The following is a 210,039-nucleotide window of genomic DNA, read 5'->3' as shown; positions in this document are numbered from 1 at the left end:
GAGCCTGTGCCTGTTATGTATTTTATTAACAAAGTAATTTCCTCTGGGGGGACTGAGAGGACTGTATGAATCCTGCTTCATCTGAATGGCAACAAGGTTTCTCTTGCCAAGGCAGGCCTGAGCAGCACAGTCTCTCTCCTATTTGCAAAGCCAGGACTTGGTGCCAGTGAGATGCCCAAGGGAGCTGAGGGCCTATCGTGCTACTGCCCATAAAGCACATCCCACAGCCACCTCAAGAGAAAGGGCCATCTGGGAACTAGTCACAGGCAGGGTGGGTCATCCTGAAGTGCCACTGGGACTTCAGGGCTGCAGGAGGGACACTGTGGGAGTTATTTTCACTGCAGTAATTTAAGAATTTCCTTATGGGAATAAAGACTTGGAAAGACCTATAAGTCCCCAGGATCCCTCTAAGTCTCTTTTATGATTTTACTATCCAAACTTTTCTGTTCTTACATGAGCCAGATTTTATTAATTCATCTTGATGAAACTCGATTAAATGCCAACAGCCAGCACAGGGAATCACATAAGACAGCAATGCAGCATCAGGAATAAGCAGTATCCCCCTTGAGCTCCCTTCCCAGATCATCTCCCCTTTTTGATGACTGTGGTCACCCTCCAAGCACAGCACTGCTCATCAGCACTCCAGTGACAAAAATCCTTAGTGGAAATGCTCCCCCACATCCCTTCCCACATGCCTTTGCCAGTTCAGGTAACACCAGTGGGGCCAGCATCGGGATCAAATAGGTTAAATACTTCAGACATGTCAAGTTTCCCACCTTCATTGCATAACATGGATCATCTGTGACCTGCCATACTCCATCACATGTCCCACACTGGGTTCTGTCAGTGCCAACTGGCAAAGTGTAGCAGGAGAAATGTCCTTGCACTGCCCCAAATCTGCAAATTTCCTTCCACCAGAGATCTCAGGGTGAGTGAGGGTTTCCTTGAGTTCCTGCAGTTTCACCTCTGCAGACAGTGCTCCTAGAGTACTGGTCTTAAAGACTTAAACTTTTTATTGTTGGCTTTTCCTATTATTATTATTATTATTTTATTTTTATTATTATTATTTTAACTCTGGTTATTATTTTAGTTTAATAAGGAGCCGTGGTTTCTGCCTCCTGCTTCCTTTAGGTGGAGTGAGCTGCCCAGTTCACGGCTTGTTTGCCTTTCCAAATCTTAAATGACCAAGTATGTGAAATATGTTTGGGATTTGTTACTGGTACTTAGTTACCCAGCCAATTTTAGCCTCCCTGAGCGAGAGTACATATGTGATCTGTGCATATGGCTTCCCAAATGCTTTCATAAATCAAATTGTGGGGACGTATCAAAACTAGAAAAACCCTTCTTGCATTGTTTCATGTTAAGAAAATGCAATTGCAAGTAGAAAAGTCTACCTATTTATGAGAATAGTAGAGTATTTTTGGGTTTAAGTGGGCAATGTTTATAGGTAATGTAAAAGGAAAAATATCCCAACTATCTTGGACCTTCCAAACCCCATATTTTATCTTCTTAAAACCTATTTTCATATGTCAAAAGGCTCAAAAGTGTGATAGACTCCAAGTAATGCTCTCTGAAAAAGAAATGTTGATTGCTAAAGGTTCAAAACTGTAAAATCAGAAAAAGAAAGAGAAACAAGAAAAAATTGACCCTAAACTGTCCCTTCTGCTCCCCATGGCCTTGCTTACCCTGGGACTTCTCCAGCCTCACGACCCTGGATCCACTAGTGAAGTACAGAAAGATGCCTTTAGGAATGGCAAACAGCAATGGAGAAGCTGAAATTAAGTACATCATCTGCTTTGTAGATAATTTGTACATTGAAGGGGACTGATAATTGAAGATAATACAGAAGAAATGCCAAGGCAGAGCGATGTGTTTGTTTACAAGGCCACCGGCCAGTTACTGTTAACTCCCTGGAGTGAAAGCTAAGCTGGCGTGAAGCTTCAATGGAAATAGGATTTACCCTGGAGAAGTACCTAAAAATAAACTGAGTTCTGCATCAGAAGACACTGTGAATCTGGTTACACAAAATGCTTTACCAGTGTTTGGAAAAGGACTTCTGTAGCAGAAAACAGTGTTTCCTAATAAAGCCAGAGCACTTTCATTTTTAACTACTTGTTAACGGGAAAGATATCCTTTGCAGCCATCCACTGCAGGTGGCTTGGGGCCCTGCTTGTTGCCATGTGCCAGCTCTGCCTCTCCTCTAGTCATGCTCCCATGGGAAGAGTGTGTGGGAGCCAGCTCTGTGCTGGGCTGGTGCTGGACCACAATCCTACCATGCTCAGCCACAGCAATGTGCTTTTGTCCCTTGCAGCAGAGCCTTCAGGGTGAAAAATGGCCTCATTAAAATCAAAAAGGGAAAGGTGCCTTGCACACAACAGCTCTTGAAGCCCCTGTCACCAGGAAAGAAGCATGGCATGGGCCACCCCTCTGTGCCTCTGCTGACTGGGACGCCGCTCATTGTCCTCCCTGGGAGATGTAAGAGCTGTGTGGGTCAGCTGAGCTCTGGGGAGGGAGTAGAACAAGGCATCCAAACCTCAGGGCATGGGCAGGGATGTCCTCTGATGCCTGCCCTGCAGCTCAGCCCTACCAGCAACACTGGGTCCTTCCCACAGGAAAAGCACAGCCAGAAACTCTGTCATGCATGGCTTATATGCTGGAGAGAGAATTTCTTTGGCTGACACATCACTTGACTGAGTGACAGAGCCTTTCCCTGTCTTTTCACAAGTCTGTAAAGACCACAAGTGCTGGAAAGCCTTTTACTTTTCCCCCAAAGAAAGGCAAGATGTGCAAGTCAGTCATGCAATTGCTTGTTCTGTTTTCCCACTGACTCTGGAGCCAGCAGCTTTTTAACCCTGGGCTCCCCAGTGCCAGTGGCTGCTGTGGCAGTGAGCCAAGCTGCTCCATGCTGGCCAGGCTGTTGGGAGTCAGTGCTGGATGCTGAGCCAGAGCCCAGGACTGCTCAGCCCTTCCCACCAGCAGCATTCCTGCTGCCTCTCCGTGCTCTATTTGGATGGGTGCAATGCTGCACTTGCAAGAAAGGCCCCAAAACCTTGGAGTTGCTTTCCCTCCAGTCAGTGGGGTTGCATTGGGTTTTTAAGTCTGGGAAGGGGGACAGGAGGCAGTTCACACAGCTGCTCCCTGCTCAGTGACTGGATCTGTCCTGAGGTTCCACACCAATGCTGAGAAAGCTCTGAGCCACCTCAGGCTTGTTCCCTCTGAAAGCTACAGACAATAACAAGTATCAATTGCCACAGGAGGGGCCTCAGCAGGGATAGGGCAGCTGGGAGATCAAACATAAAACCAAGAGGCCTCCCGAGCTCCTCTGTAGCCTGACACAGCCCATCCTGCTGTTCTTCTGCCCCTGGTATGACACCCATGCCCAGAGCCTTTCTTTTTAGCCCAAGGCTCCTGGAGCTACAGTCTCTGTATTGAATCAGCTCAAGAGACAGAACCTATTTGCAGACTTGTTCAGAATTTTCTGATTCTTCACCTAATCCTGATCTTGCTCAGGACCTCCCTGGGCAAAGGGAGTGTTTCCATCTCTCCCAGCTACTGCCATCACCATTTGGTGCAGCAAAGGGATGTCTGGAGTCCCCTGTCCCACAACAACCCTTGTTTAAAAAAAAAAAAAAGACCAAGCTTTGATTTAAAAATTCATTCCCTGGGGTCTGAGATTGTGTGGGATGTGTAGCTTAGCTGTAGAGTTAGAGAACCCATCAGGACATTCCTGAGCCCCTTCTGCATGGGCCCATTCTGTAATCCCTAATAACATGACGTCACTGGGGCTGATTGGATAAAAAAGTGCAGAACTGGATTGTAAGGAGTAACTGTGGCATTTGGGGTAGGGGGGGGGACTTTTTTTTGCTGTGACTTTCTTTTATCTTCCACATTTTTTTCTTAGCACCATTTTAATCCACAGTTCAGTTGCTTGATCCTGTGTTCAGAGCAGGAACGCTTCTGTGCAAAGGCACTCAGAAAGTGTGGGGGAAGTTCTCAGAAGGCTTTTTGTGGAGCAAACACTGCCCCAAAGGTAATTTTGGTCAAATTTCCTACTATTTATGGAACTGAAGTTCATCATATGATTGCATCCCTCCAATCTCAAAGATCATGTGAGACTCCATTGGTGGCACGAAGTGGGGCTCGTTGCCTCACTCATCCCCCACGGGGCACTCTGGGATTGGGTGCCTCCTCCAGCCTCATTTCCCCTGTGAACTGAGCAGGACTGATTGTGCTGAACTTCAGAAGCCACCACGACATGCCTGTGTAATTCCTAATGGAAACCATACAGGCACATTGAGGAAGCCATGCAACTCCTGCTGCTCTTTAAGGACCATAATGAAAATGCTCTCCCTTTGATGTTCTATCCCTTTGCCACAGAGTCAATCCATATCCAAAATCAAAGTCAAATGTGGACTCGGGGTTTTGTTTTAAGGGTATGACTTGAAGTGCAGGTCTTCACTGAGCAAGTGTTCCCAACATGTCCTCTAATTATTATTTTTCCTGTGGCTCAGCATTTCCAAATCAAAACTGGTTATGCCACGTCCCGGACTGACAGGTTGCATCCTGACTTTGTCTCTGGCTTTATTGTGCTGGAGAAATAAGTGGTGCTGGTAGTTGTAAGTAAAGTGCAATGGCAGTGCACATGCTTGCATGCAGGTACAGCAAAATGCAGTGGTATCATTTGGGCAGCGAGGCTACTGCCCTGTTAGGTGATCCACTGGAAATAGGAGCCTTTCAATGAAAGTTTTCATTTAAGAAAATCTGGGTTTTGTTAGAAGATTTTCACAATTGAGTGATCTCTAATAGTCATTTTATTACAGCTTTAAACAGCAGTTAAAAGGCTCTCATTCTGTTAAAAAGCTGTGCTACAAGATGAAAAACTAATTCCATCCTTTGAAGGAAAATAATTATACCTGAGACCACACTTCATTTGCTTTTTTCTTTCTCTTTGCTAACCAAAGAGCTGTAAGAGGAGGGAAGGGAAGAACTTAAACACTCTCCATTCAGTTTTTGCTGGCCCTACACCCTGGACTGGCAGGGTGGGCTGTGGGTTTCCATGAGGGATGCCCAGTGCCTGCCTCTGCAGCACACAGACATTTTCAGGCTGTGCATCCCCATCCCTGCCTCGTGCAGTAGCCAACCCAGGCTGAGCTGCTGTGGCTGCAGCAGAGCCACACAGGGATGCGCAGGGCAGTGACTGGGCAAATGCACTCGGGTGTGTATCCTCACCCCAGACCACAGCTACATGCCGTGGGGAGAGAGGAGGGCACACAAAACAAATCCTTCTGTGGATTTCAGGAAAGTACCCAAATGTTTGGGAGAGGCATCCTAGAAATGCTCATGAGCACGTGTCTGCAAGGGAAAGTTTAATTCCTTTGTACCTCCTCAGCCACTAATATCCTTTGGACAGTTGTTGGTTCAAATTCTTATCTTCCTCTGCTCTGAGAATACTGCCTGTGCCACCCTCCCCTCCTGACCTGGCTTCATGGAAACATTTTTTTTTTTTTTCCTGCAGCTGCTTTTTTTACCCTCGTCTTCTCCCAGGACTTCCCTGCTTCAGTCCTGCCTTTTCCCTGATACAGACCTGGTTGTTTTTTTAGTTTTCTGAACCATTCGGATTGGGATAAACTCTGTTGTTGTCGTGCCCATCTGTCCTCCTACCTCCATACATTTCCTCTCTTGGGTCTTATCCTAAAGCCCTTGGCTGAATTCATCAAGGGTAGTTCATCCAAGCCTCCAGACTAATTCCAGGGCTAAGAGTAGCAAGGTTGTGTGTCTCAGCATCTGGAGCTTCCAGATTTGAAATGCATTCACCTAAGTGAGAAAATTAAAATGTAGGCCCCTAAAATCAGGTGCCGATGCCACAGGGTTCGATAGTCTCAACTGCTAGTCCCTTATCTCCACATGCAAAGTCTTCTCTTTCCTGGTATTCTTGCCCTTCTATACCAACTGCTTTTCCTAAACCTGCCCTTTGTTTATGCCTTTCTCCACTGGTGTCTTCAACCTGGTGGCTCAGTACAGCTCTTCTCTAGGTGACTCTCCCGGCATCTCTGAACCTTTTGCACATGCTGCCAGTCACACTTGGAAGCCATTCCCTGTTGTAGAGCTTCCACCACCTTCGTTCCCCTCCATGTGACAGAGCATCAATCTACCACAGCATGAAATTAAAACAAGATCTGTTTTGTACCTCTAGAATCCGCCCATTAACTGGCCATCACTGTAGAATATTTTGTAATAATTTTTAAAAATTATTATTTAGATGTGTTGTGGGATCCCTGAAGAAAAGACTTTGTTTTTGTTTTTTTCCTCCTATGGATCATAAGAGAATACAATAGTGTCTTGGCTTTGTGGAAATCTTGTTTATGCAGATCAGAAAGAAGAGCACTCCTGGTACTGACTTGGACTGGCATGATGCAGCATGACCTGCTTAGTGAACCTGAGGTTGATCTGAAATGGCGAGTCAGGATATGTGCCAGAGCTTGCAGAGATGGGCAGTTGCTGGTCTGCTGCATAAGGAAGTGGAGCTGCTGTTTCAAAGATGCTGACCTCAGTGAGGTGCAGCACAAATGAGGCAACACTTGAGAGGGTTTTTGGACCAGTTTTTTGGACCAGTTTTAAGGTGATGCCCCTCAAAAGAGAACAGAAAAAATATGAAAAGGAGAATCCAAAATCAAATCCAAAATGAGTGAGAGCTTTTGGAAAAGCGGGCTGCCAAATTAAGCAATCCAGATATCAAAAAATAACTCAGGCTGAACTTTCATATTTTATCCCCAACCAAAATGATTAATTTTTACTTTCAGAATGCAGAATATAGTTACTTTTTTTCTCTTCAAATCTCAGTTTTAAAGGAAAAAGTTTCTCTAATAAAACAAAGAAGTAAAAAATTCAAAATCAGGACTGGTTCTTACCCTGTGGACAGTGGGGTCCCCGCCTTTGGGATGATTTTTGCAGGCTTTACCTGTCCCCACATTGCCCACCCAGTTGTGGTCCATGGCAGTGCCCAGCCCAGACCTCCAAGCCACCTGCATGACCACACAGGAGCCACAGCTGGGATTTGCATCTCCAAGGCTACAGAGAGTGTTCTGTGGCTGAGTGGGCTGACTGAGAGATGTGTTGGAGGAAGTTCAAAGCTCCCCCAAACTCAGCTCTCCTCTGTCTTTGCTCATAAGGTAACTGGTGAGAATTTGTTGTTGATCCCTGTGCATGACCTTCCCTCCCTGCCTTGACAATAATGGTGAATAAAGCAAATTTTTGTGTTGAAAAACAGAAAAGGAAAGCTGTATGGTCTTTTATCAAGTGTTTTTTTTTTTTTCCAGTTCTTACCTTATAATGAATAAATTATACTGTTCTTATTCTGCATGATTCTTCTAACCCTTCAATTTTTATTTTTTTTTGAGATTCCCCACCAGCTTTTCAGTGTTACAGCTACCTTTTGCCAAAACTATTTTTAAAATGTGGACTTGAAATATTTTGACCTTTTAGAAACCCTAATCCCATTGACATAAAACATCAAAAACTTTTTTTTTTATGAAATGATTAGTAAAATTGAATCAGGAACTACTTGCTGTTCTGCCATCCTCTTCATTCTTCCATCCCTAACTTGCTCTCTTCTTCCCACAATTTTTGGGTTGCACTCTCTTCTCAGGCAAATTGTGGGTCCACAAACCTGTACCTGCCTCTTGTGATGAGCAACCTGAAATCTGAGCCATCAGAAATGGGATTTTATACCCTGAAATTCTCAGACAGGCCTCCAAACACAGGAGGACTCAGAATTGCACCCTTTGAAATAACATTTGAAAAATCAGAGCTGGGGCCAAACCTCTTCTCTGGGGATGCTGCTACTCAGTGGCTGGGAGCCACCTCTGAAACCAAGGTATTTTTGGAAAAGGTCAATGGAAACAGGCAGATCACATTTCCAAGAGGTATCATCTGGTGGCCCAAGGCTTCTGAATCGGTAGGGAGGTTCTAGCCCCACATGTGTGTGACCAAGCAGTAACCCATATATTTCCACTGGCAGAAAGCTCCAGCAGAGCTGTAACACCTGGATCAGCAACTTACTTAGGCACTTATCAGCAGCACATTAGTAGAAAGACCTTGCAACAAAAGTGATAAGTGACAAATTTGAGGAGTTTTACAGTACTAATGCTTGTTATTGCTTCTCACAAAATGTTACCAAGCTTACAATAATCTTTACACTTTCAGCAAAAATGTGAACAGTATATTTGAATATATTAAAAAGAATTAAAAAAACATTTCACAAAAAACATTTGTTGCCATATGAAAGTCTTTCAGCAATAAATGCCCACACCGGTATTTAAACATTGTTAAAAGTATAATGATTTGTACTAATAAATTATGCAACAAGAGAGGTAAACAAAATAAAATTACAGTATAGCTCTCCATGTTCCTCCACCGAGCATCCGCAGCTCTCGGAAGCTCCATTTTAGATGACTAATTAAGAAACTGATATTTTCAGAGCAACAAAAATAAAAGCTTTTATTTGTTCATTTGAATATAAAACAGGCGTTATCACAGATGTACAAAGCGTACTGGTGGTTTAACATACAAGAAGGTTGCTGTCCTTTGCACATAAAAATTTTTGTTTGAATCTGTGATTGGCTGAGTTACATGAATTTCTCTAACCAGTCACCACACTCTATGAAATAACGCTGCTAACATTCAACTGATAAAAGGGACAGTCTTCCCTTGGGTAAAGTGTCAAGCAGGATTAAATATATATAATAAACAAGCACCATGAGGAATCTGCTCCTGTTTGATTAGTTTTGTGTTTAAATGTTCATTGTGTACCCTCTCTTTTTGTGCATGTGCATCGAGTTGATTACATGGTTTTGTCTGACTCCAAAAGCACAAGGTCACAAGACAAACATTTTATACATTCTCATGAATGGTTTATCTACAGTACAGTTTCTAATACAGAACAATCCTTCTTTATTGCTCAGTCTGATGGTGCTTAAATGTTTCCTTCCTTTTGCTTGCACAACAAAACCAGAAACTCAGTTTATCATTTCTCTTAACTCAGGATTTAACAACCACAGATGACAGGTTGCAGAAGAGAGCTGTTATTAACTGCGTTTCACAACTGCATTGCAGTTCTTTTATTCTCTACAAATGCAAAGTTGACTTCGTGAAGGTTAAAGTGATGCTTTGAACGACAGCAAGATTTGTTTTGCAGTACTGAGATCAGTGATAGCAGGACTTCACAAGTTAGTTCACACACTGCAATTATGTTTGTAATCAATCAACATCTCGTCTGAAACCTTACAACAACTCGCCATTAGGAACAGATTTTATTCTTTTTAGGGAGCAGAAAATGAATTTGACAAAGTATGGGATTGGTCTGCAGAGCATGAATAGGGCTATTCACAGGACAGTGAGGGCGGAAAAGATGGTCTGAAAGAAAACGCGTCTGACGTGGTGAGATGCTCTGTACTGTACATGCAGACTAAAACGTCCCTACCTCTTAAAAAGATTTTTAACAACCAGCATTGAGACTCCCTTAAACGTGATATAAACATGATTACATTTGCCCTGCAACAATCTTAGTCATGCATATCCGGTAATGAGAGCCAGCACATGAACGTCATTTGGGACAATAAGAAAAGCATTCTTGGACTGCAGCTGGTAAATCCCACTCTTGATCACAAACAGGTCAATTCAGTTACAACCACATGAAGGAAGGGGAGGTTTTAAAAAACGGGGCACGGGGCGCAGGGAAGACAACAGAACTGGGGAATCAAACCTCTCTTTTATCCAAAGGTAGTAAAATGAAGGCAGCTGTGATGCATGTTTTCCTACTCTTCTCCCGTGACGGCCTCAGGCTGGAGACCACGGGACTCCTCCGTTCTTTAAACAGGCAGATCGGTTCCTCTGATGTTTTAATGTGTTTAGGGACTAGTTAGCAGATGCACGATTCGTGCCAGGTCGGCTGTAGTGACTGTATGCTCCTCTCTGTTAAGGAATAAATTAAAGACCATCGAAACAATCGTTTCCTGTAAATGTAAACTGGATGCGTTGGCCACCGAGCTATGTGTCCTAGCTGAGAGGCAAATTGATAACTCTGTGCAAATAACCCCGAAATTTTTCCTTATAGCAATAAAAACACCAACTAAAACAATGAAAAAAATTGTGCAACAAAGTTCTGCAGCTAGACAACAGTGCTATTCCTCAACCTGCCTTTTCTAAGTCTAACAAGTGTATGCACATGCCAGCACAAATATTTATTGTTGCCTCCATGGCAAAGAAAAGAAAATTATTGTAGTGCATTTTTAGTCTTAAATTCATTCACTGCCTTAAAGGCAGCAATAATTCCACTTGCTGGTATCTAGAGGATTCTTTTTGACAGGGATACTTAGCAATCCAGGATTGCTTTTTTTTTTCCAAAAAATTTGTGAGTAACATTTGATTATCTACAGTGGGAGACACCATGCAAGTGACAAGTACTGCATTTTAAACTTTAAAATCTTTTGTCATTAGTGAATTTATATTTCATATATATATATTTGATGTGATACTATCCACTCAAGATAATACAACACTTTGTTTTTATATTAGCAAACATTTCAAGAGTTTAATATTCTTGAATGTTTTTTCTCTTTTATACTTCTAAAGAGATCAAAATAAATTAAACGTTTTGTACATAATTACAGAAGAAGTAGTTAACTTATTTTATCTTTTTAGTTTAGTACAAAGATATTTGCAAGCTCATTGCCGAAATACACCTTATTTATAAATTTCTTCCATTCTAATGCTAACAGCAAAGGCTCTTTGGCCTTTGGGCTTTCAGCATCTCTGACAGAAAGCTGCAAGATTTCTAATTGAAAGGTGCTACTTTGGGTATTCTCCTCGTACCACTACATAGTTTCCTAAGATGTGGGATCTAAAATGGCTTCAGTTAGTAACAGATCTGTATTCATCAGTTTTTTATGACATAGTAAAACAAATGAAGGAAACAATTATTTGTATTAGTATGCAAATTGTTTTAAAAGAATCCATTTGGAGGGCAGAATAAAAAAAAATCTACTTCAGCTTACTTAATGTAAAATACAAAGCCACATTTACTCAAAAAGCAGTATTGTCCAATAAGCAAAAAAAAAAAAAAGTTTAAAATGGGCTTTTCCAACACACTGAAGGGCCTTACCCCATAGTCCTTCTTTTCTAAAATTTAGTGGTAAAAGAAAACATTTCACATTTTATTTCCTGCCAATCGTGACTGCTTTGAAAAGTCGTTATAGAAACAGTTCCATTCTGATGAGTGTCAGCATCTTATCTGCAGACTTTTTTAGTGGACACAAAAAAATTTTATACATCTATAGTAAAGTCCATGGAAGCTTTAAGGTACAAGACTACATGTTGTAGGCCACATAGATGGGATCTAGCTGGTCTGCCAAAAATCCATCTCGTAGGTGCATACGTTGTTTCTCTCCACGGGAGTTGATAGGAATTACACCAATGTCCACAACCACCACCACCCCTACAATCAGATAGTGTTCCTCCAGCACCACGTTGGTGACCAAAGGAACCAGGTCCAAAGCTTCTTGCTCTGATCCATCCAGCTCAACTACAACGACTAATAAATTTGTCCAGGTAAACACCGCACTGGAATGAAAGAAAAAAATAATATTAGTGGTGGAGTTTTTTTTATCCATTTCATTTTTATCCTTTTCCTTGCACCTTGGTTACCTTTTGTTTGGATTCCTTGGGCTCCTTCTGTGGGTTCAGTACAAAGTGTAAGCAGCAAGAGAGAACAGCCCCATGAGCTCTCGCTTTCATATTGCTGCAATATTAATTTTTGGGCTAAACTTTACAGAAACTTGCTGGCTATGTAAGGAGGTAGAAAGACAATGTGCAGTTCCCTCTGAAGCCAGAGAACTGCCCCAGCTCTGCTTTGTTCACAGAGTGATGTGTGTGTGTGGAGGTGTCTTCTCTGGGGTTTTTTGAACAGCAGCCCAGAAAAGCCAAGGAGGTTAAAAGAGAAGGGACCAAAAAGAACAGCAGGAGAACAGTCTGAGCTGAAAGTTTTGTGGGATAAAACCTGCCTGCTGAAGGGGTGTGGAGCCCTGGGAAGGTACATGGCCTAGTGCAGGCAGCACATGGGTCCCCGGTGGCCAGGGCAGGAGCATCCTCCTTGCACTGTCCTCAGCAAACACGGCTACGTGCCTTCTGGACTGGGCTGGCTGCTGTCCAGGCAGGTCAGAGCTCAGCACAAAAAAGCTGCAATTCTTCTGGACCAATTGGTTTCCACAGAAATAAGCTGTGTCTCCATCTGTTTTATTTTGGCTGGTTTATTTCTGTTGCGTTTAAGGGGACAGGAGTTTTTACATTCCTGATTAACAGTTGAGATGGTCAAGGGAACACCACTATCACCAGTATCTCCTCTTTGCTAAAAGAACTTTGTAAGACTCCAAAATTTTGGTTAAGCCCTTGAGTCAAAGCAGGTAAATTTTTTAAGGATCTGCTACCTGCCACCTTTTCTGGCTAAGGATAATGAATTTATCCTTCCAAACATGGAGGCTGGGAGGGTATCAAAGTCTGGTATATGCTTCCCTCCATCTTCCTCCCCATATCTCCAAGGTCTCCAAAGCCTCTGACATCCCACAGGAGGTCAGCACAGCTCAGCCACAAAGAGTAATCTTATTCTTCCTTGCAGGTGTTTAAGACACAGACAATGGTTATTTCTTTCTCTAACTTATTTTGCAGAAAAAATAACAATATTCTACACATGTAAGTCATACACCAAGCCCTGTACTTTACTCTCCTTTACCTTATAAAATCAGGGGATAAGTTCCCAGAACTGCCTTGAGCATAAGGAACTGAAATTTAGAATATATTATGTATATAAGCCACCTTCAAAAAGAGCTACTTGCCCTAAGGTCAATGCTTGATTGAGACAGAAATGCATCGTTTTAGTCTACTAAGACAATTATGAATATCCCTGTACTGTGGAAACATATCTTACTTTGCCCAAAAGTTAGCTATGAAAATGTGCTCTATGTTGGTGCTTGACAGAATGGATTTTAGGAGAAAAGTACTTACTCTTAAAAAAAAAAAAATTAATTTTCAGATCCTGCCAAAGTAGTATTTGATTGAATTCTTATGTGGTTATTGATCTGGAAAACTAATGAGCAGCCAAAGCAAGTCTGAACAGGGTTCTTTTGACTTATTACTGCTGTGAAATAAATTTTCATTTGTAATTATGTTTTCACAGGCATTCTAGTAAGTTTTGATTGATGCTGCATGTTAACAAAGCAAAGTATCAGTCTGCACAGGTTACCATCTCCAGAGAGGTCCTGGAGTTTTTATGGATTGCTGTACAAACATCTAAATTAGTACTGTATATATTTTAATAAAAAAGCCTGGGGAGGATTTATTAAAATATAAGATAGTGTTTGGAACCATGTACTCCTACCTTGTTACTTCAGAAAGCAATTAATAGCAAGATTAAGGAGCAGGTCCCTAAAACATGGCTTGGAAGAAGTTAGTTTGTCTGAATTCAGGAGACTGATTTCCAAAACCTTCATGAAGTTTCTATTAAGTCCCAGTGCCACTGACACTTTCAAGAGGGTTTCAATTTAATTTAAAACTCATTTCATATGCCATGTTTCTAAGTCACTGGTGACCACTGTAAGTAAAAGGAAATATTGCTTTTTATGTTCTCACCAGTTAAGATGAGGACACATAGGCCAGCATGCATCACTTATGACTACATTAACTTTCTAGCCCTGATGAATACAGAAAAATCAAACCAAAAAACTAGGGACCCAAGAAGGCTGCCCTTCCTTAAGAAATTATGGAGTCACACCCAAAAGATGCAAAACAATGAACTGAGCTGGGAATGGCCCCTCCTGCTGCTTCCATGTCAAAAAATGCTTCAGAAAAAACAAAGAAGTTGTTGAAACATCTCCAGAGAAAGAAGCTCCTAATTGGTTCCTTCTCCAAATACCTTGTGTAGCTTTACCTATTTGTCATTACGCAGAGGGATAAAACCACTTCTTAGCAAATTCCAGGAAGCTCTGTTTTATTTATCTTTTGAGGCCTTGATGTTTAATTGAGTCAACAATGTGACTTAATTAAAACACACCCATTATTTTTCAAGATATTTTGTGAAATTAAAAACACTTTCAAAAATGCCTGATGTAGGTGTAAATCACAATAAAAATGGACTGTGCCACTCTTCTGCTTGTCACATATTGAGACACAGGAGGCCCAGAGACCGTTGATTTTGTGCTAAAATTTTTTAAGGAAAAGAATAATTTTAAATGACCTTTCAGATCTGATCCTCAATGACAGAAGTTGCCCAGCAGGATGACATGTCAGTCAACAAGTCACCACTTTCCTCAACAGTGTCAAATGTTACAAAATGAGCATGTGTTTCTTGGAGGCTGTTTTTACAATCTATCAACTGGACATACCCAGTACCCTTTGTTTGCTACAGGAATTGATGCAGTTAAATCCTTAATGGGTCATTGTAACTGAAACAACAATGGCCTCTAACAAGAAGAGAGACTCAGTGTCCCTGTCCACAAAAAGGTATATACAAATTATATATAAAAAGAAAGATTTAGCTGGCTATTATTTTGTCAAGGGATGTTTCACAAAGACAAGAGAAGTGTCTCTAAGAGAAGGTGAAAGAGAAGTTATATGAGAAAAGTCAAGGACAGTCAGGACAAGGACTATGAACGAAAATTCCATGATGTTGGCTTGAGAGAGCTGTTAGGCAGAGCATTGGTTAGGAAGAGGCTGGGAACTGTGAGAAGACCAGATGTTGTCACTCTGAACTATTGTGTGTCCCTTTTTGGCAGGGATCTCATCAGAAACACATCTAACTCATCAGCAATCTCTCTTTATGAGGAAAAAAAACAACTCTGAAAAAATTTAAATATTGATCTTTGGGCAAAGGGGAGCAATAGTACAGAGCGCTTTCTGAATTCTTGCTCATGTGCCTTGTACGTTACCACTCAGATACTGGGAAAAGTTAAGGCACTGAGAATTATTTGCATGTACTTCTATATCCTTGCAGAAATTCAGAGGCCTTTTCTCTGGTCATACCAGCTTACCCCCAGCCCTTTTTTAGTTGCCACTATCCCACTCAGGATTTCTGTGATTGTGGAACAAAAACGACCACGAAAGTGCTCTCACCAGTCGTGAAAACAGGAACATAATTTAAGCATTTTTGGGTACTGAAACCCACAATGACATTTCTGCAGTGTGATATGGCTACTTTATTCACTGCCCATGAGCTCATAATTTGAGGGGATGCAAACCTCTGACAAATAATTACTGCTGAACACATCAATTTATGAATCCGTGGCCATCTTATAATAAGGTAGTCCTTAAACAGCTTGATCTGAAAACTTTCCATCCACTGCTGATACTGATCTGATGCATTTTCAAGGGCAATTTAATGACATTCTTAAAGTGTTCACACTGGTCTATATAAGGGCACAGAATCTGGCTCCCTGTGCAATGGGTGGCTGGCACATGACTGAACCACCACTGATGATGCTCTAGGGAGGAAGCAATAAGGCAAAATCTCGGTAACAGTCAGCCAAGCAACTAACTGCATTAATTTTAACAGACTTCTAAGAAAAAAGCAAAGTGTTTTACTGAAGAAACCAGTTCAGTTGCTGTGCTTCATTCATTATTAAGCTTCCTGCTATAGGTCATACCTCTGCAACCAGAATTGAAAAGAAAAGTGAGAGTCATGTCTTATATTCACTAAATTGCTGTGGCTGTTGCAACAGGTTCACTTTGGTTGAAAGGTGAATAACTGAGCTGAGGTTGTGTCAAAACAAAACAACTACCTGACTCAGTCTCCTGATGCAAGAATAATGAAAAGCAATTTGTTCTCATGTTGGCCTCGAAAAATGATTACATTCTGTGTACATCCGAGGATGATACATTGATTAAGACAACATCATTATTAACTCATTGATTTACTGCTTCAATTTCCATTGTGACCTTGATTTGATCACTGCTGCATTTATTAATAACCAATTCAAAAATAACAGTGTGTTCACTAATAAAGTTTATTAGTGTGTTCATTTATTTGAAATGCTCACTTGCTTACTCCTTTTAGTAACAACACTCCTAAGGTTTCAATTCTTATCAGTTTGCTTTTCCTGCTTGGAATGTACATCTCAAACTCCAAGAAACAGCTACTGACCTACCTGAGATCTGTTTGTCTCTCTCCAATTAAAAGTTTATCCCTTCACTTGTGTTTAAAACCACAAAAAAACCCAAAAAAACCCCAAAAAAGAAACATACTGAATGAACTTAGCAGAAAACAGTCCTTTCTGATTAAATCTGTTTGTGAAAAGTTTCCATCCTAAGGATACATTTGCAGCTGGGTTATAAATCCTGTGACCATCCCGACAGGCTATTTCCTGGATCAATTGCAATATCCAAGGAAAAAACCCAGATGTTATAGATATTTCAGCTTTTTGTAAGGGCCCTGGTGTTATATAATCCTTACCATTCTGTGATGCTCTTGTGTGCTCTAATTACAGAGGTTTCAATATCGATCGGATGGTACCTCATCCCTCGTAATTCCATGGCTTCATCTAATGCACCCACAACATAAAGTGCATCATGGCGTTCTGGTTAGAAAGGAAAAAAAAGTCAATGATTCTATTCTCCAGTACATTAAATTACAAAAATGTTCACATTAAGAAATAAGTTAAATAAGTATAAGATAAGTTATCCTTGAATTTCTGAAACGCCAATGTCATTTCAGAACTAATGAGCATTTTCCATTACTGAGGTGCAATGAAGAGCAAAAAACAGAAGAAAGGAAGGAAGGCAGAAATACTATTCCCATTGGAAGAAGACAAAGGTGGAAATTTTTATTCAAAGACAGTGGCATAAATTCCTGTTTTTCTCCCAGGTGGATGTAGAACAGACTCATTCTCTTTTTAAGGTGCTCTAAATAGACAATAGAGTCCTTGTTTCTCTCTGTTTTTTTGAAAGAGAAAGGACAGATTTCATCCTAACAGTATGGCTAGGAACTCTACTTGGCCAACAGCCCCAACTGGCCAGCTCAGCCACCTCTGCTCGTGCTTTGTGCTTCCCAAAAATTATGGGAAAGTAATATTTTCCCAAGCGCAGACTTGGTGTGCCTGGCATTGCTGGTTCACTTACACGAGTACACAAGACAAGGAATCTCATTAAAACAAGTAAGAAAATACTGTACCTTCCTGACAGAAACCCACACACCCCACAGCTTCTCCTGCAGGCTACTGCTTGTGTTACATTTCAGTAACCAGCTCCGCAGGTTTAAAGACAGGAGAATCTGAGAAATGGACACCTTCTGTGAATAGGTTTATGACAGAGGAATTATTAGAGGAGGTGGTGGTCACAGGAGGGACAGGGCTCAGACTCCCACCAGGCTTTTTCTACCTGCACAAATGCATTCCTGCGGACACAACTGCCAGAGCAAATGATGGCAGTTTCAGTTGCCTTTCATATTTTTCAAGTTGAAGCACTGGACATATTAACAGTGCCAAAATGTCATTGGTGGAGGGGATTTATAGCACCTGAGGGGGAGCAAAGGAAAAGTAACTGTTTCAGCAGGGAAATCTCACCCTCTCTTTTATTTTCTGATTATTTTAACTAAGGCTTTTTTGCAGTCTACAGGTTTCACAGATTGAACATATCAGGTACCGCAGGTGCAGAGATCTGGTGTCAGCCTCAAAATAATCCAGATTATTTGCACAGACCTGGATGATGGGAAAGCTCTTACCTCCATTTGCATCTGTGAGTTCTGTTCTTCTCAGGAACCCCAGATAGCCAGTTCTAGCCCAAATAGTCTGTGTGTCTCCAAAGCTGAGTCTCGAATTAAAATGATCTGATTGCAAAGATTCATCTCCATAGATGGTAAAATACCCACTGGCGTTGTGAGTGCTGTGAACCCATATCTAAGTTAAAAGTAATTATACTGGTATTAATTAAAGTAGCTTTCGAGAATGAAGCATTATTGAAAATTCTTGATGCAAATACTTTTAATTATAGCTAGAAAATACTATAAATGCCTATAGACCACAGTGCTCTTTCCATAGTTCCCCCCTCCTGGTTCAGTGTATTTACTCCGGCAGAGCATCCTCCATGAACACCAGATAGACAAATTATTTTAAAAGGTGAAACCCAGGGACCTAGAGGGAAAGGTTCATTTCATCGAACTCAAGGGATCATGGAAATTTTTACTATTTCAAATTAATGAAATCTTACAGAAACATTCAAATTAGATTGTAGTTTTAATTATGACTAAACACATTCTTCATTTTGTTAACTAGATTTTTAACTGCTCGAAAACATTTTTTTTCCTCACTGTAGAAAAATAAAATAAATTTGAAAAACATATAGCCTTGCTAAACTCAGTTAATGTGAGTACTTCAGTGCAATGAAGCACAATGATTATAGAGAACAGCACTAGAAAACCATCTAGCTGAAATTAGACTAATCAATAAACTTACTTTTCATGTAAGTTTCCATCAGAATTAGCAAAGCACCAAGTATAAAATACAGTTAGCAAATGCAGATTTTTTTCATTTTTTTAACTTAAGCTATTATTAGCATTTAGCAAGTATGTTACTAGCAATTTTAATAATGATATAAATATTGTGCTCCACACTTTATATACTATAAAGATCAGTAGAATTCACTATTTTCTTAACTGGGCATTTGATAAGATGGATTATAGGAAATCATTAGCATGCATGACAATAGCTTTATCTCTGCAATTTAGTTCAGAGCATACAAAGTTCAAGTTCTCATGACTCACCTCACCAAGATGAGAATCTCCTAAGGGTCCCTTTGTTTCTGGATTAGCAATAATGATACGTACTCCTGGCAGGATCTATTGAAAGAAAACATGAGGTAGTAAGAAAGCAGGTACTGGCTTATGCAATCATATTCTGACTCTTTGTCCCCAAAGAACCTTCATTAAAAACTAGAAGAAATCCTTAAAAAGTTAAAGTAGACTTATAACATAAAAAACTAAAATAATCCATAGCTATAATAAATTCTGAGATATCTGGGAAATGCGACAAAACTTCTCTTTGTGAAAGTCCTCCACCAAACGTTCACCTACAATACAAAAATCCTACCAAATGGCCCCAGTTGCTCTGAGAGTACACATTAGGACAGACAAACCCCCCAGTGCTACCCACATCAACCTTTGACCTGAAAAAAGAAGCCAGAGGAATTATGCAAACTCTTCAGGATGATGAGATGATCTCATGTAAGTGATGCTTAACCACTACAGAGATAGATGTTAAAACCTTAAAATAGAAAAGGAAGCATCCTCTGACTACTAATGTTTGCAGAGCTATGGACAGAGAGCTTTAGATGAGCATCCACAGCATCAAGAGCCATCGATGAGCAGGGAGTGCCTCAGGGGCTCAGTGCAGCACCGATGGCATGTTTTCTTCCTCCCAAAGGCAGAGCACACTTAGCTGTAGACCTTGGTCACCAGCACATGGCCAGATACTGCAGCCAGAGGCAGAGCTGAGAGCAGCACCCCATCTCTGTGAGCTGGTCCTGTGTCCTCACCCTGTCCCCACAGCGATGCCACCTCTGCAAGTGATCAGTAGCCCATGAGTTCAGTGTTGGTCATCTCTAACCAGTTCTTAGTGCAGGTAGGTCTACCTTGAGAGAACTGCCTGCACCAGTATCACATTTGCTGGCTGTTTCAAGAGTGAGACGCAGGGGATGAAATACCTTCTTTTTGCATAAAAGAAGGAAATGATTTTTACACGAAAGAGGGAGGTGCAGCTTCTGAGAGGGCAGTAACGCAAAAGTTACCACCGTTGTGCTGTAACCTCAACAGTAAAGGAAGGACATCAATCTGCACAGCTGATAGCGCCTTCCCCAGCACTACTTTTATGCAAAAATGAACAGAAATGGATATTTAGTGAAAACATTTACCATAAAAGGTACATGTAAATCCTCTTTCAGCACTTACTTTTCCAGACTCCATGAGAGGCAAACTATGTGGAGATCCTCTTTCGACTAAACGAACTCTGTAAAATACACGTAAAATAATATGCATAATACATGGTTGCGTTTATTTGCTTTTCATTAACATTTATTTCTAAAAGGAATGGTTAATGTTAATGTTATTTCAGGAAGAGATGAAGCTTATATCCTGTAGAACATAATCAGACTCAATGTTTTATATTAGTCAAGACTTATGCCTGGGAAAATAATGAAAAAAAGATGTGTGTGAACGTTTTCTTAAATAATAAATTCTTCAAATGTAGTTGGTGCCTTTTATTTGGTTTTGATAGACTTTTGTAAATGGAATTCCATGCAAAAATTTATTCACGACGAGAGGGATCTAAAATATTGATTTCCCAAAGGAACATCATAAAAGCCAGGGCACAAACACAAAAGCATGTGAGCTGAGTGAGCAACCACATTCCACAAGTATCTAACAGTTAAAATCAAAATCATATCAAAATAACTCATAATCTGGCCTCAGCTTCAAATCTGCATTTGCAATCTTTTCATTGTTTTTAATGGACAGTGGTTGATAAACATTTTAATATTAAGAAAAATAATTTAATGAAAAATGTTATTACTACTGTTATTTCTCTGAATGTGGCTTTCTGGTCCTCTCTCTTCCTTAGAGAAATTATTTTCCCATTAAAGCAACAGGAATAGCATCTCTCCTTCAGTGGTATGATGGTCTGAAAGGAAATATCTCATTTAACCTTAGAAAAGTACTCAGCAGGTTAGAATGGAAGAGACTTTCAGGTCCTAAAATAGCTGATGATCTCAGCCAATAGATGGCAAAGAAAATTTGGTAACACCTAGGCATTCCTGTATCCTAAGTAAGTAACTTAGAAGTTCTAACAACCATGAAAACCTTAAACTTCCCATTCATGAAAATTATTCATAATCCACTTAAACAAGCTAAATCTGGACTGGTGTCCAAAGAGCTGTTCTTACCTCTCTCCTCCGCTCAGTTCCTGATATTAGAAAGGAAAAAAACAATACAAGATGCCTAAAAACCAACCCTGTAAAAGGTAAAGATGAAACATCAGAAGACAAGAAGACATAGTTGGGAGCAGATGGGTGGAGACCTGTATCCAGTTAAGCTGCTCATAAAACTGCAGTCTGTTAGCAGTCACGATAGATCTTTTTTGGACTGTTTTGAGGTCTTTTTATAGCCAGAGTACCACAGTGCTCAGTTTGGGAAAGGAGAGATGAGACACAGAGAGACCTCAGTTTGAAGTCCCTTTGGAGAAGAAGAAAGCTTTGGCAAGTTCAAACCCTCAACATAAAGGAGACGTAAAAAGATCTTTTTTTTTTCCCTTTTTTTCCCCCACTATTTCTTTGCTCCAAGAGTCTTCTATAAAAGATAGGACTGTTGAGGTCAAGGGAGGAATAGTGAATAGTGTTTTATCTGCAGTTCTAGAAAGCCTCTCAACCTTGATGGATGGGGCAGGGCTAAGCCCTGAGACATTGCACATCAGTGTGAACAGCTCCTCACACTAGCAGAAAGATACAACCCAAATACCCAGCAATTTCAGATGGCTTTTCCAAGTCATTCTGAGATGAAAAGGATGTAAAGTGCCCTACAAGGGGGACTTCCTGGAGCAGGCACAATTAGGCAGCTGCAGCCTGACCTGCAAGGTGTATAACAGGAACAACTTTCCAACATTTGTTCAACAGCCACAAAACTCACAGACAGAGCCTGAAGCACTAATTGCCACTTCTGTGTGTTACCTTTAATGTTACATTGTCCTTGTTTCACACTGTCCTTGTTTTACTCTCTGAAACCTCTGTTGTGCTACAGGTGTGCACAAATGCCTGTGTTTTCTACAACATTTTCTGCTGAGCCTCCCACCAGCTGAAGAGCAGTAGAGTCCCCACTGGATTCACGGCAAAAGCTGTGAAGTTACAACATCCATCTGTTCATCCAGGGACACAGATACAGGGCAGCAGAAACCCAGCTCACAGGAGCTTCACTAGAAGGTGTGTGTGCAAGGTTAAATTAATGGTAATCTACATCAGCCACGCTTGTTTTGCTGTTCGAATGGCAGCCAAATCATAGGGATTTAGGAGTATTCAGCAAAGGTTGTAAAAATAACTCTCTGTATATTGAAATGACATGAAATATTTCAAAAACCAGTTGTTACTAATGCCTACATATTTCTGCCTTTGTATACATTTCTTTGTTCTGTAAAATCCATATTAGTGTAGAAACAGAAAATGTCTTGAACTGAGTTTTTCCAAACAACTGATATCTCTATCTTGCAATAGATATTTGCAGAGAGGTAGCTATTTTTGGAAGAACTAGTCATCATCTTATCCACTTGGTACCTCCTTTAACAGGCAGTTATCTTACCTATTATTTATGAACATTTGTCAAATGAAGATGATCTTAAAAAAAAGATAATTTAATAAACCTCAGCCATAAGCACTGTTAAGAGGGATGGTGTAACCAAGGTCAGGAACTACTTTATATAATTTAAGTTACATTTAAAGACAATTCTATTTGGATAACAGTAGCAAAAAAACCTCTGGGGCAGGAAAACTGTATGTCAGAACTGTCCAGCTGCCCAGAGATACTGCTGGCCTTTGTTCCCTTCCCATCATTAAGACATTTTCTCCGTGAAGTGTTGCTGAACTCCAGGCCTAGCAAAACACATATAATACAGTGATACATTCAATAGTCAATGGCGTTGAGTACTGGAAATGAATCAACAGTCATAAATCTGACAACCTCCTCTTTGCTTTCAGTATCTGTGCTTCTCATCTTGTTCTTATTATCACCATCTTCTAGTTTCTTTCTCCACCTATTTCATTTAGCCTTGTCTGATTTTTTCGCACATGATGATCCAGAAGGTGCAATTTCTCAGTTTCCAGCTCTGTTAAACCTCTCCCACTCTTTGCTCACCACCTCAAATCCCTACAGAGTTCTCATGGCAGTGCACTAAATATAGAAACGGCATTTCCTGGAGGTTTTCTGCAAGGGCCCTGTGAGCACTCAAACCATTGGATTCCTTTCTAAAAAGTTTCTGCTAAACTCACAATCCATTTGGGAACATGCTATTAAACCTCTAAAAAACCCAAACTAATAAAAGATATTTTGCCACAAAGAGATTTCAAAAAAATATAAGTTAGACATGACATTCTGATGCTACCAGCTTTTATCTGCATACTTAATTTTAAATCTGTAATAGTCTTATTAAATCTACTGGGATTAGATACTGTGAATAAATTATGGCTATTAGGCAATAATTTTTAAAATTAGTTTTACTGTGTCTCAGCATAAAATAATTCAATTGTTTCCACTCTTTCCCAAGAGATTTCCACTTTTCCACTAACAAACACAGACAGTAGACACACTTGAGAACTTCTTTGCTTCCCTTCTAAGTGAACAGCACCACTATCAAGGTTGGTCTGACGATTAAGAGTTGGTCTGGTAGGCAAACTAAAAATGAAGAATACCCTGTCAGACCCCTAATAAGAACCCCTCTGAATTACAGCTCCTTACAGTCTCCTTAGGACAATGTTAGCAAATCGTCTCCAAATTCACAAATAATCATAACGTGCTCCCAGGCAGCAGAGGTCCAGAAAGGACAAGTCCTGTTTCTCTGCAGTGCTCCAGTCATTCTTTGTTAGGAGTGAAAACAGCCTCTTATGAAGTGAGTACAAAGCCTTCCCACTGCTTTCTGCTGCCTTCAAGTCTTGCTGGGAAGGGCAGAGGAGAATGTGGCAGTAGAGCCAGACTGGGCAAAGAGCCTGAAAATCAAGTGGATGGGAGAAAACATGCTGCCTTTGGGCGTGAAAGATACTTTTGCACCTTCTGGTGGTTTGCAGCCAAGCTGAGAGGGAAAACATAAATGAGAGACCCAATCTAGGGCAGACACGGGGTTTCTCTCCCACCAAAATGTATGATTGAAGGGGAGAGAGAGAAGATGATTAAGAATTGTTTCACTGTTGCAAAGCTGTAAGCAATGATGATATGCAATGAATCTGTAATATTTACACAGAATAGTATAGGAGAGTATATTTTTCATAATTCTTTTCCACTGGTCCTTAAGAATTTTTTCTTAAAAAGAGATCTGTCCAGTTGAGAAAGCTGCCTATGTTTCAAAGTCTGGCTACCAGGTTTTAATAGGGAATACAGCTACTCCACCAGTATATGCCAAACTTCTTTTCTTGCTACAATTTAATATATTGAACAGATTTCATCTTTAAACCAAACACTTACTATAGAAAAGTAGGAATGAAATCTGACTTCAGAACAAAAACTGGACAGCTGTAACTAACTGGGCACTGTAATCACTGTGCAGCAAAGGGCTCTTGAAATAGAGTAATGATGTCTTTCTGCCCAACTATCTTATACGAAACTGCAAATTTTGCTTATGCTCCTTTTTAGATCTGGTCCATTTTGGTGATGAAAACTCTCCAAAATATACTGCACAGCTTGCTAGTACTTCACACTAATCAGAGAGTTTGTCAGCAGAGCTATTAAATATTGCTTTGGGAATCTGCAGGGGCTGGCGTGTGTGGAGTGGTACCAACCAACACTACAGTGCCAAAACTGGGCAATCCTTCAAAGCTGGCTGTGCTGTGGCTCTGAGAAAGACTTTGGAATCTGTGATTCTAATAGAGATGGAAAGAAGCTATGAGGTCATCCAAGTCTTGCTCTCTGCCAAAAAAAGATTGCTCCCTGCAGTGCACTTTTGAGTGCTTTGTCTGCTCCTGTTACAGTATTTCAACTGATGGGGCTTCTTCCACGTCCCTTCAGAGCTGAATTTATTTCCAATTCAGGAACCTTTTTCACTTTGCAATGCTTGGCATGAACCAATCTTAGCTTCCTCTTGTTATTTCTTACTACCTCTCCACGTCCAATTCAAAAGAGCTCTTCCCAGTGTGCCCTTTCTTTTTCAATATAACTCAGCTGAAGAGATTGGCTTTTACCCTAACACTTGGCCAAACCCCATGTCTTGAACTTTTTTCTTTCCTTTATATTCATTTCCTCAAAGCTGAGCTATGGTAACTGCTCTCCTTCTCCCTGCCCATGTGCCAGCATCTTCTGTCTGCGGGGCTTGGACACTGGAGCACTTCCATCGTCTCCAGCTTGTATTTCTCTGCCTGCCCCACCAACCCTTCCTCCTCTCTGGAGCAGTCTGTTTTCATACCATGTCACTTTGCAGTCATGTCAGCTTGGAAGTCCAACTTTTTGGTTTCTTTACTACCAGCTATTTTGCAATCTGATTTCTTTCAGTGGCTGTTTGGGGATGTTACTACTCTTGAAAACAAAGCCTAGAGGAAACCAGGTAGGATGTGATGAACATATAATCTAATATATAGATTGAAAATACAAAGTATATAAGTCTCCTTCTTGCCCACAGTCTTTCTGTGGCAGAAAGCAACAGCCAGTGGTCTCTGGCCTCATTCCAGGCCTATTTCTTAAGTTCTCCTGCTGATTGTCATCTTACATTAGAAGTTAAGCTTGTGGGGAGAAAGTGGATATTTTCTTATCCTGAAAGAAATTCATGGTTTGAAAATTTTTGTGCATTAAACTGGAACAGAAAAAGTTAAATATACACAGAGTTGAAAATGGAATCTGAAAAAAATGTGGCAGGTTGGAAAAAGGTTATTTATGTTTAATATTTCGAGTTTTTTGTTTTGTTTTGAAATTAAGTTAATTAACTCTTCAAACTGAAAATGCTTTAGCCACCATCAAGAACAAAACCTCAAAAGTTACAATAATGGGTTTTGATCACTCTAAGTATTCTAAATTTTCCTTAAGTTGAAGGAAAATTTCTTTCAGCTTTTCAATTAGCTGAAAAAGATCTGTCAAACTGACTCTTCTGAATTCAACACAATGGTCTTTCTGGTGAAAAAAAGACAACACCTAATTCACTAGAAATTGTAACCAAAATCTAATTGCAAAGCATTTAATGCCAGAGATCCTTTATGTTGCTATATCCACAGTGACTTCCCAGTGCTGGCTCAAATGACTAAGAACTATTGCCATCAACAACACCTTTTGGACATATATTGCTTCCCAGTGCTGAGATGGTGCCTGGGTAAGACTGATGGTGGGAATGGGCTCATGCAGCCTGTTCTCATTTTCTGTAGTTAGAAGGATGGGCACTGTAGGTAACACTGGGATCCTGGACTGGGATCAGGGCTCTTTGACTCTCAAGACTTTCAGTGCATTTTCTCTTTACTCAAAGAACTAAATGTTTCTACATAAACTGTTGCAGAATTAAGTCAATTAGCTCATTGTACCAAAAAATGGAAATATGGATCAAAGGACATAAGCTCTGCCTTCCAAATTGACATACACGGTTCAAATAACCAGACCAGAAAAATAGGAAAATTGCCCAGCTGAATACATAGGGTGAAGGGGAAATCTAGATAATGAAGAAGTTTCCCTGCATCATCCTGATTTCCTCAGAGCAGTTTTTCTCATATGACATGATAAATTCAGATAATGGATAAACACAACTGAGACTGAAAACGGACTTCTGGATTGAGGCAAACTTCAACCAACGAAATGAAAAACCATTAAATCTTATGTATGTCTAGGACATATTTTAATCCTGTTAATTTGATAATCAACAAGAATTAGCACTAAATCACTTCCTTTAATGTTAGGAATACTTCACTATAAACCTAAATTACACTTCATGTGCCAAATTCCCTGAGGTCAAAAGAAAATAGCTTCCAATCCTTCAGATGACTGAACAAAGCTGCAGGAAAGGTTACACAACTATTTAAGACAGTTCAGAAAGCTGCAAAGGGATCAAAACGAGGCAGGAACTCTGGTTCAGGAAGGGAATACTCAAAGCTTCACAGATTAAAAAAGGCAATAGCAATTTTATCATAAAAGACTATAGGAATATGTAAAAAAAGTAAGTCACAGTTATGTCTGTTTTCAGCCTTGAAGTACTTTAAAATGTTCAGCTTTCATTACACATTAAATTTGTTTAAATTAACTTTGCACATTCTGTAAAGCACAATACACAACTATTTCAAAAGAACACAGTGGACTAGGGCTCTGAAGAATTTGGTCTCCTGCCTTGCACCTCCTGAGCCCCATCAGGCACAGCATCGTCTTTCTCTGTGCTTCAGGTTCACATTTGCAAAACCAAGCCTAATTGCTGCTCTAGCTGTTATCTTTTTATTCAGATTACAAACCTCTCAGGAGATGGTGTTTATCAGTAACTGTTTTTGCAGCACTTTTCATAATCACAGTTGTGATCTGACAATTCTGTTTAATGCAATATGCTTTTTCTATTTTGTAACCCTTTGTCTTCCCAGTTCTAATTGAGAGAAAGAGACTCTACATATAGGGAAAACTTTCATTATAACGAACTTGGGATACGAAAAATGCCCTCAACTAATGGAATTAGATTATCTGTTGTTAACAAATTATGGAAATTATTTTAGCTTTGCCAATGAAATATTCATATTCTACATTCACACAATGTAATCAAAGGTGGAACTTCTGAAATCAAATATTTTTTCTTTAACCTGTCCCCTTATCTTGTCCAACCTCCAAAGTTCCTACCACCAGCTGACTCACAATGCATTTTTGGGGAAGAAGTTGCAAAAATTTCTATTTAAAAACAACTAGGGACATTCCCTGTGCTTGGAACACTAAAACATGGAGCTACTTTTCCAGCTGAATCAAAACTGCAGATGAGCACTCTGAAGAAAAGGTCAGCAGTGCCACGAGCAGCAGTGCCTTGTACACCTGCAAGCACTGAAAAGGGACTGTCCTGCCACAGGAAACTTGCTGGGAACACTGGTTGAGCTTCCCGAGATTCTTTGGTTAAGCAAACCATCCTCTGCAAGCAGAGACTTCTAGTATATGCCACACTAAAAAGGTTATGTGAGGCTTGAGGCAACGTATTAAGGACTACTGAAGGGAGCCATTTAAGAGGATATTACATCTCTAACCAAGTTAGTGACATACCCTTACATAAATAAAGGATACTTTTACTGTTCAGAGCTCTCCTTCCCAAGCCTAACCATTCAGTATTCCTTCACTGACAGACTTTTCTGACAGCAGGAGCCAAACGAGTGCCTGAGGCTAGCAAGCTGGAGTGGGTCCCAAAGGTGACAGAGCCCATTTCCCAGGGGTAACTGCCATCATAGCACCCTCTGCTGAATTATTTGTCACAAAAAACTGACAGCATGTGGGATGGCAAAAGCTCTGTCCTCCTGCAAAGGCTGGCAAGAGAAGAGAGGAAAGGAAAGAGGAATGGAGAGCACTTAAGCAGCTCCACCTCTTACAGCACACTACAATCTGTGTCTAGGCCTGTAGAAGCTACAAAGCCTTGTTCCAATTTTACATGTATTCATTAAGTATTTTTCCTTCCAAAGCAGATGCCTTGTGAAATGCACTCTAAGGCAGCAGTATGGGAAAGCAGCACTTTTTCCTCCACTACTCAAAAAGTAAATGTGCCCTATGCTGATCACTTTTGGCATTTTTAAAGAGTTCCTGTATAGTGTTCCATTAGCAGTATATACCAAAGTGAGAGAAAACAGATTATGTTTCAGAATACGTTATCTGTAAAAATCAAATACATAATACATTTTTTTGTAAAGAAAATGGAAGAACGGAAATTCCATGTTATTAAGACACTCCTGTAGCTGTGCAGCTAGACTCATGGCAAACTCTGGGAGAGTGAAAAAAAGAAGTATGGTTTGTAGGGAACAAAAAAGGAAGACTTTTTAATAAATCTTTCTCAGAAATGTGAGCAGCCAGATTGTTTTATCAATTCCCAGATTCCATGAGAAGCATAACTGAAAGAGTAACCTGCAACACCAAAGAAGCCCAGTACACCCAGAAATGGGAAATTCTTTTTTTTTTTTTTAACTGTCAGACACTCTTAAGGAATAAATATGTTGGTGTATTTTCATGAGATAGAAATTTAATAAACAGTAAAATTCCTAATAATTTACTGAAATTTAATTATTTCAGTAAAGTTATTGGGAAGTTAAAAACTGGTTTGGAAGAACAAAGGAAAATGGAAACATTTTCCATTTAGTTCTTTTACTTGTACTTGAAGAATGACATGTAAATGGCACTTGCAGACAACAACACAAATGTTCAACTGCAGTTCACCTACTTTCCTGGAAAGCTGCAGCTTTTTGTTTTCCCTTTGTCTTTGTCTTACTTGGTGCACATAACAGTATTCTCTTTCCCCTAAGCCCTCCAGGGAAATATAACTGGAATTTCTTGATTTCTAGTTAAAGTATGCTAAACCACATCCTCTCTCAAAAACTGTATTTAGAGCCAACTCCTATTGTCCTGTTTCACTAAAGTCATAAAATACTTATCCCTTGAAGACAACTTTATCAAGGAAGAAACAGACCTGCTTCAAGGGAGGAAATACTTCAATAGCTAGTAATCTTGCCTTAGAAAGCAAACCAATTACTTTGTAGGGTTCCCACCCCCCTAGTTATTGGATGTTTCTGCCTTTCTCCTGCCCTGCAATAGAAGCTGTGTTATGCCCAGAGAAATGAAGCATCTTTCAAAGCTCTTTAAATAGATACATTTACAAATTTTGTTATAATTCAATTCTTATGTGGAAACAGTGCAATTTCTTAAAAAATTTTTGCTCCTCTTCAGTTTTCCAGGTCATCAGCTTTATTCCTAATAACTCACTATTCAGCACATCAAGTCTCTTAGTTTGTTCCCCAGTACACTCGGGAACAGTAAGAGAGAACCCTTCCTCCATTCTAGGTAGACCAGGACTTCTCCTACAAGTCAGAATTAGAAGTGTTCATATGATGCTTATCAGCCCAAATTAACTTTTTTTTCTGGGAGACTTGTTTCCCATAGATCCGAAACAGTGCCAAGGGGATTTTTGAGATAGCAGTGTTTGCACGGCAGAAAAAAACCCCAATGCTGCTAAAAGGCAAAGGTTGTATCTTCTGAGCAAAAACATGAAGGAGGGTTTTGCCAACACCATGACAAACAGCCTAAACTCTCAAATGAGGTTCAGCAAATTAATGGCAAAATGTGCAAAAGCCTGGCATTTCTACAGACTCCTCAAGACCAAACTGCATCATTTCTTACCATACTTATATCTTTGAGGGACTCAGGTTTTATTTTAAAGACCTCAGGTCCTCCTCCTCTAACTGAGTTACCTCTATTGACTTCATAAGGGTGGAAGTCTTTTCCCTTTTTTATGAAAAAAACTGTTTCTACAGATAACAGGAAACCCCCAAACAGCTAAAGCAACAGACAATCCTAAAAAAGCATGAGTGATGTGTAAAACTTGGAATTGGAGCCACCCATATGAGAAGATCTTTGAAGCTCAAGATGGCCAGAACGGTGGTGTTGGAGGCAGTACTTGACAATTCCATTTGCAAAACGAGCTTATTGCAAAGCATTCTGAGGCTGATGCCGGGGGGTGTCTATGTTTTGAACAGTTTACCAGGTATACAGCACTTTACATCTCAAAATACTCTATGCCTTTTCCCTACCCAATTTCTCAAAGGTGGCTGGGTGTCAAAAGAGTGTAATGATAGATTTTAACTACCCCTTTGGACCCCACACAGTGAATAATTGAGGACTGGGATTTTCTTTAAGCTGTAACTGGGTTTTGTAGGCTGGAAAGGAGCTGGAAAAGCCCTGCTCTCCAGCATCAAGGGAGCACTCTTCAAAGTTCCTCTTTTGCAACCATTGGCTTTCAAGTATGATTAATCAATTAAAGTTTCACAGAAGGTAACTATTTCACTGTCACTTCCATTAGCATGTCTCCTTCTGGCACACCTCCCCCCCATCTCTTTTCCCTACTATGTGACTATAAAATGGTTCTCCTCCACGCTGTGACTGTGTTACAGAGCACTGCTGTGGCTACAGCTTAGCCAACAATTTAGCTAAGCAGTTTTTTGTCTGGTAACTCTGTAATAAGAGTATTTTTCAAGGTAGATGGAATAGAAGTGTTTGAGAATAAAATAGAAAAGCTCCTGTGGCTTTGTTGCTTGGTATTACCCAAAACAATGTATACACAACATGAAAGTTTCAGTAAAATACAGAGGAGAAGGATAAACAACTGACAGCCAGAATAAAAGGCTATTTTTCTGCTCCTGCATGAAGTCTGAAATGCTGGAATATATTAAAATGAAGCCAAAGCCTTAACTGATTCCTTTTGACAGAGCCTGGATTTGAGTCTGGCCTCAATGTATAAGCAATCTATAAAAATAAATCCTAAGTAACTGTTTTCTCATATCTTTGAAACACTACAAGTGTTCCCTCTTTTCTTGGGGAATGAGATTCAGAATTTCCATCCTCTGAAATCACCTTTCTCAGGAAGACAACGAAGGACGTTCAAAGGTCTCTGAATACCCCCAAAATCCAAAATAAAATATTAGGTTTAGCACAATGTACAAATGACTTCCTAAGAAATCAAGTCTGCTAATGACTTCAATATATACAAGGTCACTTTTTTTTAAAGAGAGAGACTAATTTGCATCACTCCAAGAAAATGTCAGTGACCACATGAGAAGACACCTATTTGTGCAGCTCCAAAGACTGCTTGTTTAATCAATAGAGAGGGTGATCAGGTTAAAATAATTGTTCTAATGATGGAGTGGGAGTATTTAAATGAGAGAATATAGATATCACAAGGCACACATTGAATAACAGCTAGACTCAAAAATTAATAACTTGAACACAAATACACCCTGTACTTTTCCTGTCCTTTTAAAATAAACTCTGATATCAAAGTAGATTTTTTGTTGCTCCAGTTAGGGCAGAATGGTGGGGTTTATATTCTTTTTTTTTCTTTATGGATAAGATTTTGCTATAGAGGAGAATATTAGGATGCAAGCGGATGTTTATCTTTACAGGATTTGCATGGAATTGAAACTTTAGGAGAAGATCAATGATCTCCCTCAGCCATCACCATATGGATCCTTCAGCTCACTATTTAAAATTTCTGAGGAAATCCTCCATACAGCATGAAAGATATAGATACACAGGAAAAGAAATACCGATGTCAAAAATCAGAGAAAAAAATTCAAAACAGTCAAAATATTTCAATGATTTTCATCCTATTTTATTCCTTATTCATACCAGTTTAGTTTCAAGATAATTTCAAAATCTAAATTAGCAGATTAAAACAGTAACATTTTGAAAACATCTTTGAATGATTCTAAAAGAAAATATGGTTTAGGATATTTGCAAATACGTTGAAACACTTGAAAATCCAGTCTGACCTGCTGCAGAACAATTAAAAATGTTTTTGCCCTGTGAAAGAAAAAAATATTTTGGAATCACATGAGGTCTATTCTCAGTTTGATGAATTGGTTTGTTTTGCCATTAAATAATTTTTCTACCAAGAACTAATCCACTGTTAAGGATGAGGAGGCTATGAAATGTTTCTACTAATATCATACATATATTTTTTTGCTGGACACTTTTAATTTTATAAACATATGTACATATTGTTTTAGAACAACCTTGATAAGAGGGATGCTTGGGCTTTAAACATACATCTTTACTGATACACAAGGCTTCAAATGCTAACAAAGCCAACAACTTTTAAGTATAGGGTGTTTTGGTATGATGAGAAAAGGCTTTCTCTCTCTCTCTCTTTTATCTTCCAAGCACTTCTCAGCTTTTAGCATATTTAGGTATCTTGCACCTAACCACTTGAAAAGCTTTCTGAGGAGAACATGACTGGCCTAAAATGATGACGGAATGATCTGAAAACCAGCACTTTAGATAGCAGGACAAGAATATGTATATATTTATTCTATTCATTTTTCTCTTTTGTGGGGAAATGGGAGTAAAATTGTTTTCCCAGAGGCAGAGAAATGCAGCAATGACCTGACAGGATGCTCATGCCTGGAGTTCTGCTGCCTCTGCCCTCCCTGCAGATGCCAGATCATGCACCAGGAAGCATTAATCCACCTACTTTGCTTTTTGGACCTGAGTTAACCTCTCTAAACCGCACTTCACTGCAGTGCAGAGGCATATCACCCACTTGGTGGATAACTCAGGAGTCTTCTCCTGTTTTTTATTAAAAGCCCACGTGGGACTTGCCTGTCTTTGCTCACTCTTTCTTGGCCATCCTGAGGACACTCTGACTTTTAGAAAATCAGTAAGATGCCAAGTACAACAATACTGATGACCTGCCACCAAGAGCAAGCCAGAGCTGTATATTCTTGCTTTTAGGATGCTACTCAATTTCCAAAAAAAAGGTATCCTAATGCCATTTGAGACAGTACAGGGTGCCTGGGACATCTCATTAGGGCTAGCAAATACAATGTGAGCTCCATGGGAGACCCTGCGGGAGCAGCTGTAGCATCTAGAACTGCATTAGATGCTCACAGTCAGGCAGTCAAGCCTTTTTCCAGTATCAGAACCGACACCAGCCACTGACCAAGTGGTTGCACCCCTTGGTAAAAGTTTCCTGAACTTCCAGGTGAGCCCAGTACTACGGTCAGAGTCCCAGCAGCTAAACCAATGGGCTGGTAGCTCAAAACCACACAGAGACACACAAAAAGGTGTTTGAAAAACTCCACCCTCATCTAGGAAGCAAATCATGCAAATCCAGTGAGAGCTGGGAGGAACCATCTCATTTGGTTGACCAACCACCCCTAGATCTCCACACAGATTGTACATAGCACAGGTATTTTGACCAAAACTCCTATAAAAAAATGACATTTTCCTAAGCTGTGAAGTATGTGAATACATCATTACCAGATGAACTTGAAATAGTTGTATTCGAACTGGTTATTATTTTTATAGATGAGACGAGGATTTGAATCATTTCAAAGATTCAGCTGGTTTTTGAAGCAACTAAAAGTGTTATCATGCCAAGAAAAAAAAATTGCGTTCTGTCCTTTTCAAACTTTGGAAAACCTACTCTAAAATGTAAATGATGAAAAACATTTTCCCACATTAAGTGTACAGTGTAAATTTTTCGTATTTTTGGGGGACTGACTGGCCTGCAAAGACTCAGTGGGTTGTTAGTACACGGTCTCACAGTGATGTACAGCACTCTTTCAGTTATTGTTTAGTACTAGGGACATTCAGTTCTACTAAAATGGCTAGAAGCAGCAAGTATGAAGAGACTTTGTCAAATAAAGTTGTTTTCTTCCCTAATTTATGACCCATGAATCTAATTCTAAATTCTACAGGATTGGGTAAATGAGGCACAGCTTTAATCCATCAAATTAAAATCTACATTACCACAATATGAGAACCAACTCTAAAGATCATCTTTTATGTTCTGTAGAACTTGTCACTAACTATAAATTAAGACACTGCAAAGTCTGATTTTGATAATGATGCCTACTTCTCATTGACATACTAAGGCAGGGAAATACTATACCCATGGTTTATGCAACTTTTATAAACAGTAAATCTTAATTCTTCTATATATACACTTATTTTTATTATTTATTATTTTTACTAACTGTGAATGTTGCTTTCTCTTTCTGTAGAAAAGGCCTGCTTTCTTCTAGGTTGAGTATGACCACAAACTGTCTCTCCACAGCACTGCAGTTGCTGCTCCAGGAACACCAAGTTTCTGGGGCTGGGTTATGCAGATAGTTGTAGTTCCAAAGGACAGATCAAACATAAGTGTTTTTATTGGTAACATTGTGTGCAAAAGGAACAAAGAAACAGTGAGTCAAGTATCTTGCAGCTCCTTTCTTCTACCTGCCAAACTCAATGTGCAACAAGAAAATATGTGTATGTGTACCTGACTTAAGCACCCAGGGGGTAATTTGGGCCTGCAGTGCCCTGAGGTTTGCACTCTGCGAGTTGAGTGGGTCACTTTGATATAGCCAAAGTTGGTGTTCACCTAAGGGGAGCAAATTCTCTGTTAAGCTTTTAAGAAGGATGAAAGAAAAATAACAGAAAAAAAGCCCTATTTGGATAATGATTTTTTTTTTTAAGGGAACCAGGACTGTTAACTAAATGTTCTCCTTTTCCAGAGTTCATAGAAAACTTTTTCTTTTGTTACAGTTTTATAAAGACACTCCTGCTATAATTTTGACCAGATTATTGCAAAACTGAAATATATGTGCATGGGTAGTTTTTAAAGTTACACATGAAATCTCAAGTTTCTCTCCAGTCGCTAAGTCCTCACTTGTGTACAGATCTAACACTAAAGATTAAACTGGAAAATGCCCACAAATACAGAATGTGGTTGCTCACAGTGGCTGAAGCAAATAATCCATCCCCTCATAGTCCAACAGCATTAAGAATTGCAGCAACACCCCCCGTGGTCTCCTCCCTGTCCAACAGCTGCCAACCCAGGAGAAACACCTCTGTGAAGCTAAGAGGCCCAACAGAATTTCAATTCCTATGGACTGGATGGGGTCCACTACCTGAATACAAGTGTCATGAAATCCTGATGGCAATAAAGGCAGGGAATCCTATTAGTCATGGCAGTGGTGGTGTCATATGCTTCAGTTTTATCAATGGTAAAATTAACCAACCAACTAATACAGAATCCTAGAATCACAGAATGTCTCTGTCTGCTCGCTGGTGGGAGTTAGAACAAAATGAGAATTACAAAGGTTTCCAGGGTCTTTGAGGTGTGCTATAAGTGGTTTCCTTGTTAGAAAGTCTGTTAATTGTGTGTATTAGAGAAAAAGAAAAAGGTGGTTCCGACCTGTCATGCCTCAGTGCCCTCATATCAACATACACTGTGGTGGGATCTGGTCCAGATGTTCCCTGTAAACAACAACATCAGCTAATCAGAACCTGAAGGCTGGGAGAAGAAAAGAGTTTTACCCCCCCAGATAACCAAACGTTAATTCCAGTGCTAATTATGCTAATCAAATGACAAGTTATATTTAAGCAATTCATCAATCAAAGCTCAGCTTTACAGAATCAGAACAAGCACTGGAAAACATACCTACCGTCAGGTACATGTTACCTTGGGGGTCGGGAAAACACCAAGCAGTCAAACTACTTAACCAACACATGTCAACATAGGTTTTATTTGCTACAAAAGGCCAAGTAATCAGCACATGGGTACATACAAAACATGTTAAACACATTTTGCCATATAAAGGAAGGCAGAAATTGCTGAGGAGACACAGTTTAATGGCAGAAGCACATGGTCAGGAATGTGAAGCATGGTTTACTGAAAGTCTTCCATACATGCAACAGAGAATATACTTGAAGCTAAAGATAGTAAAGGTAGCACGCATGACATGAACCAATCTGGACTGAAGGTCTGTAAGCAATTATTCTGTTCCTTTTCAGTCTTCCACTGCATAATTTAAACCCTTTCTTTATGTCACAATATTTAGTTACTTGAAAAGCGGCAGACTAATTTTAGTTTCCTTCCATGCAGAGATGATACAGTCTTTAGGCCTTTCCACCCACAGATTTTCTGCAGTTTTGTAGCCTGCTATGATATGCCCTTATCCAAAACTTCAAACTCATCACCACTGAACATCATGTGAATTCTCAATGCTCCAGGCTAGGGCTCTTTTCTCTGCTGCAAACCTCATGCTACTGCAAAGCAGAAAGCTAGAAGAAAAACACAACTCCATTTTGGAACACTGGAACTTGGAAATTTTCTTTTCAGCAGAGGAATTAACCTAACCTTGGTGAACTTCAGGTGCACAAACTCCTTTATCAGTTATTTAAATGTTTAGTACTTTAAATAGCAGGCAACATCAACTCCTCGTGATTTCTGTCCCATTTGAGACATATTGTAGAGTATAATTCTTCACAATAGGAATATCTAGGGCTAAATTTTACATTTCTCCAGTGCTGGCTGATACTTTCACGATTTTTGAGCACCAAAAATCGCAACAGACATCCACAAATAGCTAATTTTTGTATCTAAAGGGGAAAAGAGTTACCACTACCAACTGATACTTACTGTACAGGTACTGATTATGACCCACCACCAGAGGAAAACAAGAGTAATAGAGCTGCACATGCATGTTAGCCTCTTTAGCTTGTTATACACAATACAAGATACAATATCCTCTCTAGCTATTAACGACACGATTTTCAGTCTACTAGTAAACTCAGCAGTGTAACAGACTAGTGCTGAGTGGAGAGCTTATTTGAAATATATGCAATGTTAAAAAGAAAAAAACAAAACCAAGGAAAAGTTGGTCATTTTTAAAAATAAAACTAAACCTGAATTGATTCGTAAAATAATGGAAACATTCAAGTTTGAAAATCAAAGACAATCAGTATGGTATTTATTATTTTCAGTGTGAATGAAATAGTTACAACGGACAGATAATATCTGATGAAACCTGCATCCAGATAAAGCTGTACTGGACTTATTTATAATTTCATAGAAGGATCTGAAAATCCCCAAATCTCCAGACTCAATTTCTAGTCTGTCCCACTGTTGGAAGCTGATAGGTGGGTATTGAGGGAACATGAAAATCCCCTACCTGCTCGGCCAGCTTCCCCAGCCTGTGAGGCTATAGCAGCAGGAATAGCAGGGATAAGGGAGAGAAGGAAAGAAGGTAACACAAGACGAAAATAATAATAAAAAAATGGGAATGAAGGGTGGGAGAAAATAAAAAGAGGAGAATGCAAAAAGCAGGGAGTAAAATAAAAAGAAAAACAATGTCAAATACAGGAATTTTACAAATTAACCATTATACCATTAAAGGTTAAAAAAAGTAAAAAATGAGGTGTCAACATTTTAGTAGAGCAACAGAAGAGACAGCTGTAGACTGCTAACCTTGGACAAACAGACTTAAATGGTTTTAGGACACTACAGACAATGTTGTTAGTGGAAAACGTGTCTAACATACTGGGTTTTTTGTTGTTTTTGTTTCTGAACTTATTAAATATTGTGGCCCTGCTATTTTAATGCACATACATTGAGATTGAGTTCCAGGTCTGCCATTTCACTACTAATAGAAGTTTGTAAGCGATGTCCTCTGGAAATCAAAGGTAAGTTTTCTTTTTGGAAAAAAATAAGATTAGTATACAATGGAGAAAGATACTTACACCTTCTTGCATACAGATTAACCTGATCCTAAAGCGAAGTAAAATAAAGCCTTCGTGCACAGTCTAACTACAAGACCATAAATAAATGGAGTCACTTCATAGCCCAATAATTCTTCATTCTTAATCTACTTTCTATGGTAAACAGTGTAATACATATAAAGAACAGTAAAATTAAAAGCTGATAAAAGCCTATCAGTACTCCACCACGAATGATAATGCAGCAAAGAGACAACAAAAAACTCTGTGGTGACTAGTCCTAAGCCACTACTATCATGAAGAGCATCTAATAGCAGATGGCTGCAGTAGGATTTGCCTTACAACTTGTGAAAACAAACAGCTCTGAAAGGATCAGCATCCCACATCCTTCTCATCAAACTTCTGAATGCCAGCAGAGTTAAAAACTGCAGCATCATCTGCCACAGCAGTATCTTAAAATAGATTTATTTTGGATGCAGAAGAAGATGAAGCATTTAAAAAAATAGGACAGATCTGCTTATTACACTGATGCCCCAAAATAGTATTGCTAATAATTCAGGTTGAACACTGCAGTGTAACTGCAAGAATGCAGGAGAACTGCTGAAATCCAGCAGTTACATAATTCATTGCATGTGACTACACTGCAGGTCCCAGAAAGGACTTTGAGAGTACCAGAGTCTTATATGGCTCCTAACTACAGAATGGTTTGAGCAGTTGAAGTATCAGCCATGACCCTCTGCAGCCAGCTGCAGCTGGGATACTCTGAAAGTGTTTCAAAAGAAGAGTCTTAGCCAAGACCAGAGTGACTGACTCGATTTGCCTGTGTACATTTATTTTGCGAGACAGAGAGCATTTGTAATGCTGGTAACAGGAAAGAAACAACACAACTTCGAGTGTATTTGATCCTTACTTAGGATATGCTGGGTAGTGTTCAAGGAAACAGAATGGGACAAACATAATTTTCTGTCTGAAAACAAGTATATCATAAGCCACATCTCTTGGACTAAATAAATCTCCTGCCCATGCATAGGCTGTCACTGGTGAACCATCCCTGGGTCTGTGCAAACCTCTTCAATATGCCAGGCTTTTATTCTTTTTATTCTCTGGGAAAACACTGCAGGTCTAACTGCCTGAATAACTACCCCAACAAGTCAGCTGTAGGGCTGACCACGTGCCAGGACTCAGTCCACAACTAATTTCCACTGAAGTTAAAGGCCAAGCTGCACGCTCTCCCCTACTTCCCTCCCCAGAGTTAAAAATCAGGAATTAGGGCAATCAGAAGTCCTAGGAATTTAAAAAAAACTACTGTTTTGGGTTTTGTTTAGATATCTAAGGATGTGGTCTCAGTGTTTACTCTGAGTCTACTTCTGCTCCAGTGATGCTCAGAAAAGGAATTTTTGGTGTACACTTGGCAATCTCACATACACAAGCACAGCAGCTGGAGCTGTGAAAAGAACTTTGTGGCATGACTCATAGTAAAGGTGGGAAAACAGAATCTGAGGGAACTCACCCAGAGCTATAGTACATTGCTAAATGTGAATATACCTCTGACAAAGTGCATGGTCTCCTGCTGCACTCTTCGCAGACCTACCCCTTATTACTTTTAATATGGAAGATGCTCAAAAGGTGTAATCTATCACTAAGTAAAAAGAAGTATTAACTTTAATCCTTAAACTGACTAACAAAGATTCCTTTGCTAGACAATGAGGAAAGGGTTCACTTCATATAACTTCAGCCATCCAAGAAGAAAGCATGCAGTGTAAGGTAAGAAGTGTCTCCTGATAGTGATGGTACCCCAAGATGGGCACCTGAGACAGGCTGAATCAAACTGCCTATTGAAGTATTTCTGTGATTCTACTGGCTACAGATGGATATGGGATAACTCACTTAACCTTGCAGTCTTTAGTTAGAGGAGACATAAAAGAAGTAAGATAAATCCTTTTCTCCTGCCCTAGTTTGGACAGACTTGTTAGTACATTTTCAGGGTTAACTAAGGAAAATGAACAACTTCTAAAAGTTTTCCTTCAGCTGAAATTGAGTAGAAGGTTGAATAAAATAAAAATATTTATTCCAAGTGTTTAAATGGAAATTAAGTAAAATCCTAGAGAACCATCTGTGCTGTTGTAAGAAACAGGCTACTTTTCATATCTATTTTTCTCTCTCTCTTGAGAATGCTAAGATGCTGGTTAATGAGAATTAAAATATGCTGGATGCAATCTTTTCATCTCAGAAATCCCGAGACCATTATCTGTGGCTATACAGCCATGAAAGGTCAGATATTAATGATATTTAAGTGCCTAAAGATGGAGGGGATTATTTATTTCCAAAAGCACATTTCTAAAAATCTGTTCCAAAATGACTACCTCAAAGGAAACATACTAAATTTGCTCTAAATTTGAAAGGAAATAAATACAAATGACAATGTATTAGTCTGTCAGTGATCTCAATCTGGAAATTAAGATAATTTGTACCAAAGGGATTATTACAATGATTTCCTTTTTAGGGTAACCTTCAATAAAACATTAAATTCTGCTATGAAGTCTTTATACACACACACAGAGACACATACATGTACATACAAACCCTCCTCCTCTTCTTTTTGGAGAGGGGAACAGTAAAAAGCAAAAGTTTTTTTTGAAAAACCAGGATACCTTTCCCTTGAAACACGTGAATCTTGAATTTGTCCACAAAATTGGAAATGAAGAAGGTATCAAATATAATATCCAAGTTGTGTTAGAGGTAGCCCTTAGAGAAGAACCCTGGATAGGTTTTTTGCTGGTAAGGGTCAACAGCTGAACACTGAGATATGTTTAATAATGTGATTAGTAGATACATATTTTAGGAAGACTGCAGAATAGGCTGGATCACAGTTATCCCTGTGGAAGATGGTGCTCCAGGAACCAAATGCTGATCTCATGGATGACACAACTTGGAAATAAAAAAGCAAAGACAGATGCTGTTGACTCAAATATCTTGAGAAGTATTTTTATGCAGTGTGAAGAATCCAGAAATCATAACCCATTTCTGGAACATATTGAAGACAATGCTAATTTCAGGAACAGTGTTGATCAAGAATTAAAATTCATTCTGTTCCTCAGCTGAGAAAACAGAATAGCCCACAAACTATTCTGGAATACCACTAGCCATAACCTTCCAGACAGTTTGGAAAGAGCATCCAGTCTAATTCAGCATCCAGTCTTTGGCAGTGTGTACTGCCAGATACTTCAAAGGATGTAATCCTCTATCTTTATATTCTCCACCAAAATGACATGTTTTGTGGTGATGCTTGTAAGTAAAATCTTTAGTAATTTTTCAAATACCTTTAAAACTTGCCAAACAAGCCTTGTCTCAAATGCTTCAAAAACCATTCCACTTGGGAGGGTAATGCTACTAAATATAGGCTGTCCTGAAATGGCTTTTCTTCATTCCAGCCACACCACTCTTTAGAAAGTGTTTGGTTTTTAGTTTGTCCTATGGACTGAGATGCCACATCTTAGTAGAACTCAACGATGTCTGGCACTAAGCCATATGATCAGCCAGGTTGTTTAACCATCTCACTTAAGGCTCTCATTCTGTGCTGTTCTTAAATTCATAATTAATTCATTAATAATCTTCCTTCAGAGATTTACCCACTTTAACAGTTTAATTCACTAACTCTTTCAAGGAATTCTGTAAAGAACCACCTAAGAAGCAAACTTCAGCTAAGGAGTCAACACAATCACAAGGCAGATATACACATTCAAGCCTAAATCCATCCTAACTCCATTCTGACTAGGACTTTCCGTTTCTCTGAGCGCAGAGTAGTGGGCTGACCCAGCCAGCAGCTCAGTACCCACCCAGCTCCCAGTGGGACAGAGAGAGCACAGGAAGAGCAAAAGTCAGAAAACCCACAGGTAAAGATGAAGAGTTTAACGAGTGAAGGAAAGAGAAAAACCCAAGTGATGCAAAAGCAATCACTCATCACCTCCCACAAGTAGAACAATGCCCAGCCAGTTTCTGAACAATGGCTACTTTAGATGACCAGCAGCCCTTTTTCTTTAATGCTGAGCATAACATCATGTGGCATGGCATATCCCAGGTCAGCCTGGGACAGCTTTCCTGGCCGTGTCCCCTCCCAGCTTCTTTCTCCCTCAGCCTACTTGCTGGAGCCAGTGGGGTGTTGGTGCTGTGGGCAGAGGGAGAAACAGGGAAAGCCCTGATGCTGTGCAGCACTGTTAGCAATAGCTCAGCCATTGGTGTGCTATCAACACTCCTTCAGTCACAAATCCAAAACACAGTTCCATATGGGCTTCTATGAAAAACATTAATTCCATCCCAGGTAGACTGAGCACAATGTTACTTCCAATGAGCCATACTTTGGCATTGAACCTGGCTTACTGCTGCTTATAGTCATTCCTTGACTTTATTATTTGTCCTGAATTAATGACCTGTAAGTGAAACAGCCACTGTGAACAGTCCAGAGACTGGTGCAAGCCTAAAATGGAGACTTCCACTATTGGCAAGCAAACTTCTGCAGCTATTTTGTTCTTGTAATCTACGGCATCTTTCAAGTCTGGTCCCTCCATGGACCAGAAATTAGAGAAGCTGATTTGCTTTTCAGAAGTAGCTCCCCCCAACCTAATCTGTTTGCCGTGAGGGTAGGTCATCACTTCCTTCCTTCCCCTCCTCTCTAAAACTTTATTCCTGGAGAATATTTATGGTAGCAATTACAGAATGACAAACTAAACAACTCTACCTCTGGGCCACAGAATGACTTTTAACCCTGCTCAGCTTTGCCTTGTCATATGCTTGATAATAACAATTTAAGACACCTTGTGCTGTAGGGATACCCTGCTGGAGTCAGAGAGAAAGCAAGCAGTACTGGAGGTGTGGCATACCTCCTGTATTCATATCCTGGTAACATTCTGAACTACACAGTCCCTTTTAGCCAAGGTGTGATGAAAGCCAAGATCCTTTAATGACATTGAAAAGGGCAAGAGGCTAAGGCAGGCACAGACATACTGGTCTGTGATGAAACCATAACCTGTATTTGTCAGATTTTTTTAATAAAATAAAAAAAAAATTACATTTACAATCAGAAAAAACAATAACAGATGTCTTATTTGCAGTGTCACTGAGAAGTTCTGTTCTGATTTCCACACCAAAGCAAGTATCCATGTTACATGCATGAGAAATCCTTAATGTAAACTAGGAGTAACTGCCAGATTTGAAATGTGGGATGTACCACACAGAGTAAAGCCAAGTTCTAGCAGGGAGATGGTGACTTTGAAGAGGTTAAAGACATGGTAGATGACCAAATGGATATGGAACTTCTCAGCCAAAGCAGCTGCCAATGCAGAAGATGATTCTTTTAGTACTTAAAAGGTTATTAAATCAGAAATTATATTACACCAGAGTAGGACACCTATGGCATTATTACAGGAATAATGTTTGGAACTCTGAAACCAAATTTGGAAAGACAGAAAGAGATCAAGAGTCAAAAAAATGAGAGAGATCAGGAATGCATGTCTTGAGATTCTTTATCTATTTATTGAAGACTAAGATATGTATTAGATGCGTGATAGAAATGAGATTCTTATTCTAGATTCAAAAAATGCAATAAAATAAAAAATGGCTGAATTTAATACCAGATAAATTTAAACTAGAAATAAGGCAAAAATAATTAAAAATTGAACATCTTAAAAAAAAAAAAAAAAGGCAAGTTAACTTTCATCATCCAAAGTTCTGGAAGATAAATCGATATACTCTAGATCAGCCTAAAACTATTTGCTTGGTGTAGTTATTACTGGATGAAAAACTAGAGGCTATTAAGAAATTCAGATCAAATAGCTGCAGTGCTCCATCAGTCCTTAAAATCACGACTCAATAAAGATTCCTCAAGAATGCAAGTTAAATCCTTTATTACCCCTGGGAATTTTCTTCTGATTAGTGGATCAAAACAGAATGAAATAGATGTAGCAAAATAATTTCCTTTTTAAGCTATAAACTGTTTGCAGAAAATACCTATTTTGTTAACTAAGTAATGGTTGGAAGTATTGTATAAAGAGAAGGAATCCATTTTACAACATAGTAAAGCAAACACTTGGAAACTGGAGTTTACATGACACAACTACATAATATTTTTGGAGTATAGAGGCATTCTGTCACTGTTAGGTGCTTTTCTGAATTACTGCATTCATGGGCAGAATAAATGCTATGAGTGCAACATGAGAGGGATGAATAGTTGACAAAGTAACAGAAATTTACTACCTGTATATGCAAGAGCATTAAGTACCACATGCATTTTCTTAATATGTCTGCAACCAAGCAGCCAAAGGAAATACAGTGAATGCTTCTTACTGAAAACCATTTTCTTAAAAATAACTTTGATCTTAAGGAGTGAAAAATCTTACCTGTAAACATATTGCCAAGTTAACTCTACAGCCAAGTGATGTGCTGACAGCCCGTGGATGGAGACCAAGGTCTTTAAATAACTTTGAAAACGACTGAGTAAGAGCTATCCGAGGTCGTTCTTCAGCCACTACTACACATGTCCGCACACGTGAAAGGTCCAGTCCCCTTGCCTAAAAAGAAGTCAAAATGTAACAAAGGCCACAAATGGGCAGATTTAATGCAAAACAGTAGTACTTAAGTGTATTATGCATGTATTATGATTCAAGAGGAACAGCAGAACAGAGGCTACGGTACCAGTACAATTTCCATCTTTCCCAGAGGCCGGATGGCCAGATGACAGTCTAATAGCTGTAGAGGAGCACACATACTTGCTTGTCATCTCAACATTAGCACACAGGAAATTATGGGCATGCTAATTCTAAAGGGAGGGAATGCTATTCCCAAAATTAATTCAGATGACAGTGAATAACAGCAAAAAGGAAGCAATGTCTAGACTTGGAAAAACTGATTAGGAAATTATTAAGCAAGGATGGTAAAGGCTGGAGACATCATAAATATCAGTATCTCAAGATCTAATTTAATTCAGTAGCACACTGGAAATTTTAGATGATTTCAGAAATTTAACTGGCTACTTGGCTTTTAATTCTGGGGGGGGAAAGGAAGATATACCCTCCTCCCCATACAATGAGGACAATCTAGTTAAAACAACACAGTACTTTTAAACGTGATTATTTAACTACAGAGGTCAAAATCAAATTAGTACTTCATATAATCAGGGTATTCATAAAACACACTATACAACATAATACTCCTTGGGCCTCTTGGACATTTACACCTCTGTTTTCCAACACTTGCCTATCAACTCAGGCTGCAACACAGATCAGAAAGCTTAGGTAAATAAAAGCCTTTCCTTGATGTTGAGTAGCCCTGTGATCTGAAAGAGACTGATTGATATTCATATATAGCCTTTGGCAAGGAATAACATGGGTTCTGTGGAAGCTGCTTGTGCCCTCTGATGATTTTCTCCCCGCAGCAGACATTTAGCAGAGCAGAGAGGCTCTCAAACACCACCCTGCAGGCGGCAGGTTGTGCAGCACAGCAGAATCACTCACCTTCAGCGACTCTGTTTGCGAACCGAGTCCCTTAGTACAAAGCTCCATGACCGAATAGGAACAAAAAGTGTCTCTCACTTTGTACTGACTCACGGCAAGAAGCCACAGAGCAGGATTGGTCTCCAGTTCTGAGGGAGGAATCAAAATAGACTGGTGTCCTGAATAAACGCTGTAAGACACAAGATTCATTAACACACACTAAACACCTGTGTCCACAGATGGTTACAAGCCATGGGGCACTAGAATATAGTTTATCACAGCACTGGATGAACTGTGTAAAGCCTTACAGTGCTCCACAGCTCCACAAGTTTAACATGAAATTTAACTCTTGTTTTTTGCTATACCTTTAGAATCTATGATGAATCATGAGGAAGGCAGGCAGAATGTGCTCCTAAACTACTAATTAACTCAAGATTCCAGTGGACTTTGCAGTTAGAACTGTACCAAAGAGAGCAAAATAGCTCAGTTATTAATGGTGGTAATAAGCAGCATTATAATACCAACAAAAATTATGTGTTGCTGACAAAAATTTTAGATTGAGACTTTATCATTTTAAGACACCTTGATTAAAAGAGTACTTGATTGCTTAATATGGAAGTAACCTGTCTCCTGCTAACGCAAGCAAGAGGTTTGCAATAATTTTCAAGGGAGTGAATCTGCCCCCAATTTAACAATCCCTGTGGCTTTAGATTTCTTCTGTGAAAGTTTTATTAACTTTTGAAGCTCAAATACACTACATCTCTTGTTTACTGGATATCCAGCAAGCATAAATATTGAGAAAAGACACTTATCAGGGTCCCTGGAGGAAACAATTATGTCAGAGCTAATTTCTCTGGCACCTATGATTCTCCTCAAGGGAAAAAATATTCCCAATTTGATGTCTTTATTTCCCATGGGTCCTATGCTGTTCACTCATCTCACATGGGTAGATTTACCATCAATTTTACAGTCCCCTCACGTCTCAATTTGTGATCTGCAGATATTTCAAACTGGAATGGTGACAGCGTAAAACCCCCAAATCATAGAAGTTCTGAGAAAGGACCATAAAAGCCCCCGAGATTTATGATGCACAAGAAAATTCCATTTGTGACTTGAAAATTTGAAATGCCAGGTTGGTACAGGAAAGCTGATGTTTTCAAATCCAAGCGCCTGAGGTAAGACATGAAATGCAACTTTATTTTCAGGAATATGAGCATCTCTGTAACACTGGACATCAGGAAGAAGACACACATTTTTGCAATTCTTGCAGACAGGATGCTCACACAGGTTCCCTCCTTGCTGAGGGAGTGCCCCCACTCCCCCTAAATCTAGATGAGAGTTCTTTCAAAAGCTGTACCATGTACAACAAGGTTTATGTGACCTGGATGTCTTTACTTGGTACAATAAAGGCATAAAAGGTGTCCAAGTCCAGCCATAATGGCAGTTAATAATCCAAATTGTTTAGGTCTCTGCTGGAGTACGAGCCAGAAGATGTCATGGAATATGTATGAACTACAGTTCAAACAATTTCATTTATCACAGGGCAGAAATTTTATCTTTGACTGTTTGTCCACATTTATGCCACTCCTGCTGATTCATGACCAGTGACTTGCCACGGAGTGATGTGTTCTGGGCTAGGGCTGACACGACGACTACGGCACAGGCCGGTCAAATAAACCATTATGCTTTTATGGAATCAGAATAAAGTATGACTGAACCTTGAACATGTGCTGCATAAACATGTGAAAAGAGATCTTGGCGACATTACCCACGCCTGAAAGGGGTATGCCCTGAGCTCAAGTGACAGATCAAAACAGCCAAGGAGTAGTAACAGTTCTTACTATAAATATTACTCTGTTCTTTCTTTCTTAGCCAATTCTATTAAGTTTTTCAGAGATGTAAGACCAAAAGGTCTCACGTATTCACAAATTTAAGGTTAGAGCCCCACAAACAATCAAGGTGTGCGATCTCTCTGGTAAATACGTAATTCTTACAAACAAGAAGTTGTAACCACACAAGTAAGAACCACACAAGCATCAAACCCTTCCCCCTGTCCTCAAACTCTTCTAGTCGATGCAACCTGGTAAAAAAAAATCTGCACAATAATAAACAAGTTACCAAAATGGTCAAATGTGGGAGAATTATTACTCATAACCATACTAAGATCCCTTAAGTACCATTTATTCAGCTGGGCAGAACATACAAAAATCAAGCCAAAATCAAAAGAACAAACTTGCTTCCTGTACTGAAAAGTGCCCCCACAATCTCCATAGTAATATGGAAGAGGAAAGCTGCATTGCTTCAGTAGGAAAACAGAAAATTGATTCCAAGTGTATTTTACCAGGAAATTGTCAAAAATAGTGGAATTTGGGAATAAAAATTTACACCAAAGACAAATATTTTCCCTCTCAGCATGAGGATTTGGATTTGAAATAACCCATCCTCTCTAGACTGAGGGAAACAAATACTCTTATGATAAGATATTGACTAAAACAATTACTCCAATTACACTGAAAAAAATTAAGATGTTGCTAGTACCTATTCTGAGTTTTCTAATGCCTCAAAAATACTGTGTAGTGCAGGATCAAACTGCAGAGCAGCAGGAAATATCCATCAGGAATGAAAGAAACTTTCTGAGGCGCAGAACCTCAGACGTGCTGCTCTTGCCTGCAGTACACAAACCTACAGACTACTGATATCATGCCTGGAAACCATGCCCAACACAGGCTTTGCCTACAGAGCTGTGGTTTAGTAACCCATACATATCCTCTGATTTTCTAGAGCAGTTGGTGGAGGCAGAAGAAGAACTACAAAGACATATTTCTGGGGTGAATGTGCCAGTTCCACAGCTGAAGTGGTTTATGCAGCACCTGGTCACCATGATGTCAGCCATAACTTGGCTCACCTCCCTGAATCAATCTCGGAAACACTATGGAGAATTTGTGAATCATTCCAAGCAACAAAATGTTCCTGATGGCCACATATCCTTGAAAATTCACAGGTTCATATTCCCACATTAACCCCTGAGAAGCTGTATATCACCAATGTTTTGATGGAGAGAAGCTGAGGAAAAAAATACTTCTTTGTACAGCTGGTTGAAACACTTCTACCATTCCGGTGGTTTCAAATCACTCTGAGATTTTAGAGAGTGTTTGCTTAGTATGAATGCCAAACACTAAGCAGAGGACCATGTCCTTGAACAAACTGCAGTTGTGGAAGTCTGCTTTGAAGATGCTGAATAAAGCTAGATATGGTTCCAAACCTACAGAAGTTCTGTCGATGCTGTCTCCATGTAATTCTAGGTATGGTAGAGAAGTTTGGTAGGTTCATCTGGGCATGGTACTCTAGATTTGCTAGAGCTAATCCTGAAACTGAGGCCCTGAACAAGGTAAGACAGTTCCATCTCACCTTTAAACACAATAGTTAAGATGGTTAAACCGTCAGCTTTGCTATTCTCATATGGGAACCAACAAAATAATGGTGAACACTGTAGCATCAAAGGGATCAGTGGGATATTAGGAAAACTTTGGGTTTTAAATATAAACTGTAGAACCTAAATTCCCCTTTCTGAGATTGCAACAATATTTGATACTTTGGACTAGGTGCAAGACTTCTTATGTAAATACTGGGAAGGAACTGTAGTGAGATTGCTTCTTCCACTGTTGTAGAAATCACCTCCTGATTCAAGTCTTACAACAGAAGCAGACACAGTGCAGAACTGCAGAGATTACCTGACAGACCTGGACACCTGTTTATCAGTCCTCACCATTTTTAGAAAATTCAAAAGGAGTAAGAGAAAAAGAAGACAAAAAAGGAGAGGGACTACAGAGCATCTCTGCATCATCTTGTCACAATGACTTTTGGGATGCAGATGCAGAGTGAAATGCAGGGGTGACTGAGGTGGAAGATCACTTTTAGAAAAGCTGTCTTCTTTTAGGTGCCTGCATAGCAGTCTGGGGTAAAGAAAGTATTCATGTGATTCACATGGTTGACAAAGCCTTGGATTTTGGCAGTGAGTGAAGAGCCTTGTCTGCCTGCACTAATCAAGGGCTGCCCAAGGACAGGAATACTCCAGGTAAATGTACCAGGATGTATTTTGGTACCATCTGATCACAACACTGGCTGCACTGCTTGGCAAGCTGTTTTGGCAGCATATGGAGATGCCTGGAAGGACATCTTGGCACTTAACTGTTCCACTGAATCAGAGACTTACCCCATATTGTGCTGAGGCAGATTAACAGTAAAGTGTGAGGTTTTATAATAGTTCCAGAAATTTCAACAGGTCAATAAATGCTGACAAATGGCAACTGCACAAATTTGCAATTGCTTCCTGGCAGGCTACTGACCCGTCACTGCCCTTTTCAGGTGACATGAGCTGCTTTCCCACTTAACTGGAGGAGCCAGGTAAGCACAGTTGAATCTCATAAGTATATGCATTTAGTTTCTGCATTTCTACAGATGATACTTGGCATTTGGTGATGAGGGACAGGTATGGGAACTGGGCATTTGGTAGAGTCCAAAATAACTGAGTTGCCATGCCCATAATTCAAAGCCTGTGAAGAGTCTGCATTGCTGAGTTAAACCTACATGGGACTGAGCAAAAGTCTTCACAATCACCTGGACCAGATCTTGTAGGAAGGACAGCCATCAGGGACAGTGTTTGGGCATATATCTCACTTAGGCTTCATAGGACTTGGGACAAAATTCAGCCTTCAGTTCTGGAGACCCACTATGTGCACAGAAGAGGGAATTTTGGAGAATGAGTAACGGACCTTACACCACCTGCAGAGTCCAAAGATGCCCAGTTGGCACACAGTGCACTAAGAGCATGACTGCACATGGTAAGCAGATAAATTATCAGTACTGGAGAGACAAGGGAGGCAGAGACAGATCACAAGTGTAACTACTGTACAGCAAAAGGCCACTGCTCAGCCTTGAGCACCACTTGGGTGGTGTCTTATCACCATCTCTCCTGCCTCAGTTACTCCCCCATGAATGGGCACGTCTACAGAGCTGACAGTCTCTCAACCCATCTCAGAACTCATGTATCAAGGTGATTCAGGGCTTTCAGCTGCTCTTGAACCTTCCAGACTTGAGGCAGGTTTAACAGTCCTATTGTAATGTGGAAGAAATGCTAATTGCCTCTCCACAAATTACCATACACTGGCAAAAGAAGCCCCAGGAAACTGGCACACAGCAGTTTGTGGGCAGATGCACCTTCACGTTCCTCCTGTGCTTGGTATGCACTTTGCAAAACACGAGAGATGCTTATGTTCATATCCTTCACTTCCCATGTCAGAATTATCCTGTTCTGATGTGGCATTTAGGCTTCTTTATGCAGTGTTGCCTTTAATTTGCTATAAAAGGGTTCATAAATTGGGCACTCATGCCTGCCAGGTACCTTCAAGTTAGCCTAAAAAATGTAACAATTAATAGTGAGTCCTAGCACACTTAAGTTTCCTAAAATGCAGTTCTCATGTTAGTGTTGCAATTCTTTGCTTATTTCTTGCACAGTTCCACTTGTTTGGCTACTAAGAAACCTTGCAGTCTCTTGCTGCAGAAGCTACCTAGCAGGACCACTGGGGATTTTGGCTTCATGCTATGGAACAGAGACAGCAGGATAGGAGAAAGCCACTTCACTGCACCTTATCTCAAAACCCTTCCCTGGATCATTTAATGGCATTCATGCTATTTATTACATGGCTGTTATGGACCAGAAAATTCAGTTCATCTGGTCCAGTCTGAGTCTGACTGACTTAATAAAATTTATTTTAAATTATTAATGTACTTAATTTTAATTTGAATAAGGACAATTCTATCTTCCAGTATTAAAAGTAGAACTGCAATATGAGTTTGCTTAGCTGGTCTAAAGTAGAGAAAAAATTCTTATTCTATTTCATTACTCAGCAACTATCAATTAAGTGAATTCTCACTAATGAACTGTAGAATGTTCTATTCTGCCCCACAGTGAGGAGCATTAAGATAGGGACATCTTAATTTCAGGAAGCATTTCTGAACAATAGGGTTCAGAATCCACTCTTTATTGTTGGAGAACACTTTTAATTTTGTTTTCCTTTTAAAGAATGTAATACAGTTTAAAATGTAATGCAGTGCAAGTCAGAATAGTAGGATCACCCTCTCAGAATGGATCAACAAGATTATTAAAGAGAAAAACGCAAACATAATGTATTCTTTTATTGAGACGAGTAAGAACCTGCTAAAATTAGGAAGTTAGGAGTCTGTGAACTCACATGGGGCTGATGGCTGCCGCCACACCTAGGACGTGCTGTTCAATGACAAAGGTTCCAAGGAAACCCTGCTGGAGCATGCAGCCAGTTTAGAGGGAACAATTCTTTTTAATGTATTGCTCTGCTTTGCAAGGTTTCTTTATTATTTTATAACCTTTAGGCCATAAAATAATAAATTCTTAAAATATAAAAACTTTGCAAAACTATGCAATATATTCCGAACTTACCAAAGGGCTGGCTCCATGCTCCAGCAGCTTTCCTAAGTAGCTTTGACCTCACAGAATGGGGCATTCTGGGGCACCGCAGTGGAGCAGGCCAGTACAACGTATAAGCACCTACAACGGGGATAAAAGATTAGTTTTTCTTTCATTCCTTAGTCAATGCCTCCTTTGGTCTAGTTAACAAAGGAATTAAAACGTACTTGGCATTTTAACCACACCCAGCACAGGAGGTTGATCTCTCTTCCTGATGGGCTCCTAAAATGAAGAGTCCCTATTTAACTCTCAAAACCCCCTAACTGATCAAAAATTGAAGATCTAACTTCATTTCTGTATGCCAGTAAAAATACTAATTTAGTCAATGGGAGTGGTGACACACAATCATAATTTTATATCAGAGTTCTCTGAGATAGAAATCTGGGCTGAAATGTTAAGCAGGATTTGGTTACGCTGAACCTCAAAGGGTAAAATGCAAAGTTGCAAAATTTCAAGTCATGAAGAGCAGGAGTCTAACAAACTCCAGGATGTATTTTTTGCTATCACATCAAGAAATACTCATTTTTAAAACAGTAATGAAATGGGAATTAAGTTTGTAAGTGGAATTAATGAAGCTGTATCTGATGCCAGCTTTCCCCAAATGACAATCGCAATTCTAGCAGCCCGCAGTTTTTCTGGTTTAATAGGAACGGGAGATCAGTGGCAAAGAAGGGATTGATGTGATGTGATGGTTCATGAGACTAGAGTGTTGCTGGCCTCATCTCAGTTCCTTCAACTCCCTTGTTTCCCTTCTCTTCTTTGAAAATAGTATAAAATTTTCTATTCCTTCTATAAGCTACAAAGGGCACAGATGCTGATTGCTTTCCCCCAGAGGTTTGCTGCTTTAATTCACTTGTCAGTCATAAACAAACTTCTCCTAAAAGGCTGAATACTATCAGTATTGGGAAGGACCTCAGGGTAGTAAATGCTTATTTGTTGAAAAAATAGTTTTGGAAGAAATAAAAATTTTTGTATTCAGGAGAGTCACGGACACCACAAATTACCTGAGTTTTGGAGAGGTCAACATTATCTGTGTTTTATGGCTCTGTCATGATGTTGTATATGCTCTATGTTTCAACATTATCCTATACAAGCATACATTCCTTAGTTGAACTCTCCTACGGTTCAGTCCTTCTCTGGTCTCACTGAATGCACTGAGGCAAATTTGGCTCAGCCCCCAGCAGAGCAAAGGCCTAGCAGTGATGACATCAGGACATGCTGGAACACGCAAGTCTATATAAGAAATACTCAGTGGACTTTAAAAAAATCATAATTTTAAAAATTTACCTTAAAACAGGGTGATTTGATTAAAATCTCAACATTTCTGTTTTTTTTTTTCCTGCAGCCTAGATATTTTTACCTTTCTTTTGGGGAAATAAGAAGCTGAAAAAAAAGTTTTTCAAAACAAAGGCAACTCTAATCCCTATGTAAAATCCAAAACAGTATTAGGGCAAGTATAGCTTAAATCACAAGAAACTGATCAAGAATTAATAAGATAATACTGTTAATCTTTAGCCTATTTAATATCTAATAATAAATATTTTAAAAAGGACAATAAAACAGGCCAACAGCCTATTTTAAAATAAACAATAATTGTTGAAAAGAAATCGTTGCAGTTGGTATCAAATAATGCTTCCTTCAGTTATTCAGTAAATTGGTACAAAGTTTATCCAGTGTATTTTTATTGCCCTGGATTACCTTCATTTTAGTAACTAAAAATAGCAATACTGCTAAAATCAAAGAACTTTCTATGGAGGGAGTAGAGATGTTGGACTACTGTGACTCTAAGATGCCTTCATAAAAACAGGTTCCATTAACACTCCCACAGTTCTTTCGCTTTGCATCAACCCAGCTAACCTTAAAAATAAATAAATTGATGGACCTGCTTTCAGTGCTGAACTGTAACTTCCCTGGAGTACAGAGATTGACAGAATTGTTTCTGTCAGAAATTTCTAAAGTTATTAACAAAAAAAGCTGATTCGCATTTCACTATAAATGTTTGGTTTTTTCCTGATAACTTCGCTACTTCCACACAAGTACCTGCAAGAAAACACATTTCCACATCTCTACAAAAATCACATCCCTAAGTCCTACAAATGAGGAAGTCCCCCGATATCTACTCTTGCTTTCAGATTAGAGAATGAAAAAGAAGACACCAGAAAACCGCTTCCTTAAGGTAATTTTGGTAAAGCGCTGCTTTCATCAAATAAAACAATCCAGGCTCTGCAGAGACAGCAGTAAAACAGCAGGAGGTCAATGAGCAGCCTCCTTGATGCTCTGTACTTCTAAGTCTAAATACCTACGGCCATGCCCCTCTCAAACAAACCATATCTTCCATACAGCACTCTCCACACAGCTTCCAGCAACTCCAGTTGCCTACGGCAGTCCCAGAGGTGTTGCCTGTTCTTCCCGTTCTTTTATCACTCACATCATCCAGTTTGCTGTGTTACAGTACAATGGAGACGGTGTTTCAAAACAGGCAGAGGAGAAGCCTCACCTGCAGAGGCACCAGAGGACAAACCCAAGTCCACAGTAGGGGTCCAAGCAGATCGCAACTTCTCGGGAGGGATAAAGCTCACACTGCAGCTTAATAGAACGACAAAAGGCACTAGTGGCTGCATGAGACATCTGAAAGACAACAGCAAAGTAATTAAAATGATCAACTACGTTGTTCAGAAGACTGCACCAAGTGCTTAAATCAGTTACAGGATAAAAACCCCCAAATAAATATTGACTTCATGCTCAGTGTAAGCACACATGGAATTTATATCTAAGGAAACATAATTTTCCTTCAAAAGGGTATCCAAATAATGGTGAAAGGGGAGAGAAGACAGAATGAATGATAAGTTTGAAGTGATTTAGGAAGAAAGCTGTGAGTGGTTTAAAGATGTGCTCCAAGCTATATGCAAAGCTAATGATAGCACACTAAACTTTCTGGAACAACAAAGGAATTAATGACTGCACAGCCTGAATGAAGCATTTTGTTGATCAACAGTAACATATTTCTAAGTACGTATTTCTTAATAAAATACCAATGCACTTTTTAAATGAACATGGATTTTGCCTGCAAAACAGTACAAAGGACCTAATCATTCAGTGATAAAGATTCCTAATAAACTTAGTAAAGTTTCTGTAATAAGTCTTCATGTTGTTTAATATGTCTTCAGCTCCTAGTTGAGAAACAGGCTCTCAAAATCCTGGTGAGAAAGCTCTTGGAGATAAAAGCAGATAGTAGAAAAACAGAAATAAAAAACCTGATCAAAAGGAAATTATCCTGGTTTTTCTTTTAATGTTAGGATGCTTTCCACATACACCCATCCTGACTTAGAAGTCCTAATGACAATGGAAACAGAAAAATATCTTTGTCCTATCTATTAGCAAACAATAAAGATACCCTCGTTAGAAATACAGTCTGGGTAGGATTTAACTTACCTAACCTTTGATCTCTGCCACATATGGAGCTGGTTGCCTTATATACTGCTGGAGTCAATGGAGGGGAACAGACACTTGGAAGGTAAACTTTATTTGATCTTAAGGTAAACAGGGGAATAAAGATTCAGAAGTGACTTTTTCTCCACTGCCAATGATGTATTCCAAGTGATTCGAAAGGACCAGCTCAGAATAGATGTGTGCACACTGACTGTCTGCAGTTTGCAGAGATTAACCTACTCTACCTGATTTGAGACCATTTTTTCACACAGGATTAACATGAACTGTATTGATACAGAACTGGTGCTATTCTGTGAATTTTTAAGGCATACTGCTCCCAAGCTATTGAAAAAGTTGAGAGCAAACGTGGAATCTACTATATTCAAGGTGATTAAAAAACATTTATCCATTTTCAGAAGTCACAAGAGTTATTTAACCATTTTTTAAATTTAGCACAACTGCATTATAAATATAAGCCTTGTGGCCTCTTTTGATCTTTTCATAATTAATTAATCATTAGTGATGATGTAGTACATGGTAACTGTTTACATAAACCTGCTGAGTCAGTGATCTGGAGGCTTTGTGACCCAAATATTAGAAGCTAATCAAGAATTCCTTGATGGATTTATCTGTATTTCCCTCTAGCCACATTAAGAAAGGTTCATTGACTTGCCCTGCCTTTGACTATCTTTGAAGTTTTCCAAATATTCACTTTGCATAGTTAGTAGCCACTTCTGCAAGTCTGATAAGGTGGAATTCAGACCTAATTTAATATGGATGATTGCATTTGAAACAATCATTTGAAGCTCCCTTTAGAAGAAATGGAAGACTTACATGACATTCAAAAATAGATGTTTCAGGTAAGTCAGATAAATTACACCCTAAAAGCCCCTGCTTCTCTCTGTTGGTTATTGAGAAGCCCAGTAGCTACTCCACATCTGTAGGCATCATAGCTATTCAAAGTTAGATAAAATGCTTTTAAAGTATGCTGACAGCTTCTGAAAATTGATGGATCATACCAAAGAGTATAGGAATTCAATACATGCTACAAGTGTGATACATCAGCAGAGATTGCTGAAGTAATCATACTTTTTAGATATGGTAAGAATAACAGAGTAATTTTACCTCTGCCTATGTCTTGGTGAAACCAATAGTGGGATAATACATAAGTTAGCAGACAGGTAAAACAGATTTGATGAATTGTGGCTAAAGGATTGGAGAAAATGGTAGAATAGATATAAAGAGCTCAAGATGCATTAGTTTATCAAACGAATCTATCAATAGTTTTTTGCTGCTTACTCTAGTATTGTACCAGGTGAATATCAGAGAAATCTTCAGGTCCCTTAATTGCATGAAGAAGAGAACATTGAAGACCAGTGGCCAGTAGCTGAGTTGCAATAAGAAGGGGAAAATGAATGGACACTGGAACAAGCAGACAAAAGATGCCTGAGTCTCATTTCATTCATAAAACGGAAATAACAGATGCATAAGTTGAAAAGTGTTTCAGGCCAACAAGCTAGTGGGCTATCCACAGGGGTACTGGAATGAAATGTTTAGTCTGAGGAGGAGGAGAGGGGCTAAACCCACCACATAGAGTCCCGTAGCAAGTACAGAAGAACTAATCTAATGTTAATGGAATCGAATAATAACTGCAAGGGAGGAAGCATATCAATTTCTAGTACCAAAAATCATGAGGAGTTACAAATCAGGAGCAATGTACCACCTGCCAGTCAGGCATCACAGCAAAGAATGGCAGCTTTATCTAGAAGTCCCTACCTTTACCCCTGCTAGCATGCCAGTTGTGGAGACACTGAAGTCAAGGTAAGCAAGCGTTTCAGGGTTAGAAGGTTTGTAGATCTGTGCAGGCCGCTTCTTTGGCAAATCGTCTAGTGAAAATAGAGAAAGAAAACAGGTGTATCTGGTGTATCTTATTCCCACACATGTATCAGACAGACCTCTGAGCCCCTGACAAACACAATATTGAAGACAGAGAAGTCCCCCAGCCTCAGCACTCACCTGTGTCTAGTACCGGAGGCCATGTTCTGATATCCACTGCTGCTGCCGCCTCTCGTGACCGTAATAATTTACATATTAATTGTGTGGTCATTAAGCAGGCAGAGCGGCTCACCTAGAAATTTGAGAAATAAATAATAATGCAACAGGATACTAATTAATTTTCCCATGAAAATGAGCAAGGCAGTGACTCGTTTTCTGCCTGAACAGGACACGGGTATTTCAGTCTAATGTTTTCCGACCAGGACGTGGAAAGATGCTCAAAAAGTACAGCTCACAAAGCTGACAAAGTCATGTGAGTTGTACAAATTACATGAAAATTGCACTGTAATGAAACTAAAGGCACCTTAACAGTGCAAATGTGACTTTTCCAACACTTTGTATCAGATATCACCCCAAAATGCTGGTAGAGAAAACTGTGTCCAAACATTTCCTATGTGATGATAATATATCTTGGTTTATAAACAATATTTTCACATAAACCAAAACCTAGCCTGACATTTTATATGAATAATTTTGGTATCTTAAATCAATTTTATGTTAGCCACAATTCTTTCCGGTTCTTGTAGTAGTGATAAACCACTGGGAACTCTTCTAGTACTGGTAAAAGTAGCTCTTGATCAGAAGTTGTGCAAGTGGTACTAAGAGATGAAATGGTGAGCTTACTGCAAATACCATCTGCACTGAATTTTAGATGACACATGCTGAAGGTATTCTCCTTTTAGATTTGCTATTTTCAAAAATTCATAAATAGCAACTACAAGAATATTTCTTACTGAATATAAAAATTAATATATTTAAGAAAATATTCAGTCAAACATAAATATGACACTGTTAATCACTCAAGACAGTACAGAGGAAAAACTGAAAAGGTAATATCGTTCTTCTTTTCCCAGAATTTTGGGAATCTGTGCAAATGTTGCTAAGAGTACTTTTTTTCTTTAAGGAATTTGAAACATTTCATTGCATACTAAATTTCAAATGCTTAACCTAAGGAAATCAATAATCATATGTACACTAATTTGCCACTGAGCAGAAGAGATCAGCTTCTGCTGACAGTAATCCCATGGAAGTCAACCTTCCAGGTTGAGGAAACCTTTCATCAGAGGAAATTTGGAGCATGGAAGCACTGAATCAAACTCTACTTACTTCCTCCAACCCCATGAGTTCCCTGTACAGACAGTCTAAATATTTCAAGCTAAAAGTGAACACAAGTGAAGCCACTACAGCACCCCTCAATCCAATCATTGTCACTGTCACAGCAAGGGAAATTCACTCTTACATTGTTAATCTTAATCTATGAAAATCTTGATTTGGGACAGTGAAGGCGTAAAACAAAAGGAATTTCAAGAGCTAGTGGCTCTCTCAGGAATTTTATTATCCAAAAGATCAGGTAGCTCATTAAAATACAGAATATCCAGGCCTGGAGAATAACAAGTCAGAGACAAAGAGATAGGGAGAGTGGGAAGGAGAAAGAAGACAGCTACAGGTTAGCAACTGCTCAAGGTTGGGCTAAGTTCACTTATTTTTTACCAGTTCATCACAAAACCCACAATTGCGTAGGCCAATTTTTGCTCAGAAGCCATTTTTACTGACTTCAAAAGGTGCTGTGTAGACATATAACATGGTAGAGCAGGCACTGATCCCATCACACCAGGAAATTTGCATGATTGTACTAGTAATGAAAGAACAGCCTCAATATTTTAATTTCTATAAGGCCATCAATCTCCAAATTGAAAGAAAATCTTGTGTAGAACAGAGCTGAGAGGTTTATAAGTCAAACTGGCATTATTATGGCTAATAAATTTCATCATTTTATTTAAAGTTAGTCTATTGAAGGGACAATGATTACAAGTCAGCTTAGATCTGTCAGTTTTTCATCATGAAACCAAATAGATTTAGTTTAGCTATTAAACATCAAAGGAAAAGCAAATTAACACACTTCACTTCTGTATGTTAACAACTGATGTTTAAAAATACTGAGTGCCAAAATATTAAATAATGAGAATCCTGAAAACAATAGGACAATTTCTCATACCTCTACTGGTAATTTGTGGCATCCGATGCCACAAGCAGAGCCAGAAATTATAACTATCTCTAGTACTTGTTAATTGAAAACAACAAAATGAATTAAAAATGGTAAAATCACATTTGTTTTAACTTGTTTTTTCAGAGACTTAGAACTCCCTTCAATAGATTAGAAACTGCCAGACTTAAGTGGTTATCTCTTTGTAATAGTTTTATTTCCCTCAGTAACAAGCACCTTGTAGTTATTTACATGCAACAAAGACTAAATATTGTTAGATAAAGTCAAAATACCAAATGAAAGCACCAAAGGAAAAAGTCTGAGTAGCACTTCCCTGGATGAAACAAAATACTTACCAGTGTCTTAACAACAGAACTTTGAAATTGTTTTAAATGCAAAACAATTAGCTGTACAGAGCTGAGCACCAACTGCCATCAGGTGAGGCTAAACTTCCCACTGAGATTTTTCTCAACAGTCAGTGTAGCGCTGCCAGTGAGGAGACCTACCATTCTTGGCACATAGCTAAATACAAAAAGGCACTTCAAATACATTTCTTGAAAGGAGTAGCACAACTGAGGGAAAATGTGACAGCTCAAGTCAGCGGGTTGCATGCTGTCAAGCAGTGTTGGTTTGGCAACATGCTGAAGTCCAGGATCTTTGGAACAAATACTAATATACAACCCACACCAACACTCACTGAAGTTACTGTTCCTAAAGACTATGCAAATCCATCACCCATTTCATCTACTTATGCAATGTGAGGTGTCTGCTCACCTCCACAATCATCTTCACCGTAGGTAACGTGGTTGCTATGTTCTGGGGGTGTGGAGGTCGGACTGTTATTGGCACACAGCCTGCATACAGGCATCCGTAAAACGCCGCAATCAGGTCTATCCCTGCACGAAGAACAAACAAAAACCCTCCCCTGAAAATCAAATCGTTTAATCACAGGCACTTATGTCAGCATAAATATTACTTGGAACCGAACTCAGAAGGTTAAAGAAGTGACTGAGCCTTTTAACAGATTTCTTTTTCAGCCCCTTGTCAGTATCTGTTCGGCTTCATCGATTCCTTTCAATCGCACCGTTTGGAGCACGAAAAACAAAAGGCAAAACACAAAACTGAAGCCAAATGTCAACACTGAGGTGAACTTCACTTTGATGTTCAGGAAGTAAGCTGTTAAAAAGACTGATTTCTATCGATAAATTATCTTCCTAAATTCACATTTATAGACAGATGAGAGCGTACAGGAAGAGGGATGCCCCAGCAAATGGACAAAGTAGGATGACGCTTGTTCCTATGAGTTGCAGAAAGAACATTTGGAGGTTCCATAAAATACTTTCTCTTGTAATTTTTAAACTCACATAGGAAAATTTTACAGCAAAAAAGGAAGTAATGATTTTGAAATTCTGCTTCTAACACAAAATTAGTTGTTGTCCTATATAAATATTGACGGCAGGTGATGGATTGTGGACAGCACCCTTTAGGTTACCTAAGGAGGCTGAACAGACAACAGCATGAAGATCTCTTAAATGCTGCTGTTTGATACCTCCCTGGTGCTGTACACAGGCTGTGATAAGAAGACAGGATGGGCTGCTTTATTCTTTCAGTGGAAAAGGATCTGTAGTACTGGTAGGTTATTGTTCCTTCATCGTGAGAAGTGAAATACAGAAAATAAAAATTTAAGTTTAAAGCACTAGTCTTCCTTTGTGCAAAAGGTTTTCCCATATTAACCATTGAGAAATTACTCTTATAAACTAAAAAGATATAATCAGTGTCTTGCAGTCCTCACAAAGCAAATATCAGAATACGGACCTGAAATCAGACTGTTTATTTTACCAACACATATGAAATATTAAAAAGCAGCACTTGATCAGAAATAATTTCAAGAAAATGCCAAATATGATACCAGTTAACACAAAGTTAAAAGCCCTTATGCCAAAGGATGAAAATCCAAGCCACAGAGATCTATCTGTCTAGATTAAGGATTTAGAGAAAAAATAGCAATTATAAATTTGTATTTCTTAATCATTTGCTACTTATTCATCACATTTCTATTCTGAAAAACCCATTTATTACTTCCTAGTTATTGTTGCTTCACCCTCAGGAAACACAGCATTTCCAAGAGGGAATTCAACAGGTGAATATAAGAACACTCAGCAGATGGAATTGCATGCTCATAAAATAGTCTATATCCAGGAAACTAAAAGAAAGACAGTGATTAAATTTAACTGCTCATAAGAGACAGGTCTTAAAAAGACAGGTTAATCTTAATCTGAACCCAAAGAAATAATACCTATGTGTATACACAAATAGAAATTCTTTTAAATATGTTTGACTAAGTTCAAAGGAATGAGAATAAGGCAAACATTTTGTGTTTTGCCAATTAACATGGTTTACAGTTTGGTAACACCAGTGATGCTGCACTGTTCTAAAGGACCTTGATAAACTTCTGGGATTACCAAGGTACCGCTATGGTAGTTCTTTACCTGGTGGGTAAACCAAAGCCACGTGGTCTCCATCTTGTAAATGTCCCCTTTCCATCAACATGACAGCTATCTTCTCAGCTCGTTTATGCAGCTGGACACATGTTAGTGAGTTGGCTATTGTTCCCTGTACAGGAAGAAAGATAAATGTCACAGAAGATAAAGCAATGTGCTGAAACTCCATTTTCCTCTGCACCTTACAAGTTACAGGGTGAAGTGCAGCCACAATATGTCATGTAATCAACTTAAATACGGAAACGTTCAGCCTTAGGCCAAACTGCAGTTGGAAGGAAAAAAGATGTTTGTAAAGCAGAGGAATGTTCTCTATTCCTTTCTCTGTACCTTCTGCCCTCAACAGTGTTTTTGTTCCAACCAAGGCAGTACAGCAGTGTGATAATGCCCTGCCCATGTAACCTGTATTTCCCTTGCTACATAGGCAGCAATTCCTGCTACAGCCAGGAAAGTGCCTTTATGCCCTCTGCAGCAATCTGGAGCATCTGTGGAGAGCAATTCTGAAAATTGCATTTTCTTGTCTGCACGCTGGAGTGGAGCCAAATGGCACAGCAGAAATACTTTAAAGACGAGAGACAAAAGACACAGGAGAAAACAATACTTTGTGACAGGGAAAAGAATTAGTCTGGAACAAGAGCTACGCACTTATACTGCATATAAATGAAACAGAGAAGAAAGGCATTTGTTAAATTTGAATAACTCTGGTCAGCATGAAAAGGAAATTGAAAATGACAATATGCCAGAGAGTTTGGTTTTTCTGAAGCACTTCAAATAGTGCTAACCCAAAATCATCAAACAGACACAGTGTTTTAAATTGAATGAGTGTTACGGTTCTTACATTTCCTAAATATATATATATGCTGTGTGTATATGCACACACACAAATATACATTTACAGAAATATATACATCTGTATCACAAAATTCACTACCACTGCAGACACCTCAGAAGTCTAAAACTGAATGTACAGGACAGACTGATTGCACTTAGAGTTGGTCAGGTCAGGTCTGGGCTGAGAGAAAGGGACAGAGCTATATGGGAAGGGCTGCATCTTGGCTTGTGTACTTGTTCTATGGAAAAAGAGGATTTCAGTCTCCAGTACTGCTATGATACACCTGGCATCTATCACTGTCACTGCAAGTATGGCATGTTACCAGGCATCACTTGGCATTTACAGACTTCATTACAAGCTGTCAACAAAGAAGAAAACCTAACTAAAAATAAAACAAAGTCAGGGTTTAGCATTCCCCTTCATTATCCTCAGCAACTACACTTACTGAATTGCACTTCAGGGAACTTTAATCAGTCTTCTGATCAACGTGAAGATCATTTCACTAAGAAAGATTCCTCTAAAGACATATGCAACTATATAGATGCTGGACTAGAGATGGTTTCCATCTGTCCAGCCCTAAGCATGCCAAAGTGACCTGAGGTCTGGGTGTCCTGCCATTGCAGACCTGTAAGGAGGAATGTGCTTAAACTCTCCATTCCTTCTTTCAAGAGACTGCCTGTTTGCTTAGCCATGAGAAGAGGGACCCTTTATATCCCCACATACATCAGCAGCACAGGTCCACTGACCCAGAAAGGGAATTGCTGCAGATTATGTAAATTTGTGCAGAACTTGTTTACATTTCAGACTTTTGGCACTTGCTGCCTGTGAACCAGTGGAAAGACAGTGTTTATATGAACTGCAGGGAAGGAGAATCCTGTTGTTGGACAAGAATCATTGGCAAGAATCAGTAACTTGGGTCAATTCCCTTGGGTCTTTTATATGAGCTGTTCTGAAATGTAAAGGTGTTGCAATCCTTCATGACACATACTAAAAACAATGTACTGCGCTAATTTTGAAATACTTCAAATTCTCAAAAAGCATGGGTTACAGGAAAACACTCATCTCAGTGGACTTCTATTAGTCATCCACTGCAGGACGCCTGAATGTTTTAGAACAAAGTGTACAGAAATGCCCAAGGAAGACAAAATAGGAAAAGTTACAAATTAGAACCAAAATTTAAGGTTGGAAATAAACCTTGACTAGGGTAAACCCCACCAGACCAGTCATTCCTTTCCATAAAATATTAAATCTCTCCAAAATCCATTACATCTCTCAAACAAATATCATGCGACAAGATACTCCCCATTGAGAGTAGCAGAGAAACTGAATTTCAAAATTCGACTGTTTTTCACTTCTCTGGAACGAGAACTGATTTTGATAATCCTTGTTTTGCACATTGTGTCCTTCTCTCCCACTGTTTGAACCCTTCTGCCAGCATGGGAAGTTTGGCTTTATTTAAAGCTCAAAAGTAACAGCATGTGTGGAGGAGATGGGACAACACATATCACTATCTCTTTCTCACAGCATCTTTGCTCCTAACTTATAGGACACAACAATGAAATTCTTTAATGGTGTAATATTGGATCTATAAACAGCATTGCCTCTCAAGATTTCTACTTTGCCATACATTACTGTTTCACTCTTTATTTCTCAGGTTTACATGTTCACATAATACTAGCTATTAATCTTATTAATCTAATTTTAAAAAAGTTACTTAATGAGTTAATGGTAGCCTCAAACTGGTACCAGCACTGTAAAATGGTCTGGAGAAGCATATTCTGTAAATACAGTAAGTGCTTATTTCACAGATATTCACAAATTACTAGAGGTTTAAGAACCCATTCAAGCTGCATAAAGACCACATGGGCTGAGACAACATCAGCTACTACTCCAGGTAGTCCAGGGGAATAGCACTATTTCAGGCCTCTCCTCCCCTGGAGTCCCTCATATGCTACATATGTTTCCCAGATTTGACAGATATGTCTAGATGTACTGTGGTGGGATGGTTTGAAATCAGACTTTAATTCTCTCTGTGGTCTTGAGAATAATTGGTTTGCCCTCTATAATCATCCAGGTAGTCTATAATCTCCCACTCTTAGTAAAGCCAAGTTTTGTACCATGTCTCAAGCATTAATTAATTTTTGGTAAGCAATGAAATACTGTGCCAGGCTGGCACCTCATGTAGGCTATGCAGAGAGATTTATTAGTGATCCTCTGCAGACCTGATTGGATTCTGGATACACCTCTTCTTCTTTTCACCTCCTTTCCCCATTCTCATACCTCCCCCAGATCGTCCAGCCTCAAAAACAACAACTACTGCTTCATTTAGGGAAAATACTTTGAAAAGCCTGTGCTTTTCAAATTGGAAATCAGGATGGTGAGCACTATAAACACCACTATTCAGTAAAGGAGCAGATTTGAAACAGATTCAAAACAGATTCAACAGTATTGAAATAGATTTGCAGTGTCAGCTCACACACAACATATATGTGGTGGAAAAAGAAATGAGAAATGCATAAGGCACACTGTCTGATACAAAAGCAATCTATATTTTGACAACTGGCAATGATTATTCTCTTTTCTGCCTCAGTGAACACCAAATATAGCAGCTGAGTATTAATGGGAAAAGAAACAGAAAGGTCGTGTCCAGCCATAGCACAAGCAGGTGCTGCTGAAATCCCAGTGTGCCATTTCCAGCTGCAGCCTGGCCTGAGGAGGAATGGCCTGAGCTCCTTACCCTGCAGTTGAGCAGAGTGTAGAGCACGTGGTCAGGGGTGGTCTGAGCTCTCCACTGCAACACTTCCGACAGGAAAAGGAACTACAATAAAGCAGAGTGACAGTCATGGCATGAAAGAACATTTTGCCTTTAAAATCGAGGTCACAGCTTCTGTGAGTTTAGCTGTCTGTCTTGTTTATATGCTGCATTTTACGTCAATACCCAGAAGCACTAAACAGGAATTAATTCTCTTGTCATCACACATTTACAGTAAGGTGCTTTTGCATGGTAGCAGTGGCCTCTCTGGAAGCGAAGCCATTGCTGGGATTATGATATATTACTGCACATAATTCCAAAGCAATAAAACAGGTCTTACTGATCTCTCTGAATTTAAGCACTGTTTTAATTCATTAGCTTCCTCTCTTTTTCTTACTATAAATATAGAAATATTTACACAGCTTAGAATTTACTAATTTAATTACTCACATAAGCCCCCAAAAGAGCTGAATTTCAACTGTATTTTACAGGATTAAAATAACAACAAATAAGGTCAGGACCATACATGGAAACAAAACTCCCTGGACTTCACCTGAATTAGTAAAAATTATATAATAAAGGGTGATTTCTGGTAAAAGCCTCATTAACGCTTTCCACCATGTTTGTTTTGTTGTCCTATGTAACTTACTTAAAAAAATCCATACAAACAAAATGTAGTGACCTCCCCTTACATCTACTTTATATTTATCTGTAAAGGAGATTCAGAAATATTTTAGTGTTAAAAAAAAAAAAGCCATCAACAAATTCATAACAACAACAACAACAACAACAATAATAATATACTGCTAAGTGTCCTGATGTTAATGAGCTTAATATAAGTCTTATAAGAAAAGTTTATCTTACCTTTCTGGCTTGGTCATTATCTTCTATTTGCCCCAAATCTCTACCACTGGCCTGTGCAATTCTTTTTCCAGAGACCAAGTTCCCCACCATCACAGAGGCAGGGCCAATTTCTAGAACAAAGCAGATATGTGCAAAGTGTAATAAAAATCCTTTACTTGTAGATGAAAATTCTCTTTATTTCTTTTGCATTACATGATGTTTTTCTCACTGCCATCCACAAAACCAAACCTTGAGCACATCTCTGTTGATGCAAACTTTGGCTGTGGGTCAGTAGTGTCTGGAAGACACGTAGGACTGAATTCATGCTCTCAAAACATATCTAACTAAGGAGCCCATTTAGCATGGGTTCTCTACAGCCAGAGACACATCTTGTCTGTCTTGATATGATGAATCTTTGGAAAATTCAGCTCCTAATGTAGACCTGTCCATTCAAGTGCCTCAAACCAGAGGGACAACATTCCTGTTTCTCTCTTCTGTTCCCTGGGCTTATTTGCATCTGTATTAGCAGTTCTATGATGCTACAGACATGAAGTGACAAAGATTAGGAAGGCAGATGGTGCATATGACAAAGTATATGCAAGCCCTCTAGAATAAGATAGAAAGTGAAGATAAATAACTTCAGAAGAAAAGAAGATGTCATGGCTGACACTTTTCCCTGAGATGGATTTCACTGATGTTTTGTTGCTGCCATTAGGGGAAAATACCTGTCTCATAGATACCATTTGAGTTCATGTTAGCATTTGTTTTCTGCTTCTCCAGCATGATACTGATCAACTGCAATTGATAGCAAGCTTTACTTCTAGTCTATGATGTCCAAGCTTTGCCTCAGTAATCGTTTCTGGTCTAAGTGTCAAAATATAAGATATGTAAATAACCAAGTAATGTATAATAAAAAGCATCTACAGACTACTTTGCTTTAAAAATATGAAAGCAATAGCCTCTGGGTTTGTCACAACAACAGAAAATGGGAGAATGTGATACTATCAAGTTTGGTTTCTGCACTCCTGGCATTGCTTTTACCATAGTGATTTATAACGTACCCATAACACATCTATAGGTATCTGCACTGCATTGATCCTAATTCAGTGGTTACTTTGTGATGCAGCAACAAGGAAATGCTGAAGTAAACTCTGTAGTAAAAGGCCTCATTGCTTTCATTAAGTCAGTGGAAATCACTGTTAAACTCTGACATTCCCAGTGTCCCCAAACTAAGATCATGGTTTTGATTTGTGAAACATTTGTCCAAAGGTTTTAAAAACAGAAACAAGCTGATGGTTTAGGCAAACTTGCACTGAATTCATGATGGATAGTCTCCATATTCAAGATGCAGAGAATAAACTCACCTCATATTCCAAGGTGTGGAAGTGGAAAACAACCAACACTTAGTACAATGTAGCTGAATTCTAGTCTTAAGCCTGAAGCTACAGATCCAGAATTCCTTGAAATTAATCTGAATACTAAAATCTGCAATTGGATTCAAAGTAAAAAATTTGATAAAGTTTGCTTGTTCATTGGGCATGAGAAACCAGTGATTGGACTACAGCAGGCTATAAGGGCTTCCTTGGTCTCTTGAGACAGTGCCTTGCTGTTCCATTTCATCCAATACTCTTAATAAAGTGGCATATTTTTGAAGAACCATCTTAAAACCGATTAGGGTTTTCCCTTTAATATACCTGCTGTAAGAATAATACAGAATCTCCCCACTCATGTAGGGCATTAAACCACTAGCTCTTTGTTTTTCTTTATTCATGACCAGTTTTTAAGTATTTGCTCTTTGTCCAACATTGCTATTTAGTGTCAACAGTTCTCTTGCTCTCTATTTTTACTTCAGAAACTCAGCCTTCAAATAAGCCAAGATTTTATCTTTCTCTGTTTTGGTTTCACTCCATACTCTTTAAAAATAACTGACAAGGAATTTACAAAAAACTCCAGGTGTGGACTCAGCAGTGTGTTGTAGAGTGATAAGAATGTCATCTTTATTGAATTAGCATTTTTCCTTGCACTCTTTGTGAAGGTACTTCTAGCTTCTGGCAAAACCAATGATGTCCTTAACACATATGGAATATTTAGGAGGAAAGTTGATCAAGTTGATTCTCACCTGCATTAAAAATCACTTGATTTTGCTCTATACAGTACCATGAACACAGAGCACTATGTCAGGGTCCCTTTGCCTTCACTCTTCTTACCTGGTTGTTTTTGCCTTGGTTTAGGCAGGTTTGTTACGCAGGTGTGGGGACACATCAGCACGTTACAAGGATGCAGAGATCCTTCCAGGAAGAGCTGTTTGGTTTCTGACAGGTGTATTCCTCCCAGCGGCGTCTTGGGAAGCGTGTTTGCTGGTACGAGCGCTAAGCAGTAGACTCCCACTTGATGAATACTGTCAATAGCCTAAAAAGAAATATGCAGAAAGTTGATTTTAATGAAAGGCTAATTTTTCATCATTCTAATAAGCACATATTGTTTTGAATTACTGCATAAAACAACCCTAATAATTAACTGGCGATGGAAAGACACTTCAGCTATGTCAGTGATAAGGAGGTTCTTTTCAGTGGGAACAGGTGGACGGAAATGTTATTACACTAATTCCAGAAGATAAAAAAGCAAACAGAAATGTGGTGATAAATACACACAAATCTATTAGGAAATTCTACGCAGTCATCCCTCTTAAGCAAACATTAGTACCAGGTATCCTGGAGATTTAATACGGGTTGGCAGCCCACGTGAAACTGCTTTTAACCTGTGCAGTTCCCGGAGCTCAAGTTCACAGAATTCCTATCATCTTAATATCCAGTCCATCTTTCTGAGTTAAAAAAAAAAAGTTAAATAATCTCTATACCTAATAATGTAGGTAGCTTATGAATTGTTACTTTTTTATAAAGTAATAACTGTTTCACTCCCTGATTACAGTGTAACAGATTTTGAGGCACGAATGGGAAATGACAATGTAAGGGAAAACTGTGAAACTATCCACTTGAAAAAAAGTCTGTTGAATGAAAATCTGAAAAATAAGCATTTTTGAATCTTATAGCAATGGTGTTCATTGCCTGACAAGTTGATTAAACTGCATCACTTTAAAGAAAACTGTAACATACAGTATCTATGTAATTTAATGAGTTAAACATGAATATCCATGCACTTAGATTTTAATTCCATACACATTTAAACTGATTATTTTCCTTATACGGGTAAGAACAATTGCAGCAAGTGTATTAGAAAAACAACTTCAGACATCCACATAGACTGAGAAACAAATTAGAAACAGCATCTCTAATGAATAGTTAAATGTTGAAAAAATATAATTTACTTAACTTGCATTTTAATTTTTAACTGTTAGAAAAGTGAATTCATATATGTACTGCCTTGAAGACACAATCTATATTCTGAGACTCAAATAATCATTTACAGTTTGCATGTACTTAACTGTAGACCAATAAATTACTGATTACTTCTACAGACTAAATAATGCTTTGCTCTTGGTTTCTGTTTACTTCATTTCTTATTGATTTGATTGCAAAATTTCACACGAAAGAATAACAAAGCAGTGACTCATATCACAGTTTTAGTAGGAGTAGCTCTCACAGCAGTATTGGAAGACCTCGGTGCTGATCTACAAACATCTCACCTGAAAGATCAGCAATAGTGAAATACGTGTGACAGCCAACACACAACAGCTCATGTTTCTGGCAGAAACCATCATAACCTACTAATCATAATGTTATTTGTAGGTTCTGAAAAGCAGCGATAAATCACGGGATCCTCACCTGACATCAGCTTGAAGGAAAACTGCTACAGGACAAGTAACCACTCCTACTCAGACATAAAACTGTGTGGTTTCCACAGCTGGTGAATGGAAAGCAATACCCAGCTGGGGTGGGATGAGTGGTGTATGTAATGATTTCTAGTGACTTTCAAACTGTCTCTGATAACTAGATCTGCTGCACAATGTCATGGGTCATTCAAATTTGTCATCTTTCACACCTTTCAGTTTGGCACATTTCTGAAGCAGGGAATGACTTTGTTTCACAAGGATGAGCACTGGTGAACTGAGCCTTAAAATTTTGAGGGAAAAGAGCACCAGTCAATTTTAATGCTGCTGGCATTTATGCCTCTTGACGAAACGGCTTGGTTTTTGAAATTACTCTTTCCAGTCAGAAATTAGCAGAGTATCAGAAATCCTCTGTTTCATTGTGAAAATGGACAAGATATACCAGAATTTGTGGAAAATTTGTGGAAACACTGCTATGTTGTTTGACCTGAGAAAACATATAATTCTGACACAATTCTCTGGGCAGACACGCTCCAGTTCTGCAGTAGATCTCCTAGATTTACCAAGTCCTGTGAAGTCCTGCCAGCATGCTGGCACTGGTAAAACTAACATCCAGTCTGCCAGTACAGGAACCACAACCCTGCCTGAAGGGTCAGATCAGCCTGCAGCAGTCTGGGGATGAGTATCTAGGACCCATCTGATTGAACTGCTGGTTGATCTGGGATCTTCGCCATGCTCCTCCACCACTCTCAAGAAACTCCAACTCCAGCCTGAGCACTCCCTGCCAACCATGCCTCTGCTAAAGCCCACAGATACAGTCCAGCATAATCACATATGTACAGCAGCTCTAACATCCTTCAGCCCTCTGCTGAGGAGCAGGATGGGTCAGGGAGTCTCAGAATATGTGCAATTCACTGGAAAAAAAGTTCTGCAAATCAAGGCAGCTCAAGTGCACGGAAGAGACAGCAAGGCACAACAGAAGCAGGCAGCGCAGGGCAGGGCTGGCAAAGGGCAGCACACACAGGCTGTCAGAGGAGTCTCACAAAGAGCATTAGAAATGAGTAGCAATTTGGTAGAGTTTGTAATCAGGGACTTGTGAGACTTGTGACACAATTTGTGATATTATGTTGTGCCTCACTAGCAGATAATCCACATGCAACCAGTTACCACTTCCTGACATCTGTCATTAAAACTCTGATTGGGAAGAGGCACAAAGCATCCCACAAGCTCCTGGCTTTTGTCCCCCAGCTGTGGTGGAAACAGAAACTTCTTGTTCGCATAGTGATGCATGCCAGAGTTGCAGGCTTCGCACATGGGTGATGAAAGCAGCCACACGTGTACTTTGATACATGGCCTACTATTCCCAGACACTGCTGTGACTTGATCAGACTCAGAATAACAGGATTGACTCTTGGCAGGAGTAACATGACACAGGACTCCCACAGTGTTCAGTACTGATTTTACTGTTTATGATGGTGTAAGACATTTTTTTCTGTAGAAATCACAAAAATGTTCAGCTGACAAAAAAGGAGAAGTGTAGGTCCAGAATTTCAACCTTTTTATCAGCTTGCTACTTGACAAAAATTATGGAAGCATGGGCAATACAAAGCCTTTCCTTCTACAACAGTTGCCCTAGGTGCTTCAAAGGCTTTCTGTGTGATGGACAAGCTAGAGGTTCTAGTTTTTCTTGGTGTTAATTTAGATCTACTATGAATATGAGATGCCTCTAACTGTAAGAAATGCAGCTGTCTTTCAAATCAAGAGAGCACATAAACCTGTTCTGAGATGGATAAAAGCTTATTTGTTTGGTTTCTTGAAAGGTACAGTAGACAGATTTCCTTTCTTATTCGGTACAATGCAATCATGAATAAAAACATCTCTGAATTATGTGGGATCTTTTTCTTTGGCTCTTGGGTAAAGCAAAAAAAGATGTTTGCAATATATGGCTTAACCACAGAGATGGAGAAGATGGAAGATGACCTTATCTAATTTTTTTGTGTGTGGATACTAGAGTTGAAGAAACTTTGAGTATGGTATTGGGATTGCTGTAACTTCGACTGTTATATGTAAGGAGAAGATCAGAATTCTTTAATAGTCAGTAGCCTTTGTCTTCCTGACAAACTGTCTAACACCATGACCAAAGTGGGATCATCACAGCAATAAGGTGCCTTGTAGAAATCATCAGACCACTGGAATGAGATTCGTTGCAATAGGTGCCCCTCTGAGAAGATAACCTCACTGTAGATACCTAGATCTGAGCTAATCAACCACTTCCCTTCATTTCAGTGGAGGGAAATTGGCATTTTTATGGTGTTTCATTCTGTTTATTTTAACTATCAACATGGTGCATTAGAAACACACAATTCTCCCCCACTGATTAAAAAAAAAAATCTTCTTTTTTTATAGCATTTTGATTAGGAAAAGGATCACTCTCTGGATATGTGCAGCCCAGATAGGAAATGTCACTCTGAAGAATCTCATTTTGTGCTCATTAAGAGCAAGTGTAACTGAAGGTGGATTTACAATTACTCAAAGACAAATGTCAATTACCTTGGGGGTCTGAAAGATCAATAAAAAGAATATAAAGCAAGAAAAAAATAGCTTCCAAACGTACATAAAGAGCATTACCTGGAGAACTCTACTCATCCATTGAAAACTGTCTTCCTCTGTGGAATCTGGCCTTTGCTCAGCAACAATAACTATTCTTTCATCGTGCAGCACACTCACGGAAAACACTGCTATTCTATAGAAGGAGAGAAGTGTATTTAGTGCCAGGACAGATGGAAAAGCCTGTCTTCTAAGTTAATCCTCTATATCTGCGATTTCATTATCTATTATTCAGACTACTGATGCAATTACTATTTTATTTACAGGGAAAAAGCAACAAGAACAGTTTTGGGTAATAGTTCTGGAGGAGAAATAGCAGGCTCTTGTTCTAGAGTCATGTAGTCAGAGCAGGATTGAGAAGTGAACCTTCCTGGGACACTAAATTGGGTCACACCAAGGTTGTTGCTAAGCTGCTATATAACAGCCAGCATAAGCACCTTTTTTGGTCCCATCTTTAGAAGAAGTAATTGCAACATCATTTTGTCTGCCACACGATCGAGTGCGAGTGCATGGTACAGCATTAGGCTCTTCAGATGTTTTAGATGTCTGCTGCTCGGTTTCAGCACATTAGGAAGGTGACACAAGGAACCACAGTCAATTTCAAGAACTTAAACATTAGGCAGATTAGAAATGTTTAAATCAGACAGAAAGGATCCTGTTGAGTCAACAGCTTCAGAATTAACCAGCTGCTCAAACGAAAATTTTAGCAATCACAGTTTCAAGACCTTGGTATTTAAAGTTTCCCTCAACACTACCTTAGGCTTCCCTCAGCTGTCTCCTGGTTCTAGCAATCAGAACAGCACTGAAGGGAAACAGTGCAGATCAGGCACTGCTTTCTGAAAGTATTTTGGATCACTTACACCTCCTCTAAGCAAAATAAATATTTCTACATAATGCAAGAAAAGAAAGGATCAAACCTTCCCCTGTAGACAAATTTCATTGGTTCTACGGCCAGTGCTGTTGCTACAATGTCATCAGCATTATGTCTTCTTCCACTGACAACCATCAAACCATCCATTTTGCCGATAACAAAGACAAGTCCACCTGGTCCTATAAAGCCTAGTAGTCCGGTCCTGATAAAAGGATATTCGGTGATAGGGCCACCAGAACTAGTCATAGGAAACACCTGTAAAACAGAAACACAGGTCTTCATTTCTATACACACAGATCGTGCTGCAAAAATATTTCAGGCATGCTCCCTCAGATGGCTCTGCCCGAACAAACAGGTCGCTGCTGATGCTCTTTACCCTTCACTGACCATAAGGGAGGGTCAGGAAACTCTTGCACTACTCTGTTTATCGCACACATTTTCTGTAACCATGACTCTAAATCATTTATGACCTTAAAAATATATATGAATCAATATCAACAGTATTGAATAAAACCACACGCTGTGCAGACTGCAGCTAACCTGAGGTGCTACGTAGATGTTACTGAGAGCTTAACTCATGAACACCTCAGTAGAGGGTCTTTTCCATACCCCAATCCCATTTCCAGCACAGTGTAAGAAATAAGTAGGCTAGAAGTGACGCTATTTTAAGGTACAGTACATTAATGGCTTGCAGCTGACCACATTTTTTTTAAGGTCAATTAATTTCTCAGAATACCAGTGATAATGTCTTCTGTACCTCAGCTAAAAGTGAAAATACAGTCCTATACAGCACCTCTCTAAATGTCTGAACACCAGATGCATACATGATGTCCCCAGGACAGATTTACACGACTTTTTCTATCCTACTCAGCACAGACTTATCCTTCTGATATGTGAGCTACTCTGAGCTGCATTCTGACACAAACACACTTTCCTGCCATTGCTTCTTTAAACTTAAGTTGTCAAAAGACAAATTAAGACAATGGCAAGTGGAGGACCATGGCTACACAGTGTTCTTCAAGGCTCATTTAAAAATAAAGGTCAAATTCTGCTGCCAGACGCCCATGGGTGACTCTTATTGAACAGATTTAATGCTTAAACATCCTCAGCCATAACTCATTTCAGGAACACAAAACTTTTTGACTCTCTAATACCTGCAACATGAATTACACAGTAAAACAGAATAGAGATCCACTTGGAGAGGACTCTAAAGAACATACTTAACTTTAAAAATGAGTGTTCCTGCTCACTCAATGGCAATTTATTTGTTTAGCATTAGGAATAATCCTGAATTAGCCTAAATATGCTGTTAAACTGCAGTTCTGAATTATGAATGGGTAGGTATTACAATTACAATTACAAGCAAGTACTACAAAATGAACGTAAGTACATTTTGACCCTGAAATACGTAAAACTCCGGATCATGACTCACACTGGGTAATGCCAATTGCACTTGCAGCACAAAAAACAACTATCAACAAATTTCAGATCACAATAGCATGGTAGAACTCCAGGCTTCAATAGCAGGATATAGAATCATATCCACTTTTCTCCATTAATTATACAATGTACAGTGTTTACAAGCTTTTCATTTTGCAGGACATATTAATCACATTTGGTCTATTAAAAATGATAATAACAGAGAATTTGTTAAGGGAAATCAAAACATACTTGTGATAATTTTTGCCTTAAATATTAGAAGAGCTTAAAAATCTCAGCTCAATTTTTTCAGTATTTCTCTAATTTGTTCAGCCTTTCATACTGGCTTCAGCAGAAGTTAATGATAACAAGTGAGCAGGTACTACAGAGCTATCAATACAGCTATCTGCATTGGAGCTGGAATACAGATTCCACAAAGCCAAGAGGATTTCACCTAAGGCAATTCAAACAAAAGCATGTGGGGACTAATTAGAAAAAGGTTTCTTTGCTCTTCAGATACTTCTTGAAGATTACATCTGTCAGGATTCTGTATAAATGCAAGTCTGTAATGATGGAATTGCTGTGGAATTGTTGGAAGCTGCTTTTTAAAGATATCCAGTAGCCTCCTTACTGTTTCCAATAATCAAATTCTGCACATAGCTAGCTCGTAGACGTGTACAATATTACCTCTTGAATTTTGTCTTTCTTCCTTCTTTCCTTCTGATTTTTTTCAGCCCCTGGTATCTTATTTAAAAATTAAAGTAAAAGCTCTTCAGAGCCAAAACTAAACTCACATAAAGATCTACCATTACGCTTAATGAAATGGGCTTCAGTGTAGACTATCTGGCGAGAGTACAGGTCCCAAGCCACAAGCATTGATTATTACTTCTATTCTACTTCTACTTATAGAATTCTCCATAATTCTATTGTTACTATCAATATTTTATGTCAAATACTACCTTGAAACAGAAAAAGTTATAAAAGAGGGATTTTATATCACATTTTTTGGTCAACTTACCTCAAAAGTATTTTTGGTCATGCCCGAGAGTCCATAATATGATGTACCCGTTGCAATAGCACATACACAAAGTTCTCCTATTTCATCTGTTTTACAGAGCTGAGGAATTCCATCTGGCTTCACTGAACACATTATAGCTAGAAGGAGAACAAAACACTTTAAAAAAATTATAAAATGAACTACAGAATAACAAGTGCTGTGGGAAAGACATCACGGTGTAGCTGACATAGACAAATTAATTATACGTAGACTAATGGCTAGCAATAAGTTTCTTGAACATTATGGTGTTCAACATTATCAAATGTTATTTGTATTATAAATAACATTTATACAAAAAATGCAAAGATCTTTATGTAAACTCGATCTTTACACTGATGACAAAACCTATTTGCCTTGCTCTCTAAAATCGCAGTTGATCCACAATATTGCTCTGAAATGTGACTGTGTTCCCAGCTTTGCATACTGAAGACCAGATTTGTCTCAGTCAGTATAAAATGAAATACCCTAATGGAGTCCTTGATAATTACTATACAGCCAGGAGGCAGGCAACCAGGAAATTCACCTCTCAGAAAGTAGCAAGGTAACACCATATGAAAGATCAAGATATTCCAGCAGACTAGTATGGTTGTTTTACTGAGAATTTATCAGAGCTCAGACTCCGTCTCGCTGGTCTTACAGCCCTGCAGAGACAGCAGGAGTTAAATGGGAGGGATTAGAAAGCACTGGTCTGAGAAAGAAGCACTATTTTATGCCAGCCATGTGAGCAAGAATCAGGAATACTGCTGTAGCTATAATCCCTGGAGTTGGAGTACAGCATTTGTAGATTTTGTAGTTGGAAAGAGAATATGATGACCAAGGGAGAGCAAAAATTAATCAGCATGTCTTTTAAATACAAGTGTTCAGAATCTTGAATGACCTTTCTCTCACTCAGAGGGTAAACAGGAAAGTGTACTTTCATTAAAATGATCAGAACACAGTATGAAGTGCAACACAGAACACCTATTATAATATTTTGCATGATAACTATTAAACAACAACCAATCATATCTTCCTTCATCTTAAGTTGTTCAACTGAAATTTTATAAGATGCATCATTATATTTAATTGCTTTAGTGCATAACAAGCATTCTCATGAAAAACTACAGTATTAGCCTTTTCTAATATCTGTAACACCTCATTTAAAATCTAGCTTTCTTATGAAAAATGTTATCTTCCCCTTTAGAAGCACTGGTTTCAGTTTGAATTTATCAACATGAACTGTTCAGTCATACCTCCTTTATCTAATTGGGTGATAGCACAAGATCTTTGGAAAAACATTCTGCAAGCTTTCAGACAGCAATTCTGTTGATCCTGAGCACAGGTTATGAAAAAATTCCCTACTGAGTCTCATCTGGGTCAGAGTTATGGATATTTATAGCCTTATTTTTTCTACCAGCATCTCACAGTTAAGGAATAGATGTTCTGATGTGGTGGCAGGTTGTTTAAAACGTGTAACCTGAGCACAGACAGCCACTGAGGTGAATGCAGAGAAGAAATCCTGGGATTTCCAAACCATGAAGTTTTACAAGGTAATGCTTTTGGACTAAAATGCTTTCAAGGACATGTTATAATCCCAAATCTTGTAGTCTGGCAACAAAGTACGCCCACCCGTGACTTTGTACTGCTAATTACATAAACCGATGAATCATGACAAGTTTCAAAGGAAGTTCCTTACCTCCTGGCATCACTAAGCCAACATCCTGGACAGTGAGAACAGAAAGCTTTTCTTCAGAGTCCACTCGAATTACTCCATAAGTGAGACCATGCATGGACAGAACTCCTCTTCCCGGTGGCTGGTTGCTGTCATCTGTTGGCCTACAAGCATGGGTAAGAACATCAGTGCACCAGCAGGCAAACACAAGCATTTACTTATGCTTAATGGACTCCTATTGCAAATATTCCTGTGTTTCAGAGTTTAAAATTTCACCTTCTTTTTCCCCCTACTAGACTCAACAGAATCCTGTTTTTCAGTTATTTCTGACTAATTACGTCTGCTAACTCTCATTCAGTACCCACCCACACATATGGGGTTGCTGAGATGAAAGTAGCACCTAACAACAGCTTGTATTTAATTTTCAGATAGATTTATAAAGATTGCTTGATTATCCAAGTAAAGGGCTTTTGCCTTATTTTAAAAATACTGAGAGGCGGTGCAGATAATGTGGAGGGAAACTGCACTCTAAAGTTTTGGAACTGATCAGAAAATAGCTTGATAAACTCTCTATATGTTACCTATTTTTAGGCAACCTGGAACTAGGACTAGAAAATCAAACTTACCTGTCAGACTAAAAGCCTAACTCTTTCATACTGTTATCAAAGCCAAATTAGAACACAAGTATGCTTTCTCTAAATCACAGGTATGTCTTTCCAATCCCAATATTCAGGCATCTAAAACTACTAAACAGAAGAAATTATATTGTAGTAGATTTACTGCCAGAATGCAAGGACTTCACTGTCTTCATTTTAGTGCATATAAGTGAATTCTTCCTATTCTAATTTACCACATGGAAATTAAAACAAATTAGTCCTTCATCAGTCACGGTCAAAATGTGGATGCGGCCTCTTTGTAACGCCTCAGTTGGCTCAGATTCGCTGCCAACATGCTGTAGAATTCCACAGCATCAGCACAAGACGCCTGTCAACTTGTTTCAATATAAACCCACCTGCTGCATCTGTGGACACAATTATACCTACGGAGAGTGCGGCTTGAGCAAACGAGTGTTGATGTATGCAAGTTACTAAGTCAGGGGAATATGTCAGGGCTTCTCATGTCTGGAAAGACTCTTACAGTGTCCTACATTTTAAAATGCAAAAATGGAAGCTGTCGTGACGCTGATCTGAGTGTGGATAATGCATCCATACAGAGCAGACTCCAGCTATTTTCAAGACGGATAAAATAGCCAATACTTAGCTCACGATTCTGCATTTTTCCTAAATACTCCGTCATAACACAACTATTTTTTAACAGATAATGTCCTTTTATATGACATTTCCCCTCTACTGTGCTCGAAATATTAGATGGGCCTTAGCCAGTCCTGCTCACGTAAGCCTTGCTCTGATCGGCCCTATAAATTTCAATTAATAGGTTTTATGAGGCATATTTCTCAAGTGACATCATCAACAAAGAAAGATGTGAGCACACTTGAAAATGCATTAGAGCATAACAAATGGTGCTAGTAAACAAGCAGCTGTGATAAATAACGTTCCCATCATGTAAAAGGAACTTTCAGTGACATTATTGATCAACTTTCTCTCCTCCTTGCTCCCCCAAAACACACAGGTTGCTGCTCATGAGAAGAAAGGTCTCCTGCAGGCACACACAGCTGCTCAAAACCTTCCAGGAGTAGAGGCCATCTGGACTTTCATCACATCTATTTTCTTGCATTACTTATCACATACAAAGAGAGTTTGTAAAGCATTTTGAGAGCAGCTCCTACTACCATTTACAAATACAGTCTATTTTACCACTGTTTTTGCCAGGCATTTAAATGAGAAGAAACTTGTTCTTAAACTTTTGCATTCCCTTAAGCAAGTAGGTTCAAACTAATCTGCAATGAACCAAAGGGGAATAACACAGAATTCTTTGCATGACACAACCCTTTGAATATCAGGCTTCATGACAGCTCTAAGGCTAAAGTACCTCTAGTCTATTACTGACTGTCTTTTTCTAAATTATAAGGGTATTGCAACTGAGAACTGGTTTTGTTACTCAGTAAAAGGAAGTTCAGTAAAAATACACCATAGATTTTGAAAGATTCAGAACATTAACAGGGAGCTCTCTGGATCTCTGCTCTGCAGGGAGTCATTTTAATGCATACTTCAGCTGTAACTCTTTGGAACTTGTATGATAATGACTTTACTGTCAGTGGAGATGGCTTGAACAAAATGAAAAATACTACATCTCCCAAGTTCAGCTAGCATTATCCTACCATTTAACAGACTTCAAAAAAAGGAGATATGTGTTCAGTAACATTCACTGTAGTAAAAACCACTCTGTAATTACACAGTGAGGCACTGAAGATAAAAATGACTCTTTGTTTCTTTGCATTATCCACACTTTTATGTGCTAATAATTTTTTTGGGTAAGCTCTCAGTGCTAGTTAATTTGAAAATGAATTTCTAGTTCTTCAGAGGGCTACAGGAACAGAGTTTAAGACTAAAAAGGGCATGCCAGCCATTGCATTATGAAGTTCTCCCAATTCCTAACCTGTGATTTGGGGCAAATTTTCCAGGGCTAGCACAGGAAATGAAAAACCTGCCCAGTGTTTGGCACAAGTGATTCCCATCCACCTCCTCTCTGCTCTTACAAACAAGAGCTCATTCCAAGGGAGCAAAGGCCTGCACAGACTATGGTAGGGAAACCCATCACAAGGGAAAAACACTTTGGTATAAAGTTGAGAACAGGATGGTGGAGCTGAATGAAGGGCTCCCTGAGATCCTGTAGCTCACAGAAAGACAACTAACCTGGACAGGGTAAATCCCTGATGGATTGCTTTCACATGTTTTAAACTAATAATGAGGTGGCTGGAAGTCAACCACACTCTTGGCCTCATGTCTTTCTTCCTGCAATGTTCTGTTGGAAAGCTAATTGAAAATCTAGTTAAATTTCACTTGAACAGCATATTTTAAACTTTGTGGCAGGAAGTATTTTACTTAATGCTATTATAGTGCTTTACACTTTAATGCTGCATGTTCTAACATGTGAAACAATTGTAAACGGCTGCAGAAATATGAACTGAAAAACAAAGCGCCTACTGTTCAAGGTACAACTTTTGGAAAACTCTGCCAAAACAGACAATAGTTATGCCATTTACTGTGTGCTACAGCACTCATGACAGGACACTGCTGCTAGAGTACAAGTCTTATGAGGAGTGATTAAGGGAACTGGGATTGTTCAGTCTGGAGAAAAGGAGGTTCAGCGGGGACCTTGGTGAGGCAGGGGTTGGTCTTTTCTCCCAAGAAACAAGCAACAGGACAAGAGGAAATGGCCTCAAGTTGTGCCAAAGGAAGTTTAAATTGGACATTAGGAAAAATTTCTTCTCCGAAAAGGTTGTCAAGCATTGGAACAGTCTGCCCAGGGAAGATGTTGAGTCACTGTCCCTGGAGGTATTTAAAAGATGTGTGGATGTGGCATTCAGGGACATGGTTTAGTGGTGGACTTGGCAGTGTTGGATTAATGGTCAGACTTGGTGATTTTACAGGTTTTTTCCAACCCAAACAATTCTGTGATTCTATATATGTAAGGCTTAACAGTTTAGTAGAATTTAGCAGTTTTAGTAGAATTTATCAATTTTATTTCTAGGCACAGACCTCTCAGATTCAAAGAGTATTTCCAGATGGTTACTAGAGTCTATGAATGGTTAAAAAGTGCCAGCCAGCCAAAAACAACCTGCAGAATTCATAATTCTCTTTAAACAGACTACTTTAGAGTATGATTTTCCTTGATGGCAATTCCACTTAATTCCCACATTTTAATTATTTTATGCTTAGAGTGGCATTTTTACACTTCTATTTACAGAACTTACTCTTGCATTGCAATCTACTCAATTTAAAATTAGATAAAATTATGGACATGGGAACTATAAAGCACTCTGAAGTTAAATTATTACTCTAGAAATTCTTCTTGCATGTCTTCTTTGGACATGAACAAATTTTAAACTAAAAATGTCATACAGAAGTTAAATATGCAGATTCATACTTGAATTATAATTTTATAATTTCTTTTCAAGTTACCACATACACATATTCAGTGGGTCTGTTTCCACTGGTGTAACACAGTACCTTCGAATAGCCACAGTGAGAGCTTCTGGTGAACTAGCACAGGGACAAATGACCTCCTGTCTTAGACCTTTACTTTGGAAGACATTGAGAAATGCATCACAGGAAGAAATAGACCCTGGGGTAAAGAAAAACAAACAATCAGAGGAGAAAAATAATTTGATTTCTGAAGTGACACCATTCAAACTGCAAACCTACTATTTAATATATATAGGCTTTTCAGGAGAAATAATTTAAAAAGTATCCATGTCCACTGGGAAATAAGTCATAGCTGCTACAACCATATATATGTATATGCAGTTGTGTATGCATACAGAGAATGAAGACACATTTTTGAGCATATACTCATGTAGAAAAGTCATTACTGCTAAATTCCAATATGAACATGATTAAAGTTTTCTTTTTTAGGATGAGTGAAATTAAAAATTTAATTTAGAAATTCAAAGTAAACTACTATGAACAAGCAGAACACCTATAAGCCAGTATCTTAAATTATACAAAGAAACAGTTAATGCTATCAATTGTCATTAATAGATCCAGATGTGTTTCTCTAGAGTAGCATAAGTATTCCCCTAAAATTCTTGGTTACTTCTCCATCTGAGCACCATCATTCAGGAAATGTTCTGATCTTTTCTACAGCTTAAGATCTTTATTGCTTCAGGTCTTTATAGCTTCAGCCTTTATGCAACTGTCATGTTAAACAAAATTGGATTTACTGCAACTTACGTTATGTGGAATATCAAGTTTGCCTCAGGATTAGCTAAAGAAAAATATATTTTGAAAAAATCCAAAATTAATTACCGTTTTCGTAAAAGTCATACAGTTTGCAGTAGACAAACCCTATTTTTGTAAATATTTTAGCTAAGATGGCTGAAGATTGAAACTTTAAATGCAAGACAGAAACCCCTTCCTGTTCTCTACTGCACTGCAGCAGCACAGCTTACATGGGTTTGCACCATCAGCCACTATCAGCATACGCAGCGAGGAAAGGTTGATGTCTCTCTGATCTCGATGCGCCACCAATGCCCAGTGCATGTCCCTGGATTTTACACAGGCTACTTTTGCTGCAATAAGAATGAGAAAGTTACTAATACACCATATAAAAGCTATACAGCCATATTATCAAATTGTACTTTTGATTTTGACTGTAAAGGAAACTTTGGTATATTCTTGTTTCTTACCTTTGTATTGACAGACTTTTTGTATCCATGACAGTGGATTCACTTTCATTAAGGAATATGGAATACTTATAACATGCATCATGTTCATGACACTCTGAAATCAAAAAAGATAAACAGGTTTTATACAACAATCATGGTAACTATTTATATTGCGTTACGGGCAGGGGTATCTATGCAAATCACTCTATGTTTATTTTATTAATAATGCTGGCATTCAACTTTTCCTATCTATCTACCTACACTGAGATGAAACAGACATCCATTTTCCAATGCTTTAATTAAGGATTAAGGACTTAGGATTTAGACTAATCAGATCATAACTTTGAAGAAGTACTGAAAAAAATTAAACACTTTCCTTCTATTTATACTCAAAGATATCTACATGTTTGCTATGTAGGTTAATATTATCCCTAAGCCCACTAAACTTCCATGTATGTGAACACAAAGGACAAGTAGCAGCAACATATCTGTCTAAAGAAATCTACCTCTGGGAAGACCAAAAAGCTATCAGTGGTAGTGGGGCACAAATAATTTAAAAGACAGAGAAATTGGAGTCACAGACTAAGCAGAGATCAATTTATTTTAACAGAAAATAAATGAAGGAGGTTTTAGTCCTGCAGGTGAGCTAATTCCAGTATTTTCAGCAAGGTCAGGAAAAATTCCAGGAAGTTTAGAAAAAGCAGCTGAGTGAAACCAATGACAGATCCAAAACTGTTCTCTCAGTCTGAGCCTGTCAATTGCATCAGTGATTTCTCAGCGCTAAAAAACCAGCCTGTAAATGAGCTGCTGCTTTATTTCTGCTACCATTTAGAAATATCTTCTGAGGGTAACACATCTCCCCTCATAGCAGCTCAGGTTAAATACATTATTTGTTTTGGCAAACCTAGGCTTAAGAAAGGTTAAGTGTCCCAGTGGATTAGTCATCTAAACACTTGTTCTCTTTTCAGTCTGGCAGAAGCATAGGTACAGGAAAAGCACTTACAGGCAAGTAATGTTGAAGTTCAGACCAAGATTAATAGCAAAGGAAGGCACAGAAAAGCTCTATTAGACACTTGCTTTCAACTTCAGCGATAAAGATGGTTTTTTAACATGAGATACTTAAGGGCATTAAGCCTAATAGTTCGTTTCTGCTTCAGAAATGTTACTACTGCCCTTTGATACTAAGAACAGTATAACACTGCATGGGAAAAGTGTATCAGATCACTGGCAATCATAAGGACCTCCAAAATCATGGGCCCCCCCCAAACAGTGACCCTTTGAAACTTGATATCTGTTCTTAAAATGATCAGTGAATAGTAAGCATTTTGTCAGTCACTGGTTGCAATAGCCCTGGTAGAAGCAATCCTTAAAAATATGTCAGTTGCCTCCCACGTCTATTGAGGAAGACATTCAAACAACAAGTGGACAATTAATGTAATATAAGGTATCAGAAATGTTTTAATATTAGCAAAACCATCTATTGGTGGGAGTTTTGACAGCAAAGATAATCAGCGGCAATAGAGCCATGCCATTGGATCATATCTTTAGAGAGGTAAGTACTAAATTAATTTGTTTATGCTGCAAAGTTTGATCGCAAAATGATACATCGATAAGAGTAATGTGGTAAGAATGGGGCCAGAGTACTTGATGCATAAAAATACATTGAGATCTTTACCACGATCATTACGGGTAAATGTGCTCCAGAAGAAGTTTAAGTCACATTTACTTTGCTTTCAAAGCAAAAAAAACTGTATTAAACTGTAGGACATCCCAGTTTGAGATAGCAATAAGCATATTAGGTTAGTTTATTTTCCAGTACTCACAGAGAATAAAAAAACATACTTACTGTAAGAATTCCATGCCATAAACCAACATCCTTCTTGAAATCTAATACATTCACAATTGTTTCAGCTGTCCAACAAAAACAAAGCAGAGTTTATTTTTGAGAACATGGCACTAACCCAAGGCAAACCCACTCAAGGGAAGGAAGCTTCAGTATAACATGACTGGTGACCTCAAAGGTTAACTTTCACAGTAAATTTCCACTGCAGAATTTATATTGGCTAGGGCATTATTTGTACCTCTCCTATAGATATTTTAAACGTGTGCATATTTCCTAAAACAAATGAAAAAAAAAATCAGGTTTTTAAAGCTAGAAGCCTTTGGACCAAATCTATGTAAAACATAAGATAGGAGCCTAATGAGAAATAAGCTACAATTCACACTTGATTTTAAGGATGATGCAAGTGAAGTGTACTCCGTACCTTCTGTGTATCCACATGCCTGGGTCAGAGCTTGGCAGTGTGTCAGCAGCGCAATCCTCGTCACAGTCACCCCCAGCACACTTCCATCTTTACATGTTTTGTACTAAAAAGAAATAACCAGGGAAAGTCAATGTGCAATAATTACCCAATTTCCATTATTTAAAAGCTATGTTTAAAGTGTTTCCTACACAGGTGAATGATGGGCACATCTAATGACTCTATTTCAAGAAGGCAGCAGTATTGAGGAGTTTTGGAGATACTTCTTTGTTAAAAGATACTTTTTTTCAGATAGGCTTTCTCTTTTTGACTGAAGTTTCCCAGGCTTGATATCTGAAATCCACCTCTTGTTTGAAAACAGGAATCATGGAAAAATAATTCTAACAACTCTGACCATGTTAATGACTAGATGACTGGCTAGGTTTAGCAGAGAATAACCTAGTTCAGTCTGTTCAGTGTTTACGTTACATTTTATAGGCCAACCAATAAAACAGAGCTCCCTTGTGCATCTTAAAAGGCACGGGATAAGAGCTGACCTCAGAATCCTTGCTGGGTGCTGTAATAATAATCTATATGTATACAGTCTGAAAGACCCATGCTCTTTGATGAGAATATGAGACTCATGAGAAAAAAGGAGAAAAAGAGGTGGGAAACCATTTGGGATGACTGCAATAATTTTTTGATTTTATGCAAAAGTCTGAAAACTCTCAATGGCAATTAGTAAATTAAACATTTATCTTACTCCATGATGAAGATAATCACAAATTGAGAATCAAGACATCTCTGCTTCTCTAACCCAGTGTTCTGACTGCACAAAGACAGGAAATACCTTCCCTCCATTTCCTTGAACTTAGTCATTTAAATTCCATACTAAGAGCACTGAATTCAAGGCATTTGAGTCTGTGCAGAAGTAGAAGAAAATTATGGGGGAAAAAAGGGAGTAAAATCAAACTTAACAGCATTGCTAACTTGCCCTTCCTGATATGGTTTTTGGGGAAGTATGACTCACAAAGCAGTAAGTGATAGGCAACCATTGGAACAAGAAGTTCTTTCTCTTTCAAAGGGTCTGAAGGTTGTGATATGAGAACTGAAGCTTCACTGTGAAACTAGTCATCTATCAATCCCAAGCAAGCCCACACTATGAAAGGGACTGAGATTGGTCAAGGTAAATTTAATATAGTATTGTAGCAGCCACATAGACAACATAAAAACATTAACGTTAGAAATGCCAAAAATGCAATTTAACATTCCATTAACTTTTCTGAAATCAGTATCGGTCTAATTTATTGTAAAGTATTACTTATTAACAGGCTAAACCAGGATGTTCTTTGCTTCTGTGACTAGTGAATGAATAATGATGTTTACCTAATGCAGAAGTGCCATATGTAATGATTCGAGGAGAAGATGCATCTTCATTAACTCACCTCAATGTAAGCTGTGTCATTGTTTGCATCCTTGATGTGTGGGAACCAGTCACGAGGAGGCTTGGAGAGGTGTTTAGACTCTGTGACAAACCACAGCAGCTTTGGCCAGCCTGAGGTACAAACAAGAGTTCAGCTTTTTTTGAGTTTCTGCTGGATAAGACAAGACAAAAGTCTTCCCCGACAAAGCTTTTTTCCTCAAATGCCTGTGTTACCATTACCTAAACATTGATTCTTTTTGAACCTCAATATAGTATGGGAAAGATTTTCCAGAATTGTTTTCTTAACACAGCTATCATGGTCTAAGACAATCCCTGAGGAAATGGCTGCGCAGTTCAAGCTGTTATTGACCCAAACAGTTTCATTACCACTCTCCTGCCAGAGGTTACTGTCCCTACACTTAGCTATTGGACTGAATTGTAAGAATGCTTCTCATCTACTACAGTCATAAGTCTGTTGGTTTAATTTTGCTTGTGGCCATAGATGATCTCAGCAGCCCAGCTTAGCCAGCAGAGAACCAGGTTGGGAGCACTGGTACTGCTCTCCAGCCACAAGGTGGGCTCAGCCATCACCACCAGCAGTGACACACTGGGACAACGGTGTCCCAGCAGCCACAGCTGCTCCTGTGGCAAGTGTTTCATCACACTTGATCCTCACCCACAGACACTAAACAAGTGCAATGTTTACTACTGTTGTAGTAAATGACCAGTGATAGCCACTAAAAGTAAGAGTTAAATTACCTTTAAACTGTGGTATCTCCCCTGTGGGGCTTTTAGGCAGTCCTTTATGGCATGCATCGCTGGTCAAGGCCACAGTAACTCCACAGCTTCCAAGCAAAAAGCCTATTTGTTGACTTCCTGCATCCTAAGAGATGACAAAATACACAGAATTGATTAGAAGTGATTATAGGTTGAAATAATTTTTGTCCTTGGGCACATTATCTTGAGAGGAAAACAGTCTCTTTCCTTTAAGCTGATTTCCTTTTAGCTGATTATCAAAACTCATCTGTACATTGACAACAGAATTCCACACCCTAGATACCCTCTTGTCTGTATGAGCATAAATCATAAAGAGAATGGAAGCCATCAGATGGCATCTGCTCTTATGTCTCTTCAGAAAGGATGATGAGTGGCTGGGAGGAGTGTCAGAAGATTGTTCCCTCCAGAGGGATCCTTGGAGAAATGGGCAGACACGCCCTTTACAAAGTCCAACAAAGGCAAATTCAAAGTCCTGCACCTGGGGAGAAACAACCCCCTGCACCAGCACCATCTGGAGAGCAGCTTTGTAAGAAAGGACCTGGGGGTCCTGATGGACAACATGTTGAATGTGAACAGCAATGTGCCCTGGCACAAAGAAGGCAAATGGCATCCTGGGCTGTGTGAGGCAAAGTATTGTCAGCATGTTGAGGGAGGTGATCCTTCCCCTCAGCACTAGTGAGGCACATCTCTAGTGCCAGTTCTGGGCTTCCAAGTAAAAGACATGGAGCTACTGGAGTCAGTGAAAGGCCACTGATAATTAAGGGACTAGAGCAACTCTCCTATGAGGAAAGACTGAGAGATGGGATTGCTCAGCCTCCAGAACAGAAGGCTTAGGGGGGATCTCATCAGTATGTACAAACACCTGAAGGGAGGGTGTAGAGAAGATGGAGCCAGGTTCTTTCCAGTGGTGCCCAGTGACAGGACCAGAGGCAATGGGTAGAAATCAAAACTGAGGAAGTTCCCTCTGGGCATCCTCTGTGAGGGTGACTGGCATCGTGTGCCCAGAGAGGTTGTAGAGTTTCCATACTCAGAGATATCCAAAAGCCACCTGGATGTAGTCCTGGGCAACCTGCTCTAGGTGGCCCTGTTTGAGGAGGGGAGCTGGACTAAGTGACCTTCAGATGTCTCTGCCAACCCCAACCATTCAGTGACAATTCTAGGAAATAATACGGATTATAGATGCTTCCACCTGGATAAAGCTCTAAACCCTTAAGATGCTATATGGGTATACAGTGGTGACAGTATCCCTATTATTGCTGATCTAACCTGATTTGTCAATAGCCATTTTATTGAGTAGTAACAGACACATTTCAGGAGCACTACATATAGTCAAGTGCCCATTAGAGTAAGCTCATTACATTTTACTTTCATCAAGGGCATGTAGGCACTGAGACTAAGAAGTCATGTGATGATTTTCAAGTCTAGGCCATAGCTATTCTTTAAGAGATGCTGTGCTTCTACAGCATTATGTCTGCTGTATGTATAGTATCTTGTCATGATTATTTTATAAACTTTACATCTATTCACTAAGCTCTTCAACAGAGCAAAACCCAAGATGTAAATGCACGTAGAAATATTAACTCTTTCTCCACAGAACAATTCTACAGAAAATAGTCTAGAGAGCCATAAAAGATCAAATTAAAATATCTTTCGAATCAACCATAAAGAACACTTAACCATGGAAACAACCAGAAATACAGTAGTTGCTTTAATCTATTGATTCATTCAAAGCAAAATTGTATGATGAAAGCCCCAGAGCCTATCTGACTAATTTTTAATGAAATTTTTATGTAGTCAAATAAAACCATCTAAAACGGAGAAGCAATCAGATCAGAAAAAAAGCAAGGGTTTACTTGTTTTTTATACCACCTCAAAATATGTTTATGGCAGCAATTATCAGAACTTTGATAGCTGAGCAACAATAAATTGATCTGTCAAGTCTATGCTATATAACTCCTTCTATCCAGAATTAGAAAAAGCATTTGGTTTTGCTTACTATAACCAGAATGCATATAAAAACAGGAAAAAATTAAAAGGCACTTTTCCAGGAAGGTTTTTTAAACTTAAGCTTGTGTATAATCTTTTCCAATATAAAACCAGACAATGAGAGTATCTTTTGAACAACAGAGAATAATACTGGTATATCCATGAACAACATTTTGGGGAGCATGTTGTTGACCCCACCACACCTGCACCAGTGGGGCTTCCAGAACTCAAAGAGTTTTGTCAACCATTACTGTGTCACTGATTCTTGTGTTAGCTAGTCCATATTTGTATTGTCAAACCTGTGGGACAAGCACTTAGCCAGATCTGATCTTGGTTCCACGTGAGGATGAGACCTGGGGTCTCCCCTCTTGGGGTCTGCTCAAAGGAAGGAACTGTGGGTGCCTGAACAATGCAGGTGAGATGGCTCTCCTTGGTGGTCCCTCAGAAGGAATGGCAGGAAGAGGAAGGCTGGAGTAATCCATGGGAAACATCACTCCTTGGGCAAGACACAGCTTCTGAGACCTGCTACTCTTTCATCTATAAAGGGGGGTGATGAGTTTCTTAAAATATCAGATTCATACTACCATTACCCAAAATTTCCCATTAAATTTAATCTAAAAAATGTTTACTAATATTTTAAGAATTTTTAACTACCAACTAAAAAAAGGCATATAAATTCTATAATTGAATGCAGCAACTGCATTGATCTCAATTTTAAATTATAGTGTTGTAATTGTATATCCTACAAAACCCTGCTAGCAAACTGTTTCACCACTGTGTCAAGAAAATGCCAATTCTCAGGCAATGAAATTCCATTTAATTCAGCTTTATAAGCAGAAATTAACCTAACAAATTCCATGACAAATCTAATGTAAGTAAACCAGTAGAAAGTGTGGACCTTAGAGCCTCAGCATACCATGGCCCTGAGGGATATTTTTGCTCTTCTGACAGCAAAATAAAAGGAAACTTATAGTAACAGTGGAGGTTTTTAGATAACACAAGAAAGACTGACTACACTTTCACTTAGTGCCATACCAACAGGCTTAAAGAATGTCCATTTGTTACAAATGTGGATAGAGCCTTTCCCAAATCTTCATTCGCGAAGCCTAGCCACGGTGATGAGAGAATGTCCACACAAATATTATTCATTCATTTGTAGTACCTCACACACACATTCAGATTATTTAATACAATCTATGCACGTCACAATTCACAGATTGCTTTACATTAGAACAACTCCACATCTCACATAGCACCAAAATCTTCAGCCCACTCTTTTCTGTACAGTTATTCTTTCAACTGTAAGGAAAACAATGACTAAACAATTATGTGATGTAACACTACCATAGGAGTTTGGAAGAATTTTGCCAGGTGCAACGGTATGTAGTGTGTTTTACAGACTTTCAAATCCTGTGCCATGCCTTGGTGGCCACATTAAACCCTGCCTTGCAAGAAAAAGGCAAATCAAGATGCTGAAGCAGGGGTGCTGTGATAGACACTGTTCCCCAGGGCCACAGGAGTTGAGGATTTTGCAGTGTGAACACAATGAAGCTTTCTGATAACCTCCTACTAGGTGTTCACCAATTCCATCTTCAGTCTCAGTCTCTCACACCTAGTGACAGACTAGGTTATCACCACCTTCTGCCTGCTTCTGGTGGCTTCATTCTGACTTAGAAGCTAAAAGTACTGCAGAGAACAGAGACATGAAGAAGAGGTTGACATCCCTTTCCCCATGGAAGTGCTCCTGTGATATCTGTTGCCCCATAGAAGAAATTGTTGAGATACTGAACTGACAGCCAGTAGGTGGAAGATCTGAAACTTTTCTACATCCCACAGACACACCACAACCTCACCTACACATCCAATCCTGTGAACATGAGAGAATTTGCTGTTCCTTGTACCTCAGCAGGATCAGCCCAGAGCACTGAAGACCTTGGGCAAAACGTGTACATTTGAAAAATGAAGTTTGAGTTAAAAATGCAGTCCTTTGCCTGAAGCAGTCAAAGGTCCCATGTGGGCCATGAAAAAGCTACTGACTTTAAAGGCATTGATTATTTCAGATTTCAGAGACAAGCTATCGGCCTGCCTTTTGAGTAATGTGAAATGAATGGCTGCATGCTGAAAACTACTTTGTAAGTAGAAAAAACCACAACCAAATAATCTTCCCCCCAAAAAACCAATATCCTCCTCCCATCGTAAATAAAATTACTCTCCTGCCTGTAAAGGGAATAGATTTTCACAACACACTGGTTTGTCAGCAGTATTACCTGTTATTTTGGTAATTTATGCTAATCTGCCACTTTGGCAACTCCCCACTTGTCACAAACACTTTATTTTGCTGAATTTTGTAGTGGCAGAAAAACCTCAGAAAGCCAGTGGGGACCAGGTGAAACAACTCAACACAGTCCCAACCACAGACAGGGAGAGACTTGCCAGTGATGCTCATTGTCAAATCCTCCACAATTCACAGCTTGAAATGACACGTAATGCGGGTGGAAGGCAAAATACGCAGCTGAGGTATTGTAGCATGAGGTTCGAGATCACTTGCTGACTTTGGAGCTATCATTTTACATTTCTTGAAGGCACACAACACTTGCTGAGGTACAAAAACTGAGGTGTGCATAGCTTCAGACTATGTCTGCACACACCTAGAGAGATCAATCTTTCATATGAAGCGAGACGGAAATCCTCTCTGCTGTAGGCAACCATTCAAAGTTTTCTAAAGACTTTTATTAAAGGTTCGCTAAAGGTTTTCACCAGTACCTGGAGGCAAATTGTCTTCTTCCTGCTGTAGAGAGTGATAATTCATTGTCAGGATAAAAAAAATCCCACGTGTGGTTGCATTTCAGCATGCTTTTAGTGTCATTTCTATAATGCTTTGTGAGAGTATCTGTGTGAAGGAAAACAATTACGATCCTGTCTCTGTGACTGAGAGTGCATGTCCTTATCTAATAAGAAAGGAAAGAAGAGACAGTCTGTGCAAAGGTTGGCCTGATAAAGGGTACTTCACTTGCAAATCCCAGACTGTTTTTAAAATGACAATTATGTGGGGGAGCATCACGGACTGAACTAATCTTGTTTTCTATTACAATGCTTATTTGAGCTGCAGTGCCCTTACTCTACCAAAAATTTGCTGGTAAAGAACAAATAGGGCAACTATTAGACACAAAAGTCAAAAGTGAAAAGGCATCGAGGAAACACTCTATTTTTAAAACAGAGATCTCAAAGACCTTAACCAAAGTTAAACACAATGCAGATGCAATCTTCATAACCAGCTTTAAGATGAAGAAATTAGTTGGACAATGGCTTTGGTGTCTGCCTGTAATTTGCATGTGATATCTGCAACCATGAGCAGTTTTAATGTCTAGAAGTCTTAATGAAAGCAAGACAATGGTTATTTTTGGCAAAGGACACTGTGTGAAATGTTATATGCCCTCTAGGAAATTATAATTGCCTAAACTTGAAAATATAATAAGAAAACACAGACTTTAAAGGATCTGAAATTGACTGTGGCAAAATGAGTGCTTCACTGCTAAAGTGTATGAAGGGGGATAGACAGGTACCAGGGGCTCACATGGGGTTGAGGGAACTTACATTCTCTGGAGAGATGGAAGATTGTCACTGAAAGAAAAATATATAACATTTTATGGATATTTTAAATCCAGGGGAGAAAGAGATGCATTGTCAAAAGATGTTCAAAAGTATGTTAAGCTCCAGTGTTTCTGGCGCACTGCAGCCCAATGATGACTAAAGCTGAGAGAAAGCAAAGCGCATTTTATCTCAGGCCCTGAAACACTAGGAAAGATGTCAAGGTTTATTTCCATTGGAATAGAATTCTTCCTTCAAAGGAGGACATGACTGGGACAATTTCACTGTTTTGAAAGAGATAGACCTCTCTGGTTACTGTTAAAAGCTTTAATAATCTTTCAGGATTTAATAAAAAGAGCTCCTGAAAAACAGTTTTTACCGTGTATGAAGCATCCTTTAAAAAACCTGAAGTGTCCTGGAGTGGGTATCTCCAGATTTCCTATGACAATACACAGGCACATTCTTCCAACCACACTGTCAAAGCCAGTGACTGGAGGAGCACAGAAATGCCTGCTAAGCACACACAGCATTAAATCTAAGATGATAGGAAAGAGCATTTTGAGTGAGAAATTTAATTTTACATGCTTTCATGTCTCACTCTGCCACAAATTCTGCCTAAGATAAGGAGGTCATAAAGATCTATGTGGGATTGTTTTGTTCATATGTTCACAGCATGGGACTGAGCATAACTATGAATGTGCTTGGAGGACAAAAATGTTATTTTCACATTAAAACTGATTAACTCCCCTGACTGTACCAGAGCAGAATAAAAACAATTTGCATGGTGCCCATCAAATGGAAAAAAACACTGACCTAAAAAATCTAAAGAAGGAGAAATCAAAACTGTATTTTTAAATCTTTTCCTAAGGGACATAGTAAATCACTGTTTGAACTAGAATTCGACACGTTGAGACTCCCATGTCTTCTATTTTGATGGCCCATTCTATGACATAAAATTTGCATGTCACATCATATCATACATACAATGAAACAAATACTCCAGCTTCAGACAAGATTAACAAAAGTGGCAGTTCTGAAGGAAGAGGTGTTGTATAGGACACATTATTTGCTAATGTTTGGGAAACATAAGCAAATTTGGAGAGAGGGACATTACTCTGAAAGAACAGACCCCATAAGCCAAGGGATGAGGATTAGATATAACAATTTTGGGGAGTGTTGATGATAAAGGCATTTCAATGCTATTAATGTAAGGAAAGGAGGAGAAATAAAACATGCTGCTTGTTTGATCACTACAATGACCATGGAACTCCTGATTGATGCTTCTAGAATAAAGAGTTAGTTTCGATGTATTTGAAAAAAGCCTGGTATTTCAGTTTTTAATTTTAGATCCGATGTCGCAAATTTAAAGAGCCAAAACCATGCTGCATGAATGACAATTTCCAGGTCTTTGCTGAACACCAGGAAGCATTCTGGGAATAAAACTGAAGAATGCTACATAGTTGCTGGGTATTCTGGCAATCCATGCCAGGTGCTAGGTCAGACAGGTCTCCTGAAGTCCTGGGGGTATTCTAGGTATTCTGTCAACACAAAGGTGGGATACAGAAGGAAAGAGCAAGGAGACACGGACTTTCACCTAACAATAAACCAGAAAAAAAATCCTGTTAAAGTCTTACAAAAATAACAGTCATGCTATGAAGAAAGGGGAACGCATACAAAATCTATGTGCAGGTAAAGTAAAAGCCTTTACTTCCATATGGATACAGATGTCTGCAGAGTAATCTGTAAGCCAAAAGTCTATCGGGCTACAAACACTATTGTTCAATTTTAAAATGCTAGGACAAAATTTTGCACAGAGCTGTGAAAAACTCTTCTTATGAAAATGCAGAACAGTATTAAAGCTGCTCATACAAATTTTTAATATTAAAAATGTGCTCCTAATATAACTCCCTAAAATAGCTCATCCTGTATTTTGTAAGCTCATAATATAAATGTGTTAGTTCACATTTCTGTCTTCCAAAAAGCAACCCAAAAGATGCCAGAATGTACTGAAGCGTGTCGAAGAGAGGATAAATAATGGGAAAGCATAAAAGAACAGTCTAGGCCATTGTGTGATGACACAAATGACATCTTCCTACGGATGCCAGAAGCAATCCACTGCAATTTGACCAAGCAGAGGTATTCCTTCTGGGACTACTCAGAACATGATTTTCATCTCATTGTTTCCACTCCAGTTGCCCTTACATATAAACAAATGCAAAAATATTTGCAATAGTATATGCTGTGAGATTGCATAGTTTTATTTATGGATTATAGATCATGTTGCTTTTTTAACTGACATCTCTGTTATTGTTTTATTAGTTTGATATTTAAACATTATGGCAAAAGATAAACAGTCCGAGTCTGTATATATTCTTTTGTATAAATATATATACATGCATGTTTAAGTGTATATTTATATATCCACTTATACACACATATTCAAAAAAACCCAAACACCCAAGAGGTTCAGCCAAATTAGGGTAAGTTATTCATTTGACACAGAGTATTTACTTGGACAGCTGGATTTTATAGTTTAATAGATGGATGTGGTATCAGATGTTCCAAAATAAATCAAATTTACACCTATTCATGTACTTTAAAATGTCATTAAACCTCAGAAAACCGTAACAGGGAAAGACATTAGATTTTTCAACCTTCGAAGCCATGTTGCTTCTTTTTTAATTAAAGAATGAAAGCAGATTTACCCATTTGAGCACTCTATAAGATCTTAAAATGTACATAAGATCTTAAAATCTTTTTGACACATATAGAATCTCTAGTTTATATTGAAATAATGCACAGTGTTATGCAACTGCCTCAAACTATCTAAAGGTGAAAGTGTGATAGTAGCCCAATGTAAATGCACTGTATTTCTACTAAATTCAACATCCTTGTTCTGTAGTCATGTCTACCTCTCAGTGCTTGCAAATACAACATTTTACAAATTTTACCCCAAAGCAGGCATGGTGGTTGAGGTTCCATCCTCTCCTCTTACACTGCCTTTCTAGCTCACCTGCATCTTTCCTCCAGTCTTAGCCAGTTTAAGCTGGGGCACCTATTGTCTCCTCTGTCCCTTAGTTCCCAGTGTCCTTCCTTCTGCTCAATCACCCTCGTGTTTGCTCAGCTGGATCATGACCTTTTGTTTGATCCACTCACTCACTCATTCACTCACTCACTCCATCTCTCTCTCTCCTCCTTCACCTGCTCATTAAACCAGCCCTTCCTCCAGCTCCCACCCCTTCTCTCCTTGCCAGCTTCTGTTTTCACTGTGGCAGGAGCCCACCACAGATGTTGGCCAGGGCATGTGTGATTGTAATGGAGAAATCATGAGATCAACTCAGCTTCTCAGATGTGAGGAAGGTTCCAGCATGTTCAGTTAGGAATGAATCCCCAGATATTTTGAGCTGTTAATTTGCTACATGAGATGTGCAAACTGAAAAGCCTATCTGAGGGTTTAAAATCTTGGTTTCATGGCTTTCATTTGAAAGGTAGGGTATCTATCCATGAAACAAAGATTTGAGCTTCTGCTTTGGGGTGCTGTAACACTGGAGCATCTCAAAGAAAAGCCCTTGACAGTTGAAAAACTGAAAATATGAGCAAAGTAATACATTTCCCCAGCCCTTTCCTTGGAAACAATTTATGTCTTCAGTCAACATTTTCCGAAAGAATTTAGTTTAAAAAAGAAAGCTTGTAAAGATTAAAGAACACTCTTTGTGTGGACAAGTCCAGACCAAGTAATTAAAGTAAAGTATTATTAGTGCTAGCTAATAAAAAAATGATTATACAAGGGGATATGTGGGAGCGGCCAGCCATGGCAAATTAAGGGGATATGACAAAAAAATCTTGTAATGAATAAATATATTTTGCTGTATTTACAACCTTCTAGGCATATATCCTCAGAAAAAAATGCAAGTTCAGCAGCATCAGTGTAAGCGTCCCAGCTGTGGTTCACCTACACCACCCACCCCACTCCTCTCAATGCCCCCAGACACTCTTTCTCGCTGGAACTGCTCTCCTAACACTTCCCTAGGATACATGGTTGAATCTCTGAACCATCACTGGATGTGGAAGGCTTTTGATTAGCAGTGGTCAGTTTTCTCTATGAATGCATGTTCTATGGCAAGAATTCCTAAACCTAATTTGTCCAAGGGCCACCCTTGGCAGAGAGGACCATGGTGACAGAAGCTTTGGGACACATATGCACATAGAGACACAGGAGAAGGCATTTCCGTAACCGCTTTGAAGTAGCACACACAGCACTAGTGGCATTATAACATAGCTTGGGTTGCAGGGACAGGTGGAAAATCAGCAGTTGTTGCCAATGGCTCTTTGTCAGTGGCCAACACCAGAATGTTTTGAAAGGCTACAAAGATAATCCATCTAGGACTGGCAGAGCTGCAGTCTTGGAAAATTTTCCTCTCCTTTTCCATGCGGATCTGCATTTGCTGAAACTACAAGCACATCTTCAGATTTTCCATTACAGAAAAGAAGGAACTATATATAATTCACCACACAGCACTATCTTTGTATCCTCAGATTCAGAGTTAGTTAACCACAAAAATGTACTCAAAAGCTATGTTCAGTTGTGATTTATTCTGACGTAAGTTTCAAAATGCAGTATAGAGAAGAAATTCAGTTCCTTACCTTTCTTGTAAGTGGCACTTCAATAGGGACAGGGACAACTTCAGCAAGCAGGCAGCCATAAAATGCCACCATGAAAGCAGCAGGATCATTGTTAGGAAACACGAGCGTTACCTAAAAGAGAGAGATGTAGATTAAAAATATTTTATCCTAGGTGTAAAATAAAGATAATTGAAGCTTCTGTGATTCCTTTTGGATACAGATGATTATTGAAGCACTTCTAAGATAACTATTCAAATGCCTAATGACAGACAAAGGAGGAATCAGAAGGAATTTATTCTGATAAATATTCCTTTTATGAACATTTTCACTTACAATGTAGCTAAATATTTTCATGCTGTCTTGTTTCCCATGTTGACAACACCCTTCATCTGGTTCTCAATTAACTGATTGCTTTATCAGTGTTAAATAACCAAGTAAATGGATTTAATAGAATTTTAGATTCTATTATAATAATTTGTTGAAGTTACTGAAACTGAAGTGGAGGTGTGATCAGATAAGATTACGCAGACTTACTATGTCATTAGGTCAATCATTAACACATTGTTTTGTTTCACTATGCTTTGCCTCAGGCAACAGTTTCATTTTAGGACTGGACTGCTGTCCAAGTGTAGAAGTTTCTGTGTACTGTGTGCACACAAATAGCTGATACCTAGAAGCAAACTATCATATCCATGACGCACCCTAACCTAGGTGTGGATTTGTTGAACTTCACAGCTTCAGGGCTAGGGTTGGGGAATTATTTAGATAAAAGAATGCCAAAACCAATCACAGCAAATCACCACTATGCTCACTAGGTGCCCTCCTTCCCCCAGCATGCTGAACTGTGCAGCTTAGTCCTGCAGGCAGTGCAAACAATGTCTGAGATCCTGCACAGGCAAAGGGGAAGGAGAGGTGAGGATGTACGTTCTTGCTGAGTATTCAGCAGCTTACAGAGACCACAGTTCTTCCTGCAAGGGCATGGAATACTACTGCTCTCACTTGCTGGTGAATGACCTCAGTGGCTGGATCCTGTCTACAGTTTTGTTTTGATTCAGTCCAGTGGATGTTTTCAGCTCTTGTCTTAAACAGCTGTAACACAGCTGGTAACTATCCTGCACGGTCAACTGAAGTGGCATGCAAAAGGCAGGGTGAATGATTTCAAACCTAATTCCTTTGGACCCACACACAGGACCTGAGTGTATTATTACAGCATCTTGAAATTTCCTGAAACTATGTAATAGCTCTTGAGTTTTGACTGCTTTGACATCCATAGGAGTTTTGTTGAAGTAAAATCATGATGTTTTCATATACACTTCAAGGTTCAGTTACTGGAGATTATAAGTGTTTCCAGAATTTAGTTAAGATAGTCACCTTCTATACATTAACTGGATTTCTTCAAACTGGAAGAAGACTAACCAACCTTGTCCAAGTCGGTCTGAAATACCTGGTTTGTAAGCTTAAGATTCTAATTTCATCAAGGTTTAGAGTCAGAGCAAATACATGGCTACTTTGTCTGCACACTTGCACTTTAAACAGTCCAAGTGCTGAACATGGCAGTGCAGAACTCACTGTATGCATTCTACAGGCACAAACCATAAACAGCCTCAAGGGAAATGGAAATACAAGGATTTTGCCAGGTGCAAATCCTGTTTGCTGAGCCCAGTAAACATCTGAAAAACCTAAAAGATACTTTGAGGGTTGTGGGTTTTGCATTGGTCTCTGCTTACTTAAAAGCAGTGAAGGTTTGGATGGGAATCTTTGCAAAGGAGCTGACAGAGGTGAAAAAAATCTCACTGAAGTCCAGTGGGAAAGAGGCATTAACTTCCTCTCCAAAAAACATTAATCACTAACAGACTTGTACCAAATAAATAAATAATGTGTGTAAAAGCAAAAAGTGCTAAGCTTGAAAGAAAACAAATCATACAGTGTATATTAAGAGATGAGAATCTGGTTATCTAGTAGATATTTCAGAGGGCAAGCTTAATTTCCAGGCAGCTGTCTGGGGTGATGTAAGGTTAAATTTCTGAAGTTACTATAGAAGGCAAATGCAGTTTGCCATGTATAATAATAGCAGAAGCAGGGAATGAAATGCGGGCACATTCATTTATTTTTTGGCTCAGACAAAGAACATAAGAGGTGAGGTAATGGTAATCGTGAAAAATAGAGATTGTATTGATAGAAGAGATTTTTAAAGGGAAAAAATAAAATATTTTAATATTAACATAAGGAAAAAATGACATTCTCATTTAGAAAAGACCAGAAATATATGCCGTGTTTAATTTAGTATGTAAAAATTGCCTTTAACTGCTGTCGCAGAAAATACCTTATGCCAGAATAAAAAGTCACCTTCAAAAAGCTCAGAAAGCTTTTATGTTATTACAACAGGGGCATAAGAGCCAGAATAACCACAGTGTAGAGCAGAAGTGCAGTAACACCTCATCTTCAACGTGAAGTTGCTTCATATGATCACGTTCCTGTTACACAGGGATGCTAGGCAAGATGTTTTTACAACACAAAACATATGCTTTCAGCACTCAGCTGTAAACATTTGTTTCACTCTAATCTAGGTGGACTTATTTTAGCAGAGCAGTAATTTGTTCTTTACATCTCCTGCACTAGCTAAATTTCCAGCCTTCAGCCTGAATTATCCACAAATCCTTTCTTAATGTTAGGAGATGCCAGTGACCGCTGCTGTAAATGACTACAAAGACAGGCAGGCAGCACACCACAGATAAGGAGAGATGCACATTGCCCATATGTGAACTTTATTCCTTTCGGAGCTTTCTGGGTGGACTGTTTTGATGTGTACACCAGAACAACTTGCTGCTTCTGCTGTTGCTTAGAGACAGAATTGTAAGTCAAGTAAAAGAGATTCTTCAGATCCTAGTCCTGGCTGAATGCCATTGTAGGAAGCAATTTAGATTAAGGATCTAGAGATCATTTAGTTATTTTCTTTATGATTTATTTCAAAAAGAAACAGAGGAAGGACTGTCATGTTTCTTTTTTTTCTTTTTTTTCTTTTTCTTTCTTCCTTCTGGAAAGTGTTACTGCATTCTTTCATTTTTGAAGCTCTCAGACATGTGTGTTTCTCACGTGTGGCACGAGAGGATCAAGTGAACCAAGAGTTTGAGAACTCCTATCAGACTCTGGGGGAAAGGCTTAATCCCACACTCACAACACTAAGCACTAGGACAGGAGACTAAAATTTGCATTTCTGACAAATTTGTTCTGGAATATCCATTCCACAGCTTAAATCCAAACTGGAATGGGACCTGTGGAATTTTCTAGACACACTCTGGAAGAGAAAAAGGGCAGTAGGCTCAGCCAGTCTTGGCAGACAAAGGGGTAGGTTTGTAAGTACATTGTTAGCAAAACCATAGGATGTTCTTGTCTTCATTTAACATCTTAAAGTGCTTTGCAACTCTTGCTCTTTGTGGGTTGTATCCATTCACTTAGATTCAGCCTCTAGCAGTAGCAGCATCAGGAACTAGGAGTGGAAATATTCCCTGTGTTACCAGTCTGCATCATTCATTTATTTAACTGGCTGCCAAAATGTGCTTACTTTGCTTGACTTTGTCCTCCACAATGTTTCTCTTGTTTTTACCATCTCAAAAAATACAAAGTCATTAGTAAGTAAGTTTTTTATCCACATGACACCTCCAGGCTCCATAAGCAAGATTTTGCTAAACAGACTGTTGTGCTGTGTCTAAAAATCACTTTCCATGGGAATGTTTATTGTTGATGTTGCCACAACTTCAAGTTACTATTCAGGGAGTACCAGCTCAGGTTATTTATTATGCAGTTCAAAACATCTGTCTGAATGATCAGACTTCTTCTGAGTAAACAGCAGATTTCAGTTCCCACCCCTCCCTAATATTTCACTTCACTAATTTCCTCTGAGCACCCCAAATACCTCATTTTCTCTTTGTCAACACTGGGTCTGAACTATTAGCAACTAAAAATCTTTGAGATACTCACCCTGTCTCCAGGTCGTACCATTGGTTCTTGTTTTGTGCCTAATTTGTGTAGTATATTGTAAGCAACCTTCATACTTCTGGTCCAAAGTTTGCCTATTAACATAAAATTTTTGAAATTAATTTAAAAATTCTTATGTTTTACAAGACTATAAAAGAGAAAGAATACCTGAGAAACGGAAAAAACATAGTAGGAACATTTATATTAGTTTTCCAACTAAATACGACACCACTACTCATAAGAAGTTTTCTATCAGCTTCTTTTTTCAAGACAAAGGAAGATTAGTTTTCTTTGTGGCAGACGTTTCTCACTTTGGAGAAAATTGGATCTCGACTCCAAAATCTAACTGTTAGAAGGGTCTGGAAAATCATCAAGTCCAGACATCACCCTGATACCTCACTAGCAATTTGGACAAGTCACGTTTCAGCGCAGACTGACCTCTGAGGGTGATACTCAGGTTTCCCAATGGCATTTCTCATACCCCAAGCCACCAAAGGAAAAAGGAAAGGTATCCCAAGCAGCAGAGACAAAGTAAAGAAAACCCCAACAAACAGAAAACACCCCACATCCAAAGGGGCACACTGAAGCAGCAGGGACCCTCTGAACCTTAGCACATCCATATGGCTGTTTCACTTTTAATTCATTTAACTTGGCTTTTTCTTCTCATCTGCTTCCATACCCTCCCTTCTCTCAGTTTTATTTCACTTGCCCTGGGTACCCTTCCTTACTGTCTCTCTTCTCCCTTGCTTTATCTTTACAGCACCATGCTTAGCTGATCCTTATCAAGTCCTCATCCCAACATACAACAAAAAAAAATTATCTCATCAATACGCCCACATCACACACCTTTCATTAATCCTTCAACAATTGGCACCTTTGCTCTTTCAGATGGTCTTTGTTTAGAGATCTTGTTACTTTCATTTGAACAATACCAAGTTTAACAGCCCTTGTGTTTGGCTGGCCCCAAGGTACTGTCTTCAAGCAGTATTCAGTCTGACAGTAACAAATCTTTAATTCATGGTCACCAATAACTGAAACGATAATAGGTTCTGACAACAGATTACCTATGGAGTTCAGCAGTTCAGGCTCCCAAACCTGCAGCATTGCTATTTATAACTAAGCCAAGCAGTTGCTATAATAAGTTCCTCCACATCCTGGTTATAAAATGCAATACTACTGAATTATTTTTAAGTGCAAATCTGATGTAAATATAAAGTATGATGAGAAGGTCAGATTTTCTTTTTTCCACTTAAGGAAAATTGGAAGGGTCTCTGCTGCTTTTCATTAAGAAAGTACTAAATGCAGTTATTTCTTACAAAACCAGTAATACTGTATCATCAAACTATCCTTTGCAAACTTTTTAATTTATTCAAAATTACTCCAGTATTTGCATGTTGAACTGTATTGATGCTCAGAAAGAAACACGACTCGATTCTGTTCCACTGGAAACTCAGCACAGATACAGGCATATGTCTGCAGGATTAACCCTCACGGTGCTGTGGCAGAACTACCTGCATTTGATGGAAAGATCTTTGAAAGCATCCCTGCTGCTACAGTTAACACTTGAACTTTACAAGTGAGTAGGATAAAAACAAGGATGCTTTAAGAAAGTAAATACTCTTTTTCTTAAAGTTTTCCAACATTAAAGTTTCAGTGGCAACAAACTTAAAAGAGCAATTAGTAATGATACAGGAAATTGGAGAATGGAAATCAAAAGCCTGGCAAAAGTTCTGAATTGCAAAGAAGAACCATCTTTACACAAAACACTTTCAAGCTTGAAATGAACATTGAATTTTTAATTTCTTTTTCAAGACACATAAGGAGCTGCTGTGAAAAGTTCTGTCTGAACTATAGAGATTAAATCTGTTACAAGTCTCACATTTGCATTTGTGACATACACTAATTTTTTGGCTATCAAATGTGCCATCTTACAATACTTTCTTTAAAATCTAAGAACTATTCATATTACAGCATTTAGGCACATTCTTTCAGAAGTACACAGGTACAAGTACAATTATCTCCACCTAAGAAATCTGGCTAAATGCAGAAATTAAGTTTTCTCAAAAACTGAGAAAATTTAAAGGAGCACTTTCTAGTAAAGTGTTAAATAATCAAATCTTTACACACATTTTGTCATGATGCTCTTTTATTGTCAAAATTTTATTTCAGCTTCTGAAACATGGAGAATACAAGGCTGCCTTCCTAATTCCTCACCTTTCTGCTCGTATACACTTCGAAATGTACAGAAAAGGCCCATAATATTTTCTAGTGGTCAGAAAAGACTTGAATTTTTTGTCACCACAGCCCTTTCCTTCTCTGTTTGCTGTTGTGATACCAATCTTTTGTTAAGTAGCTGGGGTAACTGGTCATGCATGTGCCTTTGGATATGAAACTGTGGAAAACTAGAGTGAAGCAGCCAGTTTGCCTTCAGCTGGAAAGGAGCTGGAATATAAGGGTCTTACAAGCTCTATAATGTCACTCTAACCCTTGTGAGCTCTGCCTGTCCCCAGCTGCTGCCAACTCTGCTCCAGGGTGGGCAGGGGCTGCTGGGGGTGGGCAGAGACCCCCAGGCATCCTCACGAGCAGGTAGAGCAAAGTCCAAGTAGATCTTGAACTGAATAGTGTTTAACAGGAAGCCTCTAAGTTTTCCTGCAGGGTATATGACTGTGTTCCAAAAAAGTAAATTAAAAAAGGGCCACAAAAGGAGCAGTAATCCAGAATCTGGAGCCAGGAATGTATGGATGATCAGGGCCAGATCAGTGGCTGCTGGATGGGACACAAGTTTCTGACCAGGGGTGGACTGAACCATGGGTTTATTCTGCCACTTTGGCTGTTTGCTTCCTCCAACATCACTGAGAAACACAAAGGGCTAAACGCCTGCAGGATAAAAGCCCTCAGGAATAGAGGATGTTATAAAGACGGAAATCTTTGAAGTGTTTCCTTCCTTGGTTCTGCCTAGGTTGCACTTCAGAGTAATTCTTCCTTTGCAAACTTGAGAGATTAGACATCGCTGGGAAAAAGCCGATTGCTAAAACTTCTCCCACAAATCCTGACGCTGTGACCTTGCTGTGACCTCCATGCAGTGCCACATCAGTGCTGCAGGAGTGGGAGGCCTGGCAAGGAGGCCAGCTGTGCTTCATCCAAGGCTCTGAGACAGGGCTTAGCACCGCCCGGCCGATCCTCGTGCAGGATAAACCATCTTCATTACATGGGTTGCAGCAGAAAGCTGGCTGTTTGCAGCCACTGGGGATACATCCCATTGTCCTCAGACAGAGTTCAGTGAAGCACCAGCTCTCCTCGGATAAACACACTGCCATTAATCTTCTAATGAGTTGGCCTGAAGGCAGGGGGGCAGATGAGGGAAATTTAAGCAATAGCTTTGGTAGTGAGTGGACCTGCCCGTGTTCCAGCTAGTGCTGAAGCTCCTCTCTTCCAGCCGTGCCTCTGCAGCAGGGAGCTATCCTGGGCCCTTTCTGCAGCTGACACAGCATGTGCTGCTTGAGCAGGAGACTTAAGCAGCACTGCTGCTTCCCTGCCATAAACACCAGACCCACCTCCTCTTCGTGTTCCTGCCCACATCCCCACTGCAGTGGGGTCCTTTCAAACAACACTCCTACCCGCTGCACTGGGACAGGATTTGTGCCTTCCAGGCTCTGGTGTCAGTAGCCCAACATTAACTCTTGCATTTAAAAATGAAGAACTGGTATGTCATCTACAGAGTTGTTCAGTGGTATTTAAGGCACAAGGGTACCCTCCAGAAGGGGCCCAGGCTCTGCAGACTCTGTGCAAGGACTGCCAGTCACATACACATCATGGGTAACACAGGGCACTACACATTTAAGAACCTGAATTACCCCTCAGTTTTTAGGTCACAAAAGTATTTCCCAAACAAAGTAGACTGGTAGGTGTATGTGGAACAAACCCCAACAACAGGCATTTAACACACACCTTGTTGCTACTACAATTTATAGCATTGTTCCTACCTCCCATGGAGCTGCTAATTGTGGTGCTGCTTTCTAAGATCTCGTATAACTCCACAAGATGGTAAGAAATTAAGCTTTTCTCTGCATCTATCATTGCCTAAATTATTATTGCTTAAGCATTTACTGAAATAAATCTTCTAAAGATGATTGCATCTCCCTTAGCCACGTCTGTCACTCGCCCAGTGCTGCTGCCAGACTCTCTTGTTCTAGCAGCATGCTTATGCAGGGAGGGCTTTAAGGTTCTTCACACACTTGCAAACTAAGTGGAGTGTTTCCACTGCCCAGTGAGTAACAGCAAGTACCACTATGCCTCTGAATCTGAGCCATATCTGTCAGACTTCACATATGCAGATATGCTCCGTAGGACAGGATGGAAACCAGCATCTTGCTTTCTGGCAGCTGTGACAAACACTGTTAACACCCATGTGGGGCAAGTCCATTTTCTCTTGCCACTGGAATTTCCCTTTAGTTGAGCAGTAGTAACTCTACACCAGCGATGATATATCTTGTATTTTGCTTGTATTCAATCTTGGTTTTTTTTTAACAGTCTATTCAGAGGGCAGTATCTTTAACCAACTAAAATTTAGCAAGCATAGTTAGTTAATACCCAGTCCCATCTGGTTAAGCAACACGAGGGTAAAGGAAATCGCAAGGTGTTAAAAACCACACAAAAAGAGATCTGTTAACAAAAATTAGATGATTTCCACATGACACTGAAGTAAATCCCCTTCCTCTTCCTTTGCAAATCTTTAAAAGGACTAAATGTCTGTGTTGAATGTAAAGAAGGTTTTAAGAGAAAAGCTGTATAAAGGAGAAAACTCAGAGAGAAAACAAACCACAACGAATTTCTTTATCATCTCCAGGACGGTTTTCAGAACCACACAGCACTAACTCAACAAAACCAAACCAGTGGTCGCTTACCAATCTCCGTGCTCAGCAACTGCGAGACTGCCAAAGTTTAACTGCAAATAATTTTGTCAAATATTCATTTTCTCAGTATCACAGTACAACATTCCTTACATTAAACAGAAACAACAGTATTTATTAAATCTGGTGTGAATGGCAAATTTCCTAACGATATGCAGGTACGGCTCTTTTTCTGCTTTGCAACGGAATAGTCCCAGCTCTACTGCTCTGTTCACCCTTTTTTCATAAACTCTTTAGATTCACCCCGAGGAGCAAATGAAGTTGTTGTATTTTGTGATAAAATAATCCAAATAAAAAGAACAACAATGTTCTGTTGCAGAGAATAAAAGACTCCAAACATACTCAGAATAGAGGTAACCTTGCTATAACAGTGCTGGATGCTGCAGTCTGAATCATATAATGCAGTAATTTTCTACCTTTTTACTAAAGAAATAAAGGTTTAAAGTATTAAACAATCATAAGATTGATATCTATCTAGAGATTTAAACCATGACTATCCATATCTCTGAGCACTGAGTCATTTCAGAGATAAGGACAGTCTGGTTATGTAGCTACTTGATCACAAGAGTCTCAAATCCGTCCCTGTCCTTCTGTTAATTGTGAAATTCCTGGCCTAGGAGATTCTCACAGAAAGGATGGGGAGGGGTGTAGGTGCAGCATTGCTTGGGGCTGCCTATTTTTGACCTGTTGTTAACTTTCAGGCGTGCCAGGATATCTCCAGTATAAGCGACATCACCCCTGCTGAGGCACAATTACTTTGGTCTCAACATCTTTACAGTTGCATTAAGGTTGTTTTTTAAATTGGCAATTCATTTGAGAAAAAAAAAAAAAGTCATTTTCCAAGCATTTCTTTCTCCACAGAATCCAAATGGATAAAGGAAAAATGATCCTCTGTCCAGAGAGTCTTCTCTGCTCTTTTTTGCTAGCCTTGCTGTCTCCAGTGGGCCTCTGATGTGGGAAAGAAACACTATGCTGGAGCTACAGGAAATGCTTTTTAAAAAATCTGATTACGGAAAGTGTTAGATAAAGGAAATGAGATTCTTCAAATCAAAGTTAACTGGTGCTCATTTTGTTGTTTTTAATAATGGTTACAATAAGAAAGCTCCAAACTTGCTCACTCCTAAATTACTTTCAGCTTTTTACTTTTTCCCCAGCCTTTCTGATTCTTTTTAGAATAATCATTTTAAGTAAGAAAAGTGACTGTGATAGCGTAAGAACTATATAGGATCTAATTGTCCTTTATTCACATTTGTCCTCTAAGAAATCACTAAGCACTTCATCATTAATACCAAAACCAGATGCCTGACTACTCTGATTAACTTTGTCTGAGTCAGAAATTGTCTTCCTTCTCTTCAAAGCATGTATTAGGTTTCTAGTCAGAGTTCAGATTCACATAAAACCTGATAAAGACATATTTCCTTCCCATATCTCAGACATTTCAATTTATGCATATTCAGTGATTTGATTTATAAAGGGATTGAGAATAACTTAACTAAGATGTTCTCCACTTAAACAAGTTCCCAGAGGAACAAAATATTTGAGAAATAAGTAATATTCATAGTGTTTCATTCACTAGAAAGAATTTAAGAGTTTTGAGTACATTAAATAAAGATTACAACTGGGGCACTGAGAAGAACTTAAAGAACTGAGGCAAAACGCATCAAACACTTTCTTGAAAATAAAGATCAAGTCTACAAGTGCAGTTATACATTTTTCCTATCTCCACTAACCTCAGACACATGGACAAAACAAGTCCTGACACGCTATGAAGACAAGGAGCTCAAAACACGTTCTAAAAAAGACATAGGAGATACAAGGCATTACAAATTAGATGAATTCTTGCAGAGAAATGGGAAGGCAGAGCTGATTTTAAGCAACAGCTGAAAGAGTAAGTTCTTTAAACTAGTTTCCCTTATGGCCCAGCAGCGCTTCACAATCTAAAGCGCTCACCATTTAAAGTCACACTAACATATATCCACATCAGCTACCATTAGGTAGAAAAATTCAGTCCAGAAAATCACACCAGGTGGTCTTACAACACCAATCTATCACTGTCTGCCATGGCATATCACAGCTTGGCCATTGGTCTGACCACTCACAGATGTCTCTGGATAGGACAGCAAAGGAGTTGTGAGGAAGGCTTTGGAGAAGGAGAATTTTGTGGACTCTCAAAGAGCTCCTTTTCAGAATGCAAGGCCACCAAGGGCAAACAGGAAGGCATCTTGGATAGATGCAATATTTTTCAGGGCCAGAGAGAGTCTGATGTTAAGAACTAAGAGCAAAGTGGCAGATGGGATGAGATTTCACCATGTAGATGTGGCAAAAGGCCTGCATTTGAAAAGACTTGCTCCTAAAATAACCTGTGAGGTTTGGACACAGAATTACTGTAAAATAAATAATGTCAGCATTGTGTATAATACTGTTGTTACAGCCCAAGAGATGGGCGGGAAGGCAATACCATCTGCAACAATCCACTAAAGAAGAGATTAAAATGTTGCTGTTAAGGGAATTAGAACTCCTCCTCAGATGGGCTATGATCTAGCTAACAGCTACAGAGACACTCCTGGAATCCATCTTGAAAAGATGGAGAGAAGTCTGGAATAAGCAGGCAAAGCTGCAATTCATCCATGCAGACAAGAAACTAGAGAAGATGCTGAGTATGAAAAAGTAGGGATCAAAAGCCTTCTCTTAACTGGAAAGGTGGAGGATAAAGGAAGAGGATTTCCATAAAGACAAGAGATGTGAGAAGAGACTGAAGCAGAAACAGTAAACAGAGGTAAAATATTCAAGAGAAGGTGCATAGTGACCATGTTAACAACATGTCAAAGACCAAAACTCTGGGAAATTAGAATTATTCTTAGAACTCTTGCATACTTGTCAAACATATGAAAATTAGTGGTAATGGTGTTTCTTTAGATTGGCAAAAAACCTAAATATAACTGTGACGTACAAAATCAGAGGCTACTAAATGTCCTCAATGTTGATATTTTAAAGTTTTAGTCACCTGATCATAGCATGCACATGAGGAAATTCAGTGTCACATTAAAACCATGTGGTAGGATTATGATTAAGCTCATCTGTCAAAAATTTATTACTACTGGGGCCACTGGAACTATGTAGAGGGATAAAAATTCATGAGTAGGAGTGGCTTTGCTGAGTTCAAGGCTTAATGTCTCGTAATGCTCAACTTTAAAAAATGCCATGCCTGCCATCACTAGAAAATATTGCAAACATAGAAGGAGGACTAGCAACAGCAAAATCATACATAAAGCCACCAATAAAATGGCAAGTGGCTGTAATGTTAAGGACATTTCAAAAGCACCTGTCATTTAAGAAAACTGCTATGGCATAGTGTATGGACATTGCCAGTGAAAAAGGACATCAGCTTGAAGTGCAGCTAGCAGAGAATTCAGTAAATCTATGAAATGTTTTGGTTTGTAATTTCTTTTATCTATAAAAAGAAGGAAAAAAAAAAGAACTAATTTTTTTCTGACTTCAGAAAACTACTGAAAGGCAACAGTAAAACCATATCTCAGAGTGCTGCCAAATGAAAGGTGTGAAAATATGAATTTTAGTGCTGTTTGTCTCAGGATTTAGACAATTTAAAAGAGGAAAGAGCTATCTAAAGACAGAGATGGCTAGAGGTGGCTCTGTGAGCCAAGTAGATGAGTTCCTCAGGTTGATTTGCTCAGCCTACAGCCTCAGGCAAAGCAGGACATATGCTCAGACTCTCTGGACAGAATCCCAAATTCAGAAAAATGGTCTGATTCTCAGTAACATCTTAATTTCCTTTCCTGTCCAATTTATTTAGGGCATTCAGTAGATGACATGAATTTCTCTTCTGCAAACATGTAATCACAAACTTTAAAATTCTTCCCTAGTTCCAAGAAAATGTCCTTAAGGAAGAAAAACATTCATCAGTGGTGAATCATATGTTTGCCCCCTAAATTAAGTAACTTCTTAACTCTAAGGCACCTGAAGGGAAAATGTTTCACGTGTGACCCTCAGTTGCAAAGGTTCTGTTATGCTTTAAAAGCCTTTATTTTCAGTGCCAAACTTGCAGCAGACATCTTTTTGGCCAGGGACCTTCACTGAGTCTGACTCCTGAATCGAAAGGAATGTTCAGCACTGAACAAAACAGACAGACCTCTATATCACAGCATGTAACAACATTCTCTGCTCAGAACTCAAGGTCCCTGAGAAGGTAGAAATAAAAAAAGCAAAATATTTTTTTATATCCATAACAATAGATTATGGAAATGTTCCAACTTGCCTTCAAAGTCTGACAGTTATTCATAATAATTCCTTTGAACGTCTCCCAAATGTCCCCTGAATATCGCAAAATTAGAAGCAATATGGGACTTACTTGTCGGGGACATCCTTATGTTTATTTTTATTTGGCCTTTCTTGGTTGCAATAGATTGTCAGGCAGTAAACACTGAACTACAACATATCAGAGATCACACTGAAATATATCCTGGCAAATTTATATCAAGGGGGTACATTTGTTAGCTGTACAACTACGCATCAGAGGAATAATTCAAATTACGCTTACTACAGTGTCAGTAGAACATGGAAAAAAATCCTATTTTAACTTCTTCAGGAAGCTGATGAATTTTCTACACCAGGTTCTGCTTTTGCAGAACAAAGCCAGGGTGATATCCAAGGGCAATGGATTTAGACATTAATCTTCAGGAAAATCTGCCCCAGGATGAATTTCTGTTTAAAAGGTGGTTTTAATTTATAATCTGTTATTCCATGGGTGTATCTACTCAGTTCTTTTCCTTGCTGTGAAATAAATCATGCTATAACATCTCAGCTACCCATACTCAGACACCAACAGCTTCAGAACTCTCTTACCCTACTCAGAAACTGAACAGATGCATCATTACAGGTCTTTTTTCACTGTATATTTATGCAATTACTGTACACAGGCACTATATAGAACATACAAAAGGCAGGTAGTTTGAAGAGCACTCACCATATGTGAGAATATACAGTGGTTTTCCATTAGTATCCATAGTGGTTAGGCAAGGAGCTTTTGGTGAGATGGTCCCCCATCGCTGCAAAGCTGCTTCCAGAGAAGGAGGCCAATTTGTAACCACACCTAATTGTTCCCCACGCATAGCCAACATCTGAGCTCCTTCTGGCTTTGGCTGGTTTGGATCTGGCTGTTGAACTTATGATTATGAAAAGATACATAGTTACCATGTAAATTCTATACCTTGTGTACACCTGTGTAATCAAGAGAATAAGTTACCTTCGCAAAATATTCTGAAAACAGTGACATATTAGAAGGTACTGAGAAGCAACAGAGAAATATAACAGAATAATTAACTTTTACACAAGTCAAGCAACTAAACAGGAATGCACATGCTTGTCCTTACAATAGCTCTACAAGCAGGGAAAAAAACTGCTGAGGCAGCATTCATATATTTATCTTCAAAATAATCAATCTTTCTTTATTCCTAAAGAGAGATGGAGAATACTTTTTCCTGGGAAAAATGCAGTAATGAGATGAACTGCAAAACTACTGGAAAAGTGTACTTTAACAAGTAACAGATTGATTTAAGTCATGTTCTGTTACATGCTTTCTTATAAACTCTATGGAGACTATTTAAATTTCCACATCCCGGCAAATCTTAATTCTCAAAGCACTGGCCTCTTTAAAAAAAATCCATTTATTGACTTAATCCTTGTTTCTAATCTTACATTTAATTTGGTTTTTGATACTTCACTGTAACACAAAGGATGTTTAAAACATTTAACATTGCTCCCTCACTAACAGTTTTTCTCATACTGGTGTTCAAAGGCAATGGCTGCAACCCACAGCTGAATGTTCTCAAAGCAAAGCTTCCCTCAACTCTCTTCTGTCGTTTCTTTGCAAGTAGAACCAGGACCTGAGCAAATTAGAGAGACTTTCGACTCTACAGCACTAAGTCCAAGCTCACTACAAACAGATTCCACTGAATACCACTGCTTTTGTACTTGCCAGTACAGGGAGGGCTTAATTGGCTTTCTAGAAAGTCAATGCAGGAGACAAACATTTTACAGAGTTTTAATAAGAGATCCCCAAACCTTTTGAAAAACAGTCATTTTACCTTCTAACAATTCCTCAAAGTCATCTACAAAGAACTCTCGTAATGGTGGTCGTTTGGGCCGTTTTAGTGTATTGACCAGCTGTTGAATCTTTGCTGACACTCTGCTGCTCACTGGTACTCCTGCAGGACAGGGATCAATGGAGACATCAGTTGACTGCTATGCTGAACGCCACCAGATGTTAAGTGGGGTAAGAAAGTGTTCTAGGATTGCAAGGCCATCACAACTTAGAGTTTCATGCCACACCGTGACTCAAGTATTTATTTAACATTAAAACATACAAGCAAAAAGGAACAGTGAAGCCTAATTTAAATAAAAGCAGTACAACAATGTCAGAGCGAGGTTGCAAAATTAGAGGGGAAACAGCACACAGACTGAGGGAGAGAAGCACAGTGAAAAAGTCTCTATAGCAAATGTCAGTACCCTGAGAGGACTCTCTCAGCAATGGTCAGTGAGAAGACAGGTATTGGCCTTCCCCATGATCATTGGTCATACACTGTCTGACTTGATTGTAGCTCAGTGAGGAGTGTGGGTCATAGCTCTGCCCCGTCACTTATTCTGGGTTGTTCTTTACACTGTAGTGGACATCTATCCAGTACCCATCTTAAACATGGTTCACATCTTTTAATTACTTCAGCATGACCCTGTATTCTCTGAACATCCCTACAGTCAATCACCAGCCAGCAATCTCCAAAGGGAGAGTGCTTGCCTACACAGCACTTAGAAAAACATAGTTCTGAACAGGAGCATGGGACAAGGGGCATTTTTATAATATAGTCCAATCAATCACCTCCCCCTTCCTTTTCTCGAGCCGAGTGCAATGTTTATGTCATCTATTCCTGAACTAATAGATTTCTGTCACTGCATTGCAGGAATTTCAACTTCCTACACTTCCATAAAGTTGGCTACAAAACTTGTGCCAAGTGGTGTTTAGAGCTGAAGCTACTAAGTTTACAGATGATACACTTGGTCAACAATTCCATGCTGTGCTGAAATGTTGGTTAGTAAGTTTTAGAAAAGAGGAGCAGTAAATAAGAAAGGGTTTACAAATAACTGTTTTTCAAAAAAAAAAACACCTCAGAGAATAAAACTTCAAACACGTCACTTTATAAGATGTACCAATCCTAGCATGTCACATTCTTTGTCATTTAAAAAACAGACTAATTGTAACCAGACAGCATGATAAAAGCAAATTTATTCACTGTTTTCTTTTGCCAAACAATTTCTACAAGGAGTCAGCTATGCTGATTAAGAAATATTTCTCTATGTTGTCTTCATTGGTATTAGTTTATTTTAGGACTGTAAAGGTGCTGCAACTTTTTATGTGTTTATAAGTGAAAAGTGCCCAGATAAAAAACAAACAAAAACCAAATAAAAACCAAGAGCACACGCATACAGTAACCATTGAAAAGGTTACAATACTAAAAAAATCCAGTTTTTCTTTGTGACATACCATCCCCAGTCTCCATAAGTTCAGCGTTTCCATACTTTGGTGCCACCCGTGCCGTTGATCCTTGTGGTCTTTCTACTTGTATTGAGTGTTCTGAGGTGTAAGTGGTAACATCTGGAGGGGCAGAATGATTTTCTGTGAAAAGTAAGTTAAAAGGTTTAACCATGTACCTCTAGTGTTAAAGGGCAGAAAAACAAAGGGCAGAGGAGAGGATATAATTTGATTTCTTTTTTCCAACATTTGAACAGGCATTAAACTTAATGCATAAAATGATTGTACAAAGCCATATACATATACATACATACACACATAAATTCAAAACTATATATAATGTATAGCATGATTTTAATAAATAAAGTTTCCACTGATTAAAAAAGGGCTATATATCTGCAATCACATAAGCAACAGGCTAAAAAAATTATACAATTAGTTTGTAGGCTCTCCAGTGACATCTGATTTTACACTGAAGTAAAGCTTGTGGACATCTGCAAATAGAAAAGACTCAGACAAAAACAGTTCTGAAGGATCACTGTGTTGGTTTTTCTAAATAAAAAGAACAGAGCATGTTGTCAATCACTTGCAAGTGTCAGTGCATATCACTTTTACAACCTCTGTATTTCGAGTTAAAAAAAGAAAAAAAATCAATCATAGCAGGGGTGGAATCCAGAGGAAAGAAATAAAATGTAAAGAAACATGAACTTTGTATTCTGCCTGGACACTTGCTTGTCTACTATTTTTAGACAAAGATATTTCAATTCTTCCGCATAACAAAGCCTTGCCTTCCAGAAGGCAAATGTGATCTGGTATGACTCATGCCAGCACTGCTAAACAATTCCACAGAGCTAATCTTTCTCTTTCGTAGCCTGATAACTCAGCATGCTACCACAGGCTTTTTTTCCCATGTTTTCAAGCCTGAGTCTGTATTATCTATGAATTTGTACTATTTTTATGAGTTTTCTCATAAATTTTTTCCAGGTTTTTATCAGCATTGGATTAGATGGAGATAAACACCATGAGCAAATAACAACTTCTCTTTCAATTGACACAAATGATCCCAAGCAGCCTCTGAGTTACAAAAGAAGGCAGGTCTTTATTCTGCTGCTGCTGAAGTAAATAGAAATGTGATCCATCTTACAATAGGGTAAGAGTCTTTAAAAATGCAAAAATTCTGGAAAAACATCATCTTGTTCCAATACTATTTTCAAGACTTGCTTTTTATTAAACCTGTCCTTTAAGCATTATGGTACCATAAGTATTACAACACCAACTTCTACAGTAAATTTAATGTCAAATGTAATTGTAAAGCATTTTCATGAATCATGAACTTTGGATCACTGTAATTCCTGTGCATTCAATCCCAAATTTATGCACCATCAATACAGAAAACTAAGTTTTTTGCTACACATACAGTAAAAAGATGCTATAATAGATGCTCATCTTGCATACACCTCATTTCGAGGTAGCATTTGTCAGACAATCATCATGAAAAATTAGTCGTTACTTAATATTTATATTCATGAACATTATCAGGACTCAACCTTATCACCCAATCATACTATCTGGTTGAGGAAAACACAAGATGGCTTTTACTATGCAACTCAAAAACATCTTGCATTCTACAAATGTCCAGTTGAAGCTTTTGCTTTTTATCACACTCACTGTTATAAATTTACCAAAACAAACTCCTTATATTGTGCTATAAGTGACCAACTGAAGTATAATAGTTTGAATAATGAAACTTATGCTGATAATTGTTTGAATAATGTCGTCTTTTAAAAGACATTTTGAATAATGTCTTTTAGATGTCATAATCAACTATTTTAGACTCAGCACAATTTTTACTCTGTCTTACTAAGTGGCAAGAGATTTTTATATATCATGATTAAATTACTAAATAACTAAGTCAATTAAAAAAAGCTGATGTTTATCTTTTTATCCTTACTTATAATGCAGCTTTGCTATGCACACAGGAGATCATGACTAAGAAAATAATTGTCCTTAGTCAGCTATTAGTAACATGAGAAAGTATTTTTAAAGTTAGCTATAATTGTTTACATCTTTCCCGTGAAGTATTTCCATCTTTCAGACTTTACAAGGCCAAGTGAATTGGAGTTCAAGTATCTCCAGGTTTCAGCACTGAGATTAAATAATCAGAAGACACATGATCCAAGCATCACAGAGTACAGATGCTCTTGAAACCAAATTCTTCTTCCTCATACATGGTGTCGAGGAGGGTGAAAGAACATAAGAAGAGTTCTGCTCTTTTGTAGAAGTGTTTCCTTTTGAACAAGCATCACTGGTACTTGAAATCAGCTAAAAGAAACTCTCTTCTCAAGGTTGCCACCACTGGCCAGCCAAAGAGTGGAGTTCTAGTGCCTTGGCTGCCCATCTGCTGTTTACATTTCCATTAAGAACTTTTATCCTGCAGAAGAAGAATATTAAGGTTTGTCTTGCTATGTTCCTTTATAGTATCTGTTTAACAGATGTCTTATCACTGCAATATCTACAGCTCTAAGTTTCATCCATTAGATTTACAAATCCTCAGTCGGTTCATGTCTCACAGTCAGGCTTGGAGAAATGAAAATCATACAGACAAGAATTTGGTCTGAATGACATCTAAAGAAAAAGATAATTGCTATGTTATGTGAAATGTAGCCTTTTTTTGTATAGAGGAGTCAATCCAGGCTTCAACCATGGACACAATCTGTATAGAGTTGCTTGGTCTTATGTCAGGTAACTTGAAGCATTGTTTGAGGTTTAGTTAAGAATTATGATCCTGACACATCTGTTCACTAAAAAGTAGAAACTGTGACAGCTGCATGACTTCAAAGCATTTCCTCCATCAAACACACATATTTGCATCACCTCCTCTTCCCATCTCTTCCAATATTCCTGCATTAGAAGATCACAGAGAAAACAGCTGTTTCCAGTTAAGGCTCTCTTCATTTCTGCCACTGGAGTGACATCATTTACCCCATTTCATGAAAATCAGGAAGACCCAAAGCAAACCAGAGTACATTCATGTAGGGACAGAGTATGTGCATTGATAAAGCCTCACATCTGGGGAGAAACAAAGAAGTGGAGGAATACTTCCAGTGGAAGTTTGGAAGTTCACACAGGTACCATGTATTCGAAAAGTCTCCAGGAACTTGAGAAGCATCCCTGCAATACTAACTTGAAGAAAATGCAGCTTTTCCTCCCAAATAAGCTGGGTCTCCTGGTTGTTAGGGCAGGAAAATCCAGAGCAGAGATCTGGCTTTTTCCATTAGCTGGGTTTCTCTTGTAGTGATGTCCAGGTGACAGATAGTATTGTAAACTAGTCTCCTGTATTATATGTTAGAAGTCTATGCAGCCTTTAATGAGGATAGAGGCCTTCGATTTTCAAACAGAAACATATTTGAAGTATATAAAAGAAACATTAAATGCACCTGAAGGATCAAAATTTTGTAGTGAGATGATTAACTTTATATAAATTTACAGTCATAGGCAAGCACTGTGTAATTTTCACCACATGAACTTCGTGAGCTTTGAGATAGACTTTCTCTGATTTTTATATACATAGAAATCCAAGCCAGGTAATACCAACAAATGAAACTTAAAAGATCTTAGAAATATATACAGTACTGACCCAAAGAAGGGTCAGAACACTAGGTATCTTTTACAGATTTCACTGGTTTAATCTCTAAATTCAAGAATTACTGAACACAACGGTGATACATATGCCAAACTAAAGATTCTCCCTGTAGCTTAATGCAGACACCAGAGCATCTTAAAGCTGAAAATAAACATTAAAATGATATCTACCCCAAATCAGAATTTTGGCCACAAAAGAGCAGCAGCAGCAGTCAAATTGAATAAACAGTATAACATTAAAAGCATATAATAGCTTATGCAAATTATCAAAATGATCCACAAAGCTGAACTCTGATTATATTATAACCAAAGCCTTTTATCAAATCCCTTCTCAGGACTGTATTAGTGTACTTAAACTGGAAAAAAAATCTCCCTTTGATTTTGTGATACATTCTGGAGGTCACATCCTAGTGAATATCAGAATGGAAGGGGTTTTTTGGTTATCATTAAAGGTCTTTCCTGTTGCACGCTCAATTTGTATTTATCAGAATTGTCATCTTCAGAGTATGGCAATATGTCCTTACATATTTACAGCTGATTTCTGTCTTGCAGGCTGGTCTGTCTCTGGGGAACAACTCCCTGCACCAAAGAAACATCAAGCCATGGTAACATATGTTCTTTCTGATCAAGAACAAGCCATTTCCAATAGTCAAGGAGCTTCAAGGAACAGGATTACTCTTCTCTCTTATATTCTCTGCTACCAAAGAGGATTATTCATCTATCATCACTGGCCCACTGCCTCTGAAAGAGTAAGGCTATCTGTGGGAATACTTCAAGTCTATTACCTCTTAGAATACATTTAAATGCAAAATCCACCTCCTTGAATTGGAAAGAAACAAAAGAGCACTTTAATGTCAAATTCTCACAGAATGCAGCTCACCCATGAAGAAATTCATCTTATAGTTATCAACTGTGTAGCTTCTCTTACATTTTCAGCGATCTTAGCAACAATGGGTGACAGAAACCATAAGACCAGTCTCAATCTGTTAGCAGATACCACTCATATTTTGTATCCAACTGACCTTTCCAATACTATATCACAACTGCTATCCAGCTATTGTCAGAACAAATGAAAACATGCATATACTGAGGTAAACTCAACTGTTAAGCTCAACTGCTTCCTTCAAAGGCAAGATCTTTTTAGTCAACAAATAAAATGAATATAAGTAGTATATATTCCCTTCTGCAGAATATTGTCATCTTAATTTAGCTCTATAAATGCTGTATTATTTACCACAAACTCAGTGATTATAAAAGAAGACTTACTGTGTCAGATTTAAAATTACTGAAATGTCACATTATGAAGAAGCTATATTTAAAGACACATTAAGACTTGGTGTGTGAGTAATACAACCTTTCAGAGTTTGGGTAAATTTAATTCTCTATGCTATAATTTCCTCTAGCATTTCAAGATGAAGTCAGAAAATAATCAAATGCAATGATTAATGTGTTCCAAAGTGTATGCCTTTCTAAAACAAGGTTCTAAGCTATTCATTTAGCATGAATTTACGAATCCAATACAAGTTCTTCCCTGACTGCAATTCAGCAGTTCCAGACCATGGTGAGAGGATTACTGAAAATACAGCTTGATATAGCTATATCAAGCTATATCAAGCTAAAAACAAATGGATACAAACTACTCTTCCAGTACATAAAATCAGGAACGTTTAAGGTGACTTCATGTATCTCATTACATATACTTGAAAAGGAATGATCAGTTGAGGAACAGTCACACAAAAGTGAATTCATATGTGTAGTAGAACAGTAGTGAGACTGTATTATCTGTTCCAACATAGACTCCAACAGATTTGCAGTGAGACACTCCATCAAGAACACACCAAAGCAGACACTCTGCACGATGAACAACTGAGGAGTGAAGAAAACAAGCCTTCCTTTCAATATATCTAATCAAATAGCTGCCTCATATTAATGAAAACTAATATCAATGGCAAAATATTCAGAAATAATGTCTGTGCAGCTTCTCCCTAAAGGAAAGAAAGCTTTGACTTCCTAGGATCTTTCAAAGGATATTAACAAGCTACTAATAGTAACAGCTCCCTTCTCTGAAGGTATATAATGGTCTCTCCCACCGAGTATAATAGCTAGATATCCCAGTTCAAGTATTCTAGATCCAATTAAGGGCAGCAAAAATATGTTTAAGTGGACTACTGTTATCAGAATTATCAAAAATCACTCAAGCTATGTAATGAAAGTGGTCCAGCAGTGGGAGAAGCTCATATGCAAGCAATCCCTAATGATGCATGCACTGATTTTCCTTACTGATGAATCCAACAGAGACCTTTATAGTGCTAAGTAATGGAAGTCATCCAACTGTACATTTTAAGATGTTTGGAGGCAATAGCTAGACCCTGTTTGCCACAACATAAGTTTACTCCCAAATCTAAACTGCTATTTTTTTTCCCCTCCTCAAATAGGAACATAAGACTATCTCTCTATATAACATATGTAAATAGAAAAAAGCAAAAAAGCAGTACAGAAAAGACTTTTTTAAGACTTCATTTAGCAACATCATCTGAATGTGAGAGTCAAAATTCATGCCATGGACATACTCAACATGTCTGTATACTAACCTATATGTGTTTGAGCCATAACATCAGCTAGTCTGTGTGCAGCACCACTGCCTCCACTTTGTGTCGAGGAGGAGGAAGTGGTTGATGTGGTAGAGCCGTGGATCGCTTGACTGATCCAGTGTTCCATGTTTATACTCCCCTGACTTGAGGTGGGAGTTCCCTGGGAGTCGCCCTGTACGGAGCCTTCATCTTCTGAACCAGAAGAAGTATCTAGTAATTAAAAACAGACTGTTAACTTGCAGTGCTTTGGGGTTTTCTTAATAGAAATAAGGCATGTTCATATTCCAAATCTAAAGAAAGTGCCATTAAGAAAATCTCAGGAAGGTGGGTAAACTTAATCAGAAAATCCGTAATACTGAAAGACCTGAAACTAAGTCAGTTGCTAACTACACACTGAGAGAACTTCCCCGTTCTAAGGTCATGATCTGTATATTATTGTACAAAAAAATAAGGATAATAAAAGTCTTCCTTTATAATGTCAAACATAGAACCTTCTGAAGATCTCCAGCTATGTATTAACAATACAGAATATACAAAATACTTTCCCAAGCTCACTCCAAAAAGTCTGTGAAACACTTTTGCAACTGTACAAGGTCCACTCCTCACTGAAATGGGAGTTCCAGCTGGATTCAGTGAGTATGGGAATGCATGAGATAGGGGGTATTTTCAGTCTAGTAGATAAAAGAGAAGATAAACTTGAAAAGGAATGGCACAACTAATTGTGAAGTTGTTACATTATAGTATTAGGCAATAAATCAGAAACTTGATAGGAATTTTGACTATCATAAAGTATGACAAGATGGCCATAGTTAGGTCCTTGTAAGACCAAAAGGACCAGTGCAAGCTAAGGTACCACCATGGGCAAAGCAGTCATGTGAACTGCCCCTGTTGACTTTTTCTACCATTCAGTTCACCTTCTCCTCTTCAAAAATACCTCAGAATTATGCTCAGTGTGCGTCAAATGACATTTCCATTACTATCTATGCAGACAGATTAGTAGTTCATAGCAACACAAAAAACCATTTTTAAAATTCCCATAAAAATACAGAGAGATACTCACCTGGAGGTGTGTAGGCATCCATCGATGTTTGCACCACCAATGAACGTCGTTTTGAGGGCATGGGGACTGCCATTTTCCTTTCTTTATGTTTAGCAAGGGCTGCCTGAACTGCTTCTGTGTGGACATCTGGAAGAAAAGAGATTTCAAGCCAGTGTTAGACAGAAACGAGCCGTTCCTCTGTGCCCCCAGTGCACCTGTGCACAGGTTCGGGCATGTGCCAGCCAGGCTGACAATGCACACCGAGTGAAGAAAGGCTGGGAACTGCCTGAGTTCTCCTCACTGTAGGAAAAGCAGCTATAGTGGAAAATGCTGCACCAACAAACAAGCCCTCTGAGCTGTGTGATATCCCCAGAATGGTGTTGCAGTATTTGAAGAGCAGGAACATTGCTTCACCAGAGCAAACCTCTGTTTAACCAAGAGCTGTTACTTCGGTGGAAGTGTGGTGCATCAACATTGCCCATTTTTAAAATTAATGAGGTTTCCAATTTACACAAAAGTCACACAGATGAAGTGAACAAGAACATTTACTTGAAGGGTAAGAGGTATGTGAAATGTCACAACAGAAATGGTAACAGGTCGCCCATTCCCAAATCCTTCTCCTGCCTCTGTCACTTGGCATTATTCACAGAAAAATAAGTATTACGTAGGTGGAATGAGAAGAAAAAGCATCCTGAGCACAGACCTGGTGCTTTGCAGGCAGGTGTTACACACAGCTCACACCAGCCCACTCCACAGTATCCAACAGATCTCTTCCCCTTGGGGACATAACCAGGGAATAGCTTCTCTACCTTTCAAGTGTATATATAGCTGCCTGCCTCCCAAAGCTTGAAAAAGGCCACTTATCATGTCTAAAAGAGGTGAGTGACTTTTAGATAATGACTTTGTTTTATGTAAAATTTTTTAATTACTATCATAATTACACATTGAAATAGGTCTGCCTTTAGTTTACTACCTTGTACTGTCTGTCTTGCGCACATGAGGAGACTGCATGCAAAAGACATGGCAACCAACAGAAGTCCCTTGTGGTTGCCACATAGTGACCACCTGACATCCTGCCTTTCAACCAGTTGCCACTGGTCAGCTGTAGAAAATACGGCAAGTTGGGTGCATAATTTAGCTATTCCCATTTGTGAAGTAGGAACACAGTGAACCAGGTCTAACCCAGACTGATTCCACTTCTGCTGCTGCCGAATCTGTTTGAAGACCACCCTCACAGGCTGGGTTGGCAGCAATCAGTCATTTTCCTACTCCTGTATTGATGTGATGGTAACTCTGAACAGGTAATGTGCCCCAAGAGAAGCAGGAGGAAAAAGAAGAGTATATATATCTTTATTTAAAGAAGTGTTGGTTAGATCATGTCAGTGTAAGTAACTTGTTGTAAGCAACAACCTGGAAGGATGACTAGAAGCATTAGATGATAAGCTGCTGATAAGCTCCAGTGTTTCATTTTCATTAAAGGCATTCCCTATCTTCTGCCAGGGTTTAAGCTCCTCTCAGTGCAAGTACGACAGGGAAGGGTAAGTATAAGAAAAAGAGCATTATCAGCGGCTTCTGTGACTTGTTCTCGTTCCTTTTTCCTTTTGTTTTAAATCATGAAGAGGATGAGTACATCAGCAAAGCAAAGCAAAGTAAGCAAACAGCAAAGCTGGAAAACCCATTTTTTAAAAGATAAAAGAGCCATGCAGCTGACGGACCAAAACCGAGGAACGCTGCAATTGTTAAGATCTCAGAACAATTTCTGTTCTGCCAAGTCATTATTTTAAAATATAAAGTTTAAGGTCTTTCTTATAAATAAAAAATGATGAAAAGTTTATGTGAGAAGAAAATAAACTATGAAAATAAACAATGTAAGTCTTTCCCTAACAGCATGTCCCCAAGATAAATTCCTACCTGCTCACTCCACACTAATGTCAATAACGTTTACAGGACTGAACATGCTCACTAACAGTTTGTGTATCTTATCTATCAAAGGAGGAAAATTCTTAGTTTTCCTTGAAAGGATAGCAATTAGATACCAAGCAGTAAAAAATGAGCTTTCCCTTTTAAAAAAAAACCAAAATCAAACAAAGAAAACAAACAAACAAAAAACAACAACAACAACAAAAACCAACCAAACAAAAAAAAACAAAACAAAAAACCCCACAAAAAACCAAAAACCAAAAACACACACACACAAAAAAAACCCAAACACAAACAAACAAAAAACCCCCACCAAAACCCAAGGCTCTTCAGTAATTTTTGGAAGAAAATAAATTTTGCTGATCAACACAGGAGGAACTATTTGTATATTATTGTATATAGGATTGGTTTTTTACTGTAAGTGTTAGGACGGAGAACAAATTCTTCCAAAAACTTTTAAAGGAGGACAGCTGACAGAAAATCATTAACATGCTTAGTGACAGCTGGACGCTGAATCATAACTTGCGAATTCTTTGATTTCTTTTCTGATGCTGTTTTGATGCAAGAACGTAGACTCATCCGCTTAATTAAAAACACTCTGCAGGATTTTAATTTTCAAATGAGTCCACAGGAGTCCAGGAACTGAATTGTTTTCTTAGTAAAGCACATGCTTGATATGTTTATTTGTAATGGGTTAGTGTGGAACAAATCAGACTATAGATTGCTAAAAAAGCCCCAAAACCAAAACCTCACAGGAAACAAAAACAATGGAAAAGATAAGAAATGCCAAATAAACAAGAGGGAAGCTGACTGAGGAGAAGGAGCATGCACACCTGCTCCCAGACCAGTCTGCAAGGTCAACTATTCAAAAGGCATTGCTCAGACTATGGCGGTTACCAAAAACAACAGGACACGTCTAGAAAACGCTGAGGACAGATAGTCCAGAGATGGTCCAGGGATCATCAGCAAGAGGTTACAGGTTTTTAGGGGGAGAGAAGAAAAGCCAGCAGAATCAGTCAAGCTTGGATAAAAAAAATCTTTTCACAACATTCTCTCCCAGGAACAAAACTCCTGGCTAAACAAAGTGTCTCTAGGCATATAAAGAAAAGCAAAGGATTATGTAAAGAATAAGTAAAAGCCTATATAGTTTGTATGGACTTCTTTTTGAATGAAAGCCTATTGATGGGTTCTGAAGATCTTCAACCTGTTTTGACATTCTTTGTACAGAGACAGACTACCTTTGTACAGAGTAGTACTTTTTAAGCTAATGAACATTTAAGCCATTCATACTTACAGACCGAGACCCAAAGTATTGAGAAATCAGAAAGGTGAAGGAAAGCCAAACTGATACTTCAGAATTACACTTGAGAACAACTCACAGGTTACAACATCTATCCTGTAACCACAGCAAGATAGAAAATGTAAGTCGGTTTGTTCCCAAGTATCAGCTTAAGATATGCACTTTGCATACACCTGATTCGCTTTTCTCCAGGTTTTAGCTTTGCTTTTCTGATTTATAAGCCAACTTTGCTGATGTAGCACAAGGAATGTTAACCAAAATACAGCTAATAATCTTTTATTGTACTTTCATGAAGCATGGATTTAAATCCAAACTGAAATGTACATTCCTCACCAAACTGTGTCCCTGGTGATTTGCTTCTCATCAATTTAACAGGTGTTAAGTCTTTACCTTTATCATGGTGAAAGATGGGCTGTGGTGTCCATCATATTATAGGTAACTCACTGCTTGCCCACAATGTGCCCCTAGCAGCTACTGAAAAAATACATAGAGATTTGTAACAGGAGTTCATACAATAGTAACTGGAGGCTCCTTGTTCATTAAAGGAAGGAAACTACATTTGTGATACACACCAGAACAAAGTATAACAAAGGTGCAAAGATTTATACAGGTTCCCTCAGGACAGGAAATTGCTATCCCCCCGATTCCCATCAGCACAAAGCAGTTTGTATTCTCCACAAATTGCACACAGCATCAACAGGAACATCACATTAGAATTTCAAACCGTCTCTGGTAGGGTGATGCCCCTGTCTTGCACGTCTGACAAAAGTGTCTGAATTGCCTTCTCAATCTACCCTGGCATGCTCAGGCTAACTGAATTCATCATACTGTCATTGAGCACTGCTTTAAAACACAGACTTCTTGTTAATTTTTTCTGAAAAAATCGTTCAAGTATGAAAACTTTGTCCAGAAATGCCACACATTCTTTTTTTGCATTAAAAGAAAACTAAAACCCCACTTCTGTCTTTTCTCATAGTGTTGCTTGCCACAATTTCTCACCTACTATAAACTTATGATAGAGTTTCAAACACATAGATACCTTCATGTAATTGCACTCAAGCCTTTAGAGAAAGTCCTAAGTGGAAAAAAAACATGCTTTTAGGAAAAATGTTCTTTCATATACAAGTCTGTGACATAGTGAGTACACTGTTACAACTGACAAAATTACTCCAGATCCTGACCCTTCAAAGCACCCCCGGAGATAACAAAATCTTTATCCTTTTCCCACCTGGCTTTTCCAAAAGAACGTCTCAAAAGAAAATCTAAAGCAGAGTAGAATCTATCTACAGTAGTAGGAACCAACATACAGTGCCTTATTTGCTGCTGTCCTCCACTGTTTTAGGTTGCCAACCATATGTTGAATCCAATTTGTGTGTTTGTACTCAAGGAATCAATAAATGGGAAAAACTAAAGCAAAACACTTGGGAAGGCTCATTGCTTAACTTGTGCTCACTGCTTAACACCAATCAGCTTGGTGTTCAGCATTCAACCTGACACATACATCTTCTAGGCTGCCTGGTAATATTTAGCAGACTGTAGACAAAACAGCTCTGTCCCCAGTCTTTTCCCTGTTGCATTCAAGCATTTTACTTGTTTATTCCCTCCCTTTACAGTCTGTGACAGGATAGAAAGGGCAAGCATACTTTTGGGAGTAAAGTCAGGAAGTCAAATAGAAAGGAAGTGGAACTGTAAAAACAAGTAGGTGGTAGAGAGAAAGTTTCCCTTCAAAGAGTTAATCATCTATTAAACAAGAGATAAGGCCTCAAAACAAAGGGAAGAGAAATTAAAACTGGCATAGAGAATGAGAGCCTGTAAGTTCAGACTCCCAGACTGATGACCTATGGCATCAACCACTGCATTCCATAATCAGAAACTCTCATCTATTGCTAATCGAGGTAAATTCCACATTCCACCAAGCAGGATGAACTGCCCATCTTTCCTGGGAGGTGCTCTGCTTAGTGCAGTCATTCTTTTCATCTGGTTTATCTCGCAACTTGGTACAATGTTGTGCTCCTTGTTTAACTGAAAAGGCTCAGGAAAAAACCAAACCCACTATCAGACACCGTGCAGCACCAGCTTGATATGGACACCGTGTTCTCTGTGGTCTTTCTCAGCTTCCTATTCAATGCCCATAGAAAAGGGAACAAACCCACCTCTCTGTTCCTGTGGAACAAAGTGACATCCTGCCTGCACTGACATGCTGCTCCAGTGGGATCCCTCAACACAACAAACCAGCAGGAGACTGGAGCATCAGTGGCCAGCACACAGCCCAGCCAGAGTGGTGAGCCTGTGCTCAGACAGCGCTCATCTTAAATGCATGATGGCATGTAAGAGACAACCCATTCTCAAAGGGGATAACTGGGTGACAGAAGATATTAGGGAGATAACTACTAATAGGTGTGCAGAGGTCAAAGGTTAAATAAAAATGCCCCAAAATACAGAAACAAACACTGTTGATTTCAGACTGCTCAAACTTCTCACTCCTTGTTCACAGTGTTCTTTAACAATTTATTCCATACACTGTTGATGACCTGAAATCTAATCTTTTTTGTGGGAGAACATGAAAAATTTTTATTTAGTCAGAAGTTGAGTTGGATGGTTATTTTACTGTCCCTGGGATAACAGAAGTCTCTTTGGAACTGTTAAAGAAGTCTTTTCTGGAGAGCATACTTTCTCTCCTCCTTGCACAAACAAATGCATACTTAGAACAAGTGGTGACTTCCCTCTATGACAAGCTGCCCTCTCCTAGTCATTTCCCTTGGGCAAGACAGTATGTACGATCCTTCCAGGCTCAGCTGCCTCCACAAGCAAATCAGTCTTCCTTTCCTGAAGCAAAAAAGCAATTGTTATGTGATGAACAAGGTCAGCCATTTCCTGCTCCACATATGGAGCCGTGCTACACTGTCTTGTGTTTCTCTACAGCTGCTAGAAGAGCACTCTTCTGAAGAGTGCATCCTCACTTGGCATGGAGCATAATCCTGACTCGCCCTTCCCCTTACACCCCACAAACAGGGATTCCTTACTTGGGCCAGATATGGTGTCCTTGAAAATTTTGAACTGTAACTGAGACATTTGAAACATGTTGCAAATTCCTAGTCCTCCTACAGACTTTTGCAGTTTTTAGAAGAATGAGTTTGCTCCTTTTTTGTTCGGCATTTCTTTAAAAAAAAACAAAAACAAAAACAAAAATCTATTCAACAAATTAAGAGTTGCATTCTTCCTGGAGGTGGAGGAGTTGTTACATTTTTTTTCCTATATAAGTTTAACATGCCTCAGCAGGTTCCCTTATTCAGTATTAGCTGTATTTGCTCCATAGGCATGTCAAACACTCAACATACTGAAAGCAAAGCAATATCTCCTCGTGGATCAGGGATCTGGGTATGAGTTCTACATGGGTCACGAAACAGCTTCCCATGGCAAGCAACAGCTACATTAAAAAATTCCACATTATAAAGCTGGTTTTAGCACGCCTTGCATAAAATGCCTCAGCACACAAAAGAAAAGCAGTATCTTTTCTTTGTACTTAAAACAGGTCTTGCAATTGCTGTCAAGTAGTTCTCCTACATCTCATTTATCATGTAGCCCTGTTTCTTTTTAAGACATGAAATTAAACTGGCTGTAGACAGGAATCTTGCATTGCTAGAATCAAGATAGTAGAAGATTGTTTCTACCTCTGTTTCTGGTATAATGTATTCCTTCTGTTGGTTTTGCTCACGTTTTCATTTTCCTAGTAATTATAAAGCCTTGATACACAATCACCAGCTGTTTAAGAAACACAAATATGGAAAAACAAGCTGTTGCCTAATTTTTCCTGTACAGATGCAGAATTACATAACAGAGTCCCTACCATGCAGCCTGGTTCTACTGTTCTAAATAAGTGGTACTACTTCCATCCCTCCTTTCAGGGGACTTGCCCTGGAAGAATAAAACTGCTCAGAGACATACCTGAGACATACCTCAGTTGTAATCTGAATTCATCCATTTCCTCTACTTCTTTTGCCTCATGTAATTCTTCTCCCCTGATCTCTTTTTGTCTTTTTTTCTTCTTTTTTTTTTTTTTTTGATTTGGTTGGTTGGTTGGTTAGTCGGTTTTTTTGAGTTAGCCCTTGGAAACAATTTTTATTCCTTTGCTTTAGTAGCCAATTCCTAGTAACATGATGATACAACTGGGAGTAGGACTCTGAGAAGGTTTAGCCTTCTTGCTTGTTACAGGATAGCCCACAAACACAACTGACTTGCAGAATGGCAGGATTAAGATCAAGAAGGTTGATGCTCTGCTCTAATGAATTGAGAATGCCAAAGGATTTTTAACAAGAGGTCATTTATGTACATACAATACATAGTTATGTCTTATTTATACTGCAGTAGAGGATCAGCCCTGAAGTCAGACATTTAACAAAAGTAAAACCACAAATAAGTCTCTGTCATAGGAAAGCTGGCATCTGGGATGGCATCAAGGAAAACAGTTGGAAGAACAGGCAGAGGAGGCAATGGAAGGAAGGGCAGTTATCTGCATCAACACATAGTGCAGTAGAATAATCACAACAAGCTCTAGTTATTACAGGGAGACAACTGATACTATAGGAAAACAGCATTATGAAAGGTGAATTTTGGCTGAAAATTCTTGATAAGACAATTCTAAGTATAGCAATTTTATGCTAAATAATTACACGGAGAGAAGGTTGGCAATTGCTGTCTTACAGGAAACCAGTAGTTGAAAGCATGAAAGTCTCTTATGAGTTTAATCAGACCTTTGTTAGAGCTACCATGGAAACCAAGGATATACTGAGAATTCATTTCCTAATATGTGGCCTGTAAGTACTCTGAGTAGAGATAATTTGGTAGCTACATCTATTGGAAATGCAATCAGGACATGCTAAATAGGGTGAGACACAGTAAATGTTGTATCATCAGAACAGATTACAGTTGGGCTTTGTCTTTTGATTGTCCTGGGCTAACAGCACTGAGTTGTTTTCAGGCAAATACAGGGCAAGTGATTTCATAAAAATTGCTGTGTTCATCCAACACAGATCAGTCCTTGGGAAATCATTTCACCCCTGGGAATGTGAATATGAGTGAGTCCATATAATAACAGATCTTTGCTGTGGGTGATGCTGCAATGAATAAATCTCACAATACTTTCACAATCTCTCTGAGTATTAAGACAGGAAAGCACATAGCCCCAGCAGTGTGACACCTAATTTCTCTCCAGCTGCAAGCAGGTGTGGTATTAATTCTGAAATATGGCATTCACAGCAAACACAGTGAATACTTGACTGAATGCAAGAACAGCTGCTCTGAGATAACTGCCATTTATAGGAGGGCTGTGGAGGTTACTAGAAGAAATAAACTGTTGCTTACCTTCCAGAAAACAACTTAAGTGTGCAAGTTTCAGCCTTTGGGATGTTTAAACTATATATACGGGGCCTCTGGTTTTACTGGGAACTGGGGATACATGAATATGCAGGGGAAAGTTCTGCTGTCATTTCATGAATTTGGGGCCAAATTTTGTTGATCTGTACAGTTTTTGACAGTGAAAAGTCAGTGGTTTAGGAAAGATCTCTACTCCCATAAATATGCCACTGAAAAAGGCTTGGCTCTTCAAGGATGCTGCAGCCAACAAAGTCCACAGGAAACTGTGCTCTGTGAACTCCACAAAGGGCTGTGCCCATGCTTAGTACCTCCTGAGCATCTTCTGTCCCCACCTGGTACACACATGCAGAAGCTAGATGCTTGGTATATTCTCATGTGGTTAGAAAGTCTAACTCTAAAGAAGCATGGCTGTCATGTCCCAGTTTGGCTGGAAGTGGTGATAATCCATAATTTTATGTAGAAGGAAGGGAAAACCTGAACACACAGTTGGGAAAGATGTGCGGGTAGGCTGTGAAACACAGAGGTTACATGCTGGAAACAGAGGACACCAAAATAGAAGACTGAACTCTTTATGATTCCACTGCTAGTTTTGCTGAAAGGTACAGTTTTTGCCTTACTTTGGATTCTTCAGGTATTATAATAAAGCATACTTTAAAATGTCTTTCTCAAAACTGAGATTTAAAACTATATAAATTCTATTCATAAGTGAAATGAAAAAACATGCAAGTCTCCCACTAATAATTTCCATCCCTCCATTTATTTATTATCTCATTTTTAACGCAATCTGAAAGTCAGCCTCACATGGTGATCTCATCTCAGGCCCCCTAACTATGCAAGTAAACCAACTTCCTATTTGTTTCTCTCTGGAGATCCTCAAATAATGTTCCTCAAGAGTTCTACACTTATCCTTATAAATTTTTCTGCTGGGTCAAAAGCAAGAATGTGGCTATGTAAGTTACATATTTGCCACAGTTTTTCTTCAACCTCTTTTTTGCACTGATCGAGTTGTAGCTTGAAATTAACTTTGTAAGTAAGCTAAATAGAATAGGAGATTAATTAATTTCTTACTAAGTCTGTTTACAACCAGGTTAATGATTTCAAATTAACTCTTAAAAGTAACCTTCACTAACCTCAAGGGTTAAAAAACTATTTGTTTTATGACAAGCCACGTAAATACTTCTACGCAATTCTGTCTTGATACATAGAACATTAATCATATTTTCCTTTCCCCTTATTCTTTGGAGAAATGCTATGTGATGAGGGTTCAATAAAAATGATTCCTCAAATCTTCCCACTCCATCCTTTGCCACGTACAACAACTCTCATAGTCTCACAGTGTAATTCTTCTTTGTCAGCTCTGGCAGGATTGTAGAGTGAGATCTTGAATATCCTTTCAAAAGCACAAAATATAAGTTAATCAAATATTTTAAAATCACCATGAGGTAAGCTGTAAAGATGCAAAGTGTCAGCAACCTTTGTTAGGGTTCATACACACACTTACCTCGTGGTAAATGAAAACAAATATGTGGTAAGGCTCCTAGAGCAGAGCAGATCAGCTACCCAGCTACCTCGGGTCTGGTGCCAACTTCTCTAGGATTTGGGTCTACAAGGAATGTTCTTTTATTGTTAGCTCCCCTATCTCAAATGACCCTCAAACCTGGCCTGGGATGATTTGTTCTGAATTTTCACAATTTCATGCTCAGTATAAGCTGTTTAGTCTTTTCCCCGTTGAACAACAGTGTGGGAAAGGTGGTTGAGGAATTTTTGCTGCGAGAGTTGTAGTAGGGATGCATTTGTTTTGGCAGTACCTCCAAAAACCTCCTATATTAAGATGTCTTTTAAAAGAATTACTGAGTGTACTTGGAAAATGGGCTGTTCCTTGCAGTGGTGGGATCTCTGGGGCAGGAGCTGGCAGCTCTCCAGGGATGCTGTACCAGACCAATTTTTTCTTTCTCATCTTGACAACGTAAATGTATGGGACAAAATTCAGCAAAAGTGGGAGAAGGGAGGTAGTCCTTGCTGAGACTGGGGGTACCACAACCACTTTACAGGCAGTACCCTTTTTCCATACTACCAGTTGAGAGATGCTGATTCCACAAACGGCATTTCTCAAAACACTCCATTTCTCAGCTCCCAGCTCTGTGCTCACCCTCTGCTGGGCCTTTTAAAATCTGTCCGCATAGCACATGTAGCACACATGCTCTCATCTGCTGGCCTTTCCTCCGGGACAGTACGAAAGAAGCCTGCCTGAGTTCAAGAAGTGTTTGGACAACACTCTCAGGCACATGGTGTGATTCTTGGGGTGTCCTGTGCAGGACCAGGAGTTGGACTCAATGATCCTGATGAGTCCCTTCCAACTCCACATATTCTATGATTCTACGAAGCCTTTCACAGAACAATTTCACTTATGCTGCTCTTCCCACATAATTTCTGACATCTGGAGAACTCAGTTTTTAGAGCTAACTGGCCTCATTTTTCTTAAGGATTACACTTGCACCATGCAGGTGGTGCTCTGGTCATCTTCAAGCCTCCTTAGAGAGCTCATGAGAAACAAGGAACTTAATAAACTTGGCCCAACCCATCTCTCCTATCATCATCTCATCAGAGGAGAATTCTGGTGCAGTAGAAATCATAGAGCTGCTATCTCATTCCTAACACATATATGTGCCTTGAACACATTACACCCCATTCCCTAACATTTAATGTTTTTTTTTTGTTTGTTTCTAAATTTTACTGGTGCACATTTTTTATGTTATCTCTTCTGGTTTTGGTTGTTTGGGTTTTTTCACTGACAAGATGTGGAAACAGTAAAAGCCGATACATGAGAAGGTGCTCTGGTTGTCAGCATTGGGACAAAGAAATTTAGCATTTTGCTTTGGCCTACTCTAAAGGCCACAGGGTGTTCCCTTGGAAAAATGAAGTTGGAAGGGACCTGATGTTTCAGTTCTTTGTGTATTGAACATCCAGCTAAGGGAGGACAACATTCCTGTTCCCTAGAGAGCAGTTAAAACAGATGCTGGAAGTCCCTGAAGGAGAGTTGCTCTCTGAACCCTGCAGATCATGACCAGCTGAGAAACAAAGAACTGAGGGAGATTTATCGTGACCAAGAAAACAATTTCTGAAGACAAGGACCTGCCCAGTTACCCCTGGGGTATGTCTTTTGGCAGTGCCACAGCAGCAGCTGCTGCTGTACTGCAGTGCAGCCTTTATGTGGCAGCAGAGCCCAGCTCTGCTTCAGGCCACCACAACAGGCAGCCACAGGCAAGGGGCCAAACTCGAGCAGGACTACTTCAGGGTAACACTGTGGAGGGGTTACAGGTCACTATTTTAAGCACCAAATCAGTTAAGACCATTCTTCCAAAAGCAAGACAGCCTATACAGTGGTGTTTTAAATAATGGTGGCAGAAGCTTCAGGTCCTTCTATGAGGGATTCAACATTAGCAGGAGCAGAATGTAGTCAGTGCTAACCAGGGAGCAAACAGGTCCCTAGTGACCATATGGAGGGCATATAAGGACAAGATCCTCCAAAAATCTCAGTCTTCAGCTGAGTTAGCTCATTTAGATGGCATGGCAAGGGTGTGAAAGCTAAGCCATTCAGATTAGCCACTGCCTACTCCATCACATAATTCCTATCTCCTTATCTCCATACCAAATTCATGGCCTCGCAGCTTCCAGAAGTATTTGAGAAACCTAGTTTCTAAATGTTACTAAGGAAACAAAGCTGTTTGTCCAACTGCAGCTAAATCTACATGACCATTACTAACTCATACTCCAGTCCGTGCCTAATTTTGCAGTCCCATTGCTCGAGCCAGACCAAGCCCGATGCTGACATTCCACATGCAGAGCCAGAAGTGCAGTGCAAGCCTGCTTTCCTCTGACTGAGTTTTCTTGCCTGAAAATCCACTGGCCAGGAAAGCCTCTTGGCCAAAGTTACTGATCTAGCCTATAGCAACATTTGGCTTCAGCATCATCTTTAGCCCCCAGACAGTGTTATAGTACAAGCACAGGATAAGGAATGGCAGCTGCTAAGAGAAAAACATTGCCATGATCTACACTTGGAAAACCTTTCCAAATGCTTTTTCAAAGTGAGTAAATACTAAGTGATCCTTTTAAATTCAGTAGTAAACAAATTAAAAAATGCTTTTGGATTAAAATCAGCTAAACTATTTGCCACATTTGTATAAAGTACTTAATATAGCTTAACCCTGTTAAGCCCAGTTACTACACTTACAGCATCATCTATATCTTTAGGCATCAAAAAATTATCAAAGCTGACTTTTTGAAACATAATGATTTCAGGATCCCTTCTTGTATGAAAAAAAGCAGCCAAGGAATTTTAAACCTTTTCAGTTTTAAAGAATTAGACTAAATTTCCAATGTAGGCTGAATTCTAAAATCAAATTGTCTTGAAATGCAAAATGTACCAGAAACATTTAGGGGAAAAAATAGCTTCTGTAAACTCAAGATTCAATTTTATTTAGAATATAAAAATCATAGAAACCAGGTTTTCACAATTACAGTGTTAAAAATTCTGTTACATTAATGAAATAATAATAATAATAATAATAATAATAATAATAATAATAATAATAATAAAGACTGAAGTAAGAAAATAGGTAGGGATTTAAAATGTCACAGTCTGACATTTTCCATAATAAAAGACCAAAAGTTGAAGGTGGTATTAGTGGCAGCAATAATTCTGAGTCTCCAAAGAGAGTTCATTAAACAATCTTCACTGACATCTAAACCTATGTAAAAAGCAAAGGCATGGAAGGAGAACTGAATGACTTTCAGAATCTTAGACTTCCAATTAGGAAAACCTTACCAAGAAGAGACAGAAAAGTACTTTGATCAGAGTCGGAATGGAGGATCTGTTTGCAGATGTTAATTGAAATAAATTGTGCAAAAACACCAAGGAAGGAAAATGTTTTCCTAGAAGTGAATTCCTTATTGGTTAAAGATGTGCATTCATTTTCTTTTGAGCCTTTTCCAAGGAGATGTGCCAAATATGATAACAAACACTGAAACTGGGTAACAGCTAGGATCTAACAATCACAATGTGATCAGAGCAGAGATGGTGAAGTATTAAGCACAGCAAAACAACAAGTAATACAAAGGTTTCTACCTGAAGCAAATCTGAATTTGAAAACAAGATAACGAGAATGAAATCTGACTTGCAAGTTTGCAACCTACAGTAATAGAGTATGAATTACAGACCAAGAAAGAAACAGGTTTCTGATCTCACAGGGGCAAAGTACAGAAGGGGAGAACACAGTTCAGGGTAGGAACATTGCACTGTATCTAAGCAAAGCTCCTCTGAAAGTAAATTTGAAAATGATCTGATAACTTTTCAAAATTGAAATGTATGTTTACATTTACCTTCACTGACATTTGCTCCATACTGTTTTCTCTTAAGCAAGTGAAGATGCAGGAAGTGTTCAAACCAATTTGCTGAAGAGCTCAATGACTCACTGAGGAGTTATGCTATACAACAACCAGTGTAGGAATTCAAAGCCTGCCACAAGTCCCCAAAATACTGTCAGGCTTTTCAGTTTTAACACTGAGGACATTTTCACAACAGCAAGATCTGCATTTGTAATGTACTCCTGACTCTCCTAAAGTGAGACTGCTGCACTAATAACAACCCTTTACACTCAATTCATTACTTTTCCTCTAAGCAACAAAGTTTTTGTCTTTATTATTTATATATATATATATATATATATATATATATATACATATATATATATATATACATTTATATATACATATATATCTCTCTCTCATTACAACAACTCACCCTATCCCTAAGGCAGGACCTTATGCACCATTTTGCTGAACAAATGCCTTCCTTTTAAGGCAGCAGGCAGCAACTGAAACCAAGGAGCAGAAACACCAACTCAGAGCACTCCTGGGGGCTCAGAAGAGGCACAGGGAAGCTGTGCATGATGTTTCCTTTTGCCCATCCCCAAACTGACTCAACATCTTAGTTTACAAATGGCACGCATAGCTTAAGCAGACAACTTTCAACACACAGTCAAATGCACATGTTTTTAACAGAATTGCTCTGGAGAGTCACAGCTTGGATGTTGGAGGACCATGTGCTGCACGCCCACAAATTAGACAAGTTCAGGAATAGTATTTTTTTACCTATTTAAAACCACTGGGTAAAAATCAGACCATTTTTAGTGTAATGTTGGAGAAGCTTCTAGGAGATTATATATCAAGGAATTATCACGCAGATACCACAACCATTATTCAACAAAAAATTGGCAGCATCTACAGTATGAACCCAAGGTTTCTGAAGGGAGAGGGGAGTTTTAAAAATTTATCAGAATGGCCTGGACACACATGAACTTTCTCTGACACATTTATCATTTAATTTTCCTTTAAATGGGACTGGCAAGCTCTTTGACTAATGCAATGAACCAGAGATATGTTACAAAAGGTTTAATAAGGAGTTTTCTATAATTTTCCAGTTGTGTCAGCACAATGAGTCTGACTCCGTCCATAAAGATGCATCTCTCAAACACAATCCAGACCTTCCACAGTCAGCTCCTTGGCACCCTCCATAACCACCAGGTTTTGGCTTATGACTCTCAGTTCACAAGGGCCTCTCTGCCACAAAGGTGTGCTGTTGTCTATAGCTCTCTCATCCTGCAGCTGCAAGAGAGGCAGTACCAGATGAACCAGTCCGTGGCCTCTGACGAGGACGTTTGGGAACGTCCTCTGGGAAGGACGTTTACACTGCAGCAGTCCCTACAGCAGTTGAAACAACAGCTGAGAACACCTAGCCTTCATCCAGCTAAGATGTAGTACATTCAGTTTATGCCTTCAAAGGTACGAGTAAAGAAGTTTCAGAGCTCACTTTTCCTTCACAGAATTGTTAAGGTTGGGAAAGATAAGATTATTGAGACCAACCATTAACCCAGCATCACCGAGTTCACCACCAAACCACATCCCCAGGTGCCACATCCACATGCCTTTTGAACACTTCCAGGGATGGTGTTTCCACCACTTCCCTGGGCAGCCTGTTTCAATAACTGACAACTTGACCACCCCCGCAGTGAAGAAATTTTTCCTCACCACAACCTCCTTTCAGGTAGTTTTAGAGAGTGATAAGGTTTCCCCTGAGCCTCCTTTTCTCCAGGCTAAATACTCTCAGCTCCCTCAGCTGTTCCTCATAAGACCTGTGCTCCAGACCCTTCACCAGTTTCACTGCCCTTCTCTAGACACGCCCCAGCACCTCAACATCCTTCCTGTCAAGGCTGTCAAAAACTAGTAATAAACCAATCACTTCCTGCACTTTGTGTTATATCTGGAGCAACATCATGAAGAGAGTTCAATCCCATTCATCTGGAAATAAGTTTTTACCCTTTTGTTGAGCTTTATAATTAATTTTATCTGCCTTTAATCAGTAATTCTATTTAGGCATAATGATGTTCCCAACTTGTTATACTTCAAATTAAATATTTTTCTTATGGTATTTACTGAACTAGAACCAGTACAGTAAAATCCAGCTCTGCCACAGAACCACAAACTGGAGTAGGTCAGCAGGAGCCTTTGGAGATCATCCGGTCCAACTTCCTGCTCTAAGGAGGGTTACCTACAGCAAATTGCTTGGGGCCATGTCCAATGGGGTTTTGAATAGCTCCAAGAATGGAGGCACCACAACCTCTCTGGGCAACCTGTGCCAGTGCTTGACCACTCGTTGAGTAAAAAAGTTTCTACTTGTGCTTACATGGATTTTTCATATTTCAGTTTGTGCCAGCTGTCTCTTGTCCTGTCACTGGACACCAGTGAGAAGAGTCTAGTTCCATATTCTTTAATTCTCCCATCAGGTACTTATATATGTGGACAAGATCACTCCCCAGGCTGTACAACCTCAGCTCTCTCAGCCTCTCCTCACATATCACAGGCTCTATTTGTTAATCATCTTTGTGGTTTTTTGTTGGACTCGCTCCAGTACATCCATATCCCTCTCGTACTGTGGAGTCTAACACTGGATCCAGCACTCCAGGTGTGCCTCACCAGTGCTAAGCAGATGGGAAGGATCACCTCCCCAGACCTGCTGGCAGCATTCCTCAAAGTGCAGCCCAGGAGGGCTTTGCCATAAGAGCACCCTCCTAGCTCTCCACCAGAACTTTGCTGCTTTTCCAGACAGTGGGCCCCAAGCTGTCTGAGTGCATGGGGTTATTCCTTCCCAGGCACTGGATTTTGCATTTCCCTTTGTCAGCCTTCACTGTATTCCTGTTTGCCCACTCCTCCAGCCTGCCCAGATCCCTGTGAATGGCATTACACACTTGTGGTAAATCAACCACTCCTTCCAGTTTGGGATCATCTGTCAATGTGGGAAGAGTGCACTCTGTCTTACCAACAAGGTCACTGATGAAGCTATTAAGAGGTACTGGAGCCAGCATTCACCCCCAGAGCACCCCACCAGAGACTGGCGTCCAGCTGGACTTTGAGCCATTGATCATAACTCTCAAAGCTCAACACTTCAGCCAATTTTCAGTTCACCTCACTGTCCACTTATCTAATCCATACATCACCAGTTTCTCAAGGAGGATTTTATGAGAGACACTGTTAAAAGCCTCACTAAAGTCAAGGCATACAACATCCACTGCTCTTCCCTCCACCTCCAAGGCAGTCCTCTCATTGTAGAAGGCTATTAGGTTGATTTGATCAAATATTCCCTGTCCTGATTCTCCTTCACAGAGGGTAAGTTTTCATTGCTCAAGACATTCCCACTGGTCCCAGATGCCTTGGATTCCTGAACACAAGTCTCATCAGTACAGATCAAGGCAAAGAAGGCATTAAGTGTCTTAGCCTTTTTCATGCCCTTTGTGACCTGGTCCTCTGCCCTATTCAGGGGTGGGCCCATGTTTCCTCTTGTCTCCCTTTCGTTACTTATGTGCCTGCAGAAGGCCTTCTTGCCTCCCTTCACATTTGCTGCCAGATTCAATTCCAGTTGTTCTTTGGCTTTGCAACTCTACCCCTGCATGCTTGGACATTCCTCTGTATTCGCACAACGAATGCTTCCCGTATAGAGCTACATGAGTTTACAACAAAATTCTTTTTTAAAAAGAGGAAAGAAGAGAACCAGACATTTCAAGTTTTCATTGCAATTCTGGGGTCTTCAGTTCTACTTACCCGACCTGTAGCGCTCATCCCGTGACCCTGAGGACCTGCGACGGTGATATCGAGAGGAAGAGGACGGAGTAACAGGAGTTCGACGTTCTTGTGGTAATGCCTGGTCCACTCCTGCAATAATAAAAGAAACCAAACAGCTCATTCTGATTGAATTTTTGAAGATTTATAGTGAGGGGGAGTTCAGCACACACTAGAAGCAGAAAATGAACATTCAGTGCCTAAAGCGTGTCATGTCAAAACACACTACTTGCCTCTGGTCAGCTTTTCTGGTGTGGTTATTTTCCTGATTGTCTTTAAGGAACCATTTTTCCAGGATAATGGACAACATAAGAAGAGCACAGAGACAGTAAGCTTGGAGATTTTTTTTCCCCCCCAAACAGATGACTTTTCATTAAGCAGTATTTAGGAAATATTTTAATGAGTTAATAAAGGCAGACACCATTGCAATGTATATTGAAACCTTCCTGCACATTGGTTAGTAAGAAAACTTAGCCAGTGTGTATCATCTAAAACCTCATCTGATTGATATCAGTTGGTGACAACACAATACTAACGTGTGGAAACTAGTTCCTGTGGGAATTATAGTAATACATATAGGCATTTTTAGCTACCAAGGGCCAGAAAGTAAACAATAACTGCACCAAACCAGGCTGAAAATAGCAACATGTTCCAGCGAAATAATAGAATTAGCCTTGTAATTAGCCTTGTACCTGCAGCATCTCAGTATGCTGGGCCTAAATATCAGTATTTTTAGATTGAAACCTTTTATTCATCCCTTTCTCATAGTGAACTTGCTTTCTTTTTTAATAGTATTTTCTTGAAGGTTTCTTAAAATTACAGTAGTGGTATAACAACAGCATCATAGATAAACACTTCTAGAAACTGATGTTCCTAGACAACTTCCAGAGAAGAGTGAAGGCAATTACTTACACAGGAAAATTCAAACAAACAATAGGAAAAGAAAGTAAATCTGCATCTGTAATAATGGCATAATATGGTACCCTGCTCTCTTCCAGAGAAGAACCTGAGCAGACAAGCCCAGTAAACGATGCATTCAGGTTTGAGCTAACAAAGCACAGGGCCTTGGGTGCTGTGATGCACAGGGGTAAAGAACAAGGAGTGCCTGAAAAAAAAATTGATGCTTTCTCATGTTTTTTTTTGCCTTTGAGAAGCAGTTACACACTATGTGTAACTGTAAGAACAGAAGTAAAACTGGCCTCTTGCGCTGAGGGTTCAAATGGATGACAAATAATTTGAAATTGGACTCAACAAAACAATGCATGTAAATATGTTCATATTTTTCAATTAAAACACAATGTAAAATCTCTTCACTACTATTTCTGAACTATTCAATGCCAGCTTATTGGAGAAGATAAGAGTTTACATTTGTGGAAACAATAATTTTTATGTAGAATACAGATCAAGCAAAAATGCTGTGATGACTTCAATCAATCTCAGTTAGGTTTCAACAGGCTCTTTAAAAAGCACATTTTAAAAAAAAAAAGTTGGCATTGTATGCTTAGTTCTTTGTGAAAACAAACTGCATTCAAAATCCAGCTTCTCTCTTAAATCTTTGGAATATCAGCAATGTCAAGTCTGCTTTGATTTTGTGGAAAAATGGATGGTTGGCTAAAAAACATACTTGGAATAAAATCTTATAGGCGCCTAAAAGACAGAATGAATCCATAAATTTTCTTCTACTCAGATTGTGATTAATAATTCACACTCTTAAATCAAATAACATGTCTTCGTTTAACTCCTCTGTCTCCACATACAGTACTGTGTAATTTCTCTTGCCCTTGTATTCTTTAAGGCAGGTGAACCTGACTTCTGAATCACTGAAATAATGAAAAGAAATACTTCCTCCTCATTTTTATATTCAGAATTTTTCCTTCTTTATTTGGTCACCCTGAAAATGAATAATACATAGTTAATAAAAAAATTAACTTTGATTGAAATTTTTCCAAAAATTATCTTTCAGTCTATACAAGATGCTAAGATCATTATTCATCTCAGTCCCTATCCACATTGCCAGGAATGAAACAATCTCTAGAAATCACACATATTTACAACAATCCTAAAAAAAACCACCCAAAAATTGTAGACCTAACACTGTTGCTGTGTGACAGAGGTTTTGTGAAAAAAAAGCAGTGCCACGCTTCCCATGGCAAATGATTTGTGTAGGGCAACGGTATGTGGAGAAAAACAAAGATAATTGAGGTGTTGCCACTTTGGTACAACATTGTGATGATACAGGAAAAGGGGATTAACTGCATCTTTCAAACAACAATAGGCTTTAGAAACTAAAGAAGAGAAATTAAAGAAAACTAAAGAAGAGAAAGTAAAGAAAACTAGAGAAGGAGAAATTAAATTCTCAGGAAAAGCATCAGTTTCAGAGGTGTGCAGCTGCTGCAGGAGGGAGATTTTTCAGGCAGACCTGAAAGCCACTGGATAAAATACGTTCAAGCCTGTGGTTTCCTTTTCCTGGCCTAGTGGTTGTGAGACATCTCAAGTGTCTCAGTCTCTTCTTCTGCAGCTCTGGGAAATGCAAAAAGATCTTTTTCCAGGTGCGAAAAAGACAGTGCACATAAAGTGACATCAAATACTTCCCCTACTGTGGCAGAAGACAGCAGGACACCCAACTGGCCTGCAGCACTGCCGCCCACAGCGCTCCCTGACACTGCCCAGGGCTCCTCCCTTCTCCAGCTCACCATGGACATCATGCTGCTTCTTATTCTTACTAAAGATACACAATTCTCTCATCCAATCTTAAAACTGAGACACTTCAGCTAGTTTACTTCCCTTTTACTTTGCATTCATGTGTTTGTTCTTTTAAGTAAATCAGTTGTGACCCAATTGGTAATATGGATTTTCTTCATAGAAAAGAAAGAGAGAGCCCCAACATCCTGCACTAGTAGTCATTTAAGGCCACAGAAAACTAAAAGAGAATACGAAAATGTCTTCTGCATTTATGAGCTGTGGGGGTTATTTGATGGCTTTACTTCCCAGTTTCCCATATATACAAAAACAGTGACTAAACCTCTACTTGTATGGAGCAGAACGTGAACTCGGCTCACTGATAGCACCAATTAACCATGAGGAAGTTAATGCTGCACTAAAATACTGAGGAGAAGCTCTCCATCAGCCACCTGTGGGGAGATCTCTTCATACTACGTTCCTTTAATGCGCAAAAACAGAAAGCACTGCCCAACTTTGGAGAGAGAGCAAGAAACTGGATGACAGTTCCCTGCTGAAGGGGTTGGAGCAGGAATTAGCTGGAATCGCCCGGACTCACAGCTTGGCTTCCCGTGCACCCGCTCCCTCGCACGGCACCAGTGATGGTGTGAGACAAAGTGCACAATAGGAAAACCTACACACTGCCATTCCTGAGCGATGGGTGGGAGTAAAAGCCATGCAGAATAATGAGTACCATGAAATCAGTGAAGTGTTGCCATAAATAGCGAAGCAGTGTTAACAGCCGAATTGTTCACCTCCATGAAGGCTCTGGCGGTATAGTGCAGTAACAAGCATCTTTTTTTTTTTCCCACTTTGACTTCTGAACATAACTAAACCCCAAAAATTGATGGCTTTCACAGCCAGCACAAGGGTCTGTGAGTTAAGTGCTAATGCTTGCTCAAGTGCAGCTTCGCCCAGATGCATTTGTGAATTGGTGGAAGCAGTGGCATAATGGGCTTTGAGAATCTGTACTTGGATCAATTCCTAAATTTCAGGAGACAGTAGAGCAATGGATGGCTTTTCTAAAAGAAAGGATAGTGTCACACCAGTATCCTGTGTGCAGACACAATCGCAGTCACTGTCAAATTGGCATCATTCTTAATAATACCATGGTCTACTTGGCACTAGTGATTGACTTGTCACAAGCCACAAAGAATTTTAGCAAAATATATATGCCTGGAACACAGATGTTTTATATGAAAGGCTGAGAAATCAGCCTTTACAGTCATCACATTTCACATAAGCATCAACAGGTGCACTAGAGCAAACAGCCACATTCTTAATACAAGCTAATGCTGCTAATGCAGGATCCAGCTTGCAGATTAAGACACCTATATTTGGGTGTCTACAAGAAGGTGCTTAAACTAAGCTCCCATTATGAAAAACAGAGACCTAGACCAGGACTCAGAATTCTAAACAAAGGTGTCCAACTTATTTTCAAATGTTGTGGGCTATGACACTTGGCTTGACCAGAATGGCATATTATCCCCTTTAAGTCTTGTTTTATGTGTGCTTGCTCTGTGCAGATGTCTCCTGTACTACAGGAAATCCTGAACACTATTAGAGACCTATCTTCAGGCAACTACATAAGCCCAGTGAAGCCTTGAGAGCTATGCAGGTGGTCAGTGGAGGTATCTACTTTTGAGTAAACTGAACAGCTCTCTGGGTTTCATCAACTGAATTAACTGTGTCTCTTCACATAAGAATGGAAGCTTAAATACAAGGTTCATAGGCAGACAACTTAATGCAGATATATCAATCCACAAATCCTAATCTGCAAGCTGGGTCCTGTCTTGACTGTATTTAGCTGAAAATGCAAGAGCCTCAGTAAAGCTATTTAAGCAATACTACTGCAATCTGGATAGCTTTAACTGCATGGAAGGTACAGAACTGTCAGCTGGAATCAGGCTTCACCTCTTTTTTTTTGCCTTCACCTCTTTGTTCTTCCCTTCTTTATTACTTCTTTTTTAGCTAAATTGCAGTGCTATGGGCTGATAGTATGGCAATAGCTGCATTGCCCTCTCCAACAGAGGACAATTGTTTCCTTAATGACAGCTGACAAGCTGCTTTGATATATCTCTTATTCCTATGTCTGTGTGAACTTTTTGAATCTAAAAATATCTAAAAGCTGAAATGTCGAATTGACAAGAAATAGAAGGAAGGCATTCTTAGACAGAGGTTACATTTATTGTTCTAAAACTAACTTACAGTGTGTGCCCCCCAGGAGAGAGAGCTGTAGGATAAACTCAACAACTCCAGGGCCAGTGGGAAGGAAGGCAAACAGTGCTTGCAGTGCAGTTTTAAGAAATGGTATTTACCTTCTCTTCACAGTATTTCCTGAGCTTCTATGCAATGGCTGATGGCTCAGCTTTAAAAGCAAAGCCAGGTGGTGAACACATCGTGTATTTTGTAAACAGGTTAAATGTCACACCATCCCCACGGAACTTCTTGCATAGAATGGTATTTCACACTTCCCATCAAATGTACAAGTAAGTAATGAATTTACTGGATAAGCCAAAGGAGATTTAAAATGCAATACTTCTAACCAAAGACATTCAGAAAAGTGGAGACACTTTCTGCTAGATAAATCTGGAAAAACTGGAATTTCTGATTAGATTTGTTTAATTTACATTTTTTCCTTCACTGATGAGCTTACTCCCGCACTTGGTCCTGATTTCAAACAAACCACAAACTTCAAACTGATCTTCTTTCCTTATTAAAATCTCAATTTTGCCTTCCAGCATTTCCTTGCAAGCTTTAGCTTTCAGTTCAAGTTTAGTATGGATATCATAGGCTTCTTTTTTCTCTCCTTTATCTCAGTGACAGTGGACATCACATTATAGCTCCAATTCACATGTGATGTTTGATTTCCATTGTTCTTTAGACAGTCACACAGCTTCAGTGTACCATCTGAAGATTCTTTCAGGAGAAGGCTACCTATTCACACAGCAAACACATTCACCAATGGGCTGGTCAACTCATATTGCAGACAAATTTGGGCAGCATTGTGAATCCCAGCAATTTTTCATTTTGACAGTGGCACCCAGCTCTTCAAACACCTCCACAGGCTCTACCTCCACTGCCCCAGCCCTCAGTGAAGCAATTCCTTTCTACCCTCCATCACTCACCTCTGATTGAGCCATCTTTTCTCACCCATTTGTCAAGATTATTTTAAACCAACACTTTCATGTTTCCCCCTATGCTCTTGTGTTCAGCAGATGGTGTCCATTACCATTCAACAGATATTTTACTGGAAATCTTCAAATTCTTTGAAAAACACCCTAACTCTGATGTGTACTAAAAATATCCTCCCAGACAAAAAATATCATGCTGAGTGCTGAAACCACTACCTGCATTACTAACTGATTTCATCATGTACTCATTTCTTCCCTTACAGCCATTTTTTTGGCCTTATTATTAGGGTGAAAAGTGAAGAAAGGTATTTTTTTTGCTCTGTGTTTGAACAAGGTTTAGTGTTACGAGGTTATGGTGCAGGATAGAAAACAGAGATGCCCAAAAAATAAAGAACGATAAAATGGTAACTGGGCTCTCAGTCGAGTGGCAAAGCCAAAGCAGTAACCAGTTCTCAGATGCTTTCTGTGCCTCCCTATTTAACTGAACTAGGCTCTGCAAAGCATCCACCAGTTCAAACCAAAACTCTTCTTTAAACCCAAAACTTACTAAGCATTTGTCTGCATGTCATAGTTTCTCATCTGTAAAACATCTGTCACACTGTTTCCATGTGTTGTCCAATGCATATGCCTTTCAATGAGATGAGATACATGCTCTCAATACACATACATGCTCTGAAATGCCCCATCATGGTTATCCCTTGATAAGATCTTCAAGAATTAGTAAGGCAGATGTGATAGGAACACTTGTTAGTATTAATAAAATGAATACATGAGGGTATTTTTTCAGCTCCAGAATCAACCTTTGTTTAAACATTTCTTTGCAATCTAAATAATGTTGCAATCCAAATAATGTCTGTGGAAGAGAAAATGAAACTGTAATCACCAAGTTTACTTGGAGTGCCCAAAGGGTTAGCAGCAGAAATAGTTGAAAGCAAATGGATGCACGCAAACACACAGAAAAGTATGCAAATGTATGCACACATTACAGATATATTAATATATGTGTCATGCTAATGACAGAGGCTACAGAAATTGGTTCCTGTAATTCTAGAGAAAATTGTTCCTTCATAAGGTAAAGGGATCTTCTGCGCAAATGTGTTATCTTCTCTGCACTGTGTATCTTGAAATGTCCCCAAGCTGGTGCTGTTGGGGCTCCAGCAGCAGGAGGTGCAGCGATCTGTCTCTAGGCCTGTGAAAGGAGCAGCAGGTGCCTTTTAAGCACTGCATCTCACAGATTTATCAGCCATAATAAATAAAGCACTGATGACTGGTCTACATGGTTACACTACAAATAGAGCTACATTGGTGGTACCAATGATGGGAAATTACAGAAAGCAATCTAGTGTAGACACAGCACTTCATTAAGAGAGAATGAACCACCCATGTCTAAGCTGTTAGAAGCAAAGCTTAATTGATCACAACATTGTCTCTGTTCTGTGAATGAATAATCAAATTTCCTGGCAAAAGACTGGAAGCAAATTGGGCAAAAACACAGCTTATGGGGAATGCAGGTAATTCAGCTATTTTTCTTCTAGGGAGGGTTTCTCTTAATAGCACGCATGCAGCTGTCCACGTTATCTTACCCAGAACTGACTGATCGAATCAAGATAATCTTCAGAAAGTTATTCTAAAATAAATGTCTGTTCAAGTGGTTATTCTTTCAGCTCTTGGCTGTCATGGTTCCTCTACAGAGACAGTAAGAGAAAGGTCACTGCACAAGAGGGACTGGGATATATGTACAGATATAAAGGTCCGAATTCAGTATGTTTTTTGGATGTCAGACACACAAGCACACTAAGAAAAGAAAAACTACTCTGTGCACAGAGCAGCTCCTGCTACAAACTAACATCCTGAGAAAGCATTTTGAGGAAACAAAGCTGTACTTTTGTCTCCCTGACTTAAAGCAGGTGGAGATTTAAAGGGAAAGAAAAAGGGGGCTCCCCCTACCCCTCCTCCCATTAACAATGCCAAATGCAACACATCCGTTCCAGATTTCTGGATATTCGACAGCCCAGCTGGAACAGTACAAATGTCCTTTGCATATGTGCAGTCTGTGCAGCATCTGGATGTGTCAGGCCTACTGTGCAGGCACTGCGGAGTCAGCCTGCAGATGTGCAGTGGATCCACCACATCCCTTGAGTGACACACACATCCCTTGTGTGTCACTCACTGCACGTTTGCTGTACAGCATATGTGACAATATGCTCTCTGGGATTGTCCTCTCAGCAATAGGGAGCTAAGAGTGAACTACAACACTGGAGGAATATCAATCACATGGTTGCCCAGCTTTACCTTTCATTAATCCCATTCCTAAATAGTAACAGCTCTTTCTTTCTAAAATGACAACACCTCAACAAACATGACAAAAAGACCATTATATGTCTGTGTGTGTTCATATATGTCTATAGCCAACCCTTCTACTGCCTACATTTAGCACTTACATGGTTTCATATCAATACTCTTAATCCTGTAATTGCAATTTACACTTAATCATTCCCATTTTGAAAAAATCTTGTGCAGAGGAAATTAATCATGTCAGACTGAGGGAATCTGACTTAGAGCTCCCATATAAGAGGAGAAATACAAATACAGTCAGAATCCCATATGGATCTCCTCCCTAATCTTATGACAAATTGGTATGAGAATGAGTGGAGAAAGGTTTCTGAAATAGATAACGTTTTTACAGGTATGTCTTGTCCTGACAGAACTGCAAAGCTTATCTTCCCTCTAGAAACCTCTTACACCACATCTGGACTGCCTGTACGAGCGTGGGCAAGCACACAGGCAAGAGTGTGATGTCCTCCATGTGTCTCACGGTTGGCAACAGAAAATCTGGCATCTTGAGGGGCTGTAAATCCTCTGCAGCCTTGCTATAAATGCAGGGAGTAAGAGCAGAATGCCTGCCACCAGCCACAGGTCCCCACAGAAGGCAGGATGGGTACCTGGGAAGGGCACGGCTATGCAGGCATGGCTGGGGTCATGCCTCGCCAGTCCACACTGCAGACACCTAGCCCTGCACAATGTTCTTTCTCCAGTCTGCTCTACCAGCCTAATGCCTGTTCTTAAAATTCAGTCTGCTTCTGAATGGTTTGGATGTGAGCAGAGCTCAGGTGAAGATCTCTCCTTGAAAACAGCACAGTATTAGGGGTGCTTAAATTTTTACAGCTTCCTCCAGAATCTGGTGAGCTTGGACCTGTTCAGAGCCCTGTGAAAAGGCAGTGCCAAAATGGGAATTAAAAACACATGCCTGCCTGTGTTTCACCAGCTTGTTGTATGAAACCTCCTCCAAAGTATCCACGGTATGGAATCTAGAGAAGTGTTAATATGCTCAAATGTTACTAAGTAGAGCTATTCCTTCTCCCTTCCCATCATTTCACTTTTAGGCAGACAAAAGCCAGCAACGGCCTCCCAGATGTTGTCCTTTGGTTGTCCTGCCTTGCAACTGGCAGCCCCATGTTTATCATACTGGCATAGGCGTCTACCAGAGGCTTCCAGATGAGGCACAGTTATATACAGATACGGACTGGAAAAGATACATTCATCGTGCTCACCAAAACGAAAATAAAAGAGAGGCCGGTTTCCTGCTGTGCTGGCTGCTCTCTCTCTAGCGGCCGCTTCCCGGATGTCACAGACACCAATGTTGGCAGTGCGGAGCATTCTTCTGGCAGCTCCTTCACTGTGTTGCAGTCTACACCGTACCGCGGCAGCTCCATTCGCTGCTGTAACAAGTCGAAAAAAACTAATTAATTCACGTTTAGTTTTTTTACATTTGTTACAGCAACGAGTGGAGCTGCTGCCCCCATGCAGTAGAGCACACACGCACACGCACGCACAGACACCACAGGACACTCACGGAGCCAACGCGGGTCAGTGTTCCACTCTGCCAACATGGGCGTTAGGAATGCTAGTAAAGGTGCAGGATGTCCCAACAGAGGGGAACTGCCTTTGGATTTCCTTTAGTTTGTTGAATGTTGTCAAAAAATGCAAATCCCTGCCCCTTCCCAAAGCCTCCAATCCCAGCAAAAGAGTTATGTCCATTTCCATACTGTTTTAAAATATCTCTAAAACCTCTGTTTCCTCCTAATAGCAAGATCTAAGTCCATCAAAGCTTATAAATTCTTGCATTCTCCATCAAAAAAAGGTTACAAAAGAAAAGAAAAAAAAAGATTAGTTGGTCACGTGATTGTTGAGATACTAACAGAGGCTTACAAAAGGCAGCATCTGTTTTGTTATCCTATTTCTTCTTGGAAAGGATTCATCTCCCCCTTCCTAGTGAGCAGGCACCTCCAGCCATTCAGATGAGTAAAGTCTTAGAAGGAGAATATAAAACTGAACTTTTTCAAGTTTTGTCCAAAAGGTAACACAACAAAACAAACAAAAAAGTACAAAGACAGTAAAGACCCAAGCACAAATAATATCTGTTTCTGCAGAAAAATACTTTAATATGGCAGAAGTACTGTCTTCCACTAAAATAAAATAATTCACTTAGCCATTAGCTAAACAATTGAGTTTAATGTATTTACAAGAAAACAGTGGAATATATTTCAATACTTTTCCTCTTGTTCCTATTATAATCTTCCTTCACTTATCCATATCCCATATTCCTAGTGCACGACTTTCTGCTAAGTGGTTGAGCAGAAAATGTTTACTCCATTTCATCTCATTTTTAAAACAGCCCTAAATCAGCTATATCCTCAATCCAAAATTATTGAATGTATTCCACTACAGACCTGGCTTACGGAGATCCCTCTGCTTCTCCTTACACTGAAAAACTTTAATATCACAATAGAGACCTTGAAAAGGTAAATAAATCCTTAAAGATTCTCCATGTTCTCTCTTTCATCATTATATGCATGACGAATCCCCAGCAGTTTCAGCCAGGATACAGTTTGACCAGAAGACTATGAGTTTTCTGGAGAAACAGCTCTGCTTGCTTATGTGAAGAAACAAAAGTCACAACTAACCAAATGAACAAATAGTGGTACCAAGCACTGCTGCATTGAAGATTATTGTGAAGCAACAGTCTCTCCACAACTCAGTAAACCTAAGCGGGTCTCATGAGAACAAACTGTGAAGACTACTGTATGTTTGATAGTCTGGTCAGATCACTAAATACCCAGAAATTTAATAAACTGCACCTCTGGTATTGTAATTTTGTTGATTTGATTTGTTTCATTCTCTAATGGCTCCCAGTGGTAAGGAAATGTCACAGACCCCCTCAAAACAGGCTGTATCACTTCAGAAAACAGAGGTGTCTGTAACACTGCTGTCTTTTGTGGAGTTCCCAACACTGGAGCAGACCAAGTGAAATCCAAAGGCACAAAACCAGCATTCTGCTATGCAACTAGACAATAGATATAAACCTGAAGAAGTGAACAAGGCAGTGCCTTCACACATGAGCAGTTTAAATAAAAACCCATCAATGCCACCATAAAGGAAAGATTTTATAAAATGAGGAGGAAATTAGTTCCGAGGCCTGCAAAAAAAACATGGCTCAGAGGACAGCCAAGCCCAAGTGGAGCCTCTGTAAGGTAGTGAGATTCCAGGAGAGGGTGGGCACACTCCTCTGAGGCCAAGACAGAACAGAGGTCTACACCAATACTTCCAACTACATAGTGAACTTCATGATCCAGTGCCTCAGAACAGTGAAAGAACTCTGAAAGTTCTTGTACATATATATGAAATAAATTCAATAAAGCGATACATTATTAAATATAGTTTGAAGATATTTTTACACCTTTTGGGCAAGTACATGCAACCCACCCTTCAGTATTGAGACCAGGTATGTATGAAAGGTCAAGCTGGACTCTAGGGATGCTGCTGGTCTCTCTAGTGTCTTCAAAAGTGAGACTGGGATAGAAAACCCAGAAATGGACGAAAGTACAAAGGTCCATGGTTTTCTTCCACTCTTGTGTATATCTCTGTTCAGAAAACTTTACTTGGCTGAGATGTTAATGAGTTAGGACATCACGTTTTCCTCTGTATTCTTGCATTCCTTCCAACAAACAATGCCTCTCTAACAAGCCCAGTCTGATTTAGTTTTCCAGACATGACTGCCAAACCCACACCAACGTATGTAAAATATGTACACACACATCAAAGCGGACATATATATAAAAATACACATAAAATGGAGGGAATAAGCTTATTCTGCATAACAATAGCTTTGTTTCTGCCACATATATTTCTTCAGAGATGCAGATTTTTACAGTGGCAACTATCAGTACACTTGACATCTTCATATATCGCAAGCAAAGATATACGTACCGGGAGGCTGTGGCAGGTAGGCCCCAATTAATTTTGATCTCTTCTTTTCATATCCTTTCTGTGTGATGTCACCTGTCAAGAAAAGAAAAGGAAAATCAATACAATGTGGATAAAGACAGTGTCTAGCTGCTTAATGGCAGCACCATCAGCTTAGCCACCACTGCACTGTTTGTCTGTCATGACAATTATAATGAACAAATGAGAAGCACAGTATGATCATTCCACCCCAAAAAAACTCAATTTACGCCGGAGCCATTCTGACAAGTAAATACCCAGCCTTGACTTATTCCAGAACCGAAGTCCAGCAGCACAGAGTTTTAAAACCATTTTGATGTGCTGTCACACAAACTTTGAAAAGCTACAATGACCTTCATTAGGTTAATAAACAATGGATTATATAGAATGTGTGGGCCTGTAGTGGCTGGCAAAACACATCACTGATTAGCATTTTCTATCATTAATGGGATTTTTCTAATCAAGCATGTGAGGCACAAAAGACTTGAAACTGCTGCTATATCATTTCTGCAATATAAATGTTTTAGCTAATTTCTAAGCAGTACTGAGAGGAACAAAGCCAAAACAAAACAAATTACCACAGATCCACTAGAAAGCAGTACCATAAAGACTCTTTGTTTGGCTTTCCACTTACACCTCAAAAAAAAATTTTGGAGACACATGTTTGTATTTCCTAAATTCAATTAAAATGACACTTCACTGTGGCTCCAGCTTCCCCAGGTAAGTTGTGTTGGGTTTTTTTTAATGTAAACACTAAAAGATATTATTCTGTAAAAGTTTTCTGACAGAAAATGATGGATGAATAGTCATTTAGAACAAAACATATACTTTTAGCCTTATTAGATTCAGGAGAGGTTTGGCAACAAAGCTGAAATAGAGTCCTGGCTCTGGAGCTGGATATTGAATTTTATACATGCATATATGCTGGTGTTGAATTATAAGCTACTTCAGACACTAAGAAGTGTGCTAATTCTACAATTATGAGATTTTTTAAATAACACTATTCCCTGCCCTTTCAATAAGCCTATCTGCTATTGTGAGACTCATCATGCAGCTGAAGTTCAGTTGCACTACTGGACTCTTATGTTTGTAAAGTTTGAGGGCTTAGAGGGGTGGAAACCACAAACAGTTGAGGTGCTTTGGCAGTAATGTCCTGCTAAATACAGCAATAGGTGCCTATGTTCAACCTTTACCTAAGGACACCATTTTCCAAGAGAACAACATACACATTCAATTCAATCTCAGCTGCTTTGCTAAATGGACGGTAAATTAGCACCAATGTCTAGATAGAGCTTTCTGTGGGCTGGTCTGAAATCAATAATTGCATAAAAACATCTTCAAATGTTGCTCCTTGCTGAAACACCTTTTCTTGGAAATGGTTCCAGTAAGCAATTAGGAGGAAAAATCTCCAAACCTCTCTACCAGTGTCCTGAGCCAACCTCTCGTCCCTGGTTAAAAAACAGTGCTTAAAACAACACCTATCCTCTTCACTACCATATCTCAAACTGCTCTACAAAAGAAGTCAGCTAAAATATCTGTCTTTTTAAATGAAGAAAGTGAGAGTGAAGCACTTTAAATTATAACATTTCCATATTTACGCAGGGAAGAAGTGGCAGACTTGGAAGAGGTCCTAAGTCTTTAAAGTTCAAGCCCACTGACTCCTCAAGCACATTTCTTCCCATTTTGAACACTCCTGGCACATGTTCAAAGTAGTAAAACAAGCTCCCTCTCCATTGTAATCATCAGCTTCTCACAAACCAGACAGTAATGATAGATACCCACTTCATTAAAATGTTTCAATGAAAAAAAAGTTTGTTTCTATTTGAAAATTGCAAAATATAAACATCTTTTTCTTTTAAGCTGTTACTAAACAAATTACTATTGACTTCCCATGTTCAACACCAAATTCTCACGCATTCCAGACATATCTTAATTTGAGTAAAAATTTTGTTTTCTTATTTTACTATTGCTCTTTAAGGAGAACAGAGATATCCTAAGGAGAATCCACCGTGTTATGTGCAAGTTGGCAATGCCATTTTAGACATGAAACTCTTAACAACAGGTGCTTAACTATTGGTTACTCTTCCACACACATGGTATTACATACATGTGCAAATTGATACCTCAAGCTATACATTCCAGACGTTGTTCATGCAATCTGCACCCATTCCTGCCCTAAGTTTCTTTCACTAGTTTCTAAACCTATATTGTCCTCGATGGAAAGAAATTACAAGAACAAGTAATTTCTTTTACATCAATGTGGGAAAGATAAAAATCAAGTGTCACCTCTTGTCAATAATAAGTTTTCATCCATATTGGTATCCAGACTCACTCTTTTGAAGTTCACCATAAAAGAATCATTCTCAGCAGAAACAATAGTGACTTCTTCCCCAGACCACTGACTCCACCAAAAGATCACCAGTAAAAGGTTTCGAGAAAATTTAATATTAAAATATTTCAACTTCCAGGAGCAAATAGCAAATTAATTTGGAATTATCACTAAACTTTCTACAATCATGTCCATCATTGCCCAGGTAGCCAGTCATAAAAACCATGCAAAAGCAAAATATAAAATCTCCACAATTTCCATTGTAGCATCACTATCACCATTTTGAGGTGGAAGGAAGTCAACCGCATCATGCAGTCTGGGGAAGTACTATGCTTTATTTGTCAGGATTCATGGTACTCCTATTTACTTGTATTTTTTCAGGTAGATCAATTTCATATTAGAAACAATAGCTCATTAATCATTAAAATTTTATTATGACATATGCTAAACTATTGTATTTCAAAGCTATGTTGAACTCAATGTGCAAGCTCCTAATATATATTAAACACAGCTCACCAAAAGTTAAGTGAGCTTAAACTCTACTCTTACCATAAATCACCATTCACTCGGTTTTCTCAACACAATATTAAGATCTTTGGTCTATGTCTTTCCTTCCCCTACAAATGAATGCAATAATTTCACAACTATCACCTGAGGAGCAAACCCCTTCTCACTTAGGTCCACCTAGATCATGTTCTTCCACAGTACAATATTGAATTTAGGCTTGGATTTTGGAGAGTATCAACAGGATTACAAGAACAATACTTCCTTGTCCTGAGAAGAGAGGATTTACGGTACCTTTCTGTTTTTAACTAACTCTTCTCCTCTTGAAAAGCCGCCAGTGTCTAAGAGGGAAAAGGGTCTCACCCACAACATTCCTTGAGCAGACAGTATGAGTTGGGTTTTCTACCCAAGAACACACTCTCCAAAGCCCCCACAAATTTAGATGTCCTTGTTGCATCACTCTCCAGCTTTCTTCTCATGACACCTTTGCCTGCTTTTGTGTGGCATTTCCAAGGCAAGCTGCCATGCTGTACAGAAACAGCTCAGGGAGGCAGGATGGAATGAGCAGGGGACAAGGTTGGCAGTGGGTTAAAGCAAAAAGGCCAGACCATGGATGGAGGGATGATGAAAAGACTCCAGCATTAAGGACGTGCAGGAGCAGAAGGAGCACATGGCTAAAGGGCATTCTGGGGATGGGTCTCCCTGGGACAGGACACCATCACATAATGTCAGGCAGTGGAAAGGTAGCACCCCCTTTAGCAGCTCCCTGCAGACCTCTGCTCTGTCTGCCTGTCTCCTCCCATGGCTCTTGCCCCATCCCCTGGCCCTGGCTCTGCTCCTGAGTGCTCTGTCCAGCTCTGCTGCTTCTCAGCTTCATCCCACAGCTGGTCCCCAGCCTCCCCCTCCTCCTCGCTCCCTCCCTCCCTTCCAGGCTGCATTCACTTCACTGCACCCAAGGATCTTACCTCCTGTTTACATCAGCACTCTCCAGCTTTTTTTCCCCTGGACATGTTCTCTTTTCCTCCTCACCTCCACTGGTAATTTGACAGGTTTCCACAACGGGAGGCCACAGGTGTATACCCTGGGGTGTACTGTGTCCGAAGGTTACCCTGATTTTTTCCCCATCCATATTTAAAATCGGTTGTCAAGGACTGCTGAACAACAGGCATGCAGTACACTCACTCTCTTTCACCAAAACAAGCTCATTTCTTATTTCTAGTCTTCCAGAATCTCTCCAGGCATGATAGGGAAAATGCCACTTTTGCAATGAAAGGGACAGCACAAACGAAAGACCATCCAGCCCTCCAAAGACAAAGGTTGCCCAGTCAAGCTGAGTACAGGACCAGGGCTCTGGCAGTCTGTAATCCTACTGCCATCTCTTTTATTTGTGATTTGTGCCCCTGTTTCTGCAGCTTCCCAAGTTGCAGATGGCAATGCTCTCCGACACCAGCGCCCGCAGACAACAAGTATTCCACATCTATATTTAGCAAAGCCCTGCTGTAGTGTAAGTTCATTCGACTGTGCTCATCACAACTGTTACTGTTTGCATTATACCCTGCGTTTTATTTGAAAAATTTACTGGATTTTCCTCTTTCCTTCAACAGTGCTGGATTTTTGCCTCGTTACAAAGACAACAGTCTAAAGCTGGGGTAGGTGGGTCAGAGCAACATAACCACAGCACACACACTTGTCATGAGTAAGAATGGAGTGCTAGGTAACAGAAAGCCCCTTGGGATACTCCACGTTGTACAAGACACTTTGAGGGGTAAGAAATGCCTGTAAATGTTGAAGTCATTCCCATTATCCCACCCCTTTCCTGGCCCCTCCGTGAGTCAGCTCCATCCATTTATATGTCATGTCCTACACTGAATCACACCTTCAAATGAAAATAATAAAAAAGGTACATTTTGTAATTAATATTGACTTTTTAGTGTTTTGTTGAAGGTTACTAAATGTGAAAATACTTCCACATGAAAAACATCTGTGCATTACCACCCTTCTTGAAAGCATTTGCACTTTAAAAGCTGAGAGTGATTAGAAACACTGGTACCAAGACAAATAACGTGCTCTGCTATTTTCATGAAAGCAAAATTCTTAACAGTTGATATAGTACAAAAGTTTCATTTTCAATTCAAATATCTATTAGCTGGTCTATTATCACTTCCTGAAAACAAACATGTCCAGTCCTGATGAACTCTTCCCGTGATACATGAAGTACATTTATTCAATATTATTGCACAATATAAGAGAAACAAATCCTAAACAAAACCCAGTGCAAGATAAATTTCAGCAAATCTTTCCTTTTTCCTGGAAGATGCCTGCAATTCTTACTGATCTCAGCCCTTTAGGATGCAGCACAGGTAAAAAGCTCTTGACAAAACCAGGGACCAAATCACCTTGATTAGTGTGGTGAAAACTCAATTTTGCATTCCGCGATCTTGAAGCCTGACCAATGCTGCAGTTTTCACTATACACACATGTTTTGAAACGAAATCTCAGGCTGGGACTTCGAATTAGTTTAAAGCACTTATGGAAAAATCCACCACGGGAAATAATGCAATCAATAACTCCTCTCAAGCACAGACTAACGCAGAGCTCGCCGGTGAGTGTCTTTGCTTTGCCCATGATTTTCTGCCCTCTAAAGATTCAATTTTCTGTACGACTTGTTTATTGCTGATGACTCAAATTCAGTGTCAGCATCTTGGCAAGAGGGATTTGAATGAAACAAAGCTTCTCATAAGGAGAACTGTGAGTCATTTACTTCTCCCACTCATGATGCAGACAGTCTCCCTGTCTGGTCTCCCAAAAATATGCCATAAGACAAAGGATTTCATTTTGGATTCTGCAAGTACAGAGATATCAAAACTGCACAAATATATCTCAAGTATCACGTACAAGAAAACAAAAATATATATCACAAGTAATTTTCTTTTCCAATGTCTTTTAAAAATGATGTTTAACCACAGCAGCAGCTTAGAAAACTACTCAGAACTAGGATGAAGAAACAAACGGTAAACTATGGCAGTGGGCGGAAAAATTAATGGCATCTCACACTTTCACTGCAACCAGTGCCATAAATTACAGAACTGCTCAAGTGCCTTTAAGGGGAGTGTGCTGTAGCTTAAAGGCTTCAATGACAATTTTACCCACCTATAGCTGAATTCTTCTTTTTTCCCCCAAGGATACATTTTGTTCCTGTTTGTTGCAAGTAAAGCACAAAATGGCTGAATTTCAGTGACTGATAAGGAAGAGTGCTCCATGTACACATGGGGAAGCTTATTCTAAAGGGAGTTCTAATTCAGGAGAAAATATTTGAACAGATTATGTTATTAACAGAAAAGGTAAACTATTTTAACATGGCTGAAATAAGAGATACAAGGTCTTCTGAATTTTGAAGGTGTTCCTGTTCAAAATAAGTATTTTCTTCCCATTCTTTTGATAGGCAAATCAAATATATGCTGTATAACCTGCCAAGTTCTTAGTTTTAATTCAAATTCTACATTTTTATAAAAGTATGTGAGCAATAAATGATTCTATATAGGAGACATTTTTTGAGTATCTCCACCTTCAATCCCAGAAGACCCCCTTAATGAGTTTCCCCACTTATTTTCAGGTCCCGAAGCCTTCAGCACATTTTTCCAATACCCAAAATTACTCCCAGGCTTCAAAAGAAAGAAAAAAAAAAAAACAAAAAAAAAAAGCCCTGCCCAAAAAGGAACCCCGCAACACCTAATTTAAGCCAATTAAAACAATCCCAGGGATTTTCTGACTCAGACTTTCTCCGGTTTGGCCAGGCTGAGGAGCAGTGCTGGCTGCCAGCGGCGTGGCAGCGGGCCAGGAGCCGGGCGTGCTGCTGGAGACCCCACTCCTTTGAAGCCAGAGAACTGTGTGGTCCCCGGGCATCCCGGAGCTCCCCCAGAACGGGGAATTCGTGTGGCACTACTTTTATGGCCTGGATTATTGTAAAGTAAACAGAGGCCGGTTGAACGGTGAAGGTTTCCATTCTCAGTGTCAAGAGTTTATTTCATTATTTAAAGCTTTAACGAACACTTTATATAATGAAAGTAATCCTTGCCATTTTTGGAATTTTATGACTGTTAGGACTCTTCATAATGTTGTTTTCCTTCCTTTATTGCTTTATAAGGCTTATGGGGCAGCCTTGAAGTGTATATCCTTTCTGCAGCTGCTGGAAGCTCATCTTTCATCTCTCCTCTGGCTTTCCTGTTGCCTATGAGGCATTTGCCTGTTCTAGTTATTCTCCCTGTCTCTAACACAAACGGTGCAGAGTCAGATCTTGCTCAAGATAGAAATAAAATACAATTCTGAAAAGTATGCCTAAGGAAACATTCCTGATAAACGTTATTTAATAGACAGGCTTTATATTTCAAGTTAGAAGTGTTCCCTACAGTAAAATAATTATAGCAGTAATTCCACTTATCATTATTTAGAATTTACAGTTCAGAGCAAATCAGACAAGTACTGCAAATTTGTGTCCTGATTTTTTCACAGCCCTGAAAATGTCTTGGAAAAAAAAATACAAGAGGGGGAGGAGGAATCCTAAAGGAGGAACATATAAAATAGATGTATGAAACAAAATTGAGAATACATTTTTTAAACCAGACTGTATGCATATTTGGTCCTCTGGGTAGAAAAGTATATCCAGGCTTCCCAAAAGGAAAAACCTGTAATATCTAAATAAAATGATAAAATTCATTATTACAGAAATTTCCTAAATTTTGCCACTTTTCTAGGAAGCATCCTATGAAAATAACTCTCCTCTTTGAAACCTTGTACTTTTAACCATTTTTTCACTACTTTGGACATTACTACATTTAACTAAAAAGTCCAAATGGATTAATCTTCTTGAAAGTGAATGCAAATTTTCCAAAAATCAACAGATTTCTAAATCCTTCATCTGTAATTTTGTTTTAAGATTTGGATGCACCACAGTATGACTGCAGACCTCTTCCCAAATTTCAGTTCAGAACAGAAATCTGGAACTCCTATTTTCATATGCTGGGAAAAAAATAAAAGAATGGCATTTCCCTGATACATTGAAGCATTCTCCCTTTAGACTTGGGTTCACCATAAAGCTTTGATATTTGATATTAGTTATGCTAGTCAATAATAGAAGTGATTCTATCTAAAATATCTCAAATAATGTTATTTTACCCTAATGTGGGTTAAAGACATTACACTGATTTTAAAAATAGGTATTTAGAGCAGTTGTACTGTAGTATTAGAATGCCAAAATGTCCAAATCTCTTCCCACAGTTTTTGTAAAAAATAGAACCTCTTCTGGGGAAAAAAAAAAAAAACCTCTTCATGCAAATGCAAATTTCCACATACTTTGACAGCTGGATGCAAAGACAGAAAAGCCCAGATTTCTTAACTACCACGAGGAAACTAAAGCAGGAATACTCCTTTTCAAACAATTAGAAGGCCACTAATGGTTGTGGAAGAATATTGAGGAGTTTTAAGTAGTTGTGAATAGGGACTTGAATTACCATGACAACTATGCTGAGTGACCATAATGTCTTTAAAAATGTATCACTTGGGAGATCATTGAGCTTAATAATCTGGTTTTTACAATTTTAGCCACCATGTTTTCTTACATGACACATAAGACTTTGAAGAATTAAAAAAAAAAAAGTAATTCTTTATGAAGGGAACATAAATGTCTTCCATGACAATACTCACATTTTTTCCTTTAAATTATGGTGCTTAACTACTAAATCTAGCACGTTATTTCCTACTACTTTCAATTCAACGCCCTCGATCACAAAATCACGAACGCCTGATATACCCATCACCTGCCTTCCTATTTCCAACAGATGAGACCCAACCCTATCACAAGTTCAAAGTGCCCACGGCCAATTAATGTGAACCATGCTATGTGACACCTCCAGGCATCTCCAAATTCTTACAAGGAAGTCTCCCAACAATCTAACCCGCATCTCTGTTACCTCCATTCCAGTCCCCAGTAACTCCAGTTCCTTTTTCAAGCTTTCCAACAAGAGAAAAATAACTCATTTCCTTCAAAAAAACCCCCAAACCCTAAAGTACAGAATATATTCATCTTAAAAGCATCCAAAAGGGAACGACCTCCTCAGACACCCAGTCCAACATCCTGCTTTGCAAGAACAGCAGATCAAAGTGAACACCCTTGCTCTGAGTGATGAGCGCTCTAGCAACAACATTGAGTAGTTACATCCTCTCTGTCTCAGTAGATTTTTAACTATTCTGTGCAAAATAAAACTACTTCATTTAGAGTTCCCTTCTTAGAATGCCCATGGAAAAGATGGTTATCAATGGATTTACTTAAGAGGTGAGATGTTGCTTCAGATCTCATCTGGAGGAGAAAGGAAGCTTAGTTTTACATGCTCTTACATGTGCTCTTATACATGAAGGCATCTTCTCCAGTTTTATTCTGTGAGACAGGTTGGAGATGGAGCAAAGCATTGAATAGATCACATAAATTTAAAAAAACCCCACACCTCTTTCTACAGCATTTCTTCTTGGCTTTGAATTATGTTCTTGCTAAGATGGCTGCAGTGGACTGGACCCCTGTTATTTTACCTGGGAACACAAGTTTCACTAAGCAGAAGAGCAAGTGCAACTTGCACACAGCAAGAGGTTGCATTCAGGTACATTTTATGAATCTAATCAACATTCTCTGACCCATTTCCCACAGTCCAAATAACCCAAAACAGGCAGAAAATTGTGTTACTCTTCTTCCATCTCTCACACAGTTGAAAAGTAATTCTGCTATTACTGCTAGACACAGCAGTACATACATACTGATGCTGTCTTTCCAAGAAAATCTGTTCATAATTTTGAGCCTCAGATTTCACTTTAGCACAGTAGACACCAGCTCCAAAGCAGATCAGATGAATTTTACTTCTGTCCCACTGAAAGTCAGTAGCAAACAGATCACTGAGGCTGTTTGTAGAATAAACAGAGCAACCTGAAAGTGATGCCTCCCCTGAAGAAGCACTGTGGAGGGAAAGAAAGACTGTATTTTTATTCATAAACCTCACTGCTCACTTTCACTTGAAGAAAAACTGACTTCTCATTTTACTAACCTTATCCTTCAGGAGGTCTTAAAAGGTGTCAGACAAGTACATGGCAGTTTCTGGGTTACTGAGTTCAGTTCCCTGTACTAGAGAAGAGCATGTCAAACATTCTCAGGAAAGAATTGAGTTTCATTTGGAACTAAATTCAGCTATACCCCTTCTTTTTTATTCCAAGCTGTTATAGCATCCTCTTTACCTTTTTTGATATTTTTTCAAAAACCTGCATCTTTTCAACTTGAAATAATACTTTTTCATTTAACCCTATACCATGGGCTTTCTTGGCCCCCTGATAGACAAATTTCATTTGTCTAAAAAAAAGTAAACTACCTTAATAAAGGAAGAGATCAGGCCAGTCTCGTATAAACACTATCAAAGATAATTCGTTTTATCAAGTTTAAATTTACCTCCCTGTCTTTCATTTTTGTTTTTAGCATTCCAGCACTGATATTATCTAGTTGCCTATTAAAGCAAATTTTTCTTCCGTTGTTATTAATACATAATACACACTACCCAAACTGTTTCTAAAAAGATAAAGGCTTCACAAACTGCACAGTTCCTGGAAGTATTTATTTTCCTACTAACAGGAGAAAGCTAAACATTCACTGCAATTAATTTGCAATTCAAAGAAAACTCAGTTCAGATTTTTAACCTGAAAACTAAAGAAGATGTATACAGAGCAAATTGATCTTCCTCCAAATATAAACATTAGAATCAGCCTGTCCTGGTAATGCAGAGTAAATGAAATCTGTCTCTGGTCTCAAGAAATCAAAAAATTAATCCTTATTTTACAGCCTGCAAATGTAATTTAGGCTGCTATGTTAAAATACATTTTGTTGACAGCATATTTGATCCAACAGCCAGATACAACAAAACAAGCAGCTATTTAAAGGCCTTTGCAATACATGAACTGCAATACTTGTTAATAAGATACACAGATCACTTCATCTTTTCTGTGTAAAAAACTACATTTGAAAACTGTCACTAGCATATTTCTGTGTGAACCAAAGTAATGAAATTCCACTTTTAAAAGAAATAACCTAAAATGCATTCATGTCATTTTTCCACTTTGTTCCACAAGGACCTCAAATAGCAAGATGAATTAACATCATCTGATTACTCAACTCAATTCCAAGTATGTTACTAAAAGAACAGAAAAGCCCAAAAAGCATCTTGCTGTTCTCCTCTTATGTGGGCAAAGTGTTTATGAAGCACTGGAAATATGCATCCTTTTGACTCAAGGACTCCTATTACCCAAAGGCTGACTCAGATCCTACTCTCTAAAGTCTGCAAAACAACTTGAAAGGAAAAATAGTTGTGTATCTTCAATTACCTCAAGACACAATCAACGCCCCTGTTCTGCACAGGTTTCACGGTATTTGACAATTCCATTTTTTCCCTGCTGTAGCACCTCTGAAGCTCCTAAAGGTCTGTGACATTATTACAGACCTAATGTGACAGCTCATACTGATGTTAGCACAAAGCAGCTGTTCTCATAGGAGGCATTACCCTCCAGTGCCTGTGAAATATGGCAGTTGGAAATCTGCAAGTTGCTGCTAGGTTTGAGGCACACACTTCTACACAGCTGGAAAATCAGATCTCTGTACTCTCATCCTTCTTATTTTTCTCCATTTCCAGCTTACAAATACTCTTGATCAAGATATGGAAATTTGCTGTGGTAAGCCAGATGTGCAAACATTTTCTTTTCTTCCTCAGTTCTGAGTTCATGATTTATTTCATACGTTAATGAGGTTATTCTGTGATTTCTGTAGCCTTTTTTCTCAGATTTCAAAAATAATAAAGTATTTCAACCCAAAAGAAGCTACTGATTTCACATCTTTGTTTCATTCTTTCCTGCAAGATAGGATACTTTTCAAAAAGAATCTGGAATTAAATCATAACTATACTTAATAAAATAAAAGCAAGCAAAATTTTACTGAGTAGGGCTCATTTTCACCTGTAGTAGAAGACAAAACCAGTAATGCCTTTCTAACAGGCAGGTGTTAGCAAAGGCCATTTCCCATGATGACAAATTTCAGCACTTGAGTTTGGCTTTCACGGACAGGGCTGGTGGTTTAGAAGTACAAGTTTTTGAGAAAGCCCATGAATGACTGTTTGTAACCGTATGTCAGAACAGATACTCTTCTGCTCTTGTTCTTCAATTGCCACGAGGTGACAGCTAACTAATTATTATCACAAATATTTGTTAATTCACTGTTTTGCAGGAATTCCCCTTTGTGGCTTACTTCATTTTGTGGATTGGTAGGTAAATCAGGAAACATTCCAGCCTGAGGACCAAAGGAACACAATAACACACCTTACAAAACCCAGCAATCCATTTGCCTTTACATTTATAATAAAGCTATACTTTAGAAGTGCCAATAAAGATTACTTAAAATGCAGAAAAGCAACAAGAGACCTCATTTAATACTCTGTTATTAAGTCCTAGCTGGGAAATAAGACCAGCAGAGCCTGGGAAGGTAGCCATATTTTAAGAAATTAAGAAATCAGGAATTAAGGTAGGATTTACAACCTCTTGTAAATATCCATAAAATACCGACTTTTCAGCATAATTCAGACAGCACATACACACAGATTGTTTTGGAGGGAAATGCATGTGACCAGCATACACACACCAGCTATCAGCCTTTGACCATGTACACTGCAACCCTCAGTCCTGCAGCTGTGTCCTCAGACATCTGATTGGCCCTCAAAATGCTGCTGGTCCGAGTGCCCAGCATGGGTGGACAACTGTCCACTTAAACCCGATGAAGTCACAGAAGTATCAGCTGAAGGTGTACCTTTGCTTGCTGTCCTATACGAGCAAATCCACATATCAAACAGACTGCCTCTGACTGTAAGTGCACATCAGCAGAGGAAACCATCAGTCAGAGCAGCTGGTGGACCAGGTTATGCTTAAGAAATTACTTGATAAACCTGACACACTAGGCACAAATCATGCTTTAATTTTCTCCTGCTTATGTCTTACCCAGACTTGATATTTTATTCATTCATCTCTTCTTTCCAGTGGACTCTGATACTACAATGCTGTGCCAGAATCACATTTTCAGTGATCTTCATTCTTATCTTCATTCATTTCTGCCTTGCAAATAATCAGCTGCCTGGCTCTGCTTTCAGGTCTTGGGTGTCCATGACTGGGCGTCCACGCACTACCTGAGCACTGGCCAGCCTCACTTGGACCTGCTGACCTTAGAGCTGCACTGCAAAGGTCTTTATTCACCCCTTTGCTGTTTAATGCTCACAAGGCTTATCAGCTTTTTTTGATTTACCTTTATTAATCATCTGCAATCTCAAGTACTGCTCATCCTAACATTGTCCTGGATCAGCTAAGTTCAGCTAAAGGCTTTCCATGGCTGAGGTTGACACCTGAAAACCTGTACGTGTAAGATGGAAAGATACAGCATCTTTGTGTCTTCCTGAAGACAACTAATGGTTTGTGCCACTTCTCTAATAACATCATGCTTTGGATGTCTGAAGAGGTAGTTATTAATTTTTAAGGTTGGAAGAATGTAAGAAACACAGGAATGATCACACTGGATCCCATCCAGTGTCAGAAACAGAGGAAGGGTCACATTGGATCCCTTCCAATGCTCTTTCATGGTTTTTCAGCACATACAGTCACTTAAAGGTAAGGTAAAAAGTTTGAAACAGAAAATGTAAATAATCTCCTCACGGTGTCATTAGATGAAAAGCTCTCAGAGACTGACCTAAACCTCAGAGTGCGACATTGCAAAAAACCACTGCCACAGCTCAGAGTACTTTTTGCCTCCCAAAGAAAACTGGAATCTTGTTTTGAACCTCACTGCAGTCTTGGCTGAAGTCTTGGCCTCAATAAGTTTCAATGAAGAATTAATTCCACAATGTAATTACACTCAGTGTGAATTTGCCAACTTCTAAGTTAATTAAATATCCCCCTACCCTCTGCCACGAAAAGTTCATGACATACCTTCTCTGCAGTGTTCATTATTTAACACACTTTTGTCAGTTCCTTCTCATTTGGCTCCTTGCAAGGTAATTAATTCCAGATTTTCAAGACTCTTCGGATACAGGTTTTTTCCAAGCCGTTCATCATTCTTACCCCGCTACCACAGTCACAGCCAGTTCGCCCATGGGTAAGGCAAGACAGTGGGTAGCAAAGGGAGAAACACTTGGATCATGCTCCAACACTGGGCTTCCCAGTGCTCCCAGTCCAAGAATCCCAGCTGCCAGTCCTGTGCAGCACTGTCCACGTACCCCAGCTACCAACACACGTTCACATCTCTCTTCCAACCCAACTGGTTCCACCTAAAAAACCTCTTGAACACAAACCTTTATCCCAGAGTGAGTTTTTACAACATATTAACAGCTCCCAAAAGTAGAGATTAGCTACAGTAAGCTGAGGAAACTTGACAGATCCGATTTTACAGTAAGGTTTAAACTCAAGTGGTCCAAGGTCAGAGGTTTAAAAGAAAAATAAAAATTATTCACCCTGACACACATACCCCAAACAGAACATGTTTGGAGTACTTCATACATCCAAATAAAAAAAATTAAAATATTATATACATTATTTATTTCTATATTACATATACTTCTATGTTACTAAAAGCTTTCCTTATAATGCTTTGCAATTTTAGTACCATCAATCATTATGTTGTCATTAGGAATGAGTTTTTCTGCTGGTTGTTGGGTTTTTTCTGCTTTATATTTCCTCTATTTTTTTCCTTGGCTGCCTAGTTACTTACTGTTGTAAAACCCACATTTTCTTCTGGACAGCACAACTTCTTTGGATCTTTCCAGCCAAACATTATGCTACTCCAAAATGCTCTCTGGATTGAAGCAGAAAGGTTTGAACATCCACTCCAGGCTAAGCCTATCTTATTCGAAAATAGTAAACCCAGGAGAATAAGAGGGCTGAAGAGATTATTAAGTCAAAGACATACTTTTTCTTCCTTCAAGTTAGAATGAAGACTGTAGTTAATAAAAGAATCTTTTTTCCACTTGTTTCTTGTTAGGATTCTGTTCCAAATCTTTCAACAAGAAAAATAACATTGCATGCACCACACTCTGACTAACCTCTTCCCTATAACTTCTCTCCAAAAAGCGGTGAAGGCAGTGGTAATGTATAAATACTTCTAAATACCTTTTCTTTATTTCTTTGAAACTATACATATATGTGTGAAATCTGTAACCTGGAGGAATACATTCCTGAAATCTCTAAAGTCCTTTATTTTTCAACTTGTATTTGCACTGGTATTTAAGCATTTGCCTTATGTAAAGGTTTCTGATACTCCTTTTGCACAAAATTATGATACAACATAAAACCACTAACTCCTTGGACTCATAAATTCTGCAAGAGTTTGAAATACAAGAGCATACTAAAGCTGTAACTTGGACTGTGTTTATATATATACTGCAGGCATGTCCAGGTAAGACTGGTTGATGCTCAGAAAAAGCTGCACTAATTCAGGAGTGGCTCTGTAGGTATCTTTACTTACCAGTGGGTCACTGCTGGTAATAGTTGAATAAGGGAAGGAGCACAAACAACCAGGATACAAGTCCAAATTTAAAGAAAAATATATACTGACTACAACTGGTTTTATTAGGTTAAGTTCCCATCTGCAAAAAGAGCTTCTGTAAAGCTAACAGCTCCTAGGAACAAACACTGAAATGTCTTCTACATTATATTAATTCACAAAACTGACTTCTTCAGACTCAGAAACCATCACTGTGTGGTGCTGACCTGTTCTGTAGTTTCAGATGCATTACTGGAGCCATATTAGGGCCCACAGAGCCTGGAAGAGTACTTTTCTCTGCAGCTTCTAAGCACCACTGGAATATAAATAATGCATAATAACAAAGAGCGCATTTGTACCTCCACTACAAAAAAACACTCACCCTGAATTTTATAAATCAAGCTGTGTATACATTTTTACTCTTTAACCTCTGCAAGCTGTATGTCAGACAGCCCCTTTAAAAATCACAAGTTTTTGCAAAGTCAGGCACTGCATTAATGTTTTATTTCAGAAGTTACACTCTGCATACATATGTATGAAGAAATTACGGGGGGGGAAAAAAGCAGCTCAGCTTATTTGTCTTTTGGTCACCTAATCAAAAAGGTGATTGGATTCATTTTTACCATATCAATGAAGTCACTGGAGAGCAATCACAACTTTTTTTCCATGTGAGAGATGAATGACCTTCGCCATGGCCATAACAAAAGACAAGCCTGTGTTTCTTCCAGGTGCACCAAGGCCACAATTCACTTCTGCTTGTACATGTAGGGAATATCAGATGTACTGCAGCATCACTTGCTTCCTTCCCACTCCCAGAGCATATCAAGAGACTTACTTAATTTCTTTCATAGCAGACCAGGAGGACACCAGCTAGGAAAATACGTGAGATATTAAGGATGCTTGCTATGCATGATTAGAAGTGGATACAGCAAGGTATTCTTCATTTCCCAAGGGAAATCACTGCCCTAATGCAGCCAAAGTATTTAATGCTACAACTGAAGATTACAGAGTGGGACACAGGCCTGGGTTGAAATACATAAAATGCAAACATGCCTCCCTGAAATTCAGTTCAGCAATTTTGTTCACCACAGATCTGTCTGAACCTCACTACTGCCTTTCCTCATCCAAAATGTTGTTTGATACTTTCCTTGTCATTTTGTGAATTCTCTTTCCCATCAGAGTAAATTCAATGCACTTTCTTCACAACTATACCACCCACAACTTTACAGAGTCCTCCCTTCTTGACCTTATCTCTTTTGTCCTACAGAAAATGGTACTGCTGGCTTTTATCTAAGAATTTGCCATGTCACTGCTGGAGCCTTCCTGGATCCCATAGATGTTATTACTACGACAACACAGAAGGTGGACTTCCATATCCAAACTTGTAGGCAAGCACAGTTCTCAACCACAAGGTTTTCACACAGGGATGAACCTCAGCAACCTGACTGCCTTGTGACCCATTCTCCCCTTCACTTGGCCTCCTAAAGCAGGAATTTCGGCTGTTCTCTCCCCTTACTGGAGAGCATGGCTAATCCACTGGTGGATCTTCAGCAATGGATTCACCAGGTATTGCTCCCATCAAGTGTGTTTGTACAGTTTCCAGCAAATCTACCTGGTAAATGCTAGAAATATCCTCGGGTAAGCAGGCTACTTAAATACCTGGCTACCCTGCCAACACAGGAGTAATAGAATCTGGTAAAACTTAAGCCTCCTGCAAAGCTATGGGCTGCACTGGCTACATGATGAGTGTGGAAAATAATAGAATAATGGATTATATTCTTTTTCATTGTATATTTATTTAAATAAGAAGTATATAAATACATAATCAATTAATATATTAGTTATAATAACTGGAAATAAGTAAAATAATAATGGAAAGTCTCTGGTACCGTTGTCAGACATTGAGTAAGTCTAAAATATAGAGTCATAGTAAACTTAAAAATGGAACAAAACTACCTTGTGTTCTAGAAAAGGGAGGGAAGGTGGGACATGGGGGACACCTAGATGTAATCTTGGCACCAAATGGCATTTGAAATACCTAGAGTTCCTCCTTTTAACATCAACCTGATCTCTTTTAGCTCTACAGGTAGAAAACCTTCAGCCTACTCCCACTGTACTCTGGGCCCTGCTGAGACATTAAGAGTAGAACTCTGCTGCTGCTCCCTTCTTAACACAAGAAACAAGGGTCAAGACACAGGATGAAGTCTTTGGTTCTGGCTGATAAAAATGAGCTGCATGGGTAGAGAGTTCAGGAGAGTAAAGGAGATGGATTGCAGATTGTGAACCTCAGCAAACAACACTTTGCCTCTTTTTTCATGAAAATTCAAGAGGTTGCAAAGCAATGTTACACTGGACAACATGCAGGCTGCCTGTGTTCTCATTTATACAAACCTAATTTAGTATTACATTTCTTCTTCTTTCAGCCATAGTCTCTGTTTCTTACAAGCAGCAATCCCAGTATGGACTCCAAAAAAAAAGCCTCTGAAAGCTCAGCTTTCTGAATACTGTTGTGTAGTTACTTGCATCTGTAATTTGCTCCCACAGAAATAATTCTCAGATGCTTGGAAAATGTGATTTAATTTTGTGATGTGAATGAGTTTTCCTGTGTAAATCTCTCTATACAATTTTATGTTATTCTTTCTAAAAAACAGAAACTACTACTGCATTCTAATTCCAGTTCCAGAGTGAATACTGAGATTTATACCCTAAATTTTACCGCACAGTATCACAAGGGAACAGCTCAAACTTCCCCTCCCACATTTCCTAACAACAGAAGTGTTTTGTCCACTTTCCATTCAGCATTTAAGATAGATGCATTTACTAAACATAGGATAAAGTAAATGAAACACTAAGTAATGAAAATATATTTCCACATACTTCACAAACCCATGTATGAAACTCTTGTAATTGGTGCAGAAGGCTTTGGCATGTTACTCATCACAATTCTATCTCATAAGAAGAAAAACAAGGAAGATGATTTACCCCCAAACTCTCTGGCATCCAATCACAGGTAAACTGATGGCAAATCAGCCATCAACATAAAGTTCTTTTAGTTGCTCCAGAAAAAGAAGAGGGAAGTTCAGGGGAAAAAAAAAAAAAAGCATTCTTTAAGGAGGGAACTACACTACAAATAATTACATATATTTATTTCAGAAAGAAAACAACACCACAGAAGGACAATTTTACAAAGCAACAGTCTGAGATTTTGCCTTCCTAAAGCAACTAACACAGAAAGTATTTGCCCCGTTTTGGATTTGCATGCATATATAGGTCCTGCTATGTGGTACAGGGATGGAGCTTTGATGAAATTGTTTCTCAAAACACATACCACCCAATATTGAAAAAGCCCTGGAAATTAAAGGCTCCACACATGCATCCACCCACCTACCATTCAGATGGAGTGTTTGATATGCAGTAGCCCTTGTCTCCTTCAGTTTGAGGCCACAGTGCAGGATCATTTTATTGCTGTTCTGTATAAGATAGTGGCAATATCCCATCGCAAATGTTTCCACTAAAGTAATGAGTGATTATCAACAGCATCATGGTACAAAATCCTTTTGTTATACTTATTTAAGTACATGAAGAAATAAAATAAGTGTGACTTGCCAAAAGTCATGTAGGCAGCCCATGGCAGGGATGAGAACTGAATGCAGATCTCCAGGTAGTTTATTACCCATAATATTACACTGTCTTTTAAAAAAAAGTAGAAAATTCTTAAGAACATGATGTTTTTCTTCCCTTCTGATGATTAAATAGATTATGTATTCCCCTTTTCTTGCTTTCATAGGTCACCAGGCTAGGTAAACAGCTTATTCCAGATATGCAAAAAAGGTGGTTTAAAAAACACCTTCACTTTGGCTGGACTGACTGTACATCTCTTTAAGTATAGAGGCTGATGATTCCTTGGGCCCCACTGATTATCTTTAAAATCTACATGGTCATTTTGATTAATATCTGACAATGCTCTTCTGTAGTCCTGGCAAGGGTTAGTTGCATATCATTACTAGCTCACTCGTCTTTTTGTCTAGCAAAAGCTATAGGAGCAAATTCATTCATGATAGAGATTCATGTCTTCTCTGAAGAAAAGAAGAAAGGACCTGACCTTTCTCTCTCTTTCTTTTCCCCTCTGTCCCAAGAGATTGCATTCAAACGTCTCCTCCATAGAGAGTAATGTTAAATATTGAGCTGTGGTAAACATCACAGCCAGGTAAAAGAACATTAAAACAACATGTCTTTTATATAATAATGTACCTACTGCAATGCAAGAAGAGAAAAATGTGTGAATTATTTGGATTAAGCCTATGAAATGCAATTGGAAATAACCAGAAGCCAAAATCATTAGGAGAGAATGAAAAACCTCATCCCTACAACATCATATAAATTCATGGTGAGCCCTATCCTGCACTGCACTTAGTGGTTGTCACCTCACCTTACAGAGGATGTATCAGGGAGTTAGTGAGGGTGAACACAGCTGTTGAAACACTTCTGTATATTGAAAGTCTATGAATACAAGTTCCCTTTAGGAGATATCACAGATTTCTAGATAATCATGAAGGTTGTCACCTGGGGCCTCTTCAATCATCTCTCCTTATCAGTCAGCATGTGTGAGGTCAATGGTGAAAAAAAAAAGTCACATGGCCATGTGGACACTGATGTCAAACTGCCAGGACACAGTTTAAGAAGGAGCAGGAACAAAGAGCAGTTTGTTTTCTCTAGGTTTTCTCCATGAGGGAATAATTTCTCCCCTTTCCTTGGAGATGATGTAACTCAATCTTTCAGTCTCCCAAGAAGTGGGAAGTTGAAGGGACATGTAGCTATTCATGTCATTTTGGGCACAGTTGTTTCACTAAGCAAGTAGGCAAATCATATGAACTGGGCACAGGAATTCCTGATACATTTGTGATTTGTTTTTATGCATATAAAGCATAAAGCATGAGTATTTTTGGCAAATGAAGGACAATATAAATTAAATTAAATACAAATCACACATTATATCTGCAACCTAAACTAGCAAGTATGTTCATTCTATACATGAACATACTCTTGAAGCTGCAGAATACTAATTTAAAAGACAAGCAACTCAAAGCTTCCTTGGTTGACACTGCAGGTAATGAGATTTTTTTCTCCCTGACATCTTGTGTTTCATCTTACCTCATAACTAAATTATTGAGTGTATTTTTAAATATATATACAAGCATTCTAAACACTGAGCTGTGTATGACCTACTTATTTTGAGTTTTCAATTAAAAAAATACATATTCTAGGAAAAAATATTTCCTACGCAATTGTCGACAGAAGGAAGTTGATTTAATCCATGAAACAAAGACTTGTGAAGGTGAGACACACGCACCAGTAAGCACGAGAAATCTTTTGAACTGCAGTACTAATCCTGAGAAATGAGTTTTCAATTAAAAACCAGCATTTCCCATGTGATTCTACCAGTCACTAAAGCACATGACAGCTTCAGCCGATATCAGCGTGGCGGCTGTGACAGGTCACCCCACAAAGGATGTCAAATGTGCAACTCGTGTATAATTGGCTTTACTGTAGGTATTTGCATGTATATAAAACACAGGCTGATGTGAAGACTTCATCAGCATGAAATGGAGGTGGTTGCATTCTCCATGCATGACTAAAGCCATGGGGAGAGTCAAAGACTTCAATGAAATGAATGTCTTTAACACTTTCACCACCTCTGCTGACTGCACAAATAGACCGATGGGACAATAATGGAAGGTGAATCATCTGCAGGTTTTATTACTGCTACATATTTACCCCGTCCATGCCTTTCTTCCCTCCCACTAAAACAAAATTAAAAATCAGCTGAGTCAATTATAAAGGATTTTAAGTTTGTTGGAAAATGGACAAAGTGCTTAAATTTCAAGAGGTTTCTAAAAGAACCCCTGAAGTCTGCAGAGGAAGTCTCCATCCATGGCAGCACCTCTGAAGGCACATCCGTGGAACAGGGAGAATGACCACTCTGGAGGGAAAACCACCCAAAGAACTTGTCAGAAGACTGGAACAAAAAGAAGGGAAAAGAAGTAATATTTTTACCCCCTGTATCAACTTTAGTACCCACCGCATAGTGGGTAACCAGTCTGGAAGACCCCCTCTTCCTCCCTGCTGAGCTACAAGAGGACTCAGGGTAAGTCCCATGCTACCTTTGAAATGCTCACTGATAAAGGTAGTCCCATGTCTGATGAAGACAAAAGGTGCTGCTTAAACTAAAAAATCTAGAAAACTGATTAGAATTTATATTGGTTTTTGAACAAGCAACACTGAGGAAGGTACCATTATCCTAAGCAGAGTATGGAGCCCTGCATGAATGCAGGAGGGGCTTCACAACGTACCACTGATTTAGAAGACAGTTCTGACAAGGAAAAGGAATTCTTCCCTTGTTGCTTTATACAACCCGCCAACACGGCTTTTCCATCTTCTGGAGATCCACAAGCCTTCACATCTGCACGCAAACATACTCCATTCCTGCATATGAAGCATGAGTTCAAGTATCTCTGCATCTGGCTGCCTGTGCCAGTCCTCACATTGTGAGTTGTTGAGGGCAGAACTATTAAAAAGAAATATTTGGAATATTTCTAGAATTTATAGCCTCAATTGATATTGTTTGCCAACCTCTTTTATGTTTTACTTGAAGTCATAAAATACAAAGCCACAGGGGTGGGCAACAGAAGTAAAACGAAAACTACAACTATGGCTAAGTTCAAGAGAGTTTGGTTTTGTAAAATGAAGACAGAAACCTAAAAGCACAGTCATGTGTTTTCTTGTTAAAAAAGTGAGTGATTTATCGGTCTGCACTGGATTTAAGATTTTAACAAAAATATGCCAGAAAGCAGGAACAAGGTTACAGTTAGGAACAATAAAGTTTTTATGTAGGCAAAATAAAGCTATAAAGCATTACAAAAATACTTGTCTAGAAAATTTAAAATGGAGAGCATGAAATTTATCAGATATGATTTCCAGCCTACACTTGAGAAACAAACTGGTAAAGCATTTCCAAAACGCCTCACCACTAACATCTACCAAGAAACAAAAGGTGAAACCATGCAAAGGTTTCACACCCTCTCTCTCTACATGTCTGAATCAAAAAGAATGGGGAGTTATTAAAGAAAGACATTTGGGTAAGCAAATAATTAAAATAAATATTTCAAATAAACTTGCTTGAGTCAATGCTTTCAGAAATATGAAGTTATGTGACACCTCAGAAATTGTTTGACCTCTCCTCATTCCTGTGCAAGACTAAAACAGAAGTTTACAGATTTGGAGTTGTCTCAGAAACATTACTTTGTCCACGTAATTTCTGCCTTTTCATTGCAATGAAAAAAAAATTAATCCTTTATCTATTAAATAGAAAAATATCTAATAATAATCAAATCGAAATATTGTAATCTAATAAAACAATCTAATAGAAAAAAAGGTGCATAAGTATTTTAGATAGCCATTAAGCCTTCTTACAAGTGGTTCACTGCAATAAAGTGTTAAAATGGGAACCCATGATGCAATTTCACATGGTGAAGAACTGCACACCTGCCAGCACCTTCTGCAGACAGAGAGGACCATGGAGTCAAAATTAAGCCTTCCTCACGGTGACAACTGGGGTCTCGTCAAGGGTGAGCCCTCACCAGAGCCCCACACAAAGGCTTTCAAGCGAGCCAGGCAAACATCGATCTGTGCCTTTGCTGCATGCTTGCACATGTCCACGTGGTTGTTCCGCTGGGAATTTAAATTAAATAAGAAGTTTAGTGCACTCTGCCTGTAGAACAGCAGTCTCCAGCAGTGTTTGCAGCGCTGAGTGTCAGAGTCAGGGCACGGGTTGTGGCATGGGGCTGTCCATGCCAGCTGACAGGCTCTAGCATGGTGGCTGGGACAAGTGGGATGACAGGGCTCACTCCCACCAGGCACTTGGGACAACGCACCAGGTTCTGCTCCCTCAGCACTACCCAGGGGGTACCTTGTGCCTTGTGCCAGGGTATCAAACATACCACAAAATTCCTTCCTCATCCTTCAGTCCAGCCCTCATGTTCCTACCCTGTGACTGGGGGAAGAAGACAAGCAAACACAGACACAGATAGACACAAATAATCCCATTGTCAGACCAGGGAGGACCAAAGGAGCCCAAGAGCCACGTGGCAGAAGATGGTCAGCCCTCTCCAGCAAGACAGTCCCTGCTCCTGCTGGTGTTTGCCAGACAGGCGGTGCCAGAAAGAAATGGGTACAAATTTAGAGTGTTATCATGGAAATTTCCCACAGCAGCTTTTACCACAGGGTAACAATAGGGTCCTATGAGAAATTAAAGCTTATTTGAGCCGGGTGATTTCCAGCTCAGAACACAATGGCCCCCTTCAGCAAAGGCGATGTGTAATTTGTCGCTTTCTGCAACCAGGAAGGATGGTCCTTTCTCCAGAGCCCACATGTAACTGAGGGTACGACAGCTGGGGGATGGAAACAGCCCAGCAGGAGCACAAATCTCCCTCCATCATGCATGAGGGGCAACCTCGAGCCATAGGCTCAAGAAACAACAGCTTCTGCTTGGAAACAAAGGCGCCTTCATCACCCCAAAACTGACGGCTCCCTGTGACCCAGCGCAGGTTTCTCCCTCCCTGTCACAGAGACAGAGCCCCAGTGTGCCCATTGTTAGCACGACCTTTCCCAAACAGAAGCCCAGTCAACTTGTGGAGTGTCCAGGTCAGCTGCCTTTGCTGAGGGCATGGGGAAAACAAGGAAAACACCAGCTCCCAGACACACTGTGAGTGTCACTGGTGGGATCTGGCCAGTGCTGGTCCCTCCCAGCTGCAGCTTTGGGGAGTTGCACCATCGAGAAAAGGTGCAGACATGAGCACAGAGGAGTTGCGTAGTGAAGCGAATGAGGATCGCAGCTGCTTCCCTGCAGTGTTGTTTAGAGCCCAGGTGAGGAGAAGAGTAGGAAAAACAACATCTTCCCCTTTGAAATCCTCCTTAGAAAAGAATCCCCAACTGTCAGAAATGCCCACTGGAAAATGAGGTGATAGAGAACTCTGTGGGCATTGAAATCCAATAACCCAAAGCCTGGGTCATGTTAGAGAAGTCACTCTTTCTCCAGAAGCTGAGATAGGAACTAGGGAATCAACACACACTTTCTCTAATGACTTTTCTGCCCTTTGACTTTTCCCTGTTCTTCACACTAGCAAGAACACTCCAAGACTGTCATCTGTATACCAAATAAATTATATTTGCATGTCTTATATTTGCTTTTATTTTTCCTGGATGGGTTGCCTTTGCTTTCCTCATTTGAGAGGTACTAGAGGCAGGGAAAGGTTAGTGACCTAAGGGGCAAGTCCATCAAAGAAGGGGCAATGTAGTAAGAAGAGGTGATTGCTTCAATTCAGCTCCCACATACACCAGACATTAATTCAGTAGAATTAAAACTCATGGGAATCCTTATCAACAACAACCAAAACCTCTCTTACATCATTTGGATTGACACTGATGAACTCAAAACTGAGGCAAGGCTAACCAAGGGTTTGTAGCCTTTTTCTGACAGGCCCAAATCTGACTTATTCAAACAGTGCTATGTCTAGATTCTGTACTGAAATCATACAGAAGTTGCAAATTTGTGAGAATTTAAATTTGTGTTTATTCAGTTCCAGAAGGAAACAAAGTAGATGAGCTTATATGTAGAGGAAATGCTTAATTTCCAGGTATCCCATAAAGGCCACTTGCCTCTTCAGCTGGCTCTGCTCAGAAGTCCTCGTGAACTCATATCATGACAAATGTCCTGATATGTGACACAGCCTGCACCAAAGTCTACTTAAAATACCACCTTAAACTCACTTCCAGGTGAAAGGTCCTTTCAATACAGCTCTTGCCTACCAAGAAAACCAACAGAAAACAAGTTAACTTGCAGGATAGAAATTTGGAAAGAATACTGACCCAGGCGGGTGTTTGTCAAAGCCGTGTGGCAGCACCAGCAGTGCCATCAAACAGCGACCTTGACATGCATTACACATTTGCATCTGCAGTTTAACATGCATGACTTCCACAGAGGTCAGTCATTCAAAGGCAAAACATACAGGGCCTCTGTTCTCCAGTTATTGTTTTGTTGTACAGCATTCACACATAGTACACACCTCACCCCAGAAAAAATCTGTTCTCCTTCAGCAAGAAGATACTGCGTGGAAGAGAATTGCCATCTTTGGTTCTGTCTTTCAGCTGGGTTATCTACCATTGCAATTTCAAAACTTTATTTCTGCAAGACTGATGTAAACAAGTATTATTTTAGCAGTTACAGCTCAAGATTTCTGCCTTGGATTTTAAATGCCAGTGCTTTGATTTACTGGACATTGCTATGAATTCTTCATAACAGTTAATTGTCATGCTGCTACTTAATCTTTTTGTGTGTGGTACCTGAATTATTTTCATTACTTTAATGTAATATATATTCAAATAGCCAGTAATAAGCCAAGCACCAGTAAGACTCTTGCCAAACCAAACAACTTTTGGCCTCAAGTCGAAAATCTACTTGGTCTCAATAATTTACTGCAATGTTCATTTAAGTTCGGTATTCTTCCATCAACTTCCAATTGGGTTGTTTGGTTATTTTTAGTTCATCCCTTCAGGTGAAAAGCAGGTTTCATCAAATTCAACAGTAGCTGAAAAGACATGGAATTAATGTCTCTTGAATTTCCAAGTACTAAAAGGTGAAATAATATTTATACTTTGTGTGGCTGCCTGATTTTTCACATTAGCATATCTGTGGGTTTTATCAATTTTTCTATTGTGCTCATTTTGCAAACATTCTATGCTTACTTAATAGTTTGTAAACAGAGGTAATTAGTTGACAACAAACATGATTGAGGTTAAGCATGCATGAAATTATTTTCAAGATTGGGACCCAAATTAGTTAAGCTTAATTCAGGTCATTGTTAATAAAATTTTAAAACCCCACTATTTTTATGGATGTCTTTGAAATAAACTCTCTCACTTCTCTTTGATCTTCTTTGTTCTCTTCACCCTACTGCTTTACCAGTGACACTCAAAAGCACAAGTCTGCATTTTTCTGATAGCAACACTGTAAAATTTATCCACACTTTCTACACTGAAAAATAAAATTATTAAAATGGTGGCTCAGAACTTATTGCCCTTCCTTCCCCACATAGCAATAAAAAGCTTTTCCTTGGAGTAACTATATAAAAGCATTACAAATCTTTATTTCATCAAGTTGGCAGCTGCATATATGTCTTTAGACTGGTTAGGAAAGAAGATTGTTGGGAAAGTGGTAGCAATATATTTCTTCACTCTGTATGACAATACTCCATTTTAGCAGGACAATGCTGTTGTATTTGCATATATATCACTTCTCTCAAATTTCTATCCCTCTTTTCATACCATTTTTTTTGTGTGCATGTTTATTATATTTATGTTGGGTGTTGCATAGCATTGCTCAATTTATGGCTGCCTACCTCTGTAAATAAGCAAACAAGTGTATTCTTAAAAGTTATACTTACAGTAACATGACTATGGAATTTATTCTTTCTGCTACAAAGCACAGTTTGTGAAATTTAATATTTCTCTTCCTACTGACCACAAAGATATTTGTGCTCCAAATCTACTGTCCATTCAAAAATAAATGAATTAAAAGAAATTGCAATGTAGTTACTATATTAAGTCTTCCTTTTTATTAGCTAGGAAAAAACACGACATGCTGGGACCAGAAGAAATACACAGGCAATCACGTGCAGTACCCCACAGCCCAAAGTATCTACACAACAGATGAGTAATGAGAAAAGTCAACAAAATACTTACTCCACTCCCCTGTCCATCACTTTCCTCTAAGCTTTTTAACCTTTTTAATGTTCCCTTCAAAAGTAATTAAAAAAAAAACCTACAGGAACTTCAGGAATGAAGAACAGTGAGTCAAATCAGATCTTGCCTTCATTACCTCTGTAACACTACCATGTCTCCTCTTACACCTCACATAGTTCAAGCATAAAGAAACCATACTTAGTTCATATCTTAGGGGAAATATCCTCTCAGGAAGGAAGCCAGATGACCATGTGGGTCCAGGGATTCTTCTGATTCATTTTCCTAAGCTACTCTAGCACCTGCACCCAGTTTTGCCCTGTCCTTTCTGCATCAGCATTGGTAGAGGAGAAGATATCTTCTCTCACAGAAGAGACAGGGCTTACACAACAGTAGAAAATCCATGACAGTACAGGCCTTAAGCTACTAAAAAGTAGATATTATTAAAGGCACTAAGGTGGATATAATAGAAAAGGAGAGTATGTGTAATTAAAAGGCTGCCCCTCATTCATGAGGTTTGAAAGAAAGAAAAAGCACCTTCCTCAAGGCTAGAAAACATGTTTTATGGAACAGACACATAACTGTGTACAGAAGCACCACGTGTTCCTCACTGAAAGCTGGTAGTGATAACTGAGGGTAGATTCAGACTCTCTAACAACTCTCCACAGCCAAAGCAAACACTTGCAAGCTGAGGACTTCTGATATGGCCTACATACAGGTTGTGCATACAGAGTCTTCTGACCTATTTCCCCCCCCAAAATTAATCCCACTTCAAGATAAATACAAAGCTTGGTTCAAAACTCTTTGTGTATTTGCAAAACCACAGGCTTATTATGCATCAAACATTGCTTTCATCATCAATTTTCAACCAAATTTAAAAATACAAATAAATTTTCACATAGCACCACATTTGACTGGTGCACCGATATTTAAAATTGGAGCCTCTCATGTTTTTATAAGTAGCTTTAAAAGCAGCAAACTAACACAGGAAGCTCTTTAAATATAGTATATGTGTCAGTGAAGAACTCTTTACATTTATCCTTGTGCTTCAAAGTCACACCAAACAGTGCTCCATGGCAGCCACTTTTGTTTCAGTCCAATTCGGCAAGACTCTGATGTTACTCAATCTAGTGTAAATTGTACAGCTGGTCAGAGAGCATTCTGCCAGCTGGGGAAAGCAAATACAAACCCCTCTATTTTCAGTTGAAAACAGAAAGCTTAAGAAATGTTTATTTGGGGAGGAGGAAGAAAACCTCAAGTTTTTTTTTAAATCTTATACAGCTTGACATTTCAGCAGGGAAATGTCCTACCCTGAGCAAGGGCGTGAGGCTGTCACATTTCCCTGTGTGCAGACAAGCCAAGCCAGTTCCCAATCATCACAATGCTGCCCCATGGAAGTAGGAGGTATGCAATGACTGCCTCAGGTAACCCCAAAGGAGAGACCTTCACTTTAAAGGTCATCAAACAGCCTTCCCTAAGCTCTGATAGGCGGGGAAGCCTGCAGAGGAATTCAGCTGGAGATTTACTCTTTCTCCCTTAAACTTTGGCTGGTGTGAATATACACCAACTGGGGGCCTCACCCTCCAAACAGGGAATGTCTACCTGGCCACTGTCTACTTGGCCACTGGAATCCTCCTCCCAGATAATGGTGGGAGGCTCTGGGAGTGGGGTACTGGAGAAGGTAGACCAACGGGAGGCATCGCCCTTGCTGCTCAAGCACACCACCACAACCTTTCCACCACCAGCCTCCATTTAAAGCTTAACACTCAAATAAAAACACTTTTTTCCTCCCCTCTCATGCATAATTTTGAAAGTCATAGAGGTGTTTGCAAGGAGTTTTTTGTATTTTTCTTCTCATTGTTGCAGTTTAACAGGACGGAGGGGAGCAGGACTGCCTGCATGTGGGAGGGGAGGAGGAGCAAACACTTTGCCCTTTTCCAAGCACTCCCTGATTTTGTCTACCCCTCACTGGGACGTCACAGTCAGTGATATATATGCAGCAGGACAGGTTTCTCCAGGGGTTTCTCCAGGGGCTCAGTCCTGCATGCAGCATTCAGCAGTTTGTGAGAGGAAATCAATAAGAGCTCTCCCTGGGCTCTCTGCTCCCCTGTACTGCTGCATTTCCCTCCATCCATATGTACTTATGCAAAGAGTGCAGCCCTTTGTACGATTATCCCCCCATGAAAGCCATTACAGGAGCTGAACAGTGGAAGGTGACATCGATAACTAAAGCGACAGAAATAGCTTTCATAGCTCAGTGAAGGATATACAGGCAAACTAAATATTACAGCTAAGCCCCATTTCATCACTGTTGATGCAGAATGGTGCCTGGGCTCCCCTGATCATAAAACACAGGATGTGTTTCTACATTTTCATGTTGCTGAATTATCAGATATGCCTGTGTGAAACACAAAATACCCCTTCTAGTGGCAGAAACCCAGCAGTCATCAGACAGGTCTCCCTGTCACGCTGTAGCCTTTAGATAGTAGACTCTGAAATGCCAACACCCATCCCTCTTATTCTTTCCATCATTATTTCCTGTAGGGTGGCTTTATCTGCTGGGACAGCGTGGTATTTTTTCCTGAAGAAGCTAATATGGTTTATTCTGCCATTTATCATCATCCTTTTAAAAACAATTTCTTTCCTTTATGCATTTTCTACTGATATTATTCTCTATTATAGACGTAATATGGCCAATATATTATTTTTCTTAGTCTTTTTTTGAAATCCTGTGTAATGTGCATTTTCCACATTCATTTAACCCCTTCCTATTTTCCTATGTTCTGTCATGGGTACCTCTGCGTATTCCTTGTAACACATCTGGTGCAAAATGACACAATTCCAAGAAAAACCTGTTTAAGTATATATTCCTGGTAAATTTTTCTTTGTCTGTGTGTAATTAGAAAGCAAGAAGAGTTAGGAGCCACTATGGCTGGGATGGCCTGACAACACTAGTGCCAGCTGGCTACAGGGCAGTCACAGAGGCAGACGGGACAAGCAGCTGGCACATCCTAGTATCTTCTTTATGTTGGACATTCAAGTAAGATCTTTCTTTCCCGTGAGTTTCCTTCTTGAAGTGCTGAACTAATTGAAAGGAATGGAACAAAGCAGATAGCTTGGGCTCCAGCCCTACTGCAGGTGGGATAGCCTGGGAAGCAATGGATGAAGCCTAGGAAAAAGCCTCCTCCTTTGGGCCAGTGGCCCTAGAAATCCAGTGGGGGAGTCAGGATGCTCACAAAGGCAGGAAGCCTCTTCAATGAATTGACTCCATATTCTCTGAAGGAGGATGAATATGCTTGCAGAGGGAACAGAAACCATGTCCCAACAGCCACTAGGCCCTGGTCAGTCTGGTACAATCTGCTGGATTTCTTTAGTTCAACCCAACCATGTTCTTGTAGGGTTGCACATTTAAAGGCAGTTGTCTGCTGATCTGTAACAATTATAGTTCAATTATTTGTGAAGTCTGATTAAAAAAAAAAACAATTAAAATCTAAGCTTCTCTTTGTACTCAAAAAAAAGTCCAGCAAAAAGAGTAACCCAGCAATATCGAGTGACCCCCCAAGGGGATGAGGACAAAGAAGTTATCAGTTGGAGAGTGAAAGTATTAAGCAGTGAAAACAAATTATAAACTTACTTCAGTATTGTGGACACACAGACAAAAGCCAGATGTTGGTACAATAAACACCAAAATCTCTGGAATTAGGAGTAGAAATGTTTGGATTTTAATCGAAATGCTTCACTCAACCATGCAGGTGTTTAACCTTACAGGCTTCACCCTACTTTCATTTTGTCTTTGAAAGGACAGACATGCTAAAACAGAAAGCTTTTCTGCATGGACAACTTCAAAACATACTCATTCAATAGTCCCGTTATGCAAAACTTTGGAAAACTCGTTTCCTTGCCAGCAGATGCTGGTTAGAGGCTGAAGGGATTTAACCTCTCCGCTGTCACATACGTGACCAGATCATTTCCAGGCAGAAGCAGTATGTCAGGGGACTGTGCCCAGCCACCACTGCCCTGGCCCTCATTCACACCACCTCTGATTACAGCGCAGCAACAAAATCCAATGTGTTTTGGCTTACGCTGGGGTTATTCCAGAAAAACAAAACTTAAAACGTGTCTCAAACTCTTTATAGATCCGTTATCAAAGTCATTCACAGCCCATTACGAAATCACCTATTTTACTTTCAAGACCTGAATCAAGCTATTTTATGCACATTCAAAGACTTCATTCCCACCTCAAAGAGCTTTTAGCCTTCCTGGTACCCAGTCAGGTTCCTGCAAGCACAGGCTGCCTCAAACCACTGCACCAGGCACTTCACAGTGTAGGAAACACTGAGGGTTTCATTTCTGAGTGCTCAGTACAGGCCACTCACCCCAGCCCTGCCTGCTCTCTGCTAGACTTCTGGCAGAGGAGCCCAGTAGGTACTTAGAAAATATAAACAATCATTTTGATTCAACCCAAATGCTTCTTCACGATATCACTTCCTCAAATAACATGTCCTAGTGTGCCATTTTGTTTCTCTCCCGTACATTATTTATCCTGTAAAGAGTTCTGCTGTGAGAAAGGCAGAAACCCAAAGCACAGTCAAATAACTGCATTTCTCAGGAGGAAGGCTTCACAGATGCAATTTTAACAAGACTTGGCTATTTTTCAGATTCAAGTTTGTTTCAATCAAGATAACCTGGTAAAACAGTTTGCTAGAAAATGAAAATAAATTAATTTAGGTGCAGATTAAAGGGCTTTTGCCTTGTTTTCTTTACATAGATTTCATTTAATGGTTTCAGAATTTGTAATTAGAGAGTAAAGTTGGAATTTATATGCTATGGGCCTCAAATTATGACACATTGTCTGGACAGTATAAAGATCTGAAGGGCATTCTGTTGGCTATCACTGTTTATTTAATGCAATACAGCAGCGGGGACCAAACAGAACACATTTGCCCACCAGTAGTAAATGGTTGAACTTTAATAGTTTGCTGGGGCGATCCTCTCTTTACAAGCTCCCAGTGGCAATCCACTGTTACACCTTTGGTGTCTGACAGAAAGAGAAATATCTGTGTTGGGAATGAGAATCAGCCAACAGGGAAGAAGAAAAAGATAGAGTGCTTGCAAAAATATTAAAAGCATTTAAACAGCTACCTAACAAAAGAGTGGGAAAATCTGTGTTAGCCCAACATTCACAGCAACTTCATCCAAGTGTTCCTTTCAGTTCTTTGCAATATCAAAAATTAGGTGACATGGTACCGTAAAAACTAAAATCTCACCAAAATAAATACCTTGGGAAAGAAGCAAGTAGTTACATCAAAGGGGAGTGAACCAAGCAAGTTCTTTACTGGAACATGGAAGGCAAAGGTTGCCTGTAAACATGAAAGTAACACAGATCACTACTAAGCAGCAACGTCATGTTATCTCTCAGGTTATGGTTGTGAGGACCATTAAAGAACATATTAAAGAATGTGTATAAATGCCTGGTGAAATGTGCATGCAAAGGAAAAAGGCAGACAGAGTTCCATTGCTGGAAGGAAAGGGGGAGGTACTCTGGGCAGTTCCCTTCTGTCGGACTACAGAAATGAAGATGTAGAGTTTTTTTAATTTGGTCCTGAGATCAGATTCACGATACTTAATTTTAGCCAGATATATGCTTGACATCTGTTCTGCAGTAATGATTGATGCTTCCTCTAGAATCAGCAATAAGAGACAGGCACTTTCAGCTGGTGATTCACTGGATCCTAAAATAGGTTTATAAACCAGGAATCTCCAGGGATGATTCAATCCACATCCACTGACTAGGACTGAAGTTAGCAGCTAAAGTTAAATGCAATAAATTCCATTTGAACTTACCAATCACAGCATAAGAATATCTGCCAACCAGAGAAAAAGAAATAAAGCTGAGGAAAGGAGTTATAGTGAAAAAGTCACATTTTGGGCATGCTTTGTCTTCTAATAATTAGGATTTTTGGATCCACACAGTTACACTCCATGCAAAACAACCATGTTATTTCATTCTTTTAAACTGTCTATATATCTAGTTTTCCTTCTCAAAATGCAAGCAGTTCCTAAAGAAGGTGTGATATTATGTACTACTTTTTCTTCTCAAATTTAGTTTGATCTGGCAAGTGTGTGTTGTGCTTCTCACCTTGGAAGAAACTACACTGGTAGCAGACCCCCACTTCCCTGGGAAACCTTATGAAAAAAACCCTCATATGCACTCACTCTGCCTAATGTCTCCCGACGCACAAATGCAAAGATGTCTGTTTAAGTCCACTAGTCCAACTTCTGACAAACTACAGTGCTAGAATAAATAGACATAAAGAAATTAAAAAATATTAAAATGTATTACTAAAAGTGGACTACATTCAAGTACAGATACCCTAACTTTTTAATCACACAGTTAATGTAAGAGGCCTTAGGGAAGATAAGAAAATAAGTGACACAATCGGATCACTCATAGCAAAGCATCTACGTTAAATTTCTAGAGAGCTAGAGAATTATAAACAAAGCCATAAAGCTTGAAGGAATGCATAACTTACTTCTATGCAACTAAAATGAATACACTGAAGACTGTAACGGGCTATGTCTGTAATTTCAGGAAGCTGCTTCTCTACAGATGTCCATACAAAAGTTATGCATGCATGTAAAGTAACACAAAATTGTCCATTTTTCTTCCTTTACATAACTTTAGGTCAGACAGATCATTTTTTGCTTTGTGCATTTTCTTCTTAAAAAAACGACACAACAGCTTTGCATACAACAAACAATGTGTTTTTTGAAAGTAAGAAGGTTGAAGGATTAACAGATTAAGCAAAATAAAAGTAAGTATTAAGTACATAAAAAAGAAAATAAATAATCAACAGCCATATCTTGCAGTGAGAGAGTATTCCACCCGATACTAGCAATGATATACTTCCACCATCAATAAAAGAACTCTTGGGATCTACTAACATTCCACTAATGGAAAATTAGTGGGCCTTGAACAGACCTTTCGACTGCAAAGGCTGAGCATCACGGCAAAGGATCTTCATTCCACAAACAAGATACATCATGCAAACTCAAAGGTCTCATTGTATAATCTCTGGCAGAGAAGACCTTTATGGAATTTTTTTTTACATGCATAAAATGTTTTGTGGAATACACCGCAGGCATATTTCTTGAAAATGCCATGAACCAAACCATTTAAAAATGTGCTGAAAATTCACTATCTCCAAGAAGAAAGCCAGATACAGATAAGAAAAACAATCTCCAATAAAAAGATTACAGGTAGTAAAATATGTATATAAACTGGAAGCCAGTTACACACTTCTGAGGAAATGCTGAATCCTGCAGTAGGGAAGCATCCATCCTCCTGAGTCCCCCAGGAGCACCCCCAGCCAGAACAGCCTGGCATGGGGACCTAGTTAAACGTGCCCAGCAGCATTCTTCGAATGCAATGAGATGTGGCCAGATGGCTTGAAGGCATGCCTAGAATCCAACAATTCTGCTGGAACCAGAAAATAACCTCTTCTGAGTGGTACATAGTGATCTCAGCTGATCCAGAGAGAGACAGAGCTGCTGGAGTATAGAAAAAAAAGAACTTCCCACCAGTTATTACCCTGTAATACCATGTATTTTTTCCACACTTTGGAAAGTACTCCCTATTCAGGGAAGCAGCATGGCAGCCACTACTAAAATTTGACCTCTGTGATATTAAGATAATAGTTTCTGACATAGCCATACTAAATGTCATTCCTCATTCTTCCATGTCACTACCAGTAAATCAATACCAGAAACTAATTTATTGCTGGCAGAAAAGTCCTCCTGTCTTTTGACTGACATAAATTAACGAGCTAAATAACATGAAATTATCTGAAGTCAACTGCTATTTGCATTAGTCCTACAGAGGTCACAGAGCAGACAGAATGCATACCTGGCAAAGTCCCATACCAACGGCAAAGTTTAGTTTACATGTAAAATATAAAGCAGGCTATTTTTATTAGCAGGAGTTTTACATTCCTCCTCTGCTTCAACAGGCTGGTCCTGCCTCTGGCCTCACCAGGGCTATACTGACACCACTGCAGTCAATAGTGTGATGTGTGAGGAAAAAAAACCATAAAATGCATATCTAAGGGTTAAGGCTTTGGGGGAAAAAAACCAAACAACCACCACCACCAAAAAAAACCCAACCAAAAAAACAACAAAAAAAACCCAGTAACATTTCTAATTGTGCTGAATTAGAGCTACAACTCACACTTGCAGTCTGGCTGTCCATAAATAGCGGAGCAGTCGTGCCAGGCAGCCACTGGAGGCTTTCTCAGACAGTCACCATATACTGTCCAAGTTGCAAAAATTCAAACCCTTCTGCCATTTTCAACTTGACAGAGCACCTTTTCCTCTCCTGCAGCTTTGCTGACCACCACCAAGGACTTTCCAGCTAATTGTCAAGTAATCCAGATTTACAGCCAATCCTTCCCAGAGGGATAAACACTGTAACCCCCAACCGTGCCAGAGCCTTAAATATCCATTTTTTAATATAAAAATAGAGGAGCTGTTTTATATCAGGTGACTAGCTGATTTGTTTGGAGAAGTGTATGACAATCTCGAGGCTACGAAAGGAGCCTTCACGCCCACGGCCTGTCCCTAATTAAGGAGAAATAAGTCCTCCTGTCACGTACGCCCCAGCCACACAAAGAACTCCCGTATGACGTAGAAGACAGCATGCTCAGATGAAAGGGAAACTCAAAAGGCAGCACAGCCCTGTTTTCTTACTAGCACCATCAAAAAAGAGGGAAGAAAGTGTCAAAGAGCAGTGGCATTTAGAGGAAGAAATCTCCCAAACCCTATGTTTTTCACAAGACTTGTGGGACAAGAACTTCTTGGTTCCCTGAAAATATTTTGGTTTAGGAGATGCTGTTACATTACCTCACAAAACATCTCCCCTTTTTTTTCCTATGTAAGTTAAAAACAGCTCATAGAAAATTCAATGCATATTCTTTTTTGTTTTTTTTTTTTAATACAAAAACTCAAATTGAAGGATTTTGGCATATTAATGCATATAAAAACAGAAGCATTGCAAACAAAAATGAAACTCATACTTTAATGTTTACATGGAAGTATTTCTACCTAAAACAAGAGAAGCTACCACTTTGATTTAGCAAGCACTTGTTTCTGTTTTATTGAAATACAGGGATGTCTCTGCAGACGTACTTTTGTATCCTGAAGAACAGGTTGTTATATCTAACTACACCAGCGGATGGAATCTTGATGTCCTTTGCAATTACATAGCCTTTGTTTAAATATATTATAAACACAGTTACATATTTTGAAAAACATCCCAGAAGTCAATGTCGAGAGGATATTTGTACAGTCTCACAGATTAATAAATCTTCTCTAGCTGTTCACTTTACTCATGCTTTATTTCCGTGTGTTTGCCCTTGCTAGAGCTCACCCTGCCGAGCAGCAGCATTTGCTGCTTCCTGAGTAAAACAGAGTTTTTCGGCTTCCTTCACAAGCTGTAGGTTGCATGCCAGGGTTTAGTTTCTGCTTAAAATAATCCAGTTTTGAGTTGTTTCCTTAAAAGAGAACCGAGAAGCTAAAGGGCTTCTTCTCCACTTAAAGCTCAGATAAATACATGTATATTAATCTAAAGGCGTGAGGTGTCATGTCTGCAGCAAACAGGGTGAAGGATCCAACATACTGCATGCAAACCTACTGAAATTATGCAATCCTTCAGCAGCTCTATATGAGCAGGAGAAGAAGTACAAAGGAGAAAAGAAAAGGCAGAGGAGCATGACTCTGTGCCAGGAAAGGCAGAAGCAGGAGAGACAGGGCCCTGAAATGACACCCAGCACCACGCAGTGATGGAATGAGCGAGAAGAGGTTGCTGTCCGGGGTGAACAAGAAGATAGATTAAAAAAAATCATTCTATCTCATATGTTAAAGTTGGAAAGCATCAGCTCTCACCCCTGGTGCAGGTCCTATGGACCATTGTCTCCAAAGCCCTTTCCAGGTAACTCTCTATCCAGAAGTCATGGTTTTTTCTGTGGAACAAATTAAAAACTAAGTCTGAAGCACTGCTGCCTGCAAGCTCTGAATATAGGAAACACAACTATAGTGGTTGTGGGTTTTTACCAGCAAAAAACATCCTACAGATACTCAGTGGGGTAATCGTGTGTAAGCAAACCTTGAAAAAGTTCTAATTAATTTTAGCTCAGAAGAGTCAACTTCCATCCCAAAGCAATCGCGGGCTCCTCTACCGCCTTTCCCCTCATGGTATTCACATTTATTTCCAGTTCCCTATGCATGAAAGTAGCCTTAATCCCCCATGCTTCCCGAATGCACCATTAAATACAAGTTATTCTACAAGCTTTACACATCACATAGCTGAAAATGTCATCACACCCCAAGAGACAGCTCTCCCTACTGCAGGGTGCTCAGACCTGGGGTTTTCAGGGGTGATGTTGGGTGGGTAGTGCTGAGCAGGGCTGTGTATTAACAAATTTGTTCAGCAAGTGCTCAGTTTAAGATCCAAGTACCAGAGACATCATTCATTACACCAAATGAACTTACTTACAGAACTTAAAAATATGTGCAAGACTTCTACAACGGACAGCAGAATACAGCCGTCAATTGCTCTCCATGTTAAATTAATAATCTACACAATTAAATGCTTACAATTAACAGGTATTTGTTATTTTTGTAGTGTATTTCTGTAATTGCTAATGTAGTATAAAAATCCTGAAAACTGTCTGGGGGTTCATTTAAGGGATTTATTAAAATTTCACGGAGCCTTATAAGAAGTACCACCAAAATGGAACAATGTCTACAGGAGAAAAACTACAGACATTTAATTACTGAGCAAGGTTTTAATCAAACCTTGCTATTTTCCTTCATGATAACAAAAGAGATGTTTCGGCACTGGGCCAGAAAATAACTGTAAATTTGCATGTTCTTTGCTTCCGAAGAAAAGAGGTGAAAAATTCATCTTTAGTTCAATGTAGTAATTATTTAAAATCTCTGACACGAACTGTTGAAAAGTTAAATGTATTTAAAATTTAAATATGAAACGAGGAAAAAATGGTATAACAAAGAAAAAGGACCATTTCTCTTCTCCACAGGCTTTTAATGGATTAGTATTTTTCACAACATCAGGTAAACAGATTCCTAAAATACCATCAAAATGTGGTATGGTTTTCAAACCCCCACAGCTGGATCTCTCTGGGTTATGGATCCAGCAGCCAGCCCAGCCTGGTGAAGAAAGCCTTGGCACAAATTCTGCACACCACAGACTTCCAGTCAAGGAGTTTTCACTTGAGACATAAAACTTTTTGCATTTCTTCTGTTGTGGAGCAATTTAACTCATTGGCTAGGCTAGAGAAATCTTTCCAATAATGGGAATGGTCTAAACACTATCACCTAATTATACAATATACTGAAATCCATGACCATGTAAGTGATCCTTTGACCATTTAAGCACATTTAGTCACACATACAGATTCAGCCATATCTGGCCTACAACATTCTTCCATCTGCTGCCTATGTTTAAAAAATGTATGAACTAAGTCAACTGCAAAGCTCTATTCTGCAGATATTGTCAGTAGTTCAGACTTCCCCCATCCCACAGACATGGTTGATGATTGTAACTGGTACAGAGAATAGAAATAAAGTACAAAAACTTTCCCAAAAAAGAAACTTGCTTAAATAATTTGCAATGTTTTTCATGCTTTTTAAAGTATAAGGATTTAGTCTAAGTACCATTCTGTTCTTCCATTCTTGCATCACCAAGGTAACATCAATAGTCTTTTTTTTTTTTTTAAAGGAAAAAAGTAAATCTTTTTCTAAGTGGGGCAATAAGGAAGAAAATTTTAAGAAAAATTAGGGGAATCACTCTGCACACATTTATCAGAAAGATTTTAAATTATTCAAATAAAAATTACATTACTACAAATGTAACATGTATCAAGAACATGATGCTTGGCCAACAACTTTGAGAACAAAGTTCTAAGCTGTAACCTGAGTTCTGAAAGAAAAGAAAATCATTCAAAGTAGGATTACAGCAATTACCATTAATACACTACCTTCTCCCAGAAACCTCCAGCAGTTACACCTTGTGCATTCAAGTGTGTTATCTCCTCTCGCAACTAATTTACAAAAGTGACTGAGGCTCTCTTGGGTGGGAAGAGATTCATTCTCACAGATAATTTTATTCCACTACCACACATTAACAGGTTTTGCAGATTTAAATGTAGAAAAAAACCTTCTAATCTTTAGGAAAGGCAACCTATGGGAGTAAATCTCTCAGCTGGACATTGCAGTGAACTAACGGAGTGGATCACTTCAGCACATGTGACGGACAGCACAGCACTGCGGAGCAAACCCTGCGGGCAGTGCACGTCCCTCCATCCCAGGAGATACCTGTCTCTCTTCAGGGCAGCTTTCCACTTCCAGTCTTAACTCTCCTCTTCATTTCTGTGCAGAAACACCATCATTTGATTGCTCCCCTGACCTACTTACTCAATAGTGCACCTTTTTCTCCTGGAAACAACATAACACTACCAATAAAGAACTAAAAACAGACAAAGAAGGCTCTCTAGAGATTGCAGATGAAAAGATGCTTGGAATTAAAAATAAGACAGATTTTATAAGTTTTCTAATATATCTGCAGCAAAATGGTGTGGGCTTACATTCCACAAACAGGAAACTGTCTGCAGTTTAAAGTAACAATACAGGAAAAATAATAAGAGATGAAGAAGCAGAATAATACAAAGTGAAAAGATTTAAATCTGCAGTGCTTTAAAAAAGCACACAGGACCTGCAAGACAAGCCGCCCTGACAGAGGCCATAACGCTCCAGGATGGTACTCCTGCTCCACCACAGGCACCAGCAGAGGAAGATGCTCAAGCTCATGCTTAAGCCCTCAGCTGACCCTAGTAGCTACAGTTATCAGTTTGACAGTCTGCCATTCCAATTCAGCTGACAACAGCCAAGTACAAGCACAATATTCACATGCTTAAAATTAGTCATGCTCAAGTGCTTCAAGGAATTGGTTCTATATCCCATCTCATCGTTTAATTAAACCACCACGCTGCTCAGGTCATCCATACTTCTGAGCACCGAGGAAGGTCTAAATGACTGTCACAACTTGCTTCTCCGTTCCTAAAAATATAGCAGGAAGATGTTTTAAAATGCCAAAATGTTATGAACTATTTTGATGCATTTACCAGTTCTCACTATTTCAGTTAGTTGCTGTCAACTGAGACTGAGTGTCTCTGCCAGCCAAACCGATAGCAGATATCAAGGCACCTCGGAAAATGTTCCTGCATTGCACGTTGCTATGGATGGCATGTGTGTGTGGCACTATTACACCTCACGTGGTTAGATAGGACAAGTCAGTATATTTAAAGGTGTTAGAAGTTAATATATGCGCCAAACATCACGTGGTGGCCTCTTTTGCTGGTTTAGCTGTGGTAAAGCCATCTTGCCTAAGAAATGGCTTGGTTTAAAGTTCTGCTTTTTACCTTGTGATGGCCTAAACTCCCACAGTTCCTGTTCGTGCCCGTGTAAATTTATTCCTGCAAGTTCAGAAGACATAGATGCCTGTTGGAGAGGGAGGTAAGTATAGTCTAAATCAGAACTCATGATTGCTGCTTTAGCACTGGATCAGGAATGAAACACCATTAATCAAAAAACCCGCATGCTTCCAGTTTAACCTCCTGTAGGACTCGGTCCTTTCCCTCCTGAAGGTGCAACAAATCAAAAATCACAAGGTCTTTATTTCCCTGATTAAAACATATTTCATCAAAACGCACTGAATCTAAACACCGGGATTTAAAGGTGACATCAACAGTTCATTGCAATTGGAATAGGGGTGAAATTGGATCAGAGCACACTGGGGAGCTGGCTGTGTTAGGGCTGCACGCTACCCATGTGCACCTACATTCAGGTCATTTTCTGTACTTTCTAAATCCCACAAAAGATTTTTTGGGGTTTTTTTTGTGTTTTGTTTTGGGTTTTTTGTTTGGTTTTGTTTTTTTTGTTTTTTAACTTAGTGCATATTAATAAAAGTTTATAATAGGATTTTGCAATTCAGGAGAAAGTAGCATGGTCAGGTGCGTGTTCGCTTTATAAAAAACTGGGTTTGGCTTTGTTACTATGTTATTTTCATTTCATAAATTTTACTGAAGTTGTTTTTCAATGAAAAATCCTATTGAAGTAAAAAAAATCTACTCAGAATTGTTTATTAAAATTGCATTTTGCTGTCATACTATCACACACTCCACCAGTAAAATATAATCACATCTTCTTCCAGCACTACTTTAACTTATGTTTCTAAAGCAAACCTTTTATGGAAATTTCTTTGATTGCTTTTTGCCTAGAATAAATATGAAAACCACTTAGGAGTTCAGAATTGCAAACACTTGGTGCACTTCTACCAAGCTCTTTTGAAGGTGAAGGTGGGCTGGTTGAGTCTGCTGCCCTGAGCTGGCCAGATGTCAGGTAACTCTATCTGAATGCAGGGTAGCCATGTCAATGCTGTGTGTCACAGAACACCTCCAGCTGCCTGGCAGGAAGGGTGTACAGTCAGCAGAGACCCATCCTGCACCCCCAACATACCCTCTAAAGTAATTCCCAACTAAAATCTATTACTAATAGTTATTGCCCTGGAAATGCATTCCTTAGCTTACACTTCCTACTCCAAAATGAAAACCAAATTTCTTCTCTTCCACTGCTAAGCAAAGCCTTAGCAAAAAAAAGAAAACCTCAGCCCAACAATGGAACCATATGGGCAGCAGAAAAACTGACCACAAACATTTTTTTCTTAATTCAGGATGATCTAGAAGATCAATTGGACATAAATTATTTGTGAGCCAAGCTACTTCTGTAAACACTACTGAGTGTTACGTAAAAGGCAAAGCAAGAAGCCCATGACAAACAGTACAAAATAATTTCCCCTAACCTACTTCAGTCATTGAATTCTTAGGTGTTTTTCCTAATGAAAACAAAAATATTTCTCTGTGCGTCACTTCCAAACTAATGTTCGTGATTTAAACTCATCACTCACATATTCAAGGTAACTCCAAAGCGTCATGGTATTTTCTGTGTATGCTGCAACATGCAGGCAAAGTGTGGGGTATTAAAAATGGTATGTATACTTTCTTTTATTATATCTTTACTTCAATTTGGTTTAAAGTTACTTTTTATATTACAGGATGCTGTTCACAGATATATCCACAGTTACACAATTTTGCAACACAAACTCCAAAGAGCAGCTTTCAAAATGAAAAGAGGAGAGTTGGCCACTAGGTTTAGTTTACAAAAAGACACTAATTTCATGGAAAACAATGAAAATGGGTGGAAAACCACTTTTCTGTGTACAACAGATTTGACATAGCAGAAATAAACATTCCCTACCCTTCCTCAGGCCAAGTCCTTCGCCTGCCCAGAATCTCAGTGTTAGAGGCATTTCCAAAGACTAATGGAAAATTTGGTTCATACAAACCATGTGACTCTCTCTCCACAGGGCCCATGATGCCTAGTCCACAGTTCTCAAATGTTAAATAAGGATGTGACCAGCATATCTGCTGTGGCACAGGGAAATTACACATCAACTATTAAACTGTACCCATTACAAGCCTTTTTTTTTCCTAAAACAACTTTAAAAATAACTAGACACTTGTAATCTGAATGAAAAGCAAGCCAATTACCCTGGAGAAAGCACAACTGGCACATAATTTGATACAGTAAAATATGTTCTCTTTTTGCACAAGTGCTCAACACGCTATTGCTCAAAATAAGAATTTTGCTGTTTATCTATTCATATGCAATAGGATTCCCTAAAGATAATACTTTTCTCTGATTTTTAATGATCAATAAGAAGTAAGGTAAAGTTAGATTTGATTTCTTTTCTTGTAGTTGAAAAGGAAAGCACATTTGTTTTTAATTAGATTAGTGGCCTCTGTCAAAAGTTGCTAAGCCAGTTCTGAAATCCTTTCCTGCTACTGAATGCCTCAAGGCCTTCTGTAATTGGGGTGCTGCTGGAGTGCCGAAGGGGAAAAGGAAAATTGTTGGTTTGGAGCACCCACAGCCAAGGTCCCTTTTGGTGGCAGTGTAAAGAAAATCCATCATCTTGCTATCTATGTTTCAAGGAAATAATACTTTCCTAAATGTCTGAAAGGGTCCAAACTTTGATCAGTTTAGAGAAGATACAGAGTTAGTTCTGTTGTGCTCTCAACTGGTATTTCCAACTGGGGATGGACCTGGACATCCAATTTGTGTCCCAAGGTGCTGTGGGACTTGTTCCCATTCCTGCAATAAACAGTACATTACAATTCTGGCTGTTGCCATCTGGCAAAACTGTTTGAGTCCAAATTTCACAATCCCTGTCGTTCTTAATTATTTGAGGCATATTCTGTAAGCATACAAATTATCACAAACAATATGACTTACTATATCTAAATTAGACTCCTTTCACAGAAAAATCTTGGAAGCCACTGCACAATTCAGCTCTTCAATACAGATCAGTATGCATGTCACAACTTATGATTAGCTGATTACAATTATTTTCCTTTTAACTTGTTTTAAAGTTCCACAGGAACAGAAAAGTTGGAGCTAATCTTTGTTCCTTACCACTTGAGAGCTACCTCCAGCACACTCACCAGCCCAAAAGGCAGCCCAATGCTTATAACTAAATTTATAGTTATATGTTTCTATTTACACTATGTTTAATAAAAAAGTAACACCAACAATACACAATAAACACCATTTGCACATGTGGACATTCCTGCTTTGAGGGAACTTGACTTCTTGTGAGTTTGCACCCATTTAAGTGTGCACGATCACCTAAGTATCATTTTCAATTTCAATAAAAGCATGTATATGAGGATTAGACTTATGAACACTGCAGTGCAGATCTAAATAACTCAGTCTGCCAAACTAGTGTTACTATGGAAACAAAACTACTGTACTGTGACCACAGCTCTGACTGCATTACTTAAGACCATCTGGTTAAAACAAATATTTTTGTGGCACAGTATTTGTTCTTAATTGAGTACTGATCATTTTTCTTCTTTTTTTTTAACATACACAAAGATATTACTTTTTTTTGTATTGTAATACTCTGTTCAAGCTTTCACAATGCTGCATGTGATTGTAGTTATATTTAACACGCTTATGAATAAATCCATAAGTCTCTAAGTTAAGCAAGATTGGATGAAGGTAAACAGTCTGAAGGTCCCTGCTCTCTTGGACTATGTTTTAGATGAGCTATCTTTTCCTATTCCTGCATCACAGTACTGAAGAAACACTTTGAAGAAACATTCTCCAGTGGGAATGCTTTGCCAAAAAGCAAAGCTGAGCAGTACAGCTCTCACCCACCCCAGTCCAGCTCCCTGATTGCACTGAAGGTGCAAAGCACCTTTCAAGTCAATTGGCAGCTCCTCCAGCAGCTCCTTGATAGAAATAGGCAGAGCACTTCCAAACTGGTTTATTTTACTTTGAAGCATTTTTCAGACTAATAACTCACTGCCTGTCTCTAGCCTGGGGAAATTTAATATTCTGAATTGAGATGTGTCACTACAGATACTGTTCTGATAAGAAATAAAATGCTTTCACAGATAAATGCAGACTGACCAGAAAGTCAGCAATACCAGTGCAGAAAGGTGAGGACCACTTTTCCTGTGTGTTTCTAAAAATGGAAAGCTATCTTATTCCAGGGAAATTATTAAATTAACAAACTAGTAAACAAGTAGATCCATTTCTTATGTCAGTGTTTCTACTGAACCGTAATATTTAGTTTCTACTTAACAGGGAATGTATATATATATATATATATATATATTACAAATATATATATATGGCAGGATTTGGGGTTTTTTGCAAGCTCCATAGGGCTTGCAGCAACTATGTTTTGCAAAGACAGGCTCCCAGGTTGCATTTTTGCACTGCACTGTAAGTTTGAGAACATATGACTTGAGAAAAATTGAACAGAGTTGGTTTTCCAGTGATGAAAGGAACTAAACATTGTCCATTACAATAACTAAATAAAACAGCAGAATGCTTTTCTGCCTGTCACAGTCCCTGGCCATAGAGGTAGGTTCATTCTTTTGGCCTCAGCTCAAGTGTTCCTTAAAAATATGACTCGGAGAAGCAATTTATTGTAGCACGGATTATCCATGCTGCCAGAGGTGCGAAAAGTGCACGGGTTAACACTGGTGAAGTGACCTGCAATCTTCTTTAGGGAGCTCTGTTGCATAAAGTCTGTGAGACCTGCAGTCAGGAGGATGGGGGGCTCTACCCAGGGAAGGCTGGGAGCCATCACTTCCCCTCTGTCAGTAGGAACTGGTGCTCCATCAACCCAGCTGGAGAGCACTTTTGGCAAGAGCTGTGGTAAATGCACAGCAGCTTTAAGGAACTGTGGATAATAATGTAAAGAAAACCCAGAGTAATTAATCCATTGCTATATTTGCTTGCATGACTACCTACACATTTTATCTGGACATACCATCATGGTATGTGGAAACTTGTAAGGTCTCAAATTATATGAGGTGTTGTATACTGATCTTGAAAACCATGGCAGAAAGTTAAGAATTCAGCTAGAGCCTCCACTGTTTTATGAAATATACATCTAAGGAAAATATTCATGCCCTAAATTATGTGCTTCTGAATGCCACCAGCAGAGACAGGAGAAGGAAAGCAGCTCTCAGTACAGAGCTCCTTCAGACCACCCGGGGCAATGCTTTTTGGAACAACCTTTACTCAATCCTGCCATTATTCCACCTTTTTTTCTAATTGAGAAAACGATGGGGAGATTATTTTTTTAAAGATCACGAATGTTAAGGAAGTATAATCTTGCTAGTTCATAATTACAACCAAGTATCAGATTGCCAACCACGTATCAGTCAAGCATTTCTCATCATTAAGAAATGGGTAATTGCAGCAGGAGATGATTGAAGGAAATCAGCCAATCTCTAACAAAAAAATTTATGTCTCCATTTATCAGATGGATATAGGGAAACAAACATCAAATTCTGGCTAAAGGCTTCAAGAAAACATGCCAGGAGCTAAATGCATTATAATTAAGAGGTGATTACAGAGGAGCTTTACCTACAGCACGGTGTGCAAAGCACCACACGTCCCCATGCCACCCACAGACCATCCTTCTGCCAGGAGCTCCTAGTGTGGCTCCTAGGAAGGTATTCTCACAGGGGACATTTCCAAAGGGATCTGCTAGTGAGGTGGGAGTTACCAGCTTCCCTACTACAGTCAAGAGCTATGCAAGCATGTGATCATGGCTCTGGACCTCAGGGCAGCAAGTGCTGCCCGTGGAGCTGCCCCTGAATCTTCTCTGGTTCTCTTGTGTGAGCTTCAAAGAACACGTAAAAGTAAACCTGCTCCTCCAAAACTGACAATTGATGCTAGAGTTGTTACTATCTGATGGCTCGGTAAAGAGACAGGAAATAGGAGAGAGGAGCTACTCTGACTTCAAGATAGTGTTAAAAGATGACTTATGTTTGGCTGATAGAACAAGAAAAACTAAAATAAGTTCTGTGCTACAGGTGATCCGAGAGTAAATAACTAAGAGAGGGGGATGGGGAAAATCTCCAGTGGTTTTTAGCATCTTTGTAAGGCCACATAAATAAGCAGAATACTTAACAAAAGAAATCCTGTTATACTTCACTGTGTTTCCATTAATGACTGACACAGTTTATGCAAGACAATGGTCACTCAAATTATTTGTCATGTCTTAGTATGAGTTTCACAAAATTAAACTAAGGTGTGTTACCTTGGGACACAGCATCTAGATGTCCAGGGTGGCAGAGGAACAAAGGCAAAGGGAAAAAACCACAGGAGATCTCTGCATCTTCCCTGTCCCCACCCAGGGCAGAGCCAGAATACAACAGTCACCTTCAGACTAAATTTAGGGGATCAAATTTCTTTGGACTTAGAATAATATCCTACTGATTTCTCAAGTCCACTGAAAATATATCTGCTTTTAGCATATAAGCCCATGAATGTGACCATATTTCTGGTCTGGTTTGGCACACATCCCAGTACTGCTGTGATGACAAAATCGTAGCGGTTCTGATTCCGCCTGACACTCTGCTTTGATGTGATGAGCATCCATATGAGAAGGTCCCATATTTCATTCAATGTTTCAGGAGGCCTCCCCAGTTGTGAGGGTGATGAAAATAAGAGTTTCTGTGGGCAGAGAGCAAGGCAAGTGCAAGGCTCACTTGGCCTGCCCAGGTCTCCGGTCTCTGCCATGAAGAGCGGGCGCACAGCAAACCAGACCCTCAGCTCTGCCCACTCCCCAGCCTTACAGCCACAGCTGCAGCTGGACCCTCTAGCAGGGAGCTCCAGCTCCCCTAGAGACAACAAAGACAACCCATCTCAGCCTTTGCCAGCCTGCCCTACCACTTCTGGCCCTTGGACCTTCCACTCATCTTTCTCTTGCTCTGACTCTAAATCTCACTCCACATTCCTTGTACTGACAGTAAAATATTTAAAAAAAAAAAATCATGATTGCAACTTATCTTCAGAGTCCACACCTTCATACCCCATGAAGGTGTGAACATATGCTTATGTGGATGAACACACTGCATGAATTTTGCATCATTGCCCTCTCTTTTCCTCTTCTCTGCTGCTTCTCATTACCTCACTTCAGACTGCAAGCCCTTCAGTCCAGGCAGCACATCTTGTCACGTCTGGAAGAAAACTTATTTCTGTCCCACTTTCCATTTTCATGCACCTTTCTTGCTCTTTCTGTACTTTTCATATACATGTCACTGCCAACAGCTTAACTCCATTTCTAGCCACATTTTTTTTTTTGCAAGGGAGAAGAAACAACACAGTGAAAGTAAAGGAGTATCTGCACTTAAAAAGTACCTTATAAGATTAACCTGATTGGATTTGTACTTGAAGGATTTCAGACACCACCGTGTTGCAGTTGCTTCCTTTGCAAAACAAAACACATTCTCACCCAACAGCAAGAACCTTGACTTCCACCTGGACTCAAAGTCAACTTGTTTCTCTCCATTTCATGTCAAGAACAGTATTACTTGCACAGAACACCCCTCTAGTTTCATTGTGACATATACACAGCACTGAGGGGTTTTAATAGGATTACTATGGTGTTCCTGGGGTTTAAAGAGAATAGAGCACATATGAAGAGCTGAGGACTCAAGTTTACTTGCAGATAAATAAAAAAAAAATCAGAATTCTTAAATAGTAATTTTATAAAGAGTAAAACTTCTTAACAATAAAATACTTGAATTTTAGAAATTACATACATATATATGAATTTTTTGCTCCCCTATTTTCACTTTTCAGGTATATGCAAATATCTGCAGATTCCTAACTTTGAAAATCAGACACAATCTTACAGACCAGCATACCGAAATTTTGCTTATTTTAATATTAAAATTGGAAGACATAATTTCTAGTAACTTATATTAACTGTAAACAAATGTAGTAAGCACCATAAGTCCCTGTTTAAGCAAAAAACTCTGAATACCCTAACCCAGAAGCCTACACTAGGACCACTCATTATTTAATAACATGCCTCTGGCAGGCTATGTTGATTCTTGCTAAGAGTACTTTCTTTAAAATAGAAAAGGATTAACAAAACGTTAAATCTTCAATGCTTGACACATGAAGATCACCAAGGAAACTGTAATTATTTGACTCAATGAGAACAGTGCTTAGATATAAGGACAAAGCATGCACAGGATTGTTCAGGAGCTTTGTTTTGTTTGCACTGAAATGGAGCATCTCTGCAACTTCTAAAATGCATTTTTTAAACACTTTACCTACTTGTGCTACACAACACCCATAAAGATGACCCAAATGTGTAGGTACTAATGAAAATTATTTATGACAGTCTTTTAAAAACACAGCTACTTTCCCCCTACATCGTGTGTTTGGGGCACCACTTGGGTACTCCTATGGGGAAGGACTACACCTCAGCAACCTGGAGAGTTGCTCCACCTCCATCTGAGGGAAAAGCAGCCACATCGGTCTAATTCACAGCCTGGTCTATATTTGTCTATATTCCACTGCATTCAAACATGTTGTCTTTAAAAATACACTTTTTTCCCCCTCATTTTTTCCTTCTCTTTCAAATAAAACACTTTCCAAATGGACTGTGAAACTAAAAGCTCTTCGTGCCTACTCAACTTTAATTTTCCTGTAATTTTTTTGCTGTTAGGTTGACAATCTAAATGCATGTTTTAAAGAAACTTCACTATTTCAACATTCGATGTTTAAGTTTTACACACTGCACTTTATATTAAAAAAAAAAAATCGGATGTCTCTCCTTGAACTTTTTCAGTTATATCCCAAAGTGACACACCCAGGGAGTTACTTTCTTGAAGCATGAAACACAATTAGGGTAATTGCAGGCATGTCCAAGTGTCCAGAGGTATCTATTTTTGACTATTAACATTCCAGAGTGTTTCTTGCTCTATTATAAACTTGAGCTCTCCCACATAGTTACCAAGTTACCAGAGTAAGCAAGAACTATTTGATATCATTAGGTGAAACAGTATTTTCATTTTACTAGGACTGAAATGGCTGCAGGAAGCCCTGATCTGCAGTCCAACATGATTCAATCAAAATTTTCATGGTATGTTAAATTGGGTTTTGAGTAGACCATTAGCAAGAAATGCAGATACCTGCCCTTGGACTATCTTCATGGTTCGCATACCTGAACGGAGAACAGCTGCAATCCTTTCACCCACACATTAACAGAATAATCTGTGTTAAAAAACACACCCCCAGTTCCTAACAGGAGTTGTACAACCTGATGGAACAAATAGTGGAAAGAGTAATGGAAAGAAAGTGGAAAAGGAGAGTCAAAATGACTAAAAAATATGCAAGCAGATATCAGCAACCATAAGCAATACTTGTTAAATAGACTGGAAAAACCCACTCACACTACTTTTTTTCTTAAATTCTCCTTGGTCAAAATTTCTCGCTCAGTACTTGTAATTCACATATGCGGCGTAAAATGGTCATATGATCATCACCCGAGCTCATAGTGTTAAATGTGCCGACCTAGGTGTTGGTCTCAAAGCCTTTCCCCCCTGGTGTTGAGTGATGACACCTCCTTTTCGACACCGTCCTTCCCATTCATTTTGGCAAAGGGGAGTAGTGATGAGCCTCAGCCTCGGGAAGGAGCGATGGCACCAGGAGCCCCGTATGTAACAGAAGGGACCCAAAAACCAAAGAGGTAGAACTAGAACTTTTTCTTACTTTTTAGAGGAGGTTTTGGTGTAGGAGAGAAGGTCAGAGGACTAAAAGTCCCTTATTTGAGACACAGACATTTTCTTTAAGTCACATGGCCAAAATGGTGAGACAGGAACTAGAAAAGCAGGCATAGTGGGTGGAAAATTCACTGTATCCTTGACTGTATCCTTGTTACAAAGTCCAACTAATGGTCATTTTCTAGGGATGTCTGAGGGACTGACACTGTTGAATGTCTTCATGAATAACCTAAACAGGAGAATTAACAGATTATGCCCTCAGGAAGTTCTTGGATGGTAAATATGCTGGAGGGCAGGGCTGTTATTCAGAGGGACCTCAAGAGGCTGGAGGAAGGGTCTGACACAAACGTCCTGAAGTTCAGTAATGACAAGTGTGAAGTCCTGCATCCCATATGGAATAACCCTATAGAAATACATGGAGTGGGGACCGACTGGCAAGGAAACAGCTTTGCCAAAAAAAGACCTGAGGGTTCTGGCAAACCAAAGTGGGAAACACGAGTCAGCTGTCTGCCCCTGTGGCAGAGAAGGATGGCTGCAAACAGCTGTATTAGCAAGGGTAGACAGCAGTCTTATGGAAATTACCGTTTCCCTCTATGTGGCATTTTTGACAACATTTCTAGAATATTGCGCCAGTCTCAAACAAAACCATAAGAGGAATGCCAGAGAAGGCTAAATGGAGTCTTGATGTTTTAATGTGATCAGCTTCACTTCATCAACTAATGACATTCCAGCCTACAGACCTCCATCAGGAAAGAAGGTACCTCTATGGAATAACCAGAAAATAGTGAGTTTGATACTGATTGCTCAAGATATTATTGAGGAGAAGCTTTTAGACAATTTAGGAATTTCTGTTCTATTTCTGCAACACTTCTATTTATTTCTTCAGCCTGTTTGCATCAAAAAGTACTCAATTATATATAATGTACATCTGATTATATATTATGCTATATAAAAATACAAAGTTCGAGCAAAGCAGCAGCTGACGTGATGGCTATGGTTTATCTAATCATGGACCATAAGGTGTTGCAGAATAATCAACTGATCAAGAAAAGAGAAATAACATATTATTGAGGCAAATTATCACCTAGCCAGTCTCTCTGGATCATAATGATTAATCCTATGGAACAGGTGTAATGAATTATCCAGAGTTATTCTCAGGATTTCAACTATGTATGAAAATATGCAAAAAAACAATTACAAGTGGCAGGCAGGAAAGGAAAACAATGGCAATATTTTGTTCCTATAATATTTCCGAACACTAAAATGGCCTGAGTTCTATTAATTAGATGTTCACAGTCATTCCTTCATGTAAATTGATTCATAACACTGTTGCCAATTCTTTCAGCCACAAACAGGTCATTCACATACAGCACATCTCTATTTATCTTGGCCACCTCATCAGGAGCAGAAGCACAGGCAGTATACCCAAAGCTGAATGAGGATTTATGCATTTTTTTAATTGAGGAACTAAATTTTTAGAATTGCCCCAAATTATCAATTACTTTATGTGTCGCAATACTGCTGCCATCAGCATTAAAAAATAATCTTGGCTTCAACCTTCAAATTACAAGATTGATATGTACCATGCTTAAGGTCCTCCTTCCTTGTTTCTTAACTTCCAGTGTGTGCTGAAGCCTCATTTTCAAAATTTTCTCCTCACCTTGAGGATTATTTGTTTACTTAAAGGAAAGGGGGAGGAAGGAGGAGAGGAAGAGACAAGGCAGGAAGGGGGATCCTTCATCACCTAGGCAGTGTTCCCATACCTGCTCAATCCTTCTGTTACCCACTCATCCACAGTAACTGCTCAATGGCACTGAGCATCAGTACATAATACTCAAGAAGAGGAAATGACTAATTTGCTTGTGGCTTACTGAGAATTTTGCCAAAACATCAGTCAATCCTGTTACAGTCACTGATGTGTAAAAAAACAAATGGTCTTTAGTAATGACAAAAAAAGGAAAAATGTCTTCTATAAACCCCACAAATAACATACTCTAAAAATTACTTTTCTGCTCTAGTTTAAAAATGTGATTAAAACTCTATTTCTGTATAACAGTGAATACACTATATTAGTACAGGATTTGTTGCATTGAATTCATGAATTCAGCCACACTTGAGCACCTTGTGTGGTGTGGCAGAAATCAGAATGCAGGTGGAACAAGAAAACTCACCTTTCTCATAGGGCAGAGCATGTTCCCAGGTAGGTCATTCACATATTGGTGGTCTGCACCCTAGCTTACCTTCCACAGCCCTTTATGTGCCCAAAGCTTACCCCTGTAGTAAGCAAAACCAATTAAAGGAAGGCAATTCCTAGTACATCCTGAAATGGATGACAAAGCCTTCCTTAAGAATGGACAAGATTAAACCTTCTTCTCACAACATATCCAGAAAAGGCTGGTACAAAATTATCAAAGGTAGTTCAAAACCCTTTTCTTGCATGAACATCCCATACAACCTTAATAAATCACATCACCTCTTCTTTGAATTTTGCTTTCTGGCTGTGAATAATGGCATTTTTTCCTTACCTACTACCTGAGCTCCATTACAACAGCAATTACAATATTGTTTGTGAGGCTCTCACATGGGCCAGAATAGCAGTACATCTAAGGAGAGAGCTGAGATGTTTACAAAGGAAGATGCCCCCTCTTCACCCAAGAAATAAACAGTGGTCATCACAGATAAATTAAGGAGTTATTCCAATTTCTGTTAGTGAGCCACTCTTTTAACAGCAATGAAGAGATGCTGTGTGAGGCACGTCAGTTTGATATTTCTTTGCTGCTATTCAGAATTAAAAGAAAAAAAAAAAGAGTTGCACAGATTTGTGATTGATATTGGGAAAACGCATTGAAACAGTTCCTGGTAGACACCAGGAGGCTCTGCCCATCTGGCCCTGGCTCCTCCAGTGCATTCAATGCTGCCAGGAATCCAAATCTGTAATTACAGCTACCCAGTGCATGAAACACCCACACTCCTTTGCCTTCTATTTTCTGTATTCACAAGGTAAAGCTCCTCCTGCAGCTGGCTGCTCCTTCAGAGCCCACAAAGCCCGAGCCACACACTGTGTACACGACAGGGCACCCAGAGCCTTGGGTCCCCAGTGCTGGGGCACTCCTGCCCAGTGCCTGGCTAGTCTTTGCATCCCTCCCACTGCCTCCCCGACTCTGTGAGAGCTACAGGGACAGCACAGAGCTGGCCCCTCACAGAGACTGAGTTCCTGAAAATCCAGCACCAGGCGAGAAGATAGCCTGTTATTTCAAGGGATCCAGCAACAAATCATTTGTTATTATGGGGTAGCCCAATGCCAACAGTGCACTGCAGGCACAGGATCTTGTGCCAGATGAGAATACAGAAAACAAGGAGCACAAAAGCATTGTGACCAGACATCTGAGATGCAGCAGTGATGGACCACAGCTCTTCCAGTTATATTAACTGCCATCAGCATTAATGAAATGCAAGTATATAACTTATGGCACAAAGCATTAGAAATATAGAGCTGAAAAAGGGAAACATTTCCTCAGCCATAAAGGGCTAGAAATAAAACTGGAGTGTATAAGAAACTGTTCCTAATGCAGAAGCACAGCTCCTTGGTGATACTTCCACTTGAAGAGCAATAATTGGCATCACCTATAAGCTAACTGCAGACAGTACAACAACTTGTCCTCCTTTTCCAGTGTGACTCCTGGCTCACTGGCTGGTCCATTTGCTTTTCTGGTAAAGCTTGCAAAATGTTAGGAATCCCCTTCCCAAATACAAAGCTGTAATCTCACCTGCAAATCTGCTCTGACTACAGTCAGTAGAGTACCTGTTAAACAACACATCTACAAGTTTTTTTCTTTCTCTGTCTATCAGTGCAAATATCCATTTTATTTAGATGCATTCACTGGAACCTATGCAACTACAACAAGGGTCACAGAAGCACATTGGTATCTAGACATAATCTTAGGACACTGAGAATCAATAAGTGTATCTCGTACTCCTCAACCCTACCTCCCTTTCCTGAAAATGGGTGTATGAGATGGAGAAGCCAGGAACATGCATTATTGCTAACAGCTCTGACAAATGCTCCTGCTCGGGAAAAACAATAATGGATGTCAGCAGTATCTCAAGCACCAAAGAGCTTGCTGTTGGTCAGATTTTGTAAGAAAAGTATGTTTTACAGGGGAAGTTATTTCAAAACAATGCAGTAACTTGAGAAATAGGAAAAAGTAAAAAATTTACTTTTGCCCAGCAAAAGTAATTTTCCCACCTTTGTCAGTAGAAAAACCTGGCTGCTGCATTTCATTATATACTGAAACTCTATTATTAGTCTTTGCATTGCCACAGACATCTCTTCTGGTATCAAGACTCTCTTCTGCTGAACATACAAATGTAAAGAGACGTGAAGTTGTGTTAAGGAAAAAATCTGTAGAAGTTACAAGCAGGAGTACAAAATAATAGTGACAGAACAGAAACTACAAGGACTACTACAGAATTGCCTTGGTTTACCAATATTATCATCTTTACATACTTCATCGGCATATAACTTTATGCGGTGTGTGTTACACTGTGATATTTTATGATTCTAAGGTTACAGAATCCCTGGTTTCAGCATCCCAACACATAAAATAACCATGACCTAAAATAAAAATCTCTTCCTGACATTTGTAAGTGTGGCTGTAAATGTATGTTTATTTCCTGCACTTCAGGCTTTGAAGAACAATTGCTGCAATTTTCTCAGTCAAGAAGTAGAAAACAAAGAATTAGTACCAAACACTGGGAGATCAATTTTCACAGACCCCATTGCTTGATAATTTAAATGCTAAGCACTGCAGCCAATTAGTCTAGACCGAAGTATTCGATGGGGGCAAAATTTAGGTTAACAAATACTGCATAATATTATCTGAATACTATAGAGCAGACTTCCTACAAAGATGAAATTTGAATCTGCCCGTTATAAGAAACAGGTGCAAAGAGTGCGTGGGAGAGGTGAATTCATCCCTCCTCTAAATGGCAGTATAAAATAAAATTAGGATATAAAATTTGGGGGTGTCTCACAGGGCAGTTTTTAATTATATACTTAGCAGCATCTTTGCATATAATCATTACCTCAGCCTCCTCGTTTGCATGTATATATTCTTTTGTGCCAAGATCAAAGAACAAAGGTTAAATCCTTCAGAAACTCTATTCAAGCAGTGAAAATTGAAAACAGCTATTTTGAGGCTTTGAGCCTTTTTTTAGGTTTTTCAAATGTCTGTTTAATCTGCTTAAAATTCTGTTTACTTATTAAATCATGTGTGACAGACAATTGCAGAACACAGGTGATCCAGCAGAGTTTTAAGAAGGACCCTTTCAGTGGTACCTCCCATGAAAGAGACAGAAAGCAAACGAGGACACTGCCTGGTTGCTGGAGGACTTCCACCAAATCTTCACTCCTGCACCCAGATTTGCTTTGCAAGGAAGGGTTTGGTATGGAAAAACTGGAATTATTGTCTAGTCCTCCGTTGCCATGCTCATGGCACACAAATAAAGTCCCTCTCTGTCCTGACAGCCATGGATAAACATCCAGCCTTGGCAGCTGGGGTGGATGAGAACTGATGGAGAGGCAGAGCCATCCTTGTGTCAGTGAAGAATGATGAGACTGGGCGTGTTAGGGCCGTGGGGCTGCCTTCAGTCCCTGCCTTCCTAGAAAATCCTGGTTTGTGTGTTTTTCTTCTTCCTCTGTTGCTGTCAGCTGACCTGTAGGTACATCAAGCTGTACATTATGGCTATTCAATGTTCCTGGCTATCTCTGAGGAAGTCCTCTGTCCCCACTTAGCATTCCTGTTTTGTGTTTGGGCCTAGGGTTAATGGTGAAAATAACCCACGTACTGCAAACTTCCTCCTTTTTTCTAAATAGAAGCTGGCAGGACCTGACCAAGGGTTTAAAACCATAGATAAGACAACGGGAGATGAACTACTGAGTAAATGAAATCCTACAAGGTACATGACATGGAAACAGCTCAGCAATTCCTCATTTTAACAAAACTTGGACAGACACAGTTCTGTAACACAACAAGCTGATCCTTGTGACACATCACCAAAACCCAGAGAATATTGAGATATAGGGTGCCAACACAAAAATACCACATTCACACAGGCCACAGCACCAAGAAGTATTTCAGGGTTCATCTAGACGCTGGATACCCAAACTCACCTGCCATCCCAACCTCACAAACTGACTCAAATACTGACTGCTGGAGAACAACTCTTCCTTCTTCCAATCACAGATTCCTGAAGCAATAGTCACAGAAAACTGGGGAAGATTTTGTTTCTGGGATAGTAACCACTTTATAGTAAAGGAAATTGCTAACATTTTAACCTGTTGCTTTGCAGCCCTGTGACTGAAGAGATAAAAGGTCAGCTCTTTCCTCCAAGCTACTGATGATCTGAAAACATGGAACAGGAACAGTCTCTTTCTGTCCCAGACACACAGTCTTTAATATCAGTTATGAACAGCATGCCAGAAGGGTATTCTCCAGGACTTGGAAGCTGCACCAACTATTTCCATTGCACCACAACCCATTATGAAGAGGATGGCAAAGTTCAACCTTTCTCAATTGACCCATGGCTCAGGTTTGCCACAACATGTATCTGAAATTTCAGTTACCAAAGGGCTATTGTGATTTTCACTGGTAGTTAATTGCTTCCCATTATGTACACAGAAAAAGATGCACAATGGGTGAATTAACTGGGAAACATTATAATTTAAAAGGCCAGTTTTTGACTAGTAAAAGGCTCTAGAGAGCTCCTCACTGGACATGTGAAGAGTCCTTTTCCATGAATCCCTTTACACTGACAGTCTTCTGGGTAGATTCACTCCATCCAGGGTTAGCCTACATCAGATTTGATGGGGATAAAGGGAAGATGATTTGGGAGCGACACTGTGAGATTCACTGTTCACTTCAGCCTCTTCCACGGTCTTCCTTTAGGAGAGTAGGAATGAGCAGCAGAGAAGGAAGCCCAGAAGGATGTAAAACACCAGGTGAGGCTCTCTGTCTACAATGCTCAACAGTAATAGCTTCTTGGAAAGACAGAAGAATTTGAACAACATCCTATTTCTGTCATGCTCTGCCAAGGCAGACATAGCTTTTGGATAGGGATGTTGAAGCATTTCTTTTTACTCCACCAACTCTGTCCTTCTTTCAAGAAATGTTTCCACCATATGGTAGAAGTAGTCACAAAATCACAGAAAATGTCATCTGGATATTTAGTCAACTGCTGTTTCCAGAAATGATGGCATCCTCAGTCATATAGGAAAAAGGCAGTAAAAGTAGGGCTTCTCCTGCAAGTCCAAAGGCGCTCTGGAATTCTGGCCTCTTTAAAAGAGTGGCTGAAACTAGGTAAAAATCTTCAATTAAAAAAAACAGCAGTTCACTGAATACATATTCAGGAGTATGAGATTAAAGAACACCAGTTTGCTGTATTTGCCCCTTTCCATCTAAATACCAAAGGTCTGATTCTTACAGTTATTGTGTCCACACACAGACACAACCCTCCACCTAAAGAAGGGCAGCAGATGGTCAGTGACATTTGAAAAACAAACTACTTAGCAAAAGAACAGCATATAAACTAAAACAATACAAAATAAATTATCTAAAGGGGAGCACGTCACACTGCTCTACACTACTGGAATACTACTGGCACTGTAAATTTTCCCTCATTTTCCCTTTAACAGCTATCAGTGCGTCTTTCCTTTGAGGACTGCAAAGGCACACAGGGATGTGTCTCCTGCCTTCCAACACCTTTTCAATCTTTCAGGTTTCCTGCACAGCACCTGTCTGAGTGCCCTGCATCACTCCTGCTTCGTTCAGCACCTGCCTTCTACATTCACAGGAAAAGAGGCTCAGCTACAGTGCACTGCAGCATGCAAATTTTATACAACTAACAAATTTGTTTTACATGGAATTACTTTTGGACATGTCAAAAAAAAAAATAATGGAGAGAATAAAGCCAAAGGAGACAACATTCTAGGAAGGTAGGAAATATACTCTCATTTAAGTACCACTTAAACCCCTTCATAAAACATACAAACAAACAAAAATGCAAAATGATACAATGTAATATAATTCAAACCTAATGTTGCAAACACTAAAAAATCAGCAATGAAGCAGATGCCTCACGTGGCTGTTTCACTATCCTGTGCCTAGAAAGCAACTTAGAAAAATATGCTCAAAATTTTCATGTTTTCCTTCTCACAATGGCAAAATTTTATTATGATGATCTTTTATCATTTCAGGAAAAAAAAACAAGTGCCAAAAAATTCATAGTAAGAGCAAACTAATTAGAGTTTGTACCTATGCAGAAAACAGAATTAGATCTCTTAAATAATTAAAGGCA

At 39.2% G+C, this 210,039-nt stretch overlaps 1 protein-coding gene across 3 annotated transcripts; it reads right to left on the bottom strand.

Annotated features, from left to right (window-relative positions):
* Window positions 1-8,125: 8,125 nt before the first annotated feature.
* DIP2C (disco interacting protein 2 homolog C) lies at window positions 8,126-151,281 on the bottom strand. Of its 3 annotated transcripts, none has more exons than XM_018075646.2 (38): window positions 151,218-151,281; window positions 148,502-148,669; window positions 139,081-139,191; window positions 121,356-121,481; window positions 120,296-120,505; window positions 114,075-114,206; window positions 112,624-112,743; window positions 111,504-111,701; window positions 101,616-101,707; window positions 97,659-97,769; window positions 87,423-87,546; window positions 86,686-86,795; window positions 85,265-85,367; window positions 84,847-84,911; window positions 83,022-83,115; window positions 82,785-82,904; window positions 81,844-81,958; window positions 77,738-77,877; window positions 76,024-76,160; window positions 73,633-73,841; window positions 72,737-72,851; window positions 68,529-68,730; window positions 66,343-66,452; window positions 65,464-65,544; window positions 61,886-62,009; window positions 60,171-60,292; window positions 57,374-57,485; window positions 57,134-57,243; window positions 54,426-54,556; window positions 45,448-45,616; window positions 44,335-44,505; window positions 37,399-37,428; window positions 35,640-35,701; window positions 19,979-20,036; window positions 18,797-18,871; window positions 17,759-17,933; window positions 16,493-16,616; window positions 8,126-11,616 (listed from the first exon to the last, which is right to left on the bottom strand). In XM_018075646.2, the coding sequence occupies exons 2-38, from the start codon at window positions 148,605-148,607 to the stop codon at window positions 11,364-11,366; spliced, it is 4,647 nt and encodes a 1,548-aa protein (XP_017931135.1). In that variant the 5' UTR covers window positions 148,608-148,669; window positions 151,218-151,281; the 3' UTR covers window positions 8,126-11,363. The 3 variants fall into 3 exon arrangements, with proteins under 3 accessions (XP_017931135.1, XP_017931133.1, XP_017931132.1); XM_018075644.2 differs by having other exon boundaries at window positions 114,075-114,185; window positions 151,218-151,279; XM_018075643.2 differs by having other exon boundaries at window positions 148,502-148,666; window positions 151,218-151,258.
* Between the last annotated feature and the right edge of the window lie 58,758 nt (window positions 151,282-210,039).

Source organism: Manacus vitellinus, unplaced genomic scaffold, assembly GCF_001715985.3.
Source record: "Manacus vitellinus isolate BGI_N305 unplaced genomic scaffold, ASM171598v3 scaffold_3_pilon, whole genome shotgun sequence".
Taxonomy (NCBI): domain Eukaryota; kingdom Metazoa; phylum Chordata; class Aves; order Passeriformes; family Pipridae; genus Manacus; species Manacus vitellinus.
The sequence above is the reverse complement of the archived record's forward strand: the minus strand, read 5'-3'. Positions and strand labels throughout refer to the sequence as shown.

Bases quoted from the DNA above. Each gene is read 5' to 3' on its own strand.
- DIP2C (XM_018075646.2), bottom strand. From the start codon at position 148,607: ATGCTCCGCACTGCCAACATTGGTGTCTGTGACATCCGGGAAGCGGCC. The intron at 86,796-87,422 runs GTAATTTAACTC...TTTGTACCTCAG, and splicing joins GGAGATACCACAGTTTAAAG to GCTGGCCAAAGCTGCTGTGG. The intron at 18,872-19,978 runs GTAAGTGCTGAA...TTCTTTCAATAG, and splicing joins CTCTCATGGAGTCTGGAAAA to ATCCTGCCAGGAGTACGTAT.